This window comes from Melopsittacus undulatus, chromosome 5, assembly GCF_012275295.1.
Source record: "Melopsittacus undulatus isolate bMelUnd1 chromosome 5, bMelUnd1.mat.Z, whole genome shotgun sequence".
NCBI classification, from domain to species: domain Eukaryota; kingdom Metazoa; phylum Chordata; class Aves; order Psittaciformes; family Psittaculidae; genus Melopsittacus; species Melopsittacus undulatus.
Genome location: NC_047531.1, coordinates 68,694,719 through 68,983,076, shown reverse-complemented (window position 1 = coordinate 68,983,076; position 288,358 = coordinate 68,694,719). Strand labels below are relative to the sequence as shown.

At 38.8% G+C, this 288,358-nt stretch overlaps 3 protein-coding genes across 5 annotated transcripts; all 3 read left to right on the top strand.

Annotated features, from left to right (window-relative positions):
* The first annotated feature begins 61,385 nt into the window (after positions 1 to 61,385).
* PPP1R12A (protein phosphatase 1 regulatory subunit 12A) lies at positions 61,386 to 178,894 on the top strand. The gene is made up of 25 exons (XM_034062801.1): positions 61,386 to 61,743; positions 108,085 to 108,215; positions 123,973 to 124,091; positions 131,752 to 131,911; positions 133,716 to 133,860; positions 136,772 to 136,846; positions 137,285 to 137,373; positions 137,503 to 137,660; positions 140,296 to 140,423; positions 144,397 to 144,612; positions 145,366 to 145,460; positions 148,311 to 148,433; positions 150,252 to 150,413; positions 150,857 to 151,033; positions 153,474 to 153,564; positions 154,811 to 155,008; positions 155,188 to 155,359; positions 157,451 to 157,569; positions 158,273 to 158,335; positions 163,297 to 163,313; positions 164,481 to 164,622; positions 165,293 to 165,397; positions 166,275 to 166,322; positions 170,315 to 170,365; positions 176,734 to 178,894. Exons 1-25 carry the CDS (start codon positions 61,507 to 61,509, stop codon positions 176,818 to 176,820), a joined length of 3,108 nt encoding a protein of 1,035 aa, XP_033918692.1. The 5' UTR covers positions 61,386 to 61,506; the 3' UTR covers positions 176,821 to 178,894.
* Positions 178,895 to 181,766: 2,872 nt separating this feature from the next.
* LOC101873790 (signal peptide peptidase-like 2B) lies at positions 181,767 to 183,953 on the top strand. The gene is given in 6 exon segments (XM_031047966.2): positions 181,767 to 182,043; positions 182,046 to 182,141; positions 182,547 to 182,631; positions 182,633 to 183,622; positions 183,691 to 183,756; positions 183,788 to 183,953. Coding segments are annotated over 6 exon segments (1,668 nt in total). The 5' UTR covers positions 181,767 to 181,778.
* A 13,392-nt stretch (positions 183,954 to 197,345) lies between these two features.
* On the top strand, positions 197,346 to 274,797 carry PAWR (pro-apoptotic WT1 regulator). Of its 3 annotated transcripts, none has more exons than XM_034063227.1 (7): positions 197,346 to 197,453; positions 197,757 to 198,408; positions 236,984 to 237,112; positions 258,490 to 258,524; positions 267,241 to 267,388; positions 268,804 to 268,908; positions 272,896 to 274,797. In XM_034063227.1, the coding sequence occupies exons 2-7, from the start codon at positions 197,923 to 197,925 to the stop codon at positions 272,980 to 272,982; spliced, it is 990 nt and encodes a 329-aa protein (XP_033919118.1). In that variant the 5' UTR covers positions 197,346 to 197,453; positions 197,757 to 197,922; the 3' UTR covers positions 272,983 to 274,797. The 3 variants fall into 3 exon arrangements, with proteins under 3 accessions (XP_033919118.1, XP_033919116.1, XP_033919117.1); XM_034063225.1 differs by having other exon boundaries at positions 197,375 to 197,397; XM_034063226.1 differs by lacking the exon at positions 197,346 to 197,453 and adding an exon at positions 197,608 to 197,625.
* The last annotated feature ends 13,561 nt before the right edge of the window (positions 274,798 to 288,358 follow it).

Genomic DNA, 288,358 nt, shown 5'->3' with positions numbered 1-288,358 from the left:
GTTACCAGAGGCTGCCTCAAACACAACTGAAAACCTCAGTGGGGTGTTTTTTTCAGCCAATGATCTATTCAACTCTTTCCCACTCCACATATGTATTCTTTCCATTTCTCCCCTCCTTGTGAATTCACTCTTCATCTTTCATCCCTTTGTCTCTCTTTACTTTGTCAGAGGAGTGTGACAAGCCTGGAACAGACTCAGTGCTGATCTAAGTGCCTGTGGGTGGTAGGGGATGGGGTGGGTGAAGCCAGGCTAGCGCATAGCCCTACGTAGCTGTGAGTGCCCTTGGGACATGGAAGGGGGCACCACCTCAGGTGGGAGTTACTGCCAGCTGCCATGGGGGGGAATGCTAAAGCCCCCTTGGCTTTTCCATCACCACTGAGTGAGAGTCACACCTCAAACCCTTTAATTACATAATCGACAAGCTCAACTGAAGTGTGTTTGCACTAACTGAGATTCACCTCTTCTAATCCCTACTAAAGAACAACTAGAAATCAGCTGGTTTACACTAGTTTCACTAACTCAAAAAACAGTGCTTGAAAAAGTGCTGTAATAAACTTTGATGTGGATTCAAAACTCCAACACTTTTCAGGCTGACTGTCAGGCAGCAGGAGGAGCAGGGCTGCTTGTCAAGGTGGGATAAGCCAGGCCCTGAGGGTGACCCCAGTGCTGCAGCAAAGGGGCACAATCCCACAGGGGCTGAGCTGGGGGCTGCTAATGGGGCCCATTTCAGCATTTACTATTTGGCTTTGCAAGCTGGCTTTCTTTTTGATTTGTCTGTTTCTGTGAAAATCCTGCAGTCCCTGGATGCTACCAGCTTCTCAAGAGAAATACAGACCCCTTAAATTGTTGGCATTTTAGTATAAAAATGTCGTGAATTGATTAACTTTTTGTGAGCTTCGGTAGTTTTGATCTCTTCCATGGCTCCTCTGGTAGCTGCAGTTTGAGAAGCAGTGCTCTAACCCATAGTTTGTATTGTCAGCAAACTGTTTTGTTAAATTAACAAATTAAAGATGAAGATATTAAAGTTATCCTGAAAGTAAACAGGCAGCTTTCTTGAACATGGAGCCATTTTTACTGAGATGCCTGCTGGTGTGTAGATAACTGTAGTATTTATTTGTAGTGAAGCTGTCTCTAGAGGCCTCCACCGCACTAAAGCGTTTGCTGTTTTCTCCTCCTTTGGCACGTGCATCTGGCATCACCCCACAACCGAGAGACTTGAAAACAAACAGGAACCCAGTGGGTGGTGAGAGAAGCTACCAAATGGACCCAGGAAAGGACAAGCAGGCAGTGAGAAGCAGAGCTGCGGGCTGAGCTGCTGAGCCCTCACCTGCTGCCGCCGTCACTGCACTCCACTCCCCATTACAGTTCAGTCTCTTCTGGTTACACATTGTCACCAATGCCTACATGCTTCCCCCCACCCCTGTCTCATGATTCAGTCTCAGAAGGTTGTTTCTGCTGCTTCAGGAGAGCAGCAGGAAGCCCCAGACACTCTGTTTCCCACTCTGCCTCATAGCCCAGAGAGATCTCTGGCTGTGCCAGCTTAACTTGCACACCCGGGCCTCCATCTTGTGCAAGAGCAGGAAGGATTTGGACTCTCATTTGTGACTCGTTCCACGACACTGAAACACATAGCTTCCGGTACAAGCTATACTTACCTCTGTGTTTAGGTTACTTTAGCCCACACAGCTCATGTTTTTCTGATAAAAAAAGAGGCCCAAAAAACAAAACCCAAAACCCACCATGAGCCAGTTTCACTAGCTTGTTCAATCTGCTCTGTGGCACTCCAGCAACACAAAGCAACTGTAAAACCTGTTTAATTGGGCAATTAAATTTTATGACTGCTCTGCAACTCTGAAGTGGTAAAAGGCAGCCAGAACCCACCAGCAAATCTCACCCATCAGCTGGAAACACTAAGGATGCTCAAACAGCTCCTCAGACCAGCCCCCAGCCCATGCAGAGAGCATCATCTCTGGCCCAGTGGGCTGTGCAGGCTATAGGATGTCCAGAGGACAGGCATACACAGAGGTTAGGTAGAGTTTACCTTTGGAGGAATGCAGGCATAGCTCCTTCTTTAAAAAGTACTTTTCATTGTCTATAATGCAAGTCCACTGAAGGTAATGGTGCTTGAGGCATAAAGATGGGACCTTGATCTCATCAAACCCTTAGGCTATGTGTGAGCAGAACGCCCCCTGAAATCCCTGGTGATGTTTTTGCGATCAGATCTTACTTTTCAGGAGCATCGCTGAGGTAAAATTTTGTCTTTGCTTCTATAGAAAATAGAATAATTCCACTGCCACCAGCCTCATCACCATTTTGTTAGGCTTTTTTTGAGAGTGTTGCAGTCCCTGGCACTGTTTGTTTAAAAACTGAAAGTAACAGAAGTGTTCTGAGCACAGGAGGTAGGTCTGGGAGCAATGCTGGTCCCAGTGTGCACACTGAGTCTGCTCCTGATCCCCTGCCTGACACTGAACAAAAGTCCTGGGTCTGAGCACTACCTCCTTTGGCAATGCTGAGGTCTGGGTTTGAAGCTTGCATTTTCAACCTACCCCTTCAAATGTTTTATGTGACTATCTGGTAGTATTTGCTTGAAACACCTCTTCCAGAGATGAGGTGTTAAATATGCCAGGAAGGGGTTAAGTGGGTCTGACTGTTTGATAGAGGCAGGAATGTTGCTATTCCCTAAGGAAATGGGAGCTACTTTCTAGAAAAAGAAGGGACATGGGCTGTGCATGGGTCTGAACTACCCACAGAAAGGCTCAAGATAAATTACTTGGAGATTGTAGCTGGAATATGAAGTTATTGCTCATACCCTTGTCAGTGACAACTGTCTCTAGGAAGAAGAATTTTTATTCTAAAGCAGGAAGATTTAGTTTAAGGTTATGTAAGTAAAGCACCCACATAAAACCTGCTATTCCTTTTTCTCACTCCATTCACATTAAGAAATATATTTGTTAGCTTATAAAGGACTTGTTTTGCATTTACTCTTAGGAGTGCAAGTAGCTGGGAAATGTCCCTTTTAGGTTTTGTGGCTGCTTGGTTACCACAGCTTCTTGCTATCCAAATAGTCAGGGTTGTGAGATGGGGAGAGATAAACACAGGCAGCAATTGTGGCTTCCTGCCACCAGTCCTGCTCAGAAAGCAAGAAAGCAATAGCAGATGAACTGTTTCTGCAGCGGTGGTAGGAAGCTGTGGCCTCACAGGAATAGAGCAACTGAAAAACACAGCCAAATATCCTGAGAGCAGGATAAGTAATGTCAAATAATGGGCTCTCCTCTAGATCCACTTTGCTTGTGCAACAGTTTTGAGGCAGCTGTTACTCTGTCAGGAAATAGACCATGTAGATATGCATAGAAAGTATCAGGTTTGAGGTAATGCAGTGATAGGATGCTGTATATGCAAAACTTACTTTGGTGGCAGCCAATATAACATATACAGTGATGTAATATAGTAATTTATCAGCTGCGATCATTGCATCAGCATTGGCTAAAATAACTGTCAGGTGCTGAGTTTTATAACCTGATCATTCATTTTCCTTGTTTATTCGGCTTTGGAAACCATGGCTAGAAAGGAACAAAAAGAAAATCAGCTGATTGAAGAGAAAATAAGAGAAACGAAACAAACCAATAAAGTTGAAATTAGAGAAGCACCAGTGGTGTGAAAGAGACCAGATCCAAAACACGAACAGCTCTCAAGCAAACCAGCCTTTCCCTTCACTTCTGTGGGATATGCAGCAGGCAGTTTTCCCATCAGAAAATGCAGGACTCGTTTCTGCTGTCGTGGGGCTTTGTAAGAGGAGTTTAATCAGAACCACTTCTGCCAAGGGAGGGAAATAACATCTCCTGTTTGTTGTTTTTCAACTTTCAGCAGGGTTGCATGGGGTGCAATTAACCGGTGCTACCAGTAACTAAGCCCAATCGTGTTTCACACTGAAGGAAAATTACCCAATGCTGTAGGTGGCATCTGGGAGGCACACTTTGCTGTGGCCTTTGATTGCATCACTTCCTGACATACAGATTGACTGATGTGATATATTTTTATTCATCTTCTTTCTCAAACCACACGTTACATTTGTGTGCCATTTGCAGAGTTAGGTTTTGAAGAGATGCTCAAGCCAAGGTGCACTGTATTTTAACATAAGCTCTCCCTGACTTACCCATATTTTTTTTCTCTCTGGCATCTCAGAATGGAAACTCTGCTAAAGCACTGGAAAAAAAAGGAATGGTTTTATTGAGTTAAAATTATAGTCCTTGCAATATTTATCATAATTTTAATTCACTTTACTTTGGGCTGTCCTCAACTTTGCTTTCTTAATGTGCTACAGATTTCCAAGTTGACAGTGGGTAACTGAGGATCCAAGAGCTGGTCAGGATGCAACTGGAGTTTTAACTCACAGGAAAGTGTAGGAGGTAGTTTAGAATTTAAGGATTCCTTTTTTTCCATGGGAAAAAGATACCTCTTCTTTGTCCCCTGTGCATGGAAGAGATGTGAATGAAGGGAGATCTGGCTATTTCCTGCTTTCCTAGTTAGCAAACCCATGACAGCAACTGTCAGCATCCTACCCTTTAGCCTAGTATTTACCACCAACTATGTATTTCAGATGAAATTATTAACAAAATCATATTTAATTGTGATCTATTACACACTCAAATTCAATTTCTACCAGGACTAGAGGAGAACACAACTCCAAAAAATGGTGTTTCAATTTGGCTGGTGCTTCTCTATGACATTGTTTAATCAAACCCATTTGTTTCATTGAATTAGTCTTGATTATATTTTTACTATTAAATGTGTACTAGGCAACAAATTTAGCTTTGAGAGCTAGAATTTATTCTTTCTTGTGTTACAACACTGAAGGATGCGGGGTGACAAACAAAAGTAAACGTGGTTCATCTCATCCACCGAGCTGTGTGAGCACTCAACTGTAATAAAAATACAAATGTGCTTTTTCCGTAGTTGTTTAAATCTATATATTTAATTCTTATTTTTAACTCATGTATATCTGATGAAACAGCTCAGAATCCTGTTTCCAAAAATGGTTGCTTGGGGAAAAAAAAATGTTGAAAAAAGAGTCATTAACCAACAAGTTTCCCCCCTTTCCTCTAGACCTCTAAAGATGATGCTACCACTGCTTACCAAAACTGATCACAGTATTCACATCTGAATCGTGATTGCACAGTCATCTTTTGTTTTGTTTTATTTTATTTAGCTTTTGACCACTGGTGATCATTGTGGGCATTTCTAGCTAAATATCTACAAGTATTTCTTAGATTACCCTTAGATGCATGCATCTCCCTGTGTCCTAAAGTGGAAGCCTGTCTTCCAGACATGGCTTTGTATTGCAGTCTGATGGCCAAGTCCCTAATCTTATATTGTCTGCTCTGGAGTTAGGATGGATGGAATTCAGATTCAAATTATTCCATCCATTCAGAGGATGGAATAGCAATCTTCAGTTTAGGAAACAGGGGATTATCAGAGAATTTTCTGACAGCAGAAAACCAGTTTGCATTAAAAATTAATCTCCTTTAAGTCTTATGCTTGTCTGCTCAATAATGTGTCATTTCCACAAAGGCTATGAGACACTGGAAAAAAATAACCAGTAGGCCATGATATGTATTAATTAAAATGATAATCTTAATTATTATAGTTTTTCATATTAGCATTGAGGCATAATATTAAAGTACTTAATTTAACATAGTGAAAATACCAGAGCTATAACAAGGCATACTAAGCTACATTCTGCTTTTTCCTGCTTGGCAGTGCTCCTCATGGATCCCTACTTCACTTACTGCCTATAAAAAGAAACTAAATGAGCAGCACCTGGGAAGGTCAAAGAATGAGTGTTTGAAAAGTCTTGTTCAAATATGCCAACAAGAAGTGGAGAGAAGTTACTGTAGCACTAGCACAGGGCTTTGTAAGAGGTAAGGAAGGCTGGCTGTAGCCATATTAGGGCTGTGGAAAAGGCTTGATTTTGCTTCTTCAGTATTGATTGTATCTGAAAGATCCTGTTTTCCTTCTTCTCCTGGACATGTCTTTTACAGATTAGATGGATATCTGTTTACACTGAAAAGAGGTTTTGCTCCTACCTTAGCTCTTTGTTTACCCTTCATAATAACAGCTTCTAAAGAAAAACATACATTTCTTGCTGCTCTACTCTGTAATTGTTGATGGAATCTGTCTTATTCCAATTAAAATGATAAATCATGAGGCCATGGTAAATTTCCCATGCTTTAATAGTGCCTTACTTGAGACAGTTGTGTTCAGTTTGTAGTGTTGTGTGGAGGCTTGTTACTCAATACCTCCCAGTTTAAATGAAAGCTCCTTTTGTCTGGGAACAGGAGCTGGAATGCCAAGACAGGGTACTGCTGCAGCATGCAGCTTTCCTTGCTGCCATGGGGAATAGGTGCTGGGCTGCTAAGCCACCAGCTTCCCTCTTCTCAAAATCAAGATCTGTTGAAATGAGCACACTTCTAAATGCTTCATCACTTTGCAGCTTCTGAGCAACATCTCTATCAACCTCTTACTTTGCCTTTTATAAATGCTGCTTCTCTCTCCAGTGATGGATGAAGCAGATTAATGGGGCACCCCAGGACCATACACTGCCTCATCTATGACCAGAATGGTGCAAGTCCCATTTGCAAAGTGTTCCTCAAAATAAAGAAGCAAAAATATGGAAATACTTAATGCTGCCATTGCACATCCACAGATGCAAACAGTTTATGGCATATTAGAAATAATTTTTGCTTCTAGTCAGTATTTCAATTTCAAAGATCTTTTCACCAAAATCCTGTTATAGTTTAATTTTCATCAAAATATTGGCTTTGAAAAACATGATTTTGCACTCAAATTTTGCTCAGAGTTTTGGGGATGTCAGTCCAGATTTTGCTTGTAATTCTTTTTTTACTGAGAAAATGAAGAGCAAGAGATAAAAATATTGCTTTGTCTTCTCTTCTAAATATCTTTTGTGTTTTTCTACCTTGCCCATGAAGAGAGGAAAATAAATAAGACATCATAATCCCATACTTCCTCCATTGTTTTTCATTGTTTCCTAACTCTGAACTATGCTTGTACAGAATTCCACCAAAATAACAAGTATTTGTTATTTTTATTTGTTTGTTAACCTTTTAAAGCAGTATGAATTACTCAGAAAGACAGTGAAGCTAAAGCTAATGGTAAAACACTATTATATTTATTTAGCGGGATGTTTTAGACAGTCCGTATTTTGCAAGTTCCTTGAATGTGGGCATTAATAATGTTTTTTTAAGGAACACTTTCTGCTTCTTATAAAGCCATCAGAATAAGAGATGGTAATCATAAACATAATAATACTAGGGATAAACATAAACAATTCCAATTATTCCTCCCAGTTTTGATTTTTGAGTTTTAACTTAAAATATTGAACATCTTATTTTACTCCATAATTTCTGTTGCAGTTAAAATCCACCACTGAGTACAAGAAATTCTCCATTTGTTTCATTGGAACATGGGTGACGTTCTTTAGATTTAAATTATTTGTAGTTTTGAAGAGTATCAAAATGAAAGTATAACTTCTTCAAAAGCTGTCTGCAGTTTTCATGATTCCAGCAGATAGCTCAATTAGAATGCCAGACCTGAGAGTTGTATTTATCTTTATATTGGAACGCTGGGTCTATTGTACCAAGGGTGACCTGACATTTTTGAAAAATAAAAGACATTTTTCTGCCCTCTTCATATGCTAACACATCAGTGAGCAACTGTTCCAACACACAAAAGGAAGGGACGTGAAGTTTATTTTGATTTCTGAGGGCTTTTACATTTCTGCATCCAAAGCACAGGAGTAGCAATGAAGTGTTTTAAGTACTTGGAAAAATAGTACACCAGGATTAGCTATTCAAGAAGTTTCAAGATCATGATGGGGGCAGCCTGGGCTATCTCTGAAGTTGCAGAGTTCCCTCTTTTCTGAAAAGAGGAACAGTATGAGGCAATAGATACTCAAAATAAGCAGATTTCACCAGCCTCAGAGGATTATAGTTAAAGTCAGAAGGAAACAAATAAGCTGGGAGACTGGTGAGTGGGAGAGCAAGACACCACTGCAGAAGATTCTGTTACCTACCTGGGTGCAGAAGAACTCTAAAAATCCCAGCATGGCTGCAACAGTAAGGGAGCAACACGCTGCTGGGAAGGGAAAAAGCAGAAAGGCTTGGCTGTAAGGAGTGACAGGAAATCTTTCTGCAGTTGCACTAACAGTAAGAGGAAGGCTGAGAAAGCTTTGGTCTGCTGCAGCGAGGGGAAGAAAGACCTAAACAGATGATGCTGGAAAGGCTTAAGTGTTTAATGCCCTTTTGCTGCAGAACTCTCTGCAAAGGACATCTGCTACCAGATGGCTGGCACAAATCACCCAAGTGACAAAGAGCTAGGGTAAGGGAAACACAAGCACTTAAGTAAGTTTTAAGATTCCAGAATCATCTACTGAGAATGTCACCTAATAAAATTCATCCTGAAGCATTAGTCAGAGTAAGCCTAGATCTACTACGGGGGATTAACCTCATTCAAAAGTAGCCAACTGAAAGTTCAGCTTCCAGTGCAAACTGTTACATTATTTTAGGGATCCCTGGCTCCCCTTCTAGAATCCCTCCATCCTGCCCACAGCCCAGGACCCCATTTCAGTCCCCTGGGACCATCAGTCCCAGCACCAGTGATACTGCAGCAGGGCAGGTCTCCAGGCCCCACAGTCCTGCCCTGCAGGAATACTTAAGCTTAAAAATATATTACCAGGTGGTCTCATTCCCTTTTCAGTAAATATGTCTAAATAGGGAAGGGAGATATCCACCAACCCCTGTAACAATGCAGATTAAATCTTTTCCCCTGCATGCTCCAGAGTGCATGGAAGAGCCATTCCAAAATATCTACATCTGACACCTGTTCTCTCCACATCCTGACCCCCGTGCAAAATGACTTTGTTTTCCCAGCATGTCGTTTAAAAGAAGGTATTCGCTCTGCACATATCTGTAATGCTTGCTCAGCTCTTAGAAGCTGCAAGTATTCTGCACCTGGCAGATTGCATAATCTGGCCTGATGAAAGAGAAATATGGTCAATGAGTCCTTAACATAACCCTTTCATCTCTCTTCTTGCCAGCAGTTTGTCTCTCTGCAGTTTCCTTTTACAGGGTGATTTGGAAGTTCCTTTTGAGTAGCTTACATTTTATCTCTGGTTGGACATGAAATAACTCCACGGGCTGTACTGGAGGGAACATGTTGTTCTGCTATCATAGGCACAGCTGCCTGGGCAGAGGAGAGACTTATTAACAATAAGGCATCCAGATAAAGTATGTAGATACCTGCAAAAAAATTGCTACCTCACTGGAGATATTCTATCTTGCAGCACAGCTCTTCTGAGAACCTATTTGGCTAGTGAAATGAAATAAAAGGAAAGGACAAACATACAGATGATCCTTTTTAATCAGTTTAATTAAAAAGGAAGCCTAGTACCTACTTTCACTTCCTTTCATTTTAATCAAGGAAAAGGTGCAATGTAATTTGTGTAACACAGCTCAAATAGCAGAAAAAACCTGCTGCACACTTTTATCAGCTTAATCTTTCTCTTCTGAATGTCATTTAGCGTTTGTGCTCAGAACTCATATGGACAAAATCCTTCCAAAAACATTCAGAGGGAACACTGCCAGATTTGGTGGCTGTGTCCTAGTTAAACTCTTTCCTCTTTTAGCTTTTGTTCATGAAAGATACCCAAACAAGACCATCTATCAGCAGAAAGGCTGATTACAGAGGTGCCCAACTGCTCTGTCAATAGAGAGGGAAATGTGATTTATTTATTTTTAATGGAAAAGTACCAGTCCTTCACCAAACGTACTTCTTGTTCAGCAGATGTGGCTGCAGTGGTGATTCCAGAAGAACCATGATAATCTCAGTCCCCTGTTACCCCTGAGTCAGGAAACTGCCTCTATCAGCATTTCAGCTGCTTCCCAAGTCTTTTGAGCATGTGGCTGTTTCTGCTAAAGAAGCACGAGTTGGAAGGATCGAGGATATTTATATTTCTTTAACTGTTCTTGCTTCCTTACCACGCTCCTTTCATGTTATTTTTGACTGGCAGTATTTCCAGATCTAGATTGTTGCTGCTCAAAACATGTATATTCTAGATCCTCTTCCCCTCAAAAGAACTCATGAGAGTTGGTATTTTACTAACTTTTCTTAAGCTGTTTTTAAAAGTTATTGAATGCAGACAGGCCTTCTCTTTTAGGTAAATTTGAATCCCAAATGAAAATTGGTGTGACAGTCTATTTGCCTTTGAAATTGTCTCTACTGGGATGACTAAACAACTCTTCAGAGAGGGAGAGAGAGAACATGGGAAAATGTTCCTACCTCAGGTCTTTAATTTACTGAGAAAAAAAGGTAGCTCTGTGATGGTATTTGAATGGTCTTCCTGTTACTAGGGATTGCTCCAGGAAAGGGGACAAAGCAACTGCATAGACTTTCCTCCTTTGCAATGCCTCTTGCTTCTGTCTTTTGGATCATCATCTTTCACTGTTCATTTCCTTGTGTGTACAACAACCTTTTGGTTGTTTTTGGTTGGTTTTTTTTTTTTGTCTTCTCCCATTTACTGTCTGTGATTTACTGTGTGTATTAAGAGCCTTTAGTACCAGAAGGCAGAATTCCAGCAATTGAAAACAGCTTGTGTCTAGTCTCTCCATAGAAAAAAAAACCCATGAGCAGTTTTGGAGTTAGCGGAGTTACATGGGTTAGTTTATCCACCTGACATTAGTCTTGCTTAAGAAGGCAGGACAAGAACACATTGCAAAATAGTTTGGGTTTGCAAAATGTCATACCCTAGTGCCTCCCTGCCTGCCCTGGTTTCAGGGTGCTGATGCTCTTCACTCCTTTCCTTGGGGGTTGAAGTTCCCTTCTATTGCTGCGTCTGCATTTGAGTGGCTCTTCCAGTTGTGCTTAGAACCGCTGTATGGTTCACCCCTTGCAGAAGGACCTTGTCTCCCATGGGGATTATCATGTCCTAGGAGATAATCTGTGGAACTGGGCCCTCTTTGCAGAGCGATCTGGGAAATTCTTAGCCAGAAGGCACATCTCATGAAGCTCATTTGCACACAGTTATAAAATTGCCTATGAAGTGTTTACACTCACATTCATCTAATTTTAGAAAACAATTATAAAGCATTCCTTAGGTTCAGTGTCAAGAATGAAGTATTTGGATCCTTTTGAAGTTAACCTTTCTCCTTCTTGACCTTATACACAATCTTTAAATGTTTTCTTATTCACTTCAGGGTTATTGAAAACCTTATGTCCTCAAACCAAACTTGTTCACCACTCTAGCACAAAGATTTTATTTTTTACCTCAAATTATAACTTTATAGAAGAGTCTACTGAAGAGCAAATTCATGGAAGCTGGCAAAGAAGACAAAATTGCTTGTGAAAAATTCTTCATTGCTTTTGTAATATGAACTACAAAATTCTTTCTGGATTTGCAGGCCACTGGATGTCACTTTTGCTTTACACTTATTTGCGTTAAGTGTACTTACAAGTGATTAAATGATACCTTGATTTTTAAGGTCACTTGCCTTTTATGTATAGATATATATCTGGTGTAGTGTTTATGATACTAGAGGATCACATGTCATGTCTTCTACTTCTTAATTTCCAGACAAATGTTTCTAGGGATTATCCATTCCTCTGTGTTGTATCATGGTAACTGAGGACAACAGCAGTAAAACAGCTTTTAAGAAGGTATCCAAAAGGGAAGATTCTGTCAGAGACCTTAACCCAGGTCCCTTTGTGTGCGGCATTCAGTGAAGAATGGTATGGACATGGCCCCTTCAATCTTACTGGAAGTGACTCTGGTCCCCTGCTAAGGCTTAGGTGGGAGGCAGGACTGAAACACAGCTTGAAATATCATTTTAAGTATCCCAGCGATGCAAGATGATGGATTGTTCTGTTACTTACTTGTATTCGAATTACATTAATAAAAGACAGTCCTGGGAGAAAGCCTGTAAGACCCTGCTGACAGTGAATTCTTCTGTGGCTGAGAAAGAGCACTGGTAAGTAATTATTACTTTAAAATCATTGTATCATGAAACTCCTTGCATGGATATTCTTTTTTTATTTTTGGTGACAAGACTTGTCCCTGTATTTCCCAGGAAGAAGAATTTAAATGTTAAATTTTAGTAGTCAGCTATTAAGGTGAAGCAAGGGACAAGGGACAAGTGAAGCATAAGACAGACTTCTTCTTAGCTTTCATAAGTTATAAAGGCATGGTGCACAGAAAAGCTAAAGATGAGGAGCACAGATCTTTTGTGCTGGAAAATCTCACAGATCTCACAGAAACAGAAAGGGAACTACATGGATTAATGTGGAAAATTTCCTTCACCCAGCCTGTAAGACAAGTGCCTTTCACTGAGCATGTTCACACGTAGTGAGCCAGAACTAGACAGATGGTGGTGTGGCTGGATCATGGTGCCATACTTTCATACCCTTGTCCATATGCAAGTTAGATGCAACAGGCCCAAACTTGTGAGACAGCAACCACAAGCAGGCACTAAGGATGCTTCTACAGGAAAGCCAGGTGCACATGTGGTGGTACCACAGTTGCTGCTGCTAAGACTCCAGCTACCACTGGAGCAAGGTCTGATCACCTGCAGCCTGGATCATCCGTAGAGTTTGTCATATGGTTATTTTTCTGTCTATTTAAGTGCTGTGAATGCAAGGAGGTATGTTAGTGAAGGAAGACATTACCTTATAGTAAAAAGAGTTGCTGCTTGTCCTGCTCTTGCTGGTATGTCCCTCTACACCAGGCATGACCCATAAGCAGGACCAGGGTGAACCCTGATATCATGCTGTGCAGCATCTCCAAAGCCCCAGGCAGAGCGGGTGAGCCAGGCTGCACAGAAACCAGGCATACATAAATGGCAAACCTTAAGCTTCATGTCAGACTGCTGGACCAGACCAGGATTTTCTGATGCATTCTAATAACTGTTTAAGAAAGTGGAGGCAGCTCACTTTCTGAAAATGCATACAAGGAACATACGTACAACTCACAGGAAAATACAGACAAGATTATTTTTTTTTACTAGATATATGTTTATAAATCTAGTTACAAACAATAACGGTTATTGTTTATCCTAAGTGCTTACATCCATATTTCATTAAAAATTTAAGTTATTCAGGACAACATACTTGAATATGTATGACTAATATCTCCCTTTTTTAATGTTAACATGATTTAATTTTGTAAATCCAGTGGTAATGGGACATGGAAATTGGCATAATTAAGTAATGACTTAGTCGTGATATCAAAAGAAAGCCGTTCCTAAAAATACTGACATTTCCCATGGATGTCTAGGAAGTTTAACAGAAAAATATGGTATAATAAAGTATTTTTATAGTGATTGACATTTGCAAAAATGCCATGCTTGAAACCTGCATAAGGTTTCAAATATGTCGTAATACTTCTGTAGGCCTCAGTTGCCATAGGAACAGCTTTGCGGTGCTAAGTATTTTCCTAGCATCAGTACTTTACCATCTATTTCCTCCTGCAAACATCATTCTCAGCAGCAGACAAAAAGGGTAAGTAGCAGCAATGAAAAATGGTAGGACTATAAACTAGGAACACAGTATATGAAAACATCTACTCGTAGGGTGGACAGAATCACTAAGGAAAGCGATTTTGGGGTTTAGTGCAGTAAAACAAAATAATAGTACCACATTGAACCACTGCTGCATTTTTAATGCCATATGCTAAAATACAAAGTACTTGTTAATGTTTTTAAGTTACACACAATACTTGACACAGAATTAAATTGGAAGCAATTGTGCATGAAAGATAATACAGCACCACAGATTCAGGGATTCTTTTCAAGATCAGTAAACAAAAAAGGCCATAAGTGATGCCATTTTTAGTCTTCTTCAGTTTCTATGGCTACTGAAAACCATTAGAAATTGAATAATGCATTAGATGAGAATTAGAAATTGAATGATGCACATTTAACATGCCAAAGGAGTAAAAGCATAAATAACAGATTACTTGTGAACATTATTCTAGTTTCTTGTACTTGAGTTCCCTTTACATGAGCTTGAGATGAAGTAGAACATAATTACTTGTTACTTAAGAAGATTAATTGTTGAGAAGACAGACTGAAAGATGTACAGCACCAGGAAAAGTTAACAGGCATGAAAATATTGGTTTATATTTAAGCTTAATCTTAATATGTTTATGATCAGCTGTTAAGATTCAATACAGTTACCTGAATATAGGCATCTTGTGTAACTCCACATGAACCAAAGGTTATCAGTCCTTGTTCTCTACCTATTCCAATCACAAGGATGTAGGTCTCTCACAGATTTTGTTATCAGTTCTGATAGGTAGCTGATAGCCCAGATCTTCTCAAATAGCATCAGGCACCCAAGTTAGGCAACTCAGTTGCTATCTTTGTGACTAAAATAGCCTTCAGGCTACTAGAACGAGAGCTAAAGAAGTTCTATGGCTATGTTTAGGTGGCAGATAATGAACTAAAGGAATTATGCTGGGACATGCAGATTTCATTGAGAAATTAGCAGGAAATGAATGGAAAAGCTCATCTGGGAAGAGAACACAGGAAAAATAGTTTGGGAAATGATGCATTAAACAAAAGAAAGAAAGAGGCACAGGTTTTGTGTTCCGATAAGATCAAGAAGACTGATGTAACCTGCTTGCCTCTTGACATATCAGATCATACTGGTACAACTTACATGAACTGGAATCATTATCTGGCACAAGATATTGGAAATTATTCAATATTTAAGTACTTCTGCAGGCAAAGCTCTTTTCTCCTAACAGGCCTTATACCTTGGCTTTCGGTGTATTCCCCTTCTAAACACAGGCTTTGTTTCATAAGGTGCTGTTCAAGCCATACACAGGCTTCATTGAACATGTGCATTTTTCAGTTCATAGGAGCATATACAATGTCTTTTACCACAAGAAAAGCCTTAATACACAATTAATGGCTTTAAATTAAGGCAATTTGATCTTTTCTGGTTTGGCTCTGCTGTTTGCTACAGATGCTCTTCTTCCTGCAAGGCCAATGTCCACTGTTTCCTCACAGAGGCTCAACTCCACCCTCTATGGCTGGAAGGGTTTCACCTCCACTGGCCTTACTTATGCCTTTGTCATCCCTGAACTGGCAACCATGCTAGCGTTACAGCCACACCTGGTGGGTTCTGCCAGTTATATTCTGTTTTATTCCAGGCAGATAGCATGCTTCTCTGAAGCTTCTCTTTTAGATCACGCCTACAAGCAGAAATCAAAAGCTGTTCCTTCAACTGTAACTATGAACTCGCAACAATTATGCTTTAAGAAAAGTCTCTCACATCCAGTAGTCCTTTGAATCTCCTCTTTTTATGATTTTCACCTTACTGAAAACTTGGCATAAATCCAGCAGCACATTTATATAAGTATCCAATTAAGTTGGTATGATTGTCGCTAAATCTGTTTCCTTTTATCTATGTAGGAGATGGGGATGACTTTATGTCAGATGATTTAATTCAATTAAGACATTGTGTGAACACCAAAATCACCTTTATAATGCATCACTGTAAAAAATAAATTTGCAGTCTAGTGCCTTGCCAAGTGAAGGTACTCTGAGAGTCTGAAATGTAGCAGGGTCCAAAGATAGTGCATTGGTTCGTTCAATTTGCCAGGCTGTTAGTTCCTTTCATTTTGGTTTTGAGTCTTCAGCAGTTTGATTCTCTTCTTCCTCTGATGCCATGTAAAGTTGTCCCAGGTTCTATCTGATTTCTTTTGTTACACATGCAGTATGTGAGCGTGGATGCTAAATTTTCTCTCGATAACTTTAGTCAGGACAGAAAAAAAGCAGGCCTTCATTGGAAGTTTTGCTGTAAAGTGTGAGTGCACCAGAGAGTTTTCATTTTCAAATGAGTGATATTTCATTTGTATCACTTATTGAGGTACCCACATAAATAAGCATATAGCTTGCTGAGCTGTCCTATGGGCTTCGAGCTGCAATAATATGATTAGATTTATTGCTGCAGATGGAAGAGACTTATTTGACCCTTGTATTCACATTTCTTTCATCTAAAATATTCCAGAATGCTGACTAACAAGGATAGCAGTAGCAAGCATGGAGGAAAAAGCTGTACATGTAAAGCAACACAAAGCGCTTTGTCCAGTTGCTTTTGTCTGGGACATGTTTAAATAAAGAAATGCACACTGTACAGGGAGACATGTACACAGCTTGGCAGAGGTTTTATAGCTGAACTTGAACTACTCCCTGGCTACAAAGAAGAGTCCCAGACAAATCTCTTAAAAGCTCTTTTTGCACTTCTTTGCATCAACATAAATTTCTAGGGGTGCATTTAAGAAAGCCATTGTATTAACATTTTTGCCAGTGTTTACTGTGAGAATTAACTAATACCATCATGTGGACTGAACTACAGTGTTCTGGGGTTTAATTTTTGTTGTTATTATGATTGTTATTATTTTCTGAATATAATTATGCTGGCCTCCAAAAAGGGATTAAGCAATTTTCCCTGTTTAAAGGGAATGACGAAATGTTGTAAGTATTTGAAGCCCAAGGAGCTTCTGAAAAGATTTATAGAACTTACTGCTATAACTGTCCAGCCCTGGAGAGCTGCCACTTGGAAGGGCCCTGCTAAGACTTTGAACTTAATTTGTCAGCATCATGTCTTTAAAATGTAATCTGCAGCTGTCTCCCCAAAACTATAACACTAATGCACTGGTAAACAGGGGCAGATCTTTGTGAATACGGGATCCTAGAGGAGTCTATCATATCAAGTGAAAACCTCCTATGCCATAAGCATCTTCTATTGCTCCCTCACTGCCTGTTATTGGCACAAGGCAGTCAGAGAGCAAGGGCTTTGTGGTTCTTTTATGCTCCAATAATCCTGGCTACTAAAATAGCCCTTTTGAGACTGCTGGCATCTATGCTAGCCTGTAAGCTTTCTGCTATACACCAACCCCAATAGGTTTCCACTACCAGGAGAAAATAAAGTTGGCTTAAAGCTGGTTTTGCATAGCCTGGGTGCTACACTGAAAGCTCTTCACCACGCTGATGATTCAAGCTCACCTTTGTGTTGAAAAGTTTATGCAGAAATATCAGGACTGTATTTTTATATAGTGAGCTTTTATTGTTTTCTTCCTGCTTCAATTGAAAGCCTAATGGTAAGGGGGATAGCATCTGTGAGATGTGTATGATTGTGTAGTACACATAGGCTAAAGTATTATTGATGTAAGCTCCAAATTCAACATGCTGTTGTTTGGTGTATTAAGAAGTTACTAATCTTCCTGCTGTCAAGTGACAACTGAATTTGCTTAGCTGAAAAACACTACTGATCAGCTGTCACTGAAGCAATACATTGCTTTTTAAGACAGAAATCCTTGGCTAACATATCAATCTTCTTTGTCATGAAAAATGCCTGCATATTGTGCCATGCACAGAACCTTATGCACAATTATGCATAACTTGATGCATAACCTTCGAGCACAATTAGAAGGGCTTCTAAGACAACCAGCCTTTGACACTGGCAGCTTAAGCTATCTTCTCTCGACTGATGCATGGTCTAAATAAATCATAGCTATGTCACACACTAAATATCTGGAGTCTGTTTCTCTCTTAGTAAACCAAAATCTATTCTAGATGCAAGTTGCTGAATTTTTAGCAACAAATAAAAGCTTTAACCAGGCTTAATTTAACTGCCTTTGGGTATTGACCAAGTAATCTTACACTAGGGTAGAAATGAATGCCTTATATACTTGTATGTTGAGATTTCTCTCATTTGATTTTTAACACAGTATTTAAGATTTTATCCAAGAAATACTCCTTGAGTGAAATCCTGGTCCCAATTAATGGAATGGCAAACCTCCCACTGACATTTGTGAAGCTGAGATTTAATTCATAGTCTGAAAGCTGAGCGTAGCTCTTGAATCCATTGGACAGGAAACTGATATCCAACAGGAAGGGCATATATTAAATAGATAATCAGTTTATTTCTAGCCTGTAGGCCAACAAGCAAGTAATAACATGTTTATATCATTTGCAATGACACAAGGAAAGCAATTACTCCCTATAAGTAAAACAAGCCAGTATTTGTCCCACCCATTTTTTCTATATTCAGAATTATAGTCTATATTCTGAAGTATTTAATTTACTTCCTGAACTAAGATAACAGTCACTGCCTCTTAGAAAAAGAAATCCATGTATTATATGTTTAAATAATGACATTCGTATATAATGTGCAGAATCCTAAACACAAAAATAAGTAGGAAGTTTGATTTTATTATGTATATATACACACTACTTAAAAAGATTTATCTGCATTTATGAATACTTTGCAGATTACTTTTTGAGTGCAAATTATAGAACAATTGATCTGTTGCCAACTAATAATTAAATGAAACACAAAACAAGATTTGTAAACAGTTTTAGAATTGACTATAGAGATTTTGGGAGACACTTCATTATCATTTGAATATTACATGTGCTTTTCTCATGGCGTGGTCTTCAAAGCAGCGAGGAGACAAGAGTTTTTTCCCCAGATTCACAGTGCAATAAGCAGCATAAAAGCAGCTAGCCAGCCACCTACAAGTACATACAGACAGAATTACCTGTGGTGAACTCAGAGGGAAAAGCACATGCTGCAGGGATGCAGAGCTTGGAGGCAGCAGAGCCAGGCAAGTTGTGTGCATCAGATTTGCTAGCTCAGCGCCCCGGTAAATAAGGTTGTTAATAAAGAGAAAGTTCAGTTTTAGGAACAGGGAATCCTCTTGTGCTGATGTGTAGCATGCAGTACATGAACCAGGGCAGTCAGAGAATTGTTTCCAGTGTCCATTAGTTTCTTCACCAGATGAGCTTGGCAAGAGGAGCTCATGAACACAGAAGGGGCTGCCTAGTTATAAAAAAGATATGTGCTCTGAAGCTAAGAAGAGTTCCCCAGAAGCTTTTCCATCCAGAAAGATAAGGTCCAAGTAAGTGTTAGGCCTGCCTAGCTTTCAAGTGAGACATTGTCTCATCTCACCTTAACATTTTCCTCCTCAAGTGCTCTGTTCCTATGCTTAAGTCATATTTCCCTTGGGAGAAGCCTTCCTCAGTCACTGTGCTTACCTTCTAGGGCCCAGCTGCTGAAGGGCAGTCTCTGGCAAACATCAGATCCAGTTGGACCTGCTGCGGAGTGGTGGCTGAGTGCTGGAGGAGCCAGGGCTGCAGATGGGAGAAGGCAGCATCTCTGTCTGGGGAGGCAGGGAGGGACAGAAGGCACAGCCATGGCAGAGAGGGTGTGTGGGACAGGCCAGCAAGGCAACCCAGGATGGCTCCGCTCCTAGGTATGTAAATAGCTGCCTTTGCACAGCTGCTATTCACAGCACCTTTCACACATAGCTTCCTTCCTCTGAAGCCAGGCTAAAGTGGAAGTGGTGATCCTGAAGGAAAAAAAGGCATTAAAAAGAGCTCCAGATAGGTGAGCTGTACCAGAACGACTAAGCCTTCTGTAATGAGCATACCCTCAGCTGATAACCATACAAAACAGGACATGGAGTGTTTGGATGAAAATGGAAAATTAAGTTTTATTGATGTTTATACATAATGAATGAAATGGCTACCAAAATTTTTCAAAGATCCATGATCAAATAAGACATTTAAAGAGCAAGTGCCTTGAGCTAAGGTACATGTCTTGATGCACTGATGTTAACAGTAATATTGCCATTTGCATGTGTGAAAAAGACATCACTCCATTTGCCATGCAATTTCCTGGTCTAGGTAGGGCTGGACCAAGAATTGGTCCAGGGCTAGTCAATCTGGTTGCCTTAGATTTGCATTTAGAAGGTCCTTTCCCATTGGAGCAACAGATAAAGATTTACCAGGGAGAAGCCAGGAAGCTTTCCAGTCTCCTACACCACCAACCCCCACCTGCTCCTCTTTGCTCTCCCATCTCTTAGCAACTTCATGGCTCATACTGCCAAATCACTTCCCTGTAAAGCCTCTTCCAAGTAAATCTGGCGTGTATTCAGCCCTGAAGGGAAAGGCAGGCCACCACATAGTGGTTAACACTGGATAAAAAATTTATTGTAAATTATTTGTTTTCTGAAAAAATAACAACAAAAAAACCACTCCTTGTAGCTACAACAGTCTCTGCCCTTGCTTGTCTTTTCTAATCCTGAAAGCTGGAAAATCCTTCTCATTTTGGAGACTCCCATAGCAACTAGATGATCGTAAGGTCCTTTCCAACCCTAACCATTCTACGATTCTTTGTGTGTGTGCATTTGTGTTCACTTTCAAAAGAGCTCACTGTTTTCTCTCCACCTCATCCTTAGCCAGTGACTTCTAATCATTTTGTCTTCCTCCAAGCTCACAAACATGGTGAATCAGTGATATAATTTCAAGATGGAGCCTCCTTTTCCTGAAAGGACTGCACAGAGAACAACTGTGTTGCTTTTTTATTTAACTTTCCAATAACTTCCTCTTAAGGAAGATTGCATGTTCCTTTACTATTATATTAGTATACAGTCACAAGCACACATAATGATGTATTGCTATATTTAGAAGATGACATCTTAGCTACACGTTGCTTTAATGACACATACATAATTGCTCTCAGTCAGGATCATTGACCACTACATTCTCAGAACTATTACAAATTCATTTGTTACTCACATGAAATAGGAGAAGTAAAGGGATGGTGTGAATACGGGTATAACCTTTGTGGCCAGGCAGGATAGGCCCAAGAGCAATTCTATTTGGGCCACACACACAGTGTGCATTTTCTAACATGGCACTGGAAAGCCATTCCAACAGAGCTTGAAACTGTGGCCTAAGTTGTAAAAGAAAAAAAAGAGCTTCTTAAATATCCTTTATAACATATAATTAACTCAAATAAATCAGTTAAATAGCATCATATAGAGGAAATATCACCCTTATATATAAGGTGAGTTTTTTTAGCTTGCATTACAATAGCATTTGTGATTTCATGCAAATAACTGGTGCAATAGAAAAAAATGTGCCAGCCTGAATTTATAGAATATATAGCAGAGAAAACCTTTATGTTAGCTTTTAAGTAAAAACATGTGATTCCAGCAGTCCTGTTGATGTTAAGAGAGTCAAGGTTATGAACAACAAAAGATAGAATGAGTAAAATAGGTTTGTGGCGTGAATCACACCACTGAGTTAACACTAAGAGGAACCAGAGATGATACATTTATCATCATAATGTTCAATTCATGACTCACCTAAAGGCAAAAATATGAAGTATGTGAATGATTAGGCAATGAAGATAGGTGTTAAGGAGGGAGGGACAACGGAAAATGTTATTAAGCTTATAAAAACAACTTGACCTATTCATTAATTTGAAGATAATCTGTTGCTTTTCCAATTATCCTAAAAATAAACAGATTTTTTTTTTGTATGAAAGACAATTCCAACAATTTGGATGATAGTCAAATATGCTTGAATGACAGGCTGCATAAAATGATTTAAGGCTTTATTTGGCACATACTTTTATTGTGAATCAGCCAGCTGGCATTTCTTATAATTCTTCACCTCCATGCTTGTAGGGCCTTAAATCCAATCTTTAGGGTTCAGAAACTGAAGGAAGAGTGACAGCTGTAACATCTAAAGCATCAAGCCAAACATGTAAATTTTTTCTCTATGAGATCATTTTGGAGATTGCAGTCTCTGTTGATTTGGATTTTGTTGTAACTTTGGTTTATGCATAAGATACAAATTGGCAAGTTAAAAAGGTCAATTGCACAGGTAACGTGCAATGTTTAGTGCTGGCATTGCAGTTTTCACCATCTCCCCTTTTCAATCTTCCTTTGGCTTCCTCCAGTCCAGCAGAGCACGACAATTAAAGATCTGTCTGACCAAATGTATCTCGAATGGGGCTATCAGATGTTGAGCCAGTTATCTGGGCTACTAGTCAGTAGAAAGAAAGAGGGTGCTCCAAAATTTAAGTAGTTTCATTCGAAGGTAGGAATCTAAAATGTATGGGATGAATCATGTCTCCAAGCATCTGTTTTTTTCTGCTGTAAGGCAGAAGCAGAGGCTGGCTCAGGGGTTCATTTCTGAAGTCACGAGAGACAAGTTCCACCCTGAAAGTCTGATCTGAGACTGAGTAACTGAGGAAAAAGTGTAGAGGAAGGACACAGCAAACACATCTCATGGTTACAGGGCATGACGTGGATTTGACAGTGTTTAAAAAACAAAGCTAAAGATACTGACAGGCAGTGGCAGGAAGCAGGGAGCTGACAGCAACCAACATATGGAAATGCAAAGCAAGAGATGCTGGCAGAGAAGGTGATGAGGGACAGAAGATGTAAGGGAAGATCTTATTTAGCTGTTATCATACATGGGCTAATTCCTGTGTTCTGCAATGCTAATCATGCAGAATAACACCATGCCATTAAAACATGTCTATTTCTATTTCTATTTCAAGGATTGGTACTTTCATGAATAATGGTAGGATATGGAGGGATATTATGACAAAAGTCACAATCCTGGGAAACTAGGCACGTAAATATTCAAACTGAATGCCTTTTGTAAAAATTAAACTTTCCTATGTATGTCATTAAAAAAAAATTGAAAACAGAAATGGCAACACCTTAAATCACAAGAGGAAATTAATCTAGCATGCCTCAGGTTTCACCGGAGATTAGAATAAACCACTGATGAACTCAGCTGAAAACCTTTATAAACTGCTGGATTCTCCATTTAATATCACAATATTTGTACGATGTGCTGGCTTCTGTTCATTAAAGTGAGAATAATTAATCATTTCAGAGAAAAAAAAATATTAATTAGGTGCAGTTGGATTAACAATCCAGTTGGGAATAGGGATGAGCTAGATATCCCCAAATATTTTCTATGCTTCTTTTAGGAAAATACTAATACTAATCAGTATTGTTAGCAGGAATGATAATCACCCTGTTAACTCTCTGGACTGAGAGCTGGGGGACTAAGTTTAGTTCTAGGCTGTGGCCCAGACATCATGTGTAATCTTGTGCAGATCTTTTTAAAAGTGGCCTTTCATTCCTAATTCCTTGCTTCCTGAGTTGTTGGCCTGAATTTCAGACGTGCTAGGTACATAGAGACCTTGTTGACTTTAATTGAAACAGCAAGTGTATAAGTCTTGAAAATGAATTTCCAAGATGTGTCAGTTTGGTTAATCAGAAGTTAAATGACTCAAAGTTAATGATTGCTTGTAAATGGAGTCTTAGTGACGCTGCCTCAGTTTCTTCTTTTGCATGGAGATAACCTTTTCCATTAATTACCTAACAAGAAGCCTTCCATAAAATGACTTCACCCTATATATTTTATTGTAAATCTCTCAACTAAAACCATGGATAAGGAGTGGCTTATAAACATTTGAGATAAGCAATTGCACATTGATTGGTTCACATGGAAACTTATTTCTTCCAGATTTTGGTAATGAAAACAAAGTATGTGTGAAAAATGACTCTGGGGCTTCACTAAATCATTTACCCACAGTGTTTGAATACTGTTTCCCATAAAGGAGCAGAAACATTGTCAGTCTTGTGACTACAGTACTGAGGGAGGTGAAAGATAGCATCTTTGGAATGAGACTGGAGAAGTATGACTCATCCCTTTTTTGTCACTTGCCAAGCTTACCTTGACATTTATTTCTTTGCTGGAGTGCAGAACATGTTTACAGAAGTTTACTCCATGCAAATGCATCTGGATTTCCTCTGAACTGTCAGCAGATTGCACAACGAGAAGTGAGATTCAGTTTACCTCGTCATGAAATATTCTTTGTTCATGACGGTAAATTAGATGGTACTGTGGGTCTGAATGGTGACGGCATACATGGGCAGACTTGTATATTGGAAACTTCATATACCAGTGAGAACTCTGTAACCTCCTCCTGTCTGTAAAGGATGAAAACAAAACTTAGATGTAAGCTGGCTCAGACCTATCTGGGTAGCAACTTTTCATCTTAGGCCATGTCTTCAAATGACAAACACTGCAGCATTCCTGCAAACATTGTGACTGTTACCAGGGTTTATAGGGCTTTTATTATTTAGGCATTTATGTCTGCACGAGGAGTTGAAACCATGTATTCCTGATCTGTTTCAATGTAAAGCAAAATGCATTTGTTTAAATAAATCATTAGTGATTTGCTCTGTATAAGGAATACACATGCAGTTAGGAGTCACCTCTTTGGTAAGGGAGGGTAATTTTCTCAATTTCTCATTAACTGGAGTGGATATAATGGTAACACCAACCCAAAACTTTGTTTAATATGGTAATGTATTGGTACAAGCATAACCAGCTTTTGCACAGCTTATGACTTCTGAACACATGTTCATAAGGGGTTTACGTATGTAACTACACAAACATCTTAAATATAGTTAGATTCGTGTAGTTTTTACAGTCTAGACAAACTATCCTGGTGCCATATTCCGTTTACCTTCATAGGCATTAAATGCAATTGTTGTGCAGTCACAAAAGAGTCACCAGCATAAAACTAAGAGTGTCCATAGTCTAAAGGAACTGGAGTTCTAAAATGCTTTTCCATGTAGACATTTACCAGTGTTTACAGGTATGTTTTTTACTTCAAGTATTTTTATCTTGTAATCACATTGTCAAAACAAATTTTAATAATTATTATTAATATTAATATTTAATAAAATTAATAATTATTATAAAAAAATATTATTGCATATGTTATAGAAGAAACAGGATGGGTAATAATTCATTTAAGCAGGATATGGTTCACATGACAGAAGCATCTAGGCATTAAGCAACATACTTTGCATAAAAACATTTCTTTGTTGTTATGATGACATAAGACCCATTTTTTTCCACAGACTCTTTTATTTAGCAGTATTATTTACTTCAGCCTACTTCACATTTATAAAATGAAAGAGAGGAAAAAGTAAAAATTGTATTATTGCAGGAGCACTCTTCAGTGACAGCAGCATCACAGACATATTATATCATCACCTTTGTAATTAGTTTAAAGAAATCTGGAGCTGCCATAATATGTAATTAAACTGAGCCAGCTAATTGTACCCTGGATTGTACCTCTTCTTATTTGTTGTTTTTGGTAAAGATGACTACATATGTTTAAGTAAGTTCTCTATTTTGTACACATCTGCTTGATTTTAATGTTGTGTATCATTGACTACATAAGTTACTCTTTATTTATGGCTTTTGATGCATGGCTATAAGACAAACTACCCAAATACATAAACAAATGAACCCAAAGAGCTGCATGAATATATGATACCTCGACGGGACCTATAACGACCTTAAGAACGCATACTCCAAAAGAGGTATGTTTTTCATCTGTGAATACTGGTGTCAGGCTTCTCAATTTTGAAAAGCACCACCATCTTTGAAGAAAATTAAATGCATAATTTGGGTTAATTTTTAATATCCAATGTTTCAACTTTGAGAAATGTAATGGAGAATGATAAGGACCTATTTTAAGGTGTAGAAATTCTTTACAGTAGTAAACAACTTTTAGGTAAAGTTTGCTCTTTCTACGCTAATCTTCAGGAATGTACAGACTAATTCAGATTATTGTATATGAGATCTTTCTCTCACTTTCAGCCATGTGATAAGAAGAGCCATACTACTGGGGGACCAAACAGATGAAAGACTAATTCTCATTTATATCTCCTTCTGCTAGTCAGGATCAAACATCCCCTATAAGCTATGAACCTGCTCACTTAATGGAGCCAAAGTCATGTCTCCTCAGGACATTGCTTGTAATCACCAATTTCCCAGATACTTTAAGGGCAACTTCGGGAATAGCATTTGACCTGAATACTCTCTGACCTCTGTATGCTTTCAAAATGTCCTGTACAAACACAGCAGCTGAAGAAACTTTGAGGTGTAAAATGTGGTACTGATACTGCCTTGTGCTGTGGGAGTCTTGTGCCCTCATGTAATTTATTTTGTTGATTAGGCCCACTGGATGTTTCCCACTATGAATCAGAACCTACCTCAAGACAAGACCTCATTTCTCTGACCTAAGTGTGCTGTCACCAAACACAGCCCAAGAACCTACATCTTCAACAATGTCCCCTTTTCTTTCATTCAATATTTGACCTATCAGACACTGAAAAGTTAATGCCTATTCCAGGAGGCATGAGTGCAATGACAGGAACAGTGTAGATAAATCTACCTTTTGGCATTTCCATTAGCCGTGCTGAAGCCCTATTTTTAGGTTCCCTGCAATCTAAGTGGAGGGTCCCAACTCAGGATGTCACTGTAGAGGGTATTTCCAGGCTAGAAATTCTTTTAACCTAGCTAGGAGAATAAGAAAAGACAAGGATGCCCCTTTGCACTCTGCCTACCTCTTATAGAATTGCCTTTTCCCAGCAGCTAGCAGCAGGACCTTTCTTTACAGGTGTCATCAGTTCTCAGCAACAGTGCCTAGCACAGTTTATCATGCCATCAACCTGGGTAGCTTCACTTTGTCCCCCTAACAGCATCAGCCTAGAGCATGAGAGAGCAGCTAATAAACATCATCTCAGCAGAACATCACATCCTCCCTTGCGTCCACCTAAAGGGCTGTAATTACTAGAAGTGAATTCAAGCAGCTGATTTCACTCAGAGTGATAAAAAAGACATTTGTCTGCCCTAAATCAGAAACTACATCTAAAAAAGAGTTAATACTTGTCAGATGGTTTAAGGTCTTAGGAACAATCTATTTTAGAAAAATGTAAGAATTTCCTTAGGCCAGATACAGCACATTTCTCTGGTCAGATGTGGACTAGGGATCAGGCTACTGCTGGCTAGTTGTAAGAATCAGTCTTTTCTGGGGAGAGGGTCTCTGGAACACCTGCACTGAATCTGGGGTAAACCATCTTTACATCATTCCTTATGTCTATTCTAGAACAGATAATTATATCAAAGCCTTACTATTCTGGTAGTTGACTAGCATCTGCTTGCTTCCCACAACAAGCAAGCTATATGATAACAGTGTATTTTCTTTTGAGTTAGCTTAGTTGGTGCCTTCCCTGGGATCAGAAAACTGCATATTAGACTTCATAATTTCTTGCTAGAAAGAAAAATGTTGAGAGGGTATTTATTAAAGTCCTATTATTCATTTGATTGGTTCATTTTTATAAAGTAATAGAAGGCTGATCATTCTCTATTTATACACCACATGAACTATATTACTCCACAAATAGTCTCATTGAAGTGACAGACATCCTTGCAATATGGAAACCCTTGCAGAGTCCAGATACTGTCTTCTCAGTTGCTAAGAAGGCTGTAATCAAGACAGAATAATTGAACTTGTTATGGGGTGAAAAGAAAGACACAGAAAGCCAAATGAAAATTTCCAGCTGCACTATGGATTTGAAGATTGGACTATATTCCACAGATCTCCCAAATACTCATTTGGAAATAAAGCTGTGAACTACAGATGCTCTACTAATTTTAGGTTTGGGTCTATAAACACTCTGGAAAGGTAAATGAAGTTCCAATACAGGACATATTTCTTGCTTTATCACTGGTACAAGATAAACACATGTTAAAAATAAAGGACAGTCCTTGTTATCTTAAAGTTTAATATTTGATAACTTTAATTCTATGTAATAGTATTCATTCTTTATGCAGTGAAAAGAGCTGCCAGTGGGATTCATTACCTCCCTATTTAACTGCTGTTATCTAAAATTCTAGTCATGTGTAGAAAATCTGATCCAAATGCAAGCACATGAAATAGATGTAGAAATGTTAATTAAAACCTAAGCTATAGCCATTTTCTACTTTTTGTGTATCAAAAGAATTGAAAACAATGCTGTCCTGATGAAATCCTCTAGTTTGCAGTATATAATAGCAACTACTTTTGGAAGTCTTTTTCTTTCTAAACTATCACTTGGCTTAATATTTATTGTTAATTGTCTGTTACAATCCATTGACCTTATTAATGTAACAGAATAAGAATATATGCTATCCATTGCTGATTTTAGTTGATGTGGAGATAAAACATTGTCAGTCGTGTTGCCATTCCACTGGGGTGAACTACACACAATGATGTTGTATTTTCACAAGTTTGTCCTGAATCAATACCATAATGACATAACATCACCTTCACAGTTCCCAAGTAGAGCGAGGTTGAGCTGAGCCTGTGCTCCAAGAAAAATACACAGTGGTGGTGAGGGACACTTCATTAGGGACTGTAGTGATAGGACAAGGGGTAATGAGTTGAAACTTAAACAGCAGAGGTTTAGACTGGATATAAGGAAGAAATTCTTTACTGTTAGGGTGGTGAGGTACTGGAATGGGTTGCCCAGGGAGGTTGTGAATGCTCCATCCCTGGCAGTGTTCAAGGCCAGGTTGGATGAAGCCTTGGGCAATACGGTTTAGTGTGAGGTGTCACTGCCCATGGCAGGGGGGTTGGAACTAGGTGATCTTAAGGTCCTTTCCAACCCTAACTGTTCTATGATTCTATGATTATATGAAAGCAGAGTCAGTGTATATTAGACCCTTCCTTCTGACTCATTACGAAGCAGATTTCCCAGCCAGTTGCTAGGAGGTAGTGTGCAGTGTGGGACATCTCTTCTGATGAACCTGCTAAGTATTCCCTCCTCTGAATTTTTGTGTAGCCTGTTAACCACTTGCCAGCTATTATCCCAGAACTGGGAGAGCAAAGGAATGCCTAATTAGAAAATGTATTGCTTTAACTATGACTGTAGGCATCATGAAGTCTTAAAAGAGGTAGTTGCAGATAAAATAATGGAGAAAACATAGGATCAGGTAGTTTTATCCCATTGTCATGGTTTAAGCCCAGCCAGTAACTCAGAACCATGCAGCCACTCGCTCACTCCCTCTCCTTCCTCCCCCTGCTCCCAGAGGGGTAAGGAGGAGAATCAAAAGAATGTAACTCCCAAGGCTTGAGATAAGAACAGTCCAGTAACTAAGGTATAACACAAACCACTACTGCTACCACCAATAATAACAATGATAAGTGAAATAACAAGGGAAGAGAATACAACTGCTCATCACCCACCAACTGATACCCAGCCTGACCCGAGCAGTGATCTAGCCCTTCCATGTAACTGCCCCCAGTTTATATAGTGTGTGTGACATTCTATGGTATGGATAGTTTGGGTTAGGTGTCTTGTTTCTGCTTTCTCCTGGCTTCCCCTCCTCCCTAGCAGAGCATGAGACTCAGAAAGTACTTGATCAGCATAAACATGACTAAGCAGCAACTAAAAACATCAGTGTTATCAGTGCTGTTCTCAGGCTGAAAGTCAAAACCACAGCACTGCACCAGCTACTAAGAAGGAGAAAAATGACTTCTACTGCTAAACCCAGGATAGCCATCTAGCAACAATTATTGGGAATTCCATGAGACTTGGCATATCTTCTATGGGTTATATGATCACTTGTGATAATGCCAGAATTTAAGCTTAAAGACTCTCTAGTCCCCTGAAAACAGAAAATCTCTGCTGCTGTTGAACTGGTTCCTGCACTGCCAGAAGCCATTCATGTAACTGGAGCCTACGATGTTTCCCCTCAAAGCACCGACTGAGAAACCCAGATCCAAATCTATTGTAGTGCAGCCAGCATAATGTACCTTATTCTTTGGATTAATTCATTCAAAGCCTGTTGAATTTAATGGCTGTCTCTCCATTGACCTCAGAGAGTTCTAGGCTGCACTTTGCATTGGGAGACTTATTTCCTAATAAACTCATAGGGATTAAGTGCATGCTTGCCAGCACCTCACCTCAGTAAGGCTAAATTCATAGAACAGCAGAAAAAAAAGGAAAAAAATTTATCCTAGCAGGCCTCCCTAAAAAAGGGATTTTGTATAGAGCATTATGGGAATGTTGCTTACCTTTGTATAAATGAAAGCTTTAAGATTCAGTCACATGTGCCTTTAATAATCTTTCTTAGCAAGTATTTATGAGAATGGTAGGAACATGACTACACTGTAATTCAGGTAATGGGTCATTGCACGACCTAGTAGCCAAAGACATTAGAGGCAAATGTGCCTTCAGGGAATTAAATTTTGCCATGTTGCAGTTTCAGACAGTAACAGAAGATGAGCATCTGAATTTGTGTCATCTACTTTTTCATGACTATTTGTATGGAAAATAGATTACTAACCACGATTAGCTCTCCATCAGCACATAGTCTCTTCCTTTAAACCACAGAATCATAGAATACCAGGTTGGAAGGAACCTCAAGGACAACCTGGTTCGACCTTTCGTGGCAATGGCATGGTCTAGACTAGATGGCCCAGCACTGTCCAGCCCAATCTTAGAAGCGTCCAGTGTTGGGGAATCCACCACTTCCATGGGGAGATTATTCCAATGGCTTGTTATTCCCATTGTGAAAAATATTCCTTTCGTGTCCAGTTGGAATTTCCCTCAGAGTAAATAGTGCCCATTAAACCCTTGTCTTTTCCATATGAATCATTGTTAAAAGGAAGTCTCCATTATCTTTGTAGCCACCCTTTAAATACAGGAACACGGTGAGATCTCCCATAAGCCTCTCTGCTCAAGGCTGAACAAACCCAGTTCTCTCAGCCTTTCCTCACATGGCTTCTCAGTCCTTTGATCACCTTTGTGACCCTTTTCTGGACGCTCTCCAGCCTGTCCACATTTGGTTTGTATAGCAGGGTCCAAAACTGAAGACTGTATTCCAGGTGTGGCCTGTCAAGCTCTGAGCAGAGTGGACAATGACACCTTTAACTCTGCTGGTGATGCCCTTGTTGATGTAACCCAGCATCCTGTTGGCTTTCTTTGCCACAGCAGCTCACTGTTCACTCATATTGAGCTTGTTTTCCACCAGCACCCCAGGTCCCTTTCCATAGAGCTGCTCCCCAGCTTGTAAATCCCAGCCTGTGCTGTACTCTTGGACTGTGTTTACCCAGGTGCAAGAGCTTACACATGTCCTTGTTGAACTTCATAAGGTTCTTGTTTGCCCCTTCTTCCATCCTATCCAGGTCTCTGCCTTCAGAACTGTCCACTTCCCCACTCAGTTTGGTATCGTTGCAAACTTGGGCAGGGTAGGCTTGCTTGATCCCATCTTCCAAATCACTTATGCCGATATCAAACAACGTTGGGCCCAGCACTGATCCCACCTGTGACAGGTCCCCAGTTTGAAAAGAAGCAATTCACCACCACCGTCAGGGTGGTGGTCAGCCAGTTCCACACCCACCACACAGACCAATGGTCTAGATCACAATATATCAATTTCTCTAGGAGGAGACTCTTGGAAACAGTACCAAAAGCCTTGTAGAACACCAAATAAACTGTTCAATGTCAGAAAAGTGAAACACGTCAAATGAAATCCTGGCAAGACTCTTTCTGCATTACATCATTAAAATTTTATATTCAGATGAATCTTTTTGGATGAACCAGTTAGCTGTGTGATAGCTGATGTATCTTGACATTTAAGTATGTGACAAACACAGCTATTACACAACTTTCCAGGGTGGCTTTGTCCTTACTTAAGAAAACAAGACAAAACAAGTGGAGATGGTTCATGGTGTGAGTGGGACTCCCACCCATGTGCTGTGTGGCATCATGCTCCCTCCAAGAGTGCTGGCTGCTGGAGCTGCTGAGAGACCCAACTGGGATAACAGGGTCCACACCCAGGCCAGACAAAGCAGCAACCACAAAAAAATCATTCATACACATTTGTGGTGGGTTCTTTTGTTCATATGCATTAAGTACAGACCTCTTACAGCACTTATTCTGGAACATAGTCCAATGGTGAGGAAAGACCTTTTCCAGAGAGCACTGCCATAAACCTTGGCAAGGTTTCTTCTTTATGTCAAGGGCACTAGGCCAGAGTATATATTACATCACAAGAGAGATTCTCTGATTTGAGTCAGCTGGTTCAGACAGAAATAAGTCTGAAGCACTGTGCAGCAATAATTGCTGGCTGAGGCACTTATTGGAACAAATTGCCCTTAGGGGGGAAATTAAAAACAAAGGGTACAGCTTCCCATGATCTTTGCACTACTGCATCCATTTACAGCAGTGAGCTCTCCATCGCTGCAGGCAGGGGCAGCAGTGGCTCTGAATCAGTGTAGAAATGGAACAGCTATCAGCAGGTGCCATGAGGCAGCTCTTCAGGAGGGAGAGAATATGACAGGCTTAAAGGCTCCTACTGTTTGTAGGATTATATAGCTGAAGACAAAAACTTAAACCTTTAACTTTCTCATTCAATGTAGAGATGATCAACAACATGTCATACTAACAGGATCTTTCCTGTGCAAGGATCATACTCTAGTGAAGTAAGAAACATTGTTTGGTTTCTTATCATTCCTGGAGCAACTCGTAAAAAATAATTTTTCACATTCTACTTGTATAATTTCCCACTCCTAAAATGATCATCATTGAAACCAACAAACTTCATCTTCTTCTGACTTGGTCATAAGACTCAGAAGTGCATGGAGTATGACTTGTGGGGCTAAACTGTTCTCTGGGAACTTTAGACATATTCAGCCTGCTACAATTCCTTTTTAGTCCTTTTCAAAATGCATTTGAATAATCTCACTGGGTTGTCTGTGGACAATAGGTTCTATTTTTCTAGGCACAAAATAATTTTTATGGCTTATGTTACAGGTTTTTTCCTGAATATAGGCAAGCTCGTAGTGACACTAGATGACTTGGCCAGTACTGAGTTCCACAGTACTTGTATGTATGCAGCAATAGGTCCTATCCTAGTTTGTTTATCCTACCCTGAGCAGCAAAGATTCAGCTACTGAAGCCAGTGTTGTAGTGTTTGAAAGAGTAAGTTCAAGTTAAGGGCTTTTTCTCATTTAAATACATTATCCCAGAGCTGCTACCACTGTCTCCAATGGGCTCAGCCTTGGCCAGCGGCAGGTCCTTCTAGTAACCAGCTGGCATTTGCTCTGTTGGACATGGGGGAAACTTCCAGCAGCTTTTCACAGAAGCCATCCCTGTAGCTCTCAGCTACCAACACCCTGCCATGTATAACCAACACAAGAATATACCAAGGACACATAATTATGTGTTTTTCCTGGTTTTATATTCTTCCATAAACAACTGCTTTGGCCATTGTCAGAGACAGCGTCCTGGGCTAAGTGGACTCTTCAGTCAGACTCAACCTTATTATTCCTCTTCCCTTATATCCTTCTGCTAAATTTATTTTCTGCTTCATTGACTCAGTCTTCAGTCTGCAGGGCCCATTGCTTTGTTATAAAGGAAATTAGATAGACAAGTGATTCTTGACAATTCCTCAGGGACTGCTACTCCTCACTCCTTGCTTTGTTACCCTCTGAGGATGCACAGGGACAGACCAGGATACCTCTTATTTGGGTTTGCTTTCATCAAACTCTCATTTTCCCTATGGCCAAAGCAAAATTAATTTTTCCTTTAGATATGTACATCACAGCAACAGAGACTATTCTATAGTTCCTCTAATTTTTCTTTTCAAGCCAGCAGGCTTTCCTTTGCAATAATTCTTACTTAACCTCTAGATAAGAAGCGCTAAATTCAGTGAAGATAGATATGAAGCCTTAGCTTTTAGTGACCTGGTTAGGTTACCTATCTGAAAATAATGGTGTATGAGTTACATTGGAACCTAAATAACATAGCTGAAAAGCAGTGTGAACTGTGTCTTTGATCATCATGTACCAGAGCAGACTGTATTATTTGCTTCAGTGGAGAAAGGAAGTTACTAACATTGCTACTGCATCCTTTAATCCATCCTTTGACCTCCATTTCACAGTTCAGTTACAGCACTCTGAAAAACATTGTTTTCAGCAACTGTCCCAGCAGTAGAATAGGCAAATTGGGAATCCTAAGACATAAGGCACACAGTACAGGAGTCATGGAGTTAGTTCTGTCTGAAGGGTGTTGTATGGGGTGATAAATCCCAGACTGCAAGTACCAATGAGACAACAAATTGCTTCATCATTTACTTCTGATATGGCCTTCTTGCAGCTTAATCACTTTCGTAGTTCAAATATATTTCTCATTCAAAGACAGTGTTAGGTCTCCAAAGTCGTGTTCAATGTTGTTTAGATAACAGGAAGATTTTTAGACATGTTTAGACATTTTAGACATGTAAACAAGTTACTAAACATGTCTAGACATGTTACACGTTACTGTTGGTTTAGATAAAGCATCAGTAACATTCTTAATTGGCTGGGTACAATTTGCTGATTTTGATTTTCTTCATACAGTGGTTACAGAGCTTCTAACAACACCTGATTGATGAGGAATTTCAAACAGGTCATGGGCAATGAGAGCTTATTTAAAATTTCTGACTAATTTTTAATTCTCTGAATCTCTTGTTAGATGTCTGTGCAGCTCTCTTGACACATTTTCACCAGGTCTATATGCTGTAGTTAAGTGTATGGCTTGACAAAATACAGGTGAAGCAAGTGAAATCATAGATGAAAATATGATTTTATTCTGTCATTATTGTCTTTAGGGATAATTTATTCCTAAGACTAGGTTTGTAAGAGAAATTCTGGGATGCTTCTGCACAAAATAATGATTTGATTCGGTTAACATCCTTTGCCCCTTTTTTCCGTAAAACTTGATATGTTGCTAAATGTCTTGCCAAGTCCAAATTCAGCAAGTTTAGAGGGATTTTGTATAAGCACTGATCATTTTTGTCAGTCTGAATGGTCTCATTCAGCTATAGTTCTGTCACAGCTGTGCAAGAGCAAGTGCTGCTCACCCTGTGTGCTGGGCATGCTCCAGAATGAAATATAGCAATATTCTAGAAGCCCACTTTACCCCTGCTGAAGTTTCAGTGCAAACATGCAGAAGAGTCTTTCCTTGTTCATTTTCTGAATATTTTAGTTGTTTTCTGCATACACATGTGCAAATATGTTTGGGAACAGGACGTGGGCGAAGGAGGTTGTATGCACACTTCCTGATTTCACAGTACCTTCAAAACAACCATGTTTTCTGAAGTCACCAAGGAAGATCAAAGCGGCATTACTCTTCCTTGCCCAGAAGAGTTCCGTGTCTCAAATCCACCCCTCACTGAGGACAAATGCATACATATTTTTACACTGTCTCTGCATTGCCTCAGTAGCTTTCGGCAGTTCAGAGATGCCAAAGATCCTGCTCTGTATATTCACAGCATCCTCAGAGGCCTGAATTTGGCCCATGGAGCAATTGCACCTGATGTTGCAGCAGTCAGTTCGTGTTGGGGCCTCCCTAGTTGCCAGCCTTAACCATCATTTCTGTCCAGTAGTGACCACTGCAAAAATGGTGCTTGGAGGTGGCCAAGCCAAGCACAAACACTCTACATTGCAGAAAATAACATATTTGAGTATAATTCAAAGCACAAGGCACAGCTGATTATTTCCTTCAAACATAATCTCCAAGAGCATGCTAGTGTGTGAGCAGTGTGGACCTGTCACTACACTTAGTACTATGGCTATAGCCACCCCTGACTTCAGTGGATCTTAACTGCTTCTTTATTTTTCAACACAGATATTTTCTCCTTTCTTTTATCATATTTTTTTCTACTCATATCTTGCAAAGATAAACATGGAACTTGTTTATATCAAGGTTGGTATTAATAGGTGGACTGTGTCACTTAGCATATTATCATGACATAAATCATGTACTTCTATAAAATACTAAGCTTTGCAGAAAACCACAGAACTCATCAGGATATCCCTGATTCTGGATGGAACGTTTTTCCTTGTACAACTTCAATATAATTTAAAAATTAAAGCCTTTTCATTCAAGAGCAAAAATTGGCTGAAGGGGAGAATACCGGATGATTGTTCTGTAAGCTAATGATTGAATTTGAAAGATTGAATTAAAAAGTTAAACACCCTTAGAAAAACTTCATGAACCTCAGATGCTTTTGAAATTAACAGGGAAAAAATATCCCGACAACAAATCCCCCACCCCAAACAGCTGGACTGAGCCAGAGCCCTGGTATCAATTTAGTGCTGGAATGTCGATTTGCCAGTTCATTTTAACTTGTTTGTTGTTTTAGTTTTATTGAGCTTACCTGAAGGTAGAAATACACAATATCGAGAGCACAACTGTCACTCTGTTTCTCTTTTGTTTGTATCTGTTTTCTTTGTTGCTAGACAACGTACCATTTTTTTAGCTGATTCTCCATCATTTAAAAAAATAAAACATTATAGCAGATAACATTAGAGAAAGTAAAATAACATACTGTCTCTTTTGTCCTAATAATGAGAAGGTATTTGTCTGGATAAGGTCACAGTTGCTTCTAAGTATAAATTACTTAATTGTTTTCAGTAGGGCTGTTGTAAGCTCCAGGACTGGGCAATCTAATATAAAGCAGAACTCTTTGTCTTTGAAAGAATGTTTTGGGAAGATGATCTTTGCAGGATATAGAGACTGCTAGGTCACCAGGGGCTGGACAGATTGGCTTTTATTAATACTTTTTATTCTGGTTTTGAACAGAATATTGATAATAATGAAACATCATATTACTGACATTGTTTTCTGTGGCTGTATACTTTAAATTCTTTGTATTGTTTGGCCACAGAAGAAGTCACTGACAAAACAAAGGTTGTCTTCACAATAGCTGCATACACCAGTTGCAAGCATAGTTTGTGAGATGTTTAATAATAGCCGTGGGGGTTTTAAACAAAGATTTTATGCTATTTATTTTATCCGTGTGGTAGCAAATATCAGTCAATTTAACAGGGGGAGAGTGGTTCCCCATGATGCACATGTGCCTGATGCAGCTGGAACCATGTTGCTGTGCACTCACAGAGCAACTCCATCTTCCCGGATAAAAATAAATGTAATTCCATCTAACTTTGTATATGCCTGGAATATGGATGGACAAGCCTGTGTGCAAAGCTTTGCAGAGAGCTCTCCGTCTGCATAAACACTCTCTCACAAAGCCAAAGCTGGAGGCCAGCTCAGTGAAGATACGTACCGGTTTAGCAACAAATTGTACCAAAGATGGTTTTATAAGTGACATATCTGTGGAGAGTCTAACTCCCTTTTTAATCTGGCTTGTATCAACTAACAAACCCACAGCTTTTGTGGGAAAACAAGCCCTGGCCCTACCCAAACCTTGTGCTTGTGCATGGAGTTTATAGAAAACTATGCAGCAGGCTAGATTAGTTACAGTGCAATCAAGGATTCACTGGGAGGGAACAAAAAGAACTTGTCCTTGTGTGAACTGTGCGTAAGATGCCTTTAATTACTTGTGGGGGCATTTGTGGTGACATATATTGAGAGAATGCTGGAGACAGAATTACAACAGAAATTTATGTAAGTTTTAGGAGCACTTTTGAAATTATTAATGAATCCATTTTTAAAATATCCCTTTTATGAGCCAAATGCATGCAACACTCCTAAGATGAGCAAATGCCAATACTGCAAGAATAAATATAGTATGCACCACTATGGTAATAAACAGCTATCCAAAACCCAAAGCTAGAGAGGGGTGGATTTCAGGGTGGGTTGGTTGATTCTGGTTTTTTGTTTTCAGATTTTCCTCTGGAAAGCTAGAGTAATCTTCTTGGGAAAAAAAAGGCTTGCTTCGGAGCTTTTTCCAGGGCAAGCAGTACACATGCACAAACCTACACTTGCAAACACAGATAAATACTTTATGTATGTTGCCAGTGGAAGAAGGCTTGTTCAACAGTTCTTCACTGGGCATGTAGGGAAAGCAGGGATGAAAATAAATTCTTGATTAAATATCCCAAGCCTCGCTGCTTAGCACTGATTTTCGAGTAGCTTCCTTCCAAGTGGTTGTTACATGTTTGCATTACAATGTTTGACTTTCTTTTCTCTTCTCTTGTCTTGAATCGTGTTCTGTCTTTGCCCTCTGTCTCCATTTATTCAGTCCTTACACATCTCTCGCTTAGGGCTTTTTTCTTGTAAACACATAGTAAACTTAAATGTGGGAGCATCTGTGATTCCTTTATTATGCTTTTGGTGCTCAGCAATACTAACAGAAATATTTCTGGTTTTACCTTTTGATTTCAATTATTTAATTTTCTGCGTGTTTAAATCGGACATCAGCATGGTGCCAAACCTTGTTAGGCAATCCTATTCCTCCAGTGAGGATGCCTATTTTGTATAAAACATGTGATGTTAGAAAGGTTTGTTAGCATATACAACAATGAGATAGCTAGGATGCCATCTATGGTTTTTGCTGCAGCTGATTATCTTATACAGTAGCTACAGCCCAATAAATGTTTAAATGCCTCAAAGTGCATGTTTAGCATGGTGCAAGGCATTTATATATATGCAACTCCTGTTATTATCAGTAGGACATATATATCTACTACGAGCTTTGCTCTTGGTATGGTACATTAACTGTTGGATTTATAGCTGTACTCCAAAAGAACCCAAGGGTTTCTGTAAAGGTACTGCCACATAAATTCTGGAGTATCATTATTTTACTGTGTTCAAGGGAATAAAAGTTTGCTAACGGTCTTCATATCTTGATGTACAGCTTCAAGAGCAAAAAAGGAATAATGTATAGCTGGAATGCTTCACCAACACTGAAAGGCTCTGGAAAGCTGCAGCAGCACATAAATAAAGAGCAGCCCACCACTCTGCGCCAGCTACTACTTAGTTGGGAAACTATGCAATGATTAAACAATGAAATTAAACACATAGGACCTAGTACATTTAAATATTTAAATGCCACTTTCATAACAAATCGTGCTAATGCATTACTGTGAGTTTGACCTTGCCCTAGGATGGCCCATAACACTGTATGCAAGACAGTTAACTTTGTGCACTCCTCCACATCTTCAGTTAAGATCTGTGCTCCCACAGAAAGGCAGGACTACCTACATGAGATGCTTATTACGAAACATCTTTGTCCATACATACTTATCAGTAATACGGCCATCATTCTATGTTAAAGGAGTCTGCTCTCATATAAGCATAAATCTGAAGCAAACCCATTGCTCTCAGTAGCACTACAGGAAAACGTGAGTCTGGTTTCTTGAAGGCTGTTACTTTAAAAAGTCCTCATTATTTTAACTGCTACCTACATTACCTGTTGAGTAACTCCATAGCTTTTTCAGTGGAGTTACCTCCCCCCTTCATCTGCCATTCAGGCGAACTTCGTGGTGAAAGGCCCACAGAGACATCCTTCAGGAAAGAGGATTACAGGTAGGGGGAAACCTCCAGTAAGAGGAAATCTCTGTACCAAATGTGTAATGAATTCAAATATTGTTATCTGTTTCCAACACAAGTTTATACTCCAGAAGGGGAGGGTCATCAGGCATGCATTCATAGAATCATAGAATAGTTAGGGTTGGAAAGGACCTTAAGATCACCTAGTTCCAACCCCCCTGCCATGGGCAGGGACACCTCACACTAAACCATATTGCCCAAGACTTCATCCAACCTGGCCTTGAACACTGCGATGTATGGAGCATTCACAACCTCCCTGGGCAACCCATGCCAGTACCTCACCACCCTAACAGGAAAGAATTTCTTCCTTATACCCAATCTAAACCTCTGCTGTTTAAGTTTCAACCCATTACCCCTTGTCCTATCACTACAGTCCCTAATGAAGAGTCCCTCACCAGCATCCCTGTAGGCCCCCTTCAGAATATTGGAAGGCTGCTATGAGGTATCCATGCAGCCTTCTCTTCTCCAGGCTGAACAGCCCCAACTTTCTCAGCCTGTCTTCATATGGGAGGTACTCCAGTCCCCTGATCATCCTCGTGGCCCTCCTCTGGACTTGCTCCAACAGTTCCATGACCTTTTTATGTTGAGGACACCAGAACTGCACACAATACTCCAAGTGAGGTCTGACGAGAGCAGAGTAGAGGGGCAGGATCACCTCCTTTGACCTGCTGGTCACGCTCCTTTTGACGCAGCCCAGGATACAGTTGGCTTTCTGGGCTGTGAGTGCACACTGAAGCTGGCTCATGTTCATTTCTCGTTGACCAACACCCCCAAGTCCTTCTCCACAGGGCTGCTCTGAATCTCTTCTCTGCCCAACCTGTAGCTGTGCCTGGGATTACTCCCACCCAGGTGTAGGAACTTGCACTTGGCATGGTTAAACTTCATGAGGTTGGCATCAGCCCACCTCAGAAGCATGGCAAGGATGGCATTCCTTTCCTCCAGCGTATCAACAGAAACACACAGCTTGGTGTCATCGGCAAACTTGCTGAGGGCACACTCAATCCCATTTTCCGTGTCAGTGACAAAGATGTTAAACAAGCATCCTGAGCAGTAGTCCTCAATTTTTTTGTGATTTACTTATGTCACCAAAGAGCTGGTTATAACATATTGGTCCCCTTTCCTTCCATCTCAAAACTGCATTAGAAGATGCATGTCAATATATTAACTGCTTTCCTAAAATTAATTTCCCTTGAAAGCAATTGCATGGTTATAGCAGTATCATGCAGTCACTGAGAGGGTAACTTGCTACTCTAGCATGCCCACAGGGCAAAAAGAAATGCCTTATTAACAGCTAAGCTTGCTTAACTAACAAGTTAAAACAGCAAGAAAAGCAAGGTAACTTGGGATCTAATCTGGATAAGAGTTCGAGTTCAAATCAACCCTTTCTACAGGTGCCAAGCAGAGCTAAACCAGACTCGCACTGTCACTGTCTCAGCCAGGGCTTTGTTCTGCTAGAATGGGGTGGGAAACAGATCAGTCTGGGACTATGCTGCTCTAAAGGTCACTCTGCCTTGCACAGGCAGCCTGCAGCAATGTGAATTCCTGAGTCAAGATGGTCAGGAAATGTTTTTTAGCTGAAACTACCTTTGAAATCATGTTAAAAAAACCCAAAATAAATAAAAAGAGATCATTCTCACAAAGTCCCTTATCAGAGGGACATTTTCTCTTCAAGGCAATTCATCTTGATGGAATATTTTAACCAGCTTTAATCTTAAAAATACACTATTTGTGGAACAGACATGCAGTGGCCCTTGGGGATTATTATAGTAGTCCAACCCAAACACCTGCACATCCTCTGTTTGTTCAGATTTTGCCCCAGGGGAAACATTTGCCCCTACGTGCAAACCTAACAGATTTTCTACCATGGATATTCTGTCTCACAATTTCAACTTATATTCTTGAAATCTGTCAAAGTACATACTCAGTGTATGCTAAGGACTACTGACACATTGTGCTTTGGCTCCATCATTCATTCTTTTCCAGTTATTCTTACAGGGTGCTTGTATGAGTGTGTGCATGTGTGTATGTGCATGTATATCTACCCGACCATGTTCATCCATCCATCCATCCATCCTCCATCAATCTATCATCCACCCATTCACCCATCTGTCCATCCATCCTATCTACCTGCCTGTAGCTTTTCCCTTTCATAAGATAAAAACATACATAGATTGAACAATCTTTTCACTATCTCTTAACATCAACATGAAAAAAGCCCCAATATCCACATAGGTGGATAATATGGCTTTAGAGATGGCTAAGACAGAAACAATTTTCAGTTGTAAATAACTGATATATGCCATCTCTTTAGCTCTATCCATTCAGCAATTAATTAATTAATTAATTCATTCATTCATTCATTCATTCATTTCCTGGTTTATGGTTTTAGAATATCAAGGACTTCTTTGCCTTTACCCGGAGCCACTAGAAAACTGATTTATTCCCTTTGAAGAATTCTATTTATCCATTTCACCAGTTCACAACAGTGGGCTTAGAGCAATGTGCTACCTTAAACCTTTTAAAAAGCTGTTCTTGTAACGCAGGGGCAGACTTATCCATAAAGAGCAGGACTAAGTACTACATCATGAAGATCACACAAAGGCACTGAGAGTGGAGGCAAGGCTGCTGGGCAGCGAGAGCGGTGGGGGCATGTGTCAGTGTGGCTCAGGCTGTGGCCCTCTCACCCCTAGGCTGAGGGAGGTCGTTGCAAATCTCATTTTCCAATGCTGTGGACAGAAGCCTAAACAATTAGTGGCTTTATCTCTCAAAAAAGACACTGACCGAGGGCTTCTGGAAGTTGGAGATTTCAGGGCATATTTTGGAAAGAAAAGGGGAACAACTCAATGCCTTGGCCGACATCCCAGTCTTCAGCAGAACTAGTATCAAAACAGTGTGATTAATGCTAAGTGCATAATGGCTGCCACATTTGCCTTTGCAAGCAGAAGGTCTCCTGCAAACCAGCTTTTTATTCTTTCTTTCTGGTTCTGGTTAAAAGTCACAAACTTAACTGCAGGACAAGCACTGTAAAATGTGTTGGTGCTCTCATGTTTTACAAAGATTATCTTGATTTTTGAATATGCTTTCACTGCCAATGTTAAATTGCTGTAATTTAAATACTTTCAGAAGATTTCCATTCCTCTTAAAAACAACAGCCTGTGGCTGAACATACTCTCTTCACATTCAACACTGCTGCTCTGATAACCTCTATGAAAACAGAACAGTACTTACTGTTCAATGATGACAACATTCAATGAAATAAAAAGCTTTTGGTTTTGTTTCTGTTGCTCTTGCAATGCAATGTAGCTAATGCTCAGGTGGGCAAGTTTAATTTGATTTTCAGAATTATACTCTCCAAAAAAGTACATGTTTAGAAAATCACTATGGTCTTGCTAACATGTTCTTAAGCGTGTAGGAGCTCAGACTGTGGCTCAGACATGCTGATCATATATGCCTCAGACTTAGCATATAAACAGCATCAGAATCAAATGTTACAATTAAAAATTATCTTAAGGCATATACAAATGCACTTTCACAGCAGTGAAGCTGAACTGTGGTAGCTGTTTGGGGCAGTCCACATCAGCTGCACAGCTCCTAGCTGGGGAAAAGAACACTCCCTGAACTACCTACTAGCCTGGTCCTTGCAGGAAATAGCCTCTAAAAAGTAAGAAATGAATCATTGAAATGGCAGAAACTCACACTCCTAAAATGCAGGAAGCAGAGAGGTGAAATACATCCATTTCTGAAATGCAGCCTTAACTCTGCCCTGAGGCCTACAAAGGTACCACTGCATGTACCAGCAGGCTGCACTTGCAGATGCACCTTGGAGAGAATCCGTATGAATATAGTAGTAAAGTACTTGCTCTAACACCTTGTCCGTGCCATGGCAGAGCTCAGCGAACAGGAGCTACACAGAGTTGGCTGATTCTCAAATACTCAGGTCATGTCAGCACAAGGATGTTCACCTGCTGGGGTTACTTCTGGCAGGCAGCTGCCAGCACCACAGTTTGGATAGACCGTGTGAGCAGCCAGTGCTTTTTACCTATGGTGGCCTTCCCTGGGGAAACCCACAGGGACGCGTCCCATCTTCCCTCATCCTGCTGCAAGCTGTGGTACTGTCCCGGAGGACAGCTTAGGGTTGTGCTGTGAGTCCAAAATCCCTTTTTTGGCTTGTGATGGGACCTATGAGGAAAAGTTCTCACATACCAACTTAAACTTCTTATAGTCTTCTCCTGTCTTTTATTTTACATTTCCTGTGTAACAGCCATATTCTTTTTCCTGTTACAGTTCATTCTCTTAATTACTTTGCATAGAAATACAGGTGATGCACAGGTCAATAAATGTTTTGGTATTAGAAACAGGTATAACACTGGGGGGGGGGGAATTGTTTTGTTTTGTGATTCACAGACTTTCCACAGTCACTAAAATGACTGGTTGTAAAGCAGTGAAAATAACTGGAGTAGATAATAAATGCATTCCTAAATGTTACTGGCAGTCAAATAACACCTACCCTTGGTAAGGTAAAGCTACAGATTGCAGAACAAGTAATAAGAAGTGAGGCTGAACTTTCATGATGATTACCAGGAGAAGAGAAGCTGTTAAAGACAACTCTCTTGGACTCTTCAGTCCCAGCCCTCCAACTCAGTGTTCACTGTATGATCAGAGCTTTGACGGAACAAAGAGGTGACACACTGCTGAAGACTATTATTTGGTTTTTTGGCAACTACATGGAAGCTGGAAGATGCAAGGTGTTTCATCCAAGACTGCATTGTGACCATGCGCAAAATAGGGAAAGTAACAGAGGAACACAATGCAATTTGCATCCCAAACTCTGATTCAGAGGGAAGTAATATCACAGCTTTGCCATCCACAGCCTCCTCTCTACTTTGCCAATGAAAGAAAAAGAGCTAATTTACCAGGGTTGTGCAAATGTTATTGAGTCACTGGGGACGCATCATTACTGTGAACACAACTGGCTGGGGACATCTGTAAATCTTCAGAAGGAAAGGATTTTTTTAATACTTTTTGAAAATCCTAAGGGGGGACATCTTCCTAGACAGGCTCATTCACACTGGTATTGTTGCCAGACTAACAGCTTCCTGAGGAACCACTTATTTTTCCTATTCATCATTGAGCCACTGATGCAAAGGCAGATGTAAGCATAGCTTGAACATTTTGCATTGCCATGCAAAATGACTTTTTAATGTGTATTTGTAGATGGATGCTGGAAATGCCTCATAATTAGACTGTGTCTGAGTAAGTCAAAATATTTTTGTTGTGGTATTTAAATGTTGCATTTTACAGAATATTTGTAAAGCAAAAAGGAAAATGTTACCAGAAAAAGGAATAGGGACAAAAATACCCCTGCTGATGCTGAACTGCCAGACACAAAGGCAATTATCAAAGCAGACTGGAGATGTGCACCTGAAGGAGGCCTTAAGGGCATGCTTTGACAGTATGTCAGAATCAGAGGAATATCTGCTTTGTGCTAATTTGTGTCATTGTAGTTGGCTTGCATTTAGACTTTAAATGAACTGGGGATTTTAAATGAGTATGTCAGTTTTAAAAGCCAAAGTAAATCATCATCTACATAAGAAACCATAGCAGAGACATTTCCATGAAGATTTAAGCCATGAACAAAGAAAATCTGAGGTACTGACCATTCTTACATGAATCACAGTTTAGCATATCGTTCCCTTTAGTATACACTATGGTCAAGTGGAAAGACCTGGTTCAGCTATAATATGTTATCATGTGGCAGAAGATGCCTGTAACCTAGATCACAATACCATCTGTACATCTCCTAGCAAGTAATTTTGCATGCTTCTGTGTCCTAATGCTTTGTAATACATTCTTCTGGCATTTGAAAGGCTGCATTCATCTTGAACCACCCTCTAGTTCTTTTGCCTTCTCTTGAAAAGATGCTCTCTTCACTTCTTGACTTCTGCAAAATCTCAACCAAGTTAGAGACCATGTTCTTTTTACTCTTTATTCTTTCTTCTGGGTAAGTTCCTATACTTGCTTTTCAAGCATAGCACAGGAGGAGCAACAGGAAGTATCTAATGAGCAAGGAGAATACCATAAAACAGAAAAGTCTTTAAAGTTTTCCATAAGGATATTCTTAGAGGTATTTCTTTGGTTTTGATGGCTCATTTAGGAGAGTTCGTCAAATCCCAGAATACTTGAAGGACATGACCAGTGGACCGCTGGATGTCAACTGTGGTAACTGACTATTCTTGAGATTCTGACTGATTTTTTTTGCTTGTCAGGGTGCCAAAGGGCTGGTAGAATAAGCTGAAATGGAACAAGAACTTTTGCTATGGGATAGTTCAGAGTGATAATTCTGCCAGAGTATCATCATTATTCCTGGGGTTGTTCTGCAGCCAAGCTTATCGCCAATTCTTCTTCACGTGGATTGAGGAAGTTCAGGCTTCTTTCCTGGGAGTGAAAAGGACATAGAATTTCAAATGGCTTTTTTTTTTTAAGATCTGCACCAAGTCAGACTTTTATGCTTTAGAGGTGAATGTACTGGAGAGGAGGCATTTGAAAAACACTGGGAATTATAATGGAGGGAAAGGAAGGGTTTGAGATGTAATCGCTGTGACTTTGGGCCATGGAGTTCAAGTCAAAACCACGAACAGTCCTACTTGTAGAACACAAGCATCTTTGGTAAAGGACTGCTTTCACTGAGGATCAATGCAGCATCCAGATACGCAGTAACGGAAAATGAACAAACAGGAATACATATCAGCTAGTTTTATTTAATCAGCAAACATCTGAGATTTTACCAACCAGACTTCAGATTGCAACATGGAAATAAATGCCAAACCAGGGGCAGCTCTCGTAAAATCATGGTGCATAGACCTTACCTACCTATATTTAACAGTAGCCACATCAGATTTGCTAAATGTTAACAGTCTTCATCGTTATTCTGACAACAGCTTGGAAAATACGCCAATCTTTACTCATCACTATACCATGGAAACTATAGTTATGCCTGCAAACAGGCTGCTGACAATAAAATTGACAAGATATCTTTCTGCTTCGACCGTTCGCAGTCTACAGCCTACAGACTGGTACACTAATTCTATCTATCAGGAAACCTGTCTTCATATCTCAGTTTATATATCCACTGCTCAGGATCAGCCTTAAGGGGCTTCTTCAATAGTGCAACTCAGGGAGAAGTTTTTTCCTTGCCTTTCTCTAGGTCCCTGAATGCCTGCCTGCCAAAGGGCTGGATTATGAAACAAGGAAAGGAAGAGTATATCTCATGTCCCAGTTCAACAGAGTGGCCAAGCTGGAAGGCATCAGAGGGCTGAGCTGGAAGAGTGATTATGTCTGGCTTTCAGGGTAAATACAAAATCCACACTAATTATCCTTGAAGACACAACAACATAATAGAAATTCTTGCAATCTTCTCAAATTAGAGTCTTCATCGTTTAATAAAGACAGAGTGAATCTACAAACCCATCTCTTCCAGCTGGTTGTAGCTGCTAAAATTTAAATCTGTGGAAAATTCAAATCAGCAGAAGCCAGCTCGATAATGACATTATTGTTGTTGTGATTATTATTACTATTAATCATCTCTGCTTATTATGGGACAGCAGTGGCTTAATCATTTTTAGTCACTACTGCCATAGAACTCCATGGAAGCAATTGAAGCTTCTCTCCACTAAAGGCATATACAATACCTCCTTAGCAGTAGTTTCTTTTAAGTAATTGTTTTTCACCCAAAGACATTTTCTTTAACAGACTCTAAAATATAACCCATCTTTGGAATGCTGGAAAGATTTTGTTACACTCAAGACACCAAAAATACTTTTCCATCTCTTTCTAAAGAGAACCATCCAAATCTCTGCAGTGAGTAAGCACCTCCATGCAGATTCTAAAGCAGAATCTTCCTCTCCTGATGATTGCTATATTATTAATATTTTAACAGATTTAGGACACTAACCACCAGCAAAAGGGGGTATTGCTCTTATCACACCTCCCTTGAACACCTCTAAGGAAAAGTGGTAGAAAAAACCTAGACTGTGTTTCATTTTAAAGCATCCCCAGGGCTTCTGAACACTCCTCAAATTACATTCATTATATGGATGCTGTTTATAAATAAACTTTTCCAGTCTGGGCTACCTTAGTTGAAACCTAATTTTCTAAAACCTCTGAAATTTTACATGCTTTATAGTTCTAACTCAAATTAGTTTAAAATTAGAACCTTCTCTTGTGTGTCTTCAATTTTACTGTGGTTACTCTTGTTTAGAAGTTTTCAATAAACTCCATTTGTTTGTAAAAACGGAGCTTTTGAGATAATAGCTTTCTAACCTGAAACTTGGAGCTTCTTCCCAAGGATTTAATAGACATGACAGCCTTTGTAAAGCAGTTACCAAGTGTTACAGAGGTTGCACAAGGACCAGGTGTTTCTATTATTTACATTAAAATTTGAAAGTTACAGGAAAATAACTTTTATTCGTGGGCAAGTTAAATAACCCCTTTCAAATCATTCATCACTATGGCATTAACATGTACTTTTGTTGCCAGACTTCTCTGTTCTGAGCTGGAAGAATCTGTTTAAAGTGAGTCGGAGATTAAATGCTCTTATTGTCAGACTAAAAAGTTCATGCCTTGAGACAGCAGCAAATTGTTCTGAGACATTACAAATGTAAGAAGACCAAGGGCAATTTATTAGGAGCGTATTTAGTGAAATACAAAGGTTTAGATTATTATCATACACATATTTGCTGTAACTTATGTCATGTGTTATTTGCTTCTAAAAATGAAAACAAGCATCTCTCTTCAGTTGTTTAAAAGTGAATTCCTCCTGCATGAACACCCAGGATAGCTGTTTTTTATCCACTGTACACAATGAATGCCACATAACAAAATAAAGTGAAAAACTGCAAATCTCCAGTTGTTTCCATTGTTCTAAATAGAAGGTTTAGCAGTGCTGAAATAGCAGGCTGATGGAGTTCATTACCCAGATGTGCAGCAACATTATGTGCATTTTTATTAAAGGCAGTAGTCCCGATCCTGCTGAGGATTTGGTCACTGGTTTACAGTAGTGCAGGAGCAGACTCAGTAAGCAGTCTTTGGTTCCCAGAAGCAGCACCTCCAGCAGGGTTTGTGTTCAGAATAGGAGTGAGGGTTTGAAGTGATCATCCCCACTCACTGCGTGTTGACTTGGTTTGCGGAGTGGGGTTGGTGCATACAAAAGGTACTGGTTCTGGGTGAAACAAAACTGTACATTTCACTCCAAAAGCGTATCATCTGCAGAGCTCCACACCTAATTAGGGCAGAAGGATTTTGAAATATATGGATGGTAGGCGACACCCACAATGTAAAACTAGAAATAGCTCAAGCATCACAGTAAATTTGCCCATACATACAGAATATAAATGTAGGACTTGGTACCAGCCATTTCCAGCTGCTGATCTGCTCCTATTACACTGAATTACTTATTGATGTAGATGTGACCACAGCACTAATGCACGGTAGCGTGCAGCTGACCACTGAGTATTGAACAGGGGGTCAAGTCTGAAGTGTGTCATAAAACACATTTCCAAAACAAATCTACAAAGCACGGAATCAACAGTGAAAGCTGTGGAAATCCAAGAGCTGTAACTAAAGTTGTGAATAATTACTCCTTCCTTGCTCTGCAAGGTGAGTCTTTGGATCCTGCTTCCTTTGCTCATATCAGTTGCATACTGTCAGTGAGTCTCTTCGCAGGCTGAGATGTAATTGAAAGAGCTTGATTTACTATCTAGCCACTTAAAGGTGTGCAAAGAAAATATAAGAGGAATCTTTAAAATGATTCCACCAGAAGCCTAGTCCTTTCTTTCCACTTTGCACTTGCATTTGGTTGGTTTAAATGAGTGTGAAATGGGGGACATTAATGCTGCCTGACTTCAGGCACCCGTCTTAGGACAGCAGTCTCCTTGGACTCTACTGTCACTGGAAAGCAAAAGACCTTTTTGGAGGGGAACTCTGACCACCTAATTTTGATGACTGAACTCAGACTGTGCACACACTCTCTAAAACACAGCATCAGAGAATCAAGCCTCTTGCCAATAGAATTAGGACCTCTATAATGTAACAGTGCATTGAAATAGTGAATTAATGCATTTTAACATGCTAAAATGATGGAAAATTAATGGGGTTTGTACATCATGGAAATGAAAATAAACTGTTATTTCATGAGAAACCCATGTGATTCTTAAATTCTATGCGATAGAATTTTATGTTGTAGAATCAGAGGAAAACAATCCTAAAGCTTTATAAAATCATCCTTTCCCTAGAGCAAGGCCAATACATGATTGCAATCTGTTTACTGGGACATGACAAAGTCATCCAAAAAAACATACAGTACTGGAAACAGTATTTACTTTGGACACATATCCTAACATGATACATATATCTAACGAGATATGACATTACCTTTTTCATTTCCTTATTTAACATGGAAGGAACACAAAAATTCTTTGAAATTGTTGCTTTTTTTCTTCACCCCTTTCTGCCTTCCCACTGGGGGGAAAAAGATCATTGTCAGCAGATCCAGAAGATGAGCCAATATGAGTGCACTTTACAATCTTATGTATGTTACTTCAAGAAAAAAATTCTGTTTGAGGAAGGTGTCTGAGAGAAACAAGCGAATGTGAGTAATTCAGCATGCAGAAAACCCCACTTCATTGCTGACAGTAATTAGTCTTACCAACAGTTTGTGAGTCTAAAAGTAGGTAAGGTGGGGGTGAACTGGTGCACTGTCTAAATGGCAAAGGCCAAAAGCTTTTTGGCTTTGAAGGACCAAAAGCCAGAATAGTGTCAAGTGGTACGTTGGCAGAAGCCCAGCTTCTCACATATATATGTAAGCCTCACAGCTTTCCAGCTAGCAGCAGACACACCAAAGGAAAAAGACTTGTATCCAGTTCTGTTGGTGCTGCAAGAGAGCAATGGGTTCTACAGACATAACTGTTGTTGTATATCTTTGATTAGATTAATATAAGTATCACCATTAATCTCCTGGCAGTCATTTCACAGGCCCTATGCAGAGCTGCACACACCTCTGCAGCAAAATGTTTTATTATAATGACTGGCACACATGCCAGAAAGTTAACCCGTCTTCTTGCACCACCTTCAGCCTTACGGGTACTGAAATGCCCATTCCACTGTTTATTACATCCTTTCATCGCCTTAAAAATTAAAGCTCCAGCTTATATTGAAGTACAGGCTTTAATAAGTGTATGCTTACTTAATATGTGTACATGTAAGCATATGCATACCTACTACACCTTATAGGTTTCAATGGACCCGATTTTATGATTGCACCTCATTATTACGCTGATTAATATTATGTGGAAACAAATGTTCCACAGATTTCTTTACCGTCCTGCTCTAGCTTCATTAAAATTAATAAATGCAGTCCCTTCTAGGTATGACTGTGCAATGACTAGCCAAGAAAGATGACTCTTCCCTCACACAGCCAGTCATTGGGTCCTGTGCCCTCAAGAAGCGGACCCAGCTTCCAAAACAGGTGTTATAGCCAGCAGACAGATGTCATTAGATGTCGGTAGATAGGGAGTGCACAAAAGATGTCCTAAGAACAAGTACAGTCACTTCAACTCTGTTCTCTGCCTTGCCTCTAGGCCTGGTCTTGGTTGTTGTCTTTGGTTTCATTGTTCGGGATCCAGCTCACATCTGCTGCCTGTTCAATCGTAGTCTAGCCCAAGCACACAAGCTGCTGCTCTGTTTGCTCCTTCTCCTGGATCCACCTCATGAATTGCACTCCCTTGTTTCCTGGCTCCATGTGAAGCTTAACTGTGCTCTTTTCAAGATGCGTGCAAGCTCCTTGGTGCCAAACCCTACCTCTAACCATGTGCTTGCCTTGCTCTGTCAAGCTAATGGGTATTATATGTTTCTGGTTCTTGATTTCAGATTGCCTTAATTACATCACCTGGCTCCTGCCTCCACCCAGACTCCAACCCCAGGGCCTCACTGTGAGGCTTGCAACACCCATGTCCCGTCATAACAGTCTACACAGACAGGTGCCGACAGACAGCAGCTTGTTTCGCTAGTGCTCCAAGCTGGGCAGAAACAAGCTGCCTTTGGTCTAGGAGCTGTACACCTACACTACCTGAAAGGAAGAGCTCTTTTAGCTCCAGACAAGATACACAGCAGCTTGGAGCACAGAAAAACTGAATCCATCTCTGTCTATACTTGCTCACTTAGACATACTGTGTACACCTATACTAACTTTTAGGATACAGAGAAAATTTAAATGCTAGGTACAGACACACTGTGTAGATGCCTCAAGTGTTTGCCAAGATGCTGAGCAGAGGCACAGAGGTAGACAGAAATCTACCATGTGGATCAGAGGGGACCAAGGCATAAAGATTTCTACTGACCTTTATAAAAGCTGGTTTCAGATTTTCTGAGAACATTATCTGTGTTCACCATGCCATCCAGGTGAAGTATAGCAACTGTATTTCATTATCACATTGTATTTGGGTACCAACCAAATTCAAGCACGCTTTTGTGAATTAGGTGTCTCCATTTGTTTCAGTAGAGTTAGTCTGGATTTTCTCCAAACATGTATCTCTATGAGTGAACCACAAATCTTATACCTAAGTACTACAATCCAAAGTTCAGGCCTTCATCCAGTGTTGTTAAAATACATTTATATCAGCTGATGATTTGATCCTGTTCAAATTCCATGCCAGCAGGTGAAAGAAACATCAACAGATACAGGAGACACAAGGAAGATGTGCTTGAGTTACCTTAAAACTAACTAGCTTGGCTACTGGTAGCGTTCCCAGAGCTGTATAAAGCTTAGGTGTAAACTAAGTTAGGCTAGGTTTAATTTAGATTGCCAGAATTTTGCAGCTTAGGCTGAGCTCTGGGCTTGCATATCTTGCACCCAAGCCAGGTAATACAAGCTTAACAAAGCCACTGTGTGCTGGAATCATTAAAGCAAATGCTGAATCTAAATGGTGCTTATTTTAGGGCAATTCTAAAAGCAAATGAAGCACTTATTAACTTCCAAATTGTTTTTAATATTCTAGTACCTCAATGAGACCGCTTGTAAGTACTGTACAATGTGAGCAACTGCAGTAGGATCTGACCATAAATGCTTTCAGGCATGTGATAGAGACAGAGACTTTTGTGCTTTTGTTTCTAGGTAACTGCCTGGTTTTGTTTAACTATGTTTTGATTATGGTATGGAGTTCATGTAGCGCTGTATGGGCAAATGGTGTGCTTTATGTTATATTTAGCTTTATCTCTCTATGCAAGAGGACCACAGGGGTAATTGCTTCTGAGGGCTGATTCTCATCTCCTTACTAAAGTGTGAATCTGTGGGGAATGTTATATAACAGAGGAATACAATTCCAGATCTGCTATAATATATTTAACCTGAACAAATAGTAAGGCTGGAAACTGTTTGCTGTATGACCTCATCAGTTACACATAACTAAATTTCAGATTTTGGAACTTATACTGGAAATCATTTACTTGCATAAGTAAGTCCAGTGGGATTCAGCGAGATATTAGTGGGAGCTAATACAAACTCACTAAAACATGTAGGAGTTCCTAAATCGAACCTTAACTGTTTTAAATAAAATCAAATTAATACATTTAGACATTCTCTAGACAGAACAAGTGTCTAACATGACCTATGTATGTATGTATGTATCACTGATATGATTATTATACTTCTAGAAGAAATTTTCCCTAAAATTACTGCATACATTTGGGGCAGAAAATATTAAGAAATGCGTTTTCCTTTGCTGCTGCAGAGAAGTGCAAGTGTGATACGATGGAGACTGCTTGCAGGATATGGTTGCAGGAGATTCCTGGTTTGTGCAGGGAACTGCCTGGCATCTCTGTGGAAGTAAGAATCTTCTGAAATATGCAGTGTGGAAAAGCAGTGACACAGAGTTTGAATTTAAGTATGGATTAGCTATTTGTTACAGAAAGAAGACATTGGAATGATACTTTCAGCTTTTATTTTTTTACACTGTTTCCCTTTCTATAGTAGTTAGGCCTCTTCTCCAATGTTATCTAAATGCAAAGAGATGAAAGAGTAGGGCCAGATCCTTCTCCTTCTGAGGTAATAAATTGCTGTTTATTTTCCTGGGAATAACACAGTGATTTTTCCAAGATCATAAGATTTAATATTATGCGCAACTTCCAAATTGCAAACCCTACATTTTTTAAATATAGGAGCCTTCAGAACTGTAATGCAGACATTTTAGCACAGAAATCACTTTAGTGTTTTCTAACACACAAGACTGTTTGGGGGTTTTTCGGAGCACTCTTTGCTCAATCAAAATTCCCACTGCAAAATCAGTTGCAGCATTGGGTGCTTTATCTCCATCAGGCTTTTATATCTTTATTAAGACTTTAATTTACACCTCTTAAATCTTAAATTATGAACACTATGAATGGAAACATTTTAATTCATGAGATAAAAATTCTTTATTCACCTCTTGAGGCTTAATACAAACCGAGGTCAGAAATACAAAATTAAGGGCTTTGAGTTATTTATACCATGCAAAATCAAGATTTAGATGCAGAGCCAGAAATGTTTTATCTTTCTGTTAGCTATTCTATTTATCAGCCCACAGTACTAAATAAATAATCAGAATGTTAATAATAAAAATAATCAAAATTATTCCATTTTTAAATTGTACATTTAAACTACTATACACAAGCAGAGAGTCAATTTTACTGTTATTAATCTAGCTGAAATAATGTAATTTCATACATGTATGTATGCATGTATCTATCTACCCACACATTTGTCTTAAAATAAGTGTAACACAGAACTTTTCTGGGAGCAACTTTTAGTTTCTTGAGCTGGTTCCATTAGAGGGATAGAGCAACAAAATGCATGTAGATAAAAACAGAAATCAAGGGATGCTTAATACAACCTGGAGCCAAATGTCTGACCTCAGCAAAATCAGTGGTTTAGATTTCAGTGCTTGAAGTAAAAGTATACTTTTATAATCATAAAGAAGTAGCTATACCAGTGTTGTGCAAAAGGAAGTAAGTGATCATGACCCAGACATGCCTGGGAGGAAGGGGCAAGTGGACATGTGTGATAATATCAGCATTGCCTGGTTGTGGCTGGTGGGTGAGTTTCAGCTGGGGTCCTGACTTGCTTCATGTTTGCTTGCCTTACTCTAGTTTATCTTACTCAAGCAGATTTATTTTCCACAAGTCAGAATCCAGGTCCAAAGTACATCAAACCATTAAAGAAACCTTCCCAGAAAAGAAAAATAATGACTTAATGATCACAGCTAGAACTATGATGTGCTTTCACATGACAGTTGAGCCTATCTAATATCTTCCTGCTTCTGAGAGTGCTTCTGTCCTTCCTCAGGGCTTGCCATGCACTCCCATCTCTTTTGGAAGCCACCTGTCACCCTTTGATGAGTCTGCTCAGTTTGCTAGACAAGCCAAAAACTAGCCAAAACAAGAAGTAAAAAGTCTGCCAGTACAGGCAACACAGGTTTCAGGAACACTGAAGCCTGAGGAAAGGTTGAGAATGCTGTCTGTGCATCCGGGGGTAGGGAATAGCTAGTACAAAGAAAGGAGGACTGGCCCTTTCCATGGCAGTAACCTGCTCGAATGCCACCATTATCTAGTGAAACATCAGCCTATGTCTCTGAGAAAATGCTGGAAAAGATACCTTTCTTTCAGGGAAGGAGAAGCTGTGTCCTAAATACAGAATGTTTAAGAAAAGGAAAAAAAAATTGGTAAAGATCTAGAGGTTACAGCCTTTTCCTCATGTTACGCTATGTGACTGAATAAGGTGTTGGTGGGAAGAAGATGGTTTTGAGTTACTTTAAGCATCTGCCAAAGGAAAAGGACTTTTACGGGTTCCTTCTCAACGGGGCCTTTTGAGTTACTGAGATGACTGAATGGGGGAGTTGCAGGTCAGCAAGCCAGTTTAGGAATGGTTAGGAAATGTGATTTCATCAGATGAAGGTTGAAAGTCATAAGCCTTTCAAACCAGAAGCCATTTAAGAAGATTTTGAAGTGTACATCCCTGTGCATTCATGATATAGACATTAAAGCCTCTGGAGTACCTTAGCATTACATTAGTGGTTGCTGCAGATTAATGTTGCCTCAGTTTAATTGTCTCAATTAAACCACTCTTCTCTTGAACTAACAGGATGAAACAATTCAATTTCTTTATGGCCTTGTGCTAAGGAACAACAGGAGGCCACTGAAGGAGTCACTTGATGGTTTGCTATGAAGTCTGATCAGTTAAGCTGTAGCCTGGGGAGTTACTGACAGAAGGAGTAACTTTCTGCAGCAGAGGGCTAGTAATAAACACAGGGGACAGAAAGCAACAGTACAAACATTTAGGAGGACACTAACTACCAGAAAAAGCAGTTTCTGAGCAAGGAAACTGGCTTAAGTTGTTTCTGTTGTATTCAGTGTAACAGGTCTTAATGAGTATTATAAAAACATCACTATACTCTATCAAAGCAGTTCTCTTTTAAAAACTACTTGGTTTTCTTTTTAATATTTGTCTGAATAGGATAAGGAATGACATTATTTTAGTCAGTGATACAGGTGTGTTACCTGTGTTACTACATTGCTAAGACTAAATGTGATGTGTGCAGTTACATCATATGCTCTGCTGGCTCATAAAAATAGAGCCTGCAGGTACCATGAGCAGCAGCACATACTTCTAGATGCCCAGAATTCAAGCCAAGCCAATTGTTCAGCCACAGATTTTAGTACTTTAACCCCCAAGTTAGAGAAAGGACATCTGCAAACACCAAATCAAATATACAAAAAGGAAATTCACACACCTTTCTGGTAGCAAAACAGCAGAAATCTAAGTGTTACAGCTGTTAATAACCCTCGAGTGTATGTATAGTTGCATTGTGAGTATATAAGAGGATATCTTTAATTTCTCTTTGTCCAAATCATCCTCCCACAGCCCTGGAAGTATGCTTCTCAGCTGTGATATGTTCAGAATGCAATTCACAGGGAACATCTTGCATGCATTTCAGAGGGACAGGTCATTCCCTTCCCCCTCAGTATTTAAACTGTGTTTTTCAACAGTACGCTCCTTGACTCGAGCCACACACAAGAGTGGAAAAGAAACACTTTTATCTGCAGAAATGCTGAAAAGATGTTCATAAAAGCTACTTTAAGATCATGTGGCCTTTTGGACATCGGAATAAAGCAAAGATACTTGTTCTGAACAGCAAAAGGCCAAAATGGACAACTGTCATGATGGTGTCTAACACTGTGTCTACAGCCATATGTATGCAGTGTTCCCAGGACTGCAGAGACTGAACAGAAACAGAGTGCCTGTATTTCTGTTACACAACATATGGCTCAGTTCTGGTTTTTTTCATTCAATGACTAGGCAAAACTTAAATTTAATTGAAAGTAAGAATGATTTTATAATGTCAATTTTATAAATAAGTGTATTTCCCTATTTCTAAAGGACATGGTGTTACTTTTTTAGTAGCCAAGACAACTATTTTTTAGCTTAACCTATGCACTGTTGAAATTGTCAGTAGACGGAATGCTGCTTTAACAGATGGGTACCTGGAGAAGTATGTGAGAGCACCTCTATGTGCATCAAGTTTAAATGTTAGCTTGTATTGCCATTCAGGAATACAGAGACAGAAATCTGTGAAAAACTCATGAAAGATGGGAGAATACACCATTGCAAACCTGATTCAGAACTGCATAGTTTATAAATATGTGCCCTGGTTGCTATGGCACTTTTAGTTTTGGTGACTCAGGATTATGCAGCATCTAAAAGTAACCCACCTTGAAAGGCAGGGTTTCTGTGTAAGAATTGCAGCTGACAAAATCAAAGAGCAAGAAATCTGTTTCGTATGTAATTTACTCTAAAATCTTGTTAGCACTTTGTGCATAGTTTTCTTATCTCTTTTTTTCTGGATAAGAAATGTACCAGAGTTTTCACTGTAGCTTATGTGGGTTTGTCACACAATCAGAGTAGAGAACACACCAAATTTAAAAACAGAAAGAACTATGTCTATCAAATAAAAGAATGAAAGAAATGCCTTCTTCTCATGGTAAATATCTCTGTCATGGCCTTTCCATGTTGAAAAAGGCTTTTATATTTTCTTATACCATCCCTCCTTTTACATAAGGAGATAATTACAATAATTTCATAATTCCTTATAAAATTCTGGAAGATTTATTAGACAGGTTTGTGTCAATATATACAGTATTTATTATTGTCTTTTCAAATTACTCATTTTTCCCAGAGCTGGAGTTGATGAAATTAACTTTGATGTATTAGTTTACTTCACTGGGGAGAAAAAAATGTTAGGACAAGATTTTTAGAAGCCACACTGTGTCTGTTGCAGATCAAGATGAAAGACAAGACAACAATTATCCTTAGGAGGTCAGAACAATTATTCTGCATTCCAGAAGCTGACTATTTTGGGTAATGCAAAAGCTGAATCTGTGTATTTCTGTGGTCCAGAAGCTTGCATGAAATAGCTATGAACAATGATTGTAATGCTTTTAAACAAAAATGGGCAACAGGAAGGCACACTGATAACAATCTTATTGCTAAATCATTTTATTAATCACTTGAAGCCTGCCATTAAAGTAACTGAAAATATATACACATATAGATGTTATCTCTGCAAATGTTTACATGGTTACATCTAGAGAAAAGTAGTCTTCCTGCATTCAGTGCCAGTATTCAATCACATTTAGTGCTATGTATAAATACTCAAACAAAAGATTTTCCAGCACACCTTCTGTGTTGGATAATCTGGCAGAGATACACCAAAACAGCCTGATAAAACTAGGTCTACTTAGTGTGTCCTCAACTTACATACATCAGGTACCCCAAATGATGTCTCATGTTAGCATACTGTTATGCAGTTATTTAATTTGATCTTGTGATATTTTCATGCAGTAATGACTGCTTTAGGATGAATTTTATACTCACTTTCACTACGGTATTCAAAGAGAGCCCTAATATATAGGGTTTAGTCTAACTCTCTGCACATGAGTTTCACCCTCCATGCTTAGGGAGCTAATTGGAAGAGAACATCAGATTTCTGCAGCAAGTATTAGGGGTAACTGTATATGTTTACCCCAGTTAGTACTGAATTAGAAGATTTTACAATGAAATGGAATGACATCAAACTGGAAGGATGGGATAAGGAATATGGCCCAGTATGCCTCTGCTATTTGAGTTATAGACCTTTATGTGAGATATGAGATAGAAAACATACATAAATTAAAACAATAATAATAATGCTTTACTGCTATTCCCTTGTTATTCTGAATTTTATTGAACACAGAAAATGTAAACAATTGCAAAGATCAACCAGTTTACATGAATTTCATCTCTACTTTTTGTTCAAGGAAGACCATATGCTTCGCTTTTAAGATCACATTTAAGGAGCATATATAATTTACTGCAGAGCACAAAGCTATCTGGGAAAGGCAAATATACTCCATATATGTGGAATATCTGAATTTCAGCTGGCTGCAAAAACGAATAATACGTTGGCTGTGGAGTCTGTAAAAAGCCTCAAGCACAATGTAACTAACTCCCAAAAGAGGTGAAAGCCAAAAAAATTAAAAAGTCAAGGAAAAATAGTCAGTGTAAGGAAAGATATTTGCTGAAGTTCTCTGAAGAGCTGGAGCTGAATCAGTGAAAAATGCTCTGGAGAAAGAACAAAAGGAAGCTATGAGACCTGGTCTTTTAAACCTGTCTTCAATGATACTTCAGAACACAGAAAGGCATGCTTTCTGAGGTGTAGAACCTCTGCATTTCACTAACAAGCCACAGACAGCAGTTAAAGGAGGATCCATGACTAGAAACAAAAAACTGAGCTGGAGGTATGAAGTCAAGGAGAGGACACTGCAGCTCTGATGGACACATAAAAACATGTTCCGTAACAGTAACATTCCTAACAGGGCATTTTGAGTCAATGCCTATCAGCTTGCCTAGAATTACTTTGCTCCTAATAAAGCACTTGATTTAAACACTGGTTGCTGAAATCACTGTATTATATTCTTTAGCTATGTGGCATTTTTGAAGTTTTCAGCCAGCCAACTGAAAGAGAGCAAGAGAGAAGCAGCATGCTGGGGAAGGTATGTGTAAAATATTAGAGACATCTGGGTAAGGAGGACTTGGCTTTTATCTTGCACTGTGTTTCTCGGGGTTATAGTCCTCATCTCTTTAAGAAATGGCACTTGATTGAGAGTCTGTTCCCAAGGAGGACTGCCCACAAGGACAAGACCACAGTAGACAGCCGGAGCCTGCACAAATCCCCTCCTTTGACATGAGCCAGTCGATGCAGCCAAGTTCCTGGCTGGTAAATACTATACTGGGCTGATGGTAGGAGTGCTATGCCAAAGCACAACTCAATCACCCATGTGAGTAATAAACACTGCAAAGACTGCTTCTGAAGAGTGTTATGCAGTCAGCCATACCTTCAAACCCAGGAGCCTGAACTGTACCCCTGCATAATCACAGGGGCTGTCAATGGAAAGGTATAAATGTGGTGCCAGGTAATTTTTCACCACCTACCCAAGACTGCAAATCTTTCTCTGGCAAATCTTTCATCTTGACTGCAAGATGTCATCTTTTGCTCACAATCACATTGCACCTGCAAATTGTCAGTGCACTGTATGTCATGCACTGCTGTATGAGTAAATCTGATGGTTACCATGCAATGAGCATGGCATAGAGCAAACAGCTCAAGATGAAATTCTGCTCTGAGAGACAGAGAACACATTGCAGCAAGTACCCTACAGCTACTACTTCTTGCAAAATTCTGCTGACATTTATATCAATAAAAGTGGAAATACGAAACCTGCACAGGCTGCGATACTGCCCACTGTAAGCAGGAAACATTATAATTAGGAAAGAGCAAACCATGCAAAACTTGAAGTGTTTGAGGTTTGGTGACCCTCTCAAACTATGCTTTGTTTCCTATAATTAGTTGAAAATAAAACTTTTTTTCCAGTAAGTTTTAAACCAGTTTCATCCCCAGAGATGATTCAATTTAAAGCAAAATACATATTGCTTTTAGCTAAAGAAAACATGCTATGCATGGCAAAAAAAATTACTATGTACAATAGCTTAGTTCCTAGAAGTCACAACTCCAAATGAATACATCTTAGTCTTTGCATCTTCTGCTTTGTTGTGAAAACTACTTGTTTTCTCTCAACAGAAAAGATGGATGTGCTTCCTCAGGTTTTCATATAGCAGAAGTGACCTGTAAGTAAACCAGACTACAAGCACAGGTATTTGCCCACTGCCACACTGAAGTGTCATGGCATTTGGGAGATGGTGCTTCTATACTGCAAGCTGCCCTAACAGATGAATCTAACCTCCCAAAATGAAGGACCCTAAGGAAGATGTTATAGAATTGTTTGGGTTGGAAGGGACCTTAAACGTCATTCAGATCCAGCCCCTCTCCCATGAGAGACACCTTCCACTAGACCAGGTTACTTGAAGCCCATCCAACCTGGCCTTGAACACTGCCAGGGATGGGGCATTCATAGCTTCTCTGGGCAACCTGTGTCAGTGCCTCAGCACCCTCACAACAGCTTACTACAAACTCACTCCATTTCTCTCCTCCTTTCCTCCAGGTGGGTGAATTTACCCTATTTGCAAGTGCAAGCAGGAATGCTGATGATTTATCACATCTGACACGGAGGTGGCTGGCAGGGAGAGCCAGAACCTCTCATGAAGGTAGAGAGCACCATGATTCCAGCTGCAAAAGCACCTAGGAGCTGCATCCCTGAAGCCTGGCACAGGTTTTTGGGTGCAAGCCAAATAAACTGCACCATTCCCTATTCCCACACGCTTCGTTCTGGAGCAGCACATCCCTGGTCACCCTTCTGTGACAACCACTCTACTGGGAAAGCCCCCATCGCTTTCTGAGTGTGTTTTCTCGGCTCTGACAGCAGGCACAACCGTAGAAGGCCCGGGGGGGGGGGGGGGGGGGCAGACCCTGACAGGCAGCGGGAGCCGTGCGGGGCCGCACCACCAGCTGCCTCTCGGCCGGACTGCTCCGCCGCTATGGTGAAGGTTTAATCCCCGGCAGGGCAAGGCAGGGCAGGGCGAGCCGCTGAACTCTTGAACTCACGGGCCCGGGCTGAGGCAAACCGAGACGGCCTCGCCCCAATCACAGCACACACACACAGGCACCGGCACTGCCGGCACACCCCTGCCCGGCCCCCGCCATGACACCGCCCCCAAATCCCGCCCCCTCCAGGAAGTCTCGCGGTGTTATGCTAACGAGGAGGCCTTCGCTCCGCCCCTCCGGTTGCCTCCCGCCTTGCGCCCTCCGTCTGGGTGGGTGAGTACGGGCCGCGGTGCTCTGTGGGATACTGGCGGTATAGTCTATCCTCGGAGCGGCCGTAGCGGAGGGGCCAGGCAGGAGCGGGGTATGAAGATGGCGGACGCCAAGCAGAAGCGGAACGAGCAGTTGAAGCGCTGGATCGGCTCCGAGACCGACCTGGAGCCGCCCGTGGTCAAGCGCAAAAAGACCAAGGTGAAGTTCGATGACGGCGCCGTCTTCCTGGCCGCCTGCTCCAGCGGGGACACTGAGGAGGTGCTGCGGCTGCTGGAGCGGGGCGCCGACATCAACTACGCCAATGTGGATGGGCTCACCGCACTCCACCAGGTCGGTGCGGAGCACCCGGCGGGTGCAGGGCTTGGGCAGGCAGAAAAGGGGAGGGGGGTGAGGCCGGCCGGCGGAGTGCACTCCGGGAGGAGGCGGAGGAGGAAGGGGCCGGAGGCGGCTGCTCTCCCCTCCGCTGGGGGGTGTCGGGGCGGGGAGGGGCCGGCAGCGCGGGGCGGGAGGCGGTGGCCTCCGGGGTCAGGCTCGGGGCCGGCGGTGGCTGCGGGGAAGCGGCCCGAGCCCCAGGGCGGGAGGCTGCGCCCTCTCCCCGCGGGGCGAGAGGCGGAAGGGGGCGGCTGGGCCTCTCCTTCGGTGAGGAGGAGGAGGCGCCGGTGACCCTCTTTCGCTTTGGCCGTTTCCTCTTTTCCCCTGCTGGCAGCGCCTCCCTCGGGAGGGACCGGGGGGCGGCCGGGCAGGTGCCCCCCGGCGGCGGGGTGGTGGCCCGCAGGTGAGGGAGGCGGGCTCGCCTTGGGGTTGCTTCCCCCGGCAGCCTCTTGCCTGGGATCCCGGTAGCAGTTTCCTGCTTCCCTCGTTCCCCCGGTTTCGCAGCAGTCGAGCCGATTAAACCCGGCTCCTGTGTGCGGGAGGGCGTGCGGAGAGACGGACCGTCTGTTTCTCCCCGGTTTCTAAGGGGAGCCAGTGTTTTGTTCCTAATATAGAAACATATATCAATAACAAGCTTCTTGCTTTCTTTAGTGATGGCTTCTGCCGCAGTGTGAAAGCTGAACTTTAAGGGGAGCAGGGCTCTTTACATTTTTCTTCCGTGCGTTGGAGAGCAGTTAATAAACGAATCCATATTGCTTTGTTCTGGCGTGGGTATGTGGGGGGGGGGGGCTGTTGCGGAGGGAGATAACTTTCAGTTGGGGTAGAGGGGGAATGGAAGGGAAACTGGCTGTGAAGTTTCCTCAAAATGGATGCTTTGTGCATGTTGAACTTCGTAGCAGTCTGATTGGAATCTCAAAACGTTAGCCAAATAAGGAAAGGCTGTGGCAATCCGGAGATAATGCGGGTTTGCCTGAATAGTTTTTGTTTCTCTAGACAGCCAAAAGCTTTCACACGATATTATATTCACTGCATATCCAAAAACCAAAAACAAACACACACACAAAAGATATTTGACAGGCTAGCCTATTGATCTTAAATTTAGAGTTTGTCCAGTAGCTTGAAAAAAAATCTGTTAGTGATCATGGGATGTAGGTTGATCAAGTAGGAATCTTCCCAGAATGGTTAGGTGAGGTAACTATATATATATATATATATATATGCATATGTATATATATATATGCAGTACTTTTCTTCAGTTCACCAGCTCATTTTTGTTTAATGTATTTTATCCATCCCATATAGATTTTTCAGGGATGCCAGGCTCTACAAATACGTACGTTTCCCTGTAGTCTTGTAGAGAATCTTCTCTTGAACTTAAGATAGAGAATTCTCCTAGTCTTTGCTCTGTTTCCTGTGTGTAAGTTGTTGCTTGCTCCCCTGTGAAGGGTATTGGTTTACTTTCAGTTGTGAACTGAACTGGAAGAATGAATTTGTGTTGTTGTTAAGGCTGTCAGCGTGTTACTACAGCATGGTTACCTGACTTCAGGCTAGCTTGTCACTTCACTGTGATGTTTTGTGTATTTAGCATTCTCTAATCAAACCAAGATTGCTTAATGCTTCCAGGATAGCTCTGTATCAGAAGTCATACCTTAACAGGTTAGATTGTTGGGTCCAAGAGTTACTGTACTGCAGTGATTAGTAGGAAAGGATGACGTTTGCTTTAACTCTATTGTTAGAATATGAGATGAATGGTGTTATCTCTCTTTGTGAAATCCAGAATGCATTTTCAAAATGTTTATGATACTATATACCACAAAACCTCCATCAAGATCATTCTGAGCTTATTCTCCCCTTCTTTTTACCTGTAGTCAGCTTGCAGTTTTGACGAACAAAGTGTAAGGGAACAGAGGTAAAGATTTACATCACTGTTAAAACTTGCTCTCTCTCCTCCTCTCCCGTTCCCCTCCTTCAGTGATACTGAAGAGCCTTTTCTGGTTTGATACATTAAAAAGCAAATAAAAGATCAGTTGTGAAGCTATAATCATCTTGAGCCGGTCCTGTAAATGAACACTGCCTGTTGCTATAAAAAAAAAAAAAGGCATATAAGAAATCCCCGCTCATGACCCAACTGTAAATGGTTTCACTTTGTTATTATCAGTAAATCTTATTTTTCTCTAATATGCCATACAAAAGGTGCAAATTCTACATGATGCAGCTTATAGCATGATTTAATTTTATCAGTCTTGGCTGTGGCATGGAACAAAGCTGTTCCCAAAGGAAAAAAAAAATCTGTTCCCAAAGGAAACTCTTCAAAAACTTGTCATTCCTCATGACAGAATTTTGACTGACTGATGTCAGTTGTGCTGAAGTCTGTGTTGTGCTTAAGACTGCCATGGCTTGCTGTTGCTTTGTGGGTTGTTGATTGTTCTGTTATTGTCTGTCAGATCCTGTGTAGACTTAAGTGCTCACCGGAATACATTTGTTTCAGCAAAGATGGTCGCTTTATCTTTTTTTGGGTTGTGGCCTTTTTGTTTTGCATCGAACTCTTTTTTTTTTGTTATTGAGAACAAATGAATGTGTTTGAAATAGCAATAGAGTTAAATATTTAACATACTAGTCAGTTTTTTTTTTTTTTCTGCTAGATATGACAGTTACAGACATAAATATAAGTGGTGTTTTGCATGGCCTGGGTAGTTGGAAGTGTTGAGGCAAACTACAATTAATCCTGAAATTCTGGTGAACTTCAGATCTGGTCTCTAATGGAGCATCAAGCTTTGTTACTAATGCCATTAACTAAACTTTTCTGCTATCAATGGGGTAGAAAGCCATCACTAGCAGAAAGCTTTATGTAATATTTTTCTTAGTACATATGGGAAAGAAAAAATTACAATTGGCTTGGTAGCTCAGAGGAGGAAGGGGGAGAGTGTGTGTATATATGTGTATGCATGCATATATATCTATATGTATATAATGTAGGTACTTAATTCATCTTTTGACAGTGCCAGTAAGTGATTTTGTTTTATATTTGCATGTGCATAAGTGAGTGAATTTGAATGCATCATATCTGAGGATGTGTCAGATAAAACTTCTGTGAGTTAAAGATCTTGCAGAAGGGGAAAAATACATCATTAGATGATGATTATTATTCCTGTATGTAATGTTGGGTTCAAATGTCATTCCCTTTAAGAACTTGTTTTAGCATAAGTTCAGGTTAGGCCTTCTGCCCAAAGGGCCAAACTAGGTATACCAGTTTTCTTTCTGTGGGAGATATAAACAATGTAGAATATTGCAGCAGGGTAGTATGTATTCTGCTGCAATATTCTGTTATGTAGGTATTATAGTGTGTGTATGTCTGGAAGACCAGAAAACTTGCATTTAAGTTCCACCTTAAATTTACAATCGAATGTCTGCTCTGTTTAGTTAGTGGAGGTTGAAGTTGGTTGGTTTTAAATCTTCCATTCCCAGACAGTTGTCATGCAAGATGAGATCTAACTTATAGATAGTGCAGCATTTTTTAATCTGCCTGAACAATTGAATGCAAGGAGAATGTAAGAGAAAAAAGAAGCCCAAAGGTGAGCTATGAACTTGCAGATTAATAGTTTCTGCAAAGGGGGTGAGAAGTGGCATTTTCTGAAAAAATGTAAAGAAGTGACTATATACTGCTTTCTGAAAATCCTGGTTCCTTTTAGGGCAGGCATATTTATTCAGAGTGGGACTAAATTTGATCATACTGAAAACACCTATCGTGCCTCAGAGTTTGGACTCTTCCTTTACTTCCATGAAAGATGTCTTGGTTCAATAGCTCTGATTGGAATTTATTACTAAAGTTACTGAAAGTAATTTGTCTAAACTTGTAGAGCTTTGTACAGGAAAGAGGAGCCTACCCTTTCTGGGCAGCACCATGGGAAGGCTGCATGTGGTGGGGAGGGACTATGGTGTGACCAGTTTCCGGGAAGGCTGGATTTCCTGTGCAGACTGCTCCCCTGGGATCATGGGGTGTGCACTGTGGAGTACCTGCACGTTCCTGATAAAGAAGCCAGTTGAGATTAGCCTGTGGTTAGGTATGACAGTTTATGCAGCCAGCTGTTTGGCTGCCCTTTTTCTTTGAGTCTGCCCAGATTTGGGAGGTGCTAACCTGTTTTTTTTGGCCTCATTCTCTCTGGGTGAGGAAGGTGGGAGCCGTGGCCTAATTCACCACATAGAAAGGAGCATGTTCTGCTGTCTTGATCTTGTTTTTTTTTGGGGGGGGAGGGTGCTGCTTTGGAAGTAAGATAAAGGAAATAGTCTTGGCTGTGCATGGGAATCATTGAATACTGTAGGTGTTGTCATTGGTGAAGGCTGAACAGGCTCCTAATAATTATGAAAGCTCCCATGTGCTCTTTTTATTTTGTTGTTTCTGGGTTTTTTTGTCCAGTTTAATTAAGCAAAGTTTCCTAAAGGTTAGCCAGTACCTGCTGCAACTGTTCAAGTACTAAATTGAATCTGAACTTGAGACTGTTTTACTATCATTAGTTATGTGTTAGTTTGCAGACGTAGTATGCAGTGTTAAATATAAATTTTTATTTGATGCCACTGCTGTAGGGCTCTGCCCTGTTGATCCCTCAGTAGTAATTAAGATACTGAGAAACTCTTCACAAGTGTGTTTCACTGAACACTTATTCTCTCTGATTAAGGATGGTTAGTGTTGTCTTAATATTTCCTGTGAGTTCCCTGGGATTAATTTCTTTGATGAGAAGTACCTTCCTTTGCAGGAGTTTCTGCAATGGCTTAAGTGAAAAATTCTCTCATGACTCTCTGTGGCATGCTCATAGTACCTGATATGGTAAAGGGTGTCATTACTGTTGGCATTAGCTGTTGTCCTTGTTACGACACCCTTTCAGACAGCAAGAAGCGATGAAAAAGGGACATAAAAATCTACCAGCACTGGTTCCCTTTGCCTTGGAACTTGATAGAGGATATTAAGGCTACGCTGTTGGAATCCTTTTTGACAAATGATAACACAGGTCATGTATTTGAGCTGGGGCCACAGCACGCAGAACATGTCAAGTCGTAAGAGCAAAGAACAGGTTGCTACAGTCTTAAATCTCTAGGGTGTTTGAATCATAGCAGTAGCACCCAACAACCAAGGATAAGGAAGTTATGGAAATAGCTCAAAGCTATCTTGGTAACCTCCTAGCTATGACTTCTGCACTGCCTAATTTGGAGAGTGAAAATACTGTTGTGTTTGGTAAACTTACTGATTTTTCAAGACTGTCAAGTAAGAGGACTTCCTTTTGTGTATAAACGTTGCTTAAATCCTATCGTTTGGAGGGGAAACAGCCTCCCACCTGCTGGTCCTCCTAATGCTCTTGTAGGTGAGACACAACTGAGGATTTGGAAGTCATTTGCTCAGCTTTTATTATGTTATCCTGTTCGTTTTTGTTTGGTTTTTTTTTTTCCTTTTTTTCTTAATTCTCTATGTGTATGACAAAGCACAGAGCAAATGAGTCTTGAAATAAGTGTAATGTTGACTTCACTCAGTAATTAGACTACAGAGGCATATTTGTTTGAAATCCCTTTGTAATAGGAGTGGTTTCTTGTGCAGGCCATAGATCTTTCTCTCTAGTTACAGTAGCTAGGTTCAGATTCTACAGTAAGTACTTGTTAGCTTCCTACTGATCTTGTAATCTACGTTTTGGGTTCTGTTCCCCAGCTCCCCCCCGCCCTTTGAAATGAAAACAAGAAGAGGAAAGAAGATGCGGTTTTTCATAATATACTTTAATAATGAAAATTTAAATGCTGCATTCAGAATTGTGTTCTGCGTGGTGTTTTATAAAAGAAACAAGTCACATTGTTTTCATGTTTTTAGGTTTATAAGTACAAGTGTTTCTCAGCCTTTTCATGGTCTGTCAAGCTTGAGCCTGGGATTTCTGTGCCTGGTTATGTAGCTGTTGCCATTGCTATGGATATTTCTTGTGCACAAGTAGAACAACCCAAGTGAATTCTAGAATATAGTATTTAAGTACTTAAAGGAAGTTTCCATGTTAGAGTAACTGATGGATTTCTTAAATTTACTTAGTCATGTTCAGTGTAAGAATGAATTCAACTGGTAGGGCATTAGTATTTACCAAAGCTAATGTTCGGGGACAGTTTCTGCTGGTCTTTATGAATTTCACTGTGGCATTGATGCTGCTTTTACAGTAAGGCTGTATCTATGGTTTTCTATGTATACTGGCATATTCTTGGTATTGTTAGAACAATCCATGATTAATCATCAGAAGCTTGTAATATCTCATCTGGACTTGTAAGAGTAGATGAGGTGTGCTTTTGTGTGAATAAAATACTTGTGAACATGCTTGATTTGAGGCTTTTTGATCTTGGCATTGTAGTAGCAAGTGTATTGGGTTTTTTTACCAAATTACTAATTTTCAGTTTGTTAGCTAAATCTTAGGGTAGGAGATGGAAGCAGTCACTATAAATCATTACAAGAGATACAGTTAGGTCTTCTAACTGGGGATCTGCATTCCAGGCTTAAGGGCATATGCTGAATTTTAGTTGGAACAGATGGTTTGACAGGCTCTTGGCCAGTTCTTCACTTTTTTCCCCTTTGCTCATACTCTCACTCGCTTTCTTTCTCAGAGTTATTATTTGGGCTAACAAGATGCTTATTGCAATCTTCTTAAAAATTAAGAGCCCAGAAAATGGCTTGCGTCTTTCTGTGTCATCGTGACTTCTGAGGCTGGACTGACAGTGGAACTGAGGAACACGCATGTGCTCTAGCAAGTACTTACATTTTATCCAAGAATATGTTCCTAATGTATCAGACACTGATATGTTCTGAAAGGAATGTGGTGGTATTTTTGAACAACTGTAGCATGAGTACACCTTTCTGGGACTCTTGCAACCAAGAAATTGTGAGTTATGTATGCATCATTACTGGCATACAGTGGTATCCATATAGAGTATATGTGTATTGGACATGCAGTGTATGAGGACATTTACCTAACAAAAGTTATATCAGTGCTTTACAAAATATCTTTCTTTGTTGATCTGGGCAGCTGTAAAATGCAAAGTGGAATGCAGCTGCAAGACAGTGGAGCTGTTGGTAAGCTGGACAGCTTCTGGTGCTGCTGGGTGGGTGGAGACATTCCAAGCTCCTTTACTTTCCTATAAGCATTCCTGAAATGACAGTCAATGGAAAGCATGGCATAAGAGTGGCAGCATTCCTCAGCTGTTTCCTTTCTAGTAATTTCAGGACTGTAAGGATAGAACAAGAAAGCAGAAGATGATTAGGGTACTTGGGGGCAGAGGGGAAGTATTTCTAGATTTATTTTTTTAAAATGCTTTGTTTTGACAAGACCAGCTTTTCTCTTTCAGTCGGTTTTTGAGAACACAGAATCAGCCACTTTGCTTATCCTGGAAACACTGAATCTTTGAGGACTCATTCACAAAACCAAAATTAGAGCAATATGATGAAGTCTTTGAAGAAGACTGTTTCCCTTTTATGCCTTTGTGGTGTTAGCACTTAACCCATTAACAGTGTTTCCCAGACTAATGGCTTCTAAAGATCTGTTAAACAGTGAAGAGTGAAGCTGGCTTTAAGGAGGGGGTAAAACCCCTAGAAAAAACCAGCAAATGCATCCTCATTTTGGGCCTACATACAGAACTGAGTTTCTCTGCAAGGCTCCAAGTTACTGCTGTAACTTCTGAATACTTCAGTTTTATGTTTGATATGTAGCAAGCACATAACAATCTATTTTAATACTCAAATATTTGGAAGAGGTGGGGGTTAGAAATGGTTCCAGCTCTAAAACATTCTGTCAGAGACCAAGTCTCACTGATTTTATTTTTTTATTATTTTTAATCAATCTGAAATTGCCTTTGGTTTATTTTCCTGTGTTATGATTGTAATTTCAGGGTCTTGAGTTCAAATGATGAGAGTTTGCTTTGATGTGATCAGTTAGCAGCCAGTGGTGATTACTATGTCAGTTTTAGTTCTGGGGTGATTGTTTACTTAGTTCTGTAGCTGCTGTTTTACCATCCTGATAGGGGAGCTAGAAGAGTAACCAAAATGTCTTCTGTATACATACTTGAGTATTTGAAGTTTCTTGCGCATCAGGAGATTACATGCAAGTGTTAGCCTTGTGCTGTGAATTTCAAATATCCATAAATATGTCTATATATTTATATAGATACATATATATATAGATACATATGTACCACTTCTGGTTTGAATTTCAGTTTCTTGCTGTGTTTTTGGTTCTTTCACAGAATGACTGAGATGAATGTTAGCAACATGAAAGCTGCTTGTTAATCATTCTGCTTTAAATTTACAGGATGAACTTACCTAACAGTGTTTTTTGGTTTTGTTTCCTTTTCCCACACTTGAATTGAGTATATGTCTAAGGCAAAATAACAATATCTAGTAACGAAAGTGATGCAGTTGACAAGTGTGTACACTGATACATGTGTGTGGTCAGTGCCACCTCCTGAAACACTTAACTTGGATGAAGCTTTTTTGGAGAAGCTGCGTTCCTTTGTCAAATCCAGGACCCTTGTTGGGCCCCTTTTGAAACCAAAATCTGTCTTGGACTTCTGGCTTTGAAACTTTTGGCTTACTGATGTCCTGAAATTTGCGTTTGCTATGCTTCCATTACTGAATGGGAAAATGTGTTATTTTAAAGCTGCAAAACATGTTCTTCCTAAGTTCTAACAAAAGTATTGCTGTTTGCAGTATGTTCATGCATGTATGCAATTGTACTTGAATGAGTAGGCTTAATTAGATAAACAATCTTAAATAAATCAATCAGACTTCTCCAAAAGTATGTCCCCAATCCCAGAGATGGAACAATCCAAAACATTATTTCATTGATCAGTCTTAATTTTTGACTACTGTCCCTGTATCCCATAAAATATAAGTAACCCTGCTTATTGTTGTTGCAGCATTAAGTTATTTTTTAAATCTACTTACAAAAAGTCAGCAACTCTTAAGCTTGCTTTACTAACCTGTTTTCTGGAAATGTTTTCCAATCAGTTCAGCTTTGTCGTTTAGGTGTTAGACTTGTTGCAGACTTGGGCAAAAATGAATTGCCTTAGGTTTTAATCACAGTGAAACCCAAAGATTAGGGTAACAGCACTGTGCCTGTGGGCCAGATTGGGACTCCTGTTGTTGAGTAATAACCTTATTTCTATAAAATCATATAAACCAGTATTTTGGAAAGCTTGCCAAACTTTACAATGTGTTACCACTTATTTTGTTCAATTAGTGCCACCTGAATTGCATTAGGTCCTAATTATTAAAATTTCATCCAGGAGAAGCTTTCTCTTTGTCTCCTACTCAGTTGAAAATAAAAGTTAAACTCTTTCATCTCTGAAAGGAGAATTTTTGTGTAATGGCAGTTTCTTGGCTTCTAAGTATTGCAGAGCAGGGAGGGGGTGGAAGGTTTCACTAATAGGGTCTTGTGAGTTGGGGTTTTGTTTGTGACTTGACATGGCTTTCTGGTCACTCGTTTTCTGCTTGCTTGTAGACAACCTAGCCAAATGTTTGGCATGTATTTAACTGTATAGCTACACTTGTATGTGTGTAATTGTGGTATTAGATGCCAATCCTCGTATGTCACAGTGCTTATCAGATACTTGTATGCTTAGGAAAAGAAACAACTTTTCCCCATTTCCTTCAAGAAGTAACTTAACAGACCTGGAGGCCCTTGTGCTTTATGCTTGTGATATACTTGTAAAATACTGAAGGCAGTCACTTCCAAGTATATGATTGCTCTCTGTTTTAGTTGAGCTGCCCTCAAACTTGGCTTTGTGTGAAATAGTTTCTTCATATTTTTACCTGCCATTTGCAATGTCATGTCTTAGTCACAGTCTCCCTGGCTTTGGCCTCATTTGTCAAATGTGACTTGAAAGAAAGCTCATTAAATTACTGTATAGACAAGTTTTATCTATTCCTGTATGTAAATATAGCAGTGGTGATTTAAAAGCTATATTTCAAAGGAAAATGCCATGTGAATTTTGGTGTGAATGCTAGGAGATACAGTGTTTCGGTCAGTTACTGACCACTGTAAGAAGATGTAGCAGCAGGGGAGCTCTTTTCCAATTGCTCGGCAGTTGGAAAATCCCCAAAAAGGGGATGCTATACTTCTTCATAATGTAGTCAAAAGTATCGATTGTAATTAAAGCTCTGCATTTGCAGGCTCAAGTGGTGTTTGGATTTTTAGAATACCTCTCTACTGCTTGTTAAAAAAAAAAAAAATTGCTGCAAATAAATACTGCTGAAAATGTGGCACTTGCTGCTGTTTGCTTTGGTACACAGATAGCTCCAGATATAAAAATGGTGAATGTAAAATATGGGGGATCTGTATTCATTTTCATAATTTTGTGAAAAGAAAGGCCTAAGAGGAGGCGTAGTTGGGAACCAGGAAGAGGCTGTCTTGAGAAACTTAATGCTTTAGCAGCATATACCAGTGCTGGGTGCAACTGTAGATACTGATGTGAAGTACGGAAACATGGGCAATCCTAGCTGCTTGTTAAATTATAGTTTAAAAGAGCTGTTACTTTTCTAAAAGTAGCATTAGAGATGTGGGGGATTTCATCCTTTCACTAATTTCCTCTAGAGAATTGTTCCTGAATTAGATCATGCTAGCACTAGCCTTTATATGTAGTTATAGATCCTTCGCTTAAAACTAGTAATTCCTAACTAATTCCTTGCTAATGGCCTAGCTTTCCACTAATGAGTAGCAGTGATAATCTAATTTCATAAGGCTGTCAAGTTTGGAATCCATGTTCTGTCCTAGTGTGTAAGAAATGTTAAAGATAATGACGTCTTATAATGAGGCTACTTAAAAGAAAAAAATAAAAGCAGATAAGGCATTTTTGCCCTTTTCTCCCTGTAGAGGAGACTGTGCTTCCCTTAGGGATATTTATAGCTAGTCAACTAACATTAATTGGGAAGAAATATTTAGTATCATGTACTCAGTTTACATGATGGTATATTACTTCTGCCTCTTTGGTAATGCCAGCATGTCAGATATAACTCTTCTGGTTTTATGAAGGAGTATGTGCAGGAGAAAGTATTTGTCACTGGAAGGAAAAGCCCATTCCCATTTAACTCTCCTTTTAGCCTTTTTTGTAATGCAGTTGGTCTGTGACAGCTTGAGATACTGCCTTTTATATTTTAAAACATAAAATATCTTAGTTGCTAGAGTTCATTCAATGTATCTAAATTCTTAGGCAATACTCTTCCTCCCCAGTCCGTAGAAAAGCAAAGCTATACTATAGCAATAGGTCTGAGTATGTTGCAGATGATGGAAATTCTGTTTGGAGAAACATGCATGGTAGGCTTGAAGTGGTAGGTGATTCTGTGGTACTGTCTTAACATGCCTAAGAAGGAGTGATTTATCTTCTTGCTAGTTATAGGTTAGCTCATGTTCAGGTTTAGTTTGCTGGTTTTGGTCTTGCCTAAGCCTAGAGGTTTCCCCAGAGTATTTGAATGTCACATTGCCTTCAGTAAGAACTTCATGCTCAAATGTGTCATGTCTCTCCTCCCTTCAAGGAAAACTACCATCCTGAACAAACTTTATTGAAGACTAATATAAGTATTAGAATCACAGAATCATAGAACAGTTAGGATTGGAAAGGACCTCAAGATCATCTAGTTCCAACCCTCCTGCCATGGGCAGGGACACCCCACACTAAACCATATCACCCAAGGCGTCATCCAACCTGGTCTTGAACACTGCCAGGGATGTTTTTAAATATGGTTTTCAGTACAATTGAATACAGTTCTAGAGTAAAGTGACTGTTGGAGTTTTTCTTAATTAGCAATTTCAGTGCAGAACTTGTAAAGATCATGTAAATATGAAACATAAGTTGCAGCTACAGTATTCAGTATCTGGTTATATTTGATAAGATAATTGGAGGCCTGTGACTGATTACCCACTCACTTTAACTAGCTACCTTATTTAGTATCTACCAGTTGACATCTATACATATGAACTCTATTTGTCCAGTTCGAGAAGTATGCTGTGCCCAGAATGCAATAGGAATTGCCAGTTCCTAATGCAAAGTGCCATTAAACTTATGGCAGCATAAAAAGGACATGGACCTGTAGGAGCAAGTGCAGAGGCTCTGATGAGACCTTTTAGAGCAGCCTTCTAGTACTTAAAGGGGGCTCTGCAAGAAGTCTGGAAAGGGACTTCTTACAAGGGTGTGTAGTAACAGGACAAGGGGGAATGGCTTTAAACTGAGAGGGTAGATTTAGATTAGATAGTAGGAAGAAATGCTTCACTATGTGGGTGACAAGGCACTGGCACAGGGTGCCCCGAGAAGCTGTGGCTGCCCAATCCCTGGCAGTGTTCCATGGCCAGGTTGGACAGGGCTTTGAACAACCTGGTCTAGTGGAAGGGGTCCCTGTCCATGGCAGGGGGTTGAAAGTGGATGATCTTTAAGGTCCCTCACAACCCAAACCATCCTATGATTCCATTTAAGGGGTTTTTTTGGTGTGTGTTTTTGTTTTAAAAATATGACATATAAATAAAAAGCATCAATAAAAGTTGAAGGCGTGCAAACTATGGGGATTCCGATAAAAAGCCAGACAGCACTTAAAAGTAACTTTCTGCTGAGAAGCATTGTTGGCATCAGAGTCATAGATTCTTGGGTGACATAGTTTATCATCAACTACACTGATATGACTCAAGTGTTTGCTTGAAGAACTGATGTGTAATTTCCCCCTTTTTGGAGATCTTCCAAGGACTGTATCTCAGCAGCTGTTCACTTACCTGTACATATAGTAACAAGTTCTGAAGTCTTTTTCAAGACAAACTCATGTGACTGTGTTTGGAAGGTTTTGCTGTCTTAATTTCTTCTTGAATTTTAAGCACCTTTAATTTCTTCTCTACGGTTTATATTCTATGGCTAAGGTAAATGACTTGAGCATGGAAGAATTTTCTTGATGTTTTTCCTGTCATTTTGCTTTGTCATGTTTCACTGCTGAGAACATATCTGATGATAACATGCTCTGCATTTTGTTAATACTTGGAAGGTGTTTATGCAGAATTTAAGCAAATAGCAGCCTAAGTCAACTGATTTGGACTGCTTTATTGTAGCTTAAACTACAAATACTACTTTGATATTAAAACCATTTAAACCTTTAGGTAGAACCTTCAATTTTTAAAACAGATATGGCTTAAAATCTAGTGTCAGATGTTTGGCAGTTGAACTCATGTGACAGGTTGTAAAACTGAGGGGTGTCACTTAACTAGGACTGACATCGCTAACATTTCAATCAATATGTACTTATCTTTGGTAGCTGTCTGATTCATGAGACCCATGTTACATTGTACAGTTGCATAAGTTGCTCTTTGAAGAAGGTATTTGACCTATACAGAGGTGGGCACTGGGAAAAACGGGGTAGAAAATATTCCCTGATTATAAGATAGAACAGTGACAGGAATTATTTTTAACCCAGGTAAACAGCCCTTTTTTCTGTCTTCCTGTTTCCTTGCTCTATTTATGTTATAGAAACTGGATCTTGGCAATCAAATTATTTCAAATTATTTTTAATAAATAAGCACTACTTGTTAGCTACTTGTGATTTTATAGGTATAAAAGCAGGCTCTGAATTCAAGTCTGCATCTGTAGAGAGTTTAAGAAGGTGTTGATGCTTATCAAACCCAGCATGTGCTCTGTGTTGATTTCTTCCTTCAAGAAAGATCTGTCACATTTTTTTTTCTTTCTTTGGTAGTATTGGCAACCATCAGGACACAGGATATTTACATCTTTGCTCCTCTTCACTTCATGAGGATACATAAGATGACACCCCATCCCCCCAGACTAAAAGCTGTCCAAACCCTGAATACTATGATTGCACTATGAATTTCTCTGAAATGTTTCTACTCTGCTTAATGCAGGGAATAGTAGAATGTGATGAGTTGTTCCTGTAAAGCCCGTTATGTGAACCCAAGATTTCTGTGAACTCTTGCTTTTGTCAGTCTCAGTTTATATATTGTTAAATGCCTCTGGCACTTCAAGTGAATCTTGATTCCTTGAGAATAATGATGACTCCATTAGGTTATTTACCTTCTTAATTTTGAATATTTCTGGGTGATGTCTCATTTTAGTAATGCTGTGACTTTAGAAGTTGCATATAAGAACTTTTCTTAAATTCTTATGTTAAGATGCAAATAATTTGCCTGCTTTAGCATATGGGTTTTCTATAATTATCTAAATTTATGAATATAAGACTTAAAGTTCCATATACATCAGTTCAGTTACTGAGTTTTATCAGTTGGTGGAACTTGACTTCTTGAAAACATAATACTTAGGAAGAAAAGTAGTTAACCACCAGTGAGTATTGTGAAAATAATCAGTCTCTTGGAGGAAAATTGCCTGTTTCCCAGAAACACTTTAGTCATACAACAATAATAATGTTGCCAGTTTAGAAGAGGATGCTGAAAGAAGGGAAGTTGCTGCTTACCAGATTATGCTGATGAACAAAGGGTGAGTAGCAGACTGTTGGTGGCCTGCTGGAATAACTAGGGAAAGGTAATTTGTCTGTCCCATCTGCTTTGTGGGAGTGGAGAAGATGAGACCAGCACTTAATTTGCAAAATTACAGCTTCAGATTGGCACAATGTCTAAACCAAAAAATATAATCAGGCAGTGGGTTACTGGCTAAGTGGACAGGTCCATAATGCAAAGAGAAACCTCTCTCTAGCCAGCAAGGCATGCATTCTGGTAGTTGAGCCGGTAGTTCTGGCTACTTTGCTATCTTTTATTTGAATGTGTATTCTGAGGCCTGTTTAACCTGGGGGTTTTGACTTGTCATTATGTTTGTCCCTTTGGCTCTGTCACAGCTAATGTCTACAGAAACAGGAAACACAGGGAGGTGCTTCATCTCACTGAATGAGGGAGTGCAAAATGTTAGATTGGACTGTTTGTGGTAAAGGCTGTAGGAGTTGACATATGAAGTAAAAAACTTGTGCAGAAGATGCTGTAATTATAAGCAACTGTGGAGAAGAAGAGCTATGTTTTTGCGACAGAAATGCATGTTCTTTATCCGCAAGTATTAAGAGGTTGTAAGTAAGAGCAAATTCATAATGGTTTGGATTGATTGTGTAGTTTTAAAACTGTTTGGAGGTGCCTTTGTGATCTGTTCCACTTCAAGAACTTTCAGTTTCTAGTTCACAGAGTGGTAGTGTATTTTTAAAACAGGCTGTTGTAATGAATATGGTGTTAAGTGTACATCTTTTTCTCCCTTCCCACTTCAACTGTAAGCTACATTTATGGTTAATAATTCTTAATATAGAGTGGCTTTTCTTTGCAGTTATTAGATGTGTCCATGCCATGTAGTCTGTTGAACTCAAGGGATGCCATGAATGTCAGGATTGTATAGGCAGGTGTGCTCTGGAACCTTCAGGTGGTGGTGTAATTCCCCTGCAGTATTCTATGTTATTACTAGGTCTCCGTACTATTTTTACTAGAGTTTTGACAGCCTTGATTAACAAATGGTACAGGTGCTTTGCTGGTTGACTGTGTTCTTCAGCCATAAATAGTTAAACTTTTGGCTTTACTTACGTTGATGAATCTGTGATACAGTAAACTTCTAGAACATCCTTTTTGAGCTTGGGAATTCAAGCAAATGTGTCAACAGTAACCTTCTTATTTTTTAGAAGAATATTCAAATTGGCAAGCTTTACTTTTGTCCTCTCTAACTTATGGTTTTGTTGAGTTTGACCTGTGATTTCAATATACATATGACATACAGTGAAATAATTGTGGATTTTACTTTGTTGTTATAATTCTTTCCTATATTATGCCAGTACCTGTAATACTTTGTACCTCCACTGTTATGAACCAGTAATGCCTTTTTTTTTTCTCCTGAGTTCTGGGGAAGGAGCAGAATGGATGTTCTGCACTTGCAAATCGGAGAACATATGTTGTACATGCTACTGAATTTGATGACAGAGAAGTCTTTGAATGTGTGAAGCCAAAATGCTTGCCCACCATTACTGGGTATGGGATTATTGAATTTGTAGTTTCATCCAACACTTCAGGTAAAACTGCTGGAAGCAGATGTTAAATTCTCCACTTAGCTGAATCTCAGTACTTAAGTATAGCGCAGCTTCTGCCTCAGCTGATGAAATTCCAGTATACTTGCTTTGAACTGACTTAAATTATATTTTGTGCATTATTGGCACAAGCAGATCCTTCAGCTTGTAACCAACCATGATATGTAATCAAGGATAGCCAGATCGTTCTGACCTTCTGCAAGTTAGTCCTCTAAAATGGAAATTATTAATTTTGCAGGTGGAAATGGCAGCCAGGCAGCAGTGAATTCCAGGAAACAAATACTGAGGCAAAATCATAACTTTGTTCCTCTGTTCTGCAGCCAAATGACAGTTGATTCCAGTATTTCCCACTTGATTTTCATCTGTGATTTAAAGCTATTTTCCATAAATCCATGAGGTATTTCTATGAGGACATTGCTTAATATCCAAAGTCTGTTGTTGTGGGTTTTTTTTTTAATCTTCATAATCCTCCCCTAAAACAACAAGCTCTTTCTGTCCCCCAACCTTTACTTCTGTGGCTGCTGTTTCAGGGAGTTATTGTTAATTTGCATTTAAATCAGCTCTTGCAGACTGAATGGCAGAAAACTAGGATACTTTGATAAGTTTGTGTGCATGTTTTCCTACGCACGCAGCAGTGACTCTGATAACCTGCAGCCTGAAAGGTCAGTGTGGAACTGCTGAGCTAAAAGGGCTTTTAAAAGTAGAAGTCAGAAACTTACATGCTTATAAATGATTACTCTGTGAATCCATGCTCCACTGTGGCTCAGTATAAATGTCTTTTCCTGAATGGAAGACTTCCTGTTCCATCTTTGGCTTAGCTTTGGAAATTGAAGACAAAAATTGGGTGAAATTGTGTTACTACTATTATTAGTGTTTTGTGTTGTTCCTGGGGGACTGCATCATCTAACGCAGAATTTTTCAGTCTTATGCAAAAGATTGCTGTGTCTTTTGTTTGGATGAAGACTTGCAACTAGCAGTACTTCGGGTTTTGTTTTTGACCAAAATCTGACTTTTATGCAAAAGCAGAGCTAGGAATATATGCAGGCAAACTACCAAACAGCTCTGCTGACATTCCCAGTGGTCCTGCATAAGCTTGAAATAAAACTGTGTGGCCTTCTAAGCTGCAGTCCTAGTAGCTATGTTCAAACCTTTGCCTTTAAAGACATAAGGCTCTTGTAGCCTAGGGCTGCTAAAAACCTAATGCAGTGTCATACTTATGCAGAATGGTTTGGATCCTTTCCCAATATCTAGGTCATACTAGGAGTTCTTTTTGGTGGGAAGTAGTCTTTTGAAGGACCATTAAGAAGGTGAAAGACAAAGTAGAGCGGTAGTTTCGTTTTTTATATATATATATATAAAATAAAAGGCTTCTACTGGGCCTTACAGACAAGAAGCTACCATTGCATGGCTTTCACAACCTCTCTGATTTAGCTGTCAAGGAGTACAGTCAAGGGTGAAGGAGATACTACTTCCTGTTACAAGGTGGGCTGCATTTAAAATATATAAAGTACCTGGCTGTTGAGTGTCTAGTGGAAAGCTGTACTAGTTCTACTACTGAAATATCAGGAAGATAATTTTTTAAAAAGTGCCCTTCCCCCCCAAAAAAAAAATTAACCCAAACAAAACTGCTTTATGTGGCTTTTGATTTATAAGGTCTAAGGAATTCCAACTTCCCCAGATCCTTGGCCACGAAAAGCAAGTAAATATTTAGAGACAGGGTACTTACTGCAGTTGGGTACCAGTCGTCTGTTTTCTGCTATATTCTGCTTGGCCTTTTTGGTTTGATCTCTGCTATCCCCATTTTTACCAGAAGCAGTAAGATGATGTTTGCACTGCTCTTCTTTTAAATATGTATAGTTAACAGAGAGACAATTTTACAGTGCTGTTTGGTTTTCTGTTGACCTTGATAGCTTGTGGTGTGGTCTTTCCTGCTTCAGTCAGTCCAAGCAAGGTGTTTCTCTCTGGTCTAAATGCAAGCTTTAGTCTGTTGGGAAGAGATACTTCTTTTTGCTCAGCCTATTCCTGGACCTTATTTCTTTGGCAGGGACGTAGGCTGTGTTATAATCTTCCCACCTACTGCTAAGTTGTATGGACAGAAGTTGTACTCCTCTGAAGTGGTCTTAGCTCCTGAAAAGCATAATGTACAGAGCAGGGAAACAAAGTGGAAAGGAGGAAAAGCAATGGCATACTGAACAGAAAATCTTTAATGTGAAAAGAGTAACAGGTTTTGTTATAGCTAAGTATTCTTTGTTCCACAAAGCAGCAATGTAAAATGCCATTCCTAGGTGCTATATAACTTATCGAATCCTTATTTAATACATAGATTATCTTACATTACCTTTGTGGAGTTTGCAGCAATCTATGTCTTTAGAATGGCTTTAGATTTTATGTTTTTTTATGTGTCAAATGTGCAAATAAGAGATGGGGCACTGGCTTGATGAAAAGTAAGTTTGAACAGGAGGTTTTCTTTAATGATGGTTTAGGTTGTCCACTTTGAATACTCGTTCTTATAACTGGATGCAGAAATTGAGGTGCGCAGGATACTTCTCCAGCACTATTGTTTGTGGAGTTCAGGACTTAACAGTGGTTTGCTAACTAATGCACTATTTCTTTTTTGGAGACTCTCCTATTTTTTTTGCTACAGTCATGCAGACTTTTTTGGCTATTGAAGCAGAAAGCTCTTCCGGAAAACTGACTTGCTCCACAGATGTGGGTGTAGATTCTTCGGAAGATCCTGGTCTATGTCTAGAGCTCCTAGGTGGAATAGTAATAGAAAGTAACTGCTATAATGCCGTGATATGCCTGTTGTATAGACCAAGCAGAAATTTGTAATGAAACAGTGGCTTCACTTTGGCTAGGCTCTGCACAGACCTCTGAAGATGTCCTTCTTGCTCTACAGTGCAACATAATGGAAGACACATGGGAAGTTTGGGAAGGAAGAATACAGTCAAACACGTAAAATTACATTAGTTTGCATTTCTGTGTTAGCTTCTTGTTGAAGGAAAACAAAGTTTTGTCTTACTCTCCAGCACCTCTGTCAGAAATGTTGTACTTCACTGGAATCTGTACCTGAATTGAGGGGGACTACATTAATACTGGGGGTTAAATATTGTACTGAACAATACCGTATTGTTCAGTTTTTGCTTTGTCATGGGTTTTTTTTTCCTTACCTGTTGAATTTAATTAGAGAAGTTGGGCAGGAACTATTATTCAGAATTTCTTTAGGGTTTTCTCCATCTTGAAAACACGTTGGTTATTTTTGTTTTGTTTTTTTCTTTGAAAACTGGAACATTGTTGCATATGTGAATTATCTGGTCCTGTAAACTGTTTTTCTTACAACAGTGTATGCATATATTTAATGTAATAGCTATTAAAGAAATAAATGTGATCGTGCTGTTCTAGGGGTTTGTCATGTGACAAACGAGAGGATCCTTCAGCAGTCTGTTTTGCTGGGGTTTTAAATTTTTCATTATATCCTGAGGTAGTAAAACAGCACAGTCAATTACCTTCTGGCAGCTGTGATGGTGGAAGTTAAGATCCCTCATGATAAAAAAATAACCTGAATGTTGGGTCCCTAGAATCCACCCAAAAAGTGCTAAAACTGTGGCTCTGTGTCACTTAATGACAAGGAAGGAATGGGTTAAACAGTGTATTTTTGTATTTTAAATATTGTACAGGGGTTTTTTTTTAAGTAGATGGGCTGTAACTCTTGCTTCAAGCTCATTTTAATTGTTAATTTCAGCAAATTTTATCTTGCTTTAACTGTAGTTCTGAACTTGTAATGTTCTGAACATGCTTAGAATGTAAGAATCCAATAAAAACAAAGTAGCTCACAGTAATGGAAAAAATGACTCTGTACAAGTTGAGAACAGAACTTAGCTAAAAGGCAAACAGTAATCCTTAAAACAGAAGCTAAGTTTAAGCACTTCAGGGTTGAAGATCAGTCTGTTCTGCTGGTTTTCCAGCTACGCAAGTGCTTCAGTCATAGTGTTCATGTATAAATTCTCCCTAAAAATTCCCAGTTTTGCCAAATCATTTCATGCTTTGGTTTGATAGTCCAGGGTTGGTCATTTGTTACCATATATCCAGAACCATAAGCCAATGTAAGTGCAGACATCTGAGATTAAGTTACAATATAACTGTGGAAGCTCATGCTTCACACTTTAGAATATCACCAGGAGAGTAAGGATGGTGTTAGTTTGCTCATCTTCTGCTGATTGTGTCAGTAGGTGCACACTTTGGAGAAATGAGCTTGCTGGTCACATGAAGGCCATCAGCTGTTCAGCTTCTCTGGTTCTGTGTCTGTGTGCCAGAGTTCCAAGGTGTAGACTAAACGAATCTCAAACCGAAGAAATAAGCCATTTCCTTATGAGCAAGACAAATCATGTATTGCAGTTCCACATTTAACCTTCATTTAGACATTGTACCTTCATTTCAAGACCTTAAGTACAGGCTAATTTTAAATATTAAATATTAATAGGGGAAATTGCTGTAATTAGGGACTCATTACTTCATAGTTATGAGTGAGGCTAGTTCATATATGTCTCATATAAAGAACGGTATTAATCAAATTAACAGAAAGGTGCTTCTTTCCTTGGATTCCTGTCTAATTCAAGCTTCTCTAACTGTACTTTTGCCTAAACTACAACTAACTAGAATATTCTGTGTGAACTACCTAGTCATATTCTGAGATGTTATAGTCTACAGTACAGTAGGTACCTACCAAAGCAATAGCAGGAGCTTATGTTGCAATACATGTTGCAACTGGGCAGAGGTAAGGTCTTTTGTTACCTCAGCGATCCCTAGACATGTTTATAACATGGGAGGAACTAACTCCTGGTTTTATGACATCCAGATGAGTTCCAAATTAAAGAAAACTGGCTTTGTCACCTAGTTTCCCAAGAGGAAGTGAAAATTAACCAGAACTTACTCCTTAGCTTCTTAATGACTTTTTTCAAGGTGATAATTCTCAGTTTTACACTCCTTTTTCTTTTTCACATCCAAAATCTGATGTTGGCTCCTGCATGAGTGATGTCTCTCTTATGTAGGTGGCTTAAGGCACAAGCATGCATAGATTTTTTTTCCCTAGACAACATTAGCTTTCCAAATAAGAATGGGAAAGCTCTGAAGCAAGGGCTTTGGGTTACCTTGTAGACATTGGCCATTGTTGAGTCCATCAACATTTTGTAGTTTCATTGTTGATAGATGATTCTACAGTCACTTGAATGCAATGATTTAAAACACCAGGAAAATAAATACAATTCATCTTTTATCATTTTTTGATGTTCTATTTGTGATAAAATTTGATTCATATTATACTTCTTAACTTCTTAACCAAATATTACAAATCATTCTTCTACAAACATTATTAATTAATCTTCATCTGAAAGCCCTTCCTTTATATCCTGGGCTTCATATAAAGGAGTGTGACCAGCAGGTCAAAGGAGATGATCCTGTCCTTCTATTCTGCTTTCGTGAGACCTCACTTGGAGTATTGTGTGCAGTTCTGGTGTCCTCAACATAAAAAGGACATAGAATTGTTGGAACAAGTCCAGAGGAGGGCCATGAGGATGATCAGGGGACTGGAGCACCTCCCATATGAAGACAGGCTGAGAAAGTTGGGGCTGTTCAGCCTGGAGAAGGCTGCGTGGAGACCTCATCGCAGCCTTCCAGTATCTGAAGGGGGCCTACAGGGATGATGGGGAGGGACTCTTCATTAGGGGCAGTAGTGATAGGATAAGGGGTAATGAGTTGAAACTTAAACAGCAGAGGTTTAGGTTGGATATAAGGAGAAAGTTCTTTACTGTGAGGGTGGTGAGGCACTGGAATGGGTTGCCCAGGGAGGTTGTGAATGCTCCATCCCTGGCAGTGTTCAAGGCCAGGTTGGATGAAGCCTTGGGCAATATGGTTTAGTGTGAGGTGTCCCTGCCCATGGCAGGGGGGTTGGAACTGGATGATCTTAAGGTCCTTTCCAACCCTAACCATTCTGTGATTCTGTATGTGGGAACATCTTTTTTCAGTGGCTTACATTTAAAATCGTATATTCTAGGTTTTCCAGAACTGTAGCCGTAGCTTCATGCAGCTTTACAGTTTGCAAAGGCATTGTTTTCCCTATCTGTAGAAAAATAAACAACTCCTGTCTAAGCACAGAGTTTGCATCTGTTTTAACTAAATAAATTGTTTTGCAAAAGGAGCTATCTATGGTAATACCTGAACCTGTTTTACTGAAGACAGTATCAATCAGCTGAGTAATTATATTCTCTGCTTTTGGGATAGTGTGGTTAAATGCAAACCTCTAGAGCAGCAGGGTGGCGTGTCTTTTGTTTCACCACTGGTTTTGCTTGCCATCTTCATGTGGGGAGCTGAATTTGACACAACTCAGCTGTTCATTCTACTTGAAAGTAACCTCATCCATTCCTAAGTGTGCTGCTTCTGATCTCCCTGGTGTCCTGTTGCTTTTCATTAGGGTTGAGAGAGCCGATTCTCATGACCACCCTAAAACAAAGCCTTTTCTTCTGAAACTCAAATCTATATGGATTTTAACACAGATACCTACACATGCTGTTTTATTGATGAATATATGTCATGGTCGTGTGTCAGTATTATTTTCAGACTAAAGCCAAAACACAGCACTGTACCAGCTACTAGGAAGAACCAGGACACTACATAAATGGCTTTAAACTGAAAGAGGGTAGGTTTAAATTAGATAGTAGGAAGAAAATCTTTTCTGTGAGGCTGGTGAGGTGCTGGCACAGGCTTCCCAGAGAAGCTGTGGCTGCTCTATCCCATAAGTGTTCAAGGCCAGGTTGAATGGGGCTTTGAGCATCTGGTCTCATCCCTGATAAGTGATAGGCATCCCTGCCCATTGCAGGGGCATTAGGACTAGTTTATCTTTAAGGTCCTTTCCAACCCAAACTATCCTATGAAAATCAACAATATAGTGTTGTATGAAGATACAAAGAACAGCTGCAGTGTTACTGGAAGCTTCTTGGCCAGAAAATGACTGACTTGGGTTTGAATTCAACTGGTCTATATCTGAACTTTTCTTCACTTTGACCTCAGAAAGTGATGACTGTGTTCTGCAATATCATCTTCTTTCACAACTGTTCTCCCCAGTTGTGAGATGCAGCTTTGTGATAAGAATAAAGATGAGCACTGCCTCGGCATGTGATCAAGGTCAGCTGTTCATAGGTTTTGAAAGAAAATTGCTTGTTATTCTTTGTGACCTTACAAGGCTTAAGACTTCTAAATTGTTACCCATTACACTAAGAAGGGTGTATGCTTTTGTTTTGCCCTGACCTGAATTACCATTCTTTTGCTAACTGTTCATAAGGACTGCTGGGCTGAATTTTGTTGATAATTAGTTACCCTCTCCTCTCACAGTTCCTAGCCAGCAGGAGGGGAATAAGGGAGAGGCAAGATAGGAACCAATTCTAAAATTTTAAGCTAATGACTGTGTAAGAAGTCACAGAGTGATGGGGCAGCATCAGCTGTTAATCTGTGTAGAACCCTGCACCTTGCACATGGCACCTTGAGGTATTTTAAGTGCAAAGTACTTAGTTGTTTTAACAACCTTTTGTGTCTCAGATATCAGTTACTTTCATAGGAAAAGTAATCTGTAGCCCAGACTAATCTGGAAAGGTGAAATCTCACCTGCTATCTTACTTCCTTCTACACCTTGCTTGCGAACACATTTCAGAGGATTTTGACATGCTCATGGCATTCGTATGTCTGCAGCATGCTATGGTTGTGCTGTGTTTTTTACTTAAACTAATTTAGTCTTACAAGAGCAAGTCCTCAGCAGAGCAGTAGGTATTTTCTGTGCCATTCCTAAGGCCAGCAGTGTATTAATGCTCTATTGCTTCAGTGTTAGCTCAATGTTATATATTTAGTGCAGGACTGTTAGAGAGTAACTGTTGTATTCTAGAAGCATCTCAATACCGAATACAGTCCTTCCAAATGAAAGGTCACCATTTCAGCTGCCATAGAGGCAATCTCTGGGATGCTGATAGGAATTGTATGAGTACATTTCCTTAGACATTTCTTCTGTGTGGCTTTTAAAGTCCAAGGCCACATAAAACATCCTTTTAGCAAACTGATACCCTGCAGAGCAGAAATGTAGTTGTTGCTACTATGAAGTTATCTAAAGTAGCTTAGTATAATGATACTTTTTTTATAAATTAAGTGTGCGTTTACTTCAGATAGGGATGTAGGTACTATGAACTACAGTGCCATCATTATGATAGTCTAAATGCCTATTTAAGCAGTGTGCTTACTCATTGACAGCTCCTGTACATTCCCATACTCATTCACTCTTGTGAGAAGCTTAATTTGTCCACTTGGCAAGTAATGTAGACAAGCTTGCCGTTGGAGTGCAGTAACTTCTAAAATATTGTTAGAAGAGCTAATTGTGCAGTCCATTAAATTCCTGCTTAGGACAACCCAATGATAAGATCTTGAGAACTGAAGTCTTAGCTCTCTTCTGTGGATAAAAACAAATAAATCTAAATGCTTTACAGCTCCTTAAGGGATCTTTTTAATTCAGGATAGTGATAGCCAAGTAAATGCCAAACTTGAATAGAGATGGCTCTGCTCCCCAGTGTGGTACATAGGTTTCAGAGGTGGTTAATGCTGGGGGCAATGTTAAGAGCAGACTGAAGTTTCATCTTGCACACAAATGTTGTTGTCATCTCTCCTCTTTGTGTATTTATGCGAAGGTCACGTAGGTACTTCATTTCTATGATAAAATTGATTATGGGCCCTGTTGGGGCCATTCTTTTTATTTTCTTTTTTTTTTTTTTTACTTTTTAACTGGTTTAATTGCCTATACTATTTGTCATATAAATCTCAGTGACTGTGAGATTTAATATGCTCTTAAACATCTCACTTTTTTTTATTGGATATATGAGGCAAAATTGAGACATAATGTTTCCAGAGATCTAGCCCAGAAAATTTTCTCTAGGTACATTTTTCTGTCTGTTGGTCCAGAATGTTTCCTGGTAATTAGATTTTGATGTTGAACTTCTGTACTAAACTTTGTGAGTATGAAACCCTGCCATATAAGCAGATAGGCCTTTTTAGTTAAGGCCTTTAGTTTTAAGGTGTTTTAGTTAAGTTTAGTTAGATAGGCCTTTAACAGTTAAGGCCTTTTTAGTTATGAGCAAAATCTTTTAATTCCATTGGAGTGTGGCTGGAAACTAAGTGAAACATTATTGCTGACACATCTGGACTTAATGATTTTTGAGATTTTTGTCAGTAACTCACACCTTAACTGGAATAGAAAAGGCATCTGCAGGAGATCTATATGTATATATTTATATAGTTTAATACTAAAATTGTCTGTTAACAGAAAGTTCTGTTCTGAATCTCAGAGGTAGCCACCATTTTATATTAAATAACTGAAAAGATCCTTCTGCTAAGATGTATTAAATAAATATCTTAAGAGAAAGCAATAGGTTTGTTTATAATTTCTAAAGCTTAATGCTTAAAAGACCACAGTGCTGTCCATTAGTATTAAATCTATAGTTGAAATCTTACTTGGTCAAAGATGTGCATGCTTCCCACCCACTTTATGGATTTAGAGCTTGAAGAGTTTGTTCTTTGTATGTCCAGACTACTGTTTCCCCAGAAAGAAGCTAAATTTCTGAGTATTGCTGCTTTTATACTCTATCCCAAATCTTGGGAACAGTCTCTCTAAATAAACTTTATGGTTTATCAGCCCACGCCTTTCTGAATCTGTTGATCCACACTGAGGAGAAAACCCAAGGTGTTCTTCTAGTGCTTGGAAGTCTTTTCTTAACTTAGTTGTCAATGAGCAGAGAGTTGTTTGCATTTGTCAGTTATGGCCGTTGTGTTCTGGTTATGGATACAAATACAAATCAGTATCATACTTAGAATAGAAGATCTATCCTTCTGTGAGAGGTTTTGCTTTTCCAAATTTGAGCCCTGTCTTTTGACTGTTGCTTCAACGAAAAATGCCAGTTAATGATTACATAAACTGTAACATTATATAAACAGTGAAGCAGGTGGGACATCATCTTCATCCTTTCCTCAGGAAATAAAAAAAAAATAGAGCAAATATAGGGGATGTGAAGAATTGTTGAAGTTAACTTTAGTTTTCGGATACAGGAGTTGCTGTCTGTCATTATAGCAGGTGCTGTGTGTGTGCTGATAGTTAACATAATTCTCCAGTGTGCTTCCAGGAAGAACTCGGGTCCTTTTGCAGAGAATATAATGAAAATTAATCAGAATCCCCTGTATTTTTATGTAGGACATATGAAGTTGATCTCACTACCTGTCATTTTACAGATTCTTATATGTGAGTGGTTGGAATAGTAGCTAATAGACTGGTGTCATTGTCATTCTGTTTGTAAGCAGTTTGGTTGTGGCAGAGGGAACACCAAAGCAAGTATTAAAGAGGAATAACATAATCCGTATGCAATGGAGGAAGCATGTAGATTTTGAGTATTTAATGGATAGAACTGTTGGTGACTGATACTAATTACTGTCTTGTTACTGCACATGGTTTCACTGAACATAATTTACTCCTATGATCCTCAGGATGGCAACAGTCTAAAATTTCACTTCTCTGTTAGGGGAAAGAAATTTTTAGGTGGAGAATTCTGTGTTGGAAATACCAACTTTGAGCATCATGCTACATGAGCCTGTGTCATACTGACAGTTGGTAACCAGTGCACACATATTGAGGAAGTAGCGATGCTTTCAAAAACTGCTGAGTATCATTTTTAATTTTAGTACAGAGGTTAGGTTTATGTTAGGTGGGGTATATTCTCTTGAGGTGCAAGGAGGCAGCTTGATCTGGCAGCAGCTGGAATTTGTTGGAAAGAACTGTTCAGCTTGTATTAAACTACAGACAAATTTTGTGTTCTTCTTTTGAATCAATGGAATACATGTTGATTGAAGAATTATATTCTAGTCCCAGTTAAGGCAGGTACAACTGTCCTAGTTAATGGAACAGATAAGGTGGTCTGCTTTACAGAATACTGTGAGGTTTAGATACCTGTTTGAAACAGAAACCCAATGTTGACCAAACCGTACAATGTTCTGGCAAAACAAGGTTCTCCTAAAGCATTGGTCTGTGTTGTGAAATTAATTCCTAAAAAGGTATTAATTAACCTTTTAATAAATGCAAATAGTAACTGAAGGTAGGATATAAAAGGAATGACAGAGTTTTCTAGTAATTCTGATACTGTGTTAGAAGTGTTACTTCCCCACATTTAAGTGTTCGATTCCTTCTGGAAAATAAGTCCTAGAGCTGGGAAGATACTGTTGTAACGCTGGCACATGCCTCTGACCAAGGCTTTCTGTATTCCTGTATTTGTCTGTCTGACTGTAAAGTCCGCATATATTTTTTTCTTGCCCCTTCTTTGATTCTGACAGTGTTTTCCTTCTGCCTTCTCAAAAGCTCCCAAGCCCTTCCGAAGTGGAAGCTCTGTGGTCCTCTTTGTTTTGCATGCCCTCCTGTTCAAGAATGGTGCTTTCTCCAGTTCTCCCTGTCCTTTCTCTGTAGACTGTGTATTACCATCTCCTTATAAGCCCTTGCTCGTTAGAGTTATTCTTGTTGGAATCTAGGCTACAAATAATCTTTCCATGTGGCAAGTTGCTGCCTCTGATAAATGCAGGCTGCAGCCAGCGACTGGCAGGGAGACTCATTTGCTGTCATACCTCTGAATTGTGAATTAGGCTTTTCTGGTACTTTTCATTTGTACCAAAATCAGGAATGTTGTGTTTATGAATGCTGCCTGTAGTTTTGAAATCAGTCTGGTCTAATACTGTGTAAAGAAATGTATTCAGTTCAAAGTTAAGCTGTGGATTCTTCAGGAAGGCTACTTACATGAAACTCAGTTAAAGCAAAAGTAATGCTGTATCTGTAAGATTTAATTCTGAAGTGTCTTTTAAAAATGTACTGCGAATGTTCATATTAACTATAATATATAAACTAAAAAGACTGCGTGGATCTGATTTATGTAAGCATTTTCCATGGGAATCCCAGTGCCTTATATGGTCAACTTGCTTTGTAGTGTTTCAGTGAAATGAAGGCAGCCATCCAAAAACCAAAGGAAAAAAAAACAGCCCAGCTGGCTTTAGCTCTGTCTATAATACCCTCTTTCTTGGCCTCCTTCAGTAGCACAGTAGCTAATTATTAAAACTAAAAATGTGGCAGGAGCCTGTGCAGCTAGTAGAAGAAATTCCTTTTGTGGCGGTGTCTGTATACCAAAGATTTAATGCTAATTTAGTAAAGAATAGTAGCATATAGATAATACAGCTTTGTTGCATGATGAACTTTTGCCATCAGATAAGCTGTTGTGCCTTTACCCAAGCTTGTCGTAAACTGGTGGTGATTCCTGTAGCTGTTATAAACAAAGTTTAGTCGACAGAATCCAGCATGCTTTTTTTCCCCCCCTGCTTGAATAGATGCTAACAGTTTGAATAAGTGCCTGTTGAGGCTTGCATATTAAGGGATTGCTTCAGAGAGATCTGGTTCAGGTTCCTCTGGAAAGAGCATCTGAGTATGGTAGCACCAGTCATTGAAAATGACTGTGTTTGCAGTGAAGTAAGCTGCCCTGTATTTACTCTGAAGTATTAGGATGCACCTGAGCTTGACTGTAATTCTCCTTGTGGTAACTTATATACCTATACTTTAAAAAACTCTCCTAAATGAGAGGCTAGACTATTAAACTTAGTCATATTTCTTTCCTCAGATATACAGAATCCTCTTTTACAAGTATGATAAATTGAGAATGCAAGAATATTGGTACTTTTATTTGGAATACTGTTTAAGAACAACATATTTTCTATTGCAGAAAAGAAAGAAACAGAGTACTTTGTCACTTACCTGCTGTGGTGAGTGTAGTATGCAGAAAAAATGCTATAGTGTTCATTTGACTGGCAATTAAGGGGTTGGGTTTTTTTCCTGTATCCAGACTGCCTGAGGCCTTTAGGACTCTCTCAGTTAATCATATAGCTCCAGTGCCTGATTTGTGTGGAAAAGAAAGGCCAATCAACTGAGCTCAGTAATAAGTCATCTCTGCTTCTGCTGATACGGAGCATTCCAATCACCTTTCAGAAAAGCAGCTTTTGTTTCTGTATGTCTTTTGGTTTCAGCTTACTTTAGTTAGCTTCATCTAATGACTTCAACTCTGTGTACTATTAGAAAGGGTGAACAGCTGATTCGTGTTCAGTTTCCCCATATTATTTCTGATTTTGTAGTTGTTTATTGTATGGTCATCGAAATAATTTTGGTCTAGGCTGAAGGGTTCTGGCCTATTGAGTTCATGTTTTTCTGGAAGATAGTCCATATGTTTGTTAAAAAAAAATGGATCTCTACAAAGTTTGTTCTCTTACTATTTTCAGCCAAGAGCTGTAAAGGGTTTTTTTTATACTTAATCAGATTGGGGGAAGTAAAGAGAAATTGTTCTTGGATGGATCTGTGTGCTTAATACCCTAGCATTTTGGAGGTTGCTAGGATTTTTCAGAAGAACTTTTTGCAAACATTTTCATATTTGCCAGAAGATAGGAGGAGTGTTTCAGAGAAAAGCTGATATACAGCAGAATTTACCAAAACCTAAAGAAAAACTGCAGCGTTGTACAGTGATATATCTGAGTTAATTTGGAATGTACTAATTCAGAGCATGAAAGCAGTGCAGATGTCAGGTTGCTGTGGACTTCTCTAAAATTCATTTAGAGATATGTTAGTGCTGTCTGTGCTGTGACCTCTTTGCCTTCTCTAGCACAGAGGAGGAAGCTGCAAGATGCAAAAATAGAGTAGGGATGTAGGAGTGAGTCAGAAGAGTGGAGGCAAAAAAGCAAGCTGTCAGATGTGGGCTGGCTGTCAGGATGAAACTGAGAGTTAGGAAAATTAAATGGTGGTGTGGAAAAGGAAGGGGGAAGAAAGCAGATACTGGGAATACTGAAATAATTGAGCTCAGGTGTTGGTGTATTGAATATCAGACATTGCTGGTGAAATCTGTACTTGGACTTAACAAATGTTAACCTTTTAATACTCGATTATGTCATCATACCTAGACTGTGGGGCCTGTATAGAGTATTTGCTCTTGGGATAGTTCAGGACATCTGATAAAACAGATAAGACACACTGTTGCTCATGGGACTTCTGTTTTGTCAGTGCGGGGGAAAGAATATGGGTTAGGAGACTGCAGGGAAATCTGTAGAAACATGATGCATTTGTGGCTGTAAATGTAATGAAAGGAAGCTTTTCTTTAGACAGGGAATATGGCTTATGATGATCTTTTTTTCTGTTTACTATTTGTAAAATGATAACTGTTGTACTGGAGGTTTCATGAAAATTTTGCTTGTATACCTAAATGGTTGTAGGTGCTGATAGGTGGAAGAGCCCATGAGAAAATGAGTTCTGTTTGGAGCAAGATTTGAGTAATGCAGGCTGAACACTGAAAGGTGAAGAAAAATCTGTACTTTAATAGCTGCACATTCTGAAACCACTTATCATCTATCTCTTAGATTGCATGAAGCAAGTTCCTTTGGCCACAAGGAAATAGTGATCATGTAGGACTGTGCACAGGTCATATCTTTGTAGAGCCAGTTGCTTTGGCTTAGGCAACATTAGAGCATTTCCTAGTCCTGGAATATTTGGCTGTTCAGCCTTACTATTGCTTATATATAGGTGTCTGCATAAATGAATATTTAACGTAAAAGTAGAATCCTTAGAGAAGTATAAAGCTTAAGCATGTTTTGGCTAATTTAATAGTGTAAATTAAGCTGGCAGAACAGCTTTCCCCTCCAGGAATTCCTGTAGAGGTGTGCACCATAGAGGAGAAAAAGCAAGCTCAAGGCAGTGAAGGTAGTTTGCTGGTGTGTCCTGGGAGTGGGTTTCTCCTTTCTGTTTAACATGGAGGCAGTTTCTCACTGTGCACTCAGAAGTATTTGGAGCGCAGCCCCACACCAGACGGGGAGGTCTTTCATGAAAATAAATTGAGAACCCATTTTAAAAACAGTTTGCTTTGCAGGAGCTTTTGGTTTGCAGCATGAACAGTGGATGATTGAATAATAGAGAAAGCCAGATGGGCCTTTGTCCGCTTGTCTGAAATAAGGAAACTTGGAAATCTTCCCTGTTAAACCCTACCCCTGCCACTGCGCTGTCCTGCCAGGGCCACTGAATGGTTATTTGCCAAACCTCAGCAGCACATAGACTTCCCTGTGCTGAGACAACATGGATGTTTTCTCCATATAATCAAACCTGTTTTGTGTTTTTTCCACCTGTTTAGCAGTCAGTAAAGTCAGTCACACTGCTATGACTGACCTTGAAGCCAGCATGCTTTTCAACCAGCCTTTTATTTTTGTGCTCTCTGATAATAATCATCTTTAACTAGCAGTATGATGTACAAGAAGCAGACTTTAAAATATTTATGGTTAATTTCATGATGACATGCATACTGCTACAGTCAGGTAAACAATAGATTTCTGGGTTCTTGCTATGTCTTTCAAGCTGACACAGTCCTGGTAAAGAGAGGGGCAGCCTGCTTTCTGTCCTGGTGAAATTCAAAGATGTCAGCAGTCTCTCAGAAGTTAGAAGTCAACACGGATGAGTTACTACATAATTAGAAATGTAGGCTTCTACCCCTTTCTCCAGAATTCTTTGTGAGAAGGAAAGCCAGAAGTGGTTGCAGCTCCAGGTGTGACTGAGGCAATACTGTACTTTGTTGCCTTGGAAGGGTGTGCTCTTGCTTCTTGCTACAGCTGCACCCTTTTCTTTCCCTCCTGTTTTCTTAGTTACTTATTAAGGAGGGAAAAAGGGTTGTTTCTGCCTTGCCAGTGAGTTGAATTGGCTAATGGATAGTCTGACAAATGCTTTGGGGAGTGTGTGGTTGAGAAGGAGGAGATTGGGATGTCCCTGTTTGTCAACAGTGAGCTCCTATAGAATCATGCCGTGAGTGATTAGCATGTGTTAGCTCAAAACTGAGTTAGGGTTTGCTAGTTTTATAATACTACCTCCTGCAGGGAGCAGAATATTGCTTAAAACTCATCTTGAAACACAGAAATGCAGATTATCCAATAGGGATGGCATTTATGAGTACTTCAAACACTGTTGTCATCTGAATGTTAGAGATTCTAATGCAGAATATTCAGGTAAGGGTCTAATTATTGTCAACAGGGATATTGATTTTATATAACTGCCTAAAATCAAGTGTAGCAGGGGAAGAAGATCCTATAAGCTCAATTAGAATAAATTATTAAAGTGTGTTTTTATCAGCATTTGACTACAATAACTTTTATCAAAGATGTCTTCTGCTAACTTCTTGAAGATGGTATTATGTGCTGCTAAAGACAGTGAAAGAAATACATCGTCTTACTTTGACTCATCCGAAAGCTTTCTGTGAAGTGACACTGCTGATGAAGTAGTGAGCATAAGCACTTACTCTTTTTTAAATAAAAATTTGGGTTTCTGGCATGTTTCTTCAATGCCTTTTCTCCTTGAAACTTCCAAAATCTGGCATGCTGGACTGAGAAGCTAGAGATTACTGCCACAGCATGTGTAAAAATGTATGAATTCCTTGTGCTCCAGCAAAAAAGCAGATAAGGCACAAGTGCCATGCAGATTTCTACATGTATGCTATTGATTACAGTTGCTCATCTAGGTACGGTATTTTCCTGTTACTTGCTTGCTTGAATAAACGTGCATTTTAGTGAGAAGTGGAAAATGTAGAGGTTACTAGACTACAGGTTTATCTTTGCACACAGAAGTAAATTGTTTCGTGAGGACCAAATGCTCTATGAAGGATGGGGGAAATACAGCTGTGTCCTTGCTCTTTTGTAAGCTCTTCCCTACGTGCTTGCAGAGAATTAGGGGGTAGCAGGCGTGGCCACTTCGTTGTGTGCCAAGACAGTGGAGTTAGTCTTTGATACTTGATGTGATGGTTTATGGCCAAATCAGGACGTTACAATTTATTGCCAAAAAAAAAGAGAGAAACCTGTTTAACTCAGATTTGGGGAGACATAATTAAAGGTGTCTTCTGATGAGGAAGCCTGTTTAGGTTCTTTCCCTAAGGTGTCTTTGCTAATAAGCTTTCATGAACATTTATGAGCTGTGTGGAGTCAACTTCCATCCAGCAAGGCTACAAGCCTCTTTGGACTCATGTTGATTCAAAACCATGTTTACTAGTGCCCTAGATTTTAGGAGTGTGTCTCAGCTGCATCCTTCAGTGCTGAGGTCTAGCTCCATGATGCAAAAAGAGGCAATGGTGCTCTTGGTGAAGCTAAGCAAGCCCTGGAAGCATTATAACTGTGTTGACATTATACTGTCTTCCTGCTTATAAGCTTAATGAACCTCAGGTATCTTGGTATCTGTCACATGGACTTTTCTGTGTGTGTGTTTTATTTATTTCATCCAGTATGGTTGACAAGCTAACTCATTTAGGCATCTGTGTTAACACTTGGCAGTGGTGGTACAGTGTTAACAGTGCATCTGCTGTTTCCCAGGTATTTCAGGATCTGGTCGGAAAATAAACATCGTCAAACTTGAAGCTGCCTGAAGTTCTTCAGTATGGCCAGAGAGCTGCCTGAGCATATTTGTGATTTGTATTACCAGGCTCTAGAGAGTTAAACACTGATCTGTGGGGTTTTAGTATTTATTGCTAGTAGACTAGAAAGGTATATAGTCTTCATTACACAAGACAAAACTTTCTGCTTCTTTAAAAACACAAAGTGGAGATATTTGTTGATAAACTCTTATATTAATTGTATATCTACCCTATATCATAGCTGGTTTTTTTTTTCCTATTCTTAATATATTTAAGAAATGTGTTATCATTCATTACTGCCACTGCCAGCTTTTTTTTCATTGATGTTAATATCTTTTCTCCCCAAATTTCTGCTGTCACTTAATGCATACCATTTATACGTGTTCTTTAAAATTCCAATTTTATGTTGTTTGTCACAGTTTTAGTTGTTAAATGTTTTCTTTTTAATTGCTGCCATTCCTTTGCTTTGTCTCTGTACTACTGTAACTTCCTCATCACATTGCTCTGTAGAGTAATGGCTTCAGAGCTTTGTGATACCCATTAGAAAACGAAACCAAACCAAAAACTTGAAATTTGGCCCGTTTAAAAAGCCATATATTCTGTATATATAGTGGTACATTCTGTCGCAGATGTGTCTATATAAACTTAGATGATTTTAGTTGTTTTGGTATCTCCCTATTTTTCAATGTAATTGGGATGGAAGGGATTTCCTAGGAACTTGTGATTACTTGCAGTTTCTTCGTTAGCTTGTCATAATGAGTTTCTAATGGGACAACTATACCAAAGTATTTCCTGTTTAAATAGACCAGAGGGAGTCCGGTGTCAGAGCTGGTACTTCTGCATTGCTCTTTTGGGAGAGAGAAAGTTCACAAAGTGGATGTTGTTTTTACGGTTGTGGAGGGAGATAAATTGTGAGGAGGTTTCTGTTGGGAAGTGTTTGTGGCTGTTTTCCTGAGCTGGTGAAAAATTTGGATACAGTCAAAAGATGATTGTTGGAGGTGGGACTGGAAATGCTGCCGGGGCAGAAGAAGCATTCGCAAGTGAGTGCAGGTCTCCTCTTGGTTCCAGGCAGTGAAGGTTTGCTCAGCAAGTTCAAGATGTGGCTAGCCTATTGAAAATAGGGTGTTAAGTTACACTGAGGCAAAAATGCCTTTTTTAGAAGTTGCAGACCGTATCTGTGTAGATGAACAGCTGCATAGCTAGTCTTTGAGAGAGGGAGTTTGATGTTGAATACTTTTTCTCATTCTTCATACTGCACAGAGGCTTGCAGTGCATTTGATGACCATCTTGTTTGTTTGTGCAGTTTTGTTAACTATGCATGGCAATGTATTTCATATGAGCTATTTTAGAAGATAGTAAACTTAGTAATGGCCCAGCATGAGTACACCCTTATTTAACTTCGAAGAGATTCCTGAAGTGCTTAGTCTGACTTCAGTTTTGGCTTTAGGTGTGAAGTTGAGCTTGTCCTTGCAGAGGATTTATTTGAATCTTGATGACCTTTGTCTGTTGCAAGTACTTTAACTTTTGGGGATGACAGTGACATTTCTTTTGACAGGTTAAATGAGGAAAGAAGGCTTTGTACAGGTTGTTCCAAGTGATGCTGATGTGGAATATGACAGTGTAAATGGAAATTACCTGACACTGGATTTTTTTAGCATTGTCTATACTTTATGTAATCCCCTGAGTAAATTCCTTCAGACTTTTGGCAGATCAGAGAGCAAACCTGCTCCCAGTTTCTTTAGATTTTTGTGCTGAATATTTTTCTGAAGTAAGAAATGAATTATTTTAAAATGTGGTTACGTGTGTACCACAGACAGTCTTTTCTGAAAACTGGAGAGCTGTGTCTTGTTTTTTCTGTTGAAGAGTGAAGTTAAAATGTGTCCACATTACTGATGAGCATAACACGCTTCTGTCTTCAGGTGTTTAAAACACTAACAGGATTATTCTGGAGGTTTATCAACACGTCTGTTCTTCCCTGCTTCCTAGCTAGGGCTGCCCTGGGGAGTTGTTCCTTCTGCTACACCTGGCACAGGTGTTGTCTGACACCTGAAGGGTTGTGGGACGGAAAGCTGCAGGTTTCTCACCTTGTTACCGCCTGAATAGACAAAATCTGTGTTAAAAATATAGTTCTAAGAAAGAGCAACTGTTTTATATTTACTGTAACAAATGTGGCTAATTTGTTTTTGGATCATATTGCTAAAAGTCTGTTTAATTTGGTTTTTAGACAGTCCTTGTTTCTCTGCTAAAATTTCAGTGAGGCTGTCAGAATACTCATCTTTCATCCTGAACCTGCTGATCTGCAACCTAAGTCTGAACAGCTGAAGATGCTTTCCAATTCATCTAGTCTATTCAGTGACTCATGCATTTGATTGTACATCAAAAAACTTATTGGGACCTGTATTAGAGAAGAAATACTTTTCCCAGTCTAAGAACAGAAAACAGGAGTAGCAATATATTCCTTCCTTAAAAATGGGAAATTATGAAAAACAAATAGGTAATTTTCCTGTTTATGTCCTACTACCTTTACTTGGTTTTGTGTGCAAAATGCAGTTTTGATTAATATATTTACCACATTTAAAATAATTTTATTAATGCTTAAGTGGTTCAAGTGCCACTTTGACTTCTAATTTAATTCTTGTTTCCATCCAAGTACAACATGATTGTATTAATTTTTTACATATACAGTACATATAAATCCAACTGATGTATCATTTATGTTTTAAGTGTACTTTTTATTCTGTTAAATTTAATTATGTAAATTAGTTGTTAATTTCCCTAGGTTCACCTACTTAGGGAGGAAAAAAGTCCTGAACAATTCCAGCCTTATCAGCTTACTAAAAATATGCTTTTACTACTAATATATTGTATAATCATGAGGATAAAAAGGATAAAACCACATGTGACAAGTGCTAATTGAATAAAAGCATTTATAGGTGTGTATGAATGCTTCATTCATTTGTAGTGAGTGCGTTACTGCCTTTTTGTACCTGTATTCTTGGTTTCTTCTGTTAAAGGTGCTTTTTACTGTCAACAGTAATGTGCAGTAGGAAAGTGAGCACACAAAGTCTGTCTTGGTTAGTTTAATATGCTCTATCAACATGTATATTTTTTTTCCTCAATATCACAAAGGGTTATCATTGTTTTTATTAAATTCAGTGTTACTACTTTTATTCCACTCAGCTTTGCCACTTCACTTGGCTAAAATTAGACAGCAATGAAAACTTCCCTAGATCCTGCTAAAGCAGAAGATTAAGTGTCAGATCTATGTAACCTGTAAGAGTTCATAGCAAAGTGCTGATAGATGCGGCCAGATTTGATTTCTTCCAAGGCAGTGCAGTTTTCCTCTCTGAATTGCCCGGAGCTGTATAGAGGTGATAGCAGCAGAAGAAAAAAAAGGGAAACTTGGCACAGGTATTTTAAATTTAATCCAGGGTACATAAAAGTGAACAACAAACCTGTCTGTGTACGTAAACAGATTCTTCTACTAAGTTTTCTTGATGCCTTTTTGGTTTGCTAGATGATTAATTTGGTTAAGAAAATGTATTAGAGGATATCAGTATGTTAGGTATTTTAAAATGAAAAGCTGCTTTGGCACATGAACTTGTTTACTTGCCCATATGCTAAAAGCAGAATATGTTTACACATGAAAAAATTTAAGTATTTGAAATATGATTGGTGTATTCCTAAATTTGACTGGGACAGAAATACATACACTATGTGACACTGCCTTCTTCTCAGATTTAATATTTACCCATTGGGTGACCATGAAAAATAATCAGTATCTGCCAAAATTGTAGCACTGTATTCTTAATGAAAGCACAGCTGCATTTGCATAGCATAGCATGCACTGTATTTTAAGGTATGAAAATTCTGTTTGCTCCTAGACCCCCTTTCTTTAAATAAGACTGCTTCCAGACCTGTCAGGAGATGAAAGTGGAAGTTGTATATCTATGTCCTACTCACTGCGGTGCATGAGCCACAGATGTTGAAATTGCCTCAGAAGGGAAACTGTGAAGGCATAGGCCAGAGAAGAGTGAGGATGGGATTTGTGAAATGAATGAGTCTGAAATTCAGTTCTGGATTAACTCCCAAATTCACAAACTTGGTGCTGTTGGACAAATGTCACAGGTTTCAACAACATGTAGCAGAAACAAGAATCTTGTACATAATTTGTGCATGCTACCTACCTAAACCTTTAAGGTTCAAGACAACTGTGAATTTGTACTTTGTACCAACTATGATACCATGCTCTCAGTCAGATGTTAATTTCTCCATTTCAACCAGTAAACTCACACTCACCTGCAGTGTGGTTATAAAGCTAAGAAACCTGACTATACATTTAAAAGTAAGTTCTGTTGTTCCACAGAATGTACTAGGTTTGGTTGTAAATTGAAAGAAACCAGAAGGAACAGTAGAAGTTGTTTCTTGTCTGCTTTAATACAAAGAGTTAAAAGTAGAGCCTCATTTGTGTGAAGTTTAGGCAGAGTTTGCTTCGTAGAGTTCTTCATGTCCGGTATCTTCACCAATTTCATGTCAATATATTGAGCCAGGAGAAGAAAGGGCATTGAGGCAAATAGATCTGCTCCAGTATCAGTATTTAGTTCTGTTTGGTTTGATCTCTTCTAAAATAATTTTGTAAGGGCTAGCATTCTTTTTTTTCCATGACATGTCATTTTTCCAGGATTTTTTGGGTTTTGTTGTCAGGCTTTTTCCAGGTATTTTTTTTGGCGGGTTGTCTGGAAATTTTTCCTTGAGTTGAAAGAAAGGAATACCATTAAAACTTAATACTGAACATTTAGCATGGTAGTTTTAATTGAGGTGTAACTTTTAGTTATCTTCAGTGTTCCTGAAAATAGGTTTGCACTCAGCCAAAAAAAAGCCCCAAATGTTTATTTAAAAGTAGATTTGAGTATAATACTAGGTAGCCTAGAGTAGTTGGGTTTTGGGTTTTTTTCAGCAAAAACAGGGAAACGCACATTAGACTCAGTTGTTTTGTCCATACAGTGTCTTGTCAGAGTGAGTCTTGATCCATTGCTGGCATTGCTAGCAGAAATGGTAGCATCTCTGCTTATAGTAAATAACATGTCATGGCCAACTGTCTTCTTTCCCTTATTTATCTTAGCAGGAGGTTAAAGGACAAGAATAATTCTGTCTCTGCTTGAAAGACACAAACCCCACTTAAATATTTGTATTTTATTACAATCCTGATTAAAAACTATGATTAAGCATCCATTGGGGTTTAAATAGTGGCAAGTCCCTGTGAAATCTCTTTTATAGCACATAGATTGTTAGTCTCAACAGCAATAGATTTTAGTGTTTTTCATGAATTGTGCCCTTAATTATATTTACAAGCTTAACTATAAATTACAAACTAGCAAAGCTTAAGGGCATGTAATTAATTTAATAGTGCAGTGTAATAGAAAAAAACAAAGCAGAGTTGTATAGAAATTACATTATGCCCTTACTGCATATTTGAGCTAAACAGTTATTGATTTTGTGTAACTTCTGGTTTTATCCACCTCTTGGAGCTGAAATAAAATCTATGCTTGTGCATGTGACAAGGTAGTTATATGAAGGGGAAATAATAACTAGAGAAGTGTGAGTTCTGGAATGGTTTGTCTATTTTTGTCAATGTTCACCAGCTTTGCAGTGTTCAAATTAAGTAATGATGGTTAATGGGTGCTTGGTTTCAATAGTCTCTGCATGCCTTCCCCATGAGACTTGAATGGACATGAAGCGTTGCATCAGCCTCAAGTAGTGTTTTCCCCTGAAGAGGAAGTGTCTTGCCCACCTGTTTTTGCAGGTGTCTGAAAGGGTTCTCCTTCTCTACACTTCATAATGAAATATTTCCTAGAAATTTCTCTGGACAAAAGTTTGCTGCAGTGCAGTGGGGGAAACTTGGACGTTGAAATTGATGCCAAGATTGACTCTCCTTCTGGGGTGAGAGAAATACAAACAATAAACTTGAAACTGCTTGCAGAAGCAAAGAGATGTTCTTGAAATGATTGTTTAATTGGAGTTATTGGATATGGCAGCTGTCATTTTAACAGTTCTGTATGGACCGACTCTCTAGGATTTTAAATAGTAGGCCTGTTCTTAACTGACAGTAACATACCTCTGCATCATACACACAATATTTACAAACAAGCTGAGCAACACTAGTGTAGCAGAAGGGCAATATTACTAGCTTGCCAGGGATTTTTGTGAGTTAAGCGGTTCCATTTTTGCTAGTAAGCATGCTGTAAGAAGTAAAATGTTAAATCCTAAAACTAGATTTTGTCAGTGTGCAGGGATATCTGTTATTACCCCACTTCACTGAAAAACAAAAGCTGAGTTGTGGGTTGGCTAAATGAACACTGTAAAGATTATACTTAATTTCAGAATTGAGCAATATTTGTCATCTGTAATACTAGATTAGTGCCTGAAGTTCTCTTACAACACCAGAACTGTCTTGTTTTTTACTGTAAACATGAATATCAACAGCAGCCTTTCCACGCTGTATGTAGTGTATCAAAAAGAACAAATGGAAAATACATGCTTTTATAGCCATTCCTTAGCTAGTAAATAAGTGTAAGAGTCACTAATATTTCATGTTGGTCATAATTATTACACTTTTTTACTGGAAGTATTCCCAAATACTCAGTGAGTCTTAGGACATTGTCATTACTACTGTTAGACTCTGGAGATGTTATAATTTATGTGAAAACATTGAGTTAATGTAACCTATGAATAAATTTAAGGTGCAAAAAAAATATTCCTGCTGTGTTCTAGTGGCTGTAACTGCTGGGTTACCTCAAATCTGTAGCTGGGAAGTTAGATAAGGATCATGTTTTCATTTTGAATGCCATCTGCCCCTTCACTTGTTTGTGCTGCATTGTTAATTAATGTGCGACCTAACAAAAGAGGAAAGTGTTGTTCAGGTGTTGCTTTGGATCTTGTGACCAAATGCCTTTTTATATCTTCTCAGTGGTTATTGAAGGAAAAAAATAAAATTAAGAATTGCAATATGTAAGCTTGTTCTTGTTTGTTTGTTTGTTTTCCCAAGGAGAATGAAAATTAGCAGAAGATGTTCAGAAAAGTGTGACTAGTGAACTGTAATGTCATCTGTCCTAACAAAACCTTTTCTGCAGACTTTGAGACAAGTGTTCCGACTGTAGGGAGCTGAGCTCACTAGAAGGCCAGCAAGAGGACCTAGGTCAAAGTGACAGTTGTTGAGTTCACACTGTGAACTATTCTGTGGCAGTGTTAGTTCAGAGGACTCGTTCTTTAACCACCTTTTCATGACGAATAGTGAATTTAATTCTTCTCAGCCTCTATTCCAGTCTCTATTTCAGTTGAAATTTCTGAGGGAGGGAGGACAACCAAGCAGACAGAGTGATTAATGTGATTTCCTTAGGAAGTCTGTACAAAAAAGAAAGTAGGCTAAAATGTGTTGTAAATTTAAAAGTGTGAGTGGTAGAAGTGGTTTCAAATTAGCAATGTGTTCTTTGAGGTGTCTGTTTGAAACAAGAAGCTTTAACACAAGGTTTGTAATGGGTCACATTCCACAGTAAAACAAATTTGGTTTCTCTGATACTTCAATTAGGATGTGAGGATGAATTTCAGAGCAGAGCTTCTCTGAATATAAGAAACCATTTTAAGATAATCAAAGCAAATAATTCTGCTTTAATCAGATACAGATAATACTATATTGCTGTCCTTTTCTTATTTTATGTAATTGTAAATTCTAATTGCTTTTCTGATGCACTTTGGATCCAGTTCAGCAAAGTATGTCGGCATAACTGTAAGGGTGTGGTATGTGGTGGCAGAGGGAACAAGCAATCCAGGGTGAAGAGAACAGGAACTGCTCTTAAGCAGCTCTGCTGCTAGGTGTGGATGCCCGCCCTCCCTTAATTTGCTTCTCGGGTATGTTAACAAAGATGTTAATGTCCCATTGGACTCGCTGGACTTGGTTCACTAGATAAATCAAAGGAAGGGATAAACTATTCTCCAGGACACTGCGTGAGGTCTTTCTCCTGTTTCCAGCATTCCCACAGGAATTCAAAAAGGTTGTTTGGCTTGGTTTATCCCTTTAAGTCTAACATATTATTCCAGGTTCATATTTTTGATTCTTTTTCACACTAAGAGTAAATGAGGAAAAATTAAATGTAATGACAGGTACAATGTTTAGCTTCTACTAGTAGAGGCAAAATATTTTGTGGGATAGATCAGGAAATTAATCAGGTAACAGTAAAAGGTAGGTTTTAATCTCTCTAGAAAATACTGGTACAAAAGAACATCTAAACCTCATTAGATGGCATTATCTCATTAGATCTCTTCATTGATGAAAATCAGTAAAAATTGTAGTCTGATTGCACGTGGGACAGTCTAACTCATTGATTGTCTCTTTCCCTACAAGATTCCTGATTTATTTAAAACAATAAAAAATACAGACTTGCTTTTCCTGTCTTCTGGGGAAGAGTGCTCTCTGCTGAAATCTTTGGGTGGTTACTCACTGAGGGGCCAAGCACTAGATATCTCCTTTAAAGCTGTCTATTTTTAAGGTACTTACTAACTTAGGACTACCCTTCACCTATGTACACCTGATAGTAATGAGAGCCAGCTTAAATCACATGCCACTTGCACTGGGGTAGGAAGTCATGCTGAATTACAGTTAACATCTGGTGTGTTCAGGAGGCATCTGATGATCTCCTTCTGAGTGATTAGAAAGTATTTCAGGGAAAAGTTTAAAGTGTTGTTTCACTTAACATAGGCATGTTGTTTCCAGGACAAGCTGGACCTACCTAGTGTTGGTCTCTGTGGGAGGTGGGTAGTGTTGATCGTTGCTGGTCTTTGCAGTCCAGATTTCAGGCTGTTGTACAAATAGAAAGTGGTTTTCTTTTCTGGTCCTTAATATGCTTCCTTTGAGATTTCATCTCTGTTCTTATCAAAAAAGGTAACCAGACTTTATATTACCAATATTTCTTTGTTTTGCTTCTTTTATGACTAATTAGCCTAGTTTCTAAACTAGTTCCCAAAGGAAGCGAGGTTTATATGACTGCACTGTCCAGCTGTTGTTCTGTTTAGGGCTAACTTCCATCAGATTTGGCAGGGTAATGAGTGGTTCATGCAGAAATGCTGCCTTTCTACCCATTTATAGAGGCTGGGAATGGGGTTGAGAGACAAAACCAGTGTGTGGGATTGAGGCAGTCTTGATTGTGAGCTCCTGTGCTCATCTTTTGGCTTCTGGAGCTGGCTGATGTGTGCACTCCTACAGATGTGGTGGTTAGCAAGTTTCGGAAAGAGCTTTAGGGCAGCCTGTTGTTTCACTGAGTGGTAACTGAGGCTTAAGGTAGGAGCTGTGGATCATGAAGGGAGAGACTGGGGTAGGGAGATGAATGCCAAAAAAAGAGATTACTCCTTTATGGATTGTAGCAAACATGGAAGAGGAATGACTGTGGCTGTCTGTCCTCTGTGGAGAGAGTAGGACAGAAGCAGAAGTCATCATAAGAATTTATCTTTCTAAGTCACTAACATCACTGGAACTCTTTGTTAGTTACATCTGGTGTGTGCATTGATTTTTCATTTGTAATAACTTTCAGGCTGAGATCTACAAGGGCAGACTTTTTGGAGGCTGTTGCTTTATCATGCTGTTTTGACAGGCTTTCCTTTTGGGGCCAAGATGCCAGTCTTTAACAACAGAGGCACTTCTGGCACTTGATAAACATTGCTTTTAGAAGTGACTATGAAGATAGTGCGATGACAAGCAGAGTAGGAATGGAAGACCATGAAGATAAAATTTCTCTTATAAAGTTTGTTTCTTGGTTTTCTGACTATTTTATGATTCTGTGATTCTATTCTATGACTTAAAGTACCTGCTGATAGTCAGAGATGCCTATCATAGGAAAAGTGCTGAGAATGATAGGGTCCATCAGACACCTGCATTTTGTGCTGTTTAGAGGAGAAGGGGACAAGGAGAAATAGGATGCATTATATACCTGTTGTTAAGCAATAAGATTAACTGCATTTGTTTTTCTTAACCTTAAGATGGGTTATAACCTTCTTGGAGGCTACAGTGGGTTTTCTATTAAATATTTTGGGTACAAGGCTCATTTATGAGCCATCTGTGTTTAAGGAGGCTCTGAAGTCGTATTTTTTAAATTAGATAACTGCCCTCCAGTTTATCAACTTCAGCTTCTGTTGTTCCATAATAAAATTGTTAAAACAGTTGTTCAGATTGTGTAATCAGTTGAGGAACATCATTTAAACCTCACAAGTGTGATCACTAGTGATGCCAGTACTCTCCCATTTCTATAATCAAGTAAATTCTTTTATTATCTTAATAGTTACTTTTCTGTCATCCAAAATATATATAATCTCACAGATTGTTTATCTTTGCTTGTCATGAATGTGCAATCTCTGATAATACATGCGAAGTGTATTTCAGCTCTTCTGATCCTTGCCATGTATGGCACAATAAACTGCCCAAATTTGGTCAAATATTTTTAGCCACTTAGTCATATGTCTTTTAATGAGCTGCATATGTAAGCTTTTGATTCACTTAGCAACTGTATTTTTATGAGTATGTCTTGACAGTTTTTCTTATGTATATTTGAAAAATGGGTAAGGTTTGTTCTGTTTTGGGGTATGTCACAACCAGATGGTTTGGCTTTTTTTGTTGCTGTTGTTTTTAATAGTGCTAATCAATTTTAAGATACCCTTTTTCACAGATTATTAATTTTAATTATTTTACAATATACAAGTATGCAGCATATTGAATGTTATATTAATCTATATCTTTAAATGCTCAGGCAGTTTCAAAGCTTTCTGGTACATTTTCCTTATAATAAGCTTGTGGACATTAAGATATCCAATTTGCCTGATCATTGATATTCTATGTATATCAAGAAAACTGTATATGTGGCATGTGTGAAATATGCCTAGGTTAACATTTCTGTTAAGTGCAAAAAGCTGTGTTTCTTGAATTTGTTTTCCTTCTGAACTATCATGTCTTGCATTTAGTTCCTTTTCATTTAAGTAACAAAATGTATTGCAAAGTGAAGTGATTCTTTTCTTTCCAAGCTTGTTGAGAACATGTATGCATTATACACTGATGATCAGTGGAAGAAATCAAAGACAGTATGCTTGAGGAATTTCTAGTCTTTGTTCCTAGTGTATGTTAGTAAATTATTTTATTGGAAGAATTGCTGGTTTTAGGGGTGAATGTGACTAGAAAGATAATTCCAAAAATCCTGTAAGAAGGGAGTTTTCAAGAAAACCTGAAAAGATAGTAAAGTTTATGAATGTTTTCACTCACAAATGTTTTTGCTTTTAATTGGAAAACAAATAATGCAAGCAGTGTACTGCAGTCTAGTTGCAGTCTAGCTGCAAGCTTATGGATGAACAAGTCCAAATGAGACTTGGTGTTAAAATAGTTCTGTGTTGCATTCTAAACAAAGCGTTAAGTTTGTACCTAACTAAAGCAAATGGGGTCAAAGAGGGGTAATCTGGTGCTGGTTTTGTTTGGCTGGTTAAATGGAGCAGCAGCATGTCTTCCTTACAGTGTAGCTGTTGCCTCTGTGCTAAAGAATGGAGGAAAGCTTTGAGATTCATCTTGGAAGGCACAGTTTCTTAAATAAGGAAATCTGAGGGGTTTTGCCATAATAAAGCAGAATATAATTTTCAGTCTTTATTGCTGTAGAAGTATTCTGAAAAGTAAAGTTTATAAATTAATTGCATTTAATTACAGACATAATTCTTTGGAAGGATTTAGGAGCCCAGCAGTAAAAGTTCTCATTTCAGCCTCCTGGTTATGCAGTATTGTTGATTTATTAAGCTAAAAAATTAATACCAGTCTTGTGGGGTCTGGCTGTTTTGAGCCCTTGCTGTCCTGAAATGCAGAAGGACTTTTCTCTCTGTTGCTCTGCCCTTTTAAGGGCAGCAGTATGGAAGTTGGCAAGAAAACTAACTGAGCACCCTGTGAGAAAAATACTCAAACACAGAGAAGAAAGGCAAATAGAAGCCAGTCAGGATGGTGATCTGGAAAACGGCAGTGGTTCTGCATCTGGGCAACACTATTTGCTTGGTTATTAAGAGATGTGAACATACGATAATATTTTTTGCAGTATGCCAAATTGATGCTCAAGTTTAAGTGCATAAACAGCAGTGATTAATAGACTGTTAAAATGGTGGTATAGAATATGCTGCAGTAGAACACAGCAGGGGGGTATTGAAATGCAACATAGCATCCTCTTCCATACTCCTTAGTTTCAACTGCTTTATAATTAAAACTGCATTATGGTATTGTTTTCCAAACTGCTCCCTGTCTCTTGGTCACAACTTCATGATACAGCTGTTGATTCAATCAACTGTAGGATCCAGTCAAGTGACTGAGCTGGGCCTGGGATGGAGCGAGGGCCTGGGGGCTTTATAAATGGAACCACTTCATATTGGATAACAAGGTTGCAGTCGGGATTGTAAGTGGCTTCTCAGAAAACCAGAAAAATTATATATGAGGAAACCATATTTGCTGGTTTTGTTAAACTCTGTGTGGATTCATTCATTTCTTTAAGGATTTTTTTACAAATCTGTAACACCTGCTGCTTTTCCCTCATATTCTTCCCATCAAGCCTCAGCAAATAAATCTTAATCCCTCATCAGACCTTTTTTCCTGAAGATGTTGCTTGAAGATGCACAGTATTGTAGAACAGCTTTAATATGAACTTATCTTTTTAAATCTTTCTTTCTTTATAGGCTTGTATAGATGATAACGTAGATATGGTGAAATTTCTGGTGGAAAATGGAGCAAATATTAATCAACCAGATAATGAAGGCTGGATACCTCTACATGCAGCTGCTTCCTGTGGATATCTTGATATAGCAGAGTAAGACTTTTTCCTCCATTTTTGAATACATGCATTTTGTTCATTGGTAGAAGGGCACTAGAAGCAGATGACATTCATAAATTGTCTTTTTAGTTTTCTCTGGAAAGTGTAGTGAGAGAATGCTTTTATATGGGGTGTTGGTTGTGAAGTGTGCTGTGCATGATTATTTGTGCATTACATTTGCTCTTTCTAGCTCTCTTAGATAGCTGTAAAATGTAAACATTTAAAACTATTCATGACTGTCAAGTGATTTTTTAAAGTATTGTTTTCTCCTGGAGAAGCATCATTTTGGGGCAAGAAAGTTCAGATCTACATTTTATTAGTAGTCTGAAACATTATTCCAGGATAAATCTAGATGTAGGAGATTAATTGTATTTGTAGTCTTAAAACCTTTGTTTTTCAGGTGTGATATGAATTGGTGACTTTTGGTGATTATTTGCTGATTATTTGAGCAAAATTTTATCATTGAAATTAGATGCCTGTTATGGTATTAGTAAAAGCTGACTCAGTACTAAACTCCCGTAGTGGTTTTGTTTTTATTCTTGAAGCCTGTTGAGGGCCATTGAAGCTATGCTAAAATCAGTTTTTACCAGAGGTTGTCTGTTTTAACCTGAATTAATAGTTAATTTGAAAAAATATGTGGCATATGTTTTTCAGTATGCTGTTCTTTCAGTAAAGATGGTAACAGTGTCTTTCTAAAGACATTTTGGGTAAACACAAACTTTACTAATTCTGCTAAACTTAGTGTGATGTCTGATCCAGTTTGAGAGTTCGATAAAATGTGAAGTAGTATTTTGTCATGTAATTGCATTACTGTACTAATTACAATGGTAAACAATGGGAATTCTAAGATTAAGGTATCATTCATTGATGTTCTGTGAGTTTGAGAAGTTTAATTGCTTGAATCTTAAGGGAAAGAAATCTGGAGGCTCTTGTATATCATTTTCCCTGGGAAAGGGCTTTTTTTGGGTGTTCCTAGAGTGAAGTGCTGCTTTGTATGTCCTTTATATAAGTGGGACACTGTGTGACTGCTAATTTCTGCAGTCTGCCTTTCTACACTGTGCAGATGTTTGATGTGGTAATCTGCTTGCATGTACACTGGAAATGTTTACTTGTTGGCTATACTGTGACAAGAATTTCCCTATAAACTGAGATAATAAAAGCCTTTCTTCAGTTTAGTGGAGGTAAAACACTTGCCTTCTTTCCACAACAGGAAAAAGTCAAATAAATGTTCTTGGTTTGGTGTTGCAGCCTGTTGTAGGCAGATGTTTAGGGAAAAAAAGAGATATATCCTGTGTGCACAAGACAGGTTTCCACTGTTACCTTGAGTATCCGAAATCTGTGATGTTACTGAAGACTCCTCTGGTTTTCATTCTCTCAGACAAAAACGTAGAATCATAGAATAGTTTGGCTTGGAAAGGACCTTCAAAGGTCATCTAATCCAGCTCCCCCCACAGTGAGCAGGGACATCTTCAACTTTATCATGTTGCTCAGAACCAGGACCTGTCTGCCTATTTTCTATAGATACCCTTTAAAGGAATGAGATTGAGTATAATCCCATGGGACAGGAGACATCTAAGATTTTGGAAGAGCAGTGTTTCTGAGGTGCATGGAGTTTTGAAGATAAGATACCCTTCCACATACAGTGGAGAAGGGTAACCTGACCTAAATGGAGCAATATTTATATCTAATGAGGCTCACAGAGTTTAGATTTTCTTCAAGCTATTTTTTCCAGGATCTCAGCTTCAAATAATTTACAAAACTGACAGCAGACTTTGCAGCTGAAACAAAACTGAGGCAAGTAACCAGAGGTTAGAAATTCTTCCTTTTGCCAGTAGTATGTGCTGGGTCCAGAATCTGCTTTAGTGTGGACGCATCTTTCCTGGGAAGCATGAGAATGTGTGTATGCATCTGTCGCTGCATTTGATATTTCAGTTTTTGCACTAAATTTTGTGGTTCACAGAAGGGAGCTTTTAATTTTCGTAAGTTATGGAGTTTATAGTTCTGAAAAGATTATGCTTTTAATAACTTGTCGTCTTTCTGTTCTATAATGGATTAGCCTTTTTTGCACAGAACATCTATTCATTTCTTATTTTCTTGCAAGGTGCAAGAGAGAAGAGAGCCAGGGAATGGATTGTGGTGTTTCCTAACTTAGTTAATGAAGGGCTGGGGAGAGTCTGACCCTTTCTCCTCCTTTCATGGAACTGCCTGTTGCGTAGTTTCATAGAACTTCTCAAGTTGGAGACTCAGAAATCTATTTCTGGTTCCTCTGCTGCCATCTTAAGTCTTCTTAGGGCTTCCTTCAAATGAAAATAGATGGAATTTATTTCTCTTGAAATAGCACAATCTGTAAAATCTGCCAAATATGCAAATTCAGTTAATTTATTGATTTTGTTTTGATTTATTGATTCTCATATTTTTACAATTAATGGTAAGAATGTGGCATGATAGCATACTTTCCGTATTTCAGGTTTTTGTCTCTCAAAATCTGAAATTGTGTCTTAAAGCAGCAGAGCTAGGAGATGGAGATATTTTCTGTTATGAAATGCATTTCTATGTTTAGAATGTAATTTAGGGGTTTTCTAAAAGTATGCGCTCTCTATGTTGACTGTGTTCTTCATGTATGTGTGTACATCACTCTCTGGATTTAAGGAGGGAGGGAAAGAAAGCAGAAGGTCTGTTAATGTTGCATGATAACTCTTGCATGATTCATCACTAGGATTAGAGTCTATGAAATACAGCCAAGATGGGGTGTGTTAGAGTTTGCAGATCTGTTAATAGGATGTGAAACCGTGGTTCTAGTTGGAAAATGGAAAGTAAAAAAAAAAAGCCAAAGTTTAATCATTACTGACCTTTATAGTACAATCTTTATCATAGTTTTTCTTCTGATGCTCATTTGACTTCATAGGATTCTATTTGGGGTAGTTAATGTACCTTCTTATGGAGTGAGAAAGATTTCTCCTCAGACTGATTTCATAATGGAATCAGTACACAATCTCACAGTTCAGCTGTTTCTTCTATGTGTTCCATCCATTTCCTATTATGTACAGTAAATGGAAATGACAGGGAGGCACGCCAATTTAGTACAGAATGGTGCTGCCTATTTAATCAGTGCAGGACCCTTCCCATATTGCTGTGTTTTCACTGAACACCTAATCTTCTCTCTCTTGCTCTCACTCTATAATGTGCACATTCTTCTTAAGTATCATCTGCTGCTACTCAGATGTTCCTGAGTGAGTGCACCCACGTGCAGGAGATCTCGGGGATATGTAGGTGGTAGAGAGCTTCTCTAAAAAAGTCTGGATATTTCAGGAAGGCACCACTTCAGCCATCTTTACGTACTGCTCTCATGCTAATTGCTGATGAGCTGAGTGAATTCATGGCATAGTCCCCACTCACTGGGAGTTTGGTTTTGCTTTTTCTATCTGTGCTGTCTGGCCAATGGGCTATTCACGGCAGGTATTTTCCCTGCCCTTGTCATCCTCCACTGTATTTAACAGTCCTATGGCATCATTGCCCAGCAGCTTCTCCTATCCCGTTTCAGTTTTCTGCTCCTTTTGGAACAGCCACCTTCTCTTGATTATGTCTCTTGTCTTCTCTAAAAAATGCATCTTCCAGTTTAAGATATATTATAGGATCCCACTTCAGGTGAAATACAGTAAAAGAATATAATATAGTGTGAAATAAAAGCTCAGCTGGTTGCAGAGGAAGAGCTGTGCTGTGAAAGCAAAAAGAGCCATGGAGGGCAACTGCTCCTGGTTGCCATTGTTGTTTCTGGGATCTCTAAATGCTGAAACGGCTTCAGCTTACTGGAAATTCCTTGAATAGCTTAATTTTAGAATTGCCTACTTAAGTTAGTGTTAAGCTAGTTTACGATCATGTGAATTAGCTCAAAAGTGATGGTAATATGAACATGTTTTAAATAATTTTTTTTTCAGAATTGCCAAAACAGATTGATTTTGTTCTGTATTTTTCTGTTCTTCGTATCTTTTTCATATACAAAAAAAACTTCACACAAAGGAGTCTCTTTTTCTCCAATGTGTTAGTATGAATTAAAGAGTCAGCATCAAAAGCTTTGACAAATTATAGTTATGTGAAAACAAACTTTAATGCAGGAGGACTTCAACAGTAGTCTTGCGTGTGCATGCTTTAAGATGGTATTCAATAGGTAGGACCGTTAAATTATCTTTGTAAAACTACTTGGGTGTATATGAAATTTTTTATCTGTTAAATCTCATCTATCATTTAAAAGCTGGTGTTATTTCAGTATCAGGGAATAAACAAATTTCCTTTCTCAAATGCAAAAAAATGCAATAGAGGAGAAATAATGCAATTTAGTATTTAAGAAACAGAATTTTTAAATCCTTACTTTTTTATTTCTGCTTTGTGTTGTACCAGATTATTATGTTATGTAAAAAAAAATCTGAAATGGTGGAAGTTTCTGTTCAAGAATCAAAAACTTACATTCCTGTTGGCTTTGGACCATGCGGAGTTGTGAGTGCATAGCTGATGTATTTTGAAGCTTGCTTACAAGTATTTAGGGGCTACAGTAAAGTTTTACTACTTAAGTACAAATGCTTTTTAATTTTGCCCCAAATGAATGATGGTGCATCTTCCAGCAACTGTAAAAAAAGAATTTTTCAAAAACAACTAAGAATCCAGTAGTAGTTACATTTTTGCTCAAAAAAAAAAAGGCCAGACAAACATGGGGGAAGGAGATGTCTCTTGAGAGAAGAATAGGGGCTTTATACTGTCATGCAATGGCTACTACATCACAGTAAGTTTGCCAGACATTGCTGTTACGAGAGTTTCTCATGGGTTCAAGGGATAAGAAGTTTGGTGAGGGTGGATACATAAAAAAATATGAATGCAGAATGCATACATACAAATGGGATCTGGTTCAGAAAATCCATTAGAACAGCTGGAGACTGGAAAGGCAATACAGGAAAAATAGCATGTATTTGCCTCAGTTTTGTTCTCCTTGGAAATATGCTCACTTTTGGAGACAGGCTAGATGCTCTTAAATTCAGAGCCTCCTCATTCGGTTACTTTAGAAAGAGAAGTTCAGCTTGACCAACTCTGCTGCTCTAAAACACAGCTCGCCCGCTTGCCTTCCTGCTCAGTTTCCTATGTTGCATCCCCTCCCTCCCCTGATATTTAAAGCAGACTTTAAAAGGCTTGTGTGTAACCACTGCCTTGTGCTGACGCCCATCTGTTTTTCCAGACTTCAGACACCTGAAAGTGAACCCAGCCAAACAAGTTTGCTGAAGCCTCAGCAAACCATTGTCCCAGGATCTCTTTATTTTAGTAACAGTCCATTAACACTAAATGAGTGATCATTGTCTGGGATATGGAGGAGTGAGAAACAGTCCTGCAAACCTGCAGTTGAATATATATTCAGTGATAGGTGGTTTACAGCCAGTTCTGATCACCTTGTAGGCCTGCTGTGGTGCTGGGTGATAGTGATTCCTGCCTGTGGCATGTTGTACAAGGATAGGACCAATGCTCATCTGGCAACAGGGAGCAACTGTGAGGGAACTCAGTGCAGTTTCATGATATGCTTAACGTGATCTAAATTGAGACAACTGAAGAAATAAAAATAGGCAGTAATTCCCATCTCTTCTTGGTTTTGCCTCCTCCACATGCTCTTACCCCTTCTCTTGCAGTATCTAATGATCACTCAACAATGTGGGAACTATTGGCATAAGACTACCTTCAGGGGGTTTGGAGGGTTTATTCTCTTTTGGATCAGTGAGCTGGTGGTCTGCCTTGCCAGCAGCAGTTGGCATAGATAGGCAGGTATAAAAAAGAAGTCTGGGCTGCTTTTCAGATACAGCTCCTACCTCTGATCAGAAGCCTGGCTGTGGAGAGCTGCCTGTGCTGAGGTAGAGTCCTCTCCTTTTCATCTCCCGAGTCATGAGCCTGAACCAGCTGGCACTGGAGAATGTTCTTCCACAGTATCCAGGCATGGTGCTACCACAGAATGTGTTTCAAAGCAGTTGCTTCTAATCCTTTCTTCTCTTAAGTTTTAATTACTTGATTGTCCGGAGCTATTGCTTACTGAAGTGCTTTTAATATAAGCTCTTTTGCCATAACCCATTATAATCCTAGAAGAACAAGACATTTTTTAGGCAAAGCAGACTGATAAAAATGTCAGGGATGGCTCTTATATCCTTCAGCTTTCTTCCCACCTATTGTAACTGAATATGAAGTGATGTTATTAGTGATATATTTCGAAGTGGAACTTTGGAGGATAATCAATAGTTCTGATTTGTGAATGACATGGTGAAGTTGGTGGTCGCATGTAAAGATTATGCAGACTGGGGTTTGGTCTGATAGAGATCCTACAAGTCGAAGGAATGTTTTTGTCAGGATTTGTGGTGTTACTTTAAATGACACAAGGCAATGTTAACTGGAAGGGTAGAATTACAAGGAAAAAGGTCCAAAGGTGAAATTTGATACTGTCCACTCAGAAAATGGGAAGAGGAGTTCAGAAGAGTATGTTATAAAACAAGCCACAAGACAAAATATAAGCAGGGGAAGATTGATTCCCAGCCGCAGAACAGCTCTTCTAGAAGAATGACTGGCTTCTTACAAGTTGACACTGGTAGAGATGCAGTGTTTGTTTTGAGGACTGTGAAAAGGTCACTGCAGGCTTTGGAAGATTGTTTCAGTTAATTCATTTGTACTCGCTGCTGGGTTTCTTTCTGGAAGAGCAGATTGGGAAAAAAAAATTAATGAGAGAGAAAATATGCTAGTATGGTAGTTGTGTCCCATCCCCCTGCCCCCCCCAGTCAAAGTGTGATGCTCGTTCTTTATCAGCATCATAAAAGTTCCTCCTCCTCCGACCTTGTGTAGATATCTGCAAGGATAAACCTAAATTCCGATAGAGAAAATAATGGAGAAACCTGGGGATCAGTGAGCTAGCGTCAGTTGGCATTTTCTTTTCTGAAGATGCACTGTGGCAGTGTACAGTTTTCAATATGTTCTTGCTGCATGTATGTAGTTCCTAAGAATAATTAAACATTGATGAAATTGTTTAGGTTGATGGTGAAATTCCCTTCTTAAAATCATGTCATTATGTGGTCGAGTTTAATCTTTTTTACTGTGTAGATGTGATCTGATGTTTAGATAAAAAACAGCTGGCAGAAATATATGGTAAGGTATGGTTGATGGGTTAGAGGAAATTAGAGGACCTAATTTATTTGATACCTATTTGTTCAGTTGAAGGAGTCTAGGAGAATTGGTCACTCTGTGATGCGCAAAGACAGTGTGTGCTCTGTAGATGCTTTCTTCAGATTGGATTAGTGTGTTCTTCTCCACTTGTGACCCTAAGTATCTGTTAGTTAATATATTGCATTTCTCTTCTAAACATACATCTACTAGAACTTTAAGTTCAGAAATACCTTCTTAAGTGACATATGGTTTAGTGGAAATTATCTTTTTTTCTTTTAATATGCTTTAGCATTAAATCTAATGAAAAGTCAAGGGACTGATGCCCAGTGTAAAGCTCAGAGCACTCTAATTTTTGGCTGAAAAAGAATTTGAAAGTGCAGCTCATGCCTAAAAGACTATCTTGCTTTGAGAAGTGAAGTGCATAGGAAAGATTTTACTTTCACAGAGCATTGATTTTGTTGTATTCTGAGAACAATTTAAAGTAGGTATCTCTTGTATGAATTCTGAAATTGAATTGTACATATGAATTGGTGATTCATATGGAAGCCTGGGATCTCAGGTAGACTTCTGAAAACATAACACATCAGGTTCTCCCTCAATGGTGGCTTGTAACTGCCCATTGCCACCAGTCAACTCCTATTTTCTGGTTATGACTGGAACATGGGAGAACAGCTCTAGATACACCAGCAATCAGGTTTTGAATTAGGCAAGTGCTTATTAAGTATGACAGACTGTCACTTGTGAGGGCCTCATCAACTCATTCCAAATTGGTGTTTTAGAGAGATGCAGCAATATTTTTCCCAGATGTTGAATCTGGGGAATAGTGTTACAAATATCGATTATAGTATTTATCCAGTTACCTGATACAAAAATAATGTAGTTAAAGTTGATTCTGAGTACTGTTTTCTAGGAGAAAACATGGGTGTGATGTAGATTGTCACTTCTGTGCATCTCAGTTTTTGTTTCAGCTTTTACTTGAGCATTTTCCCCTCTTGTCAGTTTGAACCTGATCTGCAGCAGACTTTCCAGTGACACTAGAGCAACTTATGACCTACTTATCCTTTCTTACAGCTGTGGTTTTTGTTGGATATTCTAAATCACGTCATTTCAGTGCAAATGATCCTAATCTGTGTATATTTTTCTAATCTTATCCCTGACTGAGGCAGGATAAAAGCTGCTTGAATTCTTCTGAAATCTGTAAATACAGTGTGGCATCTCTAGAGACAGAAGGCTGCTGTACTTTGATGAGAGTGAGTTATTTGGATACAATTCAGATACTAAGACAAAAAAGGAGGATTTATTTTTTTATAAAGAGCAGGTATGACATGAAAATAAGTATTAAAATAAATATTTGAAACCTCTTGATTACAGGTGAATTTGGTCACTATGTATTACATAATTACTTAAGTTCTGTGATGCAGTGATTATATCTGTGCTAATATCTGTTTAAGCACAGTAAAATAGTTGATCTTGGTTTTAATTCTTCTGATATAAATGCCAGTGCATGGCTGTTGGGGAAAAATAAGCTTGTTAAGTTAGGCCCATACTCATAATTTCCTCTGAAACAGCAGCTAAATATCAGAATTTGTAGTGCTGTTCTAGCCAAATGTAGCAATGCTCCTCTTGGCACAAGGCCCAAGGGATGATGAGCTAGGGATGTGATTACGTCTTGTTGGTGAGGAATTGGCTGAGGATGCTGGGCAGCAGCATGGTTTTCCTTATTTCTCCTCTTTTTTGCCTCCATGTCGTTGTTACCTGTCCTTTTCAACCAGTGTAACCAAATCACAAGTATTTGCCTTAATGACAGTTCTGCAAATCACCACAAATGTTTGGTGACTTGCAACAGGGAAGCATCCTGAGCACAGAATATGGTGAGCTTGTTACTGCATGTACTGCATGTACTCTTCTGCAGCTGCAACACAATGTTGTCCCCACTCAGACCTCATTTTTGCACTGTGAGCTGTTGATTTCAAAGTACAGGACAGAAATACTTGTTCACCAAGGTCCATAGTGAAATTACTGTTTGATACACACTTTTAACACTTTTTGTTTAGTCTGCTTTCCAGTTGAAGTTTTTGGCTTGTGTTCATCCTGGCATTGCCAGGCTCCAGGGTTTTTACATTTTTGTAAATATGTTATGTTTCCCTATATAGCTTTCTTCATGTTTGGTACTTTTCTCATTCACTGTTTACTTTTACCTAAACATTGCTCTGCCATCTCTCATGTGTCTTTCTTGTATATAGATATGGTAAAATATGAAGGCTTAATTGCTTTCCATATGCTGCAAGTAGGAATTTTTTCTGCTCTTTGTACTGTTAATGTTTAGGTGGCTGCCTACTTACAAATATTTCAAGAGTTTATTGCTGGCTTTTTTCAGAGGTTTCTTGGAACACAGGAGAAATAAAACTAACCAGATACTGTTATCTACCCTGTTCTCTTCTATGCTCCTGCATACCAAGAAGAAAACAGATGTGATTCTAGTTCGTGTGCTTCCTTGGGTGTGCAAGTTGCAGTGGATGCTAGGGGCAGAGCTGTGTGTGGAGCTCAGTGCTGTGTTGGTATGTTGTGGAGTCTTGGCTTCATAAACATAAATATGGTTTTCATATAGGTACAGTATTTAGCACTGATAGTGCTGTTTGCACAGGGAGATAGTATTTTTTTTCCTCATCTCTGTGGCATACTACTTGGATAGTTTTGGGATCATTACACAGTGAGGTGTCTTTCATAACAGCTTCACCAGGGAGAATCAGAAACTGGATTTGCTGCTATGTGGAGGAGCTCTTGCATATTGAAAGTTAAAAAATAGTCTTCAAACTCGTTCATAATTTAGAAAAAATCATGTATACTGAGCTCTGGATTAGACTGGTGAAAATTGAAGAGATGTCCCTTCTCATTTGCTTAAAATTACTTGACCATTTGTTTCTTAGTTGTTTCTATTATTATTTATTTTTTAAGCATCTCTAGTTGTCTGAAATTGTCAGCTCTTGTGTTCTGCAAGAGGAAGTCGTACTTTTTCACCTCAGATCTCGTGTTGATATCAGCTGTCTTAAAATCATCACACATATTTCAGGAGGAAAAAAAATCTGGTTTTGCTAAATAATCCTAAGTGGTCTTGTTTGTGTAGCTGCTGGCTGATGATACTGCTCATAGGGGAAGCATTCCTCTGTAGAAAGTGCTGCAGCATGGGATTTTTTTCCTAAGAGAGAAAGATGTGAGTGAGAATCTTCTGGAATTTGTGAAGAAACACAACCTCAAACGTGCTCAAGTTTTATCATGATTTGATTTTAATTTAAATGTCATCACAGAAGCTTGTCTTCTCATGTCAGTTTCTAATCAATTCTATATGTTTAGAGGCAGAAGGTTGAGGCACAGCAGCAACTGACAGTGTGGGATGGCATTTTACAGAGTGCCTGAATAAGACATTTTAACTGAGCGACTGAGTAAGGCTGAGAGAGTTGGGGTTGTTCAGCCTGGGGAATGCTCCAGGGAGACCTTAGAGCAGCTTCCAGTACCTAAAGGCGACCTACAAGGGAGGGGAGTCCCCTGAAGAGGGGCTTTTTACAAGAACATGTAGTAACAGGACAAAGGAGAATCGCTTTAAACTGAAAGCGGGTAGATTTAGATTAGGCATTACGAAGAAATTCTTTACTGTGAGTGTGGTGAGGCACTGGCACAGGTTACCCAGAGAAGCTGTGGCTGCCCCATCCCTGGCAGTGTTTAAGGCCAGGTTGGACAGGACTTGGAGCAACCTGGTCTAGTGGAAGGTGACCAAACCCGTGGGTTGAAACCACATGAGCCTTAAGGTCCCTTCCGACTCTAACCATTCTGTGATACTAATGTAATTGTTTCTCAAGTAATTGGATTTATTCTAGGGTAGGTTGTCACTAAAGAGGGTGAGGAGATGCCTAGTTGTGCAGAGCAGGGTGATCTGCAGGGTGCCCCTTGCCTTGCAAGATCTGCCTGGCACCTGCTCTGTGTTGCATGTTTTAACACCATCCAAATACGCGTATGTGTACTATGTACCACAACAAAATTTAGCGCAATGTTATTCTAATGCTATTGTATTTGCTTCAGGTTTGCAGTATTTAAGATTTTTTAAAAAGGGGGGCAGAGGGGAACCTCTAGGCCTTTATTTTGGGAAGTGCACCTTAAAAATTCAAGAATGACATATAAGCAGTCATCTCTTGATATGTTGTATATGCAGGTAAGTATACCTCTGCTTACCTGGCCTGCAGTGTAACTTGTGCAGCAAATCAGAAAAGAAAGCAAACCCAAAACAAAACCGCTTTTGAGAAGGTCTGGGGAGCTTTAGGGAGCTTGAGATAGCATTTCTGCTTCTCTCTGAGTTAATAACAACAACATTAAGAGTACAAATTTGAAGTGAAACTCTTCTGCAGTGAGAAAATATTTAAAGAAATATTCCCAGACTTCCAAAACAATAGGTCTGGAGAGACTTTTAGTGTACTTCAGCTTAAAAAAAATAAAATTGGATCCCGCAATTCCAAAATTTTATCACTTTTATTTGTTAAATGTCCCTTGCAGGTCTAATTGTTTGGCTGATTTCTCATGGATGTATTTGGATTAGTAATTTGAATGATTTACGAAGATGTAGTAAAAAGTGCATTGATACTTTATATTTTAAACAAATCAGTGAAATAATTCTGAAAGGCGTTTCAAAAGAAGGCCATTAAAATGCATATTCCAAAGATGTGTGCGGTTTTAGTTTGGTTTTGTATCCTGTGGGGCACATTTCTTTTCATTATTTGTTACTTCACATGACAGCTTGCATAGCTGCAAGAACACAGTGACACTTCTTCTGTCTTTGGCTCCCTCTTATCGTTTGGTTAAAATGCTCATGGAATTAACTTACACTCCACTATGTATGGATTCAAAGAAGAAAAGCATCTGGGTTTAGCTGAAATTGCCAATTAGTATAAAACTGTTGGGAGACAGTTGTGCTGCTGGTTGGTGCCCCCATGAGCAATTAAGCCATGTTTCCTTGGAATGCCCCACTGAACATGTTTATTTTAAATGTATATACAATCCGTTAAGCCTTTATTAAGCAGATTTTTTAGGAGGAGCCCTGTTTCAGAGTTTAGGAGTTAAGAGACTCCTGACCCATCTTCCGACTCATCTGAAAGGACCTCTTGTTTTCATTAGTGGGTCTCCAGTGAGCTCAGCACACAATCTTTAATGAACTGAATCAATTCAGCAGCCACTTCTCTGCCCTGCCTTGTGCTTGTCACCATTCAGGTGACCTTCAGGTTCAGCGAGTACTTAAAGTTAATTATATCCCTAATGACTTCCAAACTTGTTTCCAGATATTGGGAACTGGGGCAAGGTTCGAATGTAAACATATGCCCCTCTTTCTGTTGCCGAGATAAACTAATATTAATATGTTATCTGCAGCAGATCTTGTTCTCTGCAGCTGACAGGCTTTGATGAAACCAAAGTTTGAATGTCTGACAGCTTCTTAGGTTCTAAATTCACAAATAAGTTTAAAAGTTGCGTGTAACTCCAGAGAGAGGTGTCTTCTCTGCTTACTTGCTGTCTCTGTATGCACTTTATTCATAGACTTGCACACAGAACCTCAGCTGTAAGGGGTTTCTGTTGTTTTGAGGATTTTTTTTTAATTCAGGGTATAGGCCAGAGTTGCTAGTTCAAATTTTTAAGTTCCAGTTCTTGAGTTTGGTTTTGACGTTGACTGTCTTTTGTACAGTAATCTCAGAGATTTATTTTTACTTATTGTCTCAGAGATACTGAAGGTCCAACCCCTTATGAAAGGTATTGAAATGTATTTTTCACAAGATTATGAGGAAAATAAATGTGCCATTTTTTGTCAGGGTTGTTAACTTCAGTCTGTAATAGCTGTGGAGGAATAGACAGCAGTGATTCTTGAAAGACAATTTTCAAATAGAAATATTTTGGCTTCATAAACCAACAGTATCACAAAGCAAACTTGTTCTTCCAGTCTTACCATGACTGTGTAATGCTTGTCATGGAAACATCAGGGCAGAAGCATTAGGAACCATTTGATTTCATTTTCCTGCTCTTGTCTGTCTTAATTTTCCTGGGATACTTACAGTTCTGTATACTTAGGCCACAAGAGTCTCTAAAAGGTACCTTTAGCTTCAGTATCAACAATTGAAAGCTATAGCTCCAGAAGCAAGCATGGTATAGATCAAGCTACCATTGATCAAGTTTCTTTTGCATTTATTTACATTTTGAAGAAGCACCTACCAGTATATTATATAAGTTATTGTCAGATTGTCTGAATTATTCTTCTGTAGCTGTCTGTTGAACATGGCTATTCGCCACAAGGAAATTAAAAAAGACAAAAATTTCAGTGCTGTACCAAAAGGTTTTGTAAGTAGGTGACATCAGCAAAGTGGTTTTACTTTTCAGCTGCATCCAAGTTTTCAAAAAGCACCTTTTTCTGGATGTGGTATCAAAGGGCATGGTTCTGTTGACACAGGAAAACCAAAGTTCTGTAAGCACATGCAAAGGGGAACTTGAATAGCTCTACTGCTCCAACCATACTAATCCCTGTAGCTCTGCTGATCTGATTTTGGTCTGTGAGCAGCTTCATTTTTGGAGTCTACTTTAAAGAATCATTTGATCATAAAGTTGTTCATATATCTAAATAATAACTTTTCGAAATTCTTCTGTAGCCTTTTTATGTGTTGCTCCTTTTATTATGTCTGTAAGTTACTGACCCAGTTGACCAAATACAACTGCTTCAATGGGAGATATATTTTTCTTACAAAAGTAGCTTAATATTTCCCTATAGGTATTATGTGTGAACAGGTAAAAATCAGGTTTTTTAAAACATCGCTGGTTTTGTGTCTTTATTAGAAAAAATAGGTTGAAAGGACACAAATGGTTACTTGGGGTTTTTTGAATAAAGATATTTTTGTTCTTGATTCACTTTGCTTTTGAATCAACGTTTTGACTTTGTAAGTTGGTTTCCCCACAGCTCTTTTTGCCTCCTTAACAGACACCCTGCATAGCAATTATCTGATCTGTGACCTGGAAGGCTGTGTCACCATTAGAACAGTATACCTGATATCGTTGAGAAATGCTGTTATTTTTTATTACTTTTTCATTCCCGCAGAAGTTAAATCTTTAAATTGAAGAGGGGTGAATCACAGCAGCACTGTTAAGAGGGACAGTATAAAACCAGAACTGCATACCAGCATCAAAGTTAGCCGTGGTAACTGATAATGTATATCCCAGGAGATACAGTTACACTTCTGGGAATTCATTTCCATTTTGTGATCTGTTAGTTATTACCTCTTCTTGACGTAATTACAGAGGTTTAATGACAAGTGCTATTTACATCATACATTAAAAAATAGAAATGTATGAGGGTGCTTCATGCTGAGTTATTGAGTAAAGTTTAAGAACATACAATCCTAGATCTGGAATCTGTTGTTAATTGGCAGTGGCTAAGCAGAAATACTTTAAAGCACTTGTATTAGTATTGGATTGATGTTGTGATTGGCTTCTGCATAATTTGGCATTCTGCAATAGTAACTTTTAAGAAAGCACTTTTTCATACACTTGTTACCAAAAGGATAGCTAGTTCTTCTGTCTAAGTATTTCCTTATATTTTTTTCCTCAAATATATGGAAAGTGTAAATTAAGGTCTGTATGGCAGGAGGTATGTTTGCAATTTTTTGCTTGTGTTGAGTTCTGTTGTGGATCAGACTGTTAAATTTGTTAGGGAAGTGAAATGTTATGGTCAGAAGATGCAAGGCTGATCCATATTTTAATTGTTCATTGTCTACTTGGAAACAGACCATGTAGTAAGTGTAGGTTCTCAATAACTTCATAGGCTTACAGTTTAATGCAGTGAAATAATCCTTTTGTGACGTACTGTTGGCATTAATCTGTTTAACTTATTTGGAAATTCAGAAATAATTTCCATTGAGTCTGGATTGTTGACTCCTGAAACAGTAGTACTTTAAGTAAGAAAACACTCAAAGGGTTGGAATAGTGTGAAATACTGCTTCCTTGCTCCCTCTCACCTCTCTTCCCCACCAGAAGCTCACCTTATGAACACTTAGGAGCAGGGGACATTCTGGTTTTCATAGAATCATAGAATCAAATAGGTTGGTAAAACCTTTATGAAGCTGCCTCAGAGACCAAGTGTCATCATTCTGGCAAAGTATAGAAACATATGCCACTGAATTTGGAATTTCTAGGAAGAGTGGTTTAATAAGAGGAGCTTATGGAAATGGGTGATTCAAACCATGTTCACCCTGTGGTTGCTTTTGTTCTTCATCTAACCATTTTCTTCTTTCAGTTCTTGCATGTATTTATTTAAATATGTCCGGAGTCTTTGTGCCAAACTGAAGAGCAGAGAGCTCTTTGTATTAATGGGCATTATGATGAAAAGACACACAGTTACTCAGACAGTCATGATGTCTTTTATGTATACCTAACGTAATTGTTTATATTAATGGTATGTGTGCATGTATATACCCATACCCATGGCTGCTGTTTGGTTTTGGTTGTGTTTTTTTTGCATTGGCTTTACTATATTGCTTACAGTTTGTTTTTCTTTTTCTGTTGGCAGGTATTTAATTAGTCAAGGAGCACATGTAGGAGCTGTAAATAGTGAAGGAGACACTCCATTAGATATTGCTGAAGAAGAGGCAATGGAAGAGCTGCTTCAGAATGAAGTAAATAGACAAGGTAATTTGGAATATGAAAAAATAGTTTTGTGTGTTCAACAGTAAATATATTTTTGAAAACTTAATGCTAAATTAAAAAATGTAAAGTGACTCTATTTTCTAAAGAGAATTTTCAGTACATGGTACAGTGCTCAACCCATTTTCTAGGTATTCTAGCCTAATAATAACTAAAACAAGAGTAAACAGCTGTAGTGCATCACATAAATCACCCGTTGTGTCTAGTTCTGACCTTTTGAATGCCTTTCTACAATACCAAATGTCTGAAGCTAATCACTGGGATAAGGAGTCTTAGATTGCATTTGTTTTAGGCCTGAGAATGTATCATGAATCTTTGAAGTTCCTCCTGACTTTGTGTACTCTTCTGAGAACACTTATGTAGGTGAGCATTCATGGTACAGTTAAGGGATAGATAACAAGTTTTGGCAGTATTGTTGAAAATGAATACCCTATGTTTACGCACCTTGCTGCTATAAAATTGCTAGCACTGTCATAGGTGTCTTTACAAGAGAAACCGGGCTTTGAAAAAACTTTTTGATTCATTTTTCCCTGCTTTTTTTCCTCTCCTTACACTGCTGTTTTCCATGTTCCAATCCTCATGGGTTTTCCAGTGAGAAGTCTTTGCAAGTTTCTGGTTTTTTCCATTCCACAGAGGAAAGAATATTCAGTTGTTGTTGACTGACCTTCTTGAGTCCAATAGAAATGCACTGTCATTCCAAAACTCCCAGTACAGGAACTGGGGTGATGTGGTAGGAGTTACATTACAAATTGAAGGAACGTGACAATCAGATGGAAGATGTGGAGCCTTTTCAGTTGGAGTGCTAGGGGAGTGCATCTCCATTACTTCTAGACCTCTGCCTACCTTTTAAAAGTCTTCTTCCTCCTGGAAAAACTTACTTTTTTGTAGCACTGAATTTATATCTCTAAGACAGATTTAAACAATTTAAAAGTAAACTAATAATTGCTTCAGGCTTTGTCCTGATTTCATTTGTATGGTAAACCCACTTAATACCTAAAGTAAAGGGTAAAGAGAAAACAGATGACATGATAGGGAAATATGAGATACTTAATGATATAAAGAAATAGACTGTAGATTTGATAAAGGCTTTGGTTCATTTATTTGGTAGCGTTAATGGAATTTTGATTAACAGTTCTTATAGTTAACACACAAAGAATTTCAGATTAGATAGCTGTGATTATTTTTTTGTCTGTGCTATCATTTGTCTATTTTAATTAGTTTGGAAAGAATACAGTTGTTGCTCTCTTTTCTAACAATACTGTCAATCTTTGCTGGAGAGTTGTTTCTAGAATGTGCCTCGGCTTAAATTCTTGAAGGCTTGTTTTGAAATGTTTGATTTTACTGATGTGCTGTCATAATTGACTGCAGTAGTTCTTTGTAAAATTGACATTATTTAGGAAAAGAACTCTTTCAAAATCTCTTATTTATATGTTATGCTCTAAAAAAATTGTTAATATGGGTGTTTTATGTACATTTTTACAATGCAGATTCAATGTTGCACACTAATATTTATTCTTTTACAAGTTTGTTTTGAACAGCCCAATTGTAAAGTTAGCCTTGGCAACCTAAGCTAAATGTTACACTTCACTGAAAATTTCAGTGTGGTTTACATACTTCATATTTAAAGCTTACAATAAACTATCTGTGATACAGTCTTTAGAAACTAACAGCTGCAGTTTGGGTACATCTACATTCTTTTCAGACTTGTAAAGGGGTAATTCAGGTTGTTTTAAAATGCTCTGTCACTCGCTATGGAAAACTGTTTTCCAAGCATCCCTCTTCTACAGTTTTTTGTCAGTTGGCTTGCTGACTAACTAAAGGATTTCCAGAAAATTGGTCTTTCTCAGATGATCAGATTATATTATTATTATTATTTTATGTATTATTATTTTCTCAGATAACCCAATTGGTTGAATGAGGCACCATGTCAGGTGAGAAAAAACTTGCTAGGACTGTGTTTCAGAGTGGTTTGACCTCCCTCTGTGCAGAACAGGAACTGGATGCTGTCCTACGAAGTGTGACCACACTGTGAACATCCCTGACAGCATTTCTGCCTTCCTGGTCTTAACAGGACACTAATGCCTATGGTTATATATATGTATACAATTTTATTTTTATATACATATGTATACTTATTTGCACACACATATATGAATGTATTTATATATATGTATTCTACCTAGTTCATTTTGCTGTTAGGCCACTTAGTAGTTTCAGTATCACGGAAGTAGGGAAGAGGGCATACAGCATCCTTCATAATTTATGTCTGCAGCTGTAATAACTAAGGGGATGAAATCATAGGAAGTACTTAATGACTAGGGATGGGAATGGAATAGAAAGGGTGTGAATGTGGATGTGAACTTTAGGGTATACCTTAGTAAATCATGAGACAGTTGGCTCGGCAGTATAGTATACTTAACTTGTATATAAAGTTAATACTATATACGGAATTATTATCTAGCCATTACAGTGACTAGTAAAGTGCCTGATTGTGTGTATGTTGTAGCTACCGAAGTTATATCTCTAAAATTGGAATTTGTTTATCTTAACGTGGAATTAACACTGATGCCTATTGACAGTTTCATCTTTGACTCTACATGTGGCTCAATGTAATTACCCCTTCAGCTTTAACATTGCTCATCCTATTTTAGCATTCAGACTCCAAAATCTGGCCTGCCTAGAGAGGAGGTGGTCAGTGAATTAATCCTCTTGGTTTACAAGTTCTGTTGTAAGGCGTATTTGACATGAGGGAGCTTTTATAGTATTATTATCCTATGTCTATGTTTCTTCAGTTAGTCTGATCTACATATGCAACATTTCTGAATTCTGATCTTTGTTTAAGGCATCTTTTCATGTGTCCTCTTGTTTGGGCCACAGGTCCTCAGTTAAGGCTACTTGTGTTCTGTTGAACATATTGCAGGACCCTGTTAAAAAAATGGACTGTGCAGTAATCCTGAATTAATGGACTAGGTATCCTGTAAGTGATAGCACTCCCAATAGTAAGATAAGCATTTTTCTACCCTGATCTTCAAAGGACAAGTATTGGCTTAATTACGTTTTTTTAAGATTAAAACCTAGCTTAGTTTTGTGCTTTGTGAGAAGATAAATTGCATTCATGCTCACATAAGGTGTAAACATATTTTGGCACAGTTATAAACACTTCACATATAGCAAAACCAGGTGTTTTATGGAAATTATTCAAAAGTAGTGCTGAACAGCTCTTCTCTTTGCACACCACGTGTTCTACCTATTTTGTGTGTTAACAAAAAAAAACTTCTCTTAGGACCGTTGTGTTGTTTCTCTATATGGCTGGTATCTTTATCATGTGCCAATCCCATGTATATATATGCCACAGCAATCCACATAATTCTTTCTCTTTGTTGAAAATATTTTTATGGAGAGTTTCTCAATATGATCCCGTATGTTTCTACTTGGCAGTGTTTCAACATGTCATAGTTGTGGAAGATGTCTTTTGCCAGTAGTGTGAAGTTCTCATTTGTACTGGTGAAAATCAGGAGACTTGAGAGAGATGGGTCTTTCGTCCCAGCTAGCCCTGGCCAGTTTTAAATGTTGCCTCTCCTCCGGTCTTGAGTAGGGTTAATTGTAATGGTTTCAAGCAAATTTTTAGCTGTTTATCATCAGACGTCCTCTTAAAATTATTTTTAACTGCTTAAGCAGTTATTTTGAATGATAGGAAACATTCTCAGGAGGTGAGTTAGTGGGGAGAGGTGACGTGAGGTGAATCAGTTCATGATACAGCCTGGTAGCTATTCAGTAACTATCAGGGAGATCAATTCTCCTTTTCCAACGAGAAGCAAGTGTTTCTCATTCTTAATTATAGGTAAATGTAGCAAGACTTTCTCAGATATATTGCCTAACTCAGCTTTGTTTATGTGGATAAAATGTGAACTATTACATTTGTATATAAACATTCCCTACATGAAGTAAAAAGTGGGTTGATCTTCCAGGCAGTATCTATAAAACATGCCTTTATATGGCTGAAGAGTCCTGAAACAATGATTCAGCATTTAAATTTATGCTGAATTTCATTAAATGCTCACCGAACAACGCAACTGCTTCCAAACCTGTTTGGAACTGTTGAATAACACTTGTTGATCCGAAAAAATGCAAGCATTTAGCCATAAATTATTAATGATTTAAGAAGTTGTTAGAGTGCCAGAGAGGTTAAGTGTCCTGGTGGTGTGAGCGAATAATATTCCGGCTGGAGCTGAGCTGGGAGGCAGCGCATTGCCATCTATGGGCCGTATGAACAAAGTGTTGGAAACATATGACGAGCCTTTGCTTTTTCCCTGATACCTTAATAGAGTCTGGAAAACAAAAGCAAGGAGAAAGGGCCGTACAAGGTAGAATAAAGGCTGTTTACATTCCGTTTTCTGTGGTTAATAATGGGAAATGTATTTAGCTTATCTCAGAGAGCAGCTTTTCTTCTGCGACACACAGTTTAATTCCCGTTTTCCTGCCAGTTATTAGCGTGGGATGTTTTATTTAGATTGGCAAGATTCATGTACTTTCTTCTGTTGAAATATGATCAGAAATTTTCTGCCTTGTAAAATAATGTATTGATGCAGCCATTAGTCCTCTGCAGCCATTGCATCTCGTTTGGGCTTCAGAAATGCAGTTGACTGTGATATTGATAGAAGTCTGTATTCAGCATTAGTTCTTTCCCTGCAAAAGCAGGGAAATTTGACATAATTCGCTCCTTCTGCAGGCATACCTGGAAAGTATGCTTAAATTTTAACCATTAGAAGTTCAAGATCAGGCTTGCTTCATGAGCCATACATGGTTTTACACTGATAGGAGTTTACATTGGATTCTTCAGGTGGAGAAGGTTGCTCCTTCTTGATAACAATTCCAGTAAGACCTTGGCCTTGCAAAATGGGGATGGACATCAATGTTACTAGCAGATGGTACATAAACTATTTGAGTGGTGGTGTTTTGCAGGCAACACTGACATATAAATTGCTGTACTCTAGAGAATTATTTTCCCAGGGTCTGCTGGTCTGCACTGCTGTGTCATTCTGAAATGCAGATGCAGACGGCCAAAGGAAGTTAGCTTGCAGTAGTTCACACATTGATACATAGGAGCCTCACAGAAAAATGAGAATATGTGATTATTGATGCATTATTGATTCAAAGTTCATGATTTCTGTTCTTCATATCTGTTGGAGTTATAAAGATTGCTAGATATGTAAAACTTAGTCATGGTTTGTCTTGAGAGAGACCATTTTAGAAACTTCCATGTATTCCATTTTTACCACAGCTTCCTTCAAAACAAGTACCTTTTGGCCTTTTTCTCTGCCTAGTGCTTCAGCAATCTTTTGAATCTTCCTGCATCTTGCCTCTATATTACGGGTTTCGTCAGTTTCTGATGAAATTTAATTCTATTGTTGTTAAGTTCCCGAGATTGAAATGCTTGCTTTAGTCATTTAAGTGGATGAGTCTACGAACTCAGTCAGCTGTTTAGAATGCTGAAAATATAACCTGCCTCAGGTTATAGGAAAGTTTTATCTTTTCATCTGTCCTTAGCAGAAAGTTTTACCAGATTTACTTAGAGAACAGAATTGTTTCTCCAAGTGGTCTTGCTTTGTTTGCTTTTATTTATTTGGTTTCGTTTTTTTTTTTTTTTTACATATTTGTAGATAGGGAATATCTTTTATGGTGTGAACTGGTGGAAGAAGAATAATCAAGAAGTGAACTCTGTTATAGCGCTATCATACGCTACCACAGGCCAAACAAATTGCATGTTATGTTTCCAAAAGCATATAATAATTACATTCCTTCCTCCTGCATTTCAGGAAATTTTGGTTCAGACATGTAATTTTCAAGGTTTTTCTTGCCCTATAATTGGGGAATTACAGCATCTGTGAAATCTAATTCATACTAGCGTAATAGATGGATCAGTCTGCTATCCGCTGCCTTAAGTATATTTCAGCAGTGGCAATATAATTGCTTTCAGTTTGCCACTTTGTTGCTCTGGCTTTCGAATTGCCAGTGGATTGATAAAAGCTTGATGAATCTGTTCTATTGTAATCTTTTTTGCCACATTTTACTCAGTAGAATGACACAGTGCACTACATATTCTCATCTCTATATTATCTATATTTTCATTTTATGATATGAATAATTTCTTTAATGAAGGCCACTTCATCCCTTAGCTGTTTGGAGACATTAGAACCTGAAATTGCTTGTCATTATAAAGAATTTGAAAATTAATTAAAAATAATTATGTAGAATAGTTTTGAAAATAGGTGTTCTAGCTTTGCATAGTCTTGCTTGTGGTCTGCCTTAGATTGTTGTGCTGTGATTAGTTGAGCAGTTACGAGTTATGTGATAGAAACAAGTTTTTGAAGAAAAATGGTTTGGGACAGATGAAGCTTCAGCAGGGAATACTGAAAGAAGGTAGAATTAGATCTGAGTCAAGGAGGGTCTCTCAAGTATTTTAAAAATAATTTGTTGTAGAGGCTATATAAGGACTACTGTCGAGGTTTGTGTTTTTATCTAGTAAATCAATACCTGTTTCTGGATTTCACTTGCTTTTATTACATCTACATTAATGCTTTGCTCCATGAGAAATTAAAAATTCAGAGTACAGAAGAACAGTAATTTTTTCCCAAGTTTCTGCATACCAGAGTCTAAGATTAGACAAATCGTAGACATAAAATACTTTTGCTGAAGGCTGGTGCGCTGATTCTGTTATAGGTCAAGCCAGGTACAGTTTGAGCTCTTGATGATCACAATTGCTAAGTCACTTTTCCTCACAAAGTTGTCACGATTCAGTCAGCATAGGTAGAGCAATGCTTTCAAGACCTCTTTCTGCTACGTTGTTTAGATCAGTCTGTGTGTTGGTAATTAAAACATGCTTGCACATACAGACTTTGCCCATTCAAGATCTGGGGGTTTTTTCAGTCTGTTTAACCTGATGTGCATATTTGTAAATGTTATATTGCATTCCTCTCTTTTCATCAGTGCATGATGAATTTTTTGTGAGACATACTATAAGTTTTTGGCGGTTTGAGTTTTTTACTCGAGGTGCGAAGGGAGATTTCCAAAGGCTTGGTTATTTGAGTGCAAGGTTTATGTGTCATAGTGATAGAAGACAAACAAGATATTCTGTAGAAACTATAAAAAATATAGCTCCATCTTTCTTATCATCATTGATGAGAATATAGGGTGTTCCTCTTCCCATATAAAAAACTGTAGCTGTTTTCTACCTTCTGCAGACACATCAAACCAGACTTGTATTTTGGTGCTTAGAAGGTTAAAATATATTTTTTCTCCTTTTTTAATTGGTCACTGTAGTGATTAATACTGTGATGGTAGAAATGCTTAAAACTGAAGAGCTGGCTCTGCTAACTTTCTTCTCCTTCCCCCCATCCCATTCTCCCCTTCTCTTTTGGGAAAAACTTCATTATGCATGCAAAGAGTCATGCAGTAATGGATGTTTCATAACCTCTTGGAATTCATCTTCAAAAGATACTAATATGTGATTGTTAACATTATTCGTATTGTTCAGCTGTTACTGCATCACGTAAAGATGGTACAAAATTTGTTTCATAATTGAATTGAAGTATTGGAACTGAAATATTTTGTGTCTTCTCTTTTCCCCCCTCTCTATCTGAATTAGGAGTTGATATAGAGGCAGCTCGAAAAGAAGAAGAACGAGTAATGCTACGAGATGCAAGACAGTGGCTCAACAGCGGCCATATAAGTGATGTCAGGCATGCAAAATCTGGTGGTACAGCACTTCATGTAGCTGCTGCAAAGGGCTATACAGAAGTCTTAAAGTAAGTATGGTTTAAATGGGAATTTTTCAAATTTGATTGTCTTGTTGATGGAATTGATGCAGTTGGACACTTCTGACTTTTAGGAGTTGTTGAAAAATAGCAATCTCTGTAACTATCTTTTCCTCAAAGCTTGGTTTTATGTTTTTAAGCACTCATAAATCTACCTCACATCATTCAAAATATAAGCACAGTGTACATATTCATCCTGAATACTTATTTCAAAGAAGAAAGCTAGCAAAAAAAATTGCCCTGTTTCTGAAGCCAACTGTGTAAATACCTTTTCATAAAGACGGTTAGTGTTCTGATTGGTGCATGTTTCCAAAACACCGTATTTATATGCATACATAAAGCAGTTTGTAATCCAGACTAAAGGGCTTTACATCTAAAGAACAGAGAATTTAATTTTGGGGCTTTTTTTATACTGTTATTTAAGTCATAACACTTGAAATCTTTCCTGAAAAGCTTCAGGCTTTTGGAGTCCCCATAATTCATAGGTAATACAATACAAGGCTGTATTGCAACAGAGGTTTAATTGGGTTTTCATCAAAGCTCTGCTTTTATTGAAATAAAGCATACTTAATAATGCATTGCTTTACTGTGATTGTAAATGTATTTGACTGCTTTAGCAGTCCTAGGAACAGATACACATTTTAACATGAGTAGAAGTGAGCACACACACCTTAACTGTGTATTATTGCCTTTAAGGTTTGCAGAACCTTGTAATGTTTTGTCAGCACAGAAGTTGAATGACAGAGCTTTTTTAACCATTACGTACAATTTAGTGAATGGGAGATCTGCTTCAAAAACCCTAATGCTTCAGCATGGTAAAACCAAATTATTCTGCTGGAAAATAATGATTTTTGGTTTAGGATAGCTTATGTCTGTAAGGGAATTTTATCTATAATTGGATTACATTTTTAGCTGTCTTCTTTGTAGTGCAGTCCATGTACTTTTGCTAGGAGGTGAAAAATACATGTGCAGGCAATTTTCCTGATGGGTTCACATTATCAAAAACGTGTGCTCTGTGTAGGATGCAAGACTTTGCAGCTGAGCATGTGTGAAAGTTGACTCATTAGAAGATATTACTATAAGTATGTTGGCTCTTGAGAAATGGAGAGAAATTTTTGAGAAGAGTGCTTCACAGTTATGGGATTTTTTTCTAATTACAGACAGTGTTTCAGAGAGGTGATAGCCCTTTCCACAGAACTGTCAGGGTATGTGTCCATTGTCACTTGGACACTCATATTTCAACCATGACGAATTTAAGTGTGCCAAATGCAGGCTGAAAAGCAGATTCTCTGAGGAGCTCTGCTCCCTCTTAGAGAGCAATCGAAGCACATAAGCACTAGATTGTTACAACCTCACACGTTACTGACAGGAGATGCAAGTTTCAAGCAACTAAGATTAGAATAGGAGGAGGTTTTAATAATTTACTATGTAAGATCACTGTATCCAACAATTTCTGACATTTTACAGCTTTCCTTTCCTTAATAGGGGTTCTCCCTATTACTGCATATGGAGAAATACACCTAACTGTGGACTTGAAATGAAGAGGAAGTGAATAAAGAGGAAAATGGAAAAGGCTACTTTTCTTGAATTTTCCTTAAAAATGCATATACTTACTGAACAATGAGAAGGGAAATGCTTCTGTAAGGAAATAAAATTAATCAGTTGTCAATAGCCCAACTAAAATACGCGTGATGAAAAAGGAAAAGGATGTTATTGTAGAATAACTTTACGCTTTTATGACAATTCATTGATCTCTGTCAGCAGTGTCAACATCTAATTCTTCTAATTTCTTTAGGCTTTTAATACAGGCTCGCTACGATGTAAATATTAAAGATTATGATGGCTGGACACCACTTCATGCTGCTGCTCACTGGGGTAAAGAAGAAGCATGTCGCATTTTAGTGGAAAACCTTTGTGATATGGAGGCTGTCAACAAAGTGGTAGGATTTTTATGTAATCCTTGTCAAGATACAAAGTTCTGGTCTCTAAAGTGACTTTAGAAGCCAGGGTAAGAAAAGTGATGATAAACTGCTGTTTACTGTACGTGGAGCTTTATATAATGCATGTTTTGTCAAAACAGCATGTTTGTGTTCAAAACTAAATTCTCTGATCATCTAAATTAATTTCTAGGCCTACTTTATGCTCAGTTCTATATTGAATAATTATGAATTATTTGACATAAAAATTCAAACTAGAATGAGTTTGTTGACCTTTCAGAAGTACAAAATCAGTGACTTTGAAAATGAGCTTGTGTTAGCATCCTGTATGCTAACCGCTATATGAGTTGGGTGCACTGGAAGTAATTTGTAGGCCTCTCTGAACTCCCTAGACATAACTTAAGTGCTTCCTAAGCTGTATTTCCTCTGCTCTTACTCAAAGGCCTGCATAGCTTGCTGGCTTTGCAACATCTTGCTCCCAACAGTTACAAACATATTCATGATTCACATAGGCATCACAAGGATCCAGACCTTTTCTTTCAGCTGTGTGAATGCTGAAGCTCTCTTTATTCTCTTTGTGGTATGTTCTACAGATAGATTCTGATCCTCTTCCAGTTTCTGTCAATTCTGCATATGTAAATTCCCTGACCAACTTTTAAGATGAATTCTTCATTGAATTGTTTCGTAAACTTTTTAAAATAAATTAGGGAAATATGCAGATGCAGATCACAAATTAGTGAGTATTTACTCTAGGTAAGGGCAAAACTGCTGTGTAACATTTTTTAGTCATTGTTTACTTTTTCTTCCTTAAATTGAGGTTTTGTGTAATAAAAACAGTGAAATCTGGAACTGAATTTCAAATAGCTTCAACTGTTTCTGTGTAATGCTTATAGAACTTATAAATGTCAGCCGTTATAGCTGTATTTTGTATCAGACAATCATAGAATAGTTAGGGTTTGAAAGGACCTTAAGATCAGGTAGTTCCAACCCCCCAAAAGCTGATGCAATTAGTTGAAGCCAGTTTATCAAGTTACCTGGTAGACTTTTTTACTGGGGTTGTAAAAATGTGGAGGGTGGTATTCCAGAGAGCACTGTCATGAACATATGTTCAACTCAGCTGGTGCAAGAATAAGAATAAAGGAGGTACAGAGAGATACATGTGATTGTATGTGGTGTATGGGCTTGTCTGTGCAAGCTTGTAACATTTTGCCTGTTGTGTTCTTAAGTAAGCTGATAAAGATTCTTGGTTTTGGAGACACGAAGATTGGAAATTCCTGCATTTGATTTTAGATGCAGGTGCTTAGCAGCTTAGAGAACTTACCCTTTATGGTTAAAGCACTTGACTTCAGGTATTAACTTTTATGGATTTCATTTAGATATAACATTCCAACTGCAACAGTTTTTTGCAAAGTGATTTTTTTGTGTTGAGGTAGGTCTAACTCATATTTTTTGGAAATAAATTCACTTAATAGCTACCTAAAATGAGAAATCTGGATTAAAAACTGTAGTCATAATGCAGATATAAAGTTGACATAATTTTGTTGCTTAGTTTCCAGGCTAGTGCCGTGTTACACTAGATGGAATAGTTCACATGTCAGAGGAGCTCAAGCTGGTTTGGGTAATCCTTGTTGAAAGGTGCACGTGCTTCTGCTCTATGGTCAGAGGTTTTACGTGGATGTGAAAATTGGCCGTTTGAAGGTCCATCCTTTCTAACCATTTGATAGTCTTCACAGTGTAATTAGGAATACGTTTGTATTTAGTTAACATTCAAGAAACTGAAATAAGCAGAGACAAATACGAACACCTTTATTTTTATAAGCTGCTGTGACCACTTTTAAATGACATCTCTGTCTTTAGTGCTAGTTATTGTATAGAAGTACTTACTTGGCTGATCTTGTCCTGATCCTCCCAACATTTTAGTATGTCCACCTAGTGTGTTGATGCAGCTGCGTTGATGCCGTGTAGGTGAATCTAGGTCTTTGCCTAGATTCCAGCCTTCTTGTATTTGAATGAAAAGTTCCAAATACAAAATGCTGTATTGCAGTATCAAAGCAAGCTGGGCTTTCTTTGTGGAACTGTGTGAGCTTCAGCCCTTCTCATCTTCAAGTAGAGATGAAGAAAGGGGAGTTTGGAAATCTTTACCGATTCAGACCTTAAAGATAGAATCTCATGTCCTGTGGGCATCTGGTCTAGTCTAGAATTGTGAAGACTATGTAGATGTAGGATATGGCAAGCTGAAGAAATTCCAGCTGACAGCATTACTCTGTGTTAGTGAATAACATGATGGTCTGTTTATTCAAGAACATGTTCCATGAAAGTCATAGACTAAAGGGGTAGGTAAGAACAAATGGTTGTAGCAGATCTTTTCTGAAATGGAATGTAAAATATCAAATACTGCTTTACCGTAAAAATGTGAAAATGTGACTATTCAAGATTAGTATAGCTTGCTTAGATAATTGAAACTTTAAAAAATCAAACTGCATATGGTAGTCTGTAATGGACAGGATAATGAACTGCCCAGTATCCATCGATACAACTGCCACTGGAATAGTTGTTCGAAACTAATATTGTGAGAATTGTATTCTTTCAGTCTCTTTTCCGTGCTAGTTTTGTTTTGGGTTTTTTTTTTTCTTTCAAAGAACAGCAATATTTTACTGAAGTCTTGCTTTTATCTCTTAAGAAACATATTTGCTCGTCAGGTATAGATGTTTCTCTTTCAGTTACCCCAAAAAAGTAAAATTGCAAAATTGTTTTCAACTACTGGCAGACTAACAGTTTGTAATAGAGCTTGGCTTATACTTTCTAATTCTTTTCTCTGAATGTGCTCCTTACCCGCATCATCATGTGATAAGGCATCCGTTTCATTTAAATTCTTCTGTACAGTGATGGTGTTTTACTTCTTCCCCCCTTCCAGGGGCAGACAGCATTTGATGTGGCAGATGAAGATATTCTAGGATATTTAGAAGAATTACAAAAGAAGCAGAATCTGGTAGGCCTTTTGCATATAAAGACATATATATATATATATATATATATTACTATTATACATGACTGTGGTATCCAGTTCAGAGAATTGTATAGATTAAAAATAAAGCTTTAAATTGGGTTTTCATTTCAGGTAATACCACAGTAACCTCAGAAGTTCTTTTATGCCCTTACTTGGTCAGTTACGGTGAAAAGCTTGAAAGCAAGAAAGTGCTTTTCTGCTTGGCTTGTCCAGTGGGTGCTTTTTCATCTGAAGCATTAGCAATGAGAATCTTACTTTAAATAACTGTTTCTGAGATATTAGAGTTTTGACTTTTAACACTGTGAAAGTTTATACATATTCTAGTGTTTGTAGTGTTAGAGAAGATTGCCCTCCATTTATAATTTTGTCACACTGATACCATTCTATCAATTTAAGTACATCATTCTGTATGTTTTGAAGCTTCATAGTGAAAAACGGGAAAAGAAATCTCCCCTAATTGAATCCACAGCCAACATGGATAATAACCAGACACAGAAAACATTCAAAAAGTAAGTAAACTGGAAAAAAATACAATCTCTTAATAAAAAAGGTACCTTTAGAAGCTGTCACAAAATCCTGCTTGACAGGCTTTAGTAATGTTTCCAGGACTTAGTAAGTATTTTTCTTTTCAAACTCAGTAAAGAGACACTGATAATGGAGCAAGAGAAGAATGCATCTAGTATAGAGTCTTTGGAGCAAGAAAAAGCAGATGAAGAGGAAGAGGGGAAGAAGGATGAATCCAGTTGTTCTAGTGAAGAGGAAGAGGATGATGACTCAGAATCCGAAGCAGAGACAGGTATTTATTTGGAGTATTGTCTTTCTTTAAGTTTTTACTTTGTAAGTTTACTTGTTTAACATCACATGATCCAGTCAAATATCTTGAGTTTCACTTATTCTTCTGCATTTCACTAAGTTTCCAATTATTTTAAAGCAAGTTTATATTATGTCTGAAGTCAAGTTATAACAGAGATGTTAAACAGATGTCTGTACAGGTGTCTTTACTGATGTCTACTTGGGTTAAAGCTGTTAATCTACTTATTTGATTGGCTGCTTAACAGTTGACACTTTGAATTAAATAGTTGAAATAATATAAGCCTTAAGTAGCATGTCAGAAAACATTAAAGAAATCTGAAGATCAAATCAGAAATTAAGGCTTCATAGCAGTGTTTGCTTGTGGAACTGGTATAGAGATTGGAACAGCAGAAGTGCAAACATTCTCATCTTTCTTGCCTTCCTGAAGTAATTACCAATTAATCTGACAGTCTTGGCTCAGGTATTCATAAAGTAATGGTGAATATATTTTCAGTGTGCACTGAAATGAACTTCTAAATGTGATATTTTAGTGTTAATAGTTACTTTATATACTTCATTTCAAGAGGAATTCTCCTTGAAAAGTTTGGAATTGTATGCAAAGAAACACATATTCTGTACTTCTGTCTTCAGTGGAATTGATACGGGTTTTTTCTTGAACAATTGTCAGAATCTTCAAGTAGTGATTTAAGAACAGCATTGCACCTTCCTCCAAATCAAAACAAGTATCAGGTGATTTGTGTTTCAAGATGTATGTTGAATCCTAATAAAGAGTTTTAGAATTATGGTGCAGCAATGCAATGCAAGGGCATAGATGTCATTAGAAATACCTTATTAATATTTTATACTTCTTTAAATAAGTAACCCTGAGCCATCTGTCCTTATTTTTAAACATTCTTCCTGATTTTTTCATCTGAAAAGTTAAGACTAAGGAGGGATTTTAGAGCTAACCAATATATCATAAATATTTAATGGAGGCAGAAATAAAATTGTGAAACCAAACTCTGTTATGGTCTAATTATTTTTGTATTTTGAAATAAACCAGCATTGCATTGTTAAGCTGGAAAAAAAGTCTATCAAGCTTTGTAATTAGTCTTTCACTTTAGTATACTTGCATCCCTTATTTACAGAGACTGAGCTTTCATAAACTCAAAACACATGGAATATATAACATGTAATAATTTCTCAGTCACTGAGCTAACTGTAATGTCTCCTGAACTCTATGATCCTGGTAACTGTGTTCTCTTCGTTACCAGTAGATAGTTCGTGCCAGGAAAATATGACTGTGACACAAGAATTAATTTATGTAAACTTTGTGTTTTTAATATCAACAAGGCTTTATCATACTTTATTTGGCAAGCTAGACTTCAGGCTTCTCCCTGTAGAGCTGCATCTCTAAATTCCAAGTCTGTACTTCCCGTTTTTTCCCATTATTCAGCTTAAGGGAGTTTTCTAGTGAAAAATTGTAGGATTATAAGGAGCATTCTGGTAGTAAAATAGTTTAGTAGAGTTCAGTATTTTGCAGTACTGGAAACTCTGATTTCTAATTTATGGGGATATATGAATTTTTTTCCTAAAATAAACATTCTGTTTTATTGATTATCAATACAGTTTAAAAATAAATGCATTTCTGTCTGTAAGACCAAGAAACGAAATATGAATATGAAGCTATATATCTCCTTAAGGAGGTAACCAAATTTCAGCAGTTCAGGTTTGAAGTAATTTAGTGGTGTTTTGGAAGTCGGTTTTAGCTCAGGCACACACACAGCTGTGTTCTTGCAGTCCTGTTCTGAAATTGTCAGAAATAATTTCAGAATACAGTTGTAAAAAAAAAAAACCAAAAAAAACCAATTTTCTCCTTACACTCCTGACAACTTTTCTTGTATGTTTTAAAGCTGTGTTATTCATTTGCAGATTTCCAGCAGATCTCCCTGTCTAAAACATACTGTCAGTCGCATTGCCCTGTTAAAACGTTTTTATCACCATGATCTAGGAGTTTACCACCACTTATTTTCACTTGTGTTTAAAGAGAACTTTCCATTAAGTGCAGTTAGATTTGTAAGCTGATTTTTTTGTATTTGTTCACTGCATCAGTAAAATACTTCACTTTGCATCAACATCCTCTGCAGTTCGCATTAACTGTTACATATCAGCGTACCTCCTGCTGTTAAAATTGTATGGTCATGAGCCATATACTCAAATACAGGTGGTTTGGGAATGCTGTGGATTCTGTCTCCAGAGGTTTTCAGGACCTGACTCATCAAAGCCCTGAGCAACCTGTTCTGTACACAATATTAACTGTTCTTTGAACAAGAGGTTGAATTAGATTACATCCTGAGGTCACTTTCAACCTGAATGGTTCTTTACTTCTGCATCTTCTGAGTGTTTTAACACTTTTTGAATGACAAAAAAAAAATGTTACATGCATGACCATTATGGAAAAAAGATGGACCTAAGATACAGATTGGGAGTGAGGGGGGGAAACCCTAAGGAATAGATAGTAAAATGCTGTTTGGAAAGTTGACTGTCATATTTGTTCAAAAGAAATTAGACTCTGTCTTGTAGAAGTGAAGAAATAGTGAATGAAAAATGAAAACTAAAATCTTGTAAATATTTTGCAGATAAGACCAAAGCCTTGGCAGCTGTAACTAACAATGCAAATACCACAAGTGCGCAATCAGCATCAGTAGCTGTGACAGCGCCTTCTGTAGCTGGTGGCCAGGGTGCACCTACATCACCTGTTAAGAAGGTAAACCAAAATACCTTTCTCACTATTTTAGATTTCTGTTTCTGTGTGCAAGCAGACACTTTTTGGTCCTTGTATAAAAAGTTGATGGGGTTATCCAGTGAATAGATGAAAATATGCATGGATTCCTAAAAAACTTTGTCTTTTTCTGCAGAAGCTATGTTCAACTTTTTAAAGTTTTGAATGGTTTTGATTCTAAACAGGGATGTAATGTACAGAACTGCGAAACAGCTGAACATCTTTTCAAAAAGCAAAGATCTGTTGCGCAGTGAGTGGAGTTCTTGCTTTTTCGAAGCTAAACTTCATTCTTTGAAAGTCTTTTCTGTGGCAGACTCCTCCAAAATTTTTAGAAACTGCAGTTCTAGTGTCTCTCTGTGCCTGTATTTGTGATGCCCTTAAGGAAGGTAAGTATGATTGAAGTGCTTTCAGGAGTTCTTAAAAGCACTCAGCTAGTACTTAGGTGCAAAAACTGAAAAAGATAGCAAAAATAAGTAGAAAGTGCTGTAGGTCCCAGCCCTGTTTTCAGTATTGTTAGATCCTCATGGATGGGCTAGAGGACTGGGACACATGTTTTATCCAATGTTCAGCCCAAAAAGATATCTAGCAAAGGCATATTGTGTACAGGAAGCTTTTTAGTTTTGCTTGTGAAAGTTATGTAATCCCCCATGAAAAAAAGAGTGGATAAAAATGTATAGTCAAAAGGTGGTATATGAGTCAAACTTTCAGAATATCAAAGCAAACTGGATAGCAAGTTAGTAAGGCTTCATTTCTCAGTCACTGCCGCTTTTCTGTTTGCCTCATAAGCAAAGTCTGACCCTCTACTGATGCTGTTGAAAAGCATGTTCAAGAGAACTAGTAGCTGTGATATGTAGAGAGTAGAGAAGAGAAGATGTACTGCTGGGTGAATAGTATGCATTGTATTTAGCTCCTGGGAGCTTCTTGGAGTTTTACTTTCATATTCACAATACAATCTCATGATCATTCATCTTACAAAGTATGCTTTAATGTCACAGATGCAGGGAATATATTGCCCAACTGCATCATATTATGTGATGCTGTTCAATAGAGCTGGGCCAACCTTCCTGATCCCTAGAGCTGGTTTACAAAAATCATTGTGAGTGACATCCACAAGATTGGTGTAAAAAAAACATTAGAACAAAAGGGGAACTGTGGGCATGGCTCACCGGCAGGAATGACTTCTGTTTCCCCTCACTGAACTTTGTGACTGAGCAGACAGCTAGATTCCAGGGTGATCTTGTGATGTTCATCTAAACATTGTCTGCTGGCTTGTAAGAAATTACAGTTCTCTGTCGTGAGAGCTGTGTTTGCATTGCTCAAGAGCTGTGCAGAGCTCAAGAGGTACAAGTTCTCCATAGAAACTGTAGCAAATGCATGAGGGAGGGAAGACATTGTGAGTAATTTGCTGGTTTGATAACCGTGGCTTGTTGGAATGAATTCAAATATATAATATGAATTTAACTGCAAGAAAATAGGCCTACTTTATACAGTTTATCTTTTGAAATCACTTCAGTAGTACAAGCATTTGTGGCAGTTGGGCAGTTAAACTGATGTACTCTCCACCCACTTTTCTTGCTGCACTTAATTAACTTTGAATGCTGGAGATTCCACCTCACACTTCAAACACAGATTTTTTTCTTGTAATTGCCTAAACTTCATCTTGAAGTCAGGAGTTTCCTAGCTTGTCCCTTCTAATCAATTAATCTCATATTATGCAAAAACATTCTTAGTTATATGATCTTCAGCAATAGGACGTTAGCAAATTGTTTCTAGCTGGAGTGTGGCTTGATATTCTGGAGTTGAATGAGCAAATATACACAATTTTTTATATGAGATTAAATAGCAATGTATTAGGGGGGTGGCAGGGAAGGCCACACAGGCTTTATAATAATCATAGAACGATAGAATAGTTAGGATTGGAAAGGACCTTAAGATCATCCAGTTCCAGCCCCCCTGCCATGGGCAGGGACGTCTCACACTAAACCATGTCACCCAAGGTTCTGTCCAACCTGGCCTTGGCCACCGCCAGGGATGGAGCATTCACAGCCTCCCTGGGCAACCCATTCCAGTACCTCACCACCCTTACAGTAAAGAACTTCTTCCTTATATCCAATCTAGACTTCCCCTGTTTAAGTAATAAGAAATAAGTTTGATTGTCACCTGGATGGTAGCCTTTTATAAATCAATAATATACTGGCATTTTGTTTGTTCTAATTTTCTTACGCAGCAATTAATGACTTATCTTTTTGCCTTAAAAGGTACAGGTTAAAAGTAAACTAGTTACCTTTCTAATACTGTATGTGAAAAGTTCAGGGTCTTCTGTAGCTACAAAATAAATGCACATTTGTAACAAGAGTAATCGTCTTGTAACATTGCAAGTGCATGATAGGTTGAGAAAGTTGGGGCTGTTCAGCCTGGAGAAGAGAAGGCTGCGTGGAGACCTCATAGCAGCCTTCCAGTATCTGAAGGGGGCCTACAAGGATGCTGGAGAGGGACTGTTCGCTAGGGACTGTAGTGATAGGATAAGGGGTAATGGGTTGAAACTTAAACAGGGGAAGTTTAGGTTGGATATAAGGAAGAAATTCTTTACTGTTAGGGTGTTGAGGTACTGGAATGGGTTGCCCAGGGAGGTAGTGAATGCTCCATCCCCGGCAGTGTTCAAGACCAGGTTGGATGAAGCCTTGGGGGATATGGTTTAGTGTGAGGTGTCCCTGCCCATGGCAGGGGGGTTGGAACTAGATGATCTTAAGGTCCTTTCCAACCCTAACTATTCTAGAAAATCAGTGGTCTAGAAAAGCAGTTGCAGTTCAGTGAGCAAAAAGGCCTTAAACTGGTTTTACTACCGAAGGTAAAACGGCAGTGCGTATGAGATGTTGTACATACTCTTGCACCTGCCTTTTCAGGTTTGCACCATCTGTGCTATTGCACTTACTCTTCTGCTTTTACACCACAGCTGGCCAAACCCTGTGTTGCTCACAAGTGGTGCAGATGCAGTGTACTAAGCTTGAATCTGGGTTTTCTTTCAGTCTGTATGGCATTCAATAATGCTGCTTTCTGTCTGAGGGTACTGAAGTATACTGAAGTATGGTGAGTGTGGGAGTGAAGGTATGGGTTTTGGTAGCTAAGCTAGCATGGGATGTGATTAAGGGATATGAATGAAATATAATAATAAGATAAAAGGTATAATAGTGTGAATCTTACAGTATTCTCAACCATATGAGGATTTAGGCCATGAACCTTGTTAGGTAAACAGGCTTTGCTGTCCTCTTCTATGCAAACTATAATTCTGTCTCTGAAGTAGCTAAATATGCTTTGTTCTGTTTAATAAGAATCTGTTACTAAGGTTTTAAGTCTCTTACTGCTTTTTTGTATTTTGTGGTGTAACATAACGTGAACATAGGAACAAACTATGTAGTTTTAAAACAACCTTTTGTTTCTGTTTTCCGTTCTTTCCATCTTCATCTTTGTCTTGTCTTAAATAGCTTTAGTATGATTTCATTCCTCCTGTCATGCCTGTCGCGGAGTCAGTAGATCCTGCATCATGGAGGCAGGGCTTGCGCAAAACTGGCATTGTTCTTGTGCCCAATAAGGGTGAAAAATCAATGGTGAGGTTCTGGTGTGTACAGGTTGCAAAATAACATATTTAATCAAAATGTTGATACTGGATTTGCATGTTTCTAAGTTTGCATCTCCTGATCACGTTGTGTTATTACAAAGAGTGAGTTTTTCTAAGCTAACTTGTAGAGGAGTAGTATACCTTGACCAGTCTTACATTTCTTACCTCATTAACTAATTTAAAGAGGAGAGTGTGTAGGTTATGTCTCATTAAAACTCCCCCACCAATTCAACACTTCTGTGATTATTAAAAAGAGTTGTATTCTCAAATCTCCGCAAGGAGCATGAATTACCACAGTTAATGAAAATTAATAATATAAATTCATTTACATGTGTTTTATAGTTTCCAACATCTACAACCAAGGTTTCTCCCAAAGAAGAAGAGAGGAAAGATGAATCTCCTGCTTCATGGAGGCTAGGTCTTAGAAAAACTGGTAGTTATGGTGCCCTTGCAGAGATTACTGCTTCCAAAGAAGCTCAGAAAGAAAAGGACTCTGCAGGTGTTATGCGTTCTGCTTCAAGTCCTAGACTTTCCTCTTCATTGGACAACAAAGAAAAGGTAATAATTTTTGGTGTGAAACAACATTTTGAGAAAATTATCTACCTTATTTAGTATAGATGTTTGTGATGTAATGTAGAATTAAGACTGTACTACACATCTGTTCTCTACCAACATTCCAAAAAGTCATGCAGTTTCTGTGTGCTTTCTTTAAAAGAGTAGTAGGTACCTGTGTTGTGAGCTGGTGCATAGGTCTGGGGCTTTTCACTTCTGGGGGCTTGCAATGCTAGTAGTAGTTTTTACAGTTACGGGACATCAGAAGTTTGATTGTTTCGGCATCACGCGGAGAGTGATGTTGAAAGAACCTTATAAAAAAGGAGTGGTTTTGTATTCCACAGTCATTTTTATTTACAAAAATATGGTTCTGTAGTTAAAACTGAGTACTGAAATAAGGCCTAATTTGGGACAGGTATAGACCAGCATAGAATTGTGGTTCTGTTTCAGTGTTTTCAGGATTAAGAATAATGCTATACTATATGAAAATACTGAAACAGCTGCTTTCAGAAAACAGTGTTGGAATTGTACTGCAGCAAAGCAGGAAAGAAAAGAAATCGAGTCATTTGCATAGCTAGAATGAAAAAATGAATAGTTTCCTTTGCATGATGTAGGCCTTATGACATTTAATTAAAGCTTAAAAATCACTTGCATAATCAAGTCACAATAAATACAGCTGAAGTTGTCATAATGACGATTTTCCAGCCAACAGCAGTATAATCAATAACAATAACACTTAATAAAAACCACGTGTTTCAGGAGAAAGATGGAAAAGGAACTCGACTTGCATATGTTGCACCTACAATACCAAGACGACTGGCCAGTACCTCTGACATTGATGAGAAAGAGAACAGGTGACTGAAGTTACAATTTCCGTTCAATATAAAATTGCTTGATTTTAGAGTGGCCGACAAATTTACAGATTTTAAGAAAATGCTAATTTATAGCATTATCCTGTTCCATAGATTATGCTAATCCATATGGTAATCCACTTCCTGAGGGTTTTTGATGCTGTAGATTGTAATAACCCTTTTAAAAATCCATGTTATTTTATGGTGAGGAGAACTGGGCAATGAGTGTTGTCATCTTAGGGGAGAAAACAAATGGAATCCAAAGTATGTAGTTGTAAACTTTAAGCTACTGGAAGGTGCTAAAGGCATTTTACTGCTTTGACTTGAGCCTGAACCAGACTCTTAAGAGTGTTGGTCTCCATTGTTACTTTTGATAATAATAAAATGTTGTGTTTCTTACAGTTTTTGCTTAAAACTATACTGGGCAGCAGCAATGATTTGCAAAAGTCATAAGTTACTAAAGCATTTTTTTTTGTTTATATGTTGACTTTTCATCTTCATTTGGAGACTTTTACTTTCTTTGCTGATATTTCTTCTGTAGCTTTGAGTATAAAAGAAACAAAAGGTTTAAGTGCATAAGCTTGTTACCTGTTAGTATTTGGGGTACTTCCATAGCATATTTGCATTGTCAGAAGCTTCTAATTTTTCACTTCTCTCCTTTACTACAGTTCTACTTGGACATTTTTTTGAGTTAAGATAAAATACATAATACAAAACTTAGAATTCTCCCTAATGTCTTATATCTTTGGATCAAATCTATATAGCTGAATGTTGAATGATGTGAACTGAAAATACTCTCATTGCTCAAAATGTGCTGTTGTAATCATTGTAAGACTGATAAATCTTCTTCTGTCTGAAGAGGAGATTCTTTGTTGCTGCTCTTGAGAATGGTTCATTTCAGCACAAACACAAGATAAATACTCTTTTTTCTTATGCTTGCAGGATACTGCTGCTGAAGTTCAGTCCCTGGGTGACAAATTCTGTTTGGAAACAGGGATATTCTAGCTCTCACGCTCCCCTAAGTAGCATCTCTTATGTTACTTCACCAGATTTCTTTAGTTTGCATGTCTATAAACAGGACAGTTTGGAGTTTCTGTTTGTGCTTATCATTCTCTGGAGTACTGTATTCTTTGAGGCTGCGTTTGTCAGTTGGGGTTTGCTTATAAGAGACATTATCATTATTCCAATTTTCATTCTTTTGAGATCTTCTCAAAAACTCTTGTTCTCTACAAGTGTCTTAACTAGATGATACTTCAAGGTCGGGATAAATATTTCATTGCAATTTTATTTCACAGAAGCTGTTATTGCTGGTAACAAAGGGATTAAATTTTGCCTCAGTGTTGAGGTTTGTGTCCTTGGTGTGCCTGTCTTAACCATTCACAGACACAGTTCCAAAACTAGATATCATCGATAGTAAGTTTAGCCTCGTATGCATTGGGTGAACTTGGGTCATCAGTCTCATTAGTCCCAGTGCTGACCAAACAGTCGACGTGAGAACTTTCTGTATTCCTTGGTGAACCAGAGATGAAGCCTGCTTTTAGGCCAGCCTGTTTAGGCACCAGCACTGTGCCTAGTGTATGATGTGGTAGACAACCCAGCTTACTTGCCTGAAGCCGTAAGAGATCTTTGACATTTAGCCTGACCTTCTTTACATGTAGAATTTAACCATCTGCCTTACAGGTGCCTTAATAAATTATTGAGGTTTCTGCCTTTGTCCCAGATCTTTGTCCTTGTTACTCAGACACTGGGTTCTTGTTCTCCCTGTCTGAACACCTGCTTGTCTAGCTTATCGATGATGTAGTGTAATGCAGCTGACATCCCACTGTGAGTAATGTACTTCCAAGATTAATCCCATCGGGGTTTTTAGGTTAACAAATCTCAGACTTCCAGCCTCAGTCAAGTAACCAGTGCTACAGCAAAAGTGCTGAAATACGTAGTGTCCTGGCAAAGTGAAACCTTCTGTAGTTACAAAAAACATGTCATGCAGCAGGACCTTTCAAAGGCAGATCATATCTCAGAATTCGTTTTCTTTGGTGGTAAGACATGGGTGGAAAAGACATTTTGGTGGTAAGAAAAACACATTGGCCTGTGTTTGATCATTTTCTAAGGTTATTTCCAAATGAAACTAAAAGTGATAGCATAAATTCTTGTGCAAAAAGAGGTACATTCTGAAGGCCATAGGTGTCTGAACGTAAAGTACACCTTTACAAAACAGTTTTATTTTTCCATTGCACATCTGGCTGCCTTTTAGGTATAGTTTCATGAAAGACTTCTTCTGTCTGAACTTTAGTTTAAATGTTGAGCTGACATTTGTATTAGAATTCAAGGTTTTTTCATCTCATTTTTCAGGGTGGTTTTTCTAAGTAGACTTTTGCAAAGTTATTTCTTTCTGCTATAAACTGCAACAGCAGGCTGGAAATTCCTTATGACTAAAGTAATGTCAGCTAGTGATATGTGGCAGGCCGCTCAGGAATGGCTACTGCAGGCCTGTTTATACTGGTCTACAGTATCATGTGTTCTAAAGGCTAGTCAGCTGTTGAACTTTTTATAGCATCAAAGAATGAAAAAGCCCATGAAATCAATTTCTAGCTGATGATGATTAGATCCTCTTTAGCAGTTTTTCTTTTAATGTTACTTTTCTATTATATTGCTGACAGTGTTAGCATGACTGTAGCATTTTTCCATAGGAGCTTGGAAATTATTGTCCATAAAGGTCATTTTATTCCTGTTCCACGTGATTCTGTTTAAGTGTGTTATCCAGGGTTTTAATCCTTAATGTGAAATGCCTTTTCAGCTTACAAGAGGAACAGCCTTCTTTAATATGAGTTTGCTAAACTAAAATCTTTTTTACAGGGACTTGTCTGCTAGCTCAATACGTGGTGGCAGTTCCTACACCAGGAGAAAATGGGAGGAAGATGTCAAGAAAAACAGTTTGAATGAAGGTCCTACATCATTAAACACAAGTTATCAAAGAAGGTGTGGGGTTTTCTTAGCTTCTTTTTTTTATCAAAATAAGCTTACAAATTAGAAAAAGAAAACAATAATGAAGTAGTGAATCACTTCATAAGGACAGTTTTAAATTGAATGCTAAGATGTTGAAATGTTGTTAATAATTTAAAAGTATGTACTTAATGCTGATGCAGTGCTCATGCTGATTTAAAAGCTACACCATTTTTACTAAGATTGTTGCAGCAACTGCTTTATAATTAAAATGATATGCTTTCTTTTTCCTGTTGTTTATTTCAGTTTGAGGTTCATTGACTCTTTCCAGGTTAGTTCAGTAACCAAAGATAACTACTTTAAATGCTGGGATACAAATAATTCTGCCTGTTATTTGAAAAGAAAAGGGGGAAAATATTGTCTCTGTTGACTTCAGGTTTTTGCATGACCAGTATCAGAGGTCTTGGGCTGCTCTCCATAGCGATAGTTTATAGCCATCCCTATGGTGAATATTAGCATCCTAGAATGCAAGTGTAATACTAACTTGAATACAGACTAAATGAAATTAATTTTCAATTTTGCATGTTTCCTGTCTTGCAGGATTTTCTCAGAAGGAATCCTATCCTGCAAAGATGATTGACTTTACTCCATTGTGTAGCTTCAGTGTAGCTGTTTGAGTAAAGTTGTTCATTGGAATTAGTGGAGCAATGAATACCTAAATTGAATAGACCAAAAGAAAAGATTTGGGTAGCTACGCTGGATATTGATATGTGCTGCTGATGTACATGTTACTTAATCTTTATTTAGTCTTGACATTGATGTTGTCAGTGGCATGTAGACAGGCTGTTTCATACACAACATAATATATCTTACATCTTTTGTTAACCTCCTGTCTTAAAAAAATTGCTCAATTTCCTAACTTTAGCTTTAGGAAAGATAATGCACAGATTTCCAGTTCTGAATGGAAAATATCAGCACCTGATGTATGAGAGCAATCTTTGCATGTTAGCTTTAATCAATATTTATGCTCCAGTCTTCAAACAAAATCACTTTTAATGGCATGTGGTGCTTTAACAGAGTATTTCCTTAGTTGTTCTTGTGCAGTTATTTTTTCTTTGTCATTATAGAATTGATAGTAATAGAAAATACTGATCAGCTGCCGAATGAGAAATAAGCATCTTTCCTTAAATCTTTTGCAGTTGGTAATATGATGTTATGACTGTCCTAACTGTGATTCTGAGATTTAGTTATGGGAAGAAATCCCGAGGTGGGAATACAAAATTTGTTCAGGAAGAATCAATGGATAAAAATATGAAAACCACTGCATCTTCTTTACAACTTGAAAAGCAAGGGAAAATCTTGAGTGGGAGGTTAATCTCTCTGGGGATGATTAAAAAAAAAGCAGTACATTTAGTTGGTTGAAAATTACAAGAGGAGTGAGACTGACGACATTTCTGACAAGCTGTGGAGTAAAATTCTGCATTTTCTGAGGTATTCAGTGTAGGTGAAACAGCGGTTTAAAAATGGGATATTGGGGGCCCCATCTGCATACGTACTTTAGTAGATGCGATTAAGACAGTCATACACAAACCAGTGAGATTCCTTTACCTTCTCTGTGTGGAGAAACGGTCAGGACTAAGGGACACTTCTGCTGCCCTCTGATGTCATAAATTAGAAATCCAAGTCAAGGAAATAGTGAAGAAAATAGCTCTTTTGCCTCAGAATTTTCTGAGGCTCAACTGAGACACAAGAATACATAGGCAGGAGTTTATTGAATAATTCGCAGCTTCGTGATATTTTAATGAGCAAAGATACTTAATACAAATCCATCCATTGTACATGTCTCTCCTTCAGTGGCTCCTTTGGTAGAAGACAAGATGATTTGATTAGTTCTAATGTTCCAAGTACTGCATCAACAGTTACCTCTTCTGCTGGTCTTCAGAAATCACTGCCTGCCAGTGCAAACACTACTACAAAGAGTACAACGGGTTCTACTTCAGCAGGTGTACAAAGCAGGTAATGGCACCAGCACACTTCTTGTCTTCTTTTTTTGTCAGGTCTGTTGTGTGCTTATGTTTGTGCATGCGTTCTTGTTTAGTAGATCCTGGGGCTCTGGATTTTTTCACTTTCCTGTTAAATTAGTTTTGATTTTATACAATTTGGCTCAAAAATTGTGAATGGCTTTCTACTGTAAAGTGACTGCTATATTGGTATAAAAGACTAAATCGAATGTTAGAAGGATGCAAAGAATAAAAGTTCCATTATTGCGAACTGCTAATTCTTCATGGTTTCAATTTTAACAGCTCAAGTTGAGCTTTTCATAGTAGAGACATTTCTCAGTTTTCTTTTAAAAAAAATCCATCCCTCAATTTACATGTTATTAGTTGTTTAGTAAAGTGCTTTCATTGTTTAGCTGTTTCCTTTTCTCTTTTTTTGTGTTGCTGCTTGTTATGCTGTAGTACCTCAAATCGTTTGTGGGCTGAGGATAGTACTGAGAAAGAAAAGGACAGTGTTCCTACAGCAGTGACCGTTCCTGTTGCACCATCTGTTGTAAATGCTACAGCCACTACCACAGCCATGACTACAGCTACTTCTGGCACTGTGTCCTCAACATCAGAGGTCAGGGAGAGACGGAGGTGTGTAAAGGTCCTAAGAGCAATGTTGCTCTTACACAAAAATTTTCTTCTTTTCTTATTTCAAGGAATGTGTTGGTTACCACAAATTTGGATAGTGCAGTATGTAAAGCAGTCTTCCTTGCTTGATGTGTACTGAAACAACTAGCAATGCACCACAATTTATGTAAGAGCTTAGTACTGTAGAGACCATTCATGTATTTTTTTGACTGGCCTTGGGTTCTCATTTGGTATATGGTACTTTCATATTTGTATTTCTGTAATAGATTAAATCAGTCCTCCTAAATATACCCATAATGGGACTGTGTAAAAACATGGAATTAAAAATCAGAAAATCAGTAACCGATTACTTACTACAAGTACATTGCTGCTGATTGAGCTACTGTGCCACTGGCAGTATGCTAATATGGTACAATGTTGCATTCTTTCATTTTGTCTGCCTGGCACTACTTATAAAGGAGTATTGAACCCAACACATTCTGTTTATTTCATTGCATCATTTAGGCTCTCTTCTACTTGAAACATAATACGCAGTTGTAAATGCAATGGTTTCAGAGCTGTTCAGTATGAAGCACGAATAAGAAGATGGTATAAATGTTATTCTAAAAATACAGTGGTTTTCGTGTTACATTGAGGATGAGTTAAGATTGATGCATATTTATGTTTCTGTAAAGAGTCCTTACCTGCTATTTATGGAAGGAAAAGTTGCTAATTCCTGTTAGCTTTCCTTGTGGTTTTTCTTTTTCCAGATATTTATAAATGTTTATCCTTTAATCCTCCTGCTGAAATGCAAGATTTCTGTGCTGCTTTTATAGTAGTTTTGAAATGCAGCTTCTGCATCTGTACCAGATTTGTGCATCTCTGCATGTTCATGGAGATAATGAAGCTGTTCATGAGTGCAGAAGAAACCTCATTCCTTTGGTTGACTTAAGACAACAACAACTTTTAAACATTTCTTATAGTTTTAGGCCTATTTGAGATAGTGTTTTCCATAGTCTTCATACCCCAAACTGAGATGAAATAAATTCTCTGAAAAGGGGAATATTTTTTAGTTCTCTGCTGTGATTCAGGGGGTGCCCACACATGCTTCTAACCCATCTCAGTAACAACCATAGTGGGAACCAGCATTTTCCATAGCAAAATTTGGCTGAACCCAACACATCAAAAGCAAAATCAGCAAAACACATATTTTATTTCAGAAGTGGTCCCAATTTTAAAATGCAAATGATGTTTCAGTTTCAGATGAGCTAGAAAAGCAAGAAATTTAGAATTAAGGCTTTTGCTGTCTTGTTTGCTCTCACTAGTGCGTATGTACTAATGCTCATAAACTATATATCTTTTATATATCAGCAGTTGGCCTGAAATGCCTTGTTTTTATCTGGCTCTGGGCTGATTGTGTCATACTATTACAGATGCATTCTTGATGGCATATAAAATACCCATTAAAACTGAGAAATCAGAAAAACAGAAATAATAATTGCATGCACATGATAGTGCTCTAATTATCAGCACTTGCATATGTATCTGTATATATACAGATACATATATATATGTGCATATGTGTATCTTTGTATGTTTATATGCAAATGAAAAACTTCTTTATATATGAAATATTATATGCTAAATATTTTCCTTAGAAATTAAGTTGGTTAATCCATATTGACAGATTGAAACTGTATTTAGAAAGTATGTTTAAAATAGTACTTGAAAGAATATTTGAAAAGTAAAGACAAACTACTTTTGGTAATGAAGCATATAATGGTGCATCCTTTTGGAACAGTTGAAGAAGCTATATTCTTTATCTCATTTTTAATATTGGTTTAGAGTCCTTGTATGTCTACTTTAGTAGCCTTTTGACTTTGATTACAATTACCTGCTTACTCCACAGGATTTGGGGGGGGGGGGGGTGGTTCGTGAGGATTTATTCTTAAACCCAGTTTTTTCAAAGGGAGTGGGATTACTCAAAGCATGGATGATTCATGTGAAAGTATGGTAACCACCTCCTCAAGGACTTTTAATCTCTGGTACAACAGCTGGTATAATTAGATTCTTGGCATTAGCAAATACATTTAGTTTTTTCTAAATGCCTACAGATTTAGTTGCACATACATATTTTATCTATAAATGTGTAATTGACTCTGAGATCTCCTACCGCTGTGTTAGTAGACTACTGAAATACCAAAAAAACTTAGGTTGTATTTATAGAAAATGTTGAAAAGTAATCTAAATTAAGTAGGAAAAACATGATGTATTTTAATTGAGTTCTAAGGCTGCAATCTTGATGAATAGATGTTTATGATATGCGTGCAATCTGGTTTATATAAAGATTTTCTTCTAACTGCTTTAGTTTTCAGTCATATTGTGTTGCATTTTTTTTCCGACCATTTAATACATTTTTACAAATGTTATTGTTTGCCAATTTTGTTTGTAATTAACTCTTTAGATCATACCTCACTCCAGTGCGGGATGAAGAGTCAGAGTCCCAAAGAAAAGCTAGATCCAGGCAAGCAAGACAGTCTAGAAGATCTACGCAGGTATAGTTTCATTGAAACTTCCATGTTTATGGAAGCATCCCCGTGTAGCTCTCTGAGTACAGTGAAGTTCTAATTTCCCAGTGAAGCTCCAAATAAACTGATGGGTCTTCCTGGTATAAAACAGCTTGTCTCAGATAAAATAAAACCTCTTCGGTGTCTTTTTTCCCTTTCTTTCCTGCAAGCTTTATGACCTTCATTGTGTACTGAAAGTTGCTTTTTCTAATCACTGAAGAGTCATTTAATACAAATTTGAAAGCACAGGCTCCTCCACTACAAGGAAGATTTTGGTTGCATGGTGGTAAAATGGCTTACTTGAGTAATTGTATCTGACGTTGCATAGATGTTGAACACTTCAAATTCTTTAAGAGCTAACAGCTATATGCGTCTGACTGAAGACTTAATACTCAAGAAATAGGCTTAGCATACTTTATGTACTTCAATTTCTTAGTCTTTTTTTCTGTACATGGACTACTAAAGATGATGTGGTTGAGCTGACCAGTATATGGCTAGCTATTAAGATCCATGATACAGAAAAGATACATTCAACCTAGTTTCTATAGACATGGAGGGAGTACTAAGGAAGAGGTTTTTGTTACTTGCTAATAATCTAGAATCTCACAGCATGCCTCCTTTCAGCCTTTCTCTCTTAGAAATTACATACTGATACATTTGGGTGCTCTTTCTAATTTCTGTCAGATCTACCTCATACTGAATTGCAGCCAGTGCAATCTTAACACGGGAGGATGGGAGAGTAGGAAAATCTCCAGGTGGTACTTGAACACTCTTTGAGCAGTAAAGCAATCACCAGCCACTATCCTCTGGAGCATTTCTGCCCTTCTCTTCTTGTGTCTGCTGACAAACTGAGAATAATCAGCACTTAGTCCCAGATGAAACAGCACAAAAAAAAAATACTCCAGCCATCATCCTTATGGATGTTAAGGCCAAGTCTGTATCTCTGTAGTTTACTGATGTTACTTTCAGATTTAAAAAACTAAGAATTGTATTGCTGGAGAACCTGTGGTAGACCACATTGCAGCAAACACTCGCTACTAATCAAAAAGAGGTGTTTGGCTCCAAGGCTCAAGAAAAAAACGTACAGGTAGAACATCCAGGTAAAATTTATTTCCTTATAGTTAGAATTAATATTCTTAAGCTGAATTTTGTCATTAAAATAGTGATCATCTACATTAACATGAGTGATACATTGAAACATTTGCTGAAATACTGAAAACTGCTGTTTTCACAGGGTGTAACACTCACAGATCTTCAAGAAGCTGAAAAAACTATAGGAAGAAGTCGTCCCACACGAACCAGAGAACAGGAAAATGAAGAAAAAGAAAAGGAAGAGAAAGAAAAGCAAGACAAAGAAAAACAAGAAGAAAAGAAAGAATCTGAAACTAAAGATGATGATTATAGACAAAGATATTCCCGAACTGTTGAAGAGGTATTTTCATGATGAGTCTCTTTAGGTAGAGAAATCATATGACTCTTAACTCCCAAGAATGATGTTTTAATTTTGTTACTACTATAAGAATTACTTATCTAGGTAAATGTTTTAATATCCTGTATTTTAATTCTTTTTTGATCTTAGTAAATTAATTTTGCCATTTTTCTGCTGAATAGCCATATCATCGCTATAGACCAACTTCAACTTCAACGTCTTCGTCATCAACAACCTCTTCACTCTCCACCTCCACTAGCTCTCTTTCAACTTCAAGTCAACTAAATAGACCAAACAGCCTTATAGGTATAACTTCGGCCTATTCTCGGAGCGGAACAAAGGAAAGCGAGAGAGGTAGGAGTACTGTTTGTGAAGGGTTATGCTTTTTTCTTTGGTTTAGTTGACAAAGGGCAGCATATGCTTCTAGAGGTAATTCAAAATAGGGTGTGATATGTAAGACCACTGGGGATGTATCTTACTCCCATCTTCTACAAGAAGCTCCAAGACTTGGAACATGAAAAGGAAAATGATTTTCTGTACTTGGTGGTGTTTTGCAGCGGATGATTATGTGAATCTATGTTTTCCATTGATGCATCTTAGAAATGTCAAATATACTGCTATGGATATCCACATAATGCTTTCATTTTTGCTTTAACACATCAACTGTAATAAGATACCACATTTCAGAATTTAAATACTTGCAAGTATTAAGGAGGAATTTTACTTGATTAAATAACTGAGGTTTTTTTCAGTCCTTCCATATTAGAGGATTGGAACAATGCTTTAATGCTTTAAGAACCTCTCAGGGTTTCATTAGCAGCTGAAAACAAAGGGAAGACGTTTCCAGCGGTAGCTCAGAATATTTAATGGAACCATACTTTGAAGTACTTACTGGATTCATGTAACCTTAAGCTGAGGATCAGATGTGTGATTCAGAGGTCAGAAAAAAGCTTTTCTTTGACGTCACAGATTTTGCTCTTATTGCAGATATGAATCACATGCTATAATTCTCAGAGATGTTGTGCCTGATCAGTTGCCTGTCAAAGGGGGACATTGTTGATAGACAACAGTGTGATTTCCTGTTCTGTCTTAGAGGCATGCCACAGTTAGCATGACTGATTCAGGTCATTGATCAGTACCTTGAAAACAGTTCTGATTGAAATTTATAATTATGTTATACAGAGGATCAGATTAAATGATCCATTGATCAGATCTCCATAAACTACATAGGAGTATTGCCATATTCCCTAGACTTGTACTTTCTGAGGAAGTTATTGGAACTAAACTTCAGGGATATTCTTCCTGATTTTTTTCCCTCTGTGTCCTAGTATGAACTGAAATTTTGATTAAGATTCTTCAGTAATGCATGCTTACTCTGGGAAACTCTTTCTAAATTGTTCTTAGAAGTCATTTTCATAGGTAACTTATTAGCTACAGCAGGTTCTTTTTTTCAGATTGTGACTGCAGGAGGAGAAATACGTTACCATCTGAAAGCCCAGCAGTAAAACCATCATTTCTTTAATTAGGGAAGGTGTATGTTCACCAGGAATATTTGTGTTTCCTTCTTTTCTGTTTAAATCTTGTTTCACACTGAACTGTTTATTTACCTCTGAAGACTAGTGGTGCTAAAGTCACATTTTTAGTGATGCTTCTGTCTGAACTGAAATCTGTGGTTTTCTTCCTTAATAAAAGAACAGCACACTGAATAGACTGCATGATAATAGGCAAGTAACTGGCTTGGGCAAGGCTGGTTTTGCTTGTTTGGTTTATGGGGTGTTTTTTGTACAAATTACTTGTAAACATATAGGGAAACAAACCTGATCCTGAGATACTGCGTTGGGCTGGAACTGCAATTGCATTTCTTTTAAAGAAAAGGGGAACCTGTAAGATAGTATTAATGTAGTCTAGGGGATCCCATTTTATTCTTGCTTCAATCAGACTGGAGAGGACTGTAATGAAACTGGGGACTCTAAGGAGGATTTAACAGAATTTTTAAAGTTTTTGGTTTTTAGTATCCAATTCTTGATGCACGTAAAAAAGTCTTTGACGAAGAATTGTGAAGAATTGCCTTATTTTGTACTTTTCTACATCTACTGACACAGATGTTTGAATTATTATATGATAGTTTGGGAACTTGAATTGTAAGTACAATTTGTAGTGTATTACTGTCCCATTGAAACATTTTGTTGAGGTGGCTGAGATGGAATTAGTATTTTGCAGTTGATGTTCAAGAGTTGGAACAATATTTATTGTGTTATAGAGCTTATATTCTGAGGAATGTGTATTACAGCAAACCCTGTATGTGATGAGATGCTCTTTAGCTACTTTGTCTCTGGTCAAAAAAAATATTTGTAAACATTTTAAAGACTGAGAATTGTCTCAGAAATTTTTCAGAAAAAATAGATTTTGTTATACTTAAATGAATAACAAAGTTGTTATTAACAGAAGGGGGCAAAAAAGAGGAAGAAAAGGAAGAAGATAAGTCACAGACTAAGTCTATAAGGGAAAGGAGGCGACCAAGAGAAAAACGACGATCTACAGGAGTTTCTTTTTGGACTCAAGATGTAAGTAAACAACTGCTACTGCTAATCTATAGCCTTAACTTGTAGCAATATGGCATGTGTACAGTCTGTTCTTAACATAGAGAAGTTTAGGGTAATACAGCATGTAAATAATTATTCTGGAAAAACTGATGTTTGTTCAAGTTATATATTCTTTGTATCCATTTTGAAGCTTTTGGGAGCATAATCAAAATTAAGTCTAAGTTATGCTGATAACACTAAAAATGACTTTAGAATACTGTATTACCATGACTTAATAGGAATTAATCATAATCTAAGGAAAAAATAATCATTGAATCATTCTTTTCTATTGCATGCATCCCAAAGCTGTAAGAATGCGAATCATTTTCTGGCACATTACAGTTGTGCCAAAAATTGTACTTAAAATTGAAAGAACTGCTCTGTCATATTAGAAGGGTTATAGTTGATGGTTCAGCCAATTCCCTTTCCCTCTTCTTTGTCATGGGATCAGTATGAAATCTTGTAAAAGCAAGGTTTTCATATGCCAAATGCAAAGCTCTCTTTCCTCTCTTTCTGGTAATGCAAACATGCACTTGTTGAAGAATTTTCACCATATATTCTCTGTATATTTGATTTGGGTGGAATTCTACTGCTCTTAGGTTTTCATATTAAGTCTAGAATGCCTTAAAATCTCTGTAAGCTTTCAACAGTTCAGTTGTTTTTCCTCTTCCACCTCTTTCACCAGAGTGAAAATGAACAGGAGCACCAGTCTGATTCAGAAGAAGGAACAAATAAGAAAGAAACTCAGGTAATTTTAAAAAGCAGATGTATATTGATTGTAAAAGTTCTGTTGCAGTTGCATTAAATTAAAAGAGTACCTACAGTAGGTAGGAATTCATAATTTGTGGCTATGTTTCAGTGCCATTTCCTTTGCAGCTTTAATAACAAATTTTAACAAGTTAACAATGGCTAAAATGGATCTTTTCCATTCTGATTATATAGAAATAACATCCATAAAACGTAGGTGAAATCTCTTGATGAGAGAGGGGTCATGACTCATCAAGAGGGATCTCTTGATGGTCAGGGGCATGTTGCAACAAGTTACTGGAGGGCTGTCAGTTTCTACCTGGCTGAAGTTTTTCTTCCATCTGCTCTGTTATTTTCAGATAAATCATGTCCAGTGATTTCTGCACACTAATAAAAATGTTTTTAAATTAACCTCAGTCAATAATGTAAATAATGTCATTAACATGATAAGTTACTATAATGAAGCATAGAATGCTGAAGAGCACAATGTACCTGATCTCTCCATTGAAGAAAATGGATTTCAGAACATCCTAATTCACCATTATTAGTCAGTGGATAACAGTATAATAGGCTTGAATTGATGAAAAAAGTCCTTATAAACTGACTGGTATGTGACAGTGGGATGAAGAGGGATTTATAAGGGAAGTAATAACTTCAGCTGTACTATAAAATGGTGTAGCAGGATGTATTTCTCTTGACCTAAACCCTGGAGTTACACATTATAGAATCAGCTTCGTTACTGAGGAATAAAACTTGAATGATATTTCTCTCCTTTTTGTAAGAGCTTCCATAAAACATTCCTTAAATACTTTACTTAAGAGATTCATTCTGATTTTGGTTTGCTCTACTTTTTATTTCTGTGTCACATTAACGTGAATGTGTAGACCTGTTTCCTTTGCCCCCACTAGTACATATCATTATCCTTAGATCTGTAATTACTCCTATTCTGTTCCGTAAAAATTCATTTCAGTAGAATGTCCATGTGGTGCTTCTGATTGAATTAAACTCATAAAACTACAGTGAAATAGTGATAAATGAGGCCCAAAATTACTATTATGGGCTGTAATTAAAAAGATGTGTGTTGGGGTGGGATGGTGAAGTGTTAGAATTAGACTGCCTAATCATGGCTTGGCTTAGGAGTCAAAACATTCTCCTAGCTCTGTACTTCCCACAGAAGACTTTAGTAGTTTGGTTTCATTTTAAGTCAATATAATATCAGATTTGAGTTCATGAAGAGCTCTGAAATAAATTGAAAGCGTGAATTGTCACTGTCACTTAGCCACATAAATTGATTTTGCTTTGTTGCTATAAGCTCTTATGTCAGCTAAAGAAAATAAAAAAACAGACTGAAAGTGAATTAAATTTCAAAACAAGTATTTCATGTGTGTTTAAGTTTTCAAGTTTTGTCAAATCTAACACAGAATTTCCAGGATAGTGTCAAAATTGCAGAAAATGTCCTAAGCTTGTAATTATAATAATTGTTAACTGTGTCTTAAAAATTGTACATCACAATTTCATTGTTTTCATATTTAGGTGTGGGGTTTTTTCCTTTACATACAAATAGTTTATCAGAGATTTAAAACATTTTGTAAATTTCACATAACTTCCACTCTTTGATAAAGAACTACTTAGCATTTATCAGTGATAAACTGAGTACTAAATATATTACTTTTGTCAGTGCAATATATTGCCACCTTAGAACTAGAATAGTGGAATAGATTTTGAACATTCTGAGAGGAAGTTTGTTCCCAAATCCATGCAAAAAGTGTATTTTTATTGTTTTTTTTTAAATGCCGAACGAAACTGCACTTCCTGTATTGTAGTTGCTAAATCTGTTTTCACTTTGACACAACTCTTAATTGCTTTATTGTAGACATTCATTATTTGGTTACAAATCCTCAGTTCTAGGAAGAGAAAAGGAAGGGTATGAAAAAAAATAGAATTAGAGTGAAAGACAATCCAAGTGGTTATGCTTTTTCAGTTCTGGTGATTATTTGATGTACTGCTATTTAGAAGACAGAAACTTCGTATCTACTGAAATTCTCTGTTACTCCCTTATGTGGTGCTGCTGTTATTTTTTTGCTTGGTGAAGCTACAAGCCAGGGATAGACGATGGTAACTATAAAATTCCAAAGGCTTTGGCAGTAACTCAAGAATTTAAACTAAAGAGAGGAGGTCTTGGGTGCATGCTACAAAGAAAATCGAAGGGCCTTAGACAAAATAATTTCTAGCTTGAAATCCTTAATGCACCAGAAAATTATTATCTTCTTTATCTCAGAGGTCTCTGAAAGAACTGTCTTGTAAGATTTCAGTTTGTGCTTTCTTGTTCTTTGGTCCTTCGGAACTGCCTTTTTACTTCTTAGCTGATCCTTTGTCCATAAAGGAGGGCAATTAAAGAGATGGCAGACTTTGACAGTTCGAGGTTCTAATGGTATTTTCTTTAGGCTTTTTAATGTTAAGAGCTGAGAATTTCCTCACCTCAAACAAAAAATGCCATGTTACTTAAAGAAAACTGGTGATCCTGCTAGAGAGATAACCTTAGTGTGAGGTACTACAACTGTGATTAGGTTGTAATTAAATGGGCTGAAACTTTGTTTTAGCTAGAGATACCAGGTGTGTGACTTCTGAAAGGTTAGAAGGGTTAGAAGTAAGTGTTATTTCAGGTCAGGGAGGTAAGGATGTGTACGGTTTAGTTTTTGTTACTGCTTGTGTGCTGCTGCTCAGTCTGCTCTGTTCTTTGTGCAAAGAACATCCATGTCATGATTTGGATGCACAGGGATAGCTTTGCTGGTATCATTTGTCCTTGGACAAGCTCTATGTAAAGTTTGTAAGCTCACAGTCACACCTTTTTCATAATTCTTTTTAGTTGTATGTCAGAGATTGTGACTGAGCTGAACTGACAGAATCTGAAGGGGAAACAAAGCAAGCAGAAAAGAGTGCTACAAAAGTAAAACCTAAACATGTTTTGTGAAAAGTGAGGGGAACAAGAAGAGGCATGTGCTTGAGAAATGTGATACTCTTTCAGTGAGCTGCAGAGGCTGGATGGTGCTTGAGCAGCAGGAGCAGGGCTTAGCAGCTTTCAGGAAACAGAAGCCGCTGAAGTAGTTTTCTGAAGATTATAGTATCCTTGTCCAGCTTCCCAGGTTCCCAGCCTCAGCCAAGAGAATGGAAATGGCCTGTGTCTGTGTTTTCCTGCCTCTAGTAATTACTGCTTCAGTAGGGTAGTAAGAGTGGTTAAAGCCCTTCCCAAATCTTCGCTCGCAAAGCCCAGCCATCAATTACTGCTTTCTTACCTCATCCATTTGTTTGGTGTTCACTGTGTAGCTGGAAAATTTTGTTTCTAAGATGGTCTCTGTGTGACTTAATAACTTGCCTTTCCGTTTGGGAAGCTATAGTGCAAGCAGAGGAATGGAGATCTGGGAGGTTTCACATTCCCACGGCGCCATGGGGAGTCCATTAGAAGAAAAGAAAAACAGGCTTTAGAAAGCGTATTTGTTAAGAAATAATGTAGGAATAGTTTACTTCTTTGTAGTGGCTGTCCTACATTGTAGGTGAATGTTAAAAGGACCAGCTTAACATTTTTCTGCATACAGCATTCCTTCAAGGTAAAAAGAGAGACCTAAAGTCTTGACTGCGGACAAAGCTTCCTCTGTTTTGTTGAGGTGAGAAGGAAGCAGTGGAAAAGGGATTTCTGTAGGTCATTGATTATGTGGTGGAATTCTGTAATCTCACACTGATCTTACTCAGACATGCAATTATGCAAGATAAGGCTCATGCTTAGGTGGAATTTAATCTTGTGGCCAGTATCTTAAAAGATACCCACCTATAGGTGTGTGCCACCTGACTGTGATGTATGCTGTGAAGTCTCTTAAGTTCTAGGCATTATTCATGCCCCTAACAGAAAATAACAATGTTTTATTAGGAGTGGTTAGTCTACAGCAGGTACTTCTGATACCCTCTGTGTAGTAAATACACTTCAAGGTGTCCAAGGGGAAATTGCATGTGTTGTGGAGAATGTGGCTTTTTCCTCTATGCACACTGAAAAAATAGCTTCCTTCTAATAAGGGAAACCAAATAAACCACACCACCCAAAAAAACCAAAACACCTCTGGGGAAGGCTTCAGCCACTGCTAGGCGAGTAACACTGGAGGATATCCAGGTGATGATGATGCATCAGTAGAGTTCCTTGACTAACATGTCTTCACTCAAGACTGTTATTATGATTGGAATAAATGGTGAATCTGTTTTGACCACCCAGAGGGGAAAAAGTTTTGTATGACTGATGTAATGCTTAGAGGGCACTCCCTCTCTCTTAAGTCATCACTTCTAATTAAATTCTGCTTGTCAGGTAAAGTGAGTGAACTTTGTGCCTATGGATTCACCTGGAATGAAAGTCATACAAAAAATGAAATTATGCCACTTAATTTTAAGTCTAATAAGTACTTCCTTATGTTACTGGTATAGTAGCTTGTTTTCCATCAAGCTATGTTGAAACAATGATCTTGTAGCTTATTTTGTATCACTGTTTTGAGGTGAAGTCCTGATTCTGTTGACTTTTCAAAACATTGCTAATGACAGAGAAAAGGAAAAAGGACAAGGGAATTCAGAGAACACAGTTCTGATGCCTTTGATAACCGGCAGGCAAATTGCAGAATGCACCAACCGCTGAAATTACTAATGTTTAAGCCAGTCCAGACTTCTAGGGTACAGTGTTAACATCCTTGTAAATCATATCTTGGCAATCTTCTTTTGGCAGACACATTCCAGAACATACTTCTTTTCTTTTCCAGACATAACAATATTGAAGCTTGACAATGTTCAGATAATACATACTGTTGGATAGTGTGTGCATTTAACATAACTGTTTAGGTATATTTGTTCATAGATTGTTATATATTTTATTTAATAAAATTACTGACTTGATCCATTCTTTTTCTCTCTTTCTACCCCTTGCCACCTCAGAGTGACAGCCTGTCAAGGTATGTGCAATTTAACAAATTAATTTAAAATTGTTATACTTTCTGTCCACATATTCTCATTTTAGGTTCTTTACATACAAATTCAGCTTAACCCCAGCAGTCAGCTGGGTTGAGCTTTAAACGGTGTTAATGATATTTAATCTTTGTATGAAATTGTATGGAAAAAATGTACTGTTGTAAAGCTACAGTGCTAAATATTTTTTATCATGTGTGGGTGGGCTGCTCCATTCTGGGGAATATACTGGACTCTCTATTAGTAGTGCACTGAAAGCGGGCTGGATGTTTTGTAGAACGCAGTAGATATAGGACCGTTCCCTGCAGATCTTTCAGTATGAAGTCAGATTTTGCAATGCAGATAAGAGGATCTTGTTGCCCCTCTTTTCGAATACCCTAATGAAAAGTTTGCAAGGAATCTCGAGGAAAGTACTACACCCTCTGAATATCAGATTTCCTTAAGATATGTTAAAAGGCAATGCAGAAATATCAAGCCTTAAAAAAAAAAAGTTTTGTTTTTAGACCTTTCAAATTATTTGATTTTATTATGTTCTGTCTGTGCTGAAAATCTGCTAAATAGAACTGCTATAGCACACAATCAGTGAAGAGTGAACAGTGGACTTTGTTAATACTGGTTGTGTTATAGTGATGAATAGGATAAAAACTTTGCTTGAAGATTAGTTTCATAAACCACATCTGCTGGAATACTAGAATTCACAACAAAAGTTTTGAAATCTCCTTGGTTTCTCTAAGAGAACCTGGAGAATTCATCTAGGATGATATTTTAGAGATTCCCTTTATAAAAACCTTCAATTAAATAATTATTTAAAAGTAGATGTTTATAAATAAAGAAGAATTAAAGTACCTAAGCTAACATAAAGTGCTTTAAGATGTAAATATCTGCTTGAATTAAATACTTTAATTTAATTTAAAATACATACAAGGCGCAGGAACTTGGCAGACTCAGCAGTTTGAAAACCTCTTCATACAGAACCTTGAAGTACTGAGAGAATGTAAAAATTACATTTGCATCAAATTAGAAGACAGTGGCTAAACTAAATCACATAATTGCATTTGGTTGTTTTCAGCTGGATTACAGCAAATTCCTAACGTTTGATACAGTGAGTGGTCTCGGTTTGAACACAAATTATAATAAGACCTTTTCTGTCACAGATATGATATGGGATCCCTCAGCCTGTCTTCAAGTGATCGTTATGATTCAGCACAAGGGCGGTCGGTGTCACAGAGTTACCTTGAAGATCGAAAACCATACTGCAGTAGACTAGAAAAAGAAGATAGCACTGATTTTAAGAAGGTATATGATCCAATAATTTTGGTGGGAAAATGGAACTTTATTACTGTTTCTCATAAATTCTCTGGAAACAATCTCACATTGCATCACAAACGCTGCTTAAAGCAACTCAGCCAAATGGAGGAGCAGAGCATCCGCTACACTGGAGGAAAATGCACATTACAAAATAGCTTGTGGCTTTTGCACCTTTCAAGGCAAGGGAAAAATCCAGAGGAGCCAAGATCCATTTTTTATGATAAATACAATTTTTTTAGTTGATTGTATCATTAAAACTGCTTTAGGCATATGTGAAACCTTTTATATTTGCTAGCTTACATGCATATAATATAAAAACTTGTTTAGATCTTGCTTAAAAATAGAGGAAGAGTTCGACAAAGTTTACTGTGGTGTCTAATCTGTGAATATTGAAGCAGAAAGAGTGGCAAGTATTTCTTTAATATGTGTAAGGTAGGTTACGTGCTCCCTGTACAAAGTTGCTCGTTTCTCAAAAAACTTGGTTACAGTTCTTTAAAGTGCTTGCTAATTCTAAACGTCTTTACAATCTATAACTGATTTTTTGCTTCTTAATATATTTGTTCATTTTACTTGCAGCTCAATTGCAGTTCTTAAATTTTTCAGCTCATCTCACCCAATGAATATTTGGTATTTTTTTTTAATGAATACTTTCTCTTAGCTTTATGAAGAGATTCTAGCTGAAAATGAAAAACTGAAAGCACAGTTACATGATACCAACATGGAACTTACAGATCTTAAGCTGCAGTTGGAGAAGACCACTCAGGTTTGTATGAAACAAAAAAGCATGTACTTAACTGACAAATTGGACAGCAAACTAAAAGCACCCCAGGCTATGGGCTGCTTTGAACTAGGCATCAGCTTTGTTTCTTATCCAAAATCTGGGGTGAAGACCTCTCTGTTTCTAAAGAGAAATATGTGCAGGATTCTGGTCTTCAGCTATTAACAAAATGTGTGAGTCTGCCTGCTACCTATTTTAGTACTAGTGATTCTTGCCAGCGTGTATCTGGAACTTCTTTGTTAGGTTGGGATATACACTTTTTACACTCTTAAGCTTATATTCCAATTGTCAGTCAGGATTGATTGATTAATTCATAAACCTGCTGGCAGATTGGCATAACCTGCAAGTTCTTACTGGCTAGTTAGATAGCTTTATCTTAGAACTGAAGAGCAAATAGTGCACTCCAGTTACAGGTAACTGCTGTCAGGTAACAGTACTGAATACAGTAATAGCAAATGCATACATAAAAGTTTAATTCTTCTTAAATTGCTGTAGAAAGAGTGTTTCCTAGTCCCAGATCTTATTTGCCAGAATTTATCTGTATTTAAGTGTCTTCCATGTGTACCCTGTAAATACCAGTGAATTACATTAAAAACTTGTTTGTTTTGTAATGCTTTTAGGTAGAAATACCATATTACCCTTATTTGCCAAAGGCTGTGTAGTGGTTAAATTACACAGGAATGGTCACAGAGGAGAAGTGCATGATAAATCCAATTCATTCTCCTTTATTTCAGTGTTACCTTTCCTGAAAATACTTTTCAAAACATACTTAGAACAGAATACTAAAATGTCCAGATGAATTGTTTTTTTTTCAGTTCTGTGTTGGTTAAGTATCAATCTCTTCATTAATTTTGTGTTTCAGAGACAAGAAAGATTTGCTGACAGATCACTCTTGGAAATGGAGAAAAGGGTGAGTTTCTGCCAAAGTTCTCTTAAGTACTCCAGTTGAGGCTTTGTTTTAGTTTGTTTTGCAACCTCTGGTTTTGGATATATTTTAATGGGAGCAGAAGCCTTTCTCATAACTTGCATTTTTTAGACGATTTGGGGATTCTGGGTTTCAAAGTAGCACTGAATGTGAGGTACTGTGAGATCAAATTACTTATAAGAATTGCCTTCAGGTTATCTGTTGGTTCATGATAACCACCAGGCTCCAAACCCTGCTGCCCTCCAGGGATCTGTTCCATCTCATCCAAAACAATGCTGGCATTCCAGAGGGTTAGGCAGATTCAGTGTGTCTCATGTTCTAAGCCATTTCCAAGATTTGAAGACTTTAATTTCCTCAGAGCTTTCCAGAAGCATACATAGTGTTCTACTAGTTATTGTTGGTAAGAAAATAGCTGTTTCGCCTCACAGACATGAGACCTTAAACCTGCTAGGGATATAAAATTAATCATAATCTGTCTCTTTCCCTGTATTGTAACTTTTTCCAGAGGGAATGTAATACTGAGGTGGGCGGGAAGAATGAGTAAGCAGTATGGGAAGAGGTAGGCATCAGGATCAGAAACAGCCCTAAATTGAATGGGAAAGGAGCCATGTAATAAATCTATATGTGGGATAGACTACAAGAACTATTTCAGAAGTTAGACACATGATAACTTTAGGCTGTAGTTTCATGCCAGTTTCAAATCCATCTTCATAAAAGTGTAGTTCCACAGCAATGTAAAGCAAACTACATTGGTTTTATTGTGGTCCTGGCTTCCTTCATGGTGCTGGCCACATTCTTTTCTCTCCTGATCCTGGAGTGACACATTAGATGCTTAAATGCAACTTTGACAGTGATAAGTGGTATGGTATACATTTGTTTATCCATGGTAAACCTCACATTCACTAGCTTTTTATGTTTACTTGCCAGTATTTGAGGTTAAGAAAATGATTTTTACTTCTACAAACCTGTCTGGTGTATAAACAGACACTTGGTAGATTTTATAGGAGCCCATGGAGATGTAGAAATAACTCTCAGGCACTTCCTGAAGTTTCATTAACTTTATCTTAATAATATCTCCAGATAATTGCAGCAGCCTTTTAGCACCTATTTATCCTAGATATTTGGGCATCCTGCTGTAGACAGTGATTACATCAGTAGAAAAGTTTCATCAGCAGCTTTAATTGGTTTCTTGCTTGCTATTGTGGCCACACAAGTGGACATTTAATTGTTTCATAGATTTAGCTGTGTTCATTACTGTATAGGTTCCATACTTCAGAGCACTCAGTACTGCAGTTTCAAACATGAACTTAGAGATAATGCCATACGGCTGGAAACATGCGTTACAGATTTAGGAGATTTTTATTTGTATTTATAATTTTAAACTTCCTTTCAGACAAGACTTTAAAACGGGAATTTATTTCTGAATTCCCTTGTTAAAATCTGGAGTTACTTTCCCTTTGAAGGTGACTGAAGCAGGATTCTCAACTGCTAGTCATCAACAGCTGATCTCCAGAAATAAGCTTAATGGGAACATTAATTAATGGGAACATTTATTAAGCCTAGAATTGCAAAGTAATAACATACAGAAAATACTAGCTTTGAATTTCATTGGAGTTGAGCCTTCAGAAGTGGATATTCATGGCGTGATTTGGGAACTGTTTACCAGAAAGGAGCAACTTCCAAGGGAAGGGGGATATCGACTCAATCACAGAGGCAAGGCCCTAGCAATACACAGACAAAAATAAGGGTTTCATTAACAACGTGGCACTCTGAAAAGTACATTAAAAGCAGAATTTCCTATGATGTGACTAAAACCAAACTGCCAGGTTTCAGTCTGGATCAGAATTCAGAATTGTAGGTGCCTTTAACAAGTGTTCCCCAAATTTAGAATTCATCAGCTAGGAATTTGGGTTATGGAGAGGTGTATTTTTTTATAGTACTGAATATATAAATATATATAGGTATATACATCTACGTATATCTGGTTTTACTTCTTAATAATTTTATAACTGGTGTCGATTTCTCACCTATGTATATCCCTGTACCACAGTCTCACTGCGTCAAACCCATAGCTCTTAGCTGCTTTGAGAAATACAAATGAGCTATTGTATTTTATAAGCTGAGAGACTAGCATGCTTCTTCTTTTTCATGTTGAGGATTGCAGATGTTCCTTGGCATACCTTATAGAGTTGTTGAAGTATATCATAAAATTCTAGACCGCATAAATTGCAAACCCTGTGAGTCCAGGGACTAATCAAATAATCCTGGTAAATCTTCCCAATGAAAGTGCAATATAGTATCTTGTTGGCATTCCTCAAACCAGTTAAACTAATCAGAACTATACTTTTTTGCAAAAAATCTTACATCCACACCAGTCCACTTAAATATTTCTTTTAAATAAAGTGAAGTATATAAAGTTAATGAAGGATTTTACTTGATTGGCTTTTATTGCAACTAGTTGTTCTTAGACAAGCTCAACATGGTAGTTAAGCAAATGCATCAAAAGGACTAATGATTTCTAAACATATGAAATGTTTAAATTGATTTGGTGATTTGTCTGTTGGTAATCATAGGAGTTGTCAAATACTGTTTAATATAAGAACACATTATATGTTATTCTACAAAGGTAGTAGGTAACTGATACAATTCTAATGTAAGATGGTGTGGGGTTTTTGTTAGTCACTTAACTGCAGTTAACTCACTGGTACTTACTGTGCCCAGTGCTATCCATCAGTATCATTATGGGACAAGTCTTAACTTGAAGGAGTTAAGTATATTAACAACTGCAGTAATCTATTACTTTGATAAACCTTTAAAGTTGTTTGCTAAAATGGGAAAATGTTGGGGTATAACTGCACTATGATTAAACTGAATTCAAATGATTTATATCTGAAAGGTGACCGGCAAGAGTCAGTATCTACTGGGCGGTATGATCTAACCAAAGTTTTACACACCTCAGTCAATGCTGCTTGCTGTTTGCATAACACCGTTGTATGCAGATGCATATGTCCACTTCGCAATAATCTGTTGCTTTTGCCTTTCACACTTTAGAAAGATCTGAATGTAGAGTACTGATAACCGCAGCTGCTTTAAACAAGACACACTGCATTGTCTGACACAGGGCAGCAAGCAGTCAAGCTATAAATTCCTGAAGTCTATTGCATTACCTGTTTGTCCATCAGATGTGTTGAAAATCAGGTTTAAACTCAGTAACGTCATTTAGAAATACGGTGGTGTGGCTTCACTGCAGACCGCATCATAGTGTAGAAAACCCTAAGCTACCTTTCAATAAGCTTGCTTGGGGACTGTAATCAGTGTAATCCAAACAACCTGAAGTTCGCTACAGAGGACAATTTCTCCTGCTTCTCATGTTAAAATAAAAAAATAAAAATAATAAAAAAACATACTAGAAACGCAGAAAATAGTCAGGAAACATGTACTGAAGAAGCAGGTGGTCTTATGTAGCTACTTTGGTACTCAGCTGAACCCCTTTAATGTAAACTTGGGTGTATCTACACTACATTGCATTTTATAAAGTGTAGACACATCCCACTGAGCTGAGACAGATGTTTCAACTAGATTTGCTTGTCTATGAAAGCTTATGCTTTTGTGCTTTTTTTCTTTTAATATTCTTTGTTTCTGATCATTTTCTGCATTTCTTGTATCCCAAGTTATTACAAAAGCCTAGCTTACAAAAAATGAATCCAAATAAATGGTACTTATAATCTATCTAAATTTGTGTAAAGGAAGGGGTATGTTTTGTAGGACTTGATGTATATCTCTTCCTCCTCTGATATTAAAATTCCATATTGAGAAAATTTCTATAGATCACTGCCATCACAAATTTCCTGTCCACACTATGCTTTTGATTGTATGATCTTTGAAACTTGAAGTATTTCACTGTTAACACAGTATTTACAAGCAGTAGTTTTTAAAAAACTGTGTTGTTCAGTCTTAACACACATTTTTCACTTTAGGAAAGAAGAGCTCTAGAAAGAAGGATATCTGAAATGGAAGAGGAACTGAAAGTAAGTAAATTACTAACATGTTAAACTATTAATAACATGTCAGTGCAACATGTAGTCTGGCAGTATTACTGGTCTCTATAATTTCTTTAGAAAATAACTAAGTTATAATTGTGTTTCAGATCACTCATGACATAGCTTGAACAAAGCCTGGCATAAGCATGTAGGATCTCTAAGAAAGCACTGAGACTTACAGTTCATTGATATGTTGGCTAACAAGAAACATTCAGAGATGAATGTTGAACACAGCTTGATCTAATCAAGATGGAATTGCAGTCCATGATTTTGATGTGATACCCTCTACTTTAGTCACTTAAAAATAATGATAGCATATAATTCCATAGATATTTATGGATTAAATGTTCCTTCAAATCTTATCTCATGCTCTTTAAATTATGTCTTACACAGCATGTTGCCAATATCAAAAGAAAAACTTTCCTTTTTATAGTGAATAATAATCAGGTTTTAGTTAAGAAAAAGCAGGGGATGGATTTCAGATGCCGACAAGCAATATTTACTACATTCACTGAATTCTGGGGTTTTTTTCAACTGTATATAAACTAAATCCCAGAAGGAAAAAATATATATATTTTAGTATACTTTTTGTTGTTGTTGTTTTAAACCAGTCATGGATTTTTTTTTTAGTTTCCTGGTTTATCAGTGTTAAATCGTCTAATAAGTGATGAAACTTGGCAGGGTTTTTTTTGTATTATGTCCTTGGATATAATATTGGACAGGGCCAACTGAACTGATAGAATTAAAGTATGACTAGGAAACTAGTGCAACATGATGAAATAGGAAACATTTTTGCATGCCCGAATTTTCAGCAACTATCACTGGTTTGACATTTGTTATTTGTCATTAATTAATAAAAAGTTTCCTTTCAAGCTCAATTTTGAGCTCCCTCTGGTGCTTGGAATTGGCATTAACTTCCAAATACTTTGTTAAAATTCATGCTAGGTTTTGTTAAAGTAATTTTAGCTGCAAATGTAAGCAGAAGGCAACCACAGTGCCTCTAGCTGCCTTGTGTTCAGACACCTTCATGTGTCTTTAGAAGTGAAATATGTAGAAAGCAAACTGTGGTAGAGAAAAATAAATGTGTCCAAGAGTGGAAGACAGGATGTGAGCTTCTATCATCAAACTGTAAATTCCTGTTAGGGGAGGCTGGGCTGCCTAAAAAAATAGAGAGTGCAAATACATTGCTTATTTATTTATTTATTAAATAAGCAATATGTGAAAGTTTTGAATTAAAGATGAAATACTTTTCCTATCATTTGTTGCAGTACCATGTAAAAGTGTACGTTAAATGTGTCATTATTTACAGACTTTTGAATAGGAGATTTAGTTTGTGCAATTAGGATGTTAAGTAAAGAATTCCAGGAATAGCTTTCATTGTTAATGTATCCTGCACTGGTTTGGAAAGCTGTGACTAATCACAGCTCGTTCTTAGATTGCTTTTCAAGAATGTGCCACTTGTTTGATACTTTCCTTTCACAGTGACTTATCTACTTTAAACAGGACTGTTTCTTCTAAGTTTTCTTTCAATTCTGCTCATCTCTAGTTCTTTTAAAACATATATAAGTGTGGGGTTTTGTTTTCTTTTCCTCGTTTTCACTCCTATTTCTTTGATTCCTGCAGAACCTCCAACAAATAAAGCAGATTCAGTCTTTGAGACACCTAAATGAGCGACTGGTGATTGAGAATAGGGCCTTGACCCGAGTGGTTGCCAAGCTGTCAGGGTCCCATAGGCAGCTGCGCCCTTTGGACTTGTAATTTCTTCCTTCTCCTTTGTGTAGCCAGGCAGGTGTTGACATTCAGTTTGTGCTTGGGTAGAATTTTACTATTAACACCTGTGTGCCAGAAACTGCCTTAACTGTTGCTCGGTTATGGAAGCGTGGCTAAAGCATGGTGTTCGGTGTACCAACTAGAGGTGTCGCAGATGTGTGGATATGGTGTGGTGTTGTCCTTGCTAGCACTGAAGCTTGTCCCTGCTCACTTGAAGATAAATTGGCAATGATCCAGGAAACCTTTGACATGTTAAAACCTTGGCAGTAATTCAAAGGATTTGAATTCGCACTGGGATAAACTCAAGTCAGTCCCTTGTTTTCATGTTTGAGTAAATGCTCAAATCAGATAGATTTTTTTTTTTTGCCTCTAGTTTTCTAACAAATTGAAATTAGGAATTGTGCCTTGCTGCAGTATAATTGAAGTGTACAGAATTGATACAAATCTAGTCTCAACTAAAGAATGTTTGAGAGCTGGTTTCAATACTGTGTATTCCTGAAGAGTTGCGTTATCACTTTATTTTTTACATTTGTGTCTTCAGACCAAACTCTTTTCTTTCAGAAATGTGCTGGAAATTCAAGTCAGTACACTTACTTTCACATATTTTTACATATTAACTTCCTGTGTGGTTCTGGCCAATCCTTGTTTTTATCTAGACAACTTAAAATACCCAGTTTTAGCACTGGTTGTTGATTTATATTGCTACATATGTAAGCATATAATGCATGGCCTGTACAAACACAGACACAAAAAAAACTGCCTCGTGTGTCAAACTGGTTCATTCTGGTTCCGTCTTCTTTTGTTAAAGCTATGAACTGGTTTGAGTTTTACCTTGGGGAAAAAAAGTGCCAGTTTGTTGTCCTTAGTGTTATTTCAGGACTGTTTCAGAAACCTGCTGGAGATTCAAAACTTCTGTGAGGAACAAAATGTAGTTTCATTCCACACCAAATCTGTATGCGTTTCTTCCTCCTCTTATATAACAGCTGAATAGGGTGGGGGTTTCAGTGAGCTTGTAAGATGTGTAAGTAAAACTAAGTTTAAGATGTATAGGTGAAACACATTTTAACATGTGCAGTCACTTCTGCAGTGACTCTTGCTAACCTGCATCCCCTTGCCTGCCCTCTTCCCCCTTAGAAGCAAGGCAAAGAGTGTACATTTTTTCATTCTGCTCAGTGTCTGATCTCAGGTTTTCCCCACCAAGAGGCATGAAATAGAGGTTTATCCTTTGGCTTTGTGTCTTTGTGAAGCTGGTCTAAACAATAGGATGTGGATAGAGAGGTTGCTGCTGGTCCAGGCCCTGCATTCCTCAACATTCCCTTGTGTTAACCCTTCGGCTCACTGACCTGGTTGAAAACAAATCCCTTTATTCCTTATATGACTGGATCCACCTCACCTCAGAGTTGTTGAATCACTGAACTAATATGCAGAAAGCAGCAGGCACCACTGCTGCATGAGGAGGGAGAGCTGTCCCTTTAGGGCAGCCCATCTTAACACCAGCTTCACCTAACAGTGTGGGTTTTCAACACAGCTGAGCTAATCTAATGACTGCTGTCCGCAGCCACACATTCATACCGTCTATTTTTGCTAGCACTGGCATTCTTTTAACCATGGTAAGCCAGTTCAGGGTGTTAACCCATAGAAAACTATTCAGTATTCCTTTCTGTAGGGGGAGTTTTCAATGGCAGATCATTATGGAGCTTGAGGAGGCTGGCTAGCAAAAGAAATACAATAGAAGCACAGCAGGGAGGCTTGACATTATGATGGTAGCTTAACCATAGCAGTGTGCCTGATGAATCTGAGCAGGTATCTTTTTGTAATCTTAATTTACAAAGCTGTTTTGTATGTAAAAACTACTAAATCCTCCAGCAAACACAGATATTATTCTTACTGTACAGAGTTGAGTTGGCTCTGTGTATGGTTATTGTATAATTATTTGTTTAACAGCACTGCAAAGTTACTACCTAGTCATACATAGTACAGATAGGCAAAAGAGCGCATTTGTAACCTTATTCAAGAATCTCATCACAGAAAGTTAGTTTGCTATTTTAGTGAGGAGCAAATTGGAATTCAGAGTGTTAAGTACAGTATATAACTATTTTTACTGAACATACTGTAAAACCTTTTTCCTGCCCTCTGCACATGAAAGGTGTGTGGTGTCACCTCACGAGAAGTCTGACTACCATAGAAATGTGCCGTTCCAAGAAAATCGTATAAACGTCTTTGGCTAGGTTTAAAGTATGTGGGGATTCATATAGATTGAGAAGCGTTAAGTATTTTAGGTTACTTGAGTTTATCCTTCCTGATCAATCTTCTATTACTCATAACTGCTTTTGTCTCCTACCAGTCTTCCCCCTATTCTTTAGCAGACTCACAACAAAAGAGAAAATATTTCTTAATACCTATTCTACCTACTGGTTTAATCAGGATTAAAATGTATCTACTGAGATTTGCAGACATGTAATAGTACTGGATTATATTAAAGCTCTGCATTTGAACAACATCTTTTTGTTAAACTAATTCACCAGCAAATATACCACTCTGTGGGTCTTCTTGTACGTCACTAAGCATTTTGGGCTGCAGCTCCTTAGTCAGTCTGTTGAAGGAGGACTGTGGCATTCCTGGAATTACTTTGAGGTTTCACTGTAAAGCATACACAACAACACTGCTGAGATACCCATTTAACAAGACCAAAACTAGAGCCCCGTGCTTCCCAGATGAATACTGTTATGGTTTCACCCAGGATCTTTGGTGTGAAGTCTGGAACAGAATGAAAAGGATGAAGAGAAGGTTTAGATTGCTTTGCCTGAACAAATGGCTGTCTCATTGTTTGCAGATACATATGATAGAACCACCCCAGGTTTATCCTGTTATTAAAGGTGTACGCACAAATGCGTGGTACACACACCTGTTATCTGGATGTGACCCTTGGCACATGTATCTTGGACAACAGTTGTTGGTTTTTACAGCTTAGAAACTTTAACATAGATAATACTTGAAAATAGCCAAACAATTATTTGTGTTGCCCAATTCCAAACACCCTGACGTGGGTTTTGAAAGTAATCAGCATTTTACAGCACTTTCTATTCAAAGCATAGTTCTCACTTGACTACAGTGGAAGCTTCCCTCTGACTCTGTGGAGAGCTCAGTTTAGGTGTCTTGCCCTAAGCTTCACCAGAGCAGAGTTGGAATCCAGGTTAGCAGAATGATTTTTACTTACTCCAGTTGTAGAGACCACCTTTTTTCCTCTTATGATCTCCTGTTGTCTTCCTTTCAAGTGCTTTCGTATTTTCTGGTAAATAAACTATAGATCCTATACCTTGGTCATTTTCAGTGGATAACCATGTTTCACTCTACTAGAGGGTCTGCTGTTTGCTGAACTGAGTGTGGACAGGAATCCTCCAGAGGACACATGAAAATGAAGCCTCTAGTGTAATGCACAGTTAATCCCTGCATTTTTAAACCTCTCAGTTTTTTCTGTTCTGTAACAATATTCTGAATATAATGGGGTTGAAAGCATAATTTTGTTTGCATAAAATGAAAACGAAACTAGTGGCAAGAAAATTTCTTCATGAAAAGATATGTAGCAGTTGTTACATAGGTCACTAGCTGGACTTAGACCTCTTGCATGCAATTGCACTTCAGGTTACTGAATAACGGCTGTGCAGGAATAGGCTGTTACCTCCTATGTAAACCTGCTAGAAAACATACACATAATTTAGCCCTGAGTATTATGAGTGGTTTGTTATCAGTGTGTGAATGTAGATACAGAGAACTGCTGAGATTACTTCTGGTTTCTCTGACAAGGAAATTCTCCCAGTACAAATCTCTGTGCACTGACTTGTCCTTCTTTCCTGTCTGATCCTGTCCAACTCTCACCTCACTTGGCTTCTGCCTTCTAGCTTCTGTGCTTGTGTGTCACCCATCTCCTGTGGCAACCTTAATTTGCCATCTCCTAACTTGTTGAATGCCTGAGTATGCAGCCTGATGTTTCAGTGATCTCTTTCAATGATCTGATCTTGCGTGTAATATGCTATTCAGGGATATGAGCTGAAATTACAGGATGTGTGCTTCAACATGAGTTTGGAAGTGGTTGGAAGATTAATGCTGTGAGCTAACAAGCTGAATCACACTGTATCTGATATGGGTGAAGTCATCCACAAGCACAGTGGTAGATATGCTTAGCCACAGCATGTTTTTATGAAACTATGCAAGTGCAGCATAGACAAGCCTCTTTAAACTGTTGGTAATTAACATTTCTTTTTGGTTTGCACTGAAATTTGAAGCATCTAATTATGCTACTGTAATGCTACTGTAATGCTACTTTCTTCATGCTGCTGTAAATGCTTTTGTTGGAGGCTTGTCGTCTGCACCACCAAGTCTCAGTGCATCTAGTCGAGGCAAGTGAAACCTCCTAATCTATAACTCTAAACTGTATCATGCCAAAAGGTGCAATTTTTCTGAACTGATGATATGAAGGGGGAGAACTGCCAAGATGCTTAAGCTGAATGAAGATTTTTACGCCCAGGACTTGTCTGCTTTTACTTGGGGTATAATAGCAAATAACTGTCATGTTTTATTTCTCACAGATGCTACCAGACCTGAAGGCAGACAACCAGAGGCTAAAAGATGAAAATGGGGCCTTGATCAGAGTTATAAGCAAACTTTCCAAATAAAGGGTTTACTACAGCAGCAAATATTGGTATTGCACATCACTAGTAACTCCAGTGGACCATAGTATGGCAGTCACTGGAAGTGTGGGAAGATCCCTTGGAGACTGTCATTTTTCAGATATCCTGCCAAACGCCCTCTTACCTGTGTGTTTTTTTGTATCAAGATCATTGTTTCTGTTAAAATGCAGCTGCTGAGAAGATGAAATGACTGAGAAATCTTGTTTACAGCTACAGCGTAATAAAGAAAGTGTTCAAGGCCAGATACGCCTCAGATATTTAACCAGTAAGCCTTAGTTGTACATAAACACTTTTACATCAACAACAGCTTTCAGCTCTCACAGAAGACAGTTACTCAATAATGTTTTTGTTGTGCCACAATTCCCAGGTTTTTTCTATACTCAGTTTTTCTTCAAACCTTAAGGGTTGTTTTTTTTTCCCCTTCTAATTATTCATGTACCAGATTTTCTTGTACAGTGTTTTCACAGCTTTACCATTTGCAGAGACCACACACCCTTTTAAATTACATATTTGTGTAGCTACCTAGAGATGTATTGTCCAGCCACCTGGAACAGAGATGCTTGGTGGAACATTTGCTTTCACTGTTTGTGCAATATGCATTTATTTCCTAAACAAAATGCTTTAAAAGTCAGTTGAAACTAGAAATATTTTAAGAGTCCTGTTTTCTGCCTTTATTGGTCACTTTAAAAATAAAATTAAAAAAATAATTAAAAAAAAAGTTTGTAGTGAAAGATGTTAGATCCTATAATCGTCACATTCATTTGAGCAGGTACTGAGTGATGCTGTATATATAAATGTGTACTGGTTTGATTTTTTCAGACCACCACGTGGCATGCTTGAATATATTTCCCTATTGCAAATGTCTGTTAATGCAAATTAGGTTACTCCAGAATAGTGTGTTTAACAAAGTTCATTAATTTTTATGGTATAAAGAATTTAGACATTGTACATTGTATGGAGCCCTATCTTTACAAAAGGTCTAAACTATATAAAATACTTTATTATCTTTTCCTCCCATTTTTTTTATTTGATAGTGTTCACCATAATAAAAAATTGCAAAAATATAACTGCTTCACTACATTTCACATACCTGTATTTATCTGAGTGCTGTCCAAAACTGTTGTGCTAGCCAAAGTAATGTACTAAATCATCTGAGAAACATAACCCGTTACACTCACATTAATGTTTATATGCACTGTTGCTGCCATGTGAGAAGGCATCCAATTTGGTAACACCATCATGTCAGACCATTTTATACATTTCAGTGGCCTTTAAAAACAAAGAAAGTACTTAAATGAAGATCGCTTTTGTTAGAAACAGCTTTTATATTTTCACTAAACCATTCAAACTATGACATCCTATCGGCACATAGTTTATTGCCTAAAACCACTGAGCAGATCAGCCATTAAAACAGATTGTACATTGTAAAGCTTGTAGTAGCTATTGTATTATTGATTATATTGTATACTATATTAAATGTGAATTTGTACCCCTTCATTTAAAAAGGTCATTGTGTTCTACTGCCGACTCGGGGGGCGGGGGGTAGTTTTTCAGGACTGGGGTATGTTTTGGTAAGAAAGACATGATGTCCTCTCTGTTGATTGGTTTTTTGAAGATGTAAGGTTATGCTCTTACTACCAAGCTCAGGATTCTTGATTTTAAAGGTACACAGATAGTTTGAGATATCTTATTGTAATTGATCTGTATGAGAGGTGGGTCTGAACCATAGGGACTTCCATTGTCTTACGCTAACATAAAATAAATAATTGAATGGCTGCAACGTATTGAGTTCTGTTACAAGACAGTTAGGCATATTCTGGATTATATTTGGTAAAGTTTGGGTGCCTGTGAATGATTAAATAAGTGTTTCTAATATTTTAGTGTTTTATATTTAGGTTATTTATTCTTTATATCTAAAAAATGAATGGCTACTGTGCTATATTGATTTTATTGGTAGTACTGAGCAGACCTTGTATCTGCATGAAACTAGTTGCAAAACCCACTATTTTGGAAAAAAAAATTGTATTTTGACATATACAAATAAAATGAATACAAACTATTTTAAATGTGTGAAAGTTTTACTGAGAAGACTTTGAAATTTGTTATGAATTTAAACTATGTTATATATTTAAATTCTTTGGTGGGCATTTTTCATTCATAGCGTTACTCGGAGGCAAGGTTCAAGTACCTTTCAAAGATTGTAATCAAATTGTGATTATTTGCACATCATTGTACATGCACATCTGTAAATGCAACAGTAAAAATGCCATATTTATGCAATATGTAACAACTTGGACAAATGTTTATATATTTTACATAAACCTGTCTGTGAGCAGAATCTGAGAACCATTTTTTACGGGATATCAACCGCATCTCACAAAGTGATTGCTAAACTTTGTGTCACCATCTTACTGTACTGATCACATTGCAGATCAAGCACATCCCCAGAAAATTCAGCTACCACAGAGAGAAAATCTGGAGTGGAGGACTATTTTATTATCTAGGAGACAGTTTCACAGAATAGTCTGGGTTGGAAGGGACATCTAAAGATCATCCAGTTCCAGCCCCCCTGCCATGGGCAGGGACAACTTCCACTAGACCAGGTTGCTCAGTGCCCCGTCCAACCTGGCCTTGAACCCTGCCAGGGATGGGGCAGCCACAGCTTCTCTGGGCAACCTGTGCCAGCGCCTCAGCACCCTCACAGGGAAGAACTTCTTCCTAATACCTAATCCAAATTTACAAGAAATACAGTACTGCTGGCTGCTGACTCAGAACCAAGGAAGGTTCTTGTGAAGGAAGCCATGGCCTGGGGCAGAGTGACCAACCATGGCTAGGAAAGCAGGCCAGGCAGCAGAGTGCATGGAGATGGCTGTAGGAACTGTCTGACTTTCATGGCTCAAAGGGAAGCACTTGCCTAAAAGAAAAGACTCGGGAGCTAGAACTTCATTTTTGCCCACCTCATCCCCCTTACCATAAACAATTCCCTCTGTATTCCCTAGTTTCTGGTACATGCCGCTTTCAGACCACTGACATTTCCTTGCCAGGTTCCAGAACAAGCAGTTGCAATTCATGCTCTGTAGGTTGGTGTATTTGTTTGCTCAGCACCAAGTACAAAACATGAATCTCTCTGTTCCCTCCTTTAGAAGCACCTTTCATGCTAAATGCTAGTTTGTGCTTAGATGAACATTAAGCCAATGGGGATTCATCTGTTCAGTATTCCTGTGCCCTGTCCATCTGGTGGTCTTTTAAGAGCAAATGTGTTGTCACAGAACACGTGTCCTTTCTTTCTTAGAAATGTAAGTATTTGCATGACAGCTTAGAGAAGAGGGAAGAAGCATGCTCCTGGCTAGCTGAAGATTCCTGCTTTAGGAGATGTGCATCAAGGAAGACATTTCCTTCACCTTTATAACACAGAAATGGGCTCCAGACAAGATTGCTCCTACCCCAACTACCTGACCTGACCATGAGGTTTAAAGTCAAGTGTGAGGGCACCACATAATTTCTTAAGTGAAGTGATTATGAAAACAATTATTACACTGACTTCTACTTGACCTGGGTGATCCTGGCAGTGGCTTGGCTCTCCACAGCTGGCACTTCCCACTTCTATGGGCACCTTGAGGTTTTCCTCACTGGTGTATTACACCAGCTCCTCCAGAAAGGAACATGCACCCTTATGACTCTGTCTCATTGCTTACGGTCTCATGGCAGAAGCATAAATAGAGGTGGACAAATGTGTCTGCTGCACTGCAGTGCACCATGTCCCCAGAGCTCTGGCTAGGTCGGTCTGATACGGCACCAGGGGCTTGTGGCAGCTGTGGGCTCAAGCCTGGCCAGTATGGGAGATGCAGGCAGCCATGTGCTCAGTTACACTGAAAGGCACTTTTCCCATTGCTCCTCTAACTTCACATGACACAGTGTGGGCAGGAGGTAATTCTGACGCTTGAACTATGCAACTGAGAGGTTAATGTGTTTTATAGATGAAATTTAATTTCCAGCTCCAGAGGGCTGTCACAGCAAAAGAACACAAATGCACTGTATAATACGTGGGGTTTAGAACTCCCCAGCCACACAAACGTTACAGAATGTTTTGCAGAGCTTGCCTTTTTAAAAAGAGCAGGGAAACACTTGTGATTGCACTGCAGAGAGTTGCTTTCCCACCTGCTGTACATCTGAGAATAGTGAATTGCAGGTTTTCCTCATGTAGGAATAGCCAGTCTATCTGCTGGGGAACAGAAGGAATGATTCACTGAAGTTACTCAGAAGGTCTCGCTGCTCATGGTTATGTACATGGTGTTAACATTTATCTTTGGTGATTCAGCTTCCTCGAGTTCTTATGTCAAAGCCACTAATTACAAGGGTAAAAAATGCTGGTGATGAGTTATTTGCTTTACTTTTGTTTTGATTGCAAGAGCAGTAGTTGACTTTTGTTGGGGGTAACAGCGAGTAGCATCGTGCTCTGCCTCAGCATAGATGTAAAGTAAGACTAGAACAGTCCTAAAGGTGGCTGCAGGTTCCTGCACAGAAGGCAGAATTGAGAAAAAAACCAAAGCAAGCCTCCCAACCCCGCAGTGAATTGCTCACACTTTAAAGGGAAAGCTGCTGCCACACTGATGAAGTCATTGGCTATTCCTGCTTGTGTCAGCACCTCCCTGTTTTGTATTACTGATTAGATAGGAAAAGTATGTAGCCTTTAGAGAAAGGAGGAACTGTTTGGTTCTTTCAGCTATAAACATCACCTGTTGGATGTCTAATGTTTCTGATCTGGCACAGGGATAATTACAGCAGGGACAAAAGCCCCACATTCCAACTCATTATTTCACCCTTTTTACTTGGGTTCTGCATTTCTCTTTTGCAAACTCATCACCCATCACTCCATCACTTCTATTTCATGTGATCTTGTTGGGAATCTTTTGCTGTGTTTTCAGGTGTACTGTGAGTATGGGATGGTAGGTGTCCTTTCAGAGAAGCGAGGCAGCAAAGGAAAAGACTACTGTATCCTCTTCAACTCTCAGTGGGCCCATTTGCCACAGGGTCTGGGTAAAGCTTCACTCTTGGAACTGCAGAATCAGACAGCATCTGTTTTGTGTTCTTCTTCTGATGTACCTCATGGGGGATTTAATAATCAAATCCCCATGGTGATGCGAGGGAATTGCACCTTCTATGAGAAAGTGAGGCTTGCTCAGATAAATGGAGCTCATGGGCTGCTGACTTAGTAAGGGTTCCTCCTGGGGGCAACAGGAGTCAATACGAAGAGATTGATATTCCTGTGGCTCTGCTCAGCTATGATGATGTCATGGTTTGAGCATGTTTTGAGGGTGTTTTTGTTCAAGGTTTTTTCCAGCCAGGTGGAGGAGGGGAGGCCGGGAGGAAGGAGAGACAGGACACCTGACCCAGGCTAGGCAATGAGGTATTCCATACCATAGCACATGATGCCCAGGATGCATACTGGGAAAGAGAGGGCTGGAGAGGGGGAGCTCTAGAGGAAAATGGAGGAAGGAGCACACGGTGCTCGGCCGGGCAGGGTGGAGTGAGTTATGGATCGGTGGCTGGTGGGGTGTTGTATTCTTTTTGCTTGTTATGGGCTGTATCATTAGTATTGTGTTATGCCTTAGCTATTAAACCGTTCTTATCTCAATCCGTGGGGGCTGCATTCTTTGGATTTTCCTTCCTAACTCTCCAGGAGTTGGGGGACTTGGTTTAAACCATGACAGATGATATGTTAGATATTCGCAAGAATTTTGGCACCCATGTGAGAAGGGCACTGTATGCACCAAATGAGCCTGTGCTGGACTATAACAGTGATTTTATTAGTCATGGCTGTGGGGACTGTTGCAATTGGAGGCTACTGGGCAGGAAGCAGAGACGTTAAAAAGCGGTCCATGGAGCACAAACGTGATGATGGCACAGAGACAGATGATGATGAAACAGCTGGTGTGACTCTCATAATGATCTGTGTGTCTGTAGTGGTGTGCTGCTCAATGCTGATCCTCCTTTATTTCTTCCCTGACCACTTAGTCTACGTTATCATAGGAATATTCTGCCTGGCTGCATCAATTGGTCTTTACAGTTGTCTGTCACCCTTTGTAAGAAGGTTCCCCTTGGGAAAGTGTAGAATCCCAGACAACAACTTGCCTTATTTCCACAAGCAGCCACAGGTCCGGATGTTGCTGCTGGCAGTATTTTGTATCTCTGTCAGTGTAGCCTGGGGAGTCTTCAGAAACGAAGATCAGTGGGCCTGGGTTCTGCAAGATGCTTTAGGAATTGCTTTCTGTCTTCATATGCTGAAAACAATTCGCCTGCCTACATTTAAGGCTTGTACCTTGTTCCTCCTGGGTTTTTTTGTGTCTGATGTATTCCTTGTATTTATCACACCTTTTCTAACAAAGTCTGGAGAGAGTCTAATGGTGGAGGTGGCTGCAGGTCTGACTGATTCTTCCACTCAGGAAAAGCTCCCCATGGTCCTGAATGTTCCACGCCTGAACTTGTCACCCTTGGCTCTGTGTGACAGGCCTTTCTCTCTTCTAGGATTTGGAGACATTTTAGTTCCAGGTGTACTGGTAGCCTATTGCCATAGATTTGATATCCAGGTGCAGTCATCCAGAGTGTATTTTGTAGCCTGCACCATAGCATACGGCATAGGCCTCCTTATGTCTTTTGTTGCCTTGGCAATGATGCAGATGGGCCAACCTGCTCTCCTCTACCTGGTGCCCTGTACCCTCTTCACAAGCTTTGCTGTGGCTTTTTGGAGAAAGGAGCTTGGAATGTTCTGGACGGGCAGCGGCTTTGTGGTGAATACCAGTTTGATATGAGTGTTTTCAAGAAATACTCATATTGTAAAAACCTAACTAGACTTAAAAAAGACCTATCTCAGCCTCCCTTGGTGGAGCTACCCAAAGACAGCGATGTACCAGCGATGTACCAGTGATGTACCACCAGCCTCTTGACAAGACAGAAAGCAAATGATCAATGTCACCCTCTGTGTGAAGGAGCCGCAAGGCCCCACCTCAGCTGCAGAGGAACTGGCTGATACCACCACAAAGAGGGACCAGTCAGAAATTTCTATTACACAGAGTGAGGAGGAACCAGCTGATGAGAATATGGACAATGGTGAAAGCTAAGGTGTAAATAAAGAGCAAAAGCAGCTGGAATAAACAGTGGGATAAGAACTCTTTTTCCCTCACAAGCATATCCATGTAAAACCAGTATGTATTTAGGACTGGTTTAGTAGTGTTTGCGTTCATTGAGGAACCTCACTGGGAGTCTGATCATTGAATCCAGCAAGTGGTGCTGAAACCCGGGAAGCTGGAAGGCCGGTACCCGGTGGACACTTGGGAGGCCCGATAGCAGGGAACCCAAGTGAACCCGGGAAGCCCGATAGTCAGGAACCCAGGGGGTCGGGAATTGCCTGGATGGGTGAACGGTGGCCGGAGCAGCTGGACCAGCCTGGCAGAGGGAGGACGCTCCCAGACCCACAAGGAGGATGGAAGCTCTTGTGAAGGTCGTATCAGAATTACATAAGCAGTGGGATATTGATTGTAAACCTAAAGATTTTACTCTTGTTGTTGAGAGACTTGTGAAAATTGGGGCTATTGCCCAACCGGTGGATATTCTCCACCCAGAATCATGGGATAAATGTACTAATGCATTAGCTGAGGAGACGATGTCCTCAGGTAGTGGGAAACGTCTTAAGTCATGAGGGAGAGTCGTCCAGGCTCTGTGGAAGGCCCAGCAAGAGCAGGAAACCTGGAAGGTGGCAAGGGAGTGTTTGATGGCCACCCCGAAGTTAGGAGTCGGGGCAGCCACACAGACTTTGCCCCCCCCAGACTATGCCAACTCCATTAGCCCGGAAGATCGGCAAGAGGGCGATGTGACCCCTCCATCCTCGGGTGCTGACAGCTCGTGGAGGGAGAGAACCAGGCTGGATCCCTCTGGGGTGCGCTGGCCGAGGAAGCCGGTGGGGTCGCAGAGAGAGCAGAGCCCGTGGAGGTTAGGGCCAGACCGCTGCCCTATGCGCCCCAAGATGGCGCCGAGCACAAAGGCGAAGGGCGGGGCGAGGATGTTCCTGGCGGGAAGAGAGAGGGAGCACAAGAAGGGGAAGAGGGTGCGGGCGCAGGGCGGACACCGACCCGAGGGCATCGGGAACAGTGCCCATGATGGACACACACCCCCCGAGCAGAGAGAGGGAGCACAAGAAGGGAAGAGGGAGTGGGTGCAGGGAGGAGAGCCGACCCGAGCGGGCATCGGGAACAGTGCCCATGCTGGGCACACACCCCCCGACAGAGGGAGGGGCGAGCCCAAAGGGGAGGAACGGCCCCGCCCACCGGAGAAGCGGGCGGGGTTGGACCCCGAGCAGAGGGAGGGGCGAACCCAGAGAGAAGGAACGGCTCACCCGCAAAAGCAGCGGGGTCGGAGCCCAACAAACAGGCACCGCAAACCTGCAGTAGCCGCCAGTCGAGTTCCAGCTCTGAACCAGGCACGGGATGGGATGAGCGGTCCGCAACCGATTCAAGTTTATAGGGGGAGGAAACAGAGATAAACAAAATCAAGAGCCAAAGTATTCCCCCCCAGACTAAACAGGGACCACGAGGGGAAGAAATCCCTCTGACAGATTGGAAGAAAATACAAATTGCGTGCGCCGACCGGACCTCACTACCCACATTAGCAATCCCGGTCCGGGTGGCACCTGGGGGACAGAGGCACTATTCGCCAATAAGCCCCAATAACATACAAGTGATTGTTAAGGCAATTGCAGATAAAGGGCTTAACTCTGCCATGAGTTTCTATCCACAGGACTGGATTATCAGACGTCCGTGTAACCCTTATACCCCGGTGACAAGAGAGGACGATAAGCCAACAAGCATCCAGCCTGCACCTGAGAGTTCTGCACCGATTAGATCCAAACGACAGCCAACACAGTGCCTTTGTATACTGAATAAGCTAATGTCGTTTGTAAAGAGCCGGCTAGAGAGAGTTAACATCATGTTAGTAGAACACCGGCAACTGCTTTAAAAACGCAGCCAACAACTACTTTAAGAATGTTCTTGTTCAAAATTTCCTTTACTTATCCCCAGTTATACCACATTATTCCCAGTTATCCTCCTGTTACCTCTTGCTTAGTGTGCCTTATGTTTTCTATCCAAGTTTCTGATATATATCCTAAGTCTATTATAGAGCAGAGAATAGGAATAGAATGCATTTAGTATATTTTTATGATATTAAGATTGTTACATTTTAGCCAATTTAATTAAGCATAGGGAGGGGGGAAATGCAGGCAGATAGGGCCTGGTGGCCGGAAGATATCGTGCTGTACAGAAAGATAAGACCCCTCTCCAGGTAGCCAGTAGTGTTTAGGTGATGATACCAGTTTTACGATGCAAGCAGACGGAAATGACATCGTAAACCTAGGCTATATAACGCCGTGTTCTCTCTCAATAAACGCCATTTGCCGTCCACCACATTGGTGTCTGTGAGCATTTGGACCGAGCGGCCCAAGGATGGGCCATCGCGCTGTTCCTGAACCAGGTCGTCACGCCTCTCGAAGGCAACAGTCACTCTCCAGATTTGTTGTAGGCCCCATTTAGGTACTGGAAGGTTGCCTGCTGCACCCCCCCTTGCTCCCTTACCTGCCCCCAAAAGAAAGCAGAAGATAGCCCTGGTGCCCTCTTTCATGTCTGCGCTATATACCCCTGTTCTAATATGTCTCCATCTCAAAACAGGATAGGCCTGAGGGAGCTGCATCATGGCATCGAGAATAAAGGTTCTGTTTTCCCTGGGTGGTTACCTGCACTGCACCCTAAGTCCTCCAAACAACCGAGCATGACTTCATTACATCAGCTTGTACAAAACAGACATTTACACAAAATACACACCTAGCTGCACAGCCAAGCCCCTGACCAGAAACAAGATTTAATGAAACATTGAGTTTGTTTAAAAATACAAACCCACATTGACATCAGCTGCTGACACCAGGGGCGGGATGCTCCAGCTGTTACAGCTCACCTCTGGTTTTAGCAGTATGAAAAGCAGCAAATTACAACGGGTTCCACCCTCTCACTTAATCCGTGGCTACAGGTGTTGCATGATGTTAAATGAACTGCCTCAGAGCTGACGTTCAGCTCCTCATGTACATAACACCGGTGCTCTCTAAAAACAAGAGCTTGCTCTGTTGGCTGTTACTATGCCGCTTTCTTCCCTGCATAAATAAAGGAGCCACGCTACTGGGAATTACAGGGAGGGAGGGAGGAAGCAGGGGCTGTGCGCTTATGCCCATCATCAGTCTGCGCCTGGAGACAACGACCCGGGATCAGCCTCCAGCCCGTGGCGGAGCCCAGGCCCGCTGCCGGGCGGCTGCGCCGGGAGGTGGCACCACACGGCCTCGCTGCACGGCCAAGGCTCCTCCCGGCCTCCAGCTTGGCTGCTCCATGCGAGGTGCCGGCGGGGCACCGGGGTGTCTGCAGCTCGCCCCCTCCCACAGCAGGAAGCAGGAAAGGCCCCACAGCACAGGGACTCGAGGAAGTTCTGCCTCCACCGGAGGTAGTGTGACAGGTGAAGCCTGGCGGAGAACTGCACTCTAACGTTAGAGTTCGCCTCTCGAGACGAGGGGATGCACTGAGTTAGTCTCCGTGCAGCAAGGACTGCTTTGAAGTGTCTTGTACTGAAAGCAAACGGAGCTGCACGGTTGAACATCCTGGGAATGGCAGAGAGCCACTCAGCTTGGCTGGTGAGCTGAAACCCAGCCCATCAAGAGACACAACCTGCAACCCAAGGGGGGCTGGCCAGTGAGTGTGGGGCATCAGCTGGCCTGCATAGTGAGCCCTCCTGAATGAAAAGACCCACAGACCAGGAGCAGACACCCAGCAAGCACCACAGGACAGCTCTGCTATAGCTGAGAGAGGAACAACAAGAAAATAATCCTCCGTATCAGAAGTTGTCAAGCCAGCAAGTTCACAGCAGCACTGCGCTGAGCTGAAACGGCAAAATGCTGGTTAACTCCTTCTTGCTCCTTTTGGTACAGTCACTACATACATGTGATGCTTTGCTTCATAACCAGAGCACTCTACACTGTGAGGTCTCTTGTCCCCTTCAATCTCTGCTGCCTGTTCATGGCCTTGCAAGCACATCAGCACACCATAGGCACTCATAGCCTTCTTGTCTCCTCAACCTTTTCTCCTCAGCTCTGCAAGGATAGTGTTCTGCCCCTATTTCCAAGCCACCATGTATAAGTATTTTCTGTGCAGGAGAGGGGTTTATTTGAGATATAATTACATTCCCTGTTATCTCTGGTGATAGCCACAGGAACCAAAAGACCCCAGAAACCACTTCCCTGGGACCTTGAGCACCCTCTGAATTTCCCCATGTCTGGGGAGTGGCACTCGGAGTTGCTACATGCAGGAGTTGAGTGCAAGAACTCCCTTCATATTTTACTAACAAGTCACTACAAGCTTATCGACTTGCTACAGCTGCTGGCAAGAACAGGCTTTCCTCTGTCTTGGGCTCATCTCAGCTGTCAGGCTTCTCAGTCCTTCCTGTGTGCCACTCAGATCACCAAGGGCCCCCTTGGACATCCAGTCCTTCTGATATTTGCTGTTTCTTTACTTGTAGACCACCTCCCATTTTGCTGCTTGCTTCTTGCATTTTTGTCTCACTTGCAGCTTCTCTTTCCTGCTTCACTCCCCCCTTTAAGCCCAATCACTGGGCACTTCTTCTGGAGCTAACTGCTCTACAGTTTTATTTTCTATTGATTATATTCTTCAGAGTGAGGGTATTGAGGCACAGGTTGCCCAGGGAAGCTGTGGCTGCCCCATCCCTGGCAGTGTTTAAGGCCAGGTTGGACACAGGGGCTTTGAGCAACGTGGTCTAATGGAAGGTGTCCCTGCCCGTGGCAAGGGGGGTTGGAACTGGATGATCTTTAATGTCCATTCCAATCCAAACCATTCTATGATTCTCTCACTCCACTACTTCTACAATTCCTCTCTGCATCTCCAGCAGCCTTGACACTTTGCATGCTCTCCCCTCCTCCTCTGTTACTCATCACCTGTTCCCCCTTTCCTCGCACTGCCTTATCCCGAAGCACACATCCCTAACAATTTCAAAGACTCCATTAACCTTTCCCTGACAACTGGATCTTCTTTTTTTTTCAGTGATAACCTAATCTTTATTCAGTAGGAATGTCTCTACCCAGCCATTTAGTTCCCACTGCTCTTGGTTCTTTCTAATGCAGGGGGGTGGATTTACCATAAAGTAAGCACACTCTACAGATCACCTTTCCGTTCAGTCTAGTCACTCCCATCCTCAGGAACCAGCACTATTTTTCATAGGCCCCTTTTCTACTTTTCTCCTCCATACCTCTGACAGTTTCAGGGTGAAATCAGTGAAAGATCTTATACTTCCTCCCTTCTTTTCAACCCAACAAGGTGCTTGCAGGTAAACAGCCATTCAACTATTTCTTCATTAGTTTCCTTTCATCCCTTTTTGAGTGTCCAACAGTAAAGTAAACACATAAGGGGATGTCTGTTGGGTCCTAACACCTGATTTGGGAATAACTCCTATAAACTGAGCATTGGCTGTGGATTTGCTGGTGGGCAGGATGCAGTATGCAGCTTGCCCTCTTTAAAGTAACTTTTTAACTTTAAACTTCTTTTTAATATGTGTTTAAAGCTTGTCATCTTAACTACCTTGGCAGTTTTCAGCTTGAAAGAGCAGATAATGTATATTATGAGCAAAACACATAATCTGGTTTTAAGCGGTGTCCACAGTTATTTATAGAAAATCATTAGAAGATAGGCAGTGTTCCAACTCGCACAAAAATTCAGTCCCAAGCTTCTATCCTAGATGTTTGCGGCATGGCCACCTACCATTGACATAAGTTTCATAGTATAAAATACCAACATAATTTTAACAGTAGGAAGCATATTTTATTTTTTATGATCTTTAAGCTATTTTCTCTCTTTGTATTCTGTTTGGTTTCGTACACACTGACTCTGAACTCTTCCAAGTGCTTCCCTTTCCTCTGCTTACACTCACTGATAAGTCACTACCATTGATTGATTGCTGTTTGTGTTTGATTTGGACACTTCCAGATGATTGCTACTAATAACCAGTACCAAATTCCTGAAATATCTGCCTGATTCCTTTTGCAAGGCAACTTCATTACAGTCCGTCCCATGAAACACAGTAGGCTCTAGAAATACTGTGGTGCAGGAGGAAAATAATCGCCAAATGAACGAGTAGCTCAAACAAAGCCTTGTAAAAAGCCATCATACTAAATTCTGCATGCATCATCTACTGCATTTCAGCATAGGCCAAGTTTCTTAGTCAGCTCTCTGAGGAGATCCATCAGCCCTAACTCTGATTCTTTTGGAGCAGAGTTTTGTGCCTGCTGCACTTTTCTGCGGTGTGCAGCTTGCCACCTACGTGGGGTTAGATCAAAAGGATGCAGTGTAGCAGCTTAACCAAGAGGCACACAGTGAGAATCAAGAGACCTAATTAATTTTTACTGACTTTGTATTGGTTCCTCAAAAAGTCAAAGTCATTCTTAACAGCTAGAGGGCTGTTAACTAAAACCAACCCCACACCACAATAGCCCTGAAGGGTTATGAATTGTAACCAGTATAAACAAGAGAGACTCACAGCCAGCCAGTAACCACAGGATTCGGTTTCTGATTATGCATTTGTGTGCTTACGTTTGGAGATACAGAAACATGGGAACCAAACTGTCTTTGGTATGGACCAAAATCTGATGATGTTTTGAGCTTATAATGAGAGCTAGCTATACAGAGGTCACAGAACCAGGTAGTATCTCGAGTTGGAAAGGACCCATCAGGATCATCAAGTCCTCTATTTTGAAAGCAGTTTGTTCCCAAAAAGGCAAATGTAAACCTGGACTAGTAAACCAGTATACAGCCAAATCTAATGCCTCTGTGTTATGTTCCCTGGTACTTACTGCATGGGCATTCTGCAAGAGCACTTCATCTTGACAGTGTCAATGCTGCTCAAGCATGTCTAGATGGTACCTGACCTTGCAAAATTTTTCCCAGCATAAGTCACTTTACATTTATCTGCACTGAATTCTACCTGCTACTTTATTACTGCCACTCAGTTTGGCAATTTGTTATTTTTCACTTTCTCAGTTTGCTGTGTTTCTTTCCAATACTTTGATTTTGATGGATCTTCCATAATGAAGAGTTCTACTGCAACACACTCCCCAGGTTCCTTCACAGTGAATATAAATGTAGGGACCATGATGGAAAAACTGTCTCCTCCAAGTGCTGTTTTTGTATGTTGATCATATCCTGGCCCTACTAATTTACCACAGGGGATTTGCTTCTATGACCTTTTGCAAACTGGTCCTCAAGCAGATTTATAGCCTGCCTTAAGAGCATCCACCCTTTCCTCCCTTTTTTCCTAAGCTCCAAGAGGCTCATCAGCAACAACTTTTCTCTGCCTTCTTACACCTCTTTGTGAGCATTTTGACTCCATCTCTGCTCCTCAGCAAGTTGCTCTAGGCCCTACTCACCAAAAAAAATTCTCCTCACACCTCTGAAGTCAACTGCGCAGACACTGAAACCTTTCCCATCTCCTCTGTCTTCTTATCCAACAACTGCCAGCTGGAGACAGACGACAATCTCTACATTAATTTTTCATACTGTAAAATGAAATAGTTGAAAAATCATTACAAGTTCTTATTGTAAGTTTGGGTTTTTTTTTTTTCCTTTTCACATAGCATTCCTCTATCAGCTAGATACATGACTGCAGGAAACAATACTATTTTGTCTGTCAAACCAAACTAGTCCAAAGAAACTATACTATTTTTGGTCAAACAATAGCACCATTCAAGAATGGTAAGACACATACAGAAAACAGACTAGAAGATGAACTCTATGATTGATCTTGAATCCTAGTATCTCCTGATAAACCCAGCTATTTCATAAAGCTCTGTTGTATTTACATGTCAGATCCTAGCACTTGGGGAAAAAAAAAGGTTAAAGCATCCAATTCAGTAACACAGCAAATAAGATAAAATGGGTATTTCACTAAAATTGGGGTTGTCAGGTTTGTGTGAGTTTGCAGGCACAAGTCACAAAACAGTAACCCAGTTAAAGCACTGACTACAGCAACTAGAACCTTACAAAGGAAACCCTTGCCAGAAGATTGGTGCCATGGCACCCAGATCCAGTGAGGGAGGAAGAATAATTTAATTAATTTCTGGAAGGAAAGTTGAGGAAATAAAAATCCATGATGATGGGCTAAGCCTCTCAGATTTAGATAGCGTGCATAGCTCAGAAGTAGCAGAAAGTGGTATTAAATTGTGAGGAACAGCAGTTTATCTGCATCTAGACAAAAATGCAGAAACAACCAAGACCTAACAATAACAGAATTTGATAGGTAAATGATAAACCAAGGATTAAAAGAGAATTTGGAAACAGTACAGATGTAAACAGAAATAAAACCTCTTTCTACTTACTTTTAAAAAAGGAAGTTGATTAGAGACAAAACCACATCGGCTGATAGGCTGAGAAAGTTGGGGCTGTTCAGCCTGGAGAAGAGAAGGCTGCATGGAGACCTCATAGCAGCCTTCCAGTATCTGAAGGGGGCCTACAGGGATGCTGGTGAGGGACTGTTCATTAGGGACTGTAGTGACAGGACAAGGGATAATGGGTTGAAACTTAAACAGGGGGAGTTTAGATTGGATATAAGGAAGAAATTCTTTACTGTGAGGGTGGTGAGGTACTGGAATGGGTTGCCCAGGGAGTTTGTGAATGCTCCGTCCCTGGAAGTGCTCAAGGCCAGGTTGGACAGAGCCTTGGGTGGCATTGTTTAGTTGGAGGCATCCCTGCCCATGGCAGGGGGGTTGTAACTAGATGATCTTAAGGTCCTTTCCAACCCTAACTGTTCTGTGATTATATGCTTCTAAAACATGGAATCAGTTCACTGTCCAGAAATGCAGCATCTCCGTGTTACCCTTCACAGCTTCCTGCCTTCACTGAGATCCTCTATGAATGAAACTTCTCAACTCGTAGGAGGGAGGCCAATGGTCAAGACTACGGAGTACCACCTAATTTTTTACACTCTTTTGACAGGCTCTGACAGGAATATTAAATGTCCTGTTAACGATAACAAGACATTGCAAGGAGGAAGATGCTTGCAAAGTATGTTTCAGCAGGTTTTGTCTCAGCCTAGGCCTGTGATTTAAGGCAGCAGGAGTAGTTGGAGAGAGAAATATTGCTGTAGGATAGCAGAGCAATGGCTTGGAAAGCATAAGTGAGAAAAGGTTAAAAGGAAGAGTCAAGAGGGATAGTGGTACTGTTTGAGGATCATTTTTCTTTCTGGTGAGATTTGACATTAGAAATGTCACAGAGCATAAGTGGGGATTTTACAGGAAGATTAGAGGAAAGTTATGGTAAGAGTTTTAATGTGAAAAGTTTAAAGAAAGGCTTTTGAAATTTTATGGATAAAAGGAGGAACAGATATTTCTACAAAACAGATGGTAGTAAGATTTCACTGAGTCATAGCAATTTTAGGCAACAATATTGATAGAAGGATAATGCAGAGACAAGGTAGGTTAACTGGGTTCAGTGATAGGTATGAGGATTACCAGCAGGTGAAATTTGAAGTGCATAGGGAATATTTAATGGGAGAGAATCACAGAATGGTTTAGATTGGAAAGGATCTTAAAGATCATCTAGTTCCAACCCCCTGCCATGGGCAGGGAATAAACACAGTTTAATAAAGCATGAGTTTTTAAAGCAGGTAGAACAAGTATATGACTGAAAAAAGTTTGTACTGGGAGAAGAAACATGAAGAATTCTGACTGAATGGGCTTCAAAGGGGATTGGATGTGGGAAGGAGCAGATAGGCACACTGAATAAAAGAGTTTCATGGAAGTGCATGTAACAGACCTTGGCCAGGTGAAGTCTAGAGGAGGAGTAAGAGTATGTGTGTTTGAGAGACAGGCAGGCAAAGCCAGTAGCCTCAACACAGTCTGTGGGGAGAGCTTCCAGAGATGCTGGAAAGGGTGAGAGGGAGGGGATGTTTCAACGGAGAGCACACTGGCATTGGTGGGTGTAACAAATGTTCATAGAATCACAGAACATCAAGTTGAAAGGGACCCAAAACTCAAAGCATGATGGTAACAAGCAAACAGACACTGGGCAGGAGTTTGCAGGTTGTCCTTTATTTCCTCAGCCTATAATGAGTTATTGTGTTCACTATTTTATTTTCCAGCCCTTGAAAACTGCCACTTCAGAAAAAATTATGGCTCAATTAAAATTGTACACAAAACCTGAATAAGGTTAGATCATATGGGTGAATCTCTAGAAGAAATGACACAAATCTTAAACAGTTTGCAACCCTTTGCAAAGGAACCAGCTTTGAAGTGCCCAACCCCAAAAGGCACTTCCTTTCCTCAAGACTGGAAAAACAAATGATGTGGTTTATTCTAAATTGAAAACTGTGTTTTGCCTCGCAAAGGAGACCAGGATCATCCTACAGAGTCCTGGTGACAATTTTACCCCTAAGGGAGAATCCCATTCCATAATACTGAATATATAAAATTCAGTATCTTAAGGCTTAGGGACCCTTGTAATTACTCCAGCTAAAAATGTAGCTAATAAAATGAATTGTATCCTGACTATTTTTTTGTTAAGAAAAAAGTGCCATTCTAAAAACGTTTGCAAGCTATTAAGCTGTCCTCCACTGTGGCAGAGGAAAACATGCAGTGTGATACTTGAACTATTTGGGACTTTATCCCTGAAAGCTTTCCAGCACAGACAACCTTATTGAGATGCAAACATTTGACAGTCAGCATTTTTGTATTGGGCACTTAAGCCCAACCTCACTCACCACAACATAACTTCTGTTAATATATAACAGACTGTAAGGAACACAAAACCTTTTTGGCACTAACAAAGCATCCCCACAATGCTTTTTGTAGATTGGAGGGGAAAAAAAACGAAACAACAGCAGTGTCAGATGTAGCTAAATCCTAGCAATGCACCTCCTACATGTAAGATAGGTGGGCAGGTAAGATGCTACATGGGGCAAGCATGTCTAAGCTAAGGTCCACCACAGAGAGAGGGGCTCAGGCAACAGCTGGAGAGACTAGGGGTAAGGGAGAAGTGTGAGTATCCTCAAAACTAAAATACATTGCTATATTTCTCCATATGCACACCATATTATAAGTGACAACGTTCTAGTCTAACTTTTTACTCATGTTCAGCCAGCTGTGCTGCTCATAGGGTGTAATAGTGAGGGCAGAAATACTGGTGGTGTCACAGTTAACGGAATTCTCTCAAGAAAAGCTCTTCATCATATAGCAGGAAAATAAACTGCAGAAGGGGAAAGACAGACAAAAATTCTCAGGAAGGAGCCTTTTTCTAAACTGTGTTTTCTAAAAATACAGTCAGGTAGTTTTCTAAGTTAAAAACTACAAGGCCAGGTTGGATGGGGCTTTGAGCAACCTGCTCTAGTGGGAGGGGTCAGACCTGGCTGATCTTTGAGGTCCCTTCCAACACAAACCATTCGGTGACTCTATAAGAGTGCAGGTAAGAATGGTTTTGGTTTGTGGTTTTTTTTTTTAGGAGAGTTCTTAGTCAAAACTTCTGTTATGTCAACTTTTTGTTATGTGCTTGATGTGCAAATAGAAATATGATCAACTTTACTGATTGATGGGTATTAAAGACTAGAGCTAGTACAGAACTATGTTTTCGCCATATACTTTCCAGCGTAAATAGAAAAGCTGGAATTCTATTCCAGCTTCCCAGAACAACTAGCCCATTTGGTTTGGGGATTTTCCCTTAGCCTAACAGATAAGAGGTTTTGTCTGCACTGAGCATCCTGATATCTTAACTTCCATATACACAAACATTTAAACACCCCTTGGAAACCAACCACTGCACCAAAAAACAACCCTAAAACAAACCAGAACGGAAATTGGATGAGTGAAAAGTCCAAGTAAATGAATGATCACCAGAACGGCAGGGGAGGCTGGTAGGGTGAGACAGTACCCACTGCTGTGGAAGAGACATACCTAAGGTGAGAGCACTTACATGGACTAAGCCTGTGATTTATACTGTAGGGTGCAGAAAGCCTGCTGTCAGATATTCAGAGCCCCATTTTGCTAGATTTTTTTTCATCTCTATCTGTAGCATGCGGGGTTTGCTTTTGTTTTGGACTTCGGGTTTTTTTTTTTCTCTAAAAAGAAACAAAAAACTTTTGCAAAGTTTATATTCTGAAGTCCTAATGAATTTTATTAACCAGGTGGACAAATTCGGGACTGTATCTGAAGAGAGAAGAATGGCCATGAAAAGGTGAGAATGTGCAGTGTAAACCCAAGCCCTATGGATTTACACTGACTCTGCCATAAGCTTGTACATTGTTCTGAATCTGCTGGAAAGGTAGTGCCAATTGACTCCTTCATTTCCCTCAGCATACGTTTCATAAAGCAGGATCAAACAAGCCATAAATCCATTGAAAGCAGTGATATCCCAAAATAGCACATTTTTTCAGGGTGCTATTGAAGACATGGTGAATTCAGCCAAACCAAAAGAGCAGCTTTGGCCATTCGGTCAGCTGCTCTGGTGAACAGATACTGCATACTCCCATCGCATTCTCTGTGTGTTCCTTATTCCTAATAGTTAACCCACTTGTTTCCCCACTAAAGGCTGTGTTATTTATACACCAGGCAAAACACCTCTCAAGCCCTGACAGTGAAACCCCTCAAATCCTTGTTTCTCTTAACATCACGAAAACACGGGGTCCTTCCTCCTGTAGGAGTGAACACCGTTACCCGACTGCGTTCTGCCCACCAGAGGAGCGGACGAGGCAAGTTCTCATCTGCGGGAGCGATTAAGTCCAGGCTCTTCCCGCAGCGCACCTACCCCGTCGAAGGACGGAGCGACAGCAGCGGCAGCCACAGCTTTCTCAGGCCAAACCGGCACCTCTGCCCCCGGAGACAGCCAAAGAACGACCGAGCCGGGCTTCACACACAGCCTCTCACCCTGCCGCTGACAGCCGCGGGCGGGGCCGGGCAGCCGCACCGCCCCAGGGCCGACCCCCGGCACCTGCCCCGCCGTCAGCGGCCCTACGTCGGGTGTGCCGGCGGCTCTTGGGCAGGTGCGAGGCGGGATTGGGAGCCGCTGCTAGGGGTAACCCCAGACCGCTCCGCCGGGGCCTCGCTGCCCGTTACAAGCCGCCCGTGAAGCCGCAGCGCAGCCTGAGGCGGGCGGCGGTTGGCTCATCCCGCCCTCACTGCCGCTCGTCGGGAGCGCCGGGGTCCGTGTGGCCGCCCGGGGCAGGTGGTAGGTCGGCACCCGGCGCGGTCAGGTCTCGGCGCCCAAGGCACCGTGCCGGGCGGGGCTTCTCCGCCCTCACCCCCATTGTTGAGGCCATCTCGGCAGTTTCCGCCCTGGCTTCGGCTCTGTCCGCGCCGCGATGGGGAAAGGGGAGGGAGCGCGGGGAGCCTCGGGGACGCGCCGCTCCTTCCGGGACGGCGGGAGGCGGTGCCGCTCACCTGGTGCCGCCAGCGCTGGGGAGCGCCCGAGCCGCGGCCCCGCCGGGCGGGAGGTGAGCGCTGGCCGCTCCGCCCCCCTCCGCCCCGCGCGGAGCACGGTCCCCGGCAGGCAAGCGGGCGTCGGGGGGGGATGGCACATGCGGCGGCACCGGGGGTGGGGGACGGCGCTTCGCGGTGGCTGCGGCGGGCGGGCAAGAGGAAGAGTGGTGTGGGGAGGCGGGTGCCACCGGGCGGCTCCGCGCCGAGGGGCGAGGGGAGCCCCGGCGGGGCCGGTCGGCGCGGTAGGAGCTGCCGGAGCTTGACGTGCGAGGGCGGGCGGTGATGGAGACCCGTCCCCGGGGGCAGGGAGGGCTTCCTGGGGGTGCGGCGGAGCGGCGGGACGGTTCACATCTCCCCTTTTGTTTCTCTCCAGGGTGTTTGTGCTGCTCCGAGTCTGTCTCTCCGCCCCCGTCTCTCTCTCTCCCGCCCGCCCCGCCGGGACCTCTCCTCTCCGGGCAGCAGCGAAGCCGCCTCAGGGCGAGCGGCAACAGAGGTGCTGCAGCTGGTGGGGCGCTCTCGCCATCCAGCCCGCCGGGAACATGGCTACCGGTGGCTACCGCAGCTCCGGGGGCAGCACCACGGACTTTCTGGAGGAGTGGAAAGCTAAGCGGGAGAAGATGCGTGCGAAGCAGGCGCCGCCGGCCCCGGGATCAGTGGCTGGGGGGGAGGCCAGGCCCGCCGGGGCAGCCGCCACCTCCGAGCTGAACAACAACTTGCCCCCGGGCGGCCCGGCCGCGCCCCCCGCCGGCGGGGCCGTCAACTGCGTCGGGCTCTCCAGCGCCGCCCTGGCTCGGGCCGCCCCCAACAAGGAGCCGCCGCCGGCCCTCGCCGGGGTCCGTGGGGCCGAGCCTGCCCCCAAGCCCCCGCCCGCTGCCGCGCCGGGCTCCCCCGAGGGCGAGGAGAAACTGGCCGCCAAGGGAAAGAGCTCGGGCCCCAGCGCCAGGAAGGGGAAGGGGCAGATCGAGAAGAGAAAGCTGAGGGAGAAGAGGAGGTCGACAGGTGTGGTGAACATCCCGGCTGCCGAGGTGAGCCCGCGGGAGCCCGCAGAGCATGGCGCGGGCGGGGGCTCGGACCGCGGGGCTGCGGGTGGGTGAAGGGTCCGGGCTGTTCTCCTGTCCCGGTTTCCCGTGGCGAGGGGAGGCTTCCTCCCTGCGCCGCATTGAAAAGCATAGGGGACCTGCACGCAGTCATGGGGATGTTCTGCGGTCGTGACAGCGCGGCATCCAAACGGGCGAGGTGGTGTTTAGTCCACATCGTTTAGACCTGTCATGACCCGTGACTTATGTTTTTATGTCCTCTTGTTGGCAGAGGGTAAGCTCTAGGGCTTTTGGAAGATCAGACTGAGACATGTGCCTGTTAAAGTATGGGCAAACCAATAGTAATGAAAGAAAACGGATTTATCAGCTCTGAATAGATGTTCAGGTGTAAATATTACCGAGTTTGGAACCCAAAAGAATGTCCTGCATTGGAAAAAATGTAGTGGTTTTACAGAGCATTTTTTCGAAGGCAGAGGAAGATATTTTTATCATCCAACACCACTGTCCTCTGTGGTTTGCTACTAGTATAAAAATCTGGCATTGATTTATACTACTCCTGGAGGAATTCAGAAGAATGATAACTAAGTCTTCAGCTTTTCTGCAGTTAATAAGGAAGTCCACAGGAAACTTTGAACAAAGCTGGATTTTAGTCTGCAGTTTTGCACTAACACTGATGACCACCATCACCGTAAAAAAACCTTGTAGTTCTTCTTTTGGTTAACATAGGTTATTGTAATAACTTTTGAAAGTCATACCTTTGTTCCTGAAGCAGCAGCAGAAGGTGAAATCACTTTCTTCGTACTTGAATTCATTAATCCTATGTTTGTGATGTCCCAGGGACTTTCACAGCAGACACTTTAATGCAAGAAGATACTGGGAAGTGAGGAGTGAGTTTTAGGACAATGAAAGTCTTTATAATTGGTGTTTTTTGAGAGTAATGACTTGCACAGTCTTTAGTTTGAAGTGAGGTGTTTTGGCATAGGTCTTCAGTAGTCTTGCTTTGGAAGGTGAGGAATACAAGTTCTTGAATTGTCTGGCTTCAGAGTGTGCAAGCTTCCTCGACCGTGGTTGTTTTGTTTTATACAGAGCCCCCTAAATACCTGCCCTCTGTGCTTCTTTGGGAGCTCTTCAAATGCTGTATCTGTACTTCCCTAAGTGAACTAGGCCAAGTCCAGTTACAAATGGTTTTGCACATTGCAGCAACTGCTGTACAATGTTACATTTTAGGGACCTCTGCTGTGTACCTCATCCCCAGTCATCATCTTTTTTTTGTTGGTTTCTTGGGTTTCTTTTTGCTCTTTGAGACTACTGTCACAGTTCTTTGAACTAGTTTTCTGGTTTTCTCCTTTGAGCTAGTATTCCTTGGGTAGATTTTGGGTAATGTGGTTTGGGGTTTGGTGGTTTGTTGGTAGTTGTGGTGTGTGTTTGTTTTGTTTAATGGTTGCTCAAAATACACTTTGCTTTCCAGAACACGTTCCTTGCTTGGCAGCAATTAGAATCTTATGTGTGAAGTTGCTACTGAAGTTTCTCCTTCACTGTTCAGGGTGGTTTGTTTATTGAGGTTAACATATTCAGACATTGGGAAGCAAGTTCTCATACATTCCCATATTTCTGAGGGCCCAATAACTTTGCTGCCTGTCACCATTTGTTGACACTCCTTGGAAACTTCATTTGACTTTATACTAATTACTTCTGAAACTAGGAATTAAGCATTCTGTCACAGTTCTGGGGTCAAATTTGGAAAAATGTAGATACCTGTTGTACAAGGTATTAATGGGGAAACTTGCCAGTAGTGTTGTATTTTTGGCTTGCATATACTTATGCAAAGCTCTCTCTTTTCAGTATTTCACATTTCTTCAATGTTTTTAATCATTGCCACATACATTCCTAAGAATTGCTTAATTAGGGAGCACTTGATCATTCCTGAGGGTGGACAGCTTCAAAAACTATCTCCAGTGTCAAATATGAGTAACTGCTTACCAGTGGATGTTTTGCAGAGTATTTACTTACACTGTTGTTCATGTATCTGTTAATTTACAAGAAGATATTTTAAAGCAGTGAATCAGCAGGGCCAGTTGAAGTTTTTTAGACAAGAGAAGGCTGCAATGTGGATGGTAACTTTTTGAAATTATCTTCAATACTCTAGTTCCTTGCTGTCTTTCTCATTAGATGCTAGATGTAGCTTTACCATGCTATGCATGACTTGGTAGTATCACACTACTACTCAGTAGTAAAATTTAACTACATATCAGTTGTAGCTCTGCATGGTGTGTGTTTTAAAATAGTTTTCAGGAGGTTCTTTTAGAGCTTTACACAGTGTTTTATAGTCTTATTTTTTCAAGAATATACTTGTTCTCTGGAATGGAGTAGCCATTTTGTGCTAAAATCTCCCTTTTATGATCAGCATGTCACTGTGGTGGAGTACCATGATCAAAGGAGATTATGATACTCTGAAGTTAAAATGGTTCTGTGTTGACAAAATGCACTCACAGATGATAAGAGTGCCTAGAAGCTTCTTTGCCCAAAAGAGGGTACAAAACCAGTTTCTACCCCAGAGAGGTAGGATCTAGTTTCAGTTGCAGTGCAGCTGGAGAATTTAATATTACCAAAGGTGGTGGAATAAGGAAAGTAAAAGTTTGTGTTGTCTCAGCTATCTTGAAATAGGCATGAAGAATGTTAGCTGATCGTTACTTGTTAATCATTAATTTATCTTCTGTTTCATAGGTAGGTAATAGGGCTAGGTCTGAAACAGTTCTGTGTCTTAAATCTATTTTGTATTGAAGTCAGTGGAGGATGGAAACCATAGGGGAAGCTGTAAAAGCAGATGGTGACAGGTTTGGAGTAGTGGTGACACGTTGTATTTACAGGCCATTGTGATAAAAGGCTGGTTTTCATCTGCTCAGGCTTCTGAAAATGGCTTCTGAAATATTCGCAGCTTTTTTCCTTTTCGGTGTTTGTAAAATAGTTCTTTGACAGCTTGTTGAATCTTGAATGTTGATTTCACCCATACATGTTAAGTGCTGTGGTGTTTGGTTTTTCTGTTGCTGTGTAACAGTTCTTCAGCTTGTGAAAGGTAACTAAATTGTATACAGCTATCATTGCTAGCTAAGTTTTCTTTTTTAAATATTAAGCGTTACAACCATTTTTAGCTATGTGAGACAGTGTTCTGCAGTTTGTAGGTAATCACTTGATGCGGACGCTAGGTGTGCTTGTGACATTTTTCACATTTATAGATAGCTGTGCTAGTATCTATCAAAAAAACACAGAAAGTTCCTGTTATGTTACACTGACAGAGCTTTGTGAGAACCCACGTATAGGATGAGCGTTATGTTTTGCATTGTTATAGTAATTCTTCTATCCTGCTCCAAGCAAAACAAGCTGCACTGGTGAAGGTGCAGCTTTACTTTAGTGACTGTTTACACTGGAGATTTCTGCTGCCATAGCTGTGTGGGTTTGTTTTCTGAACCCCAGCCAGGAGGATAACAACTGTTTTTGGGGTTACCATTTTAAAAAAGGTGTATATGTAATAGAAATCATGGTCCCTCTAGGAAGAACACTTACATAGCATGGTTTTAGTTAGCGTGTGCTTACAGAAAAAGTTTGTATTTTCACCTAACCAGATGGAAGTAATCTAAATTCAGAGGTCTTCTATTAATAATAGGGTGATGAATGATCTAAAAAGGTGTAAAGAACTCAGATCTGTGTATTTTGCATGAGAATCTGCCAGATTCAAGACAGAACAGTCTCCTGACCTGTTTGTGGGAAGTAACTAACAGAGTAGGTAGAAGTGATTCAGAGGTGGAATCTGCAGAGGATGTTCAGCCAGTCTGTGTTCATCTCTTGTCTACTTACTAACAGCAGTAAGGGTATGACTTCTTGAAACCGTGCTGATGGCTTGCCACCAGGAGTTTGCTCTGCCTCTTTAGAAGGCAGTGCAGGTGTGGTGTTTGGTAGGTGTCATACCAAACAGCAGCATTGTAAGTGAGCAGAGAGCAATGAGCACTTTCTGTGGTGAAAGAGCTCCTGCTACTAGAGTAGTCCAGCATGCTGAGTCAACTGACAGTAGGTTCCTGCATTCCAGTTGGAAAAGCTTAAGGGAAATTTAAATGCTGAATGTGTCAACCATAACAATGACTGGGTATGTTTTAGAGGAATTGAAATCCTTCTCTGAATGGCTGGAGAGTAGAAAGGAGTGGAATCTTGTGCTAGTGGTTGGACTCTTGACCAGAAGTTGCCTTCAGCAACATCTTTCTTACCGAGTCCCTACCTAAGGTTTATGTTAAATGAAAGAGGAGTTCTAGCCATTTTCCATATTAATAAGGTAGTGTCTTTGCATTGTCTAGCATCTCTGTGTTTTCTTGTAAAACAGTTTCCTTCTTTTTACATATGTTTGGGGGGGAAAAAATGGTCTCAGGAAGTGTTCAAAGTACTGGTGTGGGGGGGGATAGGGAATCCCAATTATTTCTGATGACTGATACCATTACTGTTCATGCAGAGGTACTAGTGTTAGAATGGAAGCCTGAAATGCACTTGTTTGACCTGGATGACTGTTCATGATATGTTAGGCCATCCGCTTGCTTGCTTTGCCTGACGAACACATTCATCTTCCAGTTTCATTTATGGTTCTTCCTTCAGACATGGCAGGGTGAAAGGATCAAAACAAGCCTTTTCAGATTCTGATAAAAGGGTTGTGTTGAGATAGTTTACATCTCGTCTGTTTTGCTGTTGATGCCTTTGTAAAATCTGATGTTGTCTGAGCCTGTGGGCAGTACTTGTTCAAAAGGCTTTTTCCATTTTATTTTATTTTATTATTTAATTTTTAGCATGATAAGTTTATGTTCCTGCTTTTTTAAGAGAATGTGTTAATATCCTGACACTTAGGTGAGGGAAGTTATTTGGTCAAATAAATCACGTAATAAACTTAGAAGTCTGGAAAGTTTTCAATTCCAGAATCTTTGTAGTAGCTTCTAAATCCCTGCGTGTGCATCTTCCAAATCTGGGCTCTCTGTGCTGTAGGCATAAAGCTGTTTTGGAATCATGCTGGGCATTACAGTAGTTTTCTGGTGGAGAAGATAGATGGAAGTTGTGTAATTTCTCTTCAAAGCGATATGGCTTTCTTCTTGATTAATTTAATAAAGCTGTTTTTGTAGAGAAATGGAGTGTAGACTAGTACCTATAGCTGGAATTCACAGGACTCTACCAGAAAGTACTGGTTCTTTTATGTACTAATTCCAGCACTCATTCCTGCTGGAATGGGAAGGATGGTGATGGAAAAATGTCAGAAGCCATTAATTTTCCCTCTAATTCTTTTGACTTTGCATGTATCTGTAAGTGCAATTTTGGGAAGGTTGGTTTTTAAAATGATTTTTTAATAGGTATGATTGGAAAACTTTATTGTATGGTTGGTTGGTTTCACTCTCCTTTTTTGGGGGTGAATCATCTGAAATGATACAGTTAGTAGGTGAAAATAAATGCAATATAAGTAAAGTATTTCCTCTTCTGTAAGTGCTGAGTTCTACAGCAAGTAAGAAGAGCATTTAGTTTAGGTTGTAATTGGTGGCTGAAAGCTTGTTGACGTTCAGCCTTGCCAGTTACTGCCTTTTCTTACTAGTCTGTCATGTAGCCAATAACCCTAAATAAATGTAGGTGTTGGTTGACTGAAGATAAGTGTTTCTTTGCATGATTTCTAGGGTACTTCTCTAGTACTCAAGACTGATGAGTTGTCTGTCCCATTGCTGTTCCTAAAGCCTACTTAAAAGACAAGATAATCTGAAAGAAGAAGATACAGTGGGGTCCAGAATAGAAGCAGCCTGTCAACTGTACATTTGTCTACTTTTACACTGAAGTAAACATATGAAGCATCTTTCCAGTGCAAATAAGGTGACTTAAGTCTTACTGAGAATCATAGGGAGGGAACTGTTGATGTGACCAGTTATTTCACTGAAGTGAATGCACAACTAAGTATTGCTAAAATTACTTATCTGACTTTTGTTTTTTTTTTTTTTTCCTTACAGAATTTGTATGTAGCTTTACTGTAACAAGTAATTGCTTTGGAAATATTTAATTGTTATTGTTCTACTAAATGTGTTAGTCTAGCTTGAATGATAGGTTGATGGTTTCTTACAAATCAAAAAGAAACTTCTGCTGCTTTGCCTATTTGGAAACTAGTAGCTCAGGCATATAAATGAAAATAACTTTGAGTTAATTTCAAGAGATTTAAACTCGTATCCTAAATATGAAGACTAATATTGTGAGGTTATATGTAGCTGAGACTTCATCACAAGAGATGGACAGCATGTTCTGGATCTGATCATGTCTTTAAAGCTGGGTGCTAAAGAGTTTTCAGCATTGGTGTATTATACATGGCGGTGTAGAGACACAGAATCACAACAGCAGTATAGATTGGATCTCTGAAAAGGTTGTCCAGTCCAATATCCTGCTGTTTTGATCGGGTTTCTTAGGGTCTTGCCTAGTAAAGCTTTGAATATATTCAGCTTGTTGAGGCTGGTGTAAATAGCAGCTTTAACTTGCAGACTTTTAACCAGTCCCTACCAGTTTGGTGTCAGCTGTAAACTTTCCTAGATTACCTTCCATCACAGGTTGTTAGTAAAGGTGTTATGTATTATTGTCACTAATATCAGCCCCTGAGGGATGTCACTTACCTCTCTGCCAGTGGAAGTTTATAATATTGATTTCAACCTTTTGGACCTGAAGATGCAGCCAGTATTCCAGCATCTGACAATACATTTTGGTGGGCCATATTTAACCAGCTTGGCTTTAAAGATACTACAGGGAGACCAAGTCAAAGACCCTTCTTCGTCCTTGAAGGAAATTTTCAGTTTCTACAATTGCTGGTGCAGAAAGCTCTCATATGAAAGCTGTGTATGCTAATAAACTGCATTGTTAAAGTTGTCTATGTGAGAAAAAATGAAGCTATTAATACTTTGCAAGAAAAATACTGCTGAAAACTTTTGGTATTTTGCTGTTTTTAACTATTTAATATTTACACAGTATTAGGAAACTCTAAATCTTTATAACATGTTAGTGGAACTATTCTGAGTGATGGATAATGAGTTGGTGCTTTGGCTTCATTCTCCAGTTGAATCCACCTTTGCTATCTCATCTCCTGTAACACTTATTTAAAACCATCTTCTGAAGGTAATGGGTTTAAATAGCAGTCTCAGGGTATTTTTAATAGTGTTTTCACTATTATAGTGTTTACTATTATAAAGTAAGTTCTAATATTCATAATGTGGAGGAAATAATAAGGGGTAAATCTTGAAGGCTGAATATAAAGAAGTGCTGCAAAGCTGCTGCTTCTATAACCTCAACATTTGGAACTGTAATTTCTTCAAAATGCCTTCATGACTTTGGGGATCCTGATTCATCCCACCTGAATGTTCAGAACTAGTTACTGAGAGACTCATTTATTGAACACATTAGGAAGGAGATTATTGGAGTAAATGATGGAATATAAAATATATTCTAAACCAAAATTAGACTTCTGTGTTTGTTTCTGTACTAGAAGGAACAAATTATAGACTGGATGCATTTTAGGCTTCTTCATTTTGACTTTGCCCATTTCTGGTGAAACTGCTGATTCTGGTTCTTAGCTTCCAAAGCTAAAAGTAAATTAGTCTGTGTTTATTTCTCTACTGTAGGTTCAGTAGGCTGAAGAATACTCCCTCAAAAAAAGGGAGAAGGACATTTTTAATGAGTGAGACATTTCTGTCTAGACTGGGGGCTGTGAAATATTTGTAGTTTATGCCTTTATAACAATATCTTTTATTTGTAAGAACTACTTTTATAAATAAATAATTTTTAAAAATGGATTAAAAAGTAGAACAACTCTACTGAGTTGCACAGATGTAACTTTCTCTGAGGATACATGAGAATAGAAACCATGAATGGATTAATTTCCGCAGTCATTTATAAACCACCAGAAGCCTTGTGAATTATTTTATAATGTTTCCAGACTTGCATTATAACTTTCCAGCAGCCTGTTTGTTCTTTGAATGTACTATATCCCAGATGTGTTACTTTCAAAAGAACCAAGCCAAAAAAAAACCAACCCCAACACAAAACCTCCCAAAACAAATAATCCTCCACCTCCTATGTGAGAGAAGCAAAAATCCATCCCCTGAAAACCATCCAGCTCTTGACTTTACCTTACGCTATTTCAGTTTTGCTTTATGCAACTTGAATATTCATGTATGTCCGATGGCAGCTGACGTTGAGCAGATCTTTCTCTGCCAGTTGAGAGGAAAAATAACCCCAAAAGCCCAAACCAAATTGTGGATCAGAAATGCAGTTTCTGTATATCCTGGTAAGAGCTGGTGGGAAATAGATTACTTTCTCACAAGGAAAGGTTAAAGCAAATCCCATCCAAACTCTAAATTAAATATGATAATAATGTGAGAAATACTGGCACAAACTTTTAGGGCTTCTTACTTCATTGCATCTCTGGGGCATGGTTGTTTTCTAAATCCCTCCAATAGCTCGAAGTGTGCAGGGGACTTCTGGGAAGGTCACTGTTAAGTGTTCAGTTCCACACAAGTCTGCACTGATTTCTTAAAACTGTCTGGTCTGTGAACTCGTGTATGTTTTTCTCTGTTTTTATTTTAAGTCTGAGTTGTGTATTTAAAGACTTTCCAATTGGAAGGCTGTAGGTGGATGACTATTTCCCGTGCTTCACAAGGTCATGGGAAATTAAAATAAAAGCCACAAACCCTGATGTTTTATTTCAGGATTTTACAGTATTTGATCTGCTTGAATGTTGTTAGGAGGAATAGGATGGAGCATTTAGACCTTTTGTTCCAGACCCGCGAGTGTCATATTCTGAAGTGTAATTAAGGTTGGAAGGAACCTCAGGAGGTCTTTAATCCAACATGGTTGCTCAGGGCTTTATCCAGTCAGGTCTTGAAAACCTCTAAGGGTGAAGACAGCACAGCCCATTTGAGCGGCCCTTCCAGTACTTGACTGTCTCTACAATGAAACTATGTTCTCTTTTGGTCAGAACTTCTTTCCTTTAACCTTGTGTCCACTGTTTCCTGCCACAGGCTGCTGGAAGGAACCTAGCTCTATATTTGGTGGCTGTGGTACTTTGCCTTACTCTGTGCAAGTGTGTGAACTTTTAGGTTTTTGTGGCTCATCTGTTGAAGAAGGTGGTTCGTCTGATGTAAACCGTGGCTTAAGGCACTGTGGAACCATACCTGAAGATGAGGGGGTTTTGCTAGTCCATTCACATACGCATGTTCCCTTGTGGGCTTCTGGTTTTGGAAGAAGGTTATTCATACAGATAGATTTTGAATTTTTTTATATGCTCTTCTGTTTTGTTTGAGGTGTGGCCCCTGACTTCAAGTAAGAAGGTCTGGATCCTCATCATACAAGTTCTTGTGCAGGCCAGTTCAGGTGGCTTCACTAAGCAGCTGCTTTAAGTTCACCAAAGTTGGTAGTAAGAGTGGGCTTTTGAAATAAGTATCTTGATGAAGACCTTTAAAGTGGAAACCTAATTATCCAAACCAACCACATGTGGTTTTCAGTACAAATCAGCAAGTTATTCTGTAAAACCTGCTCTTCTGTAATGTCATCTTCAGTTAACCAAAATCCATTCTCTTTCTCCTTTAGTAAGTCAGATAAGAAGCCTATGATTTACAACACCTGGAAGTTTATCTACCAGATAAACAGTTGTCTTGAGCTTAAAAATGCAGCTATTTGTTGTTCTTGTATATTTTATCTTTTCCTATATTTTGTTATGCGGAGAGAAAGGAGAAAATTACTCGAGCATTGCGCTGGCTGTTGCAGTTTCTGTAGCTTGTATGTAAAAGTTGCTAAGTGTAGAGACTGAGGCTCCTGTGTTTACAAATTGTATGTGGATAAAGGCTAGGTAAGAAGCTAGCTCCTAATGACTGAAATGGTGGCAAAATAAACAAATGCAATATTCATTCTTGAATGGGTCACTAATTTAAAATTGTTTCTTAATAGCTTACATAGTGCTTTTTGTCTTGTTCTACCTCCTCTTTCAAGCCAGCAGCACTAAAGGAAATTAAGCTGTGACCTACTTGTTTTATAATTGGAAAGGATATATAAATTTTTAACATTAAATGCTAAAGTAGCAAATGAGAAATGAGTTATTTGCAGTTTTGGGGGGAGTGGGGGGAGGAGATATTCTCTTCAGTATTTAGGTACATAGGTGCATATTAAAGGTTTGGGGTTTTTTTTAGATTAACAAACAGAAAAGTGTTATGTTCCCCTTTTTTTAAGAATGTTGTTTTTCTGGCCGGGAATATAAAGCATTTAATATGTTTTCCCTGCATTTAAAAAATAAGTATATTCTTCAAGATTTTTTACGTTTATGAAAGACTAGCTTTATGGCAGAATTTATGAGGTAATTAGTGTTCTGGTACCCTGAAGCAGATTATTAAACAAACCTAATTTCAGAAAAGCTCTTAAAACAACACTATACTGTGAGTAGCAATTTAGAAATAGTGCTAATAAGAACTATTAGTCTGCTCTCAGAGCTCTTGGAACTAATTTAATCTGAATAATTCTTTAGAGGTGCAATGAACAGGCCAGTCAGTGATGTGAAGTATAATTCAGTTTCTTCCATAAACCCACTTTTTTTGTCATTGGAGGTTAAACTAGGAATTACTCATTATTATTCTTGATCAATTAAGCAATGCTTTGCCAAGCCAGAACTATGCCAGTGTCTTATTAGCCTTAGTTTGTCCTAAGTCTGGCAAGAGTTGCCATTGTAGTCTGTGTCCAAGAGAGTTAATAATGGGTTTGAGTTGCAGAGTGTGTGCGTTTCTTTTAGTTGTGCTGATGTGGCTTATTAAGTTTTGCATACTAAATCCAATCTGAAATGGTATCATGGCTTTATGTTTTCAGCAGGTCAGATATCTAAAGTAATATTCATCACTGATCAGACAACAGTACTTAGCAATACCTTAATAGAACTGATAAGCTCTCCTCGTCCTATGTTACATGATGCACATTCTTCAGAGTGTAGAAACACCATTTTGGCACACCAATGAAGATTCTCTGCCTGTCTGCTCCGTTCTTCATACTGGTTTAGTAACTATTATCTTTTCAGAGGTACCATTTAGTGCTTAGTAATTTTTCCTGAAGCTATTAGAACAAAAAGTTAAAAGCCTCTCCTTCTCTCCCACCCCTTCACCCCTAGCTCCCCCCTCCAGGATTATTGTAGGCTTTTATGCAAACAGTCATGTAATTCTTGCATACTTACATTTATTTTTTTTCTGTGAAGTCTGTTGTGTGTAAGGATCTGGATATATTGGAATGTGGGAGGTAGAGTGGAACCTTGAAGTGCTTGGTCCTGTAGCAAATTGTGTTCCAGACCTGTACTAATGAGTTGCTTAACTTCTGTTACACAGCCATGTTTAGCATTAGCATATTTTTCTTCCTATGAAACCTCTCGGATCTTGTGTGAAAAAACTGCTATTTAAATTAATGTGCTAATTCCAAGATGAAAGATGGCTTTTTTTTGGTGTGTGTAATGTTGTGCTTCAAAGGATAATTGTATAACTCTGTCAGTTAAATTAGACAAAAGCTACAAAGATCTCTAAAGGCTGAGGCATGCTTAATGATTTAAAAATGGAATGTACAGAAAAAATTTTCAGAGCAGTCCTTTGGGTTTGTCCCCTAAGAAAAATAGGTGAAGGTGTGGTGAATTGAGGTGCTCCCTGTTGGGATCGATGCCAACAACCCTTTTAATTGCATTAATTTCTGCTGCAGTATGCTGAGAAGAGGTAAAGGGATGTGTTTGGGGCTTACATTATTAATTTACAGATTGTCATTTCTGTTCATGATGTTTGAGCATAGAAATTGTAAACTGCTTTGGGGAGTTAAAAAATGAGACAGGAAGAGCATGCGGTTGTACTCTAAAGGGTGATGCAGAACTGGGTGTTAGGGAAGTTTCTATTACAGTGGGCAAAGTGTTTTGCTGGAAGTCTGGGCGTAAGCATGTTACATTGTTAAAGAACTTCTTTTGCAAAGTCTTCACATTTCTGTCACAAAGGTATGAAATATTCTAACAAAACCAGAAATGTGGTAACTTTCCAGATTTGGAAGTTTAAGTAAGTAGCATGTATTTGGTGTGCTGAGTACTCTAGTTAAAGTACTTCTCTCCAGTGAAGTATATTGGAAGTGGGCACTTTGAGCATGCTTAACAATTAAATTAGGGGCCTGCACTTGACAATCAAATGATTAGGAGCCTACATGCATACTTATGAATAATGGCATAGCTAAAGTTTGGTTGGTCCTAACACATCTGGGAAAGAATTTTCTGTTCAGCCTATTTTTCTCCACTCTTGATTTGTTACTAATTGAAATAATTGAAAAAGGACAGAGTCCTTAATACTTTTTAATGGACTCCTAGGGCTAGGAATACACAGAAACCCTAAAGGTAATTCTTTGTGAAAAGGGAAATGGACTCAAAATTAAGAAAACTTGTACAGTGATTGTGCATAAAGAGATCTTGTATCCTGTTGAAGATGATGTGCATTGTAATTATCTTGCATGAACGAAAGACACCTCAGGCACTTGACTTTTACAGCATAATGTAGGAGTTATTTTTAGCCTGAGGCAGAAACTGAGGAGCATCCCATTATTTGACAGTCTTCTTTGGTCTAAAACATAAAGGGATGTTTTAATATAATCCCATTTTGTGGGTTTGCTTCTTCCTTTCAGTTATAAAGAAATGGAGCTCGTCAGATGTCAAATCAGTTTTTGTCAGACTTTCTTGGAGGCTGTTTGAATGCAGGTGTTGCTCAGCAGCTGAACACCACAAACCACTTCTCATAGCGTGTTACATTTTCTGAGGTGCAAGAATGTTTGAGAATCAAACCAAGAAATCAGAAATTGATATATTAATATATTTATACACATATTAAATATTCCCAGCTACCATTCTACTTTCCTTTTTGATTCTTCACAATTGTTTTTGTTTTCTGTTTATTTAGAAAGATTTGGAGGTTGTTGACATGTTTGTGTTCTAAAGCTTTCAGCACTTGGTGCTAGCTGGCTCTGAGTGGAGGCTGAGATCTGAAGCCTGAATTATCTACACTGTTAAGATATCACTGGATTATCTATTCCATTATGATGAGTGTAGACATCCCTGCAGCGTTTTAAAAGATGGTACAGTTTATTAGTTTAGAATCCCACTTGGGTTGATCCAGGAGCACCACGATGGTGAGGTACTGGGACAAGTGGGCATGGAAATGGGATGCAGTGGTGTTCGAGCTGGCTCTCAGTGTGGATTATTTACCAGAGTAGTGTTATCTTCAGTTGTAATAGGTTTTATTAACAAGCAAACTACTGAATATTCAAGTGCCCAAGTCTATGGTTTTGGCTTCATTGTTATCATCATTGCTCATTATGCTTTATTAAGATAGTAAATAAAGTGAAGAAGTAGAAGATTAGAGCAGATTGAATTCCTTTACTACTAGAACATCAGAACTTCTAGTCAGTAACGTAACGTGAAGAAAACTGCTGGGTTTTTGGTAGTGTTTTCTGTATGTTTTTCTTTTGTGTCATCCATTGGTTTATTTTTATCTTTATTTTCTTTTGCTCTATTTTGTCTTGAACGTATGATGTGTCCAGTGCTCATACTTACATATGAGATCACATTTATGGAGCCTTTGGAGTTTCTTCATAATTCTGAGACTTGGATAAACTTTTTTAAAGAATCCTGGAGAAAATACCAAGCTGGGTTGCAGTAAGTGTTAATGCTTTACATCCGCAATGGCTAGATGACTGGATTGTCCCTTAATTTTCCAAGACACTTGCAAAGTAAGTACATGGCAAACAAAAACTTGTATTGGAAAAACAGAGGCAAGCACATGTCAAAGAGAAAATAGAGTGGCAGAATTTGAGTGGGAGAAGGGAGAAACAAAAGCATATTCCAGTCAAGTAATTTTTTAATTATTGGTTCTGAAATAGGAAGCATGTTACTTGTATTCTTAAAACACAGGTGGCTAGAGACTTAGTTAATAGAAATGTGTATGAATCCAAGTTAAAATGTGAAAATTAGCTTGGTTACATTTATATGAGCCTGCGTGTAAAATGTACCTCTTTAGTCCGCAATGAATTTGACATGTTGAGCTGATACTGTTTATGTAATGGGTAGTTTAGTGTAGTGATCTAAAGCTGAAACAAAAGCTACATAGACTTTTTTGTTGTAGTTGGTTTGCCACAGTCATTGGTTCTGCATAGCAGGACTCTTACTGAAGTTCAGAGGAACTATATGAACCAGGATCTGTTGTTGGACTGGTATTTTGTGAATATCAAAAGTTACTGGTTAGCAAAAGGAAAATAGGGCATAGAAAATATTCTTTCATGTTCTGAGTGGATTTTTTCCATTATAATATGCTTTTATCTAACTTACAGAACTCAGATTTTTCTTTCATTTGTGTGATTTGTATCTCTCATCCTAGGTGGGGATGGTTTCTTCCACTTGGGCACTGTTTATTAGGAAGCTGCGCTAACAAATCATGAATTAACTCCCTAAAAATATCACAGGATAGTAGGGAAAAGGATCTATATTTTTTTACCATTAGGATTTCAGTTTATAGATAAGCTTGATTGAAAAAAAGCAAATATTTTCCATTAGTTTCTAAATGCAGCTTAGATATTCCTGGTATTAGCATTACAATAATAAATAGATAAAAGCTCAAAATACCTGTTTGATTATTCAGTTTCATTTGGATGAGGCTGAAGAAAAGGCTAATTCTGCATCGGGACATAGCTGTAGAAGTTATATGGAAGTGGGAGCTTGTGTACCACTGTAAAAAGGTTGCAGTCAAGGATATTTCTAACAGATGCTGCCTTGTATCTGGAATTTAGTGTGGACCATACTTTTCTAGCTCTCTTCATGTTAATGAACTGCTTGTAAGCCAGCATTCTATGAACTTCATAGATGATGGGGTGTAAGAAGTGAGCTTATAGGGAATGACACTTGCATGGGGAGCTGAATGTGCTGAATAGGATGTGCAAGAGTGGACTGTGTGAAGGGGGAAGCAGCCTGTCTAGACAAAGAAGCTTCAAGAATTCAGTGGCAGGTCGCAGATGTTTAAGCATGGAGATAGCTACCTGACTCTGAAATCAGCTCTGCATCTAGGCTTGACTCCAAGTACAGCTGCTTTGATTTGGAGAGGCTTGGCTTTGAATCAGCTATGGGCAGAAGGAAGGACAGACATGTTTTCTTTGTGACCTGCAGCCCTTCCAAAGAGACTTGATATAATGTAGTCTGTCTGCTTTTTTTTTGTTTGTTTTGTTTTTAATATGCAGAGGAAGTTTGTTTGAAAACAAAGGTTTTGACGTTTGCTTGGCTTGTAGTTATGAAAATCTGTACCTTAAAATGTTTTGCTCTGAGAAAATGACAAGTTTGCTAGTTAGTGTTTTCATGAGTCAGCAGCTGCTGGTAGAGGTTGGTTTGAAAATGTGCATTTGTAACTGAAAGTGAAAATTTGTTGAACACAAAAGCAGATTATTTACCTTATTTTTCACTTTTTACTTTGAAGTACTTTATTAAAATTTTAGGTGTCATACATCATGTCTGTAGGAGGACATTCCTTTTATCAGTTGTAGCTGCATGTTTTATTTAACAAGAACAATCTCAAAATGGCATGTTCAGTCATGCCTTAACTCTATGACAAACCAAATGCCTGAAGCTGATAGAGATAACAGCAAATGGGGACTATCTCCTAGCAGAGAGACGCTGGCTCATTAAACAATCATGTTCATCCCTGGTATTCCAACCATTTCTTTTCTTTCTTCCCTCAAAATTCTGGCATTGCCAGATACTGGCAGTAGTGTGCACTAGTAATTAAGAGGAGAAAAGATGTGAGGGCTGTGTGCCTGAACAAGTTCATTTGAGGTAAAAAAATGTGATACCACTGCAACATTTCCCATTGATCATTGAAAGGATTTAGTTTGTAGTAAATCTTTTTCCTAAAATAGAACAAGAAAAAAAAAAAACCCAAACCTACACTTAGTGAGGGGAACAAAGAGTAGCCTCCTTAAGGTGCATAGAGAAAGGATCTAAAGTTCTTATTCTTTTTCTGTGTGTGTAAAGAAGGAAAATAGGAGGGTGGGAAAAAAGCTAGAATAATCTTTTAAGGTTCAGTTTTAAAACTTCTTTCTTGAAGAGTAAAGAATAGAATCCAGGAAACTGTATTTGAGCCTTTGCTTGGCTTCATTTAGAACAAGCAGATAGTAGCAGAAATAGCCTGCTTTTTTATTTCTGATTTTTCTCTTAACCTGATCCTCCATTTGTCTTAGTAATTTGTTTCTGGCTAATTTTTTTAATAGCCTGTTAGGTACCGTGTCTACTTCTGTAATCAATGTATGATTTATTGTTGCTCTTTTCTGCCATAGTATCCAATTTAATTAAATGAGACTGTTTTCATTAGTATGGTAGCCATTTAATTCTTAAATTCACTATGACTTTTAAGTGTATACTTCTAGGAATTTATTTCTTATTTACTGCTTTAGATCTTCATTCTTAGCATGAACTTGTAATGTTCGTGCAAAACTATGCTTGTAGGGGAATGTTTATTAAATTACCTTTTGAAGTTTTAATGGGTTGGGTTTTTTTAAAGGCTGTGTGCTGGGAACTCTAAAATAACACATCCTTTCAGACTGTGAATGCATATTGCATGCCTTGGACTTTTTTTTGTCTGCAGGTATGTCTGAGGTAGAGCAAAGGTCAAATGTTAACCATCTCCTCAAGTTACATTTCAGATTAAGAAGACATGAATGTCAGGAATTTGCAGGATTGAGTTTAGTGAGGCTAGTAATGTCAGAGTATTAGCTGAAAATGGGAGGAGGGGGAGAAGAGAATGTAGCAAGAGGAAGGGAGCATTTTGGAGATCTTTACATTTTACCAACAAAAGATGATGCATTAGGAGGGATCCTGTACAGGTCTGGTAGTGTTGGGATGAAAATGCATGCGTGGATTTTGCCTTTAAATTAAAAAAAATATTTATAAATTGCAGAATGATTTGAATAAAATAAACATTTGCAGTGGTTGTTTTTATGTGTTGCTCTTATTTTTGCTCAAACATTTTAGCACCTTTGAGAGTTTGCAGTATAAGTAAGTGGATGTGTAATCATGGATGTTTCGTTTTGTTTTTGTTTTTTTTTTTATTATTATTATTAATTTGGAAGCTTTTCAAGAATGTGCTTATTTTCTGCTTAAATGCATTTGCTGCTTATAATGTTAATGAGTTTATAGATGAGTGCTTTTTACTTTCAAGACCAATCCTTTTCAGAAGATGGAACTGTCCTTGAAAGGTGGATTTATTTCTAAGAGCTGTATAAAAAGCCATTTATCTCCAGAAGCCTCTTTTTATTGTTCAGAACATAATCCTGTCCTCTAAATATTTCATCTATTGGTCAGAATGCTTTATACACAGCAGTTGGATTGAATCCCTTGATCTTTGGGGAGTATATGGCTGAGTCAGTTCCTGCTGGAATATGGCTAGATGTCTACTGCTGCCATTAGTGGACATAACAAGGACTTGTCAGGAATTCAGTCCACGGGCATGTTACATTTAGAGTTGTTTCTCTGTTGGAGTGACTTACGTTGTTGGTATGTCAGCAACAGCACCAAAACTGAGACAAAAGATAACAAGAAGGAACAAGTGGAGACTTTTTTTTTAACTTTCATTCAGGCAAAAGGAATTCCATTGCTCACTTTTCCATTTCAGACATTTGGTAGCTGCCTGTTTAGTCCTCATAAAAAGTCCCTTGGTAGTCATCCCTTGGTAATAAATAGTGAGTGGGAAAGGTGGTGTGAAGCTTACACACTGGAAATCACTGTGGTGTACCTGCTGGTAGAGTATTGTAACAGGAATAGGCATGTCACATCCAGATGTGAATGTCTGCTAGGATGGTTAAGTTTTGAACTTCTTTTTTGTTTTGAGAACTGAATAAAATTGAAATACATGGGGCTGTGTGCTTTTTCACTTGAGCCTAATTTGAAGGCAGCCTTAATTCCAAAGACAGGCTTTACCAGCTTTATGCAACTGTGAGTTGGCCAAAGATTTTTGTTATTTTTATCACTGATTTCTAATTTTAATAAAATATTTACTATCAGTTATTTTCTAGTGTAGATCTGCTTTTGTCAGTGCACCCACTGCTTATTGTAGTTATTGACTGCAGGTTTATTTGTTTTCATCAAACAGTTCTTTCCTGTCTAACTGGGACGTTTAGGAAAAGCATCTTGAGAAATTACTTCATAATGAAAATATGGTTGTTCCTTGTATGCCAAATCATTGTGAAAGAAAGGTTAGTTTAATGGTGGAGGTGCCTTTTTGACTTCAATAAATAATAATATGTTTTGTAGACAAATTCTAATCCAGTTTATGAAATTTTAAAGAGTTCGTATTTATCTTTCTTGTGTTATTATGTCACCTTTCCTTGGAAGTCCTGCTCAGCAACCTAGGAAAGCAGCTTTTCAAAATCGGGGGGAAAAATGGGTGTGAAATTGTTATTACTGTAGGTTGTTCAGTTAAGAAGCTAGGTGTTATTTGTGTGTACTTAAAACACAATTGGACTCATCCATCCAGCATATTTTTTCAAATACCCTGTGTTGGTCTTGTTTCAGTGCCATGCAGAAGCAATAGTAAAAGGCTGTACAAGTCCCTTGGCTTCTTACTAAGAACAAACAGCCGTATGCAAAGAATAGGATTTGTAGAGTACCTATGTGAAAAGCGTGCAGATTGTCTCTTATCTTTAGAAGATGAGCAGGGCTGCCAGCTGTATGGGCTGGCAACACCTTTCTTTATTGGGGAAGTAGTGGTAAAAATAACCTTTTGTGGGTTTTTTTTGTTGGGTTTTTTTTTTGTTTGTTTTTTCTCCCCTATACAGTTTTTAATGCGTGAGTCCTATTTATTCCTTTACTTAACTTGAGAAAGTTGCTGCTTTCAGCAGTAATAATGCTCTTAGAAATTCCAAAAAGGAAGTCAAGAAAAAGAGTGCCAGTTAATATGCAACAGAAGGAAATGTAATACAAGTGACTGCATTGCTAGAAAACAGCAAAAAATAAATGAGCCAAAGAAGCGAGATTTCCAGTTTTTTCAACTTTGATCTGATTTTAGTGAACTGTCAGATCACAGATACTTCAGAATTTTACCTTCATTGTATTTGGTGCATTCAGAACTCCTTGCTCAATATACAGCCGTTGTTCTGTGGTGTGTGATATGAGTTGTGACTTGACTATATGTATGTGTGCATTTGTATATATGTGTATAGTCAGTAGGGTAAGAGTTGGAACAGTAAAGCAGTAAAGAAACCTTTGGATAGGGCAGCTCACTTTTTGGAGGCAGGTAACTTGGTGAGCAAATGTTACAGGATGAAGTATACATCTGTCCAGATTGTTTAAAATTCACAAGCTATCTATCATTCTCAATTCTCCTAATGAATAATAGCATATCAACTGGCTGCTTCAAACCAGAAACTCTGGCTTTTCCTTCACATGTTTTAGGAGAACTTTTGTACACATTCTTCTTTAGAAATGCATTTGATTACGTGTTTGCTTGAATTTATTTTTTTTCCAAATTGTTTGCCTCTGCATGTTTTTTGGGATGCATCTTTGGTTTTGTGTCTGAATCCTTCTTTGCACAGGGCTTCGAATCACAGAACACTGTGCCTGAATTGTCTTATGGAGGAAGTATTAATCTTGGCTGTTGCCCGACTGTAAGAAAAATATAGCCAAGTGGAACCTGAAGTTTGTCTATGGCAGCAAGATTGTAACTATATGATATTTAAGATCTCTTCCAACCTAAACCAACCTATGATTCTCTGATTTCCAGTTTTGGGGGACAGGGCACAAAAAAAAAATCGAACAACCCCACTGGCTGTGTAAATGCATAGAAATGTTGCTTGACGGGGGCCTGTAGAAGTCTCAGAGCAGTACTTTCAGTGGCCATGGATCAGGTTAGCCATGACTTTGTCTTGCTGAGGCTTGAAAAGCTCTAAAGATGGAGGTTTCATTGTGCCCAAGTGTCCTGACCCAATGCTGTACTGCCCTCCCACTGAGCTATTGTTCCTAGTGTCCTGTTAATGCATTTTGTACCTTCTGGTATCTTGTCTGCTGCTTTTGAGAGGAGCCTGGCTCCATCATCTTTGTCATTTAACATTCAAATTGTTCTAGGTTGCTGTTAAATTGCTCTTTGAGTTCCACTTCAGCAGACTAAACAAGTCCTGCAGTATAGACCCTCTCTAGTTTCTTTTCCTCCAGTTCATTTGGTTGCTTAATTTCAGAAATTACTCCAATTTTGTACTTAAATTATGTTTTGTACTTAAATCATGTTTTAATGTAGGTAAAGGGAGAATTATGTACTACTTCTGTTGCCCAAGGAAGTTGTTGAGTGCTCCATCCCTGGCAGTGTTCAAAGCCAGGTTGGACCATGAGTGACATGGTTTAGTGTGTGGTGACCCTGCTTATGGCAGGGGGGTTGGAATTTGATAATCTTAAGGTCCTTTCCAGCCTTAACTATTCTATGATTCTCCTTGCCCTTGTCACTGGGCAGAAGCATATCTAAGAGAAGTTTCTTTTTGTTGGTTCTGCTTGCTGGAGTTGGTCTCAGAAGCATGTTAGAGAGTGTGGTGGTTTGGGTTTTTTGCTTGTTTGGTAAGGAAAAAGAAAGAAAGTTCATTCAGGCAGATGATTCTTTCTCAGAATCTAGTTAAGATTTTACCTTTTTCTCAGATCCTTTTCTTTCCAGATGCTTCAGGGTCCAAGGGAGCTTAATTAATTCAACTGCTCTCTTGATGGCATCGAGATGAGTCCAGAAAGAGTATGACCAATGCAGTAATTATGAGTAGGAAATAATGTTTTTTTTTTTTTTTAGGTTGTGCCTCATTCTTTACACTGAAGCATTTTAATTGCTAACAGATCCAAAAGTATTTCTAGTAACAAAAATAGTCAGTGTTTATTTGGATAGATATGTATTCACATATTTTTAGTATTTTAAAGAATTCTGCTATTACTAGCAGCAGCCATCTAGGAGACTCCTAATCTTGGTGAATTGTGGAATGTGCATATAAATATATCTGTTCTTCAGTTACAGAAACTTGAGGTTTAAATTTGAATGTGAACAACAGCATTAAATGCTTTTCTGGCCAATACCAAAATACCATAACTTTTCAAATTCGTCCCAGTATCTTAATTATTCTGATAGTGCTTGTTTTGATAAAAGTTACTTGCCTCCTTTGTGCTGAAAAAAAATACTTAACTCTGCTATGTTATGAAGAATATTTGTTCTTTATTCAGAGTTTAAGTTGCCCACCGAAGTGGTAAGTGCTCCATCCCTGGCAGTGTTCAAGGCCAGGTTGGACAGAGCCTTGGGCTACATGGTCCAGTGGGAGGTGTTCATGGCGGGGGGGGGTGTGGAACTAGATTTATTTTAGCTTCTCTGAGTGAGCAGTGTGAATCCTCAAATATGTACTTTCTGATGGCAAAGTTATTCTTTGTTCCTAGGCTGAAAATGAGGTCCGTCCTTTGATTTTGATTTCACTCTAGTCATGCTGATACAGAACTTACACTTGAGCAATACAAAAATGAAATCTGCACTTGCTCTATTAATCAGAATGGTGCGGGATGGCTTGTTTGTGAATGAAGTACTTGATCTTATTGTGGGGCCCAAAAGCAGTCTGGGGAGAGTTCAAGGTAATGTTAATGTTGTATTTTAATTTATCAGTAAAGCATGTGCTAGGGGCGAGAGCTGGCTATTGAGATGCCTAAAAGTCTCTTTTCTTGGACAGTTTGAGGGAGTTTCTCAAGGTTAGCTCTATCTTCCAGTAGTGAAAAATGTGATATCCATAATGTAAAATTTGCAAATGGCATAAATCATAGTGTTCAATAGTAATGTTAGAGCAGTCCTAAAATCCATATGATTTTTATGGTCACCTTGTCAAATAAGGCTAAATAAGATGTCCCACTCCCAGCTCTTTTTCTTTCTTTGACCTGAGTGCAAGAAAAGTTGTTTGATTTATTTTTTCTTTTTTTTTAATAACTATTTCTGCTGTTAAACTAAAGGTCATGTGAGAATCCCCAGGTATCAGCCATTTCCAAAGAGTGTGACTCCTGAAAGATGGTCTGTTTTAACATACTGCTTCTGCAGCCATGATGTGCTGCACGTCAGAGTAAATTAGAGCACAGCTTATTCATTCTCCTGCTACATCACAGAAGTTGGATTTTGAATGCCCATTACTCTTTATTCTTCAGACTTCATTAATAGTTTTGGACCATAAGTAAAGTTCTAGGTCACTGGCCCTTTCCCCGTTAGTGTTAATGGAGCTCTTTTAAAGTCTACTGGAATGTGAAGAATGAAGTTTTACTTCCTTTTTTGGGAACTCCTAATTTTTGCCAGTTATATGATTGCTTCAAGCTTCTGCATTGCTTTAAGCAGTAAAAGAGTATCACTAATTTATTTGCTATGAATAATTAGAATTTACAACACAAAGAAATGACATTTAAGCCTTAGCCTTTCAGGAGACTAATTATCATGTATATGAAGATTCCCTGGAAGATGGGAACTGAATACTGAGGAGATTTGATTTAAAGAGACTGGTTTAAGTTTCTTTTTTTATGTTAACGGATTTTTTTATTGATGCCTTACTGATAGGCTGAAGGGAAAAATCAGACTGGCATGAACAAATAAACTATCTTGAAGACAAGCATGTCTCAAATCCTATTAGAAATCAGGAATTGCATTTGAAATCAAGATGTACAATCCCAGTTCTTAATGTAAAGTTGTCTTTTCAAATGTCAGTTCAAAACTAACAGCTTCAGCTTCAAGTATTTTAGGATTTTACAAAGTTAGATTCCATAGTAGTTTGGAGAAGTACAAACAGGTTTAATTTGGTTTAGAAACAGTATTGCAGTAAAAAAAGCCCCTCACATTATCTTATTAAAACGGACTTTGCATGTTGATGGTTGTGTTTTTCAAGGAAAAAGATCAGGAGGAATGAGAATGTTCTCTTTTGTGTGTGAGTGTGACTGTATCCAAGTTACTATCCGTAACCCAGGTTTTGTTCTGCAGCAAACTAATTTAAATCCTCCTAGGAATGCACAATATCCTTGCCAAAGGGTTTCACAGACCAATTGAAAGCTGTGTTTCAAAATAGGCATTCTTTACAGATACTTCAATTAAAATTTTGTCTTTAAGAATAGACTATAACAGAGCATGTGCTTTGTGGCAAATAGAGGTAAATGTTTAGTCTGTGCTGTTGAAAGTAAAAGCTCAGCATGGTTAGTTTTGCCAGTAGTGCAGCTCAGTGGAGGGTGACATTTGAAGAAAACCACAAATTAAAAGCACTGTAGGAGTGTAATAAATAAAACAAACTGTCAGACTGTTTGAAAAGAAAAACAAAAAACTACAATTCTTGTATCTCTTTTTAAAGAGGCTTATAAATAATGTATCAAAGTCAGTGCAGTCAGATAAGTCCCCAGTGTTTCCAACGCTTGGCTCCACACCCAGATAGATGGTTGAACCAGTAGCTTTCACATCTTTCCTCTGGAAGACCACAACAGCATCTGTTACTGAGATCTGTGAGCACTGCAGACTGGGTTGGACATGTCCCGCTTCCAGAATTCTGCAGTCATCTGCCAGGGCGATATGAAACCTACTGGGTTAGACTGGTACTAGTATCAGCCATCAGCTATGATGGTGTTAGTATTGGGGTTTGTGCCTCTTGATTGCCTTTCTCACTGAAGGTAGAGTTACTGACTGTGTGTGCTGTTAGCCCATTACAATGCAAAATAAAGTGTATCTTTCAAAAAGAGGGTTTGGATACTTTAAGTGAATCCTTGTAGTTCAGAGGTCTGGTAGCATGGCTGCGGCCAAGTGCCGCATTTTATTTGGAGGATCACATTTCACTTAAACATGCCATTTTTTCCTCAAACAATTATAATCTAAGTCATGTTGTTTTGTCTTTCTGGTTAGATTAGTATTATGCTACATTAGGAGTATGTGTCCAAGAAATATCTTTGTTTCCTGCCTGGTGGAAACAGGAGGAAGTATTCCTGTGAAAAGAGGGTTTTCCAGGGAGTTAGTTCATCTCCAGTAAGGATAAACATTTGGATATGAGCATGTCGAGATAAGTTGCGCTCAAAGCAGTTGACCAAAGTAATCTCTGGTCCAGTAGGACCAATTTATAAGAAACCTTGGAATATTGGAGAATTTTTCAGAGAATTTGAGGATAAAATTATGATTATAATTAAAAAAGTAAATTGAGGAGCATAAATCTAGAGCAGCAGATGCTAGCTGAAGAGATGCTAGTTCCAGGTAAATGAGTGGGAGATTTATGTTGCTTAATTCTTTTGACTAAAGAACAGGCAGTGCAATTTAGCAGATCTCTTTCTCCTAAGATTTTAACAGGATTTTTGAGACCATCATCACAGAAGTCATTCTGGTTGTCTTGTGAACGACTTGTGTTACTAGGAAGGCAGAGTTTGTAAGAAAGGTAGTAGTAATCTTGAATACACAAGCAGGAGAAATGAGTCTGGATCATGTTTTTTTTCAGTAGATATGATAGACTAGAAGTAATTGAAGTTAATACTGTAGTGTAGACAACTGGAGGTAAGGTCAGGAGGGGAAAAATGTAATTTAAGGGAGTTCTTGATGCATGTGCCTATATCTTCTGATGGAGAGCTGGAGTGCTGCAGTTCCACTCATGCTGGATGGTGCTATGGCAGAATTGTCTTGCTGTTTATGCTTGCTTCTCCCAATTTACTATGCAACTCTAGTTGATTTATGTGGGATGCATGCATAAAGGTTGTTGGGAAGAAATATGTTCTTGTGATTTGTTACCTTTATTTGTTACACGTGTTGCTACCACAACTTTTTCTGCAAAGAGTTTATTGTTACAAAATCCTAAATATAAGGCAGCAGGGAGCCTTGAAGCATCATCTAGTTTGTCATCCCAACAGGATCCTTGTACCTGTATTATCCCTGACATGTATCGACATTAATGTGTTATCTAAGATCTCCAGTGATGAAGATTGCTTTTCTAGGTAGACTGCTCTAAAGCCCTTTACTTCTGTATGGTGTTTTGTTTGTTGTTTTTTGGTGTAATATATTTGTTGAGTTTGGAATGAGATATGTAACTGAATCAGTTTGCAGGCTGTTAGCAAAATATTGTCTTGCAGTCAGTGACCCAGTAAGTTTTTTATAATGGCTGACTGGACTTTTAGGAGAAACCCTTTCTTAAAGTATTTCCTATCAGTGGTGAATGACTGTGGAAGCCATTATGGATGTTTGATATGACAGCGCATAGATGTACTTACGTCTCCCTCCCTTCTCTACACATTTTAAAACAGGCTTCAGACACAAACCATAAATTGAAAAACAGCTACAGAAGATTCAGATCATTTTATTATTTCAACTCCAGTTAATAAGGTACCCTGTTACATATAAATAAAAATAGCCGAGTGTTACCCTAGCTGTTTCACATTTTCAGATTCGCAGCCAGAAAAGACTCTAGGTCAGACTTACACTTCAGGCATAAACTACTGAAGCCTAATTAACAATATTTTTTTTTTATCTTATTACAAATCCATGTCAGAAGTACAATGGAAAGAAGCCAGGGAGGAGTGAGTGGACCTCTAATTATTTGAAGAAAAAGGAGCTGCATTTACAGAAATGTGGAAAACTTAGAGCACAAGGGAATATCTAAACCCCAGTACATAGGACATAGCATAATAGCCATGTTACGATCTTTGTGGTCTTGATTTCAGTGGATATTTCTTCTTAAAATTGCTTGCATACGTTAGCAGGAGAGACTGCTAATGTGAGGAATGCTATTTATGCAAGGTCTGCATATTTTAATGACATTTTTGCATATCTGTACCAAGAAAGGGTATTTTGATAAAAATGTCACAAGGAGTTAGGCCAGGTCTAGTGGTTCCTGTCCTTGTCCTGGCCGCTTTGTTGTGTGTGGACACATGTTTTTATAAAAGGGGAAATGGCACATCAGAAAATAACATTTTTGAGGTTAGGTGAAGTAATTTACAGCAGGATCAAGGGACTATATAGGTAAACTTTGTGCATGCAGAAGAATGGGCAGTACAGGTTCCAAGACAAGCACAAGATGAGGCTGGGGTTTTTGATCCATCTGTAGTTATTTCTGATTTCATGCTGTTTCTTGTGGAAAAGCCAGGTTAAGACTAAGTGTCCTGTCTTTCCATCCTCCTTATTTATATTTATGCTGCAGTTTTCTTTCAGTTACAGTGGTGCTGCTGTGAGTGGAGCCAAGCTGTAAGGAGCAGTATGTTAATTTATGTGTACTTGACACCTGATGGTCTTTTTTCACCTTAGGAATCATAACACAAGGCTATGTGGCATGGTAGTGACACTTCCAGTTTTTGGATGGATGAGCTCTGCAGCTCAGTAGTAGTCCTCTTGTTGCTGCATAGCAACTCTATAGGTTGTAGCTGTATAGCAGCTGTATAGGTTACAAGGCAAAAGCTGTTCTGTAGCCTGTGTAACCTGCAGAAGTCACCTTGGCTGTGTGTCAGAGCTCTGAAATCTGAATCAATAGTTTATTTCCCCTGAAATGGTGATGATTACTATTGTCAGGGGCACTATTTATATCCCAAAGTAGTTAATAATGTTCTACATTAGTATGTGCTTTTAAGTGAATACTTCAGTATTTCTGTGGTTTGAATTGCTGAGGTTTTAATTTTGTGAGAGTTTAACCTTTTCCATGCCCAGGATGCTTTGGATCCTTGCTTTTCTTTGACTTGTCAGTGCTGATCCTGGCGCTCTTTTGATCCTGTAGTTACCTAGACCAAGATGTACCAAAGACTTTTCACTTTTTATAGAAGTAGCTTTCTGCTGGTAAATTACTCATGGCTTGCCAGTGTGTTAGGAGAAGTGATACAGAGGATTGGAAGGTGCCTACAGGTAGGAGTGAGAAAGAGTTGGAACATGGCTGAATGGACACAGGCTAACTTAAGCTGTTGTGGATACTTAGCCCTTGTCTGTCATGTTGTTGAATTCGTTAGGAATCTTGGGGGAGGGAGTAGTCTTGTTTTCTTGGCTGGAAAAAGCAATTGCAGGGGGGCATGTGAAAATAAAAAATAGGAAGTAAAAATAAAATCAAAGCAATGCAGAGTTATTTCAGTATCCGAAATAAAGTTTGGCTCAACTTCAGGGTGAAGGTTCAGTTCTGATCCTATCTGGAGTAGTTTCCTTTTTTTTAAATTGTCTAGTGCCTTCCTACAGTTAGTCATAGATATGCAGAGAGACATTTTATTTTTCCACATTGTTTTAATGGTGTTTGCGAGCCTTTAGGATTCCTTACTGTTCCAAATCTACAGTCAAGAATCATATGGCAGAGGAGAGGAATGATATCAAATATTTATTGAACAAAAAGTAATACATGTATAAAGCCTTCTGCTGATTCTTGTATCTTTTATTGCTGGTGCTAAAAGGTTAATACCAGCCTATCACTTCTATTGTACCAGGAGGTTTTTTTTTACCCCTAACCTAAAGCAATGTTAATTTCCATTTAAGGAAGAATGTCTGCAGGAGCCAGTGGTATTTACTAACTGCGCCTGTAAAAACATTCCTTTTCACCCTCAGATGCTCACTCAGCTTTCTGTTTTCGAAGTGACATTATTACAGGCTTTAGCTTGTAGTCACAGAAATTAGAAGCACGTTTTAATAACGTGAACAGCAGAATCCTCGATCTTCCTGACTCCTCCTGGGATACTTCCTCACTTGTGTTCCCCTGGCTTGGGTTGGAGTGCAAGTCTAGCGATGGCTGGAGGATTCATTTGGTGTGGTTTCTCCCCCACCCCTGTTTACAACATGAAGACCCCTTCTAGAGCATCATTTTATCTTTGAAAATTGGTTTGTGGGATTTTTTTTGTCATTAGGATTCTTAGTAACAGATTTTTTTTGCTTGATTTAAAGTATAATCTGGCTGTGATAGGCTATTGCAGGAGATGAACTGCTCTGAATCTCATCTTCAGTGTTGTCAGCTCATGCAAATTCCTCTCATTGTCTTCTTTGGTCAGAGTGAAAGACTGTGGGGTTGGACACATGAATAATAGCTCAGGGCTGCTCCATGGTAACGTGTGAATGCTCCAACCCTGTGGTACCTACAGAGTACATAAAATTGTTTACCTTTCTTTCACTGGGGGATGCTAAAGCTTGAATTACCTTGTGTTTACCACCACAATTTGATCTACAGAAAACACATGTGAACAGTTACTATGGAGAAGACGATGCATGTTAATTTGTGTATCAGTCTTAACCTTAACCCCTCAGCTCTCTTTACACCCAATAGAAAATGGCAGGGAGGGGTGTCATAGCCCTTTATTCAGTGCCTCAGCAAAGGAAAGCTTTGCCACTGCCTTGGGTCTGCATCACAGAGTAGATCTCTGCCAGCATATAACAAGGTTTCCTGAGCATCTTTAATGGGTAGGTTTCAGAGTACTCAGAAAAGAGAACTTCACCCTTTATTCCTGTTTTACAGTTGAGAAGCACGTGTAATAGCTGATGTTATGATTTGCTTGAGCTGTCCGGCCTCAAAAGGTAGATCTGTTAACAGACAAAAACTTACTGGTTACTGAAGACATGGACAAGACTTATGTTACAGTTTATGCAAGTAATTTTATAGCTGAAAACCAGCAAAAACTGCATCAGTCACTCAACAATTAAAAAAGCGAAGCATTAATGGAAAATTGCTTGGTTTGTACAAGCTTTTGCTGAGCTTGTGAATATAAGCTTTTATTTACCCAGCATTTTTCCTGCTTTATTTATTCCTGCTTTGTTCTGGGTTGATTTGCTTTAGCAATATTATTGCTTTCTTGGGGAATGTGTTACAGTAGTGTAAGGTACCAGTGAGTGCAGTTGTTTTGAACCAACTATACATCATGACTCATTCCTTCCATTACAATCCTATACTGTGTTTCCTCACACCTAGATTGATTTGTTTTTGTGTGTATGCGTGTTCTTCTCTGTTCTGAGGACACCATATTAAAATTCTACTTTTGTACTAAGGTACTTGAACCTGCTGGTAATATTTGTGGGTTTAAAGCACACACATTAAATGCTCTTGAATGGCAAAGTCTTGTCTATCTGCATCTTCCCATCCTGAAGTCCTAGCTTTAATTCTCCTCTGGGAGTGGAGGACGTCCAGCTCTGTCTTAGACAAGATAATCAGAATGTGAAGGTATTGGATGAGTTCTGCAGGGGAAATTAGGCAGCTCACTGTAGCAGTGCCAGAAAGACCACAAAAAAAAGCATAATGTGTAGTTTTGCTTTTCAGACTGATTGCAACAGATGTGTCCTTTGCTTGCTTGCTTATTTTTGCTGCTGTAATCTCAGTTTACTTGAGTAACTCCCTCTCACCAGGCATCAGCTACATGTTCTTTCTGTGCTCCTTTCCCACAGCTCTGTCTCCCACGCTTTTTCCTTCTCAATCCTGAGTCAATACTATAGTTCCCTCAGTTCCTCACAGGGCTTTTGAATGGGAAGAGACAAACACCTGCTGAGCTGGTTCAGGGCTGTATACAGCGCTGACTGCTCAGGTGGAAGGGTAACTGCCTGCTTTGTCTAGCCCTTGAATTACTGTGACAGCTAATCTGCATCTTCTACTTTTAGCAAACTTGAATTAAAAAAAACACACTTGTGCAACTTCCATATCTTAGAGATACTCATCTATTATGAAATACTATTTATTATCATCTGGATTACCCCACCCCCTCCATCACTAATGACTGAAAAAAACATATGGGGACAAATTTCTGTGACTTTTCTGAGCACAGCTTCAGTAAGAAGAGGTACAATTTCTGTTGACAGAAGACTTTCATGCTGCTAGGACATTGGATTGCACTGTGAGAACCTGGACTGGATTTCTACTGGGAGTCTTGGACATTGATACGTTTATTAAAAAACACATGGCAGAGGTCTTTCATCGAAGTGCAGAGCAAGAGTAGTCATGGAAGTCTGGACACAGAAACAGCTCCACAACATTGTCACTAGTATTAATTTGTAGGTATAGGATGTTTTCCCAAGAAATAGTTATAGTATTGACTGCAGGAGCAACTTTCAACTTCTTTGATTTTATCTGGGCATTGCCATCCCAGCAGGCTTCAGCACTACAGATGTGCTTTGCATGTCTTTGATGAATACTGTCTTTTCCTGACATCAGTGCTGACAACTTTAGAAGTGGTTATTTATTGCCTTGAAAGGTAAATTCAACAGTTTTTATCCAAATGTGTGCCTTTTCTGTTTAAGGTGCCTTTTCTGTTTAAGGTGTCTTCAGTACTTTCCCTTTCTGCCTCATAGCTGAGTGTAGAGTCTGCATCTGTCAGGTTGGAACAGCTATTTGTATTAGGACTCAAAAGAAACAGCTGTGAGAGCAGTAAACCTGTTTGATATTAGCATTTCTATGGACCCTAAATATCCCACTCCCAAATGAGAAGTGCAATACAGTGCTCAAAAAACACCAGTGTGCCCAGGTTTTTTTGCTTTCTCTTGGAATTGGTTCTGAGTCTATTGTCCTGGCCTGTCCAGGTTCACTTGGTTGTTGCAGCCTCTTTGGCTTTGTTTAATTTGACCAATCCCACACCCTCTGTGTGTAAACATGGAATGAGATTCAGTTGGGTAGAAGAAGAACAACAATAAGCCTGTTAAGCAAGAGAGCAGAAAACTGTGAAGGAACTGTACTGTATTTTTTTATTTTAAAAAACATTTTAAATGCAACTTGATATTCAGACAATATAATTTGCTGCAGACTGCATGCTTCAGATGATAGTATAGTTAGAAATAGAGTACACTGATTAACCTGTTTGATCTCCTTTGAGAACATTCCTCAAATACTGATCTCATCTTTATTTCTTTTTAGGAGTATCATAAATGTACTAGGGAGGAGAGCATTCTATATTATATGGTCATGTGAAAAGGAATACTTATGTTTTGACAGCAGTGTGCTAATCTTAGAGAAGACTGTTTTTTCTCCCTGTTCTGGCTTTGAAGAGAAGGGTGCTCAATCTGTATGGTCTTTATCTGCATGAGAATACCTCTTTCTCTGTTTTGGGTCATTCTTCCTATTTGCTTAGTTTTGGTATATGGCAATGGAAATCAGAATGAGTGTGGTTACAGGCATTTTAGCTCTATTATCTAGCTCTTCTTTGAGTGGCTTTTGTTGGGCCATTGTTCCCAATAGGTAAACTGCTCCCATTTCACATAGTTCATACATTCACACCTTCCTCTCCCGGAATCTTGTCTGATATAGGAGCAAGCTTGTTTTCTGTACATCCTGGATGAGTTCTCTTTTCTGTTCTTGCAGTCTGTGATTGTGGTTTCCTAACATGCATGCCATGGTGCAAACTGAAATATTTCTTCCGTGAACAGTGCAGATATCCTCAGCAGTTCTCGCTTTTTCTGCCTGGTTGAAACATGCAGACTTTGTTTTGCCATGTTTCTTCTGCTCAGCCACTGGTTTGCGATCTTTGTATTAGGGAGGATGCATCATTTCAGACTCTCAGTTAGGAGGCTGTGGCAATATGTTAGGTGCCTGACTCCGCTTTGGATGTGTGTTTTTGTTTTTTTTATATCTGGGGGGAAAGGGTGTTTTACATTTGTGTTTCTGTGACTTTCAGATTTGTATGTTCAGTGCTATTAGAGGTTTCTGTGTACAGAATGTAGTCTTCATTGGCCCTGTACCAGCTGTAAGCCATCAAGGAGAGGAAGGAAAAGATGTGTTATCACTAGCAAAACTTGATTAGAGTGCAGAGGTAAGAAAGCAGTGTGCAAAATGTCAGAGAAAAGGGGGATGTTTCATTTCACCCTTCTAGCAGAGAGCTGTGATATACTTGAAGTTCTGGAAGTCAGGTGGGCTGAAACCGCCTGTTGATCATAGTAACAGCAAGAAGAGGATTTGACTGCTTTTTTCATAGTTCCTTCATTTGCTGTTGGGGTTTTTTTTTGCCTTTTAAGAGTAATGCATTGGTACTTCTTTTTGATGAGTTATATACATATAATAATTTCTCCATGGAACAGGCATCAGCCATTTGACTTCTTCACGTAAGGATCTTCAGTCAGTTCTGCTGTTTGATCCCCTCAGAAAAGCCTCTAAGATGCTAACTTTTAGTTTTAAATAGTTTAATGCTTAATTCTGATACCTTACCAATCTTTATTTTTAATCATGTTTTTCCCTTTTCTGAAGGGATTTTAATAATGGTAGATAGGTTGTCTTTTGCAGTGCCTCTTGCATTCCTGGCAGTTTACTCTGTGACTTTAATATCACATATGAAGTAGTTAAATTGAGCGTATCCACCAATCATTCTTGACAAGCCTTGTGATAAAGGATTTTTTGGCTATTAGTTTAAGTTAAACATTTGACTTCTGAACTCATTCTTGTGGTATGTTTGAAGACAGTGGTGGCCAAACAGTGTATTTTGCTGAATAACAAACTGCAAACATAGCTGCTTTTTGTTATTATAATGAGGGATAATTGATGTTCTGGTGTTGATGTAGTTGATGTTTTACTTGAAGCTCTAGAAGAATTCAAGATATTTTGTTATTTTGATCTAATTCAGACAAATAACGTTGGTTCCCTCCCCTGCCCCCAAAACATTTCTAAATGGATTCTAAGGCTGTAAACTGTATTTGCTCTGAAATATAATTGGGTATTAGACACTTGCAAAAAAAAAATAGAATTCAAACAAAATGTAGACGTGACTTATAATTACAAACGCTATGAGTTTTATAGAGCAAGATGTGTCTCTCGTTGACCTCAAAGTGATGCTCGCCTTTCTGGGTTGTTTTGTTGGCAGTGTGGTCAAGGATGAGTGCATCCTATGGCTGCAGTCAGCTGTGCTCTGGCCCACCTGCTGGTCGCTGACCCGTTGCTGCATTCAGGTCTCCTTTGATCTCAGATACCAGAGATTCCTGCCTTAACTCTTTGTCTTGGTAAAAAATCCATGCTTCTGATCATACTAATTGTTGATAGTGGGCCCCTCCACTTTGATACATAGGGTTTTAGAAGTGCACAGAGATCATTCAGATAAGGTGTTTGAATTCAGTATCCTCTTTTGGACTGTCCTAATGTGAGAATTAGGGTCAAGTAGTATTAAAAAAATGAAACCTTTTACTGGGTAATCCCCATCCATAAAAATCTGTGGGTTTTAGATAGCTCCTATGAATAACAATAGCTCTTTTCACCTCTATGAGAATATTTTTCAACTTTTAAAAGAAAAGCACTTAGGCAAACTAAACCTAATTAAAAGCTGGCATAGTGAAAAGGATGTACTTTTTCCAATTGTACTGTTCTAATAAAAGATTATATTACTTTAAACCCATTTTGCGTAAATACTTTGGGTACTGTCTGGACATTGTAATAAAAGTGTGTTTAAAAAACATGATTAAAAATTGTGTTTCTGAAGGGGAAAGGTAATAATTTCAAAACATTGAGCTCTGGGATTTTTGCGTGGTTTTGCTGTGTATTTTGGGTGGTGATGACAGAAAGGTTTGATACTGTGCAGAGGTTAGAAGATGGTATTTAACAGATACCGGGGCTGTGTATGGTAATGGGAAGAAGCATTTGGTTCTCAGTGCTGCCTTAAGAAATGTGCTTAAAAAGAAACAATGTGTGAAGTAATAGTCTTCAATTTCCACTTAACTTTTCCAGGCTTTCCTGAATGATAGCTGAGGGGAAAAAAGTAATGTTGAATCCCCAGATGTGTTTTCTTGTAGTTACATTTTTTTTTCCCCAGAGTTAAAAATATTTCTCTTCTCTTCTCTTGTATTGCCACTGTAGAAGCTTTTAGGAAATATTCACATGAAATAGAAACAATTATACTTTTCCAGCCTCTTGATATAAAGTTCTGATAGCGCACTTTGAACTTCTGCAGAGCATCGCACGTGTCCTTGTGATAAAATTGATTTTTTAAAACTTTTGGTTTTAATTGTTCAAAGTAATTTTGGGGAAATGTGAAGGAGCCTAAGTTTGGGGTTGGAATTAGATGATCTTTAAGGTCCCTTCCAACCCTAACCAGTCCGTGATTCTATGATTTGTTTCCTGTCCTAGAGCATTAGGATGGTTAAGAAGCTAAAAACCAGTCAAGATAACTGATGGTGCTTATCTTGTAAAGATTCTCTATTGCCCAATGTACCTGGACATGGGATTTTACTGAGAGTATGGTATCCTCTTGCACGTCTTGCTGTACTGGTTAAAATATGTTACTATCTCAAGTGCTCATCATTGTTCAAAAGCTGATGTAGCGCAACTGTTCCTGGAGTTCTGCGGAATAAATAGTTAGGGCTTGTGTATGATTCAGGCAAAATCAGTTGGGCTAATTAAACCTGCTGAAACCAACCTGACTGACCTTTCATGGAATGAACTGGGAAGCTCTTAGCTATGTGCTCAGACAGTGCAGGAAGGGGGATGGGTTTAGTGACATTTTGTCTCGGCTCTGTGTCTTGTGAGACAGCTTGTATGCACTCAGAAACTGACCTTTTCCATGCAGGAATATTGCTTGTTTTCATGGAAAGGACAGTCCCTCCCCAATTTTTGTTTATTCTTAGCAATTCACAAATGTTTATAAGAAGCAAACCAGTGAATCATTAGATATGGTCTTTGTACATTGTCTCCTTAAACTGCAGGCTAGTAGTATGCTGGAATGTGGGGATATCTTTGTGGCTGTTTTTTTCATCAGTCTCATTCTTTTGAAGGCACCTTATTTTGCTTGTATTTTCCATACTAGAGGTTTACAGAAAAATGTTTATACTACAGCTTCAAACATTTACTGAAATGCTAGAAAACCTAAAGAATTTCTGTGGATTCCTTATATTAAGATCAGATGTCGGAATGTCACATTGAATCTCTGCTATACAAAACTCAGATGATTTTAATGGAAAGTAAGAATCTGAAATGGTATGTGCCTAGCAGCAAAATAAAAAAGCAGGGGGAAGGGAATAGACAGAATTATATAATGGATCAGAATTGCACCTCAATTGGTTACCAGTCCATTTCTGTACTGTGCTGACAGAGAAGGTAATTACTGCATTTATGTCCTTTTCAGTGACATGAAACTAGTTTCTAAAGTGAAGTGCAGAATTTGAGAGAAGTGTGCAATGCAAGCAATGCAGTAATCCATCTCATTGAAATATCCCATGTGCTGAGGCATTTTCAGCTTCAGGGCAGTTTGAACAAAAAAGTGTTTTAGTGTAACAATGCTTTGGATATTTTGAATTTTTCACTAATAATTTATGAACTGAAATTTGGCTTTTACGGATTTTATTCCTCTAAAAGTTAGTTTGCGAATATTAGTGCTATTTATATTCCAATCTAGCTGAAATTGATGGATAAGGGCACAAGCAGGATGTTGAATGTAAGGTCTTAATTTCCTTAAGAAAGCTTATTTCATCGTATGTCAGATCAAACGGATTTCCTTATTAAGGCTAATGGTTATTGAAGCAAAACTTAGTAACTTTAGTAAAAAGCTGTAAAATGTTAAAATTCCATTATTATCATCATGTTGACTTGAGCTCAGCATGCATTTTGTGGACACTGTTTAAATTAGTGTGTGGGTATATGCGTGTCTGTGTGTTTGGAAAGGAAACATAACCTTTGTGTTCCGCAAACTGCAGAAGGTCCTTGACAGTGACTAGTAATCTGCTTTAGGGCAGTAAGGCATTGGCAGCCCTAGCCAAATGTGCTGCAGCGGCTGCAGTTGGCAAGGATCAACATGTTCATGACTCTTGTACCTCATCTGTAACAAGGAATAAAAACCTGCCGTTTCTGTGGTTCTTTCCACTCAAACCTGTCTTGGCCCCAGCTGCCTCAGGCAGTGAAGGGGAATGGGAACAAACCTCAGTAGCCTTTAAAGCAGAAGTTATGTGCTCCAAATTTGATTTACAGATGATGACATTTTGTTCCTGTCCAGCATTACTAAGAGAATAGTTAGTAGCAGGTGATGTTGTGTTGAAAGAGAGAACATATTTCCTCACAGATGTAATTGTATTCAGAGAAAAATATTCATGTGGAATGCTGGTGGTCTCTGGAAAGCTTACGAGAAGCATGTATGCAAGGGAGAGAATTTGAGAAGAAAATTGAAGGATTTCTCTACTTGGTTCCTACAAAGGCTTTTTTTTTTCTTTTCACCTACAGTACTATAATTTGAGCTTTATGCTTCTTAAAGAATGTTTGAGGTTTTTGAGGTGTGTGAAGGTTACAAGGGGCAGTGGGTGTAAACTGGAGCATAGGAGGTTCCACGTTAACATCAGGAAGAACTTCTTTACTGTAAGAGTGACAAAGCACTGGAACAGGTTGCCCAGGGGGGTTGTGGAGTCTCCTGCATTGGAGATATTCAAAGCCCACCTGGACAAGTTCCTGTGTGATGTACTCTAGGTTACCCTGATCTTGCAGGGGGGTTGGACTAGATGATCTTTCGAGGTCCCTTCCAACCCTTGGGATTCTGTGGTTCTGTGATCTCTTCTGTCTCCCATCAGTTTTTACCTACACTTATTAAAGGCTGTTCTCCCAAAGTCATGTCAAGCTCTCTCTTCCCTTGGAGTTTACTTAGGATCTCCATTCTGTTATATGAAAACTTAGAGGCTGTAAGAACAGTCCAAAAGCTTTCCAGTTTTTCTAATGCAGTGTCATTCTCCACCTTCATGACATTAGTCTTAATTTATGTGATAACTTTTGTGAGCCTTGTTCTGTCTGAACAAGACTGGTTTTGTAAGAGCTGAAGATTGCTCCCTTTCTTGTTGCAGTGGTGGCCCTCACTGTTTCTTACTTTGTCACTTCAGAATGGATTGCTAAAATAATGGAATAAATTAGGATATGGGTTTAAGTTTATGTTACCAAATTTTTTAAGCTTTACAAATAATAAAAGATAGAGGAAATTCATTTAAAGGCCTCCTAGAATCTGTCATGACAGTGTTTTTGAATGCTCTGTTGAAAATGGACCTGAGAGAACCAAATTAAATATTTATTTATAATTATTTTATTAGAAAAGACCACTTACTGAAAGTGGTTTTGAATATATAGTGGTTCAGCTGTAATAATCTTTCAGGTATACCTGTTTTTAGTGATGGAGGTAGACAGGCCTACATCAGTTGCATTTAAATGTTGGGTAGAAATTGGTGAGAATCCATTAGTGTTCTGCCAGGGGTGCTACCACAGAGAATGTAAATGTTGACTTTATTATGTCCACTTTTGGAAGCATACCTTTCTAGTTTGTCAGTTTCCTAGCAGTTGTAGCACCATAGTGTTTACTTGGGAGCAGCTAAAGCTAGTTTTTTATATGTTAGTGCTATTTTTAGGTAGTAAAAAACACTGTGTTTCTTTTTTAAAAAATACTGTGTTTCAGCATCTCATTATATGATTTTGCCATTAGTTTTGTGTCCTATGATAAGAGGATGGAGGAGATAATCAGTATCTAAGCCTCAGAATAGTGATTTTGGGTTTTGTGCATTAGAAACTTCCATTGAAATGATTTGATATTTATCTTTGTTCTCTTGTAGCTCTGTTCTTTGTTTATCAAGCTATTTTACATTAATCTAGAAAGATTTTGCTGATGTTTGAGAATGGTTAGGTCCCTGTGTTTTTGTGGCTAGGTCTCAACACACCTCATTCTTTAATGTGGAGTGCTGGCAAACAGCTTGTTATGTTGTGGTCATTTAGAGCTTATGTCTAATTCGAGTTGGTTTTGTAAACATGAGATCCTATTTTGTTAATTTCTTTTTTATTTATGTAAATCTGTGCATGTTAAATTAATAGACCAGTCTAGACATAGCTGACTTAGTCTAAAGCTGATTGGGTCCTCCCTCACATTTTTACGGGGCCCTCAGCATGTCTTTGTCATGGCTGTCTCTCACCTGTAAGCAGTCAGTGCTTTAGTAACTTAATCCTTTTGAATCAAGCATTACAGCAAATCTAGTATGAAACATTTCTGTTGAAGAGTCAAAATGTTATATCTCATTCTTAGTAATTGATGACTGTCCACATAATTTAAAAATTATTAATTTCTAATGGTAAACTTTAAAAGAAAAAATGGAAAATGAAGATAGCAAAATTAAGATGAATGATTGAGACTTACACTTCAGTCTCAGCAGATGCCACTGTCAAAACAGGTCAGCTGGTGAATGAAGAGTATAATAAACTTTCTCCCTTCTCAATACTTCCTCAGAGTCTTTTATGTAGAGGTAAAACTATTGCTTACGATAAGTGGTATTCCATTCAAATGGAAGCAGTCTCAAGTATAGTCCAAGCTCTTGCTCAGAGCAGGATTAGCACTGAACTTGGACAACATTGCCTAAAGCTTTGTCAAGTTGGATCTTGATTTGATTGTTCTTCATTTTTGTATTAAGAGAATGTTAGTTATCAAACTTTGTTCTTGGAGATATGAGTATCTGTGGAAAGAAAAGTGTTTAAGCAATTAAACTTTTCTGAAATATGAAATTGATCTTTGAAAATATGAATTGATGTGTGAATTTTGTGAAGCACAGGAAGCATTGTGGAGCATGAATACAAAGACTGCTTTATAACAGAATATTTTTGGTTTTAGAGCCTTGATGAATATGAAGATGATGAAGCAGGGCAGAAGGAGCGAAAGAAGGAAGATGCTATTACCCAACAGAATACAATACAAAATGAGAGTTCCAGTGCAGATACCCCTGGCTCATACTTATTACAGGTGAGATATTAACACTTGTTCACTCGAACACTTTACTCACTTTTAAAACTTGTACTGCTACTTTCTTTGTACTTCTTCGTAACAGTAGATTATACCTATATGAAAACAAACTTGAAGTTAAGGAGTTGTCAAAGCTCAAAGTACTGAGACCTGGCTCTGACAACAGAATCCTCTATTTCTGTAGCAGCTTTGAAGATATGGTGTTGATGTTCACCATAGAACTTATTCTTTAGTGAAAGTAAGAGAAATCTGAAGATTGAAGTGAAAAAATGCTCACAGGTCTAGAATATTCAGTTAATTGGATGTAGAGTTTTCAAATCAGGACTCAATTTCCTAATTTATTTATTGTCAATTAACAAACTTCTAATTGCTGATTCTGGGATTGAAAAAAACATGTGCACTCTTAGGAAAAACACTTCTTCCATCTGTGAAATCTCTTTTCCCTTTTTTGTTCTCCAGTCCCCTTGCCACAGGTTACATTCAGTCCTGCAGCACCCCCCTCTATCAAAACATTGCCAGTTACACCCGTCACACCTCTCCTATATACCATACTAACTGTGGCAAATGTCTTTTTTTTTTCATGTCCGTAGTCTCCTTAGACAGTCTTGTTTCTCTGTTGTTTATCTAACAGCACGTGCAAACCTGGTGTTACACATTGAGGCCATCCAGCTCTGCCTGATGACTCTTAACAGAGGCAATAGCACATGCATGGAGCAAAAAATATACGAACAGAACAAGTACATGGTGATAGTTCTCAAACCACCCATGACCAGAGGGGGCATCACTGAATTTAGTGGGTCTGGATGCCCTTTCACTCATAAGTTTTACCTAGTCTTTCATATGCTTGTAGATGCAGTTAACACTCAGAAGAGTCTTCATTACTACAGCTTAATTACCTGGAATGTGAAGAATAGTCTCCTTTTGTTTAAGTTGAATGTGGCATATGCCATCTGTTTCCATATGATTTCACCAAGGTGTCCTAGTGGAAGACATGGGGAACAATTGCTTCCTCTTTATGTGACTGAGTGCAGCAGGGAGAGAGAGCATGGCCCCTCTCAGCTGCATTGTCTCAAACCTGAAGAATTCTGCTTTATGTAGTTGTTTCTTCTACAGGAGACACTCAGTAACACAGTCTACTTTTTCCAGTTTGACTGTTTTACTTGAGATCAGAAAACAGACCAGAAGAGTTCAGAACAGCATGCAGGTGTAGAGTGATTTAATGATGTTTTTTGTTTTGTTCTGTTTCTTTCCTGATGATTCCCAATATATGCCTATTTGTCTGCTGAGCACCAAGTTTACTGTTTTTGTTGTGTGTGTCTAGCCTAACTTAAGAGTTCGGGGTTATCTGTTAGTGATAATGCATATGTAAATTTAGAAGTATATTTACCTTTTGTCTTGCTTTGTGCTCATGTACACTAAATTTCATCTCCTGTTTCACCTCCCAGCGACTCCCAATAGCGAAATCCTGCATATTTTCAGTTGACCCTCATCTCTGTTCTAAATAGCATCTGTGGACATTTCCTCCCCCAGTATACTTGAAAACTGAAGTCCCAGAAGGGGTTCCCATGCAATGCTTATGAGTACTGAAAACTAACCATCACGGTCCACCATTGTTTCCTGTCTTTTCACCAGTGATTTATTCACAGAAGGACTTTAGATCTTAATCTATATTTATCATAATTTCTTGAAGTCTTGAAAGGGAATATCTTTTTGAAGTGCAGTAGGTTATCAACCAACTTGCTCTTCTGGACATTTTTTACTTAAAGTAACTGTTTTGTAAATGCCCTGGTGACTTTTCCACACTATCTCTTATATACTCACTTATTCTGTAATTGTTTTAGACTTACTAGTGCCACTTTATTCAAGTATGAATGTCAGGCTTACTGGTCTATAGTTCTCTGGTCTGCTTCAGAATCTTCTTAGAGATGATTACATTAACCACTTGTACTAGAGCAGATTTAAGAGGTTATATGTGATCTTGAGTAGTTTAGCTATTACATTTTTTAGTAACATCAATAGTTTCTTTAAAGCTTGAGAAGTAAATACCTTCTCAATCTGTCAGTTAGCTTTTCTTTTTTATTATTTTGTTAATTTGTTTCTAAGCTCTACCAGTGCTCCTGTTTGAAAAAAACCCTTTGAATCTTCCATGAAGAAGGTTTGTGATGTGAGACCCGTACCATGCTTTTTCATGGTGAACACCAACAAAAATACTTCTGCAGAGAAGCCGTCTCTGAGTATGCCTCTTCTAACTTGATCTATTGTCTTTGCAGCTTGTTTGGCAGGATTCTTCATTCTCAAATGTTTTTATGCTTTCTCCAAGTTGTTTGATAGACTCTTTCTTATTGTTTTCCCTGTTTTCACTTTTTCAGCAACTCTTGCAGAAGTTGCCACTTTTAGTTTCCCCTGGTGGTATTATTATATAATGCTTTGGCTATATTCCCATGCCCCCTTTTTTTTCATCCATATTTCCTATTCTTCTTGACTAGCAATCTCAGTTTCTGTTTACCAGACTGCCTGTATTAATTGTCTCCTATGCTGTTCCAAGTTTGTCACCTCCATATTCAAACAGGCACTACTTCTTTGTTGACAGAGCACAGCAGGGGTGTCCTGTCACTGACAATACAGAAGAGAGTCCCAGGCCTCAGATCTGGCAAAGACCCAGGGTGGCACATGTACAGAACAGATGGAACTGTAGAAAGTTGTAGCTGCTAAGACTTAATCAGTTTATTACTGACTCTGTCAACTTGCCTTTTATTAGAAGACTTACAGCTTGCCCAATTTGAACAGAATTTGACAGCAGTATTATTTCGGCTTTGATGACTTAGTTTGCTTTTGATTCTACTCTGTGCAAGTCAAGCCTAATTCTGTTCTTAAAAGTTGACTTTGTTTTAGATCTAAGAATTCAGTCAGTTCTATTTGCCATTGACCAATATTTGTTCTAGTTCTGTCTACTAAGCAAAGAAAAAAAACCACATTTCTGTAGGAAGATGTTTTCACTGATCTGTCTTTTCTGTTACCATTTTATGAAATTTGTAAATATATAGTTACTGTGACTATGGTAAACAAGACAGTAAATGTTAACTTCATGTTTGATGGCCAAATATGTTAGTGAATAATATTTTATTTCCAGCCCTTAACCTGATCTTTCAGTTCTGACACTGTCAGAAGTTGTTCTTCTCCTTCTCATAAGCAAAACATATTTTTTGAAAACTGTGGCTGAAGTCCTTGATCCAAAGCACAGAGATACGAGAGCTGTTAAACCAGAGCTGAGAGTACTTTCCCTGAAGCAGAACTATTTGGCTGAAATGAGCTTCTCAATTTTTTGCATTGAAAGTATGGAAGATGATAGGTCTGGCAACAGTACAAACACTGAGAAACAATTACAGGCAGAACTGTCACTTAACTTTAACAAAAGATGGGGTGGAAAGACACACCTCACCAGGTGAATCAACACTAAATCCGCTCCCAGACACAGGTGTTATATCTGACTTCAACTCCCTTGCTTGATCTTCCTCCTACACTTTTATGCTGCAGTGTTGAGTGGTTCTCAGTTTGTGAAACTGAGTCGCAGTGCTGTGGGCTACTTATGTGTATGGGGATGCACACTGAAAGTAAAAAGTTATATGTTATAAAGCCTGGAACTCTTATAGATTAAATAAAAAAAAAGAAGACAAGCATAAAGCTACTACTTTTAAGTTACTAACTTCTTGGAAGTCTCTTAGAGGACTTGCTGAGTTCCAGCACATGGAGAAATGCTGCTATAGCGCTAATTCTCAGAAAACTCTCACCAAAACTGCCATAAGCAAGGCCTTTGCTTTGCACCAAAGCATTCAGGTTGTGCTGATACCCTGGCCACTTACCTCCTGAAATTTGTTGTTAGGGGAATATTTTAGGAGACCACATGCACAAATATGTACCCTTGTTGGTGTAATTGTGTGGCAGTAGGGTTAACACAACTTTTGTGTCATTACAGAAGTGATACCTGAGTATGATATCATGTTGTGGTGTGTTACTTTATGATGTTCTTGGAGAGCAAATTGGGAAGGACGAGATGATAAATCCAAAGCCAACATAAAACCTTGCAGGGAGAGACACTTGTGTAGGTCCTTCATCCCTTTAAGCCTTCATACTGCAACTGCTGTTTTTCTGGAAATTATGCCGTAATCACACAGAAGGATCATTCTCAGTATCTTGGAAGGAGTTTGAGATCCTTTGCTTCCTGTTATATTTGGTTCCTTTCTGCTAGCATTTTGTTTCAAAGTTGTAGTGTCTGTGAATGGTAGTTGCTGTGCTTTGGACTGTCTGAACACACTGCAAAAAATTTCATTGGCTGTGAACAATTTCACATAACTGTACGATATGGGGATAGTTGAGTAAAAGAGTATTGGCAAAAACGCCAAGAAACAAGATATTTGAGATTTGGGCTGAATCCTTTCCTCTCGCTGGCAAACTTGGACCAAGCATGTTAGAATTATTTTTGCTACTAACATAACTTGGAAATAGGGATCGATTAGAGAGAGTGGATATATGAATTTTTGTGCCTATGATCATGAAAAGGAAAAGCTCTGAGTCACTTAATGAGGTTCAATTTTTGTGAAATAAATACTCTGAATCCTTCAAATGAAAGGTAATGATTTATAAAAATGAGAACGATTTAGGGTATCTTGCTGTAAAAAGGGAATGCTGATCTTTACTGTTGTTACACAGAAACAAAATTTGTCCAGTGTATTTCTATTAAGAAACTGCACTTCATAACTGTCACTAAAACCAATACGTTTTGTGTCTGGAATGACTGCCCAAGATGTCTCTGTGGTCATCTGCTAGAAACCCGCTTTTGAATTTGTATTGCTGGCATGAAACTGGTAGGGAAATTTTGCTTCTCAACTGTTCTGAAGCCTGAGCCCCCAGTGGGAGACATGGTTCACTCTTTGCTAAACCACAGCAACTGTTTTGCTGTACCTGATTTCATCTCGGATAGTGCAGTGAAGTCCAGGACCTCATTCAAGACCATTGCACACTAGTTAGAAATTGCAGTCATCTTGTTCCAACCATTAATTTGTTTTGTGTACGCAATTGTAATAGACATTTCTTGGAGTTCGCTGCGTTGCTCTCAGATCGTGCAGCAACAAGATATTTAAGAAACTAAGATGTTGAATTTTACCAAATTACTTCATACAAGATATTAGTGAGACATATTTGAAACACGTAAATATCCACACTGAGTGGATATGTCAACAATACCAGACAGATTTGTTAGACAAAAAACTTCACTGGTAGCATGGAACCTTGTCTTTATACTGTATGTTGTATCATGTTTTTGAAATGCATTCAAATTACATGCAATAGGAGACAGGCTAAAGCTTGACCCTAGGACTAAATTCCAGTGGAACTGTTTACCCAAGACAGCAAATGGAGAAGTTGCCTTAGTTTTTAGCTCCCAGTGCTGACTTGCATACATAATAGCATTGCCATGTCTTGAATTGCTCTCTTTCCTCCCTGTAGCAGCAATGCAGGATTTTGTTCTCTGCAAGAACCTAGGTTGGATAATCATTCTGCTAATCATTAGTGTTGAAACTGCCCGTGCCTTTCAAGAATCCATGCTGATTGGAGGTGAGGATAGGATTTAATGTCTACGTATTATACATATTAATCTAATGGTATAATTACAAAATTGTGCCCCTACAGATTGGGTTCATCGTAGCTAACTTCAGTAGTTAGATGTCTGGTGAAGTCACCTAAACTTATTAGCTGACCATTTAGTTGGCTTGTGCGTTTAGTTGTAAGTCATCCAAGAGCCTATGAAAATTGACGGAAAACCACATCTGATCTATTTTTAACCTTTTGCGCTAGAAAAGTTTCACATTCCACCAGAACATTGCAGGCAATTTCTAAAGAGAATGTGGTCCAACTAAGCTCATAGAGAAGTGCTCTGATGCAGTTCTTATTGCTTAAATACCATCCTTTACTTTAGATGTGACCCAGCATGTCATAATTTCCAAAGCCATGATATATGCCGTTGTTACAAAGCTGCAGATGTTTAATAGAGGTGCCTTACAAGATATGCTGAAAGCAGTAGCTGAAGTTGGGAAATAGAAGTCTCCAGGTGACTTCTTAGCTGTGTGACAAACTGTGACGAATGCAGGGAAGTATTATTGCATGTATCTCCATTAGGAAACACGTCTGAAAACCTGCTTGACACAAACTTCCCCAGAGTTTTATACTTGGATCCTATGCCAAGGATATGCTGCCAGATAAGCTTCTCTGCTCACACTCCAGTTTATACTTGTCTATTTTGCATTTCCTGGTTTTCTATGTTGCACAGCAGTGTAATGTCATAAAGCATCATTTTGTAATTACTCTCATTATCCAAAGCATATGGTAATGATGTTCATATCTATTCGTACCTGAACACAAGTTTTTCAAAGATGTTTTGCATCTAGGTTGCAGGTAGGTCTTGTGAAGGAGAACTGTACTTGTGCATTCAGGAGAAACAAATCATCTTTTACAAGAACATTGTCATGATGTTACTTGGTGTTGTGTCCATAGAGAAAATGCAGTTGTGTTACAGGTCATGCCCAAATGTATTAAAGCATGTGCTTTATTTTTTATGCTGTTTTTCTTCAGATATTAGATCAAGGATTATTTTGCATAACAATATGATTATACTACTGGTTGGTTGTGGAGTGTTTTGTGGTTTGTTTTTTTTTCATATAGTAAATAAAATGGGATTAGAATACAGACATATGTGAATTAGGATGAGCTGTGTTTGAGTATATGAAATTGTATGCAATTCTGACCAGTAAAGTTCCAGGACTATAGTATTTGACAGCTAGTTACCAGATACTCAACTTAGGTTTTCTGTTTGCAGATTAAGAACATGATCTACTTTGTACGGATGATATGAAAAGCCATTAGTATTTGCAAAGCACTAAGTAATAATAGTTGATGCAACAGACTTAAGAGGACACTGTATTAGAAGTCTAAAAATGTTCCCATAAAAATGGGTTAAAAAGTATTCAAATTCAATGTTTAAGTGTTAAAAGATCGCTTATTTTTTAAAATGTATTTGCATCTGAAGTCAATCTGCAGCATTTTTACAGTAAGTGACATTGGTTGCAGGGAATTTGCTGCCCTGAACAGTTTGTGACGTGAAACAGGTGCTTCAGCTATTTGACTGCCAAGATTAGTATGGCTTGGGAGACCCAAATTATTCCTGTGATCTGTATAAGAAAGACAGGAACACAGGAATTCCATCTTTTCGTGATCACTTATGATCAAGTCATCACTCAAGTAGTTTCTGGCAATACGGGCATGTTTGAGTATGCTAATAGCAGTAAATCGGGCATGTTGGCCACCTTGTGAAAACCAAGCAAATGCAAAATGCTGAATGCTACTCGGTACTCTTCTTTGTGTTCCATCAAAAAGATCTTGCGCAAGATTGTGTGGTGATGTCAGGAAGGGCAGTATCATGATGCATGTAGATGAGAGAATTTGAGTGGAAGTTTCCGAAGTCAGCAATGTTCTGACCTGTTCTGAGTTGGTTGACTTTGCAGCCTTCATTTTCTTTAAATAATTAAATGTCTGTATTGTTAGACACTGGGAAAAAAAAAACCCCAAACCAAACTAAAACACCACATGTAGTATTTTTTCAATTAATCTGTAAGGTTAGGACTAACAATATTGCATGGTGGTCTTGTTTGGTCCAACTTGAGGCTTTGAATGAATTGTTTTGCAGAAGAGATTGCTACTCTTCAGTTTATATGTGTATGTGTGTTTTTTAATAGAAACTGCATTTTGAAACAGTGGAGTCTGGATTTCTCAGCTGAATAGTCTATGTCTCTGTCAAAATCCCACTCCTCTTATGTGAGCAAATTTAGTGTATGTGTTGCCTATGCATAGTGCTGCTGATGCATGCTTGTTCAGTGCATTTTACATTCCCAAAGAATCTGCACATACTCAGCAAATCTGATTCAACTATATTGTGTGCACTAACACTGTTGCTTTCAGAAAGTGCTTACCAGTGAAATTGCAGTCCCTTTGCCCCTAAGAAATGAGGAAGCTGAGAGCTAGTATTTACCAGTGTGAGACAGAAGGGAAAGTGGGTAGCTGTAAACTCGCTATGAGCCAAATGAAGTTGTTTGGCCAGTGATGTGTGGCCTCAAGGATGCAGGTTGAGTATCCCTACTTTGAGTCACTTGACTCAAAGCAGATTTAGATCAGACATTCTTTACTGTGAGGGTGGTGAGGCACTGGAACAGGTTGCCCAGAGAAGCTGTGGCTGTTTTGTCCTTGGCAGTGTCCAAGGCCAGGTTGGACGGGGCTTTGAGCAACCTTGTCTAATGAAAGGTGTCCCTGCCTATGGCAGGAGGTTGGAATTAGATGATCTTTGTGGTCCCTTCCAACCCAAACTGTTCTAGGATTATGTGACTTCCCTCTTACAGGAAAATAGTACTACATGGTTGTCATAATTTGTCTTCATAAAAACTGATTAAAAAGGTAAATCTTCCAGTTTGTTTGTGGAAGGCATCATCTGTGTCCAGAGGCTCATCATTGTCAGGATAAACTTGATTACCTTTGACAAGCCAACTTTGCTTTTCTTAGAGAAAAGCGTTCATAATTTCATATTTCTAACATCTGTGTTCAGTAAAGTTTAATTTAGAGAATAAGTGGTTCAAGCTTAGAATTTTGTTTCAAGAATGTATTTCACTCCTAGTAAATAAATGTACCCATGAAGTCTTCTATAATTGAATATTTGGTTTTGTGTGCCTGTACACATGTACAACTACTCATTGCAGAACCTGCATGAAAACTAAAACTGTCTCAAGCCTGTATCTGTGGAGGCAAGCCATTGTGGTGGCTTCTTATTCCTGCTTTAGGGTTATGTTTCTGCTCAGGAACTGCAGGGGTTTCAGCACAGCCTGCTTCTCAGGTACTTTCTAAATCCTTCTGCAGACCAAGTGAGAAGCAAAGTGAGTTGTCATTTTTTCCTTGCAGTTTCTCTCAAGTCCAGTTGTGATCTTTCCATTAAGGGCTTTGATTACTTCTGTATTTCTTTAATATCTGCAGATATTAATGCTATGTACTGAGCCTGTATGAGCATTTGTTTTGTTGTCGCACTGTTTGTTTCTTTCACTATTGAGTTCATGAAGCTATACTCCAGAATTGCATAAGCAGGTACATTACTTAGTGGTACCCTTGTTTGGGGCCTTTATATGACTGCAGGGAAAGGAAGCAGTTTCTCAAATTCTCAGCTGTTGTTTTGAGCAGTCAACAGTCAACAGGCCCCATGAAAGACTGGGGACTTTAGAGCAGCCGTTCAGTACCTAAAGGCGGGGGGGGGTGGTGTCTACGAGAAATCTGGAGGGGGACTTTTTACAAGGGTGTGGAGTGACAGGACAAGGGGAATGGCTTTAAACTGACAGAGGGGAGATTTAGGTTAGGTATTAGGAAGAAATTGTTTACTATGAAGGTGGTGAGGCACTGGCACAGGTTGCCCAGAGAAGCTGTGGCTGCCCCATCCCTGGCAGTGTTCAAGGCCAGGTTGGAAAGGACTTGAAGCAACCTGGTCTAGTGCAAGGTGTCCCTGGCCATGGCAGGGGGTTGGAATTAGATGATCTTTGTGGTCCTTTCCAACCCAAACTGTTCTATGGTTCTATGATTGTTTTCTGTCCAAGAGTTTCTTTTTTTGGACTGACATCAGTTCTTAACTCAGTTAACTGAATGCTGGTTTGAGAAGATTGTTTCACCTCTGAAAGAATCCATATGGAAATTCTAATCAGCTGTCAACATGGTGATGTTGGTTGAAGTAGGTGTCTCCTCCCAGGCTTCTCAAAAAATTTCTTGGGTGTTGAGGGAAGGGGTAGCTACAAGTTTATTGAAAAAGGAAGAGTTTCCTACCATATCTGCTTGTACAAATAGATGATACAGCCTGAGTGACACAAAAAGTTTTCTGCAAGGTATGGTAATACTGCTTATTCCTGCACTTTCCTGCTATTCTGTTCTAGAGAGAGTATTTTAGTTAATACTGCTTTCATGCCAGGAACAAGTCTGAAGCCTAGATAACAAAGTTATAAATACTTGCAGGATGTGTACAGAGGGGGAGGACACTCTTCCGCAAGAACCTACGTGGACCAAGGGGATCCTTGCTGAATGTTTTTGTGCAAGATGTGCAATATTTTGTGCAGACAGCTTGCTCACTGTTGCAGAAAGAGGAGCAGAGATTTATACACTTCTGCAGAAACAGACGACATAGCAATAGGAGTCAAACATTTTTATAGAGCACGGAGCATACATTCATTTTACTCATAGTAAGGAGGGTATCAGTAGTAGTGACTTGGATGTGCTTGTGTGTGTAGAAGCTGCATATGGCAGTTCTGTAGTGGTGTGAGGATGGGGGAGCGAGGAAGCCTCCTTGGCTGCATCCTTGTAGTCTGGTGTAATTAATGTGATGGCTGAGGAAGGAGGAGGAATCTGGAATTCAGAGTTGTTTGCTGGAGGTAGTCTGACTAAGTTTATACTGCTAAAAAGAGCAAGACCTGGGTGCGAGCTCAACTGCTGCCCTGCTGATAAGAGCTTTTGGCTTAATTATTACCAAGGTTTTCTGGTGTGGTTTTGGTTCATGCTACCTAGTGCTCTCTTGCATCATACCTGGTGACTGTTTGAAGAATAATGTGCCAGGAACCAGTCCTTGCATGTGGCGCAAACATTGCAGCACCAGGTCTGGCTGCCTGTGTAGTGCTGCGAGGACATGGCTAGCATTTGCTAGCTGAGACACAGCTGTATGACCTTAATCCACACGCTGGGCTGTGCATCGCAGATCTAGGTTTCATGTTATGAAAACAGCACTGCTTTGGGCTGTAGTTCAAGCATTGCATGACTTCAGATACTTTTGACTGGGGAGAAACCCCAAATTATTATTTCTTAGGGACATTACGTGGAACATGGAGGAGACCCTCCAAGAAGTGCTTTAGAGTATGGATGTGGTGACTGTGTTATTTGGCTTTGGAGCCACAGAGTAGTCTCTGGCTTGTAAGCCTTCATTTACTCATTTGTTAGTAGAAGCTGTCAGACCCATTTTGCTGGTATACTCGCCTCTCTTTTCTTTACTTGGAACCAGTACCTCGTAGAGGTTGGAGGACAGTTCATTGTTTCAAACTGCTTCCACTGAAGAAGCTGGTTTTATCACTGGATATGTTTCTAGTACAAAGTGTGCAAACCAAGAAGCAGCTTGGCTTTCTAACTGAGGTTGAAAAAGCTTTAATGCTGTGTAAAATACAACATAAATTCCATTGAAAAGAATCTTGGGAAATCATATTTTGTCTGTATGTGTAGACACAGGGTAGTGTGTTGTGAAGGACTGTGCACATACAGCTCTGTGAGAGAAGGACTCTCACATATAGCAGGTTTCTATACTTAACACTTGCTGTAAAGTACTTCAGCACGTTCTGTTTGTGTTTTCACTGTTGTCATCTCTGCTGTGGGTGTCATTCCATGACAGCTCTTCTGTGACTTGAAATCCTAGAATCACAGGATCATTTGAGTTGGAAATGACCTTTAAGAATTGACACTAATTCCTTAATTTCTGTAAGCTGTAAAGATTTATGTCCATCTGAATTCTGTCTTGTTTTAAAATGCTCTCCTGTTTCAGTGTTAAATTTTATGTTATAGATCCCGTGCTTTTTGCTTATGTGTTGAAGGTGGTTCCTCAGGGTTTCTGGCAACATATCCTTTATTTTCTTATGACTGACACATTGAATTTGGGAGCTTTGTTCAAGTATTTCCAAGCTCCCTTTCTTTTCTGGGAATCTTAGGAAGCCTACATTTTCAGTCGATGCCTATTCAACACTAATCCATGAGGTTCATATGTTGGATATAATCATTGTCTGATGATTTTGCCAGGCCTGCTCTGTCAGTGAGTCACTTGAGATCTAGTCAGGTTTTGTCAGCCTCACCTGATCTTCGTAGGTTTTGAGTGCCTGACTGCTTGTCCTGAACCCTTGTTCTTTGGCATCAAATGTTGCTTGGGTGTAGAAATTGAGGATCCCGAATAAGGGAAAAAATCTGTTCATGTATTTTAGTGAGTATTTAAATTTTCCTTATTTTTGGGAGCTGTTTTCTTGTCAATGACATGTGACTTCCCTGAGGGAAGTCCTAAGATAAACCTACTTGGTTTACCTTAGGTGTTCCTTTAATCTGTCACGTAATGTCTGTGACGGATTTCTTCATAGGTAGGAATTGAAGATATTTAACTTCTTGTGAGATGTCGGATTTGTTTCCCTAGCCATTTGTGCAGTGTTTCTTTGTGGCCTCCTGGCTCTATGTAAACAGAGAGATGAGTCACAGCTCCTTTGCCTTCACAGGAAAAATACTTATTGCTTTCACCCAAGCATTTTGGCCATGTCTAAGTTAGTTCTTGTCTGAAGTCTTTATTAATTATGTATTAAGATGAAGCTGTAGAAAAAAAAAATGTTAAGGTTCACTTCAGTGAACAGAAGTAAGGACACTTAATTTTTCCCCAACTGAAATATTTTTTTCTGGTCTGTGGTTCTCCTTTCCCCTCCCTTTTCCACCACTCCTTTGGGGTTTAGTTCACTACATGTCCTGATCGCTAGCTAGAAATAAAGTATTCACAGAATCATAGAATGGTTTGGGTTGGAAAGGATCATCCAGTTCCAACCTCCCTGCCATAGCCAGAAACACCTTTGTTCTACTCAGCCAGGTTTCTCAAAGCCCCTTCCAATCTGGCCTTGAACACTTCCAAGTGTGGGGCCTCCACAGCTTCCCTGGGCAGCCTGTGCCATTGCCTCACCAGCCTCATAGTGGAAGATTTCTTTCTTAATGTCCAGTCCTAATCTACCCTCTCTCAGTTTAAAGCCATTCCCCCTTGTCCTATCACTATGCCCTTGTAGAAAGTCCCTTTCCAGATTTCTTATAGACCCCTTTTAGGTACTGGAAGCTGCTCTAAGGTCTTGCCAGAGCCTTCTCTTTTCCAGGCTGAACAAGCCCAACTCTCTCAGCCTGTCTTCATAGGAGAGGTGTTCCAGCCCTCTGATCATCTTCATGGCCCTTCTCTGGACCTGCTCAAGCAGGTCCAAGCCCTTCTCATATTGGAGGCTCCAGAGCTGAACGCAGTACTGCAGTTGAGGTCTCATGAGAGCAGAGTAGAGGAGTGAAGTCACATGACCTGCTGGTCATGCTTCTTTTTGATGTCTCCTTTTTTTCTGAGCAAATTCTAATCTGTAATCATTAATTTGGTTTATTTTGCTTTACTAGTTACAAGTAACAATTTTGAAACCTGTAGGACATTGTAAACTTACTATAGTTTTACTTATATCGCATGCGTATGTTTGTCAGTGAACAGGAAAACAATATGCTACAATATTATCAAAAGAAAGTATTTTATGAAAATACATGTAAGTATGTAACATAACACATAAGTTTGTAACCTGTATATTGGCCAAGAAGTAGCCCCAAAAGTTAGGCATTAGATTTAATTCATACTGCTTTTCAGGCAAAGAGCCACCATGAACTTATGTATTCTAATGAGTTTTTCTTCATACAAAACATTTCTACATTTTTAACTGTGGAATCATGTAAGAGCAGATAAAACCCCTTATGTTACAATTTTTAAGTTATATTACCATTATATGAAATTAGTCTGGTCTAAAATTGTGCCACAGTTTAATAATTGTTATACTCAGGTATCATATTTTTTTATTCTTCACAATTGCATGAGTAGTTAATGGTTGGAATAGTTGGATTTTATCCTGTGGCCTAATTAGAGACAGGTAACATATACTACAGAATACATCTGGAAACAGTGCAAATATATTTCAGTAGGTCTGGATATAATGAATGTCTTTGTGGCAGGCTTCTATGTTGCTACCTTGCTGCAGCCTGTCTGGCTGCTCTTCAAGGCACTTTAGTGTCTTTCAACCATGCTTCCCACTCCATGGTGCTCAGAAAAGAGCATCACACCTGTGTCTGCTGGTGTGGTGCCCAGGCAGTCTGTGTGTAGGAACAGTTAATTCACTCTGTAGGAGCCAGGCAAGGCCAGTGCTGAGCCAGAGCTCACAGGTACCCTTGGGTCCTGCCAGATTCTGGGAAAAGGTGTTCTTTGCATGGTTGCCTTCATTGCTCCTGATAGCTAGAAAACCGAAACCAACCTAGGAACAGGCTCTGCACATGTGCATGTTGAATGTGCAGTACTTCAATGTCACTCTGTTCAGATGAAGAGAACTGCAGTTGTTCTCACCTGAGACATCAGTCACCCACAGTCCAGAAACACGCACATATCACAGAGAATTACATGTGTTCATATTTCCATTTTGAAAAGATAAATCTAACGGCTTTTCTACTCAAAGGGTTCATAGTCAAGAGGTAGAAGAGACAGCCTGAAACCTGTTTGAGATGCATGAATTTCATATGGGCTGCAGCAGAAGTCACAGTCAGTTACGGAACTGGCAACTTGTGGTGCTGCTATAATTTATTTTTAGGTTACTCCTTATCTGTAAGGGTGCCTTCTCTTTGGATTTTCTGTTTGGTGTGTGTCTCTCTATGCAGATGTATAATGGTACTTTTAGGTCTTGTTTGTCTGTATCAACTGCATCACATAGAAGAGGTTATTCAGTATTGCTGATCTGGAATTAAGCATCTGAGTGCTACAAGATCAAAATAGTTCTGGCAATTGAATTTTAATCTCCAGAATACAGGAATGTCTTTTTCCCAAAGTTTTATTCTGTTGCATGTTACTCATTGTGGCTTGTTTAAAAAAAAAAATCAGTTGGATTTAAATTGAACAAGGCTCTTTTAAAACGTGTTGGTTTCAACTTGCCAGAGTACAAATCAAAGGAAGATCAAATACGAAAAATTTGGTCAGGATATTTAAGAACAGTAGGTCAGCTTTTGTTTTTGTTTGATCTTACCAGGTTCCTGTTCCAGTTTATTTTGCCACTGATTAATAGGTGGTGATAACTTCATGCTTTCTTAACAGCTTTAGAAAGAAAAAGTTCATTTTTAGAGTAACTGCTTATAAAAGAGATTTATTGAATGAGTAAAGAGTGTTTAAGGTCATCTGTAGGAAATCCACACCAGGAAAAAACATAAAATATAATGAATCTTGGAAATAGATGTAAAATCTTGGCAGCAAGGAGAGTATGGAGAGGGAAAGGAACCTAGAATAGTTTTGAACATATGAGTATTCTAAGTAAAGATCTAGAAAGTGCACTGTTACAAGGGGTGCAAGCAGTAATTGCTGCTTTAAGCTTATTGAAAGCACCTGAGAGTGCTTCTGGAAAGAATGGTTTCTGTGGAAATAATGAGTGGGGTTTTCCCTCACCCTCCCTTTTCTGAGTGGTGATAAGATTTCTATTAGAAGTTGGATTTGTATTGCATTCCATAAAAACCATCTCTAGACATTTCCAAGGTATCTAGAATCAGGAATGGAAGGTAATCTTCATGACACTTGCTTCTGAGCAGTGCGTGCTTTTGGAGAATTTTGATGGAAGGGGAAAGAAGTGCATTTCAACATTCTTTCTCCTACTTTCCACACCTGCACTTATTCCTGGTTTATATTAGGATCAGATTGTCTTTAAATTGTGAAGCATTCAGATGTTGTGTCACTTTCATATCTGAATGAGACTTTGCATGCAGAAGATACGTAACTGGTTTCCTAGGTAATGGCAACATAAAGTTGTACTGAATGTAAGAAGAAAGTAGATGTAGTTACTCGAGGTGTGACTCAAGGAGGAGATTGGAGTTAAATTAATTGGCTGGCTGGAGATAAAATCTACCTGTTCCTTGATATGTAAAAGAGCAGACAGCCCTCCTTCCTCCATGCAGCGATGTTTTATTTCCCACACATTTTCATATTTGTATTGCATATGAAAAAAAATTATTTTGGTGGCCTAATTTAAATAAATTTAACCATGCATATCATTGTGTAGTTGTATCATTGACTACATAATACATATCATTATGCAGTGGTATCATGTCATAATGCTAATATACAGTCAAATTCTAAACCACTTCTATATGTACCAGCGTACTCTAAGAGCCTGGTTTGATCCAGATGATTTGATTTAATTGTTTGCAAAACTTGTAAGTAGTCTTTCAAGGGATTCCAGAGAACCATTTTCCTAGTCCAGCTGACCTCCAGAGTTTGTGCATGTTCAAAAGCATGTTCATTAGTGCATTTTAGCTAGTGGATTTGTAATGGCAGGGTTAGTTTAACATCTGGAAATCTTCGTCAGACACTTGTAAACACAGAGAACTATTTATTTAAAGCCTGATGACCAGCTTGTTTGTATAATCTCTGTATTGGCCATGTGAAGTACCAAGATGAGCCAGGAGCAGAGAGGGGAGTTGGGAAACTTGCTTACATTCTAGTTTGGCAGAAATTTAATTGGTAGTAAATGGTTTCATTAATGGAAATAGTCTCACGTGCCTGTTCTGCACTCATACATTGTCTTGTGCTGCAGGTGTATGTATGTGTTTGGCTCTCTGCTGAATGAGAAGAAGGAGCTCATGTGAATGAGACAAATCTTTGCTGTTTCACCTAGATCACCATGTGTCATGCATTAATACCTGGTTGCATAAACACTTCTGTGGACATGAAAAGGGATCATGACCAATTTTCTGCAGTAGTGCTGACCTATGTCAGCCTGCAGTGTTCTTGAACCACTTGAGGTGGATCAAGAGCAAGACTGCTTGATTATATAATTTGTTTGCAGTAGTATATACTGTTATAAGGTAATGCAAGCTGCCAGGAATCATGTGCAAGAAGTAAAAGTATTTTGAAAGCTGTGTTTTGAGCACTGAATTGAAATGAGGGTGTGATTTCAACCCTGGATGAAGACCTGATGTCTTTGGCAGCATTATTTTTCAACCACTATGAAGGAAACCATTAGCATAACTGTTACGAGTTAGTTCTTTACTGACTGCTTTTCCATTCAGGATTTCCACAGACAATAAAAAGAATTCCTTTTTTAAAGTGAGATATTCTAATAAACTGATCCCTTCATTGTTGCTAAAACATTATTTTGTCAAATCATTTTTATGGTAATTACTATTTTAAACATAGGTTAAAACTCAGAGTGTAAAAATGTTAAATAACATAAGCAAGAGTTGTAAATTAGTATTTATATATGCACCTAATCATCTGCTTTTAGCTTAATTCTTTGCAAAACAGCAATCTTCCTCTTAATTTTCTGCCAACCTCTTCTCCAACAGTGATAGAGGAAATGAGATCTTAAATTATTAGAGATGCTTGCTTCTTTTTAAGAGCTTATGAGTAGTTTGAAAGCTTAGATTCTTTTCTGATTAATAGACACAGAATGCTGTTTGTTATATAACTACATATATATTCCTGTTCCCAGCAACTTTTGGATAAATAATACACACAAAATAATTTAACATGAGAACAGAGATAAATAATATATTTCCCTGGTGCTTGCATCATCACCTTAAAGAGTGATTGGTTTGCACTTACGTTACATAATAATATAGTAAAAGTCACAATTTACCAAATCTGCAGTATTAATTTTATTTTCAGAAGAAATGTTTTTTATGTATCAGATGTGTATTTTTAACTTTTTGTTCATGCTTAATTTTAACTATTAGAATAAAAACCACTAATACATCTTGAAACGTTTTTTACAAAGGGCTGGTTAATTCTTTGGGGTTTTTTTCCTTAGTTTTAACAGCTGTCATACATAGCAAATGAAAGTATTTGCCATGTACTTTGTCCCTGAGCATTTGTTTGCTTTCCCAGCTTTCTTTTCTGAAGAACTAGCTTTTGTGAATAGTCCTGCCAAACATTTAGAAGCCTCTTTGTTGTGGTAAATGTGACTGATAACTATCGATACGGCATTTCAGTTTTCATATATATTGAACATTATCTTAATGTATTAGATGAAACTACTTAAATTAGATGAAACTACTTAAATCTCTTCATACATCAGAGTCAAATCAACTTGTCAGTCATTGCTGACTGTCTTAAAGCTAAAAATCAGGCTTTTACAGCCCTCTATATATAAAATTTCAGATAGGCAAATCCCCAGATGAGTGTTGGAGAGCAGAATGAAATCCTCTGAAGCTGCAGGATATTAGGTATGTGTTCACTTAAACTCAGTAAGCTGGGAGAAGAATGAAGATGGAAAACTCAGACAAGTAGAGCAGAAGCATGCAGTCATTAAGGCTGAAAGGAATCTCAGGAAGTCTCTAGTCCAAGCCTTATGAACTGAGCAGGGTCAACTACAGTAAATTGCTCAGGGTTGTGGCCAATTGCTTTTTTCTAAGAACTCCATAATCTCTCTAGGTAACCTGCTCTAATGTTTAATCTCACATTAAGAAAGTACTTTCTTACACTTAAATTGAGTTTCCTGTATTTCACCTTCTGTCCGTTGCCTCTCATCCTCTTTGAGCGCAGTGCAGTATGATTCCATCTTCTTTACTGTGTTTGTACATGTTGGCAAGATACCTCCTGAGCTGAACATTCCCAGCACTCTTAGCTTCTCCTCATGTGTCAGATGTCCCAGACCTTTACTCCTCTGTGTGTCCCTTAGCTGGGACCTCTCCAGGATGTCTTTCTCTTACTGAAATGTCCAGAACTGGACTCAGCACTGCAGGTGTGGTCTTACTGGGGCTGAGCAGAGGGGAAGAATCACCTCCCTTGACCTGCTAGCAGCACATCCTGAGGATGCCATTGGCTGCCTTTACTGCAAGGGCACATTGATGCCTCGTGTTCAGCTTGGTGCCCACTGAGACCTCCAGGTTGTTTTCTTCACAGAAGTTTCCCAGCTGGTCCACAATGTGTACTGGTACTTGGGATTATTCCTACTAAGGTGAAAGGTTTTGCATTTCTTTTATATATATATTTTAAACTTACTGAGGTCTCTATTACCTCATTATCCAGCTAGTAATTTTTTTTGTCCCTTTATATGGCAGCACAGCCATTTGATGCATTATTAGCTGCTCATCCTGTTTTGCATAGTCTACGAATTTTTTTGAAGGTACACTTTGTCCCATTACTTGAGTTGTTAATGAAGGTGTTAAAGGGTACTGTACTGTACTGATCAGCCCCTGCTGAGTGACTAATTTCCAGCTGGACTTCATAAGCTATGGGGGAAGGTACTGAAAGCCTTGCTAAAATCAAGACAAAAGTCATCTGCTCTCTCTTCATCCACTGAGCCAGTCATCTCATTGCAGAAGGCTGTCAGGTCAGTCAGGCATGATTTCCCCTTCATATATTCATGCTGATTTCACCTTCTTGTCCTTCAGGATTTGTTCCATCACCTACTCAGGGACTGAGGTAAGCACTGGCATGTGGTTCCTTGGATCTTCCTTTTTGAAGATAGGAGTGACATTTGCTTCCTTCCAGTCCTTAGAAACTCTCCCTTACTGCCATGACCTTTCAAAGATAACATGCCCTTAGTAAACTTTAAAAATAGCTTTGGTACCATTTAAAATTGTTTCCTTGTGCTTTTAGAGGTGAAATTAGATTGCTGTTTCATAGCTGTGAATTGCTACTTTTCAGATGCTGTCATCAATGATAAAATAGTTATCAGTGTTAAAGCAGCAATTTTACTTCACTTTGTGGGTTTCTTTAAATAATTTCTATAATTTGACTTTGTTGAATGTTGCTCTTCTGCTAGTATTAGGGAAAGTGTAGCACTTATTGCTGAAGTTGAAAATGCTGCATGAAACAAAATACACTTTAAGATCTTTTTTGTTTTTCTGTAATGCAAATAATTTTCTCAGCTTTATTTTCTGCAATAAAATAGTTTTCTTATCCTATTTTTAAGGTTGTTTACTTATAAAAACATTAATGCACTGATCAGTGAAATGTAACCTTTTGTGGGATTTTCCAAGTGGATGGAATTTCTCTTGCATCTTGTTTTGAGAACTCATTGTTCTTTTGTCTTCAGTTAGTGTCATAAATAGACAAAATTCCAAGCTTTGCTATTATTTTTTCCAGCAAAAGCAATGGTTCAGTTCGTTAACTACTTAAATATTGTTTCCTGACTTTTTGCCTAGTATTTGCTGATGCTGGGGGGAGCTTTTTCTATGACTCGTATGATAATTGGTTCATGTTGTTCTTACAACATCTTAAAAAAATATCTGTGGACTTACTCTGTCTAATCTGAGTAATCATTTACCAGTTGAAGCATGTCTTTATTTTTTGATGTGATCAGACTGGTATTGGGAAGGTAAAACCACTGTGTTATTGATGCAAATATATTCTTTCAGATTTTCTCATTTGTGCATATTGTACTGATTTTTTTCAGGGACCGTGTAACAATAAACAAGCCATTTTCCTCATTGTTACTTTTGTTTCCTTTTCCATCCTTACAAAGCCAGAGTAAAAGTGTAATGCATTCTTTTTTTTTTCCAAAATTAAAAAGATTAAAAAAAAAAAAAACCAAAAATGTAATCTTAGTGAAAATATTTTACAGCATTAAGGGAAATAAGGTTCTTTACCTTTGGCTAAGAAAATTATATTAAAACTTGTAATCTGCAAGTAATCCATGTATGTATCTTTGAGGGGCCAGATGCACAGTTCCTGCACCTTTGAACTTGTGTTTAAATTGTACTCTTACTTAAAATGTATTCTGTTCCTTGCTATTTCAGTTAAGATCATTTCCAAATAGCAGTCAAAGGAGATGCAGAGTAGTCTTTAAGTTTGTAATCATAATGCATTAAGCCTCTGAAGGTGCTCAGAAAGCAGTGATATAAAAATTGACTTACCATAGCTTGACAAGACACATTCTGATATTTGAGTGCATGAAATATGCATATACAGACCTCTAGCCTACCTGCTTAACAGTAAATGTCAGGAGAAGACCTGAGAGAAACTGAGGGGAGCTAGCCTGCAACACCTGGGTTGGTATAGCAAAGAGTTATACCTATAGTTAACATGACCTACTTGGTACATAGTAAGTTGATGTCTCACCCGTGACTACTGGCCAGCTTCAATTTTTGTTCTGTCCAGAAGGACAGCAGTGGTGCCAAAGGATCAGAACAGTTTTGCTCTGCTACTTTTAGACAAGTAAATGTACAGCTCTTGAAGTGCACAAGTTTCTGTATTAGTAGTAGTAGTGAAGGGGGCAGAGTAAGTGAATCCAGTTTTAAGATATAACCAGAAACTGTCATTTAAGGGTTCTGAGATGGTTTTCAGGAGCACTAACATAGTGACAATAATCCTGGGTATTCTGTCTGTTGACAACAAAATAGTGCAAAACTGAGTTGTACAGTAGCTGTTTGAGGCATGGGCCTCCTGCTCTTAACTGCAGGCTTTGTTTTCTGTGGAGTGATGAAGTATTTTGGAAGTATAACTGTGAGAGAAATGTTAATTACTTTTTCTTTTCTTCTTCTTTTAGGATTCTTCCAGGATGGTTTCAAGCAGGTATAAAAGGTACGAGATCTTTGTACACAACACATTTCTATACATACATAGTCCTGCCAGAAATGAAGCTGATTAAATGGGTGTTACTAGTAGAGGCCATCATACTGCTACTGTAGATATATAGCTTGATTTCGGAGTGATGACCTGAGGGATGCAGCAAAATTATCAACCCCCTTTATTCTGTTACTATTTTAAAGTAAATTCATCTGGGTCTTACTGGTGCAGAAGAGATTCCCAAGCAAATGTCTTGACTACACGTTACCTAGGACTAAGAGTTTCACAGTTTATTTATGAACTACCATCTTCTGAAATTTAATACAGGAAGACAATTTTGTTGTTCTCCACAGTCATATTGAAAAGTTTCTATTTTGTCACGCTACTAACTCAGCTCTAGGGAAAGCTGCCCACATGTAACATGTCCTGTTTGTAATTTGCTTCTTTACCCTGGTCATTACTCAAGTTCTTCAATCAAAAAATACTCAAGAGGTACCTGACCAGTGTGTGAAATTTTTGCTCATGTAGAATTAATACTGACACAGCTATCACAATTGGAAAATGTAATGGTAACACGATGTCTAAAATGTCTCAACTGAAGCAAGGCATTGTGTAAACTTATTTTTATTTGACACATGAGTGTGTTCTCTTTTAGATTTTAACTCACCTGTGCATGTATATTCTGTCTGTAGAAGTACACGCAAAGAGCACCTACTTTATCTCCTCTTCACTGGTGTATTTTCCACCCCTCAGACTTGTTCACCTATAGGATCATAGAGTGGTTTGGGTTGGAAGGGGCCTTCAAAGGTCTTCTAGTCCACCCCCCCGCCACAGGCAGGGAAATGTTTCACTAAATTAGGTTGATCAAAGCCCCATCCAACCTGGCCTTGAACACTTCCCGTGATGGAGAATCCATGGCTTCTCTGGGCAACCTGATCCACTGCCTCATTACCCTCATTGTGAAACATAATAACTTACCTTGTTATGCTTTTACACATTTTCTAGCCTGATGCTGTCCTTTATGATTATATACCTGGGTTCTCGTAAACCTAGTTGAGTGATACTATTTATTGGTGCATGGGGTATTTTTTAATCTCTGTTGTTGCAGAATGGGTGGATTTATTGTCACAACCTTAACAACTACATAATTTCATGATTACGTTCTTACTAATAAAAACAATTTTAGTTGAGTCTCCACTTCCTTGTCAGTCCCTGTGCAGACTTTCATTGCTGTTTGTATCTGCTGAATACTTAGTGGTGTTTGTCATGGTGCTTTGTGGCTTTTTATAAACCTTATCTTCACTCTGTTCACATACTGTATCACATAAACTTGTTTGTGTGTGTGGTGGTAGTAAATAGAAGTTAGTACAATCAACTTTGTAGCTTATTTAAACATAAGTTAATTCTTGTGATTAGCATTGCAAAGATAGGAAGCTCCAAAACTATAAAATGCTAACATAAGACTTGTTTGTGCAGTCTTTCCTCCGTTAGGTTTGGTTGTATGTGTGATATACATCCTTTGTCAACTTTCCCCCTTGGGACTGGCATTACATTCAGGAGAGCTCTTGACTTTTCATGAGCTGCTTTTCAATATTTTTTTATGCATATTGCTGTCTTACACATTGCATAGTCTTCAAATCTCATGCTGAAAACAAAGGATTGTCCTACGAAGTCAGCACAGTGCCCAGTGTTCACAAATCCTAAGTGGGTTTTATTCTAACTGTGCCTCCCTAAGGTATACTGTGGCCACTGTGCTTAGAGTTAACAGTGTCTATTTTCCTCTATATTAAAAAACTTCTGCCTTCCCTGAAGTAAATTTTCACGAGAGTACTTGAACAAAATGTGTGTTCTTGTGGCTTCAGTTTCTGGTGTGAGGACCAAAGTCATCTTCTGTTCTGACAGTGTTTGGCTTGTTGGTCCCTTCCAGCATCTGTAGTAAAGGAAAGTCTTACTAAACCCAGCCTTTTCTACAGCAATTCTTAATCAGATCTCCCTTAAGTACCAAGTACAGTACTAAGTTTAGAAACAGAAAATGCCATTCCGTGATCACACCTCAAACTGAACTGTGAATACCAAAAGGATGAACTGACACCATTAGCTGCTTCAAGGTTCAAATATGGTCAACTTAATTGTCTTTTAATAGTTTTGGGTGTACTCATTAGATTTTCAAAGCAAGCTGAAAGTAAAGGCAAGTGTGGTGGTCTACATCTGGGTCGGGGCAATACCAAGTACAAATAGTCTGAGCAGAGAATGGATTGAGAGGAGCCCTGAGGAGAAGGACTTGGGGGTATTGGTTTGTGAGAAACTCACACCCAGCAGTGTATGCTCACAGCCCAGGGCCGGTATGTTGGGCTGCATCAAAAGAAGTACGGCCAGCATGTCAAAGGAGGTGATCCTGCCCCTCTACATTGAGATGCTCATCCTCCTGCACCTGCCAGGACAAGTGAGACTTAAGAGTAGAGAAAGGTCTGTGCTGTGTATTCTCACACAACCATTGTTCTCTCAGTATGTTCCAGGGATCAAGGAATTGCACAGATTTTACTACCTACCTAATCAGACACATCGACTGCTTTGCCTTACATGGATATAGCAATCCATGGTTAAACATTTATGTGACATTGCTGAGAAACCTGTTTCACTGAGTGTCCCTTGACTAGAAGACATGTTTACAAATGAACTCAGCTGGCTGCCGTATGTTATTCTACTTCAGTTCTGGCTGGCTGAGCCTGTCTTCTTATGCAGTAAAGTAGCTAAAAGTTCAGGATGAGGATCTTAGTCCATAACTGTCTTCTGAATTTGCTTCAAAGCTTTCCACACTTAGACCCCAGAAGTTTGTGGAGGGGTTCCTTTGTAGCTGCATGAATAACCATGTGAAATATTTTCAGAAGAAAATGATGGTTCTGTTGTGATCTGGAGTGGTACTGTAAGATTTATTAAAAGCACAACCATAATCTTCAAGGTCATGCTGACCTGAAGGCCACAGGACATGTTCATCAGAGTATTTAGGAGCTGTGGTAAGTCATCTGTCCCGACTGTGAGCTTTATGTGAATAATATGTGTAGGTGTCCTTCAGTTGTAATAGCCTATATCAACTTCCTCATCTTTCATTTTTCTCTAAGGTTTTCTTAATGTGATATGCCTCATCCTGGCCATTCCAAACTATTACTGAAATGGGGTCTACCAGTTTTTGTAGTGCTTTTTGAGTGGTTATTTTAAAGTAACAAATGTGTTGCCATTAATAGGAGTGGTTTTCTGAGTCAGGTCTGATGCTGTCAGCATAGCTGATGTCATCACTGGCTTCTCAAACAAGAGAATGACAAAATGTATTCTGTATGTTGAAATACTTGAGTGTAATCCACATGTAAACATGAACTATGTTTCTCTTGCATTCTGTGAACTAAAAAGTTTGTTTACAAGTATAACAGTAAGGCAAGGTTATGTATGTGGACATAGGAATATTTTTCTAAGCACAGAGAATTAGTTTTAGCAGCTTATTTTTAGGAATTTCTACTAGCTTTTTGTTGTGGTTTAAAACCAAGTCCGCACAGCTCGTTCACTCACTCCCCCCCCTCGCTCCCCCAACTCCCGGAGAGTTAGGATGGAGAATCCAAAGAATGTAGCCCCCACGGGTTGATATAAGAACGGTTTAATAACTAAGGCACAACACAAATCACTCCTGCTATTACTACTACAAACAATAGCGATAAAGCCAATAACAAGTGAAGAGAATACAACACCTCGCCAGCCACCAACCCATAACTCACCCCACCCTGCCCCACCAAGCACCGACCGATACCTCCTCCATCCCCCCAGAGTTCCAGCCTTTCCGGGTCTCTCCCGGTTACCTCCTGGGTATGACGTGCTATGGTATGGAATACCTCTTTGGCTAGCCTGGGTCAGGTGTCCTGTCTCTCCTTCCTCCCGACCTCCCCTCCTCCATGGCAGAACATGAGTCTCAGAAAAGGCCTTGGACAAACCAAACATTTGAGCAGTAACTCAAAACATTCTTGCTGTCAGCAACCGTTCTCAGCCCGAAAGTCAAACCACAGCACTGCACCAGCTACCAAGAAGGAGAAAAATGACTGCTACTGCTCAAACCAGGACACTTTTGAATCAGTTCAGCTTCTTGTTTAAAAATATTTTAAATTGAAAAGAAAACCTTGGAAATCAGGATTTTAAATAACTTGGAAGATTTTTGCATGGTTCATGGATCAGACAGATCAGGCTGGATCAGTTTAGAGAAAAAGCTGGATTAAAATCTCTTACTGGTTCAGAGGTGTTCCCCTTACAAGTTTTTTTATTAGTGGAAATGAATACAATATGGTATGGGTTCATAGCTTCCAGACAAAATGTCCGAGTTGTTTTCCCCTCTCTTAGGGGATAGAATGGCACATTATCATGGAGCACAACAGGTAGAGAGCCTTGACCACTATATTCTAGTGGTCTAGACATTGTATTCAAGTTTAACATTGATGCAAAAGTTGAAAAATAAGTGAGAAGATGACAAGAAGAGAAGTGAGTGCTTCTGAGTACCTGTTGGAGGTGCTCTGAAGGAGCTGCTAAAATTATCTTTCTTAGTGTTTTTAGATTACTGCAAAGCTTAAACTATAACAATTTACATTCTGTCATACTAACCTTGGTGTCACTGACTCAAAAAGAATTACAGCTGCAAAATACTGTTTCATAACACTATGTCCAGACTTGCCTGCCTGCCTCTGTTTGGGAGGTTCGTGGTGAGGACTGGCTGTTGAGAAGCACTGTCTTGTCTAATATATGTCTAATAATTGTCTAATATAATATGTTATAATAATAAGCATCTAGCTTGTTATATTAGGACCACTACAGGGCAGATATGAACACTTAAAATAAACAGGGGTCACCCAAGGTGCTTTTCTTGACTTTTGCATCCCCTTTTCAAGCAATGCTGATGTTCCTAGAAGGCAGAAATGCTTAGGGTTTGTTTCTGTAGAAGTTTTCGATGGTGTGAGTTGAGCCAGGTGCAGTTCCTCACTTGTCCCTAGTGCCAATGCTAATGCAGCTGGACAGAGTGATGCTTCAGGCAGCAGCTGTGGCTGAAAGTCAGTGGCTTCCGTTTGCTGGGCTGCTGGACTGCTGCGTCAGCTCCTTGAATGGTTTCCTACTCTGTCACCTGTAGGGTGAAGCTAGGAAGACAAGACTGCCTTTCCTTAGCTCTGCTCGGAAAGCCACTAACTCGGCTTAAGCAGTCTAATGTAACAGGAGTCCAGGGTGGCCTATTTAGAAATAATAGTCTTCTGCTCATTCTTCCAAAGTTCAACAAAGATCGACTGGGTTGCACTGACATAGTTAATCAGGGTTTTCCAAATCGAGTATAATTACAAATACAGTTACAAATGTGTTGTACTTGAAATCAGAGAAATCAGGTTTTGAGGGCATGATCTTAATTGGATGAAATTACAATTTGGACAGTGCTTCAGGAAGACACTGGGAGAACTAAAGAGGCCTTGGAAGAAGCAAGAGTTACTCCACTTTTCTGTAATATCGCTGTTAAACCTGTCCTTGTGTGAATACCTGATGTATTTTAAAGGAAATAACTAGAACATAATTTCAAAACAAAACTTCTGTTTCTGCGTAAGAGTAGTCAAACTGTGATGTCGTTTGCTTTTCTATGTGATTTCTGTTGTAGTACAGCCAGAAAAAAACAAGCATGTCTTCTGAAGTTGCAAAAGTGTTCTCTGTTTTCAGCATTCTAGTACAGGAATGCACATTTAAAATGAGGTGTTTTGATAGTGGCTAATTGAAAGCAAGCTAGTGGAACAACAAGTTGAATTTAGTTAAACATCTTGTTGAGCATGCCCTTTTAAAGCAGTGGTGAGGGATGGTTTTATCCTCTTGCATTCTCGTGTGCTGCTCTCTGGGTGGGCACTCTGATGCAGTGTACATATGGCTACAAATACAATACAAATACAGTATTATTCCTGAAAAAGAATATAAAATACAATGTGTCCTGCAGCCCTAGCCTGTGGCTAGATGTTTCCTCTGCAAGCGTTGAGCAGTCATGTGCATAAGCTACTTGAATGCTAAAAGGTGGAACACATTCTGAATTGCATTCTTGAGCAGTGACTAAATTTTTTCAACTTGCAGATCTCTATCATTTTCATTCTGATGCTGATGACTGCTTTTACCTGATGTACATCTACTGACAGTTGGCTTTCTTACTTTTGTACCTTTTGTGAGATTCCAGCAGCTTCCAAGTTGCAAGTATTTGTAAACCTTTATTCAGTTAGGAAGTGGAGGAGGCAAGCTTTCAATTGCAGTCTCAAACTAGACAGGTTCTGCTGTCACATGCATGCATTTTTCCCCTCATCCCCCAAAAGAAGGCATAAATCCACTTTTCTTACCTGTATACAAAGCTCTTCAGTTTGGACAGGTTAATATTATTGCTATTATGATTAGTAGTAGTGTTGCATATTTATACATATAAAATATATAAAATATACAGGTTTATTTCCATAGACACATGTTTGTTGGGGTTGGTTGATAGGTATTCTCTCTTAGTAAAGAGAACTTGGACACCAAGTTCAGTGATACTGTTACTCTAAATGTGTTTTCTTCCTTGTTTAAGGCTTGCAAAGTGACATTGTGTCAGAACACTAACATTCCATTCTTTGTGAAAGATTAGTTTATTGTATCTTGGATGGTACCTGGTTTTGCTGTCGCTGTGTGCTAGACGTTGGTTGTAACAGCCAAAACAATGAACGTTGTAGCTGTATGGACTGATGCCTCCTTCATTTTTTTTAATCCCATTTCCAAGAAATGAAATTTCCTTTGTACTTGCTGATTCTGAAAGGGATTGTGTTCAGTAGGGTCTGTTCCCCACTGGAATAGGTGAGGAAATTCTTCAGTGTGAGTTTCAGGGAAAATATAGAGAATGCCTGAATTTTCCTTACTAGTGATACCCTGCCTGTCCACATATTCTTTCTTCCAACTCTCCTGCAGGAGCATCTGCCAACATCACTCCCTTGAGTTGAAATAATCAAGTATATTGGCAAAAAGCTTAATTTTTTACTGATAAAAATTTAAGCCTTTTTTTGTGTGGCCTATCTTTGAGACATTCAACAGCAGGAAAAGACACATTTCAGAAAGCTGAATAATCTAGAATTTATAGAGTTAAGCTAAAATATTTCTCTTATGTTGTGTTGCAATATGCGTATCCGGTCCTAGAAATGTTTTGCCTTTTTTTTAAATCTTCTGGATGAAGAATAAACAGTGCTAAATATGGTAATAACATTAAGCTACAAAATTCCTTACAATTGTGTCAGTGTGCCTTGGAAACTTCACACATACTGGAGCAAAGCAGTATTTATATCCATGAAAAGACATCCCTTTGCCAGATACTCCTGTGTTTGATTTGCAGTGTATCCATCTAGTTCTGCACATTGTCAGCAGTGGTTTTCTAGAGTTAAGAAATGCAAAACTATTAAATGAACACATTAATCATATACTCTTCTATGTTTTGAAGGAAGTGTAGGGATACTCGTAGTGGTTTTCATTCTTCTCCTAAGTGTTCTAGAAAGTCATGGTATACATATTTCAGCTGTGTCATATCACAGGATCAAAGACTAACTGAGGTTGGAAGGGACCTCTGGAGGGGTCCAACCCCCTGCTCAAGCAGGACCACTGAGGGCCAGTCCAAGACCATGTCCAAGTGGCTTTTGAGTATCTCCATTTTAGTCTTCCTGGTGAAGACTGAACAAGGGATTTTTTTATTGGGTTGGGGTTTTTTTTCCCCTCATTGGCTGTTCAGTGGTATATTTTCAAATTCTAAGTGTGGTTTTGGTGACTTGAGAAGGGAAAGATGTGTATCTCACTGCCTGGTCCCAGGACATTCTGTTATGCTGCTCTTAATTATTCATTAGGTTCTACACTGCAGGTAAATAGCATTGCTATTAGAAGGAAAATAGCTTTGGGAAGAACACTTTTCAATTTGTGACTTTGAAAGTGCTTGAATTCTCAGGTATATTTTTAAATTAGCACTGATTTTGTACATAGCAGTCATAATGGAGAACCCTTTAGTGTTTTATATAAAACTAGTTTGCACGCATTTGCTGTGCTTGTTTGTTAAGATTCTGTGGCAATGAGTTTTAAGGAATACACTCATGATCTAAAACAGAAAACATACCACCAGTTAATGAGTGAGTGTCTGCCAACTGAACTATGACACGCTGCTGTGTATTCCAACTTCTGAAGTAAAACATTTGGAAATGGCATAAAATGAGTATGTTGTGTTGCATCACTTTCTCACTTTAGTTTGCTTTATAGTTTCTTACAGGTGATATCAATAGTTCCTGAAAAGTCAGTTGATACCTGTAAGCTTCTTACATTTGGTTTTCATCTTCATAAACCAAGTATCTTTTTAACTCCATAGTAGTACTTTGCTTTTCAAAATAAAGTTGTTTAGCTTGGGTTTTAATGCACACAGTTCATAAAACTTTAAAATCTTTTAAAATAGATAAATATGGGTTTAAAGTTGATTACCTATGCTGTCAGAGCTGCATTATCCAAGTATTTGACTCCTTGGGGCAGTGGATTTAGTGAGCTCTCAGCAACACAAGAGCTGTGAAAGAAGTTCTCCGCAGTTTATTAGGCTGACTTGTTGCGTGCTTTGGGAAGTACTTCTTGTTACTTCTATATCACTTCCATTTTGTTAAATGTATAACTAGACATCTGCTTTTGCTTTTTGCCTTTGCAGCACAGCTAATGCACCAGAAGATGACGCTCCAAATAGGTATTCACGAACAGACAGGGCAACTTACAGCAGATACAGCAGGGATGCAAATTCTTCTGGCAGTTCCATACCAAATAACGCTTTGGAAAAGAGAATTGAGGAACTTGAAAGGGTAAGTAACAGCTAACATCTGCATGGCATGCATACATCTGAAATTAAGTACCTTTGAAACTCTATGGGGAAATTTACAAGCAAAATAATACAGAAATTATGCTAAATGCTTGATGAACAAGTAGTTATGGCTAAAAAAATGTATAAAGTCAGACTGACTAAGAAGAATGTGAACTTTCTAGCCACAGATACTTAGTTTTCATTTGGTGTATAAATGAGAAATAGCTGAGGTAAAGATAATAATCTTTGAAAGCCAGCAGCACTCTCTGTATTTCTCCTATGTACCTCGTGACATACCAATACAGGGCAAATAAGTTGGGGGAAGGAGGAGCTCACTGGCTGTTCAGAAATTTAGCAAGCATATTTCTGATCTTCTTGTTTTGGATTTTTAGCATACTGAATATTATAAAATTTAATTGCTATCTAGTTGTTTGTTAAAGTTTTGAACATCTAAAATATGTATTTAATGATTTTATTACAAAAATTCTTCATACAGACAATTTGGGGAAAACATAATGTCAAATGATTTTTTTTTCATGTAAAACAGTATTTTTGCTAAATAATGTCATCTGTGTAGTCTGTTACTGGCTTCTCAGTCTTATTCTAAAGTGGATTTTTGTTCATAACTTGCCAAATATTCTTGAATTTGTATGGATGAAAGTCACTGAATAAACACGATTTAAATAGCTGGTGGCTGGAAAGGATGAACATAAAACATGTTTTGTAGAAATTTTTTTTCTTTTTTTTTTTTTGATACTTGGAGAAGCCTGATTGGAGTGCCACTAACACAGAAACTAAAGGAAGACTTAAGGGCTTTCTTTCATTATCCTGGACCCTGATTTACTGAATTCTTCAGAGACAATTAGATTTTTTCTCACATTTAGGCCCACATATCCAACACTGAGTCTTCCTTCCTTGTTAAGGGTGTGTATATGTGTGTATATATATATATATATGTATGTATATATATATATATATATGAAAAACGCAAGCAAACAAGAAAAACCCCAAAACCCCAAGCTCTGCCAACCAAAAACCCAACCAACCAACAACAAAAGACTAACCCTCCTAATATAACAAATTTGGAAGCTAATATTTAACATTTACTTCTGGTTTGGGCCCCTATCCATTTTGGGGTTCATGCTCAAGTTAAATATTAATTAAGACATTATCTCTGCAATTAGTGATACCACACAGGTTTGCTGTGGGTAAAATATTTTCTTAGACATGATTGTTTAGCCCTTGAAATATAAGGGCTTAAAGATGTGGGTTTGACTTGTTGTAGAACTTGCTGTAGAAAAGGAATTAGAGGTGTGTATGTGTGTTTTTCTTCTTTGTTTTAAATGGTAATAACTTAAAACTGTCTCTCAACACCAAAAATTGCATTTCAAACTTTGTTGCATATTCTGGTTTTAGGAACTTGCAAAGGAGAGACAGGAAAATGCGAGATTAGTGAAGATGACACAGGACAAAGACGAACTAATTGGAAAGCTGAAGGAAGAAATTGATTTATTAAACAGGGTAAGCACATATTTTCTTACATATAAAGAGGGAATAAAAGTCTCTGCATTCTCTGTACTCTTCTTCAGGCATCTGCATCCACTGGACAAGGTCAGAAGAGAATGAAGGATGTGTGGGGTTTATACTTGTGTAACTTTTCAAGAGGCATATCAATAAGTCATATTTTTTCCAGGTGATTTCTGTTTGTTGTGATTAGGTCCATGAGTTAATCATGAAGAACCTGAATTTGTTGTTGCTGTAAGTGTTCATAGAGCAAGGGTATAAAAGCAGAAGTTCTTTACTGCCTCTTCTTTCCAAATTCAGTACATAGCATACCAAGACATAGTTAAGTTGGGGTTTTGACAGTTTCTCAATAAATTGTTATCCAGAACTTTTGTTAGACCAAGTAATTACAGTTTTGGGGCAGCATTTAATTTCTAATAATAGCTTAGATGATCTTAGAAAGATTTGGGAGTAAATGGATTATGACACATACTCTCATGCTCTTTATTGTTGATTCTCACGTAAACAGAACAAGACAGGGGCAGGAGACTTGGCCTAGCATCACTCAGGCGAGGTGTGTAGGCAGTAGAAGAGTGAGACGTGTGGGAACGGGACAGGATGAGAAGTTTTCAAGTTGATAGAAGATAGCAATTTTAACAAGTCCCACTTCTAAGTGCAGACTGGAACTCTTCATGAGTGGATTAGTCACCACATCCTGGCTGAGGTGCAGAGCCAGGGTGTACTAGGGAAATATGCCTCTTCTAGTCAAGTGCAGACATTTTCATACAAATTCAGAAAAAACCCTCAGAACTTGCTTCAGTCTGTCCATCAGTGAATGGAGTCCCTAACTCTATGTGCATAGTGGTAAACTTCCATTTTGAGCTGTTCATTTGTAACAAAGGAGGACAGTATTCACAAGTTTGCAAACTAATCTGGAAAATGAAAGGAGATGAGATTATTCTGAAACAGATTATTCTTTTTGTTTGTTTTTTATAAAGAAAGTTAGAAGTTAATCTCTAGGATAAATGCAATATTGTCTGTTTTGGAGAGACTTCTGCTTCAATGGGGAAATTGGTCTTTGCTGTTCTTCCATTCTGCAAAGACTGTCACATGTAAACTGATGACCTTATTACAGTCAAGGCAAGTGTTCATTCCTTCTACATAATGAATGTCAAAGCTACTTAATACTGCTTGTCACACCTGACTTCCTGAGTCAGAGGTCAGCAAGAACAAATCAAAAAAACCTAAGTTACAGAAAGCTCGTGGCTTAGGACCTTGACTGCAAGGTTTGCTGTTTCAGAAACAAGGTTATTTTTCTTCTGGTATATTTCAAGTATGATGTCCTAAATTAAATCCATTTAGTGTTTGACTAGAAACTGTCTTTGAGCGTATGTAGTAAAGTCAAGCAGTGACTGTGTCGTGCCTATGTTAAGTATTATAGCAATTTCTGCTTGTATGGAAAGAAAACATAAAGCAGAATATAGTCCTTTCAAAAACCTCTTTAGTGTGCAAAGACTAAAATTGTACCTTTCCGTGAGATCTACAAAGCCATTGTACTGGCCCTCCGTAGGTAGCTTCTCTTAAACACACAAGGGAATTGATTTTATGGGATTTTTTATTTCTCCATCAAGTCAGCATTTATCATAGCTATAACACTGTCTGCTAGCTTAATATACAGTGCAAGTTACTTATGTCTGCATCCTGTGAACTTTTCTTACGAACTGACTGAAACTTGTAGAAAGAGCATTTATGTAAATATGAGGACTGAGCAATCAGAAAACTATGCAATGAAACGGCAGTTTAAGTTCATAACCGTGGGTGCATCCTTGATTGGCAAAGATCTTGTCACACTTGAAAAACTTAATCCAAGAATCCTGGAAACTTGGCAAACTTTTTCCAATGTAACTAAACGTATTTATTTAATGTAACAATACAATTTTATTGAGATCGGTCCATACTTTAAAGAACATGAGCTGCATTTATGCTGGGAAACAGAAGAGGCTTTCTGCCATAAATGGCATTCTTTCACTGCAGTACATTAACCACTAAAAGTATGTCTGCCACATTTTTGTAAGAAAGGGGTAATTGCTTCATAAAAACCTTGAATGTCTGAAGGGAAAAGCATCTCAAGACATTTAAATATTTGTAGGCTAAGTTCAACTGTCGAATAGTTTACATTTGGTCATCTCTGACCTCACTAAGATGTCATTGTAGTTAAATGTGTGTTTGGAGAGAGTCTGTCAGTGAGGATTTACAATCCAATTAGTTTCAGTTGTGCAGTTCTGGTTCCTTTGGTATGTGAAGTCCAAGCTTTCCTGCTGTTGCATATTTTTACTAATAAACATAAATTAGTATTGTAATATTGAATATGAAGCTTCAAATTGCAGAGTGGCAAAACAGGCCTGCATCTCTCAGTCCACTGTTTCTGTAGATACTTAAACTGCAAGTTATTTTTCCTGGCTCGTATTCAAGAAGCTTTTACTTGTAGTAATCTCTGGAATTTTATTTTTGTAGCATAAACATTTCACAAACTTTTCATATTTTATTTTGTGTAAATTCCAGGTATTTAAACAGAAGGGGTTTAGGTAAGCTTTAATTGAGGCATCTGATGACTAGATTAACAAGCTCAAACACAGTATTATGTGTACTGAACTAAAAAAGTATACTTTTATTGAAAATGTGTTGTTCCTGCCATCTGATTGTTAATCTGAACTAAAAAGAAAAAATAATGTGTTTCTTACAGTTACATAGTAGACTGTATTTTTAGTAGTGATCCATCAAAACTTTCCACGTTCAGATGTTTAAGTCACTCCTGTTTGTGGTCAGATGCTTTTCCCTGTAGTCACTCATACTGTGATGCAGTGTGAGGCAAAGAGGAATTTCTGCTAGAGATTCCTTAATTCCACATTACAAAAACAGTAAAGTAACAGCAAAGGTATTGCGGTATGGATTTTGGCTTGGCAGACTGAAGAGGCTTTTAAAAACCATTATTACTGATTAAACATAACATCTCTAGCATGCACTTTTGGAATGACCCCACTAAAAAGAAATAAGAAAATAGGCTATCTATCTCAAACACTGCTTAACAACAACAGAGAAAATCTTTTCTCTACTGCTGTTTTATGTTTAATCTGCCATGGCAACAGTAGAGTTTTGCAGACTTCAATCAAAAGGCATCTGAGATACCGAATGAGAATATTGATTCTTCTTTCTTTGCCCACCTTTCGCTTTTCTCCTTAAAGTGCTATCCTTGATGTCACTCTTCTGTTCTTCATTTTTTTGTTCTCATTCTTTTTCTTCCATCTTTGTCTTGTTTTGTAAAATTATTTTTACTGAAGTAACACAGCATCAAACAGCCATTTTCACTTAAAGGCTTGAAAAGACTTGGTAGGAAGTGAAGAAGTGAAAGGAGTTGGGTAGTATGGTAACTGGTGAAAGGTGGATGAACATTTTGCGTAGGAGCAGTCTATTTTAAGCACCATTATTAATGTGTATGATGTCTCTTCTCTCAGCATCAATTTAGACAAGATACAAAATGCCTTTTAATTTTTTTCACAGAAAAAGAAAAAAAATATGGACAAGCAGTACTTTGTCTGAAAATTTGATAGTGTAAAGCACAAAGCAGGTCGTCTTGCAGTAATAACCAGGATAGCTGCAGACAAACACATTCTGGGGAGCAGAGGCAGTACCTGACTAACACACTCTCTATATGACAATGAAATAATCATGCCATCCTATTTTGATTACTGGATGCATTAAATCCTGCTGTAGCTTTAATTTTTATTATATCTTTCCATTTAAAGATGCTTGTACATAGGAAGAGAATATTAATGTTTTGTAATCACAGTAACAAGGCTGGTTTGACAGATTTAATGATATCTGCTGTGACACTAATTCTTCCCAACCCCAGCTTCTTCATTACAGAGCTAAGGTGCAAAATTCCTGATGCTACTAATTGAGAGTTTGTATTTACATACTGAGAAACATTTATTTTTCTTTTTACAGGACCTAGATGATATAGAAGATGAAAATGAACAATTGAAGCAAGAAAATAAAACCCTCTTGAAAGTTGTTGGACAGCTGACAAGGTAGAAGATTCAAGCCTCAATGAGGAAAGATTTAAAAACTACTGATTGAACGTTAAGGTCAATATAGTAATACTTCCTGTGTTGCAGTATGTTATAATAACTGTCTTTATATTTATTGTTAGGAAACCAGATGAATGTTTATTTTCATAGTACTTTCTTCTTCATTCAATGAAATGGCATCAAATTGTGGTATACTTTTAGCTTTCTTTTTGCATAACAGTAATTAAGTTTTTTGACATATTTCAAAATACTAAATTCAAAAATACTTGGGTTTTGAATCTTCAGATTACATCTGAATAAATTACAGTAATTTAAAATTCATAGCATCAAGATAACTTTCAGTCCATGTGGGTGTATATTTTTGAAATGAATGGAAGCAATACATATAAACTTTGTTTACACAGATCCAAAATATATATTTTGGGAAATACTTCCTTTTTTGTTTAAACACAGCTGTAAAGTGGGTGCCTTATTACAGATGTATAGCTTTTTGCAGATTGATTACTTTTTCTAAAACTCTTGTATGTTGAGGGTTTTTTTTACTGTATCTGAAAGACTGACAATAGCACAGAGTAGCAATATTTTTTCTCTATAACAGTATTCTGATAGGAGGGGGAAGGTTTTATTTTAAAAAAAGTAATTAAAAACTCCAAACAAAACCACCAAAAAAACCCCACCAAAATACATCACCTGTGATATCAGCATTAATGAGTTTTTAGAATCATACTTAAGCTGTGCAGTTTAAGCTTAAGCAGTTTATTTTAAAGCTTGTGTTTTAGCAATGGAATGCAAGTTTGCTATCAGACAGTGAGTTTGTTTGCTGTGTTGAGAATACAAACAAAACCTGGAGTGTTCATTTTAGGAAAGACACTTTTGCAGTACTCTTCTACTTAAAGCTGTCATCTTAAAATTTATAGGGATCATAACTGACATGAATTTTGTTACGTTTTAATTTTTTCAAGCTGGGCGAAATTTCTTGTACATAAAGTAGAGGGGCATACAAGTGATTCATGCCCTATTGAAACATAAAATGGTTTAAAAAAACTTTAATCCTTGATTTTAAACTAACAAGGTGTTTTAAAAGTGCCTGTTTAGATGCTATAATCCAGTTATGACAGCATACTGATTCTTCTATAATATGATAGTAGACAAAATTTTCTTTAGTGTCAACCACAGACCTCAGTTAACAGTTCTCTTAAATTTCTTGTTAGGCTGAAATCTGATGTACTTTATTTCATCTTAATACAGTAATTTTTCATTTGTGATCAGAATGTGTTTGTTATTTGAGTTAGGATACTAGAAGTGAAAACATTTCAAAGAGTCCAGGCTTTTTCTTGACAATTGTTGAAGTTTAGTGTCAGAAAGTTGCATGCATGTAATTTTTGTTACCTTAAAACTTAAAGGTGACTTTATTATGTAATAATGATCACCTTTACAGGTTTGCCAGTTGTTTTCGTAATGCGTATTTACTTACTGTAAGAGTTTCTTAAATTTCAAATCCAGTTACTATTGTTACTCTTTGGATTGTTTTGGATATAGGATAGGTTATTTTGCATTTGTGTATTCTAATGAAGAGGTGCTTTTCAGAGCTTCAAAGTATTTTTCAAGACACTTATATTCCAGGATGCCTTGATGTTTTCCTTCACAGTGGATGAGATCCCATGGGACACTATTTAAAACCTCTACTCAGGGGTTTAAATGTCATGGGGGTTTGTATTGGCCCTCTGACCTACAATATACACCAATAAATGTTGCTTTTAATAATATTCAAACAGTAAGAAGTCCCTTAATTTATCAGTTTCATGCAATTAAAAAAAAAGTAATAAAATTAATTTGGATATATGTCTTCTGAATAAATATGAAACTTTCTCTGGAAGAACATCTGATTTCTTTCTCTGTGCACTATGTAGGAAATAAACATACTGATCTATGGCATGAGATGTCAAACATACTGAAGCTTCGTTAAGGAGTTTACACAGAACACACAGGTATTACTACGACATGTAAATGAGAGATTTCATAAACTGTATTTCACATACATTTTAAACCAAAGGGCAGTAACAGCAAAGCACATAAACAAGAGCTACTTGTCTTCAGATTACCTCTTCTTGGTTTGTATGTGTATTGACTAAAGCTTAACAGAAGTAATGCCAAAATTAGAATTTTTTTTAACTTGGACACCCAGCTGTCAGGCATATTTGCAGAAGTTTTCTAATACCCTGCCTTGAAGAGATGCTGTCAGGGGAAGTTTCCAGTTATGTGGAACCAGAAATGCCTCAGGCAGACCATCTTGGGAACTCACAGGTAAAGTTCCTCAGGACATTTTGTTATACAAATGTAGAACTCTTCATGGTTTTAAACGTTCCCACAAATCGTGTCTTGAAGTATGTAACACTTGTGCTGAAGTTTGGAAGATCTAGATGGCTCTTTGGAAAAAAAGTATGTCAATAACGCTTCATTATCACATTATCAGGTTCTTGCAGGAAGTTTATTAGATTCTAGCAAAAATTGATGTATTATGTAGAATGTTAATAATTGTCTAGTCACTACTTGCCATTATCTTTTTATTTCAGTAGGTTATCCTGATAGTCAAGCTCCAGTGTGGAGTCAGTTTTTATCCTAGGTTACTTGAAGGTGTTAAATTAGCTACCTTGCCAGCAATTAATTAACTCATGTCCACATCTTTCTTTGTCAGTCCAACACCTCTGTTGTTGTCATTTGTGTGATTTAAAAGCAGAGAGACTGCTGTAATTCAGGAATCATATAGCCTTCAACTGGGAAGGCTATATGATTCCTGAATAAATGAATCTGGGTATTTACGTGCCTAGGCTGAATTAATTTACTAGGACTGTTAGGGATGGGGGTTAATATGCAATGTTAACTGCATGGGTAAGCCTCTTAGAGATTTCTGAACTTTCATGCCTTAAAATTCATACCAAACCACTTAGGTCTAGCATCTGTGTTTCTAGGTAACTTGGGTCACCTAGGAAATCTAAACAGAAAAGTATTCCTATTGATTAAAGCAAACAAGACTTCTTATTTTTTCAAGCTATTTTAATAACAAATCTTGTTTTGATAATGCACAATGCTACCCTTGTTATGGTCATGTACTGTTGTATAGAAAACATACTGTATCCAGAGCTGAAGGTTAAAATTGAGCATTGATGATAAGCACTAAAATTTTTGGGATTTATTCCCTGAAGAAGTTCAGCCATATATAAATGTTGGTGATTTTTACAAGGAAATACAAAATGGCTAGTTTTTAACGTTTTGAATAATTAAATGCCCATGCTTACATTCAGTGTAACTTGATGTATGTATTAACTGGAAGAGTGTAGTCTGTAATGGCAAATGACTGTTTTTTCTGTCTTTAAAGCAAAATTTTTCTTGGTTAATTACCAAGTTTATATTTATACATTCAGAGATGAGTTATTTCTGTGTTAGATTGGCTCCGAATTTGAGAAGGTAGAGTGAGAAAAGGGTAACAAGAAATGAATGAATGCCTTCCAAAGTTGGAAGTATAACCTAATTATTATTTTTTTTATTCAGCTGTACTGAGAATTAGCTGTGGAAAGATTTGTGATTGTTGTAAGCGCTGCAAAATATACAGGGGCTTTAAGTATGTTGGAAACAACTGATTAACCTACATCAAAGCTTTCTTCATCTTGACTCGTGTCATTACAGCTTGGAAATTTGCTACTGTAGAGTGACCAAAAGGAAAACCTGAGATCAAATTACCTTCTAATATTTTGCTAGGAGAGCAGAGTTAATACTGACTCCAGCTCTTCCAAGGATTTCTGTAAGTTCTTTCTGGCTATTTCAAGTTTGAATTGAAACCAGTCAGTATCAGTAGCTAAGAGGAAAGGTAATGATTGAGAAACAAATACATTAGTAATAACTATGGATACCATTAACATATGCTGAATGTCAGTATTTCTTGGGCTCAGACCCTTTATGAAGATGTCAGTCAAGTTGGTCCATTTTTGTCAGTATTAACAATCATAAACATCTGACATTTGTAATAAGAAACAACTATTTTACTTGGAGAAATTGCCACTGCAAGCCATGACTTAAAAACTCAGTACAGTAAAAATATTTTGAGCTGGTGCCTATAGCTGCTAATACTAAGAAGCTAAGGATTATATTTAAGAGGTTTGTTAAAACTGAAACAAATTCAGGATCTTGTTTAATTTGATATAGAAGGTCTCTACAGATCTGTTCCATGCTAGTCATTTAGCATTTCTGGGAGCATTTCTCCTGTTATTAAGCATTTCTTTAGGACTGCTTAAATATATCCAGGACAAAAATTACTTCAGTATGTATTTTAGTAGCATTCATGATCTTCCAAGTAGGTTAGCTTACTGTAGCAAATCTCCACCTACTAGTTGTCCTCGTACTGTGGCAGATGTACATTATGTTGTCAATTTAATCCTTTTGCTTATATTTCTGGATTTCTGGTGTTAAATGTTCTTGTTCAGGGCTGGTTGTGATTTTCCTGTTCTGGAAAAATTGTTAGTTGAGTTGCAGGTAAAAGATACATGTTCAATCTAACAATGGAGACTCTGTGCCTTTGTCCAAATAAAACAATATTCTTTTTAATCTAGGCTGGCTGACTACTTATTGTGTTTAAAGGAGAATTTAATATTGTCTATGATTCTGTGATTTGCCACCTCTAATGGAAAGCTCCTAACCTGAACTTTTAAAGTTGGTTTTACATTCAGATTCAGTTCTTCAAATGTGCATGTGTTTGTACCCATGTGCAAGAGACACCTTCATATTTCCACTATACTAATTTTCTGCTTTGGGAATTCCGTGAGCTTCCCTCAGTTAAATGGAAATGAGCTTTTCCTATACTTCGGAATTGAAGCGTAACCCTTCCTGGGAAAAGGTAATGAAAGATGTTACAGTGCTACTTCTACTCAAGGTAACTTCATAATAGATATAATTTGTGAGGTTTCTCTACATGTTCTGTTCTCCTGCACAGGTAGAATCATGAAAGACAATCTCCTTTTCATTCACTGCTGCAGACTACACACAAAGAGAACAAGTGGATCATCAGTAAACACTGGGGAGATACCAACTATAGCACAGTTTATTGTAAAGTTTGTTGTTTTAAAAAAGCTTGAAGCATAAGTACTATAGACATGCATTCGACACCCTGGTTACTTTATGGACAAGATTATGAGCATTTGCATTTAGCAAATTTTAAAATGTTATGTGAATTCAATTTAAGATTATTATTCCTACAGCTGAAGCTTGGTGGCCTTCAGATTTAGTTTTAAAATACAAAAGTATGGCCTTACCCAGTTTTTGCCTTTGGCATTTTAGGTTCTATCGTCTTGCTGTGAAATTCTAGCTCTCAGTATACAAGTGCCTGTGTCTGCAAGGATTGTCTTGCTATCTTAGAGATGGAGCAAGAGGCAAGTACCTTAACATAGCAAAGAATAATAGCAGAGTTCTAGAAATGTCTGAATTATGTTTTCTCCTAGTTTGGGCCAAACCATGCAAAACATGGTTAGTAATTAGTGATGGGGTTGTAGCGGATGTATGTTGCTAATGAAAGCGTATGAAAAGTGAGGTTCTCTTCTCTTTTTATCTGTGTTTTTTGCTTTTTTTCCAGGAATGTTTGTGTGGTTTTAATTGCTGATAGATTAAACAGTAAACATTGGCAATAACTCTGTAAGTTTTAGAAAGAATCTTTGAGGTGGGAGGTACCGTCGTTGGTATCTTAATTAACACCTTTGACTCTTAGGAATGTTACGTGGTAAAGCTCTGTTACAGATAATGGAAGATAAGAGCCCCGTCTGTACTGCAGAGATGATAATCCAAGTCTACGCTGATCGTTAATCATTATGTTGTAAACTATTAAGAATATTAAATAACATAGGTATCAGAGTTTGTTTTGAGATCTGGAATTTCTTTAATAAGAGAGGTAATGAAAATGTACGCATTATCTGGTGTTAGTGCTCTGCCTTTTTTCTGGTAAACAAAACTACTGTTGAACAGGTTTTATAATTGATCTGTCCATTGTTGTCTTCGTTAGGTGTTACAGCTAATAAAATCCTGGCTTTCTGAAATAGCAAAAGGTTGCAGTTAAAACATGGTGACAGCAAAAAAGGAAACTTAATCTCAGTGTAATCTTCTAGGGTGGGAACTCAAGCAATTTTTATGGGTTTCCCTTGATGAAATGACCTGAAGATATTTAGGTATTACAGGCTTGTTCAACAAGCTATTGTGTAATCTCATGCCACAAAGCAACATTAACTCTTGTCCTTTCTTTGTATTGGTGTACTTTCTAAGAAGACAAAGCATAATTTAAAAGAAACCAGTGTTTTTCTGTTGCACAAGATTATATTTGAGAAAACTGTAGCTTGATAATTGGCATCTTGACACATTCTCCATTAGTATTTATCTCTGGAAATCAGATTTGGTAGACTGAGAGCCTGTGGAATGAAATCTTTGTTTCTGTCTCTCTCAGAAATGTTAATCTCTGCTTTTGCCTGAAGGCTCGTTGTAACAATGATGCATTTTAGGGAGTTTAAGATTCTGATTGCAACAGTGTAAGTGTGGTTGCAGCCAGCTACCAAATATATTTAATGGGTGGGGACAATAAAACCACTGAAGCTTTGCAAGTTGAGACTCTCTAGAAATAACTCTCATATTTCTCTGTGAAGCAATTATGTAGAAAATGCTAATTGTTCCCAACTGAATCACTCTTTCTTCCCATTTAACTGCTTCTGTTCACTATAGTTAGTAATAAAATATCACTTAAACTCCCCTGTAATTGTGTTGCTCTGGCTTTATATGGGAAAGGACATTTAAAAGAGACTAGCCATCCAATTTTCACTCTCCAGAATCTGGGAGTTGTAAAGACGGTTAAAAACAGGGAGAAAACGAGGAGAAAACATATGGGTTGAGACTGGGCAGAACTGATTATCTGAAGAGGAATAGGTGTGTAAGTGTAAAGAAAATCTAGGTTTTTGCTTTTTTCTTTTTTTTTTCTCATAGTCTTCAACAAGGAAAGGAAGACAGACTGGATATTTTATAAAGACCTAAAAGTGTTTCCAGTAATCACTGCAGTATGGTTCATGGTTTTATGAGAAAAACATGATATCGAGCTTTTTATTTTCTCACCTTTGCACAAGTACTTAAGAAGGAAAGAATATGACTTTCCACCCTTTAAGAAATGCAAATTACTATAAAACCAGAGCTTTGATCATGCTTTTCCTAGACCATGCTAGGTTGTAGATGAGTAATCAGAAATTTTGGACATTTCTTTTCAAATATTACATAATTTGTGGTACTACTACAGTAATATCATGAAATTATAGAGTCATAGAATGGTTTGGGCTGGAAGGGATGTCAAAGCTCATCCAGTTCCAACCCCCCTGCCATGAGCAGGGACACCTTCCACTAGACCAGGTTGCTCCAAGCCCTGTCCAACCTGGCCTTGAACGCTGCCAGGGATGGGGCTGCCACAACTTCTCAGGCTAACCTCCAGTGCCTCACCACCCTTACAGTGAAGAATTTCTTCCTTATATCTAATTTAAATCAGCTAATATCAGTATGTTTGATGTTTTGGGAAATGTGTAGGGCTAGCCCCAGGCATTTAGATCTCCAGCAGAAATGTTTAGAGCTGTTTCTCAGGATATGGTGGGAGCTCCTTGCTAAAGCACTAGAACCGTATGGAGGACTTCTGATTTGTTTGCATCTGAGAGCCCTCTTGCTGCATACTGCAGATTTAGATGTAACAATCAGCTTCAGCAGATAGTGAGAGATTTATCAAACAAATAAGATGACAATAGCTTTCGCAGCATACCAAGTAGGGGTATGCAAGTGTTACAGAGCAAATCAATTTTCAAAGTCTTCTAATAATCTCATTGAATGTAGTGTTACCAAGTGAAGTCATTTACTCCATTTTAATGTAATTTACTGTTCTTGTCTAAAATTATATGAGTTGTGTATGAATTTTTACAAATGCTTAGAATAATTACAGATAGAGGGGCCACAGGTTTATGTTTACAAGGCTAGAATGATTTTTTATGTAACTGAAAAACTGTATTGAGGTGATTCCTTTGCATCCATTTAAATCAATTATAGAATCAGTCTAATAGTTCTGGTTGGAAGGGACCTTCAAGGGTCATATAGTCTGACCCCCCCAAATAGCCCTACTTGTCTGAAAAATTAAATGTTTCATGATAGGAAATGCTGACTGGAATTAGCAGTTTGCTGGTGGTGTTACGATCCGTTTTTTTTTTTAATACTAAAAATTCCAATCCAAAAATTGATGGCTTGAAAGTTGTGTTCCTTCAAGAACTGTGATTATTAACTGTATTATGAGTAATATCTAAGGCTATGTAAAAATGAGGTAAATGGAAACATTATTTATATTTTCCTAGTTTCTTTATTATTCAGTAGCATTAATTACCCACTTTCTTAATTTCTTCTGTTTCACTGAAATTTCATATGTATATTTTTGGTTGATCTGCATAGCAGCAGGGGAAGGATACTCTTCTGGGTGCTTTCATTCAATTGTAAGAACCCAGAACTGGATAAGGATCTCAAGAAAGGTGCTGCTTATTTTGAGTAGAGCAGCTGGTGCAGCTCTATAAGCATGTTCTTCATTCAGATTCCTTTCAAGCAGCTGTCAGCAGTCTCCACCGAGAAACTGTCTGTGTAGGAATCACATCCTTTTTATTTGGCAACTTGTCCACTGAATTTACATGGGCGTTTCCATGCTGTTAGTATTGTAGGAGCAGAAAGAATTGCATTGGCTTCTTTCTGTGGGAGCACATTCCAGTATTTGGAAGCTGTTCCTGGCAATAAAAGTGTAACTTACTCCACCAGCAGAAGAAAGTGGATTGTTCTTTGGGATTTGTAATAAGAAGGGGAAATGTTCACTGGTTAAGAGGCTGCGGTGACAGGCAGGTGCTCACAGAGCTACCTCTGTAACACAGAGTATGCTGTTCTGAATTCTGCTAAAAGGTCAACAGCAAGGTTGTAAATTGAGTGTTAGCTCAGATGAGAGGTCAAAGAAGTATTCAACATAGAAATTAAACTCCTATATCCAAAAGTGTGCTACTGAAACTGATTAATGTAACTGATGTCTTCAGCCTGTCTGTTCTGTAAGAGAAGATGCAGACTTCTCAGGGGTTTTGCTTTGATGCTGTGTATAATCTATGGGTAAATAAAGACTCCAAGCTTTTCTGGTCTGTCACTTCACTATCCTTTTTTCTTCAATAGCATTGAATTAATTTTGGTGACACTTTAAACACAGACAAGTATATCTTATTGGGCTACTTGAGAATTCTACAGCAGATGAACATTAATTCTCCTTTTTCCTGATTTCATTTTCTTCTGTTATCTTTTGTCTTACTGATAGCACTGGAGGTTTTCAGTGCTTAAATTGAAATATAGCTCAGGTTAACCTTCCTTAGATTTAGAATGTAATCCTAGCAGATTACTATTTACCTCTGCAGTTGGAGTGTTCTCTGTGTTGTACTCTTTCATTCCATAAAGACAAACCCACTTAACTGAAGGGTTCAGGAAATGCCTGTATTGATTCTGACAAATAATATTTGAATTTATTAGCAATCTTTTCTGGCTCCATGCTGTAGTCAGAGCTGTGTGAATTTATGGAAAGTAAACAACTGAAGTACCAGTGCAGGGAGCAAGACTTACAGGTAAGCAGTTTCTGTTTGGTTTTTAACTCTCTCAGGCCATGCACTGGGTAGACTGTGCTGTCCACTAAGCTCTACAACTACCCAGCTGAGCCAAAGTATTTCAGGGTAGTATCGTTACTTGAGGGCTGATACGAAAGCCTACTGAGCAGGATGAATCAGCTCCCATTTGTTTGCAAATTGGCAAAATGTCATCTTCTTCCTCTGCTCCTTCCCTCTGCAATTTTTACCCAGCTTTCCCACTGCTCTTTTGCAAGTAACAGTGTGTCCTAAAACTCAGGAAGGTTTTAAGAGCAAGTCACCTTTTGATTTGCCAGCTGCCTTGATTGGCGCTGAGGCAGTGAGATGCAGGATGCAGTTTACTAGGCGTTGGCACTAAGGAGGATTTTCCTCCTTGTAATGTGGCAAAATGCCATATCTCCTCACCAGAGAGATTCAAACAAAACATATTTTTCCTCATCATTATGCAAGAATTAAAATAATAAACTGTCTTGAGATCTTGGCAAGAGTTACTTTGGAGTTTAATGAACTTTAACCACCTCTTAAGTAATAATTAAATCACTTTGAATAAAGCATCAAAATTTGAAATCATGGTCAGAACTTTTTTCCCTGTGCTTTATCCCCTGCATAATGTTACATTGTTTAGCTTGTTAAGCATTCTTGGCACTTGCAACAAGAAATAAAATTACATTCTAAGGAATTACTTCTTTTGGTGCTTAAGAAACGGATCTCTATAAAATAATTTCCCAGTGAGCATGGGATATAACTAAATGTTAAACCTTTTCCCAAAATACAAAAGGAAACACTTTTACTTAGCAGAAGTTCTGAGTGAGTCATGTTCTGCGTGGTGAGTTTTAAAGACCAAAGATATGTATGGCTACACTTCTAACATGGCTCTGGGATCCCAAGCCTGGGGTGGGAAGCTGCAAGACCAGGCAAGGGAAGCCTCTACTTCAAACTCAGTGTTGTAGGGGGAAAAGGCTGGGTGTGTTATACAGCCTTTTATCCTTTCTCCAGCTGCACTTTTTACGATGCTTAATTTCATTGCAGGTCTGCTATGGTATTTTCTGTGTGTGTGTCACAGAATTTAGGGTGTGTTAGTGAGAGACGGGAGCATGAGCAAAGGTCAGGCTGGATGGCAGGTAGGGGTTGAGGCACCGGTAAGTATGCCTGCAATGAGTATATTTGTGCAAGATGATGATATTTGGCTTGGGAGGGAAAACACAATGCTGTTTGGTTTATATGTTGTCATGGAAAGAGTTGTTGCAGTAGGTAGGCTGTGCTCAACCTGTGGAAAATATTATTGTTTAAAAGTAAGTTCTGATGCATACCAATTTTATTTTGCCCTTCATTTATTTCTTTAGTGCAGTAGAGAGCAATAGCTGTGGGGTGTAGAGGAAGTAGAAAGGGACAGAAAATGGGTTAGAGTGTAAAAGAACAGGCCATTGCAAAAAGACTTCAAACCAAAATGGGTCCAGTAAGTCAAATGTGAGAGCAGGGTGGCTGGAGTCTTCTTGCCAGCAGACAGCCTGTCCCAGTGCTTAGCAAAATAGTAGCAGTCAACCAGAAAGGCATCCAGTCAACTTAGAAAGGCATCCAGACCGTGGGCTCTGCAAGGTGAGAGCTGGGAGGTTCTTCCTTTACAGGCAGATAAGCTCTTAAGGGCTCCTGCCTTGGGCAATTTTCAGCTGATAAGTCTGTATGCTGTTCTTAAGCCTACATGATCTTTTGTAAACAAGCGCAGGTCTTAAAACTTAACTACGTATTTTAAGATATATTCTGAAAGTGTCATTGGCACAGGTAGTTTTTAAAATTATCTCAGTGATGTGCAATAGAAAGAGGAATAAGAAAGTATCCACAGGCGATGGAAGATGGTTCAGCAGAACCAGTAGCAAATGCTGAGCATCATCTGTGAGAGTGTTTGTCTGTGGTACCGTGAGTTCCCTTGAGTTGCCGCGAGGGTGAGTCTCTGATACTGGCTGATGGCAAGGTTGGTTTGGAGGAGCTGCGGAGGAATCGGGGAGTTTGCAAGAGCCAGGTAAAATTCAAAAGGCAGTTCATGAACAGATAACAGAGTGGCTGTGATGGGGCTTTCCTCACTGAGGAAAGGAGGAATTTGACTATGAGCAGCAGTAGTAAGGGCAGAGCACTGTGAACTACAGACCAGTGTCACTAGCAGTAATAACTTATTCCTTTGAATCACAGCAAAGTAAGAGTACTGTCTGAGAAAACAAAGAATAGCACAGGATGATCTTAGCATGGAGTGGTTTCTGTGACCTGTGTTAAAAATAAGAAAGAAAAAAACCCCAAACCTGGCAGCATCTCCTTGTCCTTTGTAAAGATCCTTTAAAAAGAAGGAAAAATGCCAGTATGTCATTCATAGCACCAAGTGGATTTGAAGAAAGTGGAGCTTACCTTTCTCATTTCTGATCTGCTGTAGAAGGATTCTGATCTTTTTTAAAAGGGTCTTTTTTATTTTCTATAAAGGGATAGATCAGCTAATATAAGACTTTCCACAATAACTCCCCAACCCTGGAAGTTTCTGTGTTTTGTAGCTCATGTTTAGTATTCAAGAGAACTGATGTTTTAGCTGTCTAGAGATTGTAAACACGTCTCACTCCTTCCACTCTTTCCATTAGGGTAAAATGGTAGGGAAAGGATTTTAAATAGTTATTTCTTAGAAGAAGGGAGGTGCATTTGATAATCCATTGCTAAGACTGTAGTTTAATGGGGTTTAGTATTATTGGAGAGCTGAATATTTTGGAAAACATGCCCAGAGCTTTGGATGGCCATTCTGGAATCTGTTTTTAATATATTCCTAAATTAGGAATTAAAACCAGATGCAACACAAGATTAATAAGTCTCCATGTACTTTCCCTTGTCACCATGCAGTCCTCCTGTGAGAGCTGTATGCCAGAAAGCCAGGAAGAGGGCAGTCTCACCACAAGCAAATTCATTGTACAAGAACAAAAACTAATTCCCAAGTTTCCTCCCAGATATAACCATGTTAAATAGAGGATCTGTTCAGGATTGCGTAACTACTTCTGTAGCAATTACAGAAAATGTCTACATGGAAAAGCAGCAGTAGGAAAGCATCTGTGTTTCTAGCTTGTCTCTAGAAGGTTGTCTTTGCTTTTCTGTTAATTTAATACAGATACAACTGTGCAATCCATTTTTTTTCTTCAGTACATTTTTTTCCCATTTATTGTCTCTCTTCCGAAGTGAAATGAGTGGAGTCAGCTTGACAGAGCTAGCCAGTTTTCTGTGGACCGGGGGCATGTGATTTGTGGCCTAGTTGGGAAACCATTGGTATTTTAAGTTTATGAAATCTACTTCCGGCAGCATGATGGCTAGAGAAGTATATCAGCCCTCAGGAGGGACCAGGCTGGATGCAGTGCTAGAGAGCAGTGGGGGAGAGCAAAATCCTGAGGCCTGCTTGACCACAGGCTGCTTAAATCACTCGAAAGCTGGTTGAAAGACTGACCTCTGTGGACAATTGGTAAGAGTCTCTTTCTGATAACTCTTTGCCCTGCTCTCTGACTTGCTGCGGAGGGAATAGGATCTCTATGCAGTTTATTGATGGGTTCTATAACATACAACAGGTGATATGAACTCCATCCTAAACCAACACTTTTGTTTTCAATAGCCTAATTATTCTTTAGATAGAGATATCTCTATCTCTCAGTCAAGAACTTTCCATCAGCCGTTTTCTAGAGGTAGCTGCTTCTCTTGCCTGTATACTCTTCTAGGTCAGGCTGGTCTGGATTGAGAGCATTAGGGCTACTTGGGCTCTCTGAAACTTGCTCAGGGCAGAAATGCTGCTGGGTGGCATGTGCTGATCCTTCCATGGAAAGGCTAGGATCAAAGAAGGTAGTGTGGGAAGCAGCCCCTGGGGAATGGAGTCAGAAGCCAGCTCAGCAATCCACTTTTTCAGGAGAAAGTGAACAAGCCAGCTGAAAGCTTTCTGAGGGAGCCAGAGCACAGAAAGGGAAGAAAAGCTGGTGGGAAAAGGCTGCCTGCCTGCAACATCTCACGCTTTCTTCCTCATCCACTGAGGACTAAAGGGACATACTTAAATGGGAGGTTGGTGTATGAAAAGCCCTATCCCTAAGTAAGGGAAAAGGTATCCAACACAGCCCTTGTGGCTTCCTGTGATACAGGGTGAGGTAAAAAGGGAGCTGTGTATTTACTGTGAAGGGCTTCTCTCCTAGACACGGTAAGAGTCTAAGGCACCTGGTGAGGTCCCAATGACCTTCTAACCAGTAAAGGTTTCCATATGTATTCTCATTTTGAAATGAGAAAGAAAAACTCCTTTCACTGGAGGCCTGGTCATTTCACAAGGCCTGAAGAGACAAAAATACCCTGCATGAAAACTTGTATGTAGTTGCACTAGGTGTTGGAAAGTTACTTTCACAGAATCCTAGAATGTTTCAGGTTGGAAGGAACCTTAAAGATCAGCCAATTCCAACTCATTGCTCTAAGACCCATCCAATCTGGCCTTGAACACTGCCAAGAACGAGGCAGCCACAGCTTCTCTGGGCAACCTGTGTCAGGGCTTCACCACCCTCACAGTAAACCTTCTTACATGTTACATGTATTGCAGTATCCCTTGGAATTGCTATTCAGGATCATTTATTTTAACTCTTCTCTGTATTTTCGCAGGCATAACAGCTATTCTAATTTTAACATTAGATATATAGAACTCCTAGAGCTGTATAAAAAGACAAAAATATCAAAACAACCCTGAAGGAGCCCTGTGGTACCTTCATTAAAAGGTACTGAGCTGCTTTTGAATTTTCTCCCAAGGAAGAGGTGGGGCTGGTGTTTTTTTGTCCAGATGATGACTCGTGTGCCAGTTTAATTCAAAGGGGAGTAATAATTCATCATCATATCTTTCTTCATATACAGAACATTTTAATGGAACTTCATTTCACAGAATATATTTCATGAAGTAAAGTTGAATGGCTCTACCTAGTCCATAGAAGTGGAGTTCCGAAGGTGTGAGAGGACCCAATGTGCTGCTCTTCCACTCTCTGAATTCCTTGGTAGCCACAGTTTGGATGAAGTCACGTCTCTTGGCTTGTCTGTTTACTGTCTCCCATTTTCAACATTCTTCTCTTGACCTGCAGTGTTAGTTTATGAACTCCGTTACAAATTCCAGTACTGCAGGTCAGTAGGAGGAGTAGAGGTTTTAAGTAATTCCAGGCTAGCTTGGCGTGGGGTAGATAGGGGTGTGTGGATTGAATCAGACTCAAGTTAGGTGTGGTTTATCTTGATTTTACTCAATTGAAGTGAAACAAAATGACAAGGAAAAAACATCCTAATATAATTGTAATTAGATTCTGTGAGATATGGATAGTAAGTGACAGAGTTATGGTCACAGGGAATTAAAACATTGATGAAGTCTCAGTATGTGCGCTGCATCTGTTCTTGACCTTAAAGTGAACAGTGGTTTCCAAGATAATTGGATTAGTATACAAAAATATTCAATTTGCAAAATTATTTGTAAATAATTTTCATAATTCATCACTATGCAGCAATTGTCGCTTATTTGTAAGGCTGTGAAGATTTTAAAGAAAGTACTTTCTTACCATACACTTGGTTTCAGTTGTGTTTTTAAAGTTGGAGATAGAACTCTTTTCAGATCTACATTCATAAAGAACAGTTTAGCAAAAAAAAACTATGCCACTCACCCTGCCT

What these genes read in the sequence shown, in the direction of transcription:
- PPP1R12A (XM_034062801.1), top strand. Translation starts at nt 61,507, where the DNA reads ATGAAGATGGCGGACGCCAAGCAGAAGCGGAACGAGCAGTTGAAGCGC. An exon ending in ACACAGAAAACATTCAAAAA is followed by an intron (nt 137,374 to 137,502) that starts GTAAGTAAACTG and finishes TTTCAAACTCAG; the next exon opens with TAAAGAGACACTGATAATGG. An exon ending in CTACATCACCTGTTAAGAAG is followed by an intron (nt 140,424 to 144,396) that starts GTAAACCAAAAT and finishes TGTGTTTTATAG; the next exon opens with TTTCCAACATCTACAACCAA.
- PAWR (XM_034063227.1), top strand. Translation starts at nt 197,923, where the DNA reads ATGGCTACCGGTGGCTACCGCAGCTCCGGGGGCAGCACCACGGACTTT. An exon ending in TGAACATCCCGGCTGCCGAG is followed by an intron (nt 198,409 to 236,983) that starts GTGAGCCCGCGG and finishes TTTTGGTTTTAG; the next exon opens with AGCCTTGATGAATATGAAGA. An exon ending in CTGGCTCATACTTATTACAG is followed by an intron (nt 237,113 to 258,489) that starts GTGAGATATTAA and finishes TTCTTCTTTTAG; the next exon opens with GATTCTTCCAGGATGGTTTC.